The following is a 288,358-nucleotide window of genomic DNA, read 5'->3' on the forward strand; positions in this document are numbered from 1 at the left end:
CTGCCAAATTTTTGAAAAATTATATCGGAAAAATTCACCAGAAAAACTTCCAAAAAATCCAAAAAATGACAAAACATTCATTTGCTTGAGAGCCGAAGAACGATGGCAAGCGGGTGAGAGCCGAAGAACGATGGCAAGCGGGTGGAACGATTCGGGTACAACGGTTCGAGTATTGTCGAGGTCGAACCTAATGGAGCATTATTGGAAGTCGTGAAGCAGAACGATGCTCTGTTTCTTGGTGATACGAGTAGCCAAAACAGCGATGTCGAGCACAGCTTTGCTCGGCCAGAGATCTACTCGAATCCACTTGTGGGATCCGTCCAGTTCTACGAGAGGCACGTCTTTCTCTGCTACAAGAATCCCAATTGTTGGCCGCCTCAGGTGGAGGTCGCTGAGTTTCATCGCTTTCCCAGGCTCCTCGCTGCCGCACTCAAAGATCGCCAGAATGAGATTTCAAGAAAGTTCTTCACTGGAGTTTTGGACAGCGAGGGATATCGCGGCAACAGCATGAAGCTATTCCTCTCTTTACCGGTGGTTCCCTGCGGGATTCCTACATGCAACAGGGAACCAAGTATTTTTTATTGGCGAGTTTTCTTCTCCTCTCATTAAAAAAACTAGGTCTATCGTTTTCATTCATCTCTAAATGAGAGACAAACAGAAAGGAGACCATAGTGCTTAGATCCAGATCCAGAGGAGATGTTTCATGTTTTTGTCAAAACCCTTAATGGAAAATTGATATCCCTAATGGTTTAGGGAACGAATCTAGTGAAATATCTTAAGCAAAGAGTAAAGTTTGATTTTTGCAGGAAAGGGGTTACAGGATAGGTCTCAACTCAAAAATTATGGTATTTAAAGGGACTCCACAATTACTGTAAATTTAAGATTGCGAGGTGGTGCCCCAAGAGTGAGCATGCCCCCTGGATCATTTTTTGTGTGCAGGGGTCTTTTAAGGACACTTTGAGAGGGAATGTCACCATTCCAGACAAACAAACCCCAAATCTAACAAATCTAGGCCCTTACCTCGTAGAGAAGATAGAGAAAGCCCCAAATATGACAATAAAATTACCATAAGCAAGTGGTATTTTCACTGTTTTGCAAGCCAAATCAATCATATGTAGATTTAATGGTTTATGGCCCAAATCTAAAGATCTAAATGAGTGGATCTACCTCAATTGGACCAAAGAGTGTTATATTTATCTATGTGTGAAAGGTCTTTTTTGTGGTTTAATTCGATAATTAAGAAGATTTGAAATATGTCATAAATGAAGGACCATGGTTTTGGGGAAGGACGGGTCTTTTTGTAACCCCATGGTTCCTCGAATTTGATGCCAACACAAGGTGGGGTCTTTTTGTAACCCCATGGTTCCCCGGATTTGATGCCAACACAACGGTGGTATCAAAAATACAAGTATGGGTAAAGTTACGTAATCTTTCGCTCTCGTTTTGGCACCATCAAGTCCTAGAAGGCATTGGGAATTCATTAGTGAGATCACTAAAGATAGATAAAGAAAGAATGGACAAATGTATCTTCACTTTTGCACGCATATGTGTGGATATGGGCGTAAGTAGAGCACTCCCAAATCGTGTTCACCTGAAACACCAAGACTTCAAGTGGACACAATGGTTAGATTTTGAAAACATTGCCTTCAAGTGTCGAATCTGCCATCAAACTAGGCATTTGCAGAATATATGCCCACAAGTGAAAAAGAGGACAAAGAAAAGGTCACAGAAGAAAAAAGGGTGGAAATTCCTAGATCTGTATCCTTCTGATGAAGAAGATGAAGAAATGGACGAGAGCCAACAAACTCCAGAGGCACAAGATCAACAAGGCTCCCAAAAGGAGGAAGAAGAGAAACTCAAAGATGAGGGAAAACAGACAAAGAGTCCCAATGGCCTCAGGGAGACCCAGATTAATGGAACTCAACACAAGGAAAAGAACAACAATCAAGGTCTCGATGTAACAAAGTGATCTCATGTTTATGAGAGCTTGGACTCAGATAAAGAAATGTCAGCGTTAGGAAACTTGTGCAACTGCTTATATAACTTTTTATTTTTTAATAGAAAGTTGTAATTTTTCTCTGGAAAAAAAAATAATAACAAGGTTTCGCAAAAGTATCACACCACTAGTGAGTTCAAGGTGTGCTACCACTAGAATTCGAATCACTCCCAAATTACCTCATTGATAAGTTTCTTTTGTATGGTAGTTTAATAACCTTATAGCCTCTCAATTCAGCCTTGTTCACATGCCAACATTAACATGGTTTTTGGTCATGTATTTTATAATATTGAGCACATTATTTTTAATTTAGTAGCTTATCTCCTTTAGAGCATGAGGCTAACATCCAACACTTTCCTTCGTACAACAACTCCAAAATACTAAATTCTCCAATCTAGGTTTCTTCTCTCTTTCTTGCAACACTCCATAAACTAGTATGTCTACAAAATGATTTAAACTAAGGAATCCACAAACTAACAGGATGTGTTAGGAGTTCCTTAATTCTTTATATAAGTGTTGCACTGTGCACTCTCCCTCAAGCAAACATCATTGAGATCCTACCTCCATAACCATAGTTGGGATCTATCCACTTGCATATATTCATGTATGGTGTCATCCATTCATAATTAAGTGTTTCAACCCTTCAAGCCTCCACTTAATATTGTTTAAGATTTTAAAGTTCCTTGGGAGTTAGATATGCTAAGAAAAAATTAGTAACAATTTGTTTTATAAATTATGAAATTTAATGTTAAATGATTGGGTCCAACAAAATAGTTCTCATTTTCATGATTTCTTTGGATCTCCATATCTTTTTTAGGAAGCCTCTCTTAGAAGATTTTCTATGGTATTCATGGTTTTTGTATTTCTTCCTTAATTTCATCAATATTGTTTTCCATTTTAGCCATCTTGTTTTCCATTTCCTTTTTAAAAACTTCCCAAAAACATGATAAGTCACTTATTTCAACACACTTTGACTCATTTCATCAGTTTGGTTCTTTAACTAGCAGAATTTGTATTTTGAGTCTTCACTTTCTTCAGATGTCATGTTTCAGTTTTTATTAGTATATTTTATAGAGCCCATTGCCATATGAGAAAAATAATAATAATACCTTTCTTTATCACAATTTTGAATTACCGAAAAACGGATCTTTCGAACAAAACTTATGTCAATTGTAAGTTACGTACCTTTAAAGCCTTAATGTTAACACTGGTTGGACGGCTAACCTTTGTCTTGACACATCTCTAAAATTTGAGCCCTTTTGATTCTGAAATTTCAACTTATAGAACCCTCATATGATTTCTTAAACTCTTGAAAGTTCGACAATCTGAAACTCCAATTAAAAGTTGCTATAGCAAAAAATGCCAAGATGACTTGTTTAAGACAAATTTCAATATTAGACAAAAACCTTAACTTTCAAAACATATATCTCATAAAATATACTGAGTCAAAATCTAAAAAAAATCAACATATAATGCATTGTCCTTCAGTATTTTGATAATTTAAGTGAATATACCTAGAAAAACTTATAGTCAAAATGCCACAATGTCTTGATTAAAGGAGCAAACACTAGAATGATGAGCTTTGATGCCAAATGTAATGATTCAATGCTTTAAAAATAATAATAAAATTCAATGAATGCAATCCACTTCAAGGGGAAAACCTCCGTCTACAATGAATCCAATATAGAAGACAAGATGAGATGATCATAAGATAAGGTCTCCTTGGGGTATATGTATGTGTATCTATGTGTAGGAGACAAAAGTATATTTATACTGAAATGGTACAATGAAAAATTCCAGCCAACCTATAAGTGTAACACTAGAAATGTAATAGTTCAATATCTAAGATTTAATAAAAAAAATTACACTTAACAAATTGCATCATCATGAAGTATCAAAGGAATATTCATCCATTAATCTATATTCCACTTACATTATTGTCCTTCTCACATTCCACTTATATTATTGTTCTCCTCTTATGATATAATTTTTAGCATGGCTATGCTCTTGAAGGGCAGAGGTAGAATTGGAAGGCATTATTCATCCCATTTGCCTATTGACAAACTATTTTCTTCTGCATGAGTCCTCAAATGTTGTGGAACAACGTTCACGTAGCCAATTCCAACCACTTAATTTTTCATCTTCAGCACTTGACACTGAAATGGCCCTTCTTCCTCTAAACAGACTCCACATCCTTTGGTAAAAAAATAAAATATTCTAATAACACAATCACAAATTTATTCTCTTCCAATTTTGTGCTGCAGTACTATTTTGATGAAACTTAACGTCATCCAACCTTGTCTTTTAAAGTAGGTATCAACTTGGAACTACAACATGGGCATTTTAACATGAGAAGATCGTTATCAACTTTGAACTTCTATCAAATTGACAGACTCTTGGCCAGCTTAATACAGCAAACCTAGTTACCATCTGAAAGTGGAGATTTCGTTAAATATTTTTCAAAACATGAAGTGTTATTATAACGGATTCTATAATATAGTGTCTTTCAAATCATGGAGTGTGTATTGGTGACTCCACACTCTACTGACAAGAATTTCTCTTGTTTTTCTCCTTCAAATGTCAGCAAATCAAGGGTTTCAATCAAGCTTGAATCGGCCTCTGATTCTCATTCGAATTGCCTGCAAACAAGATTCTCTACAGGTCTCCATTTCTATTGAACAAGGGTTTCTCTCCTTCAGGCAACAGTCATGTCACACTCTGAGTACATGAACGCTTTCTGGGTACCAAGATGGAAAGGGTTTTACAGTAGAATGTCGTCCCTTCCTTGTGGTTCAAACTGGCAGGACACTTATGCATTAGTTTTAATCAACATTTAATTATTGAATCTCCCTTGTAACTAAAAATGTCTGGGTGAAAACTCACTTGTTTGTGTCTACAGAAATCATCTTTGTCTTCGTCGAGACCACATTCTTTCATAAAGCCTTGCATTGTTTAATAGTCTTTTAAAATTTTCATCTTCTCCTTTGCATTCACCAACTTCCTCCCTCATTTAAATTATCGGGATTAAAGATAATTCCATGCTTACAAGGCAACCATGTTCTCACCATGACTGGGGAGGTCTTCACCAGCTGCATCCTCTATTTAGACCTGGCTCAATATCTATAGTAGATTTTAAAAATCAAACCTTCATGATAGAAAAAATCATAGACAAAGCCCTTTACAAATTTTCTATGTTGCATGAGTTTCTAGAACATGGGAAATGACTAGAGATTTTCCCAAAATTCACAGGGAACGCTAATGGTAACGGTAATATTATATAAGAAAAAAATATATATATATATATATATATATATAATCAAAATTAATATTAAATCAAAATATTCAAATATTACAATCAATTTAAATATATAATCTCTCTTATATATAAATATATTATATGGGTATCTCTCTTCAGTCTCTCCTTTTTATATATATAAAATATTAAAATGTCAAGTTCATTATCAGTTACATGACCAGTATTTGAAACAATCTGCCTTAAAAATACAAAGGAACAATTTTACCTATGTTTCTCTAGTTATTCTTATGAGAAAAAGTAAAACGACTCTAATGGTTAATCATTGACTACCACATACAATATACACACAATCCTCTGTGATACATATACATAAATAAAAAAATAAATACTCATCAGCATGACATCGCAGATATCGCCCTTACATTGAGGTGTCACACGCTTCCTTGACCCATCAAGAGATTGCTCCAGTGTCTCAATTAAGGATATCAGTGTTAAAGATGTCTTTGGCCTTTCTTCCTGCGAAGGTTTCAACAAAGCCTCATGTTTTGTGGGCAGTTCAACATATTTGTCTACTGTATTCCCCAACCCCAGGGAATGTGGGAACTCCCAAAAAAAACAGTCTTCAAAGCTCCCGTAACTTTCCCAAGCTCCCATTGCAGCTCCCACAGAAAAGGGAACATTCCCATACAGCTCCCAAGCTTCCAGGAGCGCAGGAACCACTGGAATGAGTTTCCCACCTCTAGGGAGCGGTCCCTGTGTAACAGAGCAAATTTTCAATCATCACAATGTGTAGTCTTCTATTTAGACCTTGCTCAAACACTATGATAGGATCTAAGAAGAACCAAATTTCAAACATTGAGCAATGGAGACATCACTATAAAGTCAGAGATATATTGCCTTTAGAACCCATTTTTTTATGACATAGCCCCACTTTTTGCTAAAACATTCAGAGTACACAATGTGTTATAGTCAATGTTGTGAACATTGTAATCCGAATTAAATCGGCCAGGGTAAAAAATAAAAAAATACAAAAACATTTTTTTTTTCAATTTTTTTTAATTTCTAAAGCATCCACAACATAAAACAAGTGTAATATGTAGTGTTATTGCTTAGAACCTACCTTTTATGCAAAAAGCAATTGATAGCAATTATTTAATGCATGAACAAATTCATAAATCTAATAATGAAACACATTTGAATACAATAAAAGGAAGCAACGAAAGTAATTAATGGACTAAATAACCTTGGAGCAAAATAGAGATAGATGCATAAATAATTTTGGATAAAACATTGGCCCCAACATTATCGTTTGTTACAAAAGTTAAGCATTTATTGAAATGTGTTTGTGCAGATTTTATTCCATCTTTAACTTATGGAAGCAAATAAGGAGGAGAAAATACAATGTCTAGTACCTTTATATATATATATATATATATTTCTTAAAAACCTAGTTATTGTATCACACTATTTATTAACTTAAATTTATATTCATTTTAATTCGGCCACAAATAAATAATCTATGGTAGAATTTCTATGTCAAAAAAATCAAATTGATATGAAATATCTCGTGTCGCCTTAATCGCGTAGCAAATAATTCATATGAAATAAAATATCTAATATAAAAAATTGCAATGTCTAGTATACTAAAATTAAAAAAAAATAGTTACACAAAGGCCTAAGGGTGAATGCAAAATATTCTTAAAATTAATTTTTTTATTTTATATTTTTAAATAATGATTAAAATTGTGAAGAAAATAGAGAAAATTGAATTTATTGTAGTGTTGAATTAAATTTTTTTATTACATCATGATTTAAAATTGTATTGTGAAAATATATAATATAGATAAGGTTAATTGAGAAAAATGATTGAACAAAGTCCATTCAATAATTAAAATCAAGAAGAGAAAAAAATGAAGAAAATCAGTAATATGCAACGTTGTTGCTTTTGTTTTTTAAATCGACCAATTTCCATGGTTAATAAAAGCTTGAAACATAATGACAACTAATTTTTTTTTTTTAAGAAAATATTAATTATGAAAAAATCCACAAGTTTGGATAAAAATTTTAAACAATTTTTAATTATAAAAATTTGATTTTAAACCACATAAAATTAGTCATCCACCAATCAAAAATTAGAAATTCAAATTTAAAAAATTCAAAAAATAATTTTCAATTTCTAAAAAAATAAGTTTAATATTTAATTTTACAAAAACTTTAATAAACTTTGGAAATAGTTTCTAAAAAATTGTAAATTAATTAAGAGTCCAAACATTTTGACCCAAACTAATTACAATATACTCTACCTTCAACAGGTATAATAAATGCATTGACACATAAATATGAAAAGAGAACTAATATATAAAATATGTAATATCATGTCTAGGGCTACATCACACATAACATCGAATCATGTCCTGAATACTAAGTCCTAAGTCCCAACTCAGCCTCAAAATATCAACAAAAAATATAATAATGTATCTCATATCATGAATCATAATGTCATATGCAATGAAATTAACCAAATAACTAATACTAGTGATTTCTTCTACCCTTCTTGTGAGAAACATTAATAGCTTTCCCTCTAGATGAAAAAAGCGTTGGGGTTGTACTTTGTTGTGCTCTAGAATGTGAAAAACTAGGAGCTATAGGAGGTAGACCACATCTTCTACTAGTGACCATGGTAGGTGGTGTCACCTCCTCCTCCTATTGCTCCTCCTCCTCCTCTGCAACTGCTACCCCTCCACTACCTCCTCCTCTAAACAATCAGGGGTTGACTCCGTGATAGGCCTCTTGGCCTCAACTCTCCATGCAGCAATGGTGTCAATTTCATCCAATGAGACGGCCTCCACATCAAGTGTCTTCTCAAGTTGCCTCACCCACAATCGAAGGTTGTTGTAGACGTAGACCATGTCATTAAGTCGTTGGGACTCCAACTTGTACAAGGGTCATAAATTAATAATTAAAAAAAAAAAAAACAAAAAATTATTTAATGAATTCAAAAAATTAATTGGAATGTTTTTAACTTGTTGTGCTTCTCGGTGTGTATTTTTTCAAATACACTCCAGTTGTGCTCACATCCGGAGGAGCTACATGTTTGGCTGAGCACTCAAATGGAAAGCCTTTGGGGATTGAATACTTTGCCACCATAGCTTCTCCACCATGAATCTACAACAAATAAGATAAACATAAGAAAAAAATTGAAATTTGAAAGTTGAAGCAAATGACACAATGAAATTTGAAACAAACTAAAGCTTACCTGACGTTTTAGTCTTCCTATCCACAATAGCCATGTCAAAGCTAAATGTGTCACCTATCATCCTGTATATCTCTATTGGAGATTTATGCACATTCTGTTGGAGATGACACCATCTTCTAAACACAAGTGAAGAATCCATCTATGACCTCAGCATCAAATAAAAAGCCACGAGAGTAAGAAAATGTGGGGTTCATATAGATCCCTGCAGCATGAATCAGACGATGAAGTGTATTGTTTCATCACTCATCAATCAATTCCCATATGAGTTGTTGTCTTTGAAACTCCTCATCCCCCTTGTCATCATAGTAGCTGTGAATGGATTCTTTAGCCCTATCCATGGCCTCATACAAGTAGCCCATTGCAGGCTTGTCTCCATCAACTAATCGAAGAACATTTACCAAAAGTTCAGTAATGCTACACACCTCCTGCACTCCCTACCAAAAGCTTTCCTGGTATGAAACTAGCCCGCATATGGCCTCTCCCTCTGGTTTGTAGCTATATCGCAAAGCACACCATTTCTCTGAACAAAACATTCCTTCACGTCCCACATAGAATTCAAGAGGGATTGAAGAGATATGAAGCTAGTGGCAAACCGTGTAATGGCAAAGCACATCAACCCCTTGTTGTTAGTGAATGTTCTCATCAAATTAAGCACAAATGCATGATTATATATAAATTTTGTAATGGTTTTTTATGATTCAACAATATCCTTGACAAAAGGAATTTTCCCTATGTCCTCCAACATCAAATCAATGCAAAGTGCAGCACAAGGTGTCCAAAATAAGTTAAGATATCTCTCCATAAGCATCCTGCAAGCAGCAACATAATTTGCAACATTGTCTATTATGATTTAAACATGTTGTGGACCCACCTCCAGAATGAACACATCCAACAAATCACATAATAATCATGCATCTTTGATTTGTGCAGATACATCAATAGATTTCATAAACATTGTCCCCTTGGGACAATTAACCAAGAAGTTAATAAGGGTTCTACCATTTTCATCGATCCAACCATATAACATCACAATGCATCCTGTGTGTGCCCATGCGCCCCTAAACTCGTCCAATCTCTTAATGCATTCAACCTTAAATTCATTCTGAAGAATGCACCCTCTAAAGTCATCATATGAAGGGGATTTGTACCTCAAGCCAACAATAACAATAACATCAATCACAGAGTGGAAAAATAAATTGTTCCTGGCAATGTTGAAAGGAATATCACTCCAAAGAAGACACATGCCCAACAACTTGTCAGCTTCTTCCTCCTCACTTTTTTTAAAAGTTGGCGTGATAGATGGTTGTACTCCAGGTGTGGTTCTAGGAAAAAAATGATGAGGCAACTATGGGGTTGAGTGTAGATGTTGATGTTGAAGAAGAACCAGCATCACTCTCGCAGTCACCTCCTAATCTTACCACTCCACCCCCTGCCATTTGACTCTTCAGAGTTGCCTTGGTCACTTTGGTTGTCTCTATTTCTTCCAATGATTTGAGAGCTCTACGGATGATTTCTGGATTTGTGTTTGTGTAAAGCCCTACCTCATGTCTAAGAATTTGTGCAAGGTGGAACTTCAATCTGTATACCCCTCCCCCCCGGTCATATGATGCCCACATAACTTGCAAGTCAAATTTGATCTGTCAAAACCTCCATTAGCGTCACCAAATTCTACAGAGGGTCCAATTTCCTTCGCATGTTTGTAATTTTGTTAAATCTTGACTTTTAATGTAAAGTTGAAGTTTGGAGTTTGAACCTAGGGCACAAGAAGAATTGCATGTTAAACAAATGAAATTAAAATTTACATACGACATTTTAAATTTTCGACAACAAAAAACCCTCAACTCAATGCAAAAATAAAGACAAAAAAAACACATTCAAACCCAAGCAAAAATCGTGAAAAAAACTATGGCACAAGAAGAAATTAAACAAATAAAACTCACAATCAAGATTTTTCATTTTTTACCCAAAAAAACCCCTCCACTAAACGCAACAAAAATAACAAAAGAAACACACTCAAATCCAAGCAAAAATTATGGATAATATATGGGTGATAGAAACCACAGAAAAAACAAAAAAATAAGGCCAAATTTGATGCCCATACCTGAAAACCATGCCCTGTTAAAGAAACTTGGTCCAAACTTGATTTTTTTTTTGCTTGAATGCTAAATTCCTTCACTTTTCTCCTCCCTTGCCCTTGTAGATGAAGTCTCCTCCTCCTTAGCTCTCACCTTTGCCCTCTATTTTCAAAATGAAAAAAAAAAAAACAAACAAACAAACAAATTTTAGTTTTAAAATCGCTCTACCACGCGCGGCCCAGCGATTTTTACCCATTGACTTCCGATTTTTTTGAATTTTCAAATCGAAAAAATCGCCGATAAAATCAGGCAATTTAATCAGCATCATGATGTTCACAACAATGGTTATAGTAGATCTTCACTTAACTTGTTCACATGTTACACATTTTCTATTCCATTATTAATATGGTCACACCTTTTAATTTATTGTTTCTGTAACACCTCTATGTCACTATGTCTTGTAATCAGATCAAAACAGTATCAGAACATATATATCTTTAGTAACAAGCAAATCATTTGATATGGGGACACCAAGAGAGCACTTGAGACAGATCATTTTGATAGGAGAGCCTCGTAAAGATTCTGAATCTCCATATTATGAGGGATCGATGACATCCTAGTCCCATATTCCAAGATGTCACCTCCACCCTGTCCCTCCATCTCCGAGATGCTGGGAATGCAGGGGACACATAACCCACCTGTGGAAGAGCAACCCTCTGCTATACTAGCATCAATGCATTTCAAAGGTCTTACTCAGAAATAATTTTTTTAATTATTTATAAAAATAGACACTGTAGGTGCCCACATACACCCTCACCAAAAAATGAAAGCGGCAGTGCCAGAGACATCAATTCCTTAGACTCCACTAATTGAAAACAGAGGTACATAGCACTTGGAATACAAACACCAATATCAGGCTAGTACAGAGATAAGATGAAATTAGACCAACAATGGCTGATTTTGCACATGTGCATCACCAATTGTAGATTTCCCACTCTTGTCATGTGTTCTAACGTGTATGTTGCCAATGGCCATGCATGCTTTCAATTCTAATTTGACATCAAGTGGTGAAAATATAATTGTACATTTATAAAAAAAATATTGAACCTGGAAGTCAGCTGATTAATGTTGCTATAAATATGTGAACTGATGATGAAATAAGTCAAACAAATTTTGGCTTCATACGTGGATGAATGTTACTTGCATCATAATCATCCCACTTACATTACTGAATTTGAATTCCTTTAAGCATGACGCAGAAGAGATTATCTGATGTTTTAAATATGTTGCATCTATAAGACACTATGCATAAACATGTGATTAGATACTTATAAATGGATCTGGCTGCGATGGAATTGAACCACCTCACCATATATTTTCTTGAACACATAAAATATAAGTTGCTTTCATTTAAGATATATTAAAACATTGACATCTCGAGCTTTGAGCCATGGCCAATGACAGATATGATCTGATGGAAATGTTTTTCAAGTCAGTTTTAAAATAAATGAATATATGGCATAACACAAGGCCAGGGGGATCGAGAAAATGAAGAAGTGAATATCTCACAGAAAAGACTTCGTCTAAACTATCCCTATCTGCTACCTTGTTAGCACCATTTACAAATCATATCATCTCAATAATAGGCCAAAGTTCAGTTTTCAGATAGCCATGTGAGGGAATGCAGGAACAATGTACCATGTCTACAAACAATTCGCTGGGAATATTTTGAAGAGTTGGCTGAGTCCTGACAGGCCAGCATCACAATAGCTCATTCTACATCAACGATCATGGTGTTGTATATATGATTCACAACAAAATTAAGGTGTTATCAACAGGACTTTCATGAATTCGTAGATCAGATAACTGAGAGCTGCAGATGGAAGAACCTGTACAAATGCAACAATCAAGTATGTCACCAAAAGCAAGACATATTCAATCAGCCATTAATAAATATTACTTGAGGTTTCCAAATTCCCATTAAACCAGACAACAATATCATCTAAAATGTGCATGAGAAATTTTCTAATGCGTCATGCCATTGCCATAGAGATAAGCATTTTATTCTATTGATCAGAGCTAATGTGATTGTCAGTTGGCTCCAAGAAAAACAGCAATTTACCACATTGGAAAAATTATTATTTTCTGAATCTGTCACTAAAGTTCAAAATTTCAATTACAATACAGCTTTCATTTTGAAGTTCTGAATTATTTCCTATACAATGAAAGCTACATTAACAGGGTTGCATGCTGCTTTTACAGATTTGACCTTTCTGAAAATGCTTCAAGTTGTTCTTATATCACAAAACAAAATATTCAGACAGCATGCATTTCACATTTTCTCTGTGAGAACTCAAGTACTGAATATTAATGGTAGAACTAGAGGTTTGCTTTTCCGTCAAGGTCAAATTTTGAAAATCATGTAGTAGATACTAGAGTGTATTATGTTATCATATGTTCATTGCATTTTACTATGTCATAAATCTAGCATTCAAATCACAACTTGAATTTACAGCAAAGGATTTACGAAGAACTTCAGTAGCTAGGTCCAGTAAGTGAGATTTGTTAAAAACCTGCATTGTACTGGGCATTACGCCTGCAAAGAGTGCCCTCGCTCCATCCTTCTTTATAATGTAATTAAATGTTGTTAGCAAACCCAATCCTGCAGTCTCTTGTAGCTGAAGATGTCTGCGCACCACTTCCAATGGGTATGTCACTGTCTCTGCACAAGCACCAGCAATTGCTCCATATAACAAGGTCCTGATTGGCCCAATCTCTATCTGGTTCCTATTGTCACTGTTCTCTCCAGTATTGATATCTGCTTTCAATGTTTGTTGCCTCTCTCTTTCAGCACAAATGCGCTGTCTCAGCTGTTCCTGGACCTTGGGTGAACTTAAATAGGCTGCCTTCAAAATGTCATACACACCATAAAAGACTGCACTTGCTGGGGCCATGCTCAAAAGAGTTGGCATAAGACCTTTGTAGAGAGAAAAAAGGCCTTCAGTACGAACCATATGCTGAAAACATCCAACCACGCCACCAAGGGCTTCACCTCCTGGTGCAACCAATCTAGTTCTGATCTGCATGATTTTCAACATTAGTTGTAGTGCATAGGACCAATCTGTTGAAATTGGAAGAGATATTGGTTGAAAGGAGCAGGCAATATTGTGAAATTTGATATTGTGTGATAGAGCCCATTAAAATTTAAAACCCTGCCAAAGTAGAAGTTACAGTTCTCTGAAGGTAATCATGTCAGCATGGAGAAGACACAAAATAGCAAATATGATACAATGAGAAATTATGGGCAGCTTACAGTGTCCATGGGAAGACATAACATGGTAGCTGTGACTCCTGAGACAGCCCCGGCTGCAAGCCTGTCATAGTTTGTTATTTGTCCTTTCCCAGGCACCTTCAACAACCAATCGCAGTACATATCATAGGTCATAAAATTTATTGATTTAAAAGGAACCATACGAAAGAGATTCAAGACATTGCCTTTCCAAAAGCCCGCAAATCCTTCAGACACCCAAATAAAATGAATTGTTTTAAGCCAATTATCCTTTGCCCCACGGACAACATATTCCAGCTTTAATCTCTCTAAAGGGGCAACACAAGTCCTGAGTAAATCAAAAAGTAAGAATTAGGTTGCTTTAGACCAACAATAGGTCTGAGTAAATTTCATAAATAAAGACTTAAAATGGCTAGAATCAACCCTATGTTAACAGAAAATATCCTTTAGTATATTTATTCGGCTCAACCCATAAATGTAATTCCTGATTTCAGGACTTCCAAACAAAGCTTCAATCTCATGAAGATATTTGCTTCTGATCCCTTCATAATATCAAAAAAAATCTTACAGAAATCCTCAGATAACTCACATCTCTATGCATATGGCACATAATTTATCTCAATTCATCTTTCACTATGAATATGTAATGGAAAATCAACATGAGCGTTGGATCTTTATCCAAAATCCCAGGCTGACTTGGCTATGGAGCAAAACCAACCAGATGCAAAACTGTCTCCTTTTGAAAAACAAGATATCACAAGACATCTATCCAAAATTTGTACCTCTTTGGTAGTAAATCCTTTGATTAAAAAGGGACCAGACAAAGAAAACCTTTTTAAGTTCCAAAAGGGATTTCCTGTTCCACAAGTTTTTGTTAGCTTAGACTCTAGAGAATGCCATCAAAGACGCTACATAAGGTAACAGTAGAGATAGGGAGTAGAGGTTTGGAGAGTTTTCATGTGCAATCTCTCCAAAGTTTCGTAAATATTCACACCATCTTGGTTAATTTGAAATTGCTTATTTTGCTTGACCTCTTCCCATTGAAGGAAATTATGCTCTGGCCAATCATAAAAATCAGCCAAAATGCAGAGGTCTTTCTTATTGAGTCTCTTTGCCTAAACCCAAGGATCTTTGGCCATCTTTTACTAGAATTAAAATGATCAGCCCACCATATAGGCAGCTCACTAGTTGAGTAGCCTCTACTGGCTCATCTCCCTTTCAAACAAGAAAGAGCTCACATCTTTGCCAAGCTGCCCAGATACTCTGATAAACAATAGAGCATCCTACTTTGATAATTACTGAGGAGATTATGGCATTCATACTAAATAACTGAGAACATTTGGTAGTGTTATACCTCACAAATATTTCCACCTTTCATTGCCTTGAATGGCTGATAATGCACTTCACACAGAGGGTTGCATCTTGCTTGGCCATATCAATCAAATCAAGCCTATCCTCATTCATACTAGACAGCAAACGTCCCATTTGACTCTGGCAAAGGTTTCTTTTACCTTCTTCTGGAGACCCTAAGAAAGTTCTTAATAAACTAGTCAGCAAGCTGTAAGCCTTTTAATAAGAGAACCAACACGAATAATGAACACATGCGTTGTTTCCAATATCTTAGAAAAAACATGGAATCTGGCAGCTAGACTCATGCACTTAGTTTACAAAGAGTCCAGATTTCTGGTAATTCCGGCCAGACCTTGACTCTACATGTCTAAAAGAGAAGGTTGAAAGCCAAAGGGGATGCTGAGAAATTTGAAGATCTATCCTTATCCAGGACTGTTACCCACCAAAACAGGTAACCCCACAGGAGAAAAAAATTTCTCCTATCTTGGATAGCCAGCCAGCCAGCCAGCAGCCCTACAAATTTGCTTCTTGATGATGATATGCCAGTTCCTCCACCATCTGCACCAGTCACACACCTCTCACCATCCAGCATTCCTCTTGGATAAGGGTGGGCTACCACTCAATAGGTACTTTGATCATTTTGTAATCAAGTGTTTTTACTTAATGTTTTGCGCATTCAGAATGGATAAAGGGTTGATCTAGATGACTGACAGATCTTGACTGTAAATTTGTTCTCTCATCTTACCAAGGGGATTAATCTTTAGCCCTAGTCCAATGGGACCTCCCCTAAGGCCTTAGGGTTATAGCAAGGGCACTACTTGGAAGACCTGGATTGAAATAGCGTGTCCATTCTACCTCACCATACTTAACGTTTTCCATGTCATATTATTATCCTTTGATATCATCTCCATTCTTCAGGTTAACTATCTGTGGTTCATTGGGATTTGGCACTCTCTTATCCACATCTTTGAGTAGGGCCGGAAAACATTTCCCTAAAGGTTAATGCAGCTAAAAGAATGAAAAAGCATAAGATGGCCATAATGAAAGAAAAAAAGAAAAAAGATGCAAAAGATGGCTAGGGCATAAATTAGCACAAGGGAAAAAACCTAGCATGAGCTCTACCCTCCTCATTAGCCATCACCCAGTTCCCAAGCACGTGAAGCTCCATCCATCAAAAGGAACCCTTGCATGTCCCAACCTTGATGAGCAAGAAGTTGTCTCATCTTATGGGGGGGTAAATATAATGCTATATCATAAAGAGAAAGCTTTGATCCTTGAGCTATGCACCAAAATACAAAGCATTATCAAAAAGAAGTAAAAGGTGCACTAGAGGGGTGGAAAAAGCAAGCCGAGAAGTGCAAATCATGCCTCCATGATTGCTCCCTCCATTATATCTATACACTCAGGATGTGGACACCCATTGGCTAGTCCCCTAAGCATGGCACTTGGCTATGAAGTCCTTCCCCTCCACTACCACTTACTTTCATTAACACCTATTGATTGAAGGGTTGAACTTGGAAAAGCCACATCCCCTTGGGAGCTAGAAGCACCTAATAGGGTAGACTACTTAGCCACTCCTACAAAGGTAGGAAACAGTTTTATGAGACTTGGTCTAGTTAGATATTTGAAGGTGATCCCAATTTGAAGTATTAATATGCCCTTAACACTTAAGTATGGTCCACTTAGATGCATTTATGATCTTAGTCTCTAATGAATGGTTGCTTTCACTTGAGTTTGAGTTAGTTTTGTCAAGTGGTCCAGAGCAACAAAGGCCTTGAGGGCACCCTACTCCACATGCTACCCAAGCCAATCATTACATTTTCAGAGAGCATGATGGCTTAGCGGATGCGGTGTTTCCTACTTACAACAGAGCGTTAGGCTTTTTGATGACTTAAGCAGTTGATACACATCCCAAAGCACCGCCAAAAGCCAGAACATTGAGCTTCTCTTGCTTAGCATGGAGGATTCTTGATGATGTACTAGTGGACCCAACATGCGCTTAAGCTGGCCTTGACATTACTTGATAGGCAGGCCATGATCCAGGGCCTAGATGAAGATGGTCATCCCCAAGTTAGATTAAGGAGGGCTTGTTGCACCTAATGGAGCCCCACATGGGAGACAGAAGGCACCACGTTGTCTACTTGGCACCCATGAAGATGACATGTGGCACCCACAACTAGATTTTGGATAGATAGAGCTACTTTGAGGCTTGAATTCAAGATTGTTCCTCAAATGGAGAATGATTATGATGCTTGGAAACACTTTTAGCCCTTCCTTTGCCTTGATGGAGCATTTGGAGCCCTAAAAGGGCATGAAATCCTCCACCCTTTTAGGCTTGCAGCTCACACGTGTGGGCTTATTTTGGCATATTTTGTTGTTAAGCTAATGGGTTGGCTTGTAACCCAATTTTACTTTATGTCCACTCAAAATCAAACCTGTGTAGGGGCTTTCATTCATAAATTAGAGGTGGTAGACCTCATAAAAGTAGAAGATCACCTCTCTCATTGTTTCATCATCACTTGTGTGGAACTCAACCTCTCTTAGAGAGATTTGACTTTGCTCTTTGTACTTTGCTACTTGTGGAGATGTGTTAAAATTGGCAACTAGGGCCAAACTCCACATAGGTCATCTCATTTATGACAACTGATATTTTTCTTGGATTCCTCTCTCCGAGAGGTGTAGGTCCTAGGATTGATCTAAAGATCATCCCATTCTGACATGTACAAATGGAGTTATGAATTTATTTTGATTATGGACAAATTGTCAAGGTCAGCTAGCAAACTCATGTAGGCTCAGAGGCCCAACAGTCACGTCTATTCATCCTCAACATTAGCCTATAAATACATGATGCCTCATCCTCATTTGGACATCACCCATCTTCACATGTCTCTCTCTCTCTCCTCATCTGATTGGGTACGGATGTCTAGGCAGCTCCTCCCTCCACACGTGCAAAGGAAAGGAAGGACATTTTCTGTTTTAGCATTGACCAGGTTTGACCGAATTTCCAGAAGTTTGCTTTGGGTTGCGTTGACCAAGCATTGACCTATTTGACTATGTTTTTGTGAGGGTTATCTCTAATTGGGCATGTCACATTTTTGGGCACAGAAATCGAGGCAAACCATTGATTGTTTGATCGGCATTGATTATGGTTAGCGTTGACCACAGGTTGACTATTTGACCAGACTTTGACTGCGCTGAATTTGACTTTTTTGAGGGTTGTTCCATCTTGTTGTTTGGAGGCTGAAGTTGACCAAATCTTTGAGGGTCAAATCTGCCCTGTTGACCAGTGTTGACTTTTATGGTTAGGTCTCTTTTGTTGTTGTTATAAATTATCAGATTTGTAAATTGTACTATCTCTCTCTCTTTAAACTATTGAAGACTAAAAAAAGAATTGATCAAAGGTTTCCCCACATTGGGGTTTGTCCCTGGCTGGTGCCACATCTTGTGTCCTCTTATCTTGGCTTGTCTTCTACTATTTATGTTTATGTTCTATCTCCATTTTACTATCATGTTGATGTGATTGCTAAACTGGATATTGAAATTGGGCTAATAAAGAAATCGAAGTAAAATTGCTCTAAAGCATAGAACATACCATTGTTGCCTAAAATTAACATGGTATCAGAGCTGAGGTGAAGACAAAGCCCAAGCAAGAGTGAAAGAGCAATCACCAAAGACAGGTGGACAAGTACAAAAGACTCAATGGGTTCCTCATCCTACTTCCTGGCTGTAAACGAGCTCCATGATAAATTTGACTATCATGGATGGAAGATGTCTCTTGATTTGACCTTGGAAGAGAAGGAAGTGATGGATTATGTTTAGGGCAAAATCCCTAAGCCTCCTTCAAATGCACTGGTTGCTATGAAGACCAAGTACAATAGGGCTGAAGTCAAAGCGAAGAATATTATCAGGGATTCCATTGACGAGCATCTGGTGACCTATATCTCCGAATTGAAGACCTCCAAGGAGATATACGACAAGTTGGTCAGCATGATCAAGGTTAGTAATGCTAATCAAATTCTCTTTCTCAAGAATAAGTTGAAGGATATTAAGAAGGGAAAGGACGAGGACATTCAATCCTATTTCTTGAGGATTACTGAGATAAAGAATGATCTACTCTCGATTGGAGAAGTCATTCCTGATAGGGAACTTACTCTCACCACCCTTGGAGGACTCTTACCTGAGTGGTATGTATTTAGAAGCACTATACTCAACAATGATCGAATTCCAGGGTTTGAAGAATTGATGTCAAGATGAATTCAAGAAGAAACAAGAATGGTGGAGCAAGAAATGCTTTCTAATAGAAGCAACCCCACTGCATTCTTCGCTCATGCCAAGAGGAAGAACAATGCAGGTTTAAAGAAGCAAAGTCAAGGAAGACCGGCATTCAAAAATGGAAGGGAAGATTTTTTGTTTGCAATAAGCTTGGCCACTATGCAAGGGAGTGTCCTAATAGAAGGGATACACCTCGAGATGATGACTATCATAACAACTCCAAGGGCAATTTCAACAACAACGATCAAAAGAATGGCAGGTCCAATGGCAAAGGAAAAAGGAATGCGGGACATCAAGGAAATGGTCGACCCTACAAGAAATCAAGGAACTCCAGGTATGATGAATCCAATCTTGTTAACAATAAGCAAAAAGAGTATTATCTTATATCGACCCTCTCCATTGCCTCTCCTCCGAACACTGGGAAATTCGCTGATTGATAATGGTGCCTCAAGGCACTTCACTGGATACAAAGAAGCCCTCTCTAATCTGATAAAAAAGGAGACAAACTTGGAGATCATCCTTGGAGACGATGCCACCTATCCCGTGAAGGGAGTAGGGAATGTTACCCTTCAATTGAATCAAGGTAACGCTATTCATTTGTAAGAAGTACTATATGTACCCAATCTCAAGAAGAACCTAGTGTCCATTTCAACAATGGAAGATAAAGGATTCAAGGTGGCTTTTATCGATGGAAAGGTACATGTTTGGAAAAGAAATTTTAAAGATGCTTTTACTCTTGGGTTCAGGGTTGACACTTTGTATCAAGTTGGAGGAAGTCCATTGGGAGCCATGTCTTGCGACACATCTCTACACTCTGAACTATGGCATCGGAGGTTCACCCATCTTCATTATAAGGCCCTACCCGATGTGAGATAGATAGTGACAGGTATGCCCAAGTTCAAAGTAGAGCATGAAGGCGTATGTCCAGGATGTGCCGAAGGAAAACTTACAAGGGAACCATTCTCTTTAAGTAATAGCAAGACCACAGACATATTACAATTGATCCACTCTGACATATCTTGTATGATGCCCGTAAACTCCTTGGGAGGATACTTATATTATCTCACTTTTGTGGATGATTATTCTCGCAAGACCTGGATCTACTTCTTAAAGAGGAAGGATGAAGTGTTCACCTGGTTCCGACATTTCAAAGCCTTGATCGAAAACCAATTCGAGAAGAAAATCAATATATTGAGGACTAATAATGGGACCGAGTACGAATCCAATGAATTCCAAGATTATTGCAGAGAAGTTGGCATTAAGAGGAAGACTACAACGCCATACACTCCTGAGCAGAATGGTGTGGTTGAAAGGAAGAATCGCTCTATTGTAGAAATTGTCTGTGCCATGCTTAAGAGACTCTCGAAGATGCTAAGAGGCACATTGCACCAAGGGGGACTTTCTATGAAAGCAAGAAGCCGAACAGGTATCAAGGATATTTGACCGCCATGAGCACTATCATTCAAAAAAGCCGTGAAGCAACAAGTATGGAAGGATGCTATGAATGAAGAATACGAGTCAATTATGAAGAATGATGTCTGGGATGTGGTCCCTAGACCCCAGGACAAATTGGTTGTCACTTCTAAGTGGCTCTACAAAATCAAGCATGGAGCTGATGGAAGTGCAAAAAAGTTCAAGGCTCACTTTGTTGCTCGAGGCTTCTCTCAAAAGGAAGGTGTAGATTACAATGAGATATTTGCACCTGTTGCCCGATACACCAACATCTGCTCGATCATAACCCTTGCTGCCTTGCAAGGATGGAACCTACATTAGATGGATGTCAAGACTGCCTTCTTGCATGGTTCAATTAAAGAGGAAGTCTATGTGGAACAACCCGAGGGGTTTGAGGTTCATGATCGGAAATCTCATGTATGCAGGTTGAAGAAATCTCTCTATGGGTTGAAGCAAGCACCGCGGGCTTGGCATGAGAGGATCGATAGTTATTTGATGAAGTTGGGATTCACTAGAAGTGAAGCTAATCCGAACCTTTACTTTAAGATTGAAAATGATAAACCTCTCAATTTGGTACTTTATGTGGGCAACCTCTTTCTAACATGTGCAGACCCTCTCATTCACAAATGTAAGAGGGAGTTGGCTTCTGAATTTGAGATGAAGGACCTAGGACCGATGCACTATTTCCTAGGGTTGGAGGTCTGGCAAAAGCCAGGTGAAATTTTCCTCTCTCAAGGAAAATATGTTGTGAAGATATTGGAAAGATTTGGGATGGTGGACTGCAAGCCTATGACTACTCCGATGGAACTTAACTTTAAGAAGTTATGTGGTAGTGTTGTTGGACCTGAATTGGGAAATGCTTCTGAGTATCGTCAACTCATAGGAGCACTGATGTTCTTGGTGAACTCCTGTTCAGACATATGTTTTGCAGTTAACACATTGAGACAGTACATGGTTGAGCCTCATCATATACATTGGATTGCCGCCAAGAATCTTCTGAGATATCTTTGGGGCACAATCACTCATGGACTGAGATACACTGCCGGAAATGTGAGGCTGCATGGTTATTCTGATGTTGATTGGGCTGGCAGTGTGGTGGATCGCAAGAGCACTTCTGGATGTTGTTTTTCTTTGGGTTCTGCTTCGATATCTTGGATGAGCAAGAAGCAGAAATCAGTTGCCTTGAGCACCGTCAAGGCCGAATACATAGCTGCTAGTATGGCCTCCTGTGAAATTGTCTGGTTGAGGAAGCTCTTCAGTGAATTGTTTGGACATCTTCTGGATACCACTGTGATCCTCTGCGACAACTAGAGTGGGATCCGATTATTAGGGAATCCTGTGTTTCATGATCACTCCAAGCATATAGATATCAGGTACTACTTTATCCAGGATATGGTACAACGAGGAGAAATAAGGCTCCATCACATTGGGATTGATGAGCAGGTCGCCGATATTCTAACAAAGCCCCTGGGAAAGGTCAAATTCTTGGCCTTTCGAGAACGACTTTGAGCCATGGAGAGACCCTCTTATGAGGGTCCTGTATGAGATGGACATTGAGCTTTGGGAGCTCCGAGGAGATTGGGGTACTTCTTGGAGCGGTGAGCAACCATAGGGTGAGGGGTTCAGCCTTCCCCTAGTGGTTTGCTGTGTACAGGGTGAGCGGTTCATCCTTCCCCTGTGATACCCCTTGGCGACATGTGAGCAGGACGAGTGGTTCATCCTTCTCCTGGCGAGACATCCTACCCATGCAGTTTAGGACTCATGGGAAGTACCTCTCATCTGGCAAATGAGTAGGGAAATGAAGATAGGGACCATAGTATTATCGATCGATGCATCGTGTACTACCGTACTCCCTATGCTAGGATGTCCAATATTGATCTGGGATCAATGGGAACTGACTTCAGGTCAGTAAGAGTCTTATGAGACACTCTCTTTTGATTGGCACTGACTTTGGGTCAGTAAGAGTGGTATGAGACACTCTCTTTTGATTGGGATTGACTTCAGGTTAGTAGAGAATGGTATGATACATTCTCGGTCACTTTTTCTTCTTCATAGTTCAGCAAAACAGAGCAGAGCAGTGCATTGATGGAAGAGATGGTACAAATTGGCAGATGGATTAGCAGACGGAGTTCTCCCTAGTTGAGAGGGAGTGTTAAAATTGGCAACTAGGGCCAAACTCCACATGGGTCATCTCATTTATAACAACGGATATTTTTCTTGGATTCCTCTCTCCGAGAGGTGTAGGATTGATCTAAAGATCATCCCATTCTGACATGTACAAATGGAGTTATGAATTTATTTTGATTATGGACAAATTGTTAAGGTCGCCAGCAAACTCATGTAGGCTCAGAAGCCCAACAGTCACGTTTATTCATCCTCAACGTTAGCCTATAAATACATGATGCCTCATCCTCATTTGGACATCACTCATCTTCACACATCTCTCTCTCCTCATCTGATTGGGTACGGATTTCTGGGCAGCTCCTCTCTCCACACATGCAAAGGAAAGGAAGGACATTTCTATTTCAACATTGACCAGGTTTGACCGAATTTCCAAAAGGTTGTTTTGGGTTGCATTGACCGAGCATTGACCTGTTTGACTGCATTTTTGTGAGGTTTATCTCTGATTGGGCAAGCCGCATTTCTGGGCACAAAAATCGATGCAATTTGTTCACTATTTGACCAGCGTTGACTGTAGTTAGGGTTGACCGCAAGTTGACTGTTTGACCTGACTTTGACTGGGTTGAATTTCATTGTTTTCAGGGTTGTTGCATCTTGTTGTTTGGAGGCCAAAGTTGACTAAAGTTGACCAAATCTTTGAGGGTCAAATCTACCCTGTTGACCAGCATTGACTTTTCTGGTTTGGGCTCTTTTGCTGTTGTTATAAATTATCAGATTTGTAAATTGTACTATCTCTCTCTCTCTGAACTATTATAGACTAAAAAAAAAATTGATCAAGGGTTTCCCCACATTGGGGTTTGTCCCTAGCTAGTGCCACATCTTGTGTCCTCTTGTCTTGGCTTGTCTTCTACTGTTTATGTTTATGTTCTATCTGCATTTTACTATCATGTTGATGTGATTGCTAAACTGGATATTGATATTGGGCTAATAAATAAATTGAAGTAAAATTGCTCTAAAGCATAGAACATACCATTGTTGCCTAAAATTAACAAGATGTGATCTTACGCGGATTTTGGTTCTTGGAGACTAGATCTTGTTGTGGAGATGTCATTTTGGGACTGAAAGAAGGCATGTTCCTGGATATATTATGAGTATTTTTTATTGAATAGCTTTTATGGTTATTGCAAGTAATGGAATATTGTTGAGGTTTCTATTTCCCTTGTCTAAATGCTTATGTTTACATGAAATGCTTGGTAATTATTGCATGATTTAATCTTGTATCCTTGAACTCCCTAGAAAACCTCCTAGAGAGCATTTTTCTAGTGAATTTCTCGCCTCATAAAATGATATTTAGGGTTTGCAAGTGAAAATTAGGATTTTCCCCCTTCTTGGATTTTGGGTAGCTCGGAAGGTATTTCTAAGAGAGGACAACCCATCAATAAATTGTTTGTTGGGCGATTTACCCAAAAGTGGGGTTTTGGAGATAAGCAATGGGTTTAGGACTAAGTTGCAAGAAACATTGCCCAAAGGTTCGTTTCACCTAGGAAATGAAACGAAAACGTGGAAACCCATACCGTACGGCCTGGAAACTCGTCTTCGGTCGTACTGGCACGTTTCAAGGTGGGGAAATGTGGCCAGTACGGCCGGAAACGAGTTTCCAGGCCGTACGACTGCGTTTCCACTTGCTATTGCGAATTTTCTTTTCTTTTTTTTCACTTCTAATTTTTTATTGGGCAAATAAAATATCTTGTAGATGCTTTTAGATGCCTCTCTCAAGTTATAAAAAGACCCTCGCCTCATTCCCTCATCACACAATTGAGCAAGTTGTTTCTCTTATAAACGGACGATTTTAGCAAAGGAGAAAAGAGGAAGAGAGCAGTGGTTTCAGCTAGGGCATTTTCAATAGTGAGCAAAAGAGATTTCAACAACAAGAGAAAGAGATTTCAGTAGCAGATTTGGAGTGCAGAGTTTCCGGCTATGGCATTCTTGGCTTTTCACTCGGCTACAACCATATTTCTCTTGTCTTTTCTGGCATTTTGGGGTAGATTCAGCTACAAAAAATTAATTTGGGTAAGAAGCATTCAATTTCCTAGTTTTTTCCTACTATTTCTTCATTTTTAGGAGGGTTTATGCTTCCAAATATATGAAAAACATTTTTCTTTACAAATTTGTTTTTTTATTTGTTTTTGCAGCAATGGCTTCCAACCAAGGTGCAGCTACAAGTTCAAGCCCCAAGTCCAACCCAAGGGTTGAATATTATCCTCTTTGGAGGCATGTTCAGAAGCTTCAAAAATGTGGAGGTGGTGGCTCATGGGAATGGCAATGTAATATTTGCAGTAATTCATACAAGGGCTCCTACCCAAGAGTGAAAGCACATCTTTTGCATGGAGGACAGGGGATTGCAGGTTGCACAAAAACAGCAGACCCATTGGCAAGGAGGGCATATCAAAGAGAGAAAGATGAGGCGGATGGAATTAAAAGAAGGCATGATGAGCTTAGTCAAGCTACTCCTCAAGCTCCGGCTAGCATTGAGCCAAGGATTGTAGTTGAAGCAGGGAAGAGGAGAGCCAGTGCCACTCAACAACATAAACAACCACCATTCAAAAATACCAGAGGGGCATCTCCTTCAGTTCAGGATAGAAGAATTGCTAAATTGGTGAATGTGCAAGCGAGAGAAGGAACTGATTCCAAGGTGGCTAGGTGCATCTATGGATGTGGTATCCCATTCAATGTTGTTCGCTCTCCTTATTGGCAAGATATGATAAGGGAAATTAACAAAGCTCCTCAAGGGTACAAGAAGCCCAACTATGAGAAAGTCAGAACTCAGCTTCACAAAAATGAGGAGGAGCTTGTGGAGGATATCTTATCCCCAATTCATTCTTCTTGGAGTAGATCAGGGGTTACCATAGTCTCAGATGGATGGACAGATACAAGGCGCAGACCATTGATAAATATCATTGCCACTTCCCCCAAAGGAGCAATGTTTATAAAGGCAGAACACTGCTCAGGAGAGGTAAAAGATGCACAGTCCATTGTTGATGTCATTATAAAATCTATTGAACAAGTAGGGCCTAACAGGGTAGTGCAAGTTATCACAGATAATACGCCAGTTTTGAAAGTTGCAGGTTTAATTATCGGGGGGAGGTATGACCACATCTTTTGAACACCATGCATTGTCCATAATCTGAATCTGATCTTAGAGGAGATCAACAACAAAGTTCCATGGATAAAGGTAATCATAGGGGAAGCAAGGGAGATTGTTAAATTCATCACCAACCACCACCAATCTCAAGCAATATTTCGAGAGTACTCCAAATTGGAGTTGTTAAAAGTTGTTGAGACAAGATATGCCTCAAACTTCCTGATGTTGCGCCGCCTTGTTGAGGTTAAGCAAGCATTAGTTTCTATGGTGGTGAGTCAACTTTGGGTTGAGTGAAGACAAGCAGATTCAAAGCGGGGATATATGGTGCATAGATTGTGCCTTGATGAGGACTGGTGGAGCAAGATAGATTTCTTGTTAAAGTTCACAACCCTTTCATTTGAGCTTCTTCGGAATGCTAACGTTGACCAACCTTTCTTAGGAGAGGTATATGATGGCATGGATTCCATGGTTGAGAAAACTATGGAAATCATTTCACAAGAGTCTCCACAGCTTTTGTTTATTGATGATCATTTTGTTGATTTAATCAAGAAAATCATTGTTGATAGGTGGAACAATTTCAACACTCCATTGCACACTTTAGCACATGCCTTGAACCCCAAATTTTATGATGAAGAGCTTATTGCTCAAAGCAATGGGAAGAGGAAGGCACCCCATAAGGGTAGAGAGGTGGCTAATGGGGTGAAAAAGTCCTTATGAGAATATTTCCATCTCATCTACATAGGGAGGTAAAGAAAGAATTTGCCAATTTTGCTGCAAGATTAGATGATTATTCAAATATATCAGCTTTGGAGGAGAGAAGCACCGTGAATCCAATTCGGTGGTGGATTTTTCATGGAGCAAATGGTGTGCATTTGCAAAACCTTGCCATTCGTGTTCTTTCACAAGTGGCAAGTTGTTCATCAGTAGAAAGGAATTGGAGCACCTATGGTTTTATTCATTTTGTGAAGCGCAATAGGTTGGGCTCACAGAAGGCAGAGGATCTTGTTTATGTACACTCCAACCTTTGCCTTGCATCTCATAGGGGTCCAGAATACAACAATGGTCCTTCTAAAGAATGGGATGTGGATCCAGAAAGTCCTGATTTGGATCTATCTCTTGCTGCCCTGAATATTGAGGTCCAGCCTGGAAGTGGAATTGGCCCATCATCTTCTTCAACACCACCATCCACTCTTGAGCATGCTTCTACTTCTATTTTTGATGAGGATTATGATAATGAGGATTAGTCTTTTGTCTTTATAGTTCTTGCAGCCTCATAGTCTTTATTATACTTGCAGCCCCATATATATAATAAAAGTTGATTTTGATATTTGGATATATAATAAAAGTTGATTTTGGATATTCCAATATTGCTATTTTCATTATGTGATCATTCATGAGCAAATGTGATGTAAATTTAATCATAATGTTTAAACTTTAAATGTAATAAATTATAATGTATTATGTATGATTTATGATTGCACATAACATTTCTTAAATGTCATATATATATATATATATATATATATATATATATATATCACATTTCCCCATTTCCAAAATTTGGAGGGGTCATGTTTTGTACCCATGCCCGTTTCGGAAACTCGTACATGTTTCCTCGTTTCGTGCAACTTAAGTTTAGGACCAAGAGAGAAATAATTAATTATTCTAAGGGTCAAAGAGGTTAAAAGCCTAGATCTAGAAGGTTTTCTAAGTGACCTAAGCAAAAGTATAAAAAGAACCTAGGAGAGGCTCATAAGACACATCATGTACAAGAGAGATGTAGCCCTCTTGTGCTAAGAGTGTCGACTTCTACTCATGAGACCAAGTTTATCTTTGGAGAAGGCAGTAGCTCCCAGATCAACAAGATGAATGAGGGTTTGGAGAAGCTCAGATCTAGCGAGTTCATTTAGGGCCTGATCTAATCCTAGTAGCAGGTCCATCCAAGATTATTGAAGGAGGTTGAGTGATCAAAGATCTAGAAGGGTCGAGGGAAGAGCCTAAACACAATCATAGCATTCATTCTTGTGATACATATGCCAAGAAGGGAGCCGCATACCTTAGGAGGAGTCGCAACCTTGGAAAGAAGAGTTTATGGTCTGACTTTTATGTTGATGAAGGTCGCATTTGCCCAGAAAAGGAGGTCGAGTTTTTGTGTGAGGTGTGTGCCCTAGAAAGGGCTTTGTGGATGTTGAGCTTAGGAGGAACAACCACCAAATTCTGCCCTAACAAAGGTTTGTCCAGGACAAGAGAAGGTGCTTAAATTTTGTCCCTAACGCAGAGATCCGTTTTGTGCATAAGGAAGAGGGACAAGACCCTGAAAGAGGCCTAAGGTGCCTCTATCTTGTCTGTTGTGTATGGCCACAAGGTCTCAGGAGGTGCATGGGTTTTTTTGCAATGAGATTAAGCCCTAGAGGAGGCCGAATTAGCCTCATATTTTTACAAAGGCAAAGAGTTATCTTACGGACTGAGAGAACGTATTGGGGACGTATTATAGGGTTGATTTAGTGAAGGAGAATGATGTTGAATGTGTGTTGATATTTAGACTGATATATAGTGACCTAATCAAGGTTTAGTCACTATGAGAAGCGGATCTACTAGGGTTGAGTATGTTGTGTATTCTAGAGCAGCAAATACATTTGTGAGCAGCTAAACTAAGGAGGCAAAAGGACCTGTCGAGTGTTAAGGACAACAAGTGTAGAAAGGATTGATCTAGATGGGCTACTTCAGCAAGTACGCAATGTGTTTGTTCTTGTCTATTTCTCATTGGGAAGATTGCATATTTGATGTTGTAGATTGCAAGCCCTAGTTGTATACTATGTATACTAGTTGTGCTAGTGATCGAGGGCCATGATCCTTGGTATGGGAGCCCCATGATTCTTTTGTTAATGAATTAATGAAATAATCGAGCTTTGCACTCAAATCTCTGTGTACTAAATGGATTTCACTGTTGAAGCTTTTCGTTTTGCAATGTGCTAGAAGGTTGAGGGTTCCTAGCGTGTTTGTGTGCATGATTAGCCTCAGACCAGATCTAGGGCCTAAGGAAAATCAGCATTACTCCCTTCAAAGGTTTGATATTTCCATGGTTAAAGTCCCTAAGATCCATCACCCAAGTAGAAGAAAGGCACTCGCAACCATCTTAATGATCAAAAACTTCAAAATCTTACCTTATTCCTCTCTTCCTACAATTTCATCCCTTCAAGGAAAGTCGATGGGATAGAGTTTAAGCCGAATTCAACCAGGGATTGAACAATGGAGCTAATTTGGGACTCTCTCACCTTGCTTGACCTTGTAACATCAAAATATAGCAATTTGCATGGTAAAAAGAATCTCTCTAGGTTTAACATCATCAACCCTATGTAATTCTAGGTCTTGTAAAACCTTGATTCTACATAAAAGCTTCAACTTAGGGTTGTTTGAAGATTTGTCTCTCCATTGATTGATAATATCTTGTAAAAAAACCTTTTACCTTTGCTTGCATGCCTAGTTGTACCATTGTTGAGCTACATCTTGAAACCCTAATCTACAAGCCCTACTTCATAAGCTTCTTCATAGGTGTGTTGTTCCTTATTATAAAAAACTGTGCCTTGTTCCTACTATGAAGTACCTTGATCTAGCCTCCTAATGTATCACCTTGATCCTATCAACTTATACCCTTAGGTGATCTATACCAGGAAGCCTCCTGTATGGTGAAATTCCACTAAAGTGCAAGAGGTCGAGTGTTGGGGTGATGGTGACATACACCTCATTGTTGTCTTAGTCTAGCTTTTTCCTTGTGAGGCCTCTCACAAGGCCTGCTAGAGTTTGTGGCAACAAGGACCATTAGTACTCTAGAGTCCAAGGGGGCATATCTAAGACCATTGTTAATCCAAGTTCCAAGGGAAAAATATCTAGGACCATTGGTGACCCAAGCCCAAGGGGCAAGGCTTGAGAACTTTGAGCATAGCAATATGTCATCAAATGTATTTTAGCACCTGAAGCATCACAAAATACTTGGAATTGTGTCGACTATTTTTAACAATATCCTCCTCTAGCTAGATAGTAAGAGACAAATCATCAACAAATTGGTTATTGAAAGTTGTTGATCTGTTTGGCGAAAGGAAAATCCTTTACTGAGCCCTAGACCAGCTTTGTGCTCAACAAGATAGTCAAATGCATTAACATCCAACACATATAAAGTCGATCCTAGAGGGCAATCTTTGATGAGCACCTAAAAGGACCAAATAGTTCAAAAGTGGCCTTGTTCATAGTAATTCTAGCAAAATCCTTTAAGAATTAGGTTGACAATGTTCTAATTAACTTCAAGCCAAACCCAAGAGCTTTTAACATGGCTAAAATAAAGCATCGTTCCATTGCCATGTGCTTTTTTCAAAATCATTCTTCATAAAAAAAACTTCTTGTTTGGAAGCTCCAGCCCATTCCATGACTTCACAAACAGTTATAAGATTATCCAAGTCTCTCTCCAATGTTAGTTTTTGGATATGGTAGCAGTGAACAGATCTTCTAGTGTCATATTATGTTTAAGAGGCTAAGGAACACGAGATCTCCAAAACCCAGAAAAGGTTTCGCGAGAAAAGACTTGGAGACGCCTTAATTATATTAATTAACCAATAACTAAAATTTCCTAAGTCTAACTTAGGAAAATTGGTTAATTAAAGGTAATCGATTAAGGAAGTTCGATTTTGCTCTAGAGGCTTGATGAAGTCAAATTGATCTTAGCCATCGGTTGAGATGTAATCGTGTTCGTTAAGACTCCAACGAGAGATTATAAGAGCAAGTTGAAGGGATTGGAGAAGATACAACGGTTTATGAGTTGAGCAATTCAACTACCAAGTTGTAGGGATTCAGCAAGGGCGCAGTTGAAGCTAGGGAAGGTTCAATGGCGGGGTTTGAACAGTGAGAATTTCCGAAGAAATTCTCAAGAGGTTTTCCAGTGATCTAAAGTCAGGACAAGAGGCCAAATTTACCAGCAGAGGAGGTCGAAAAACAGCAGTGTGAGTATCCAGTTTCCCCAATGTGAGTTGCAGGAGCAACAATTCGTTCACAGTTGTCAAAATAGTTTCCAGAAGGAACATCGAATAGCTCTAGGAGGCAAATCGACTTGTAGGGAAGGGTTCCCAGGGCTATGTGAATTATCCAATGCTTGCAGTGCGCATTTATGGGCAAGAGTGCGAGTGCCAGGAAGGAGTGAGAGTAGCCTAGAGGAGGTCAGATAGATTTGCTAGGAGAAAAGTAATTTCCCGGATTATTTTCCAGTGAGATAAATTGTCGGAGCTTTGCAAGAAAGGCAAGCAGTTGTATTCTCTGATTTGCTTAAGATAATAATAAAACCCTCATTTGCTGCACTGGTTTTCCCTTTGGGGTTTTTCCATGGACATTTTTCCAAAAATAACTGTCTCAATATTATTGTGTTTGAGCATCTATTTCTCAATTCCGTATTTTATATTCTGAAACGTAGTTTTATTTTGTGCAAAATGCATCAGTGAATTTATCATTATTTGTAGCCCACGGGGCTTTGGATTGACGGTGAATGGGTGCATTGTTAAGGCACTCCTTGCGATAGGTCACTTGTTCAAATTATTAGAATATATTAGAATATCCCTATTTAGCATTTAATGCTCATTCCTTTTAGCTGTTGCTATTTGTATTCTTTTAGCAGTTTCTTTGATGAAACTGAGTGTTTCTATATTCTACATAGAAACCTGATGTTTCTATTATTGTAAATATCTTTGTATTATGATTGAGTTGTTTGCTCATTCGAAATTAATTCATTCAACATTCTTTTATGGTATCAGAGCAAGGTTAAGAGATTTCCTGAACAGTTATTCTCTCTGCATCTCAATCTCTTGAGTCCTTTCTAAGGTCGAGCCCTCTGTAAGCCAGGTAGCCTTCACTGAGTCTTAGCCTCGGCTTTGCTCGCTGTGATAAAAGCTTACAGTCGTCCATCTCGATACAGAAATGGATTCTTCCCCTGCATGATCATTTTTTCCAAGGAATTAACTTTGTGGCGGTGACTGTTTCGTGGGAGCGGGATTTTCTTGGCTGGCCAGTTTGCTTGGAATCGTGAATTGAATCCGGCTATTTTCTTCTTCGCCTGGCGGCTACTCAGCACGTATCTACGGTGGAATTCTTCGGCAAATGTGACCCAGGTGTTTTTTTTCTCTCATTCAAAACGCATTTGTTTTTTTGAAAATCAGAGTCGTGGTCGTGGTTTGAAAGTCGTGGTCGTGGTTTGAAAATCGGAGTCGTGGTCTGCGGGCAACAGTCTTTGTTTGAAACCCGTGGATACACCCTGGCAAATACATCGTGGCAAATATATATCAAACCCGTGGATACGCAACAGTCTATTATTTTTTTAAACCCGTGGATACACCCTGGCAAATACATCGTGGTTAGTTATATTTCAAACCCGTGAAACGTAACTGAGACGTAGCGGGTGGTTTTTGTTTGAAACCCTGTGGAACGTAACTAAGACGTATCTGAGACCCGTAACTGAGACATAAAACTTTGAACCCGTAGCTGATACCCGTATCTGGAATCCGTATTTGGAACCGTGAACTTGTAGCTGAGACCCGTATTTGGAACCCGTGGATACGTGTGTAGCTGAGGCGTAAAAGTTTTGACGGCTCACGTGGGTCCCTGTTTTCTGCGTTTTTTTTTTGCCTTATCATCATCGGTTGTGTTTGCCGGCAGTGTGTTACCAATCAGCAGAAACGTGAAGCTGAGACAGCACACGTGGGTCCATTTTTCAATCTTCGTATTTGCTGTATTTGTGGTTCTGGTTGCCGGCAGTGTGTTACCAATCAGCGGAATTTTTTTTTCTCTTGTGATCCTGACAGCCTCCATTACAAACTCAGACCTGAAATTATCTATGACATCTGTTTATTGCATCAGTATACACTTGTGGTAGACTTGCATTTTCCTGTGGGAAACTGTATTCTCAGAACTGTATTTTGTGCTAGCAGTATTACTATTGTTTTAGACTGGAGAGATATTTTTGGCTGGGTAAAAAATTTTTAGCAGGACAAAGTCTGTTTTTAATTTACACCAAGATAAACAGGCAGCTACATTTTTCTTGTGTGTCAGACTTCTGTATTTTCTTTGGGAAAATGGCCACACTTACCAATCTGATGTTAGAAGGAAATCAACGCTTTAATGGCAGCAACTATAACATTTGGAAACAAAGAATGTTGACCATTTTTGAGTACAGGCGTCTTGATCAACTCATTTTGGGCAAAGAGCTTCGTCCCGGTACAGCCGGGACCGATCAAGATAAATTTGATGATCGAAATCGAGAGGCTGTTATGCTTCTCAAGCTCTCTGTCGCTGATGATCAGTTACCACAGATCCCTTCTGGCAAGACAGCTGCTGAAATCTGGCAACAGTTGAAAGCACTGCATGAGACATCTGATAAAAGCAGAGCTTTTTTTTTCAAAAATCAGTTGTTCTCCATCATGATGGACGAACATATGTCTTTACAGGAACATCTCAACAAAATTAAAGACATTCGAGATCAGCTCGAAGCCATTGGTAGGACCATGGAGGAGGAAGTTATGGTAGTCATTACTTTGAAAAGTCTACCGAAATCTTATGAACACTTCATTGAAACGCTCAACATTACCACCACAAATGTTGATCTGAAGTTTCCAGATTTATGTACCAAACTTCTGCAGCAGGATCGGTGGAAACAGCAGTTTGGTAGTAGTGCTTCATCAGTGTCCTCGGAAAATGCATTTTCTGCAAAATATCAGTCCTCTCAGTCCTTTCAGCAGAAAGGCTCCTCTCAGCCTTTTGATCCTGCTCGGAAGAAAAGTGTGCAGTGTAATTACTGTCACAGGTTTGGTCACATGAAGAAAGATTGCCGACAGAGGATTGCTTCTGAACAGAGGAAACAGGGAGGGCCACATCAGACAGCAAATGTTGCAGAACATTCCGAGCAGACAGAGTCTGCCTTTTACGCCTTTATGGCTAAAAGGTCTTCAGATCATGTTCCTTCCTCTGCATGGTACATTGATTCTGGCGCATCACGTCATTTTTCTCACAGGCGTGACTGGTTTATTGACTTCTCACCTTTCAGTGATTCCGTGGTATTTGGCGGAGGTGAAAAATACACAGTAGCTGGCAGAGGTACAGTTCAAATTCAGTCTGGTGGGCGCACACTTATATTTCTGAATGTATACTATGTTCCTGGTATGGAAATTAATTTGCTATCTGTCAGCCAGATTATGAGGAATTCTCCTCAACTTGATGTAGTGTTCAGTACCCACAAGTGCTCCATTATTGACAGGGAGACTAGTTTAACAGTTGTTGTTGGCCTAGAGGATCATGGTTTATACAGGCTACTTGACACCGGTGACTCTCCAGAAGTGGCTCTAGCAGCACGTATTTCTCCTATCAGCACTCTATGGCATCAGCGATATGGGCATCTCAATATGCAGTATCTCTCTCAGCTCTCTAGGGAGGGACTTGTGTCTGGATTACCTGATATTCAGACTCAGCAGTTGGGGGTATGCAGCGCCTGTCAAGCGGGAAAGCAACATCGGTCTTCATTCAAAAATGGAGAATCTTGGCGCGCATCTAAGGTACTTCAGTTACTTCATGCTGATATTTGCGGTCCTATGAATACAGCTTCTATCACTGCTTGCAAATATTTTTTACTTATTGTAGATGATTTCAGTAGAAAGATGTGGGTATATTTTTTAAAAAATAAATCTGATGCTCTTAGTACCTTTCAGAAGTTTAAAACATTAGTGGAGAAAGAATCTGGTTGTAACATCATGACCCTTAGGACCGACAATGGGGGGGAATTTTGTTCTTCAGCGTTTGCCAACTTCTGTGATATTCATGGCATCAAACGTCAATTAACCACTCCTTACACTCCTCAGCAAAACAGTGTTGTCGAGCGTCGCAATCGCACGGTTGTTGAAATGGCTCGTTCCATGCTACAACACAGGAGTGTTCCAAACAAATTCTGGGCTGAAGCAGTATTTACTGCTGTTTATCTTCTTAACAGATCACCCACTCAAGCTGTTACAGGGAAGACTCCTGAAGAGGTTTGGTTTGGCCGTAAGCCTAAGATCAGTCATCTCAAAGTAATTGGCTCAGTTGCGTATGTTTGGATTCCAGCTGCTAAGCGATCTAAGTTGGATTCCAAAAGCCAGAAACTCATGATGACAAGGTACAGTGATCATCACAAGGCCTATAGGCTGATAGATATAGCCACTGGTCGTCTTAGCTTCAGTCGGGATGTAGTATTTGATGAAGACAGAGGATTCTTTCAGTCTTCTTCTTCTAAACAGGGTTCTGAGAATCAGTGTCACAGTGTTCTTCTTCCGGTCGGTCCACCTGATGGGAGGGATGATGTAGCATCAGTATTTGATAATACTCTATCTAAGCTTCCTCCAGAAAATAACCCTCCTCTTGCGGCCCCTATTGCTCTTGAGTCTTCTCCACCTCCTCCTGATATTGGTTCCTCTACTCCTGCTATTGCTTCTTCTACTCTTCGGCCAAAATGGTGGGCTAAAACCATTGGTGATCTCCGGGATGATGAGCTCCTTGAAGGCAGAACTTCTAGACATAAGAACAGACAACAGTCTACAGTCAATTTTGCTCTTATGGCTAACCTGCACAGTATTTTTGAGCCTCAAACCTATTCAGAGGCTAAAGGTACATCTGAGTGGGAACAGGCTATGGAAGCCGAATTCCAAAGTCTTCAGAAGAATCACACATGGACACTTTCTGATCTTCCTGCAGACAAAAAGCCCATAGGCTGCAAATGGGTGTATAAAGTGAAATACAAAGCTGATGGAACCATAGACAAGTATAAAGCTCGGCTTGTGGCTCGAGGATTCTCACAGAAGGAAGGCATCGACTATGAGGAGACTTTTGCTCCTACAGCCAAGATGAGTACCATAAGGCTTGTTCTTGCCCTAGCAGCTCAGTTCAATTGGAAAGTTCATCAGATGGATGTAAAAAGTGCTTTCCTAAATGGTGATCTCCAAGAAGTCTACATGACGCAGCCTCCAGGATTCAAGGTTGTTGGTCAAGAACAGAAAGTGTGTCAGTTAGCTAAAGCAATCTATGGATTGAAACAAGCTCCTCGGGCTTGGTACATGAAAATTGATCAGTACCTGACAGATCAGGGTTTTCAGCGGAGCCCTTCTGATGCAAACTTGTACATCAAGCATACTGGTGATGATATCTTGTTTGTGGTTGTCTATGTGGATGATCTTATCATTACTGGCAGCTCTGCACATTTGATCCATGGGATCAAACAAGATTTATGCAGAACTTTTGAGATGACCGACTTGGGGCTTCCTCATTATTGTCTGGGGGTTGAAGTTTGGCAGACTGAAAATCAGATCTTTCTCTCTCAGTCCAAGTATGCCAAAAATCTTGTGGACAGATTCAGAATGCAGGATTGCAAACCGGCCACGACTCCTATGGAACCAGGGCTCAAACTTTCATCTCAGTCATCCTCTCCCCTTGTGGATGAAACTTTATTCAGGCAATTAGTGGGCAGTCTCATCTATCTTACTGCTACCAGACCTGACATCAGTTTTGCAGTAAGCTACATTTCTCGCTTCATGTCCGCTCCTAAAGCTGATCATTGGCAAGCAGCAAAGCGTGTGCTACGATATGTGCGTGGCACTTCTGATTATGGCCTCCTATACACTCGAAGTTCCAATCCTATTCTCAGTGGTTACACTGATTCTGACTGGGCTGGTTCGGTTGATGACCGTAAATCTACAGCTGGGTATGTGTTTAATCTAGGATCCGGTGCTGTTACTTGGACTAGTAAGAAGCAACAGGCAGTGGCTCTCTCCTCAACAGAAGCCGAGTATCGGGGAGCAGTTAAGGCATCCTGTGAGGCAGTTTGGCTTCGACGTATGCTGGCAGATATGCATGTTTCCCAGACAGGGCCTACTTCTTTGTTTTGTGATAATCAGGGAGTGCTCAAACTTGCCAAGAATCCTGTCTTTCATGAACGAACAAAGCATGTGGAAACTCATTGCCACTACATTCGCCAGCTTGTTGAAGACGGCTCAGTTCAGTTGCAATATGTTCCCACAACAGAGCAGCCCGCCGACATCTTCACCAAGCCTCTTGGTCCTGATAAATTTGTAAAATTCAGAGGGTCTATTGGTGTTGTAAATAGATTGAGCATTAAGGGAGGGTATTAGAATATATTAGAATATCCCTATTTAGCATTTAATGCTCATTCCTTTTAGCTGTTGCTATTTGTATTCTTTTAGCAGTTTCTTTGATGAAACTGAGTGTTTCTATATTCTACATAGAAACCTGATGTTTCTATTATTGTAAATATCTCTGTATTATGATTGAGCTGTTTGCTCATTCGAAATTAATTCATTCAACATTCTTTTACAAATCCCCCCGTGGGTGCTTACCTACCAAAAAAAAATTATCATTATTTGCCGAATAATAATTCAGAAGACAAATAAATTGTTAAAAGTTAGAAGATAAATATCCAATTTATTGCATTCCTAGAACTCTCACATCCGACAAAGCTTGTTTTGTCAAGTCCAACAACCCTTTAGAGTAAAATGTAATTTTCTTGGAAAGGACTTTGTCTAAGATTTTGCATGCCACATTCAACAAAATGATTGTTCCCAATTTAGAGATCAACCTAAGATTAACACTTATAGATGCAACGCAAGAAAATTTTCACGTCTTTAAAGTTTATCCTAAACTTTTGCTGAAATTAACCCAGTGAACACCCAAGAAACTTTGTAAGTTCTCAGGGAAGCAAATCTTTTCCAAGGGCTTTTCCACCAGACATGTTGTTGAGGATAATCTTAAGCTCTACCACTCAAAAGGTTGAATTCATAGGCCTCTCTATCCTCAGGGTGGAAGATTGGAATGTATAACTTTTAGACCATTGGTTCAAATATAGGCATCTTCATATTTCTCATTAGAGGATTAAGCAATGAGGACCCATTTGTTATGGTCCACAAAGTCTTCAAGAATCTCTTCAGTCTTAGTGAGTAGGCTAACCTCTCTCAATCTCAACAACTTTAATAACTTTAGGATTCTACTTTTGTTTGACCTTGGAAAAAGAACTAGGTGTGTCTATCCCTCTACTAAATCCATGGAGTCTATCTCTAATTTGTGAATGATTGGTTTTCCCGACCTTCGAATTTTTCAAAACATGTCCGGCATGGAAATTTCCTTTTGCAATTTAAGATTTGTTTTTCAACTGAATGCTTTTGGTCAACATGAGCATGCAGCAAGTGTTCTACATGAGATATTCAATGGACAAAAATATTTCATCCTGCTATGGAAGTCACCTTTTGGCAAAAAGGCCATGAGTGGGGGATATCTATTCCACCAAAGTTTCCCAAGACATGTATGTGGGTTACTACCCAAACTAATAGGGGTCCTAGTAGGGGATCCTAAAAGAGAAACTACTAGGTCAAGGGCAACAATGGAGCAATTGCCCACTGTCACCTTAGTTAAGGCTCCCTGCTCTTTACGGACTTTCACCAATGGGAGGAGACTTGGTATAAAGTGAATCACTAGATGGATGGATCAATGAAGAGATAAGGAGTGATTCCTAAGGCCTATTCAGAAGAGAGACTCAATGATATGGTTTGCTTGCTTGAGAAGCAAGGTATAAGGCTCTCTACGAAGGGCCAAGGGGATTTCAAGGGCTAGGGTTTGTGAACAAGAGCCTAGTCCAAAAAATCCTTGTGAAAACTTGGTTTCCAAGTGGTCTTTGTGAAATTAGCTTCAATGAGTTGGGGAACACATGGGACCAAGTGGACCCAGAATTAAGTTAAGGGGCTGGATTTGACCAATCAGGGGTGTGCTTGAACTAATTGAGGAGGAGAAGGGGATCAAAAAGGAAATTTTCACTAATTTTGATGCAATGATCCTAATGAGGTTACTAGCCAAGTGAAACCAAGGGCAAGAATCGATCTTGGAGCTAGGTCATGGAATATCTCAAGATCCCACCGCTGGAATTGCTTCAAATTTGGAGGGCTTCTAGGAGACACAACAGCGCATTAAAGGGCAAGAGATCGAATTTTTTTGAGTGGTGAATCGTGAGAAATTTGATGCCCTAGGTCACCTATTGGGGCTAGGCCTAGAAAGAGAGGGAGAAGGTGAGAAAGATATGCTTTTAGGTGATAACCTATGGAGGATAAGTGCCTAATCCTTTGGGAGAAACGGAATCAAGGATATTTCAGTGCTTGGAATGAATTGACTTGGTCAAGGAGGTCTCTAGAACAATTTTGCATGGCAATTAGGGCATGGGATAATTGCTTCAAGGTCTTTACACTTCAATATGCAATATATGATGACATGATGCCCTAGGTCACCTATTGGGGCTAGGCCTAGAAAGAGAGGGAGAAGGTGAGAAAGATATGCTTTTAGGTGATCACCTATGGAGGATAAGTGCCTAATCCTTTGGGAGAAATGGAATCAAGGATATTTCAGTGCTTGGAATGAATTCACTTAGTCAAGGAGGCCTCTAGAACAATTTTGCATGGCAATTAGGGCATGGGATAATTGCTTCAAGGTCTTTACACTTTGATATGCAATATATGATGACATGATGCAATGCTATAAAAAGACAAATTTCCACAATTTTGCATAAGAAAAGCAATAAATTCAGCCTAGTATAGCAAAAATCCCCAACAACATGCATGTGACGACAAAAAAGTACCAAAATAGCATTAAAAGAGTACTTACATGTAATAAGGAGTATATCCAATCATCGTTATATGCCAATAGTGAAACTCCGAGACAAAAATGAAGAGATCCAAACATCAAAATTCATCCATTCATCCAATTTCGTCGTACCAAAAGAATAGCAAAAATATCACAAGAGAGAATGATCCAATCCAAGTCATGGTGATCAAAATGATTCATCTCACTTCTATTTATACACTTTCGATTTCTGGAGATTTTTTCTATTTTTTGAAATATTGGACATCTATTTTGTCTTGATTAGTTTGTTGATCTATGGTTAACTCTCTGTTGTAATAAACATATCAGTTCCGAAAATTGCTAAGTCAAACTCTTTAAAAGCCCTAAAATTGAAATTTTCAAGTTCTGATGGATTTTTCTATTTTTTGGGATATAGGGCATCTATTTTTGGCAGTTTTATCTTGTTGGTCTGTCTTTACTTACCGTTGTAAATCAAGAAATCAAATCTGAAATTTTACTAAATACATCATCTTAAAATGATCTAAACAAATTGAATTACATTTGTTGGTCATTAGAATTTCAATGTGTTGGGCAAGTTTCATCATTTGAAGTAATTTATGCATTGTTGTTACAACATTGATAAGATCTGATTTTTCTGAAGTAGTATTGCTGGTATAAACTATCATAAATTTGTGATCAGCATCTTGATTGACTATTTTAAGCATTTGGCATCTTGGGTTACTTGGTATCTTGTGGAATATTGTTGAAATTTACACTTGTATCTCTAAGCATTTTATCTTGTCTAAAATTGCAAATTCATTATTGTTAAGTACTCTTAAAAGGATTCTAATTAAGTACTTAAACAACTTAAGAAAATCTTAACTCAAGATAAATCTCACTCATAATCTCTTGCATAAGCATACTAGATCTAGATTTGCATTAATAATTTACCTCCTAGCATAAGCTAGGTTGATAGAGACATAGGACAACCCTTCTTATCTAGCTTAAGGGACCTCGACAACTCGTCGGTGGTTAGCACGGTGACCTTGCAGTCATCAGAGCCATAGTCTCTGTAGCGGCAGAGGCATCAGGTGATAGAAGCCTAACAGAAGGTATCATTAGTCAGACCCTAGTCTGCGTCCTGTTAGTCTCCATCCAACAACCTACCTTGGAGCCCAACTTCAAAATAGTTAAAGGTTACACATAGACTAGGCATTTAACTAAAATTTACCAAGATCACTGCATCTCACATAGGCCCTAGGATTTGCATATCATATAGGTTAGTCAATCATTTAAGCAGCGGGTGTCTATCCGGTCATTTGGTTCCAATTCATAAGAAGCAAGAACTTGTGGCTCCATTAAGGCACTAATCTCATAATAAAAAAATCTAACTTAAACAATAATCTTTCTTAATTTCCACCAAGTGGCTAGGCCACTCATCCGTGTCTCCCAAGTAAGTTGATTCTCAACTTGCTTTCCTTCACTTCATTCCATAGGGACCACCCCCCATAGCCTGTTGTTGGGAGACAGCTAGAACAGAGTGGGCAAGGATCAAAGTGACAGCCCTCGTCCTGAGTGTTGTTGCAGTGCCTATACAATCTGGGAGACAACAAGCTAGAGTAATGACATAAGCCCTCCCTCTGCAGCAGGAGGCATCCTGAAACATATACCAAGTGTATGGAGCAACTGTGGAGCCGGTTGGGCATGGTGGACCAAGTGCATCATCCTCATCCAAAAGGTGGACCACGAGCATTTAGTGAACGCTACTGGGGATCCATGAAGTAATATCTACTATGGTAGAGGCCCATGGCTCTCAACGCTCACCCTACAAGTGTCAATGTGGCCCTCTGGAGGAATTGGACCCTATATAGGGAAACCAAGTCGTAAATGAAGAGCCACCTGCAATCTTGCATAAGATTCAACGCATCCCCTTGCCCTCCAATATAACAAATCATTAGAATAATCAGGTAATAATGCTTACAAATCATGGGACTAGTGGGGTACTTCATGGTGGCATGCCCTTCCATAGTGGGTTTTGGCAAGTACAAGTGTTTCCAAGTTCAATAAGAGGTTAACCAAGGACCCTATTAGGTGGTTTCAACCCCTAAAGGGGATGGCATGTCCATAGTACATCCTTTAAGAGGTAGGTGGAAAATGATATAATAATGGAATGGCTTGGGGATCAGGGAAATCATCCATACCACATGTCAAGGTGCAAAGGTACTTATAATAAGGGAAGCCCACACCTAAGTATATGAGTGTACGAGGGAGCAAATCGTGGTACATGAGTTACCCTGACCTTTGTTTTTCCACCCTTCTTCAAATGCCTTTTACCTTTGATTGTTTTTTCTTCATGACTACTCGGGGCTCCAGGGGATGGAGAGCATGATTTGTAATATGTAGTAGTGGATACCCCTTTAAGGTGAGGCAGTTCATCGCCCACCAGGGGTTGGGACAATCATGAGTTCCTTAATGATGGAGGGGGCTCATCTAGGGCCCATAGGAACCAGGGTGATGGCCATAGATAAGGGGTAGAGCTTATGTTTGGTTTTTGCCCACGTGTTAAAGTTGTATGTCCCGACCATGTTTTGCATTTTGTGGTATATTTCCAGTTTGTTGAAAAATGTAACTAGGTTCGGTCTTCATAAATGTAGATTCGGTACATTTCAGTCATTATATAATGTACTTGTCAAAAGAATGAAAAAGAAAATTTGCATTATTGTTACAAAGACTTATTAAAGCATGGGTTTCATGCTTGGGTCATCTTTTATTAGTCAAAGTCCCCATTGTGGATTCCTAGGATTTATACTGAGTCATTAGAGTCATTGTACATTTTATGAGACCCTTATTAGGCTTTTGAATCATGTAAAAAGTTTTATTATTGAGTCAAATTAGGTATTTGACACCTCCACACCAAGTCGGCCTCAAACAGAGCAATTCGACCTCACCTCAAGCCTCTATATACAAGTAGATTGAATTCATTTGGAGCACTCACTCACTCCCACACAAGTTTGATATCCAGAAGAAAGAGATGGAAAAGTGTGAAATAGGAAAGGAGGCTAAAAGAAGTGTGAAGTTGGAGAAGAAAGGAGAAAAAGACAAGATCGAAATTTTGGGCTATCGATCGAAGTTTTTCTTGACAAGTCGAAGTTGCTAATGTTGTTGTTGCTGCCATTTGTTGGGTCGAAGTGCTACTGCTTCAAGGTCGAAGTTTTGGGTCGAAGTTGCTAGAAGAAGAGGTTGACTTGGTGATTGGAGGAGGTATGTATCTAGGTTGAAGGGTCTCAAGAAAACTATTGAAGGAAGAGATTTTGATTGGGTTTTGCCCTGACAGAGTGCCTACATCTTGTGTCTTGTGTTTTTGTGATCTTCATGCACAAATAATTTGGTAATTTCTTGATGAAAGATAATATAACAAAGAAGTAAAAGAAGCCAACATAATTCACAAGTAATTATCAAGAAAGAGAAATCTAACCCTAATTCTACTAGCATTGATTTCTCAATATGGTACCAAAGCATAAGGTCAAAGAGGATTGAAGATCACTTCTTTGGCTTGAAGAAAATAATTATTCCCTCGATGATAAGAATGGGATCCAATATAGTAGTAAGTTGGATCAAGAAGATCTTCTACTACTTATTCAACAAGGTCAAAGGTCAAGGGTTCTTAGCTGCACTTACATGTTCACTTAATGATGATAATGCATGGATCATTGACAGTGGAGCATCAAGACATATGACAGGGGAAAGTAAACAACTTCAAACTCTATCAAAGGAACCATATTCTCATGCAGTGGAATTGGGAGACAACAAAATACAAGTTGTTAGAGGCCTAGGATCAACATCTTTGAAACTGGAGAATGGAGCTAAACTACATCTCAACAATATACCATATGTTCCACGTTTGAAAAAGAATTTGCTTTCAATTTCTTGCTTAGAAGATAGAGGGGATAGAGTTGCTTTTGTTGATGGAAAGGTCTTGGTTTGGGGAAAAGATTCAAGTATTGATAAAGCTAGGGTTATTGGAGTTCGTGAAGGAAGCTTATATAGAGTCATTACACCACCTCCTCAAGCCCTAGTTCATATGGAAATCAATCCCATTGAGCTATGGCATAGAAGATATGGTCATTTTCACTACAAGCTTATTCCCACTCTTAATCAACTAGTTCATGGCATCCCCTATATCAAAGAAGATATAAAGGAGTTCGCAAGGGATGTTCTTTGGGTAAACATACAAGAAAACCATTTTCAAATAGTGAAACAAAGTCTAAAGAAATATTAGACCTCATTCATTCTGATGTGTGTGGGCCTATGTTTGACAAATCACTTGGAGGTCATCTTTACTATGTAACATTCATTGATGATCACTCTAGAAAGACATGGCTCTACCTTCTCAAGAAAAAGGATGAAGTATTTGAAAAATTCAAGGAGTTTAGATTTGAAGTGGAAACCCTAACCGAAAGAAAAATAAAGACTTTGAGATCCGACAATGGTGGGGAATACACTTCTAAAGAATTGATTGCATATTATAAAGAAGCAAGAATTAAGAGGGAGCTTATTGTTCCCTACTATCCCGAACAAAATGGAGTGGTCGAAAGAAAGAATAGGACAATTGAAGAAGGTATACAAACAATGCTCCTTGATCAAGACTTACCAAAATTTCTATGGGGAGAAGCAGCAATGACAGCGGTATATATTCAAAATAGAAGTCCTCATAGAATTCTTGAGAATATGACACCTGAGGAAGCATTCACAAGGAAGAAACCAAGTGTGGACCATCTCTGAATCTTTGGGAGTCCTGCCTATATCCACATTCCAAAGGACAAACGAAAGAAGTTAGATTCTACAAGCATCAAAGGGATCTTCGTTGGCTATAGTCTCTCCTCAAAGGCATATAGAATCTACATCAAGGAAGGAAGACATATTGAAGTAAGCAAGGACATTATATTTGATGAAAATCATGCCTACAAAAGATCCAAGGACATTCCTATTGATTATGATGACGAAGATATACCTATATTCGAAGAAGAAGAAGTACAACAAGAGAATCTATCTACAATTCAAGAAGAAGAAGAAGGACTGAGTGAGCCTATTCAACCTGTGATCAGACTGAACACAAGGAAGAGGCCAAATTGGTTAAAAGCTACTCTTGAAGATGTTCAGGGACATGGTGCTATGAAAGGAACCTTTAGAGAAAGTAAAAGGCCAAAAAGATATTCTGGAGATGCTGCGTATATGACAAAAATATTCTGGATTGAAGTTGTACCATCTACATTTGAAGAAGTTGCTCATCAAGAAGTAAGAATATCAATCCATCATGAAGAATGGGGTTTGGGAAATCGTTCCTAAACCTAGTGACAAATCAGTTGTCACCTCCAAATGGATCTACAAGATCAAGCATGTTGTTGATGGAAGTATAGACAAATACAAAGCTAGATTTGTTGCAAGGGGTTTCTCTCAAAAGGAAGGCATAGATTATGAACAAACCTTTGCACCCACTGCAAGGTATACCACCATTAGATCTTTGGTTTCATTGGTTGCTACAATGGGATGGAATATCCATCAAATGGATGTGAAGACAACATTTCTGAATGGGATCATCGATGAGGAAGTATACATTGAAAAAAACGAAGGCTTTGAAGTAAATAGAAAAGATACTCATGTTTGTAGATTCAAGAAGGCCTTATATGGTTTGAAGCAAGCTCCTAGGGCATGGTATGCAGAATGGATGCATACCTTCTAAGAATTGGGTTCGTGAAAAGTTCTGTTGATCCAAATCTCGACATCAAGGTTGTGGATAATGAGCTAGTCATTAGTCTACTATATGTGGATGATCTATTCATTACAGGTGCAAAGCGAAGGATACAAGAATGCAAGAAGATGTTGGCAACCGAATTTGAGATGAAGGATTTAGGATTGATGCACTATTACCTAGGTTTGGAAGTATGGCAAAACCCTGGGAAAATATATTTGGGGCAAGGAAAGTATATCATCAAGTTGTTGTAGAAATTTGGGATGATGGATTCCAAGCCCATGACTACTCCTATGATCACCAATCTCAAGAAGTTGAGGAGCTCTGACTCAAGTCTCGTAGATCCTACCTCCTATCGTCAGTGGTTGGGTTCTTTGATGTATATTGTAAATACTAGGCCGGATATATGCTTTGTTGTGAACATTCTTAGTCAGCTTCAGTTAGAGCCTCGTCATGATCACTAGATAGCTTCCAAGCATATACTGAGACATCTTCGTGGCACTATACATCACTGTCTAAAGTACGATAGCAAGGAAGTCAAGTTGATTGGCTTCACATATTCTGATTGGGGTGGCAGTGAGACCTGTTACCACTCAAACCAGCAGGGGACCTAAAGGAGTTCCTAAGAGGGCAATTGCTAGGTTAAGGGCAACGGTGGAGGCTTAGCCCATTGTCACCACAACTAAGTCTCCCTACACTTTCACGGATGGGAGGACTCCGGGTAGTGTAGGGATCACTTGTAAAGTATATGTCAATGGATAGGTGAGAAGTGACCCTAAAAACCCTTTCCCAAGGATGGAGTGAAGAATGGAACGTGCTTTCTCTTTAATCAAGGGACTTGGTCCACCAAGGGTAAGGGGTGAGGATTGGAGGGTTGAGGGAGAAAGGATAGGCTTATAAACAAGGTTCTCAATCCCTATAATCCTTGGGAAACTTGAATTCCCAAATGGTCCTTGACAAATAATTTTTATTGAGAAGTGGGACCACACGGGGCCAAGTGGACTCAGCCCAAGTTCAGGGATGGAATGTGGCAACCAATGATGTTCCTATCCTGGACAAGGTAAGGGGAAAGGACCAAACAAGAATATTTACTTCAAAAGGTTAAATTGATCCTATTGAGGTCTAGCCTTGGGGATGCCTAGGCAAAATTCGATCCTAGAGCTAGGGCTTGGGATTTCCGAAGATTCCACCATTAGAGTGGCCTCAAATTTGGAAGAGGGAGGGGACCCACCAACGCAGTAGCCTATAGGAGATCGAAGTTTTTCCTTGGGTCAATTCCTGGGAAATTGATGCCCTAGGTGACCTACTAGGGCTAGACTTGGGGAAAAAAGGAGAAATGGTAAAAGGAGGGTTAAAATGATCACCCCTTTAAGGGACCAATGCCTAATTCACTTGGGGATATCGAGTCAAGAATGGTGATAAGTAAGAACTTAGTTTTTTGATCAAGGAGGTCTAGAGAGTCAACTTCATCTGATGTTGAGATAAAGAAAATAAAAGTGACCTTCAAGCATTTATACTTCAAAGCAAATGATTATGCAGCAACTAGCCCTAATTTTAGTAGTATGCAGCAACAAGAATAATAACATCAAAATTCATTTAAAATGTTATAGAGTATATCCAACCAACATTTCGTTCACAAGACAAAGCTCCAAGATAAGATAAATAGCCTAAATCCATACGTCAAAATTCATCCATCTCCAGAAAATATCCTCCAAGGAAAAAATGTGAAGTTCTCTATGATTAAAGAGATCCCAAGTCAAGTGATCATCCAAATGAATGTGTCTAACATCAATATATATCCTCCTAAGGAGTTCAAATTAGCCTATGGGCCTACATTAGCCCCTAATGATAAAATAATATGCAAATAAAACCCTTATTGGTGACAAGCCCACCAAACTAGCTCACAAGTGTAAAAATAAGCCTCACAAGGGGCCAAATAATAATATGTACATGTCGTGGGGCCCTCCAAAGGCCCAATAATATCCTGAAGTGCCATATTGAGGAATAAATTCCTCGAAATATGGTGGACAAGGGTGGCCCCTTGTTCTCCAAGTAGTAGACCTGTGGTGCTCCCAGTGGGTCTGAGGGCACATAAATGACCCCATGGGTCTCCATATGAATTGAAGATGCCTGTAGATCCTTTGCAAGGGTACAAGTTGTGGAATGAATGCTGCCATGACATCATACAAGTCCTGGGACACCTGCCAAGAGTGTGGGGCTCTTGTGGGGGCCTACTAAGCATAATGTACCAAACATATCACCATCATCCCAAAGGTGGATCGCTAGTAGTCTCTGAGCATCCATGACGATCCGTGGAATGTTCTTTGCTATTGTGGAGGCCAATGGCTCTCTATGCACACCCTACATGTGCCAATGTAGACCTCTGGGGGTTAGGATCGCATATAGGGAAACCAAAACCAAATGGAAACCACCTTCAATACTACATAAGATCCAATGTGTCCCCTAGGATTCCAGTACAACCAGTCATTAAAATAATCCGATAAAAGAACTTACAAATCATGGATAACAAAGTGGGCACTTCATAATGGCATGCCCTTCTGTAGTGAGCTTTAGCATGTGCTAGTGTCTCCAAGCTCCAAAGGGGGTTAGCCAAGTACCTTATTAGGTGGTTTCAGCCCTTAAAAGGGATAGTATGTCCAAGGTACATCCCGCTAATGGGGGTGGCAAGTGACAAATAAGTGAGATGGAATAGGAAATGAGAGGGGCAATCATGGGCCACATAGTGGGGCATAGGGGTAGCTAGATAAGGGGAAGCCCACACCTAGGGATGTAATGTATAGGAGGGAGCAATCGTGGTACATGAGGTTCCCCAACCTTGACTTTTCCACCCTTCTTTATATCCCTTTTGCCTTTTATGAATTTTCTTTAATTAACAGCTCGAGGCTCAAAGGACAAGAGCATGATGTGTAAGATATAGCAGTGATTACCCCTTTTAGGTAGGGCGGTTCACTGCCCTCCAGGGGTTGGGACAATCATGGGATCTTGAATGTTAGAGGACGCTCATCTAGGGCCTATGGAACCAGAGTGATGGCCATGGGTTGGGGTAGAGCTCACGTAATGGCTTTTGCCCACGTTCTGATTATTTTTGTCTCGACCATCTTTTGCATTTTGTGGTACAATTTCCTGTTAAATGTGGCCAATTATGCTTTTCACTTTTTCTTTTAATTGCTTCAACCTCTAGGGCATCATTCTAGGCCTAACCCAAGGTGGGGGCAAGGGGATAGGGAGGTTGGCCCTATGTGGACCCAAAATGGAAATGTGGACCCAGGTGGGAGAAAAGATGAATGGGGGTATAGTGAGTGGAAAGGGAGTAATATGTGCGAATAAAGGAGCGGGACCACGCACCCAAAGTCGGGGTTTCCCAAGTAGTACCATCTTATAACCAAATGGTCAATAAAGGAGATCCCATGGGACTAAGATGCAAGGGTAACAACTGTTGGGTCCCTATAATACTAGTGATTACCCCATTACTATTGTAGTTATACCCCTTATTTATATTGTTGTGCCCCTATTACCCCCATATTGTTATTTCTGTGCCCCATAGAATCCCTCTATTGTTATTTTTGTGGCTTTATATTATTATTGTTAGGTCGGCTGGATTATATTGTGACTCCTTAGACTCCTATATATAGAAAGGAGGTTTTGTCATTTGAATCATCCAAGAATTGTTCATTTATGTAATGTAAAGGAGGTTGCCCCCTCTTCTAAGGCGTTGATCTATCTTTTCTATCTTTTCTTGAGCTGGTTTCATAACATTTGGTATCAGAGCTTTGGATTCTAGGGTTTCGCTGCTCCAAACAGGTCATCGTAGCATTTTCGCTATAACTTTTTTTCTATGACGTTTCAGAAGTCGCAAAAAAAACCCATTTGAGAAGAAATCGCGTTGAACCTTGGGTCCGAATTTCAAAGCTTTTCAAGCGATATTTGCGGAGATATGATCTGAGGAAGTTGGTCTTTTTGCAGACTCCTGAATTACATTCAAAACAGGTGACCTGGGGAAAATAGTCATAACTTTCTCTCTGGGAATCAGATTGAAATTTCATAAGGTACAGAAAGAGGACGGACTGTAGTTTCTTGTATATCTTTTTCATAACCAAATATCGAAAATTGTACACGTGGCACTTCATACAACTTCGCTCTTCTGGAAAGGTCTATAATCAGGTCATCTTCGGAGATTGTGCATAACTCTTTCTTGGAGAATCCAATTTGGATCAGACTGGTGGCATTGGAAAGAGGACACAGAGAGCTACTACAGGTCACAAATTCAGAACTAGATGATTGGAAAGTACAAAGATACATCAGAGGCAATATCAAGCTCCTACAAAGTGAAAAAAGGTGTGTAGATTTTTTTAAATTTTTGCTTAAGCTTGGTTTGAAAATTTATTTTGAAGGAATTCAAAGGGCATAGTAGAGCATTATTATCGGTAACTGATGCCCCGAGGAAAGAAAATGCAAACACCTAGTAAGGAACCTGAAAGCTCTAGCATGACTCATGAAGAAGAGGAAGAAATGCTACATGATATATCAAAATTACAAGAACAAGTGCAACAAATGTCACGCTCACAAAAGTTAACAGAAGCTAAAATAAATGGCGTGGAAGCTAAGATGAATGGCATGGAAGCTAAGATGGACAATTTGAAGATAGATTTGAACACAAATTTGAAGACAGGCATGGCAGATTTGACAAATTTTCTACAAGAAATACTTACTAAGGGTGAAAAGGTAGTAAAGGAAACTCATGATGAGAACAAAAGAAATGTTAATCATGATTCCATAGACGCTAATGTTGGATCGAAGAATCACCATATTCCAAAAATCGATATGAGGAAGTTTGATGGCAAGGATCCCGTCACATGGATATTACAGATGGAGCAATTCTTCGATCTCAATAATGTGCAAAACGCACAAAAGGTACGTATGGCAATTGTATATTTGGAACCAAATCAGTTTGTATGGTATCAATGGCTTTGTTCTCATAAACAATTTATCACTTGGGCAATTTTTACGGAAGAATTGATAGCACATTATGAGGATACAAAAAGCAACACTTTTTTTAGCCAATTGATAAGTCTCAAACAAATGGGTTCAATAATGGAGCACATTGAGGAGTTCCAAAAATTGAACATAAGGGTAAAAGATATTCCAGAGGAGCATAGGATTGATGTGTTCATAGGGTCTTTAAAGGATAATATCCAACATGATGTTCGCCTTTGGGAACCTGATTCATTAGAGAAGGCATTCAGGTTAGCAAGAAAAATGGAAAGCAAAATTATGGCAACTAGGAAGCATACCACTCACAACTATAAAGACGGAAGTGTTGTTGCCCCTAGTCTTCCACAACCTACAAGGTTGACACCACAACAATTGGAAGAAAAAATAGCAAAAGGGCTTTGTTACAGTTGTGATAGCAAATACACAAAAGGTCATAAGCGTGCTGAAAAGAAATTATTCTACATAGATTGTGAAGAGGAAGAAGAAAAGGAGCAAGAAAGGTCAAAAGAAGAGGATATACTCCAGGAACAAAGCCTAGATGAAGAACAAATAAATCCAACCATATCTTGTAATGCATTGGCGGGAATTACCACTCCTCAAACCATCAAGATAGAAGGACAAATCAAGAAGAAAAAGGTAATAGTGTTGATTGATTCAGGAAGCACCCACAATTTTATTCATTGTAGGGTAACAAAAGAATTGAATTGCTTCCTATATCCAGCACCAGAGTGTCAAGTGATGATTGCAAATGGAGGAACAATAAATTGCTCTGGAAAGTGCCATAATATCAACCTATTCATGGGAGAATATGTATTGACTAGCCCAGTGCTTTCCATTCCAATGGGAGGTGCTGATGTTGTACTAGGAGTCCAATGGCTACAATCCTTGGGTACAATAGCTTTTAATTTTCAAGAACTTTTCATCAAATTTTCTACGGAAGGAAAGGAAGTTGAATTAAAGGGTATTGCAGGGAAACCATGAAAGATAATCAGCTATAATGGCATGACTAAGCTTCTAAAAAAGGAGCAAAGAGGTGTAATTGCACAATTATGTTCGCTAGATGTTTCCACATTGGAATCATCTATTTCTCCAGATCTCCAAAAAGTCCTGGACAATCATTCCAAGGTATTTGAGACTCCCAAAGGTCTCCCACCTATGCGTGATCATGATCATGCTATTCATCTGATTCCAGGAAGTGTTCCTCCAAACATCAGGCCGTACAGATATCCCTATGTCCAAAAAAGTGAAATTGAACGTATGGTTGCAGAAATGCTAGAGGCTGGTATAATTCAACCGAGTCAAAGTTCTTTCTCAGCTCCAGTAGTATTGGTGCACAAGAAGGATGGATCATGGCGCATGTGTCCGGATTATAGGGAGCTCAACAAGCTCACTATTAAAGATAAGTTCCCCATTCCTGTCATTGATGAATTACTGGATGAATTGCATGGATCAATTTACTTCACCAAGTTGGATCTTCGTTCGGGATATCATCAAATCAGAATGAAGATTGAAGACATTCCGAAAACGGCATTTAGAACTCATGAGGGTCATTATGAATTTTTGGTCATGCCTTTTGGCCTTACCAATGCACCTTCAACATTTCAAGGTTTGATGAATTCAATTTTCAAACCATTCCTTAGAAAATTTGTGTTAGTATTTTTTGATGATATACTAATCTACAGCAAGTCTTGGAAGGATCATGTTGAACATGTTGACAGGGTGCTACAACTATTGGAGGAGAAACAATTATATGCAAAAAGATCCAAATGTTTCTTTGGAGTCCAGGAGGTGGAATATTTGGGTCATATTGTATCTCATGAAGGAGTTAAGGTAGACCCTAGCAAAATTAAAGCCATTAAGGAATGGAAAATCCCCACATCCATAAAGCATCTGCGAGGATTTCTTGGGTTGACAGGGTATTATCGCAAGTTTGTTAAGAATTATGGGAGAATAGCAGCACCTCTAACAACATTATTGAAGAAAGATTCATTTTCATGGACTCCGGAAGCAACAAAGGCCTTTGAACATCTTAAAGAGGCAATGTGCCAAGCACCGGTCTTAGCTACACCGGACTTCACAAAAACCTTTATTGTGGAATGTGATGCTTCAGGAAATGGAATTGGTGTTGTTCTAATGCAAGATGAAAGACCCATTGCTTTTGAAAGTCGTCCAATCAAGGGAAAGTTTTTAAGCAAAGCTATTTATGAGAAGGAAATGTTGGCAATACTCCATGCACTTAAGAAATGGCGACCCTACCTAATGGGAAGACACTTCAAGGTAAAAACGGATCATGATAGCCTTAAATACTTTTTAGAACAAAGATTATCCTCTGAAGAGCAACAAAAGTGGGTCACAAAGATGTTGGGTTATGACTTTGAAATCATCTACAAAAAAGGGAAGCAAAATGTGGTGGCAGATGCACTCTCAAGAAAGGATGAGGATGTGGAAGCATTGTTGTGTGCCATTTCTATTATCCAACCAAATTGGATAAACGAAGCAAGGGAGGAATGGAAGAATGACGAAGAAGTGTGGGCACTTATTCGAAAGCTACAACAAGATTCCAGTACTTCTGATACATTTAGCTGGCAAAATGATTCGTTATGGTACAAAGATCGCTTATACCTCTGTAAGAATTCCCAGCTAAAACAAAAGATTCTTATGGAATTGCACACTTCTCCCTTAGGAGGGCACTCAGGATTTTTAAAAACTTACCACAGGGTTAAGAAGGAATTTTTTTGGGATGGCCTTAAATCAGATATTCAAAAGTTTGTGGCGGAATGTTTGGTTTGCCAACAAAATAAAGTTGAAACAATTAAGACACCGGGTCTATTACAACCTTTATCCATTCCAAGCCAACGTTGGGAGGAGGTTTCAATGGATTTTATCACAGGTTTACCCAAGTCTGAGGGAAAGAGTGTCATCATGGTGGTAGTTGACAGACTTACCAAGTATGCACACTTTTGTGCATTATCACATCCATTTAAAGCCAGTACAGTTTCTACTGCATTTATGGAAACAGTTCAAAAGCTACATGGAAACCCAAAGATTATTGTAAGTGACAGAGATCCCATTTTCACTGGAAATTTTTGGACAGAATTATTTTCTTGTCTTGGTACTCAGTTAGCTCATAGCTCATCTTATCATCCTCAATCTGATGGGCAAACTGAGATAGTAAACAAATGTTTGGAAGGATATCTTCGTTGCTTTGTATCTGATAAACAGACACAATGGGTCAAATGGTTGCCTCTGGCTGAATGGTGGTATAACACTTCCTTCCATACAGCAACAAAAATGACCCCATTTATGGCACTTTATGGGTATCAACCACCATCCATCACATCATATTTAAGAGAAAATTCTAAGGTTCAGGCAGTGGAACATCACATCGAACATCAACAACAAGTCCTCCAACTCTTAAAGGATAACCTCGTGTTGGCACAAAATAGAATGAAACAACAGGCAAATCAACATCGCAGTGAAAGAAGTTTTGATGTAGGTGATTGGGTATTCCTACGGCTACAACCATATAAGCAAATGTCCCTAAAGCAAGCTAAGAAGGATAATAAATTATCACCAAAGTATTATGGTCCGTACAAGGTGTTGCAAAAGATTGGTACTATGGCATACAAATTGGAGCTTCCTGCAGCTTCTCGATTGCACCCAGTTTTCCATGTTTCATGTTTAAAGAAGGTTATAGGCGACAAGCTCCCAATTCAAACAATATTGCCAGAACTTGACGAGGAAGGAAAAATTATATTGGAACCGGAAGCAGTCACAGAAACAAGAACTCGACAGCTACGAAATCGATCAATTTCAGAGTATCTTATCAAGTGGAAGAACTTATCCGCTGAAGATTCCACATGGTAGGATGAGAATTTTATGCAAAAGTATCCAGAACTACTCAAGCGTTGAGGACAACACTTTTTTGAAGGAGAGGGGCATGTTGGGTCCCTATAATACTAGTGATTACCCCATTACTATTGTAGTTATACCCCTTATTTATATTGTTGTGCCCCTATTACCCCCATATTGTTATTTCTGTGCCCCATAGAATCCCTCTATTGTTATTTTTGTGGCTTTATATTATTATTGTTAGGTCGGCTGGATTATATTGTGACTCCTTAGACTCCTATATATAGAAAGGAGGTTTTGTCATTTGAATCATCCAAGAATTGTTCATTTATGTAATGTAAAGGAGGTTGCCCCCTCGAAGACGCTGAATTCTAAGGCGTTGATCTATCTTTTCTATCTTTTCTTGAGCTGGTTTCATAACAACAACCAAAAGAGATCAAGGGGACAAGAGCACAAACTAAGCCCACTCTTTCTGCCAAATCCCCCCATAAATCCATACCTAGAAGTATCCATGATAAGTAAACCCAATACTCAATTACCAAATGACAAGACATACCTTTAGCTTCGGGAGGCCCACCTTCAAACATACAATCAATAGAGGTGGGTGAGGAACCACATGGTTGGCTCAAGTAGTAAAGAAATGGCACAAAAAACTAGTAGGAGGCTGCAAGGGACTACTAGCTACCAACTGAGGCTCATCATGGAGAAAAATTTCGCCTGCGGATATCACCCACGAAGTGGTGAGTAACAAGACCGATGTAAGAGGCACTACGGGTGGATGCTTTAGTTTGGGATCTTCCATGATCTCATGGATTAGTAGAAAGCAAGATCTCGTTGCTTTGAGTAGTGTTGAAGCAGAGTATGTGGTTGCATGTGAAGTAGGAAAGGAGGTTGTATGGTTAAGGAAGCTTCTGACAGATTTGTTTGAGAAGCCTCTGGATCCTACTGTGATAAATTGTGATAATCAAAGTTGCATCAAGATGTCTAGAGATCCCGTGTTTCATGCTAGGATGAAGCATATCAACAATAAGTTCCATTATATTAGGAACTTGGTGAAGGATGGGATCATGAAGCTACAGTATGTCTCGACAGAAAATGAGGTAGTTGATATACTAACAAATTCTCTTCCTAATAAGAGGTTTGAATATCTTAGAAGCATGCTTGGTTTAGTTGATATTGCTAATCTTGTTGATGATGATAAAAGTTTGGAAGAGATTTGTTGAGGCTTTGTGTGTGAGACACATTGCCTGGGAGGACATATGGTCGGCACGCTGTGTTGATGTCTGGATCCAAAGTAGGGAGGGTGGCGTTGGTCATGGAGCTCTGACCTCGGATACGCACCTGGATCCCTGGGTTGATGGTTAGTAAGTAAGCTTGATGGTACCTAGAGAGGCTGAAAGCTTTAGTCCATCTTAGTCCCACCCGGATAGATTTCCCTGGTCAGGAATCTAGTCCATGGCATCGTCAATGCCTAAACTACTAGACCTTAATAGATTGCCCTGGTCAGGAATCTAGTCCATGGCATTGCAGTGCCTAAACTCTTCATAGTTCATATTTTTTGAGATCTTCCTTGTAATTGTATATGTTATTATGAATACCTCCCTAGTGAAGAGGGAATGTTGAAAAATGTACTAGCTTTGGTCTTCATAAATGTATTTGAATCATTATATAATGTACTTGTCAAAAGAATGAAAATGAGAAATTTTATTATTGTTACAATGACTTATTAAAGCATGGGTTTCATGCTTGGGTCATCTTTTATTAGTCAAAGTCCCCATTGTGGACTCCTAGGATTTATATTGAGTCATTAGAGTCATTGTACATTTTATGAGACCCTTATTGGGCTTTTGAATCATGTAAAAAGATTTATTATTGAGTCAAATTAGGTATTTGACACCTCCACACCAAGTCGGCCTCAAGGAGATCAAGTCGGCCTCAAACAGGGCAATTCGACCTCACCTCAAGCCTATATATACAAGCAGATCGAATTCATTTGGAGCACTCACTCACTCTCACACAAGTTCGATATCCAGAAGAAAGAGCTGGAAAAGTGCGAAGTAGGAAAGGAGGCTAAAAGAAGTGTGAAGTTGGAGAAGAAGGGAGAAAAAAGCAAGATCGAAATTTTGGGCTATCTATCTCTCTCTCGTGTGGGTTCCTCTGGGAGATCAAAGTTTTTCTTGTCAAGTCGAAGTTATTGTTGTTGCCGCTGCTGCCATTTGTTGGGTCAAAGTGTTGTTGCTTCAAGTTCGAAGTTGCTAGAAGAGGAGGTTGACTTGGTGATTGGAGGAGGTTTGTATCTAGGTTGAAGAGTCTCAAGAAAACTATTGAAGGAAGAGATTTTCACTGGGTTTTCACCTGGATAGGGGTTTTCCATGGCAAAGTGCCTGCAGCTTGTGTCTTGTGTTTTTGTGATCTTCATACACACATAATTTGGTAATTGCTTGGTGAAAAATAATATAATAAAGAAGTAAAAGAAGCCAACATAATTCACAAGTAATTACCAAGAAAGAGAAATCTAACCCTAACTCTACTAGCATTGATTTCTCAACACTGTTCAGAGTGGCCAAATTATGCTTTTTATTTTATTTCTAGCTACATCAACCTCTGAGGCATCATTCCAGGCCCGACCCAAGGTGTGGACAAGGGGAGGGGGAGGTTAACCCTATGTGGACCTAGTGGACACATGTGGACCCAGATGGGAAAAGAGATGAATGAGTGGAAAGGGAGTAATGTATGTGTGTCGGGAAGCGGGACCACACAACCAAAATTGGGATTTCCCATATAGTGCCAACCCTAGAGCTAATGGTCAGTAAAGGAAATCCCACGAGACTAGGATACAAGGGTAACCACGAACTCAGGCAATGGAGACAAGAATACAAACCTAACCCACTCTTCCCTTCGAATCCCCCACCAATTCATGCCCAAATGTGCCCATGATAAGTAAGGAAAACTACTCAACTATACCAATGAAAAGTCATACCTTTGGGATCGGGAGGCCCACCTTCAAACATACATTCATAACAGATGGGCGAGGAACCACATGGTTGGCTCAGGTGGTGGAGAAAATGGCACATCGAGCTATATGGGGGTTGCAAGGCGCTATTGGCTGCCAGTTGAGGACCATCTAGGAAAAAAAATTCTCCCATATACACTACCCACAGGTGGTGGGTAACAGGCCCCACCCACCTTTCGAAAGAACTAGCACAAGCACGAGCATGTCATTGGAGATACTCTAAACTTTGATGTGGACAAAAAAAAGGCCCTGATTTTACTAACCAGGAAAGCCACCATTGACTGCAATTTAAGATTAAACGTATCTAACTATAAGGTAGCCTTTTCTAGATGTTCTCAATAATGCTTGTCTCTTAATCTTCTAATTCTGGTGATTTGCCCCACATGCCTCCTAATAAATTTGATCGTTTTGTTTTTTGACATAGTTTCTTCCCACCACACAATCCAGCCTTGGTCACGTCAGAGTGTAAACAATGTACCAATTGGTTCTGAGGCTATCAATGAAAAGTTTGATCTTTCAAAGGTGACCAATTGAACTTCAACATGGATATGGTTTGTTTGGTAGCATCCCTACCCCATTTAATACATAACTAAATGGGGTTTGCTACCCACCATTTTGTGGGTAATATCCCTAGGAGAAAAAATTTCTCCAAGATGGTCCTCAGTCGGTAGCCACCAGCTAGCTCACTGTGCCATTTTTTAGCCACCTGTGCCAGCCATGTGTTCCCTCGCCCATCTGCCATGATCATATGTTTGAAAGTGGGCCTCCTGGACCTAAAGGTATGCCTTGTCATTTGGAAATTGAGTATTGTAGTTTGTTTATCATGGACACTTCTGGGCATGGATTAATGGGGGAATTCGGCGTAAAGAATCGGCTAGGTTTGTGCTCTTGTCCCCTAGACCCCTTTTAGGTATTAACCTTGGATTCTAGTCCCATGGGATCTCTTTTACTGACCATTTGTCTCTAGGGATTGTATTTCATGGGAAACCCCGATTTTGGTTGCGTGGTCCTGCTCCCTTATCCACTTATATTACCCTCTTTCCATTCATTATTACCCTATTCATCATTTCTCCCACCTGGGTCCACATAGGGTTAGAATGCCCCTTCCACTTGCCCACACCTTGGGTCATGGCCTGGAATGAAGCCCGAAAGTTGATGCAGCTAAAAAGAAAGATAAAAGCATATATGGCCACATTCAACAGGAAAATATACCACCAAATGCACAAGATGGTTGGGACAAACATATTTAGCATGTGGGCAAAAGCCAATACAGGAGCTCTACCCCATCATCATGGCCATCACCCTGGTTCCTATAGGTTCTATGAACCTCCTCCATCATATAGGAACTCATGATTGTCCTAACCCCTGGTGGGCAATGAATCTCCCCACCTTAAAAGGGGGTATTCATTGCTATATCGTATACATCATGCTCTTACCCCTTGAGCCCTAAGCAGTTAATCAAAGAAAATCATAAGAGGGCAAAAGGCATATAAAGAAGGGCGGGAAAAACAAGGTCGGAGCACCTCATATACCACGATTGATCCCTCCTACACATTATAAGCCCAAGTGCGGGCTTCCCTCTTATTAGCTACCCCCCAGCATGTGACCCAGGACTGCCCCTTTTCATTCCCTACTTCAGTCACCTATCTGTCACATGCCACCACCTTTTGAAGGATGCACCTTGACTATATTATCCCCTGTAGAAGTAGAAACCACTTAATAGGATTATTGGTTAATCCTATTTAGAGTTTAGGAGACATTGGCACATCCGGAAGCCCATTATAAAAGGGCAGGCCATTATGAAGTCCCCACCTATGGTCCATGATTAGGTAAGCTCATTTACTTGATTTCTCTAATGACTGGTTGTATTGGAGGGCTAGGGGACGCATTGGATCTTATGCAGGATTGCAAATGGTTTCCATCTTGGGTTTGGTCTCGCTATAGGGGGTCCTAATGCTCTAGAGGGCTACATTGGCACATGTAGGGTGAGCGTTGAGCCATGGGCCTCCACAACAGTAGATTGCACTCCATGGATCCCCACGACGATTCAAAGATTGCTCGTGGTTCATTTATTAGACAAGGAGGATGCACCTGATCCATCATGCCCAGTGGGCCCCAAATCTACACCATACACTTGGCAGATGATCCAAGACTTGCCTGATGATGTGGCATCACGTACACCATCATCCTAGCCCTTACAAACGATCTAAAAGCATCTTTGATTTGTTTGGAGACCCATGAGGAGACTTGTGTGCCCCACATGTCATTGGAGCACCACAGTTATTACGAGGGGCCAACCCTTTGTCCACTACTTTTGAAGGTCCTATTCTTCATTGTGGTACCCATAGACCTCATTAGTCCTCTTAGATGGCCCTACGACATGCATAGATTATTATTTGACCTCTTGAGAGGCTTAATTTTTCATTTTATGAGCTAGTTTGGTGAGCTTGTCACCAAAAGTTGAATTATTAGAACATTATTTTATTTTTGGGCCTTATGTAGGCCAAGGAGGCTAATTCGAACTCCTAGGTTGTGTATATATACAAGTGATATGAGCTCATTTTCTCATCATCACTTTGGTTTGGATCTCTTATCTGTCTTGAGATTTTCACACTTTTTTCTAGAGGGTGAATTGGAGCTTTATGGACGAGTTTTGATGTATGGTTATTGGTCTATCTTCTCTTAGAGCTTCTCTATTGTCAATTATGAATGGTTGGATATACTCTATTACATGTAAGTACGTGCTTTTTGATATTATTCTTGTTTACTTTGTCATATATGTTGGATTGGGATTTTCGTTGTTCTAGGGGTAATTGTTGCATGCATTTACTACTTAATATTGTGGAATTTGTCTCTATTATTGCATTCTCTCAACGTATGGGCCATGTAATGTGAGAATCTCCTAGGGGTAAAATATGACCTTGATAAGCCATTCTTCCCGCACATTGAAGTATAAAAGTTGCAAGGTTGATTCCGCTTGACCTAGAGGGTTTGTGAAGTAATCTTAAGGCCTCCTTGACTGGGAACCAAGAAACCCTACTCATAATCAACATAGACTCCATTCTCCAAAGGATTAAGGCACGAATCTACCAAGGGTGGTCACGAAAACTCTTATTCTTTCACCTCCTCCCAGGTCTAGCCACACTAGGGTAACTAGGGCATCAATTTCCCGACAAGCTAGCCATCAAAAAAAATCAATCTCCTAGGGTCTCCTGCATTGGCCTTTCCTCTAGCTATCCTCCAATTTTGAAGACATTCCGCCGGTGGAGTTGGGAGAAAATCCAAGCCCTAGCTCCGAGACCAAAACTTGCCCTTCCATCCCCAAGGCTAGTACCTTATAGGGTCAAAGCAACCTCTTTGAGTGAAAATACTTTCTTTGATCCTCTCCCCACTTTATCTAGGGTAAGAATATCATTGATTGCTACATTCCTTCCTCATACCGTAGACTAGGTCCACTTGGCCCTGTGTGGTCCCGCTTCTTTGAAAGACCATCCTTCAAGAACCATTTGGGATACCAATTCTAACAAGGATTTTAGGGATTGGGGAACTCCTTCACAAGTCTTATCCCATAAACCTAATCCTCTAATCCTTTCTTCCTTTCCTTAGATTACATAGTACCTTGCTTAGAGAGCAAGCAATCTTTATCCTTCAAAATTCTAAGAAAGGGTTATTTAGGTCACTCATATCCATTGACTCATCCTTCATTAGTGACTCCATACATATCGAGTCTCCTCCCATCGGTGAAAGTCCATAAATAGAAGGGAGCCTTCGCTAAGGTGACAGTGGGCTAAGTCTCCATTTGTTACCCTTGGCCTAGCATTTGCCCTTTAGGGATCCCCCTGCTAGTTTGAGCGGTAACAGGGTTATCATCAAAGAAAAAGCCATATCCAAGCGTTTTAATAGGGAAGTTACTAGTAAGTAGCAACATTCAATCTCTCCATAGAAAGAATAGCCCTATCCAATCTCCTAAGCAGTGTTATCAGGTTCGAACCGAACCAGTTTGAACCTGCTAGTCCGACTAGTTGGAGGGAAAAACTAGTTCAAACCATCCTCCTGAACCATTCTATTTTCACCAAACCGGTCAGCTCGATGAATTCGCATACAATGCAGCACATGGGGCTTGTCTTGCTTTTTTTCTTTTATTTTTTTATTTTTTTCTCTTCGCTGGCTATTGGCCCACAATAGGTGCCTAATATTCACGCCTATGGCCCTACTATTGCTATGCAGTTCATGGTAATGTTAAATTCTTAGCATTACCATGAAATGACTCAGGATGTTTGAGAGTGGTTCCAAACTCGTTGTATTTCATATGGAGAAAGTATAATTTTAGATCCCACTCAAAATCCAGCATACTTAACAATTTGTTAGGATTTAAGGATTGAGGGGATTGCAACATTTCCATTGAATTTTGTCCTGGACAAGGGTATGGAACTAGTATTTAATCAAGAGCACCAAGCCCTCTATGTACCTTGATCTTAGTGGCATTGGTAGTCAAACTCCTTTATCAAGAACCTATTAAAAATGTACCAATCACCCAAACAAAATCTTGAATTGACATGCTAAGCATTTTCTATCTTATTTTAATGCTTAGAGGGTGATATTGGTGACAAAGATCCCAATGTAGGCAAATATTTGGATGATATGTAGATATTTGTTGTAGCATGATATTTTTGCATCCTAAAGGTGTTAAGTTATGGTATGTTCTATGCTTATAATAGTTTACTTCTTTTTCTTATTATATTCCACAGATTAGCAATCACATGTACATAAAGTAAAGTGCAGATAGAACATTAAACGATCGACAAAAAACAAGCCAAGACAAGAGACACAAGATGTGGCGGCTAGCCAAGGACAAACCCCACAATGTGTGGGGAAACCCTTTGATCAAATCTTCATTTATCTTCAATAATTCAACAGAGAGAAATAGTACAATAAATCTGATTTATATCAGCAGTAGCAAACCCTAGATCAGCAACATCAGCATTAGCGGCTTCATCATCAAAACTAGGGCAGTCGATATCTCGCAAACCGACCGTCGGATCGACTTGATTCCACCACCAAAAATTGCAACCTTCAGAGGAGGTTCAGATGAACCTATAGCGCAGTTTAGAAGAGGAGGTTCAGATGAACCTATAGCGCAGTTTAGAAGAGGAGGTTTGATGGTCCACACTAGTCAAACTTTGGATCTACAGTTGCAGCTTCAATTTCAGCAGCTTCCTTCAAACTAGGGCAATCAATATCTCGCAAACCGACCGTCGGATCGACTTGATTCCACCACCAAAGTTGCAGCCTTCAGAGAAGGTTCAGATGAACCTACAGCACAGTTCAGAAGAGGAGGTTTGATGGTCCACGCTGGTTAAACATTGGATCTGCAGTTGCAGCTTCAATTTCAGCAGCTTCCTTCAAACTAGGGCAATCGATATCTCGCAAACCGACCGTCGGATCGACTTGATTCCACCACCAAAAGTTGCAGCCTTCAAAGGAGATTCAAATGAACCTACAAAGCAGTTCACAAGAGGAGGTTTGATGGCCCACGCTGCTCAAACTTTGGATCTGCAGTTGCAGCTTCAATTTCAGCAGCTTCCTTCCACATGTGTGAGAGAGACTCTTTTCTGCGCAGTAAAGAAGACCCTCTTTTCTATGCAGGAGAGACAGAGAGATGTGATGAGATGAGTGAGTGCAAATGAGGAAAATTCCTTTTGTATTTATACACAATTGATCATGTTTGAATAGATGCGACTGTTGGGCTTCTGAGCCTACATGAGTTGTAGGTCGACTTGATAATAATTCCATAATCAAAATAAATTCATATCTCCATAAATACTTATCGGAATTGGATGATCTTTAGATCAATCCCACACCTCTCGATGAGAGGAAACTAATAAAAATATTATTAGTCATGAATAAGATGACCCACATGAAGTTTGGCCCTAGTTGCCAATTTAACACTCCCTCTCAACTAGGGAGAACTTCATCTACAATCTGTCTGTCGGTCGCTACTATTCATCCATCAAATGCACTGCCCTGTACAGCTTGAACCTTGCCCTGCTCTGCTCTATTCTGCCTGTTCTGCTTTGTCTTCTTCTGCCCTGTACTGATCTGTATTGTTCTGCTCTGTTCTGCTCTGCTCTTGCATTGTTCTGTTCTGCTTTGCTTTTGTCCGAATTATGAAGAAGAAATGATCGAGGATGTATCATACTAACTCAAAGTCAGTCTCATAGTATGTACCACTCGTCCCAGACCAATCTCAACCAACCCAAAGTCACCGTCATAGTGAGTACAACTCCATTGGTCCCAGACCAGTATCATCCTCCACTGACTCAAAGTCAATCTCAGAGTGCGTACCACTAGTCCCAGACCAGTCTCAACCAACCCGAAGTCAACTTCATAGTAGGTACCACTCCTACCACTGGTCCCAAACCAGTATCACAGTCTTAGAGAGTGTACCACTGGTCCCAGACCAGTCTCATCCGACCCGAAGTCAGTGTCATAGTATGTACCACTCTCACTGGTCCCAGACCAATACTGCACTGACACGAAGTCAGTCTCAGAGTATGTACCACTGGTCCCAAACCAGTCTCAACTGACTTGAAGTCAGCGTCATAGTATGGTACAACTCCTACCACTAGTCCCAGACCAGTATCATTGATCCCAGATCAATGGAGGTCATCCTAGCGTAGGGAGTACGGTAGATACAGCGATGCGTCCATCGGTACTACTATGGTCCCTAACTTCATTCCCTTGCTCATTGATCAGATGAGAGGTACTTCCCATGAGTCTCGGACTGCATGGGTAGGATGCCTTGACAGAAGAACTTAATCAATCCCGTCCTCACAGGAGAACACATCAAGCCTGCTACAATTGCCATGGAGAACACATCAATCCAAGCCTCACAGGAGAACACATCAATCCTACTATAATCGCCATGGAGAACACATCAATCCAGGCCTCACAGGAGAACACATCAATCCTGCTACAATCGCCATGGAGAACACATCAATCCAGGCCTCACAGGAGAACACATCAATCCTGCTACAATCGCCATGGAGAACACATCAATCCAAGCCTCACAGGAGAACACATCAATCCTGCTACAATCACCATGGAGAACACATCAATCCAGGCCTCACAGGAGAACTAATCATCCTGCTACACAAGAGAGCAAATCATCCTGTTCCACAAGAGAGCGAATCATCTTGTCCCACAAGAGAGCGAATCATCTTGTTCCAGTGCGCACCACCAGGGGAGGGTGAGTCACCCTGTGGTCGTATGTTGCTCCAATAAGAACCGCAAGCCCTCAGAGCTCCCAGAGCTCAATGTATGCAACATGCAGGACCCTTGTACAAGGGTTTCTTGACAACTCCAAGTCGTTTGGGAAAATCACAGATTAGATCTTTCCTCGGGGCTTTGACAAGGTGTATCGACCTGTACATCATCTTAATGCGATGGAGCCTCCTTGCTCATCGACTTACCATATCCCAGATGATGTCTATCTGTTGGAGCAATCAACGAATACGAGATTCCTCAATAATCGAATCCCACCTCTGGTTGTTACAGAGAATCACAGTGGTATGTGTTCAAACAGCTCACTGAAGAGCTTCCCCAACCAAGCAGCTTCATACGAGATCATACTCGTAGATATGTATCCGGTCTCGGCGGTGCTTATGGCAACCGACTTCTGCTTCCTACTCATCCATTATATCGAAGCAGAATCCAAAGAGAAACAGCACTAAAAAGTGCTCCAGTGATCCTCCACACTACCTGCCTAATCAGCATTCGAATAATCATGCAGTTTCATATTTCCAGCAGTGTATCTCAATCCATGAGAGATTGTGTCCTAAAGACATCTCAGAAGATTCTTGGCACCAATCTAGTGAGGCTCAACCAAATATGAGCTCACAATGCTAACTGCAAAACATATGTTCGGATGGAGGTTCACCAAGAACATCAACGCGAATGAGTTTTTGAAACTCAGAGGCATTTCCCAAATCTGGTCCGACATCACTACCATATAACTTCTGAAAGTTAAGATCCTCGAGGTAGTCACAGGCTTGCAGTCCACCATACCAAATCTTTTCAAAATCTTCACCACATATTTTCCTTGAGATAGGAAAATTTCCCTTGGCTTTTGCCACACTTCAAGTCCTTGGTTCTTCATTTCAAATTCAGAAGCCAACTCCCTCTTACATTTGTGAATGAGAGGGTATGCACCTGTTAGAAAGAGGTCATCCACATACAACACCAGTATGAGAGGCTTTTCATCTTCAACCTTAAAGTAAATGTTAGGATCAGCTTCACTCCTAGTGAATCTCAGTTTCATCAAGTAGCTATCGATCCTCTCATACCATGCTCGGGGTGCTTGCTTCAGCCCATAGAGAGCCTTCTTCAACCTGCATACATGAGATTTTCAATCATAAATCTCAAATCCTTCGAGTTGCTCCACATAGACCTCTTCTTTGATCGAACCGTGCAAGAACGCGGTCTTGACATCCATCTGATGTAGGTTCCATCCTTGTGAAGCCACAAGGACTATGATCAAGGAGATGGTCGTATATCTGGTAACAGGTGCAAATATCACATCATAGTCTATACCTTCCTTCTGGGAGAAACCACGAGCAACAAAACGAACCTTATACTATTCTGTATTTCCATCTGCTGCAACTTTATCTTGTAAATCCATTTTGAAGTAACAATTGTCTTGTCCTGGGGTCTAGGAACTACTTCCCAGACATCATTCTCCATAATGGTCATAGCATCCTTCCATACTTGATGCTTGACGGCATCTGAGAATGATGAAGCCTCATTTTGTATGATTGTGCTCATACTGGTCAGGTATCCCTGATACTTGTTGGGTTTCTTACTTTCACGGAAGGTTCCTAGGGGTGCAGCATGTTTTTCAGCATCATCAAGTATCCCCCTAAGCCATGAAGGCCTCTTCTTGGAAGAGGAAGGCTCGGGTGGATAAATAGGATCCATCGATTCTTCCACATCAGTGATTGTTACGTCATCTACCCATAGAGACAGCTTCCACAATCGTACGGTGCCACACCATTCTGCTCTGGAGTATGTGGTGTAGTAGTCTCCCTCTTAATGCCAACCTCAGGTATGCTGGAGTGAACCAACTGTAATATATCGGAGGTCTTGCTTAGGCTTGAGGGGAATGGTCCCCTTTTGAGCTTTCCTTCGACACATCCCGAACATACACCTTTTTCTACTAGGAATTCGGGCATCCCTGTTACCATATGTCTTACATCGGGTAGATCTTATCATCTTTGTAATGAAGGTGGGCAAACCTCCAATGCCAAAGTTTAGACTGAAGAGATGTGTCATAAGACATGACACCTACTTGACTTTCATCGACTTGATATAATGAATCAACACGAAACCCAAGAGTAAAGGCATCTTTAACATTATTTTTCGATACACGTACCTTGCCATCGTTGAAGGTTACCTTCTAGCCTTTGTCTTCCATTGCTGAGATGGACACCAGGTTCTTATGGAGGTCAGGTGCATTTAATACATCATGGAATTTCTAGCATTCTTGAATGGTTGTCCTCTTCCTTGATTTCCAACATTCCTTTTACCTTTGCTATTGAATTTTCCATCCCTTCGATTACCATGAGAGGGATTTTGATCATCGTCATGGTGAGAGTCCTTTCTATCAAGGCATTCCCTTGCATAGTGACCTGCTTTATTGCAAATGTAACATCGTCCTTTTCTTCCACCCTTAGGTCCAGCCTTTCTTTTTGATTTAGACTAGGAATTATTTCTTTTCTTAGCATGAGAAGAAAAGGCAGCAGGAGGACCTTTAGGCAAGGGCATTTCTTTCTCTTCTACCCTTGTTTCTTCTAGAATGCATCTAGCCATTAATTCCTTGAAACCAGGAATTACATGATTGTTCAGAAGAGTAGTCCTGAACACGTACCATTTGGATGGTAATCCTCCAAGAGTCGTGAGTGCCATTTCCCTATCAATAATAGTCTCCCCAATAAATAGGAGATCGTTCTTGATCTCGGTGATTCTTAAGAAGTATGCTTGCATACTCTCATCTTTACCCTTCTTGATTTCCCTCAGCTTATTTCTACGAAACAAAACTTGATTTGCATCATTAACTTTAAATAAACTCTTCAAGCCCTCCTTCTAGCGCCAAGAGCCCCAAGAGTTAGCTCAATCGGTCAAATCAAGTGCCTCGCCAATGGGAGGTCACAGGGTCGAATCCCGAAAGCTCTTGGGGTCAGGTCAGTAAATAGGCCGAGGGGTGTTGATGCCCTTCGGGTGGCATCCACTCAGTGTTAAACAACCCTAGATGTAGCGGCTACCCACTGACCCGGGTATCCGTGAACCAGTAAGTGAAAAAAAACTTTAAATAAACTCACCAGTCTATCGTAGATTTCCTTGGAGGTGTTCAAGTTAGAGATGTAGGCCACCAAGTGCTTGTCGATAAAGTCTCGGATGATCTTCTCTGTTTTGACTTCTCCGGTTTTCCATTTGTACCTGGCAGCAACGGATGCATTTGATGGAGGCTCAACAATATTTCCTCTCACATGGTCCAACACTCCTTGTTCTTCTAGGATAGCCTTGCCTATCTTCTCTGCGGTGATTGCTCTTGCTCTTGCTCGGGCTTTGTCTTCACCTCAACTCTGATTCCATGTTAAGTTATGGTATGTTTTATGCTTTATAAAGTTTACTTCTTTTTCTTATTATATTCCACAGATTAGCAATCACATGTACATAAAGTAAAGTGCAGATAGAACATTAAACGATCGACAGAAAACAAGCCAAGGCAAGAGACACAAGATGTGGCAGCTATCCAGGGACAAACCCCACAATGTGTGGGAAAACCCTTTGATCAAATCTTCTTTTATCTTCAATAATTCAGCAAAGAGAAATAGTACAATAAATCTGATTTATATCAGCAGTAGCAAACCCTAGATCAGCAGCATCAGCATTAGTGGCTTCATCATCAAAACTAGGGCAGTCGATATCTCGCAAACCGACTGTCGGATCGACTTGATTCCACCACCAAAAGTTGCAACCTTCAGAGGAGGTTTAGATGAACCTACAGCGGAGTTCAAAAGAGGAGGTTTGATCGTCCACACTGGTCAAACTTTGGATCTGCAGTTGCAGCTTCCTTCAAACTAGGGCAGTCGATATCTCGCAAACCGACTGTCGGATCGACTTGATTCCACCACCAAAAGTTGCAGCCTTCAGAGGAGGTTCAAATGAACCTACAGCGCAATTCAAAAGAGGAGGTTTGATGGTCCACGCTGGTCAAACTTTGGATCTGCAGTTGTAGCTTCAATTTCAGCAACTTCCTTCAAACTAGGGCAGTCGTTATCTCGCAAACCGACTGTCGGTTCGACTTGATTCCACCACCAAAAGTTGCAGCCTTCAAAGGAGGTTCAGATGAACCTACAGCGTAGTTCAAAAGAGGAGGTTTGATGGTCCACACTGGTCAAACTTTGGATCTGCAGTTGCAGCTTCAATTTCAGCAACGTCCTTCCATGTGTGAGAGAGAGACTCTTTTCTGCGCAGTAGAGAAGACCCTCTTTTCTGCGCAGGAGAGAGAGAGAGAGATGTGATGAGATGAGTGAGTGCAATGAAGAAAATTCCTCTTGTATTTATACACAACTGATGATGTTTGAATAGATGCGACTGTTGGGCTTCTGAGCCTACATGAGTTGTAGGTCGGCTTGATAATAATTCCATAATCAAAATAAATTCATATCTCCATAAATATTTATCGAAATTGGATGATCTTTAGATCAATCCTACACCTCTCGACGAAAGGAATCTAATAAAAATATTATTAGCCATGAATAAGATGACCCACATGAAGTTTGGCCCTAGTTTCCAATTTAACAAAAGGCCATCTATAACTTGTTTTTTGATGTATTTTTGGTTCAGAGATGGATTGCACTTAGTGTTATTTTGGTCATATGTATCCTTACATGCTATATAAATGAGAATTTTTGCTTATTTGTGTATAGATGGTTCGGATTCATATAGATATATGTGTTTCTTTAAAATTAGAATATTTTATGTGTTTTTGGTTGACCGGTTTTTTGGTCCGTTTTTTTTACCAGTTTTGGTCTAGTTCTGGCTGGGTCCTAGCTTGATGACGAGTCTGGGTCTGATAACATTGCACTTAAATTATTCGCTCCTAAATTATGTTAAATCAGCAAGACATATAGAGCTAGAAATTACAAACTATGAAGAATATACATAGTTGAAAAACAAATATGCAATTTACACAAGTATTGAACACTAAAAACTTCATTAATATGCATAAGAATGAAATTAATGTACATAACATAGCCTTATCACAAGGTCAGTACAATCCACTAACTCTTCAATCCGTAGACAAGGAAAACCAAAAACAACATAGCTCAACCAAGGACATCCAACAAGCATGAATCACTCAAGCACGTCCTCCAAGGCAAGATGTTTCATGTTCTTCTTCTCTGCACATAATACAACCTAGGGTTTCATCCAATACCCTATATCTAAGTCTCCAAGAAATGAAACCCTAACTCTAGCCTTCAAGATCCTTCAGCAAGCCCAACAAACTCTAGCGGATCTAAGTGAGAGAGAGAGAGAGAGATCAAGTACAAAATTAAATACAAGAGAGAAGACTAGTGTGCTCCTAGTCACATCTCTAACACAAGGGTGATCAAAAATGATAAGTGTCTGAAGGATTCTCTCCTTCATCTATAGATATGAGAGGTAAGGGAGGCCAACAATACATAGGTGAACTAATGCCATTACAAGTAACTGACAACAATCACATGTAGGGTGACACATGTTAAGCACTACACTCCACAAGTACACATGTCAAGTTCGAAGGTGATGTCATCCACAAGAAAGGCTCCAAATGCAAGGGTGCTCCACGAGATATGTCCAATGCTCCTACGAGCCTTCAAAGACTCCATCAATCCTCCTAATTCATGTACTTGACTAGGTCCACCCACCTTACATGAACACTATTGCGACCCAAGCATTCGCAAGCCAACTCCAAGTCTCTATGCAAGCATCCAAGCTACCCTAAGTTATCTAGGGCCCAATGACCTCGGTTATAACACAAATTTGCACTTACAAAGATAAAGTCTCAAAACTCAAGTGCAAGTTGTATTAAGTTGAGATAGGCCACTATCACCTCACCAACCCTCTTCTTCACTTCAAGCCAACTCTCCTTCAGCTCAAGGGGGGCTTCCCTAGGGTAAGATTGCTAGGATTTAAGGAAATAAGTTTGTGGTTTAGAGTTTGTTCAAGAAAATAAGAGTGATGGGAGGGCCAAAGACTAGTGCCTTTTCACTAAGTATATGAGGTCAACTAAGGCCTCCCTTGTGAAGATATAAATGGATCTAGACTAATTACTAGGGTTTTCCACTACAAACCCTAGAAGATCCACCTAAGATGTTGACAAGCTTCAAAATAAATTCAAGGGAAGATTCACAACTAGAAATCTTCCCAAACTTTAAAACAGTGTTGATAATATCGTTCTCGGCAAAATATCAACAAGGGTCCTAAAATCATCTTTTCAGCAATATCGGCAAACATAAAAAAATGCATAATATATTCAATTTTTTCAATTTTTAAACATATAAAGTAGCAACAACATGAAATAAACACATTGGCACATAAATGAAGAAAGCACTGATATATATGAAGTAGTGGATGTCAAATAAAAATGATACATCAAAGGTGATACCAAATCTTGTTGATCTTGATAATTGTCCAATCAAGGACTCAAATGTGGAGAACTAATACAAAATAACATCACATATATAAAAGTATCATCATCATAAGTTACATGTAGCAAAACAAACAAAACTAGCAACTAGCTATCTAAGACTAGTGCCCTCTCCTCCTTTTATAGGAAAACAAGATGGGTTGTTTGCCAAGCCTGCCACTAGTAGTAGAAGGCCCTAGCCCTGCACCTAATGTCAAATGATGACTGCTAGGTATGGAGATGTGCTCTCCTATATCTATAGCAAATGGTGTTATCGTTGAAGCTCCCACATGCTCCTCCTACTCCTCTTGTTGTTGCTCTTCCCCCAAGTCCTCCTCTTGTTGCCCTTGTACTAATGGTTCATCTTCTAACCATCTAGGTGACTCCTCCATGATGGGCACCTCAGACTCCACCCTCCACTTAGACAATACATAAATATTGTCTAAGGAAATGGCATCCAGATCCAATAGTTTCTCTATCTGTTTCACTCGTAGTCGAAGATTGTAATGCATATGCACCAAGTCATTGAGTCGTGAGAACTCCAACTTGTAAGAGTGTCATAAAAAAATTAATGAGTCTTGACACTTGAGGGTCGTAAATTAGTAAATTAGAATAAATAAAATTGATCAGTTGAAGGTTGAAGCTCAATGTATAACCTGTTGCACTTCTTTAAGTGTATTTTCTCAAATACACTACAATTGCACTCACACTCTAAAAAGCTATAGGTCTGACTCAGGAATATGATGACCAATTTCTACAAATTTGGTGCCCTTGCACTATAGCTTCACCACCAAACATCTACAACAAAATAAAGAAAAGTTAAAACTTAAAACATAATTAAACTTTCAAATAAAACATAATTGAATTTAAAAAATCTAGAATTATAAATTAGTAAATTGAAAATTCTAATGAGTCATGACTTGTCACTTACGTGGCATGAAGAGGGTCCTCTCACGAATAGCATCTTAAAAGCCAAATAGGCCATCACCATCCTGATACATCCATATCTCGTGATTGATTTTGTTGTGAAGCACGAAATCAAGTACCATCCTATAAATATAGTGATGGAGCTCTTCCATCACCTCACCATCAAAATCAAAGCCGCATTTGTATGAAATACGGGGTTGAGGAACAATGTTTCTACATGAATGGGTCGATGAAGCATTCTTGTCCACCGACTATCAATCGCATCCCATAAGATCATATGTCTATTAAACCCAGCATAACCCTTTTCTGCATAATAAGTATGAATGGTCTCCTTGGCCCTATCCATGGCCTCATACAAATAAGCCAATGCAAGCTTATCCCCATCTACCAATCTTAGAACTATTACTAAAGGCTCACTAACTGAGCACACTTCTTCTACTCCTTGTCAAAATGTGTCAGTGTACACCATTCTTGCAATGGCTCTCCCATCCTGTCTCTTGTTGTATCTACAATCACGGCACTCCTCAAAAACAAACATTTGTTTCAACTCAAACTGGAATTGAAGCAAAGACTAAAGAGAAATAAAGTTGGTGGAAAAACGTGTGATTGCAAGATGTCGCAACTCCATATTTCTGGTGTATCTCCTCATGAGGCTAAGAACAAAAGCATGGTTATATATAAACTTGGGGATGCTCCTGGCCATATCAATCACCTCCTTGATTAAGGAGCCTTCCCCATATCCTCAAGCAACAAATTGATACAATGTGTTGCACATGGAGTCTAGAACAATGTGTGGTGTCTGTCCATAAGAATCTTGCCGACAGCCACATAATTAGTTGCATTATCTACTATGACTTGCACCACATTCTGCACACCAATCTCCCAGACGAACCCATCTAACAACTCACATATCAATGCTACATCTTTTATATATGTTGATGCATCCACTGATTTAATAAACATGGTACCTTTAGGACAATGTACCAAGAAAATTAGAAGGGTCCTACCCTTCCTATCTTTCTAGCCATCAAACATCATTGTGCATCTAGACACCTCCCACGTCTAGTTCAACTACGCCAATTTAGAGTTGATGTCTTGCTTTTCTGCTTTAAGGATAGGCCCATGCAACTCCTCATATGTAGCACTTTTGTACCCTGTGCCCACAATAGCAATAGCATCACACATTGACTACCAAAATGGATTGTTTTTTGTGATGCTAAGTAAGCCACTCCAGAAAAGACATCTCCCCATAATTTTGTCTGCTTCTTGCTTCTCCTTTTTTTTAACAACTGACTTTATGGAAAATTGTGCTCTATGTCTGGTTCGTGGAACAAAAAAATGATGACCTCCCACTCCCAATAACATCAGTAGGTGACGTTGTAGAGCCCCTCCCACTACCCTCAGGCTCAAACTCGGAAGCAGAAATCCCTAAAGATTTGCCTCCACATTCATCCTTGTTTCTTTTTGCCTTTTCTTTATTTTTGTATTTTTCACCAATTGCTTCAAGTGCAACTCTTATAAGCTTTGCACTAGAATTCGTACAAAGCCCAACATCATATCTAGCAGTTGTTGACAGGGACACACCCCCTCGCTCCCCCATGCTCTTGGGATGGGGAAACGTTTCCCCACACCCCCCTTTTGGGGAAATGCGAGGAAAGGCCAGGGGAAACATTTCCCTAATGAGGGAACGTGCTTCCCTTGTACGGGGGTGAGGGGATGCAAGGGGGATGCTCCGACACTTTTCATTGTTCCAATTTTGAACTTCTGACTCTAGATACTGATGACTAACTCCTTGATTCTTTTAGTATTTATTATTTAGTATTTTTTGAGAAATTTACTATTTCACTGCTTTCTATTTTTATTTTTACTTTAGTAGTCTATGGCTATTTTAGACTTCATAATGTCATTATCATATGATGAATTTACTTTTAGATGTGCGTTGCATAATTTCAATTGCCAAATGATGAATTTAATTTAGATGTCCCTTGCATGATGCCAAATGATGAATTTAGATGGAATATTACATGATGTCAAATGTTGGATTCAATTTACTCTTAGATGTACATTGTAGAAATGATAAATCATAATAGTCTAATACGAAATGATGATTTCAATTTAGATGTACATTTCATAATTTATTAAGATTTAGTATTTTGTTATTGACATATTGTTGCGGTTTTATTTTTATTTTTATTTTTATGTATTAAATTTTTAATAATTTTATAATTTTTATGACTCCAACATCCCCCCTATTTCCCTAAAATTTCCCTAGATTTTAGGGTTTCTTATATACCTCCCCTTGTGTGTATCCCTTCTCCCACGCTTCCCCGTCCCAAAAACTCAATGGAACATTGATGTCCAAGGAGTCTAGTTAAGATGGCATTTCAATCGCGTAACCCCTCCTGTCATCTTGGTCCCACTCAATTTGCATGATAGATATGCTCAATTTGTCTCATGATCAGGTTCCCCATACTGCCAAAATGGGTCCAAGGGATTTGGCATACTTGTAGTGGATTAATGGACAACGCTAAAATTCAAACCTAGGGCACCAAAAAGACAAAAAAATTGGCATTAAAACCCCATACAAAAAAAAAAATAGCAGCCACCTCAATTTAAAAATGAACATTATTTGCAATGAAAAATGGCAATAAGAGGGTACATAAGAAAGTTTGAAAAAAAAAATGAAGCTTGTTGTCCAAATATAGAGAAAACCCTTGCATTGATTCATGGGCATGAATATCATAGCAAATGACAAAAAAACAAAGAAGCAAAATGTTGGTAGGCAAAGCGGCAAGCAAGCATAACCCTATATCTACGAAAAAAACCATTAACATAGGGGTTTTAAAGAACATACCTGTTAATGGAAGAAATGAAGTTTGTCTCCCTGATCTTGAATCTTTGATCTACAAAAAAAAATTGGTTGGTGATGATAATGGTTGTTGGATCCTCAATCCCTCCTTGAAAACCACCATAAAGCTCTTCCTCTTCCTTCTCCAAGACCAACAAAGCAAAATGACCAATTAAAAGTCAAAAAGTTGATTTTGTAGCCGCGCGCCTGGCGATATTTTCAATCGTCACATGATTTTTTCCCAAAATATCGACGATATTTACCCCAAAATATATCGTTTTAAGGAAAATACCACAATATTTCAGATATTTTGCGAAATATCGGCGATATTAACAACATTGCTTTAAAAAAAGGATCTATCTAAAAACAATATAAAGAGAATATACCCTCACCACTAGATAAGTACATTAGCACTTAAAGTCCATTCATAAACAAATCCAACAAGACTTAGAGAGGCCACGTAATCAAGAAATCAAGTGCATCCATAAACCTTAGCCATGAGAAATCTATAGAAATTGCAAAGTCATCGACAAAATTATATCCTCAATGACATGCATTTAGTCATCCATAAATAGCTCCAATAAAAAGATAAAAAATCTCCAATAGAACTTTTAAAATTTCAAAATTTGCTAAGGGATTTCCCTCCCAATCCAACAATGACTTGCAAATGAGGAAGAGCATCTCTATTTATAGAGAGATGTAAGGTTGGAGGAAGTGGGAGCGTTTTTTAGAACAAGAGTATCAGAAGCATCATTTTCCAAAAATCCTCGGAAGCAAAGCATTTTGAAAGTGTCTATATGTGAGTGTGTGTTTATATATATATAAATATATATATGCATATTTTCATATATTCTGCAACTAATTTGGTATTTTATGCCAAATTAATTGCAGAATATATGAAAACATGCATATTTGTACATAAGTCAAGATAAAAATAGCATCCATAGTACATTAATGATTAATTATGCGAACAAAAACGTCTAGATTCTAGAAATTACAAACAAACATCAATTTTTTAAGCATATAATAGAAAGTAGACCATTAAATCATTGAAATAGTTTATCTAGCAACTATCAACATGACCAAATAGTATTGTTTAGAAAAAAGACCATCTACACACTGAAGGAAAAAGACTAAAGAGTTCAAAACTGAAACACTAATTTATCATCCATGACAAATAAAGTAGTGAATCTGTATACTATCCTCTCCTCCGTACACCACCACGATAGGAAGCATGCCAGAAGCATGCCAAAACTGTGTTGGAACTGTGTGTCGAACCGCTAAAGTGTGTTGGAACCATGTGCCAGATCGTGTATGAAATCATCATGGTTCCATGGGGTATGAAGCATGGAAAAATAGGAAGTGCAGTCCTGAATTTTCAGACCATGGATTATGTGGCGATTCTACAGTGGACCTGTTATCACCCCAAGAAACTCACCTAGGTTGTATATCAGTGATGCTTAGGAACATTATAAACTCAACAAAAATGTTGGATAAAATGATGGATGAATGAAAGAAATGATGTATATTCAAGCCAGATGACCACTCCTACTATGCTTGACCCCAGGCATGGGTGAACACCCCCAAACTACAAGGCTTTTAACCACCAATTACTCACAGTTTAAACAAAATGTGATGATGGAGAAGACTGAATACACTAGCAGATACACAGGACCCTGTGATGGCCAGCTGCAACCAGTAAGAAGGTTTGTAAATCTATCACCTAATACACAGACAGGATGACGGCTCTCTGATATTAAAGCAACAGAAACCTGTAAGCAAATTCAATGATACATGCTAAATTCTAACACAGAGGTGGGATGACAACCCCTCTGAAGCTAAACATTCACAGCACATGAATAATTGCAAAACAGGGACAGCCTGGAACATAGAAGAAATGAAAAGCGAGCAAATGACAGCAAAAGAAGCTTGTATTAGTTGGAAATGAAGACCAGACACTACAGGTCTCACAATAGTTACAGTCTTCAGAAGTTGAAGCTTACAACAGAGTAACACTCATCTAACATTCATCTAACATCATCAACCTATTACATCGTTTTTCTGGGTATATATAGAATCAGTTTACAAAAATCTCTGCTAGGGTATGCGTGGAGGTGTCTTAATTGACCACCAACCGCATTTACAAACTATTATGGGCTTCACATAAGATTTGAATGTTTTAATGAACAAAATGGCTCTTTCTATACTTTGATGTAATCTTTGAACAAGTGAAATATTATCTTTATAATCTTCAATCACTGTTGTTGTCATTGATTTGCTCGAGGATCATTCTCCTCGTCCTTCGCCGTGTTGTGTTGAATGCAGGTAGCTGAGAATTTAACGCACAGAGTACAGGGAGTTGATGGCTTGCTTTCTCCTTTGCGCGCGCAAAACAGGCCCGAAAAAACACTAAAGAATACACTAAAAATACTTTGAAATCGAACAGGGGCCGAGATGAAACACTGGCCGTCGGATGGATTGCATGGACGATCAAGATATGCTGACAGAGGGCAATGGGAAGGCACAAAGGCACAATTTGAATATGAGCCATTAGATTAGAGAAATGGACAGCGGAGATCATGCTAGAGTGAACTATCGGGAGGCAGATGAACAGGGTGAATGAGGGCCGTCGGATCACGGTCGGGCAGATCCGACGGCGATCGGGTGGCAAAAGAAGGCGATGGTTAACGGGCGGGGAAAATGGTACGATGGCGGGAAGTGGTTTTCCCGCACCACCTTTGTGCAATGGCGGTTTACGTACAGGGGAAGCGCGATACAATAAGATTGAGGCACGTGGCTGGCAGAATACCACTTTCCTGCGGATTATATAACGTGCAGGTTGACGGAGCAGGGTTTGCGTACAATGTTGGATCAACAGGCGGGATCATCGGATGGCCGAGAGTAAACACACGTGTTTGGAGTTTGATGTGACAAGCTAGGAGCGAGCCCGGGCCTATTAAAACTTAGGGTTATGGGTTTTAATGATTTTAAACACAAAATGCCCGGGGTGAATAAAATAAGGGGTTCAAGCGGGGTTTCAAACGGGTTATAAACGAATTATGAGGGTTTTGATGCAAAAACAGGGGTAAAAGGGGTTTAAAGGGAAACAAGGGAAATTTACGAGGAATGAGGAAACGGAAGTAACGGAGTAAGGGGAATAAGGCACGTGAAGGGAAAGTATAAAATAAGCCACTGCCAACCCACTGCAACATAAACCAGCGCAATTTAATTCTGATTTAATCCCTCAAATGCTGCAAACTGTAGCAGAGCTAACACTAGCTCCTTCTGGGGATGAGATCCTCCCTACGAGGTCTCAAGAACATGCAGACCAATGTCTTTCCAGCTGAAAGCAAACTAATCAAAATTCCTAGTGTTCCATTGGGCATGGAGTTTATTTTGCTTGCACAAAACTGATAAAAACAAAATATTTACATCCTTTAAGGCCAAAGGACCTTAAACAACATAAACTTTCAAAAACTGCCCATTAACTGGGCTATCAAAAACTGCTTCTCCTCCCATACTTTTCAATATGAAGGTGTTGTTCCCTTGAACCTGTGAAATGATGAAAGGCTGTAAAGTTTTGTAGATGTTCTATGCTAAGAGCGATTTCACTTTTCTCACAGCAATCATACAAGTAGATAAGCGAAATGCAGATAGAACATATAAGCAGATCTTACAGAAGACAAATCAGAAACAAGAAAAATAAATGTGTTCGTTTCGGCGGTCAACAGGATGCTTCAACCAGCAAAGTCTCCTTTGGTCAGCCAGCCCAGCATGTGTCACAACAACCCTCCTGGTAGCTCGTACTTTTAGGATGAGAGAGGAAGATGTGAGTTGAGTTGTCTTTAAATTCTCTCCAACTTTTCCTGTATATATATCCATCAATGAGGGTGTGTGACACATCTGTTGGGCATGTGAGCCTACATTACAAAACTGGCTGACCTTGCACATATAATTTATTAAGAATTATAAATTCAAAATATAAGTTCTGCTCATCGGATTAAGACTATTTTTATATGGATTTTACACCTCTCAGAAAGAGGAATCCAACAAAAATATTAGCCTCTTAATCTAAGCATCAGAACATGGAGTTTGGACCTAGTTGTCCAATTTTAACACTCCCTCTCAACTAGGGAGAACTCCATCTATTAGTGCAATTAACATCGTGAGTCATCCCGCCGAAACTTTGGAAGACCCTGGTCACATAGCATGGCACGGGCAGCTTCCACAATAGTCCTATTTTTGCGTTCAGCAACACCATTCTGCTCAGGAGTATATGCAGTGGTAGTCTCCCTCTTAATGCCAGCTTCTCTGCAAAAGTCTTTGAACTCATTTGATGTCCATCCAGGTGGCATCAATAGGAAGCTCATCAAACTGTGTCGAACATAGTCAAACCTTGACTCAATATAATTTCCAGAACACTGTGATCTTCTTGCTGTACTAACTGACACTGCTTCAGCAGTTATCCTTTTCATCAATAATGAAGGCCTTCAAGTCTGCAGTAGGCCACGCAGTCCAAGACTGATAGAACAACCTATGCTGCTCGCTATGGCCTGCGGCCTAGCCCAGCAGCAAGATAGGCCTATGATCCTTAAACAGTCAGCAACTAATAACATATGCTGATCTGATGACAGTGACTTATCAACCTTGAAACAGTCCTAAGGAACAGCCCTTATCAATGTGCTGTCACCATGCTTCTTTTATTTATAGCAACCGAAACACTGTTCTTCCAGACCTCCTTATACTGTGAATGCGTATAGGGTCAACAGACTGCGGATTCAGGCCTTCTGAAGCTGCGGATTATGAGTCTCTTTCTTGAGCACTGCTGAGATCACCATCTTGCTGCTCCTCTAACATCATTGCATCACCAAGAACTTCATTGTTGTCGCAATATCTTTTAGTGTATCATTGTTACGCTATGGTTGCCCTTAGGATCTCTGCACCATAAAGACTACGACAACACTTCGCTGTACTGCTTCTTTCATTATACTTAAATTGTAATAATCATGTTATTACTTCTTGTGATCCTTGTCATTGTGACTGCTTCTGAGATCATATTCATGTCGAGATCACTAGATCCGAATACAATGGAGACTATTGATATGGTATATCTCCTTTTTCAGGGATGCCAAGAATCAATGTCATCACCGAAACATACTTCATTAATCTGGTTATGCTGAGACAGTAATATATATGAAATAGAGATAATATTCAAAATGACCTTCGTTGATCCGAGAGAGTAGATCCATCACTGCTCCCTTCGAGACTGCAGCTCTTGATTTGATTGTCACTGCTCAGATTGCAGTAGACACAGTCATTATTGAAATTCTCTTCAACGAGATTATATGCCGAGACTGATACAGGAATATCTCTGAAAGAGCGGAGATATCTTTATGCTGAGATTGTCATATCAATCTATTCATGTAATGCAGAGACTTTCATTATAAGGATTAGGTCTCTGTTGAGAATCTATATAGCTCAGACCTCATTGCAGTGTCCTTATCCGAGATCTTCATTTCCTTATCCATCCGAGTTTTGTGCCTTTAATTCATAGGTATGCCGAGAGAATATTTAGCCCAGTTCATGGATCAATTCTGCGTCCTCATCATACCTTCGAGTTCTGGTCATGAATGCACCTCATACCCTAACCGAGGTGCAGTCAGATCCAGCTTCTCCATGCGAGATCTAGCATGTGTGATTTCTGCGTTCTAGACTGCGGCTCCACTACTGCTTCATTCCCTTAATAGTATGATTATTATAGTGGACAGAGTTCCGACATTTATCATGTAACTGTTCTTCAAAATATCAGAAGTATCGGAGTTCATATGACTGTCTCCGTGACTGCACATAGGTTTTCACTGCGGCTTCATTAACTGTGCGTATATATGTATGGACTGCGTCTTCATTCCAAAGATTGCGGCTTCATTAATTGTGCGTATATATATATAGACTGCGGCTTCATTATTCCAGCGTATATATTGTATGGACTGCGGCTTCATTATTCCAGCGTATATATGTATAACCATTCCCAGCGTATAAAGTGGTTCCATATTGCGTATACAACATAAACAATATTGGGTATATGAACAGCGTATCATAACTGTTCTTTATGTCCTGTGTTTACTTATATGCGGCTTCATTATTTCTTCAACTGCGTATTAGTACTCCTCTTGACAGCTACAGGTCTCCTTTTGCACTGCGTCCAGACCTCCTTGTAAGACATGACTGCGGCTTGACTGTTAGCCTTACTGCGGTTTGTTGGAAATAATACTGAGAGGGGGGGTGAATCAGTATTATCAGATCAATAAAACCTTTTCAATTTCATACTTAGAAACATATACGCGACTTCAGTTAAGTGAATCCGCGTGTACACGCGACTGTGTCTAAAGAAACTAGCGTATATGCAGATATCTTATGATTCAGTTAATCTTATCTTCAGTAAATGCATCAGAACATTATTAAGCAATTTAACAGTAAACAGGTGCAGTATAACAGAACAGAACATCACACAAGAGCCACACACATGAACACCATGATATAAGGTGGAAACCCAATGTGGGTGAAAACCACCTGCTGCAATTCGTCTCTTTCTTCTTTAATGAGAAACTTCTTTTACAATATACTGGTGCAGTCCTTTACCAGTATGCAGGCTACAACCTGCAGAGGGCTACAACCCTCTCTTTCGTTTTCCAACTACTTCTGGAAGGGAGCTACAACCCCCTCAGCTCTTGTACTAGCTGATCCATTTACTAGTACGTAGGTGCTGACCCTACAACCTTCAGGGACCACGTTTCATCAATTTTCAGACTGGATCCAAGAGTACAAAGCAAACATTACCGCAATACAATCATCAACTTATACTTGCATCATAATTCATTAAACAACCCAATACCGAATCACTGAAACCCTGTCATCAAGAACACAGAACCCAAACCAGAATCTAGAACTCTGCAACAACCACCAGAATCAACAACAACCTGAAATATCAAGCTTTATCATGCATACGCTACTTCACTGTACCAAAACCGCGTGTATACGCGCTTTCTCCAAAGGCAACCCGCGTGCAGATCTAGAAATGATTACTTCTGCCTTTGCTGTCAGATCCGACCCTTGTCAAGCGTCCCGAACAGATAACCAGCAATACCAGATCCTCTCACTGCGTCAGACACCCACACACTTGCTCTTTGCCTAGTGATCTTCTCCTTATATAGCCTTAGGCCTTGTTCAATACCAAGAGCCAAAACCATAGAAACACAATACCATCAACTTCAAAACTAGGGATCGACACGCCCGTCGAGACACAATGGTCCGAAACCATAGGCACAACTTCCAAGGACTAACCGCCATGGACCAAAGGTACTTTTCCACATACACGCGCTTTTTCTGAAGCCAACCTGCGTGTACACGCGACTTGGGCTTAACAAACCTGCGTGTATGAACTTCCTTGGCAAGCTGTACTAGGATCTGTCTTCTGAGTAAGTTGCCATCACCTGTACCAACTTCTGAGCATCTGTACCAACCTCTGAGTGAGTTGCCATCAAGGACAACACTTGAATCATAATGCCAACAATCTCCCCCTTTGGACTTGATGGCAACCACCACACCAAGTCACTCTCCCCCTTTGACATCAAGGGCAAAGGGCGGACCAAGATATTCTCTTCTTTGGTATACCTTCTGCTGTCCATACTCCCCCTGAGTACTTGCTGAAATCTCCAACTGTGCTCCCCCTTTGTGTATGCCAAAGTGTACCAATCTATCCATCCTGCTCTTGCTGAATTGTGCTGTTCATGCTCCCCTTGACTGTAGGCAAGATCTGCAAAAGATGTTCTTCAAGAAGAACAAGGACTTATACATCATAGAAGACCTTCCTATCACCAAAAGACTCAACATACATTCATCATTCATCCCAGGCATAGTGGGGAAACCAACATAGGCCGTTACATGACCTTGACACCATAAAAAGAGATATCACAAGAGATACATGACATAGAGACGAAATATCTAGACCAAGACTTATGAAAGCCACCAACAGCATCATGATCTGTACCATAAGCATCAGCCTGCAATACCATAGTAAGATGTATCATTTAGCTTCATAGACTTTATCAACAACTTCTAACCATAATGCCAACAATGCATTATTTGAAGAATATTCTCCCCCTGAGTGTGAGCCAACCATGTCTGAACCATTTCCTGAGTCTGTTCTGCTCCCCCTGAGCCTGAGCCAACCATGACTGAACCTGGGTCTGTTCTGCTGCCCCTTCTCCATATACGCGACTTTGCAGCCTGTAACTCGCGTATATACGCGACTTGTCTTCATTATATCAGCGTATGCAGGATGGAATACTGAATTTCATCACTTTCAGATTCCCCTGTGTCTGTTATGTCAGTTGACTGAGTTATCCCACACCTTTCTGTCTCTGTCTTCTTCAATTCCTGCAACTGTGATGATGTATGGTCCCCTTGTCTTGAATTTTGAAATCTGCTCCTGCATTCCCTTGCTTTATGCCCATAGTTGTTGCATGTATAACACCTTATATTTTTCATGTTCCTTCTATCACAATCAATTGCTTTGTGTCCATATGCATTGCAGGCAAAGCAATACCCTCTGAAATGCCTGGAATGCGATGATCTTTCTTGAACCATTCTACTTCTGCATCTGGCTGCAACATGTCCAAGATTATGACATACATAACATTCAACATTATTCAGCGGAGGAAATAATCGTCTATCACGTCCATAGTTAGGAGTAAAGGATCTTCCTTGAGGAATTTCTTTCCTTGGTTGTTCCTTGAGCATTTCAGATTTCTCATTAGAGTTTCTTGCCTCACCTTGTGAACTAGATTCACCTTCACCATATTCATGAAAACCAAGACCAGTCTTGATAGCAGGAGATCTTTGACTATTAAGAATATCATCCAAGACTTTAGAACTATCTTGAAATCGTAAGAGCTTATCCTTTTCTTCTAGTTTACCTTTCAAGATATTTACCTCAACCTGATGTTGTTCTTCCTTTTTCAGATACTGCTTCCTTAGGTCTTCTTCAACTTTTCTCCCTTCTTCCACTTGTCGCTTTAGTTTGATCACTTCATGTTCTTGATCTTCAAGATCTTCTTTTAGAGAGAGGATCTTTGATTCAAGTCTCTGAATAGTTGTGCTCTGATCTTTTGCTATATCCTGCAATCTCTCCCTTACCCTGGTTTCTGTTTCCAATAGTTCTTTTAACTTGGCAGCTTCTTCAGTTTCTGCATTCATCTCTTCATGTGCCATGAGACTTTTAATATCCTCGCTATTATTGGATGAAGCATTCTTCTTCTTGTGCGCCATGAGACTTCTAATATCTTCACTATCATTTAATGAACTTTTAATATGGGAATAATAGCTTCTACCATCTTCTTCATATATCCTTTCTTTGTTATGAGGACATCTAGCAGCATAGTGACCAACTCTACCACATAGAAAACATTTGAAAGGTAGCTTATCTTTGAACCGTCCAGTTCCCCGTTCAAGATTCTTGACAAAATTTACCTCATCTTCTTCCTCTGACACTTCGAATGCGGCCTCTGGTGGTACCTCTTGTCGCATTTCAAAAGCAGTTAAGATCCCGTGAAGCTGTGACATGGTAATTTTCCGCACATTCTCCTTTTCTTCTATGGCAGATACTTTAGAATCAAATTTAGTAGACAGAGATCTCAAAACCTTTTGAACTAAGACAACTTCCTCAAATTCTTCACCCAGATCCCTCATACAATTCACAATCTCATCCATACGCAGGAAATAATTAGCTACGCTTTCATTACTTCGCATCTTAAGAGTTTCATACCGGATTCTGAGAGTTTGAAGCTTCGCTATTTTTACCTGATCATCTCCTTCGTAGCTTGTAACGATTTTGTCCCATATTTCCTTAGCTGATTTGAGATGCATGATCTTCATAAATTCTGATTGAGTCAAAGTACTCAATAGGACATTAACTACTTTGGCATTGAGCTCATATTGCTTTTTCTCTGCTGGATCTGTAGGAGTTGCTGATGGGAATTTGTATCCTCCTTCTACGAGTCCCCAAACTTCTGCTCCAAGAGACTGTAGATATGCAGTGGTTCTTATCTTCCAGTGAGTAAAATTGTTCCCGTCAAAGACTGGTGGCCTGATGTGTGCCTCTCTTTCTGGATTAGCCATTTTGATGGATCTTTTCCTTCAAGCGATCAAGCTTCCTCTGAAGGACCTGCTCTGATACCAATTGTTGGAAATAATACTGAGAGGGGGGGTGAATCAGTATTATCAGATCAATAAAACCTTTTCAATTTCATACTCAGAAACATATACGCGACTTCAGTTAAGTGAATCCGCGTGTACACGCGACTGTGTCTAAAGAAACTAGCGTATATGCAGATATCTTATGATTCAGTTAATCTTATCTTCAGTAAATGCATCAGAACATTATTAAGCAATTTAACAGTAAACAGGTGCAGTATAACAGAACAGAACATCACACAAGAGCCACACACATGAACACCATGATATAAGGTGGAAACCCAATGTGGGTGAAAACCACCTGCTGCAATTCGTCTCTTTCTTCTTTAATGAGAAACTTCTTTTACAATATACTGGTGCAGTCCTTTACCAGTATGCAGGCTACAACCTGCAGAGGGCTACAACCCTCTCTTTCGTTTTCCAACTACTTCTGGAAGGGAGCTACAACCCCCTCAGCTCTTGTACTAGCTGATCCATTTACTAGTACGTAGGTGCTGACCCTACAACCTTCAGGGACCACGTTTCATCAATTTTCAGACTGGATCCAAGAGTACAAAGCAAACATTACCGCAATACAATCATCAACTTATACTTGCATCATAATTCATTAAACAACCCAATACCGAATCACTGAAACCCTGTCATCAAGAACACAGAACCCAAACCAGAATCTAGAACTCTGCAACAACCACCAGAATCAACAACAACCTGAAATATCAAGCTTTATCATGCATACGCTACTTCACTGTACCAAAACCGCGTGTATACGCGCTTTCTCCAAAGGCAACCCGCGTGCAGATCTAGAAATGATTACTTCTGCCTTTGCTGTCAGATCCGACCCTTGTCAAGCGTCCCGAACAGATAACCAGCAATACCAGATCCTCTCACTGCGTCAGACACCCACACACTTGCTCTTTGCCTAGTGATCTTCTCCTTATATAGCCTTAGGCCTTGTTCAATACCAAGAGCCAAAACCATAGAAACACAATACCATCAACTTCAAAACTAGGGATCGACACGCCCGTCGAGACACAATGGTCCGAAACCATAGGCACAACTTCCAAGGACTAACCGCCATGGACCAAAGGTACTTTTCCACATACACGCGCTTTTTCTGAAGCCAACCTGCGTGTACACGCGACTTGGGCTTAACAAACCTGCGTGTATGAACTTCCTTGGCAAGCTGTACTAGGATCTGTCTTCTGAGTAAGTTGCCATCACCTGTACCAACTTCTGAGCATCTGTACCAACCTCTGAGTGAGTTGCCATCAAGGACAACACTTGAATCATAATGCCAACTTATATGAACACACGTTAACCTTTAACCTTACTGCGGTTTTTCCTTATATGACTGCGGCTTCCTGCGGTTAGGGCATCACCCTTGGGCCAGCGTATCTGTTGGTTCTCTCCTTCCAAAAACCCAGACGTGGAGAGGAGATCACCTCAAGAATACCTGTTCTTCGATGATGATTGCTATAGATAGAGTTTGTCTTCACCTCAGCTCTGATACCATGTAAAGTTTTGTAGATGTTCTATGCTAAGAGCGATTTCACTTTTCTCACAGCAATCATACAAGTAGATAAGCGAAATGCAGATAGAACATATAAGCAGATCTTACAGAAGACAAATCAGAAACAAGAAAAATAAATGTGTTCGTTTCGGCGGTCAACAGGATGCTTCAACCAGCAAAGTCTCCTTTGGTCAGCCAGCCCAGCATGTGTCACAACAACCCTCCTGGTAGCTCGTACTTTTAGGATGAGAGAGGAAGATGTGAGTTGAGTTGTCTTTAAATTCTCTCCAACTTTTCCTGTATATATATCCATCAATGAGGGTGTGTGACACATCTGTTGGGCATGTGAGCCTACATTACAAAACTGGCTGACCTTGCACATATAATTTATTAAGAATTATAAATTCAAAATATAAGTTCTGCTCATCGGATTAAGACTATTTTTATATGGATTTTACACCTCTCAGAAAGAGGAATCCAACAAAAATATTAGCCTCTTAATCTGAGCATCAGAACATGGAGTTTGGACCTAGTTGTCCAATTTTAACAAAGGCCCTGTCCAAAAAGCATCAAATATCCCATGATTGCCTTTCTTCTCCTTCAGTGCATCCCATTTCAACACCAAGTCACCAATCTGAAAATTATTTATTTTTGCCTTCTTGTCAAAGGCTTCCTTGACCTTCCTCTGCTGTACTGCAGCTTTTTCAACCAGTTGTTCTCTAATCTAATGCAACTCTGTCAAATCAGTGATTCTTCTTGCCATGTATTATTCTTCGTCCTGCTCTTCTTGAAGGAATTTTGCCACAGGGAGAGTTAATTGAATTGGGAATATAGCCTCAGTGCCATATACCAGCTTGAATGGAGAACTCCCTGTGGATTTCTTTATGGTCACTCTGTCAACCCACAGTGCATACTTGGGCTTTGAATCCCAATTCTTTTTATTGTCCTCTAACACTTTTTTAATTATCCTGATCAGACTTTTGTTAGAGGACTCTGCAAGACCATTTCCCTATGGATAATATGAGGTGGAATGAACAAGTTTGATACCCATTGAGTCACACATTTCCACCAGTTCTCTTGCTCTGAAGGCTGCTGCATTACCTGTGATTAATTTGTGTGGACAACCAAATCTGCTGAAGATATTCTCTGTTAAAAACTTTATGACCACATTATGATCAGCCTTCCTTGTAGGGACTGCTTCAATCCATTTTGTGAAATAATCAATGGCTACCAATATCCACCTATGCTGGCCACTGGAATGCGGATTGATTTCACCAATGAAATCCAAACCCCACTGCTGAAAAGGTCCTTTTGCCTGAATTGGTTTTAGGGGCAGGGGTTTCAACTGCTGTCTTCCTTCAAATCTTTGGCACCTGTCACAAGATTTCACAAAAACAAATACATCAGAAAATAAAGTGGGCCAATAGTACCCGGCTCTGAGAATTTTGTGGGTTGTAGTCTTCCAATAATGGTGCCCTCCACATATGCTGTTATGAAATTGCTGCATCACTTCTTTTGACTGTTCTTTGTCCAGGCACCTTAAAAATATTCCAGATGGATCCCTCCAGTAGAGCAGATTTTTCATAATGCAATACTTTGTTGCTCTAAGCTTTAAAGTTCTAGCTTGCCTTTGAGTAAATCCTGTAGGGATCTCTAGCTTCAGCAAGAAATTAATTATTTCAGCATACCAGTTACATGAAGCTAGATTTTCGGCCACTAATTGATTTTTCTCTGTTTCAGCTGTTTTTTCCTCTTCTGCCTGACTATTTTCTGCATTTGCATATAGGAAATCAATGTCCAAAGACCTGCAATTTTCTTCAGCCAATAGCTTGGCAAGACCCTGACCTCTGATCAACTTGGTGGGCTTCAGCTCTATATTAAATTCTATCATTTTAGCAATCCACTTTGCCCTTCTTCCATCAGCATCAGGTTGAGTTAGGACATCTTTTATTGCAGCCGAGGGCACATATGTAATTATTTTTGAATGCAAGATATAAACTCTGAAAGCCTTTAAGGATTTAATAAGGGCATATGCCCGTTTTTCTATAATATCATACCTCAGTTCAGCATCCCTCAAATTCTTGCTGAAAAATACCACTAGATGTTCTGAACCTTCTTCATCTTGCTGCAATAAAACTACTGCGACAGTATCTTCAGAGGCAAAAGAAAATATGTGGAACTCCTTGCTGTAGTCAGGACTGATTAATGTGGGAGCCTCCATAATAGCCCTTTTGATGGAATCAAATGATTTTCTTGTTGTTTCAGTCCATCTTACCTCTGACCCCTTTTTCAACATGGAGGTTACATGCTTCACCAATTCTACAAAATTCGGAATAAACCTCCTGACAAAATTAATTTTGCCCAGAAAAGATTGAATATCCTTCTTTGATCTTGGAATAGACAAAGACTGTATGGCTTTGACTCTTTCTGGGTCAATCTGAATCCCTGCAGCAGACACAATACGTCCTAACAACTTGCCTTCATTTAAAGCAAATTGAGATTTTCTTGGATTGACTGATATTCCAAACCTGCTGCACTTTAGAAACACTTTTCTCAAATGTTGCAAATGATCTTGATGGCTGCTGGAATAAACAGTTATATCAACAAGGTAGATAAGCACAAATTTGTCCTTCTCTCCCACAAAAGCTATATCCATAGCCTCTGAAAAGTGGCTCCGGCATTCATCAATCTAAATGGCATTTTGGCATACATAAACATGCCCCAAGGAGTGGTAAATGCAGTCTTTTATTGATCATCTGGGTGCACAGCAATCTGATTAAAGCCTGAAAATCCATCTAAAAATGACATTACTTTAGTTCCTGAGACCTTTTGCAACACATGCTCCATCTTCGGCAGAGGATAGTTGTCTTTCTTGGAGCATTTGTTTAAATTTCGGAAATCAACACACAGTCTAATTTCTCCACTCTTCTTCCTCACGACCACCAAATTAGCCACCCATTTGGAATATCTAAGAGGAACTATGATCTTGGCAGCCAGCTGGAAAAAGCATGGGATTAATTGGTCTCAGCTTCTGCTTGAAAGGAATAGTGTCTTTTTCCAGAGGGATTTTGTGCTGAATTATATTCCTATCATAAGTTTTCAGATCACTATACTCCCAGGCAAACACATCATTAAATTGCAGTATTCAGCGCTTTGATCAACTGATAAATAAGTGGACAGATTTACATATTTAGGCTGACCTGGACTTCCTATATCATGCTTACAAACTGCAGATTGGTCTTCTTTTTGGGCAACCTTGTAAGGCACATCATTTTGGTCAAACAATCTTTCAAGAGGAATTAGACCCTTAGGAATATGGTTACTAGGAAGCTGGACTATGTTGTCTTTACCAATTTTATTTCTAAGCTGGGATTGGGGTTTTTCTAACAAAGCTTCATTTTCTTGGTCAATTTGCATCTCTGAAAATTCATCAATGACTTGAAGGAACCTATTCAACTCATTATCATCTTCAAAAACATTCCAACTGTGGACATTGTCAGGCAAGGATGGTCTATATTTCACTTGGACTTCATACACTAGTCTGGGAGGCCTAAGAGGAATAAATAGACTAGCGGAGACAGCAAGGGAATCAGCAAGATGATTTTGGGCTCTAGGAATGTATGAAATACAGAAAAAATCAAAAGAGTCTCTGATTCTCCATACCTCATCTCTGTATGCTTTAAGCCTTGGGTGCTTTGCTTGAAATGTTTTATTCACTTGCTGGATAATCAAATCAACATCTCCAAATACCTTTAGATTCTTGATTCCTCTGTCTTTGGCTGCATTAAGGCCCAACAACAATGCTTCATATTCTGCTATGTTATTTGTCACTTGAAAAACCAGCTTAAAAGACAACTGAATGCTTTCTTGTTGTGGAGATATTAGCACCACCCCTGCTCCTGCAGTCTCCCTGGAACACGCTCCATCAAAGAACATCTCCCAAATCTGACTTCCTTGCTCTTTCTCGGCCTGAACTATTGGTTTCCTGAGCTGCATTTCGGCCTTCTGAGATTCTTCTATTTGGAGAATGCATGCTCCAAAATCGGTGTCCACTGCATATATAGGATGATTTGTAGGGTTCTTCTCATCACTGATGATATATGCCAATTGTGCTTCTCTATATAACCTCCTGCTCTCTCCTCCAAAAACTGGGACAATTGCATAAGATAGATCATTTTGGAGTGTCCCACGTAGTCTCTTAATCCAACCTCTAGACAACAGCATGCCAAACTTGGGAGACACATCTGCCACCACAATATCCATCATCATGCTCTTCATGGGCAGCTGAGTTAAGGTAATGGCCAAATCTTTAATCAATCCCAGACATTTCACCTTCCTTGAATCAAAAGAAAATAGATCATGATAGGGTCTAGTGATATCAAGGCCCAACTCTTCCATGACAGCTTTAGGCATCGAATTGTGGCTGGCCCCTGTGTCTAGTAGGCAATTGTGGAGGAATTTATCATGAATGGTCAATGAGACATAAAAAGATGGAGAATTATTATCAGCAGGTTCAATCATAGGGTTGAGCACAATGGCAGGCTTGTCATCTTGCAAATTGACAGAGTCAGTGGAGGTTTGTTTGATGTCTAGCTCAAGGGCTTCAAGGATAGGCTTTCTAAATAGTTCACTCTTCACCAACTCAACCAGAGGCACAGATATTTTCAACTTCTGAACTTCTGACTCAAAGCTGAACGAAGAAGATGATTTATCAGAACTTTTTACCTCTTGAACTGGAGCTTTGAGGATGACTGGATCAGCTGCCGGTCTTTTCTGCTTGCCATTCTGTGGTTCAGTTTGGACAGCAGCTCTTTGGGCATCATTTTCCTTGGCATTCTTTGCATTGGATCTCAGATTATATCTCTGCTGGTCACCGGTTTGTAGAACAGCTCCTCTGTCCCACTCCTGACTGTTTTGTTCTTGCAGCAATGATTCTTCATATTCAGCCAATGTCAAAAATGCAGCACTGCCTTTATCTTCCATGCAGTGAATTTCATCCTCGTCCTCTTCAAATTGTTCCTCCTCCATGACTACATTCTGAAAAGGAGCGTTAACTTTCTGATCTTCTTTTGAATCTTCACCCCTCTGCATTATTTGTAACTGCTCATTTGCTCTTCTGAACGGATTTGGGTTTCTTGGAGCAAATGTATTTTGCTGCCTTGTTTTCCCTGAGTTTTGCTCAACCTTTAGCTTAGAAATTTCAGCAGCCAATGACTCTATCATCTTAGTCATTTTATCTAATTTAGGCTCTGAAGATGATGCAGAAGAAGTAGATGCCTGATTTCTCTGTCTTCTTCTGTCAGCTTGACTCTTTAGTTTCTCTGCAGCCATAATATTGGATTCTACTTCCAGGGCTGCATCCTGCATGTCTGCCAGCGTAGCACATCTCCTTTCTCTCAATAACAGGCAGAAATCTGAGTCAAAAGCATTGGCATAAGTGAGTTTGGCAGAGGTAGGAGTAGGCTTTACCTCAGCTGGAATCTTACTATACATTCGATTGAATCTTTTATTAAAATCAGGTATTGATTCCCCATTGTCCCTCTTCAGATTACCAAACTCTGTGTGATAATACAGCAAGTCCTTTTATCTCCCCATTGCTTTAAAAATGCATCATCTAATGCCTCAATATCTGTTATTGATCTCTGGGGTAACTCTCTAAACCACTTCCTAGCCTCTCCATCAAGGCTCTGGACAAAAACTCTCATCCATACATCATTTTCATTTATATCCAAATTATCAGCATAACTGTAGAAAGCTTCAAGGTGTTCTTCTGCTATTACTCCCTCTGTGCCAGTGAACTTAGGCATATATTTTTGATATTCTCCCACAGGCATAGGATTTAGAAGCATAGGCAACACCAAAGGGCCATATCTGGCAGCTACAATTCTTTCTATTCTTGTAGGTGCTTGCTGTCCTGCCATGATTGGAATATTTGGAAGAATAGTAGCAGATTGAGCAATAAGGGGTAATGTGATGGATGGCAGAGATAAAGGGATGCTTTGGACTGAATGGGAAGCTTTCTTTGGACTAAGCTTCAAAGGGGAACTAACTGCAAAAGGGGCTAAACTGATCTCTGAAGGTTTTTCTTTATTAACAGCGTTGTTTTCTAGATCCTCAATCTATTTACTTTCAGCAATAACTGTATCTTTCAGAGATGAATGAGTTTTCTTAGGCTTACCTAATCCTGATGCCCCTTTCTGTGAAGATTTCTTTGATTTAGCAGTCCTCTCAGGTTCAGGCACTGGTTCAGCTGGCAGCTTTTGTGGATTTCTTCGAGTATTTCTCACAAACTGAGCCAGAACTTCAATGTGGAGTCACCAAAGGATGGTCTTCCACCAGTGGAGTCGCCAGACAGATGATTACAACCAATAATTGTGTTCAAACCTTGTTTGTCATCAAAGCTTGAAGCTGTGTCGTTCTCCCAGGGAAGCTGAACTTCAATTCTCCTCTCCCCGACAATGGTGCCAATTAATGTTATCACCCCAAGAAACTCACCTAGGTTGTATATCAGTGATGCTCAGGAACATTATAAACTCAACAAAAATGTTGGATAAAATGATGGATGAATGAAAGAAATGTTGTATATTCAAGCCAGATGACCACTCCTACTATGCTTGACCCTAGGCATCGGTGAACACCCCCAAACTACAAGGCTTTTAACCACCAATTACTCACAATTTAAACAAAATGTGATGATGGAAAAGACTGACTACACTAGCAGATACATAGGACCCTGTGATGGCCATCTGCAACCAGTAAGGAGGTCTGTAAATCTATCACCTAATACACAGACAGGATGACAGCTCTCTGATATTAAAGCAACAGAAACCTGTAAGCAAATTCAATGATACATGCTAAATTCTAACACAGAGGTGGGATGACAGCCCCTCTGATGCTAAACATTCACAGCACATGAATAATTGCAAAACAGGCACAGCCTGGAACATAGAAGAAGTGAAAAGTGAGCAAATGACAGCAAAAGAAGCTTGTATTAGTTGGAAATGAAGACCAGACGTTGCAGGTCTCACAGTAGTTACAGTCTCCAAAAGTTGAAGCTTACAACAGAGTAACACTCATCTAACATTCATCTAACACTCATCAACCTATTACATCGTTTTTCTGGGTATATATAGAATCAGTTTACAAAAATCTCTGCTAGGGTATGCGTGGAGGTGTCTTAATTGACCACCAACCGCATTTACAAACTATTATGGGCTTCTGATAAGATTTGAATGTTTTAATGAACAAAATGGCTCTTTCTGTACTTTGATGTACTTTTTGAACAGGTGAAATATTATCTTTATAATTTTCAATCACTGTTGCTGTCATTGATATGCTCGAGGATCATTCTCCTCGTCCTTGGCCGTGCTGTGTTGAATGCAGGTAGCTGAGAATTTAACGCACAGAGTACAGGGAGTTGATGGCTTGCTTTCTCCTTTGCACGCGCAGAACAGGCCCGAAAAAACACTGAAGAATACACTAAAAATACTTTGAAATCGAACAGGGGCCGAGATGAAACACTGGCCGTCAGATGGATTGCATGGACGATCAAGATATGCTGACAGAGGGCAATGGGAAGGCACAAAGGCACAATTTGAATATGAGCCGTTAGATTAGAGAAATGGACGGCGGAGATCATGCTAGAGTGAACTATCGGGAGGCGGATGAACAGGGTGAATGAGGGTCGTCGGATCGCGGTCGGGCAGATCCGACGGCGATCGAGTGGCAAAAGGAGGCAATGGTTATCGGGCGGAGAAAATGGTACAATGGCGGGAAGTGGTTTTCCCACACCACCTTTGTGCAACGGCGGTTTACGTACAGGGGAAGCGCGATACAATAAGATTGAGGCACGTGGCTGGCGGAATACCACTTTCCCGCGGATTATATAACGTGCAGGTTGACGGAGCAGGGTTTGTGTACAATGTTGGATCAACGGGCGGGATCATCGGACGGTCGAGAGTAAACGCACATGTTTGGAGTTTGATGTGACAGGCTAGGAGCGGGCCCGGGCTTATTAAAGCTTAGGGTTATGGGTTTTAATGATTTTAAACACAAAATGCCCGGGGTGAATAAAATAAGGGGTTCAGGCGGGGTTTCAAACGGGTTATAAACGAATTATGAGGGTTTTGATGCAAAAACAGGGGTAAAAGGGGTTTAAATGGAAACAAGGGAAATTTACGAGGAATGAGGAAACAGAAGTAACGGAGTAAGGGGAATAAGGCACGTGAAGGGAAATGATAAAATAAACAACTGCCAACCCACTACAACACAAACCAGCACAATTTAATTCTGATTTAATGCCTCAAATGCTGCAAACTGTAGCAGAGCTAATAGGACCCATCCGGAGTGAGGTTCTAGCCTCCAAACTGAAGGGGTGATCCTATAACCCTGGAGAGATGCTCAACTTCCTTTACATTAAAAAATTAATATTTCAAGTAAAATCGTCTAATCTAGCCTATGGAGGGGCAAAATAACCTCTTCTCTAATCAATTAATCTAAAATACGAGCAATTTGGGTTGTTCAAACTTCAAACCATATTTACACCGTATTACCCCAAAAGAGAGGGACAGCACTACAAATGAGGGAAAGAGGGACTTCAATGCATAGCATCTAGTGTCCAAAGACCCTTCAACAATGTATGTTTTCCACATCAAGCCTTCAATGATCATTCCAAAGTGAGCACACATGCCCCCATCATCCAAAGCACCATTCGAGAAGGATTGTTATACTAACAGACTCTCTCTTAATGTGCAAGTAACCATTCCAAATAGCAAGAGTGGCCTCCAAGCAAGAGCATATATACAGCATGGGCTCCACGATGCAGCATTCAGCCTTCAAAGGCTCCCCAAGGGCATGTCTTCTCCATAAATTATGTAACACCTCCAAAGTGTCCTCCACATGTGGATATGTGGACCTCCAAGGTACAACATGTAGCCTTCTAAAAGGTGGAGAAATTCCAACAAACAATTTAATAGGCACTGCTTAAATCCATTTCACTATCAAGGCTCATAAGAGTCAACTCAATTAAAATCTGTAGGTCAGCCCATCAAGCATCTAAGAGAATCATTGTCCACATATATATATATATATATCACAAATATCTCCTACATTAACAAACTGATCTCCAAGTCATTTTCTAAGGTGAAAACAGCATGTTCAAAGTCTTTGTATAAGCTGGACACCTCCTATTCAAACTTCAAACCATATTTACACCGTATTACCCCAAAAGAGAGGGACAGCACTACAAATGAGGGAAAGAGGGACTTCAATGCATAGCATCTAGTGTCCAAAGACCCTTCAACAATGTATGTTTTCCAAATCAAGCCTTCAATGATCATTCCAAAGTGGGCACACATGCCCCCAACATCCAAAGCACCATCCGAGAAGGATTGTTATACTAACAGACTCTCTCTTAATGTGCAAGTAACCATTCCAAATAGCAAGAGCGGCCTCCAAGCAAGAGCATATATACAGCATGGGCTCCACGATGCAGCATTCAGCCTTCAAAGGCTCCCCAAGGGCATGTCTTCTCCATAAATTATGTAACACCTCCAAAGTGTCCTCCACATGTGGATATGTGGACCTCCAAGGTACAACATGTAGCCTTCTAAAAGGTGGAGAAATTCCAACAAACAATTTAATAGGCACTGCTTAAATCCATTTCAATGTCAAGGCTCATAAGAGTCAACTCAATTAAAATCTGTAGGTCAGCCCATCAAGCATCTAAGAGAATCATTGTCCAGACTCCACATATATATATCACAAATATCTCCTACATTAACAAACTGATCTCCAAGTCATTTTCTAAGGTGAAAACAGCATGTTCAAAGTCTTTGTATAAGCTGGACACCTCCTATTAATACCATTTCTTAGATCAAAACTGCATAAAAGCATCTGACAGACCTGCTCTTCATTGGTGTCATGAAGCTCTCTGGCTGTAATACTTAAGTAAATTGCTTAAAAGCTCCCGCTTTAATTGATACATTTCAGCGTCAATTTTTACATGGAATGCTGCTGGTGATTAGCCGTTAGTTCCACCTATTCCCAAACAGGAACTCTTCTTTCCAATGATATTTGTACCTCTGTTAGATTGTTAGCTCCTCCGATTTGTGTGTTGTCCCAGGGGCCAGTACTAAAGAACTTTCCCTTGAACATAGTGAAGTAATATGAATTAGGAAAGATACCTCGCTGAAACTAGATCATAACACACTCTCTTCGTCAATGTCTTGCTATTTTATGACAATACCACACAATCAACCTAGGTGAAAGTTGATCTGGGTGTCATTTTTGTGACAGAATGTGCTGCTGATCTGTTGATGACATCAAATTCTTCATTGAGACAGAAACAGGGTCCGAAACTCAGGAGCAACCAATCAGGTGGATAGTCTGCTTCAGGGTGTTGTTATTGCTATCATGCTATAGAATTCTTAATGCCCTTCCTTTCTAAAAGAATATACCAGTCCTTTGCTGAAGATCTGTCTCTGGACAAGCCCATGAGCCTTCCCTTTTCAAGTTCTGTATTTGACCATTTGTAGGCTTGAGGGTAATGTCGATATGTTTCAAAAGAGGATTATGTCCCTTCAACAGACCAAGCTCTACTGGAATAAGCCACCATTAGTAGGATGTCCCCTGGCATCACCACATTAACTCTGCCCAGCCTGACCATACATATCCAGAATGTCACTGAAAATGGTGGATAACACCCTCCTCTAGGATGCAAAATGCTCCTCCCCCTAAGTGGAACATTCTCCAAGAAATTAACCCTCTCCATGTGGCCATCATTGTAACAGCCCTGGGTTAAAGTTTCATGTAATAAAGGATAACAAAGGCAAAATAAAACCAAGGTCACAGGACAAGTATTCAAAGCTGAATGTTGGGCAAACACTATAGTGGGCATTACTTTAGTTTATTAATGGCTATGGAAATTGGCAAAGGAAAAGAGGCAATAATAGGCATTTATTTATGGGAAATAAAGGAAAATATGAGGAAATTAGAGGAAAATTGAAGGAAAATGAAGAAAAATGAGACATCAATGATAAAAAGACTTTTGAGGATCAGTTCACAGTTTTTGGTCATTACAACTTTTGTCATTTTTAGCTTGGGTCAAGTAAGAAAGTGAGAGATAGCTCCAAGAGGAGGTAGCAAGCAAGTAAAGGAAAGCAAGGAAAGCAAAGGACAAGCCAAGGAAAGTGAAGGAAAACAAGGAGAAGGTTGGATCAGCAGCTTCAGCAGGAGAATTTTGCAGGTAATAGGTTGCATGTGTGATTTCCTCGCTAAGGCATGAATGCATGGTACATGCATTTGTTTATTTGGTTCATTTGTTTTCATTGGCATGGGTTTTGCCTGGTTTGACAGTGGTTTCAACTTTGCCTTGCCATTTCTTGGATAGCAATGGTGTGATGGGATTCATTTCTGGTTGAGCTTTGGAATGCCAGAAGGTTTTGGAACCGAGTGAGGAAGTCTCAGGAATATTCTCAAGGGTTGGGCGTGGAGATGGTTTTCTCCGGGAAGCCCTTGATAGGTGGGTGGAGAGAGGAAAATTCCTCAAGGTATGGTGAATAAATTCAGAGGCATCCGAGTTTGGTTTGGTTTTGTGATCTCGAGACCGGTTTAGGTGAGATCATGGTAGCTTTGAGGCAGAGGTGGTTTAACCTCTGGATTCCCTTGGTCGTTTATGACTTGGTTTATCCCATGAGATCCCACATTCATGCTAGGAATATGGCACGAGAGCGATTGGCTAAAAGAAAGTTTTGGTTCAACCCAATCTATAGTCGGGTGGTACATGGAAGTCCCTAACTTAGTTGGCTTTTGCATGTGTTAATGAGATCTACTTTCTCATTGTAATCTATGAGCACTTGTACTTGTTATTATGTTCATTTGATGGTTGTTCTGTCATGGTTAATATTCAGGTTATACGCTGGTTATAAGCATGGTTCTATAATATGTTCTAGCTGGCTCTTGTTCATGAATTGATATGCTAATGAATGGTTGATGAATGCATGGGCTAACAAGTGTTATTGCAGCTATTATGAGAGGGAATTAGACCTTCTTGATGATTCTCATATGAAGTTTCGACTCTTAAGATCAGATATGCATTCATGACCTATAGTTTCTATGTTTGTCATATGTTTGATGAAATGTCGGTCATGGTTAGGCACGGTTAGGTCAAGTTATTGTTTAATTTTTTAATGAATAGCATTGTTAGCATCTTATTTATGCTTCTAGAAAGTTATAGGCAGTTTTGGGCAGTGGTCTGGAGACTAGCCTAAAAAGGTGGCTCAAATCCCAGAACCACAAGCACAAAACTGGAGCTTTTGGGCCATAACTGCATGGAGGCAAGCCTGTGAGTGCGGTTATAGCCTCATAACTGCATGGATGTAGTGTCAAGGGTGCGGTTATGGGTCTAGGTCAGTGAAAAAAGGGTCCAACTCAGCAATTAACCACCCAGGGTGGTTTGCAGCCCTCTGAGTGGTTTGGGGTCTCTGAGGGGTGTCTGTAAAGTTGTCGGTTTGTCGCCCCCACTTCCATAACTGGAACTTGGATGTCGTGTCATATCATAGTAGCACTTCGCTTCACATTTACCCGGAGGGTTTGCAAAAGTGGGTAAATGTGGGGAGGGGCGATTACAATCATGCAGAACACCACCAAAGTTGTCAAGAGATCTCTAGTGCCCTAAAAGGAAGAATGCCATGCAAGCACCCAATGGAAGTCAAGCAAACACCGAGTAAGCCATTTCCAATGTGCAACTCGATTATAGACCATATCCCATGTCTAAATCCATCACAAACCATCCAAGTGTTGAACGTACACCACATACCCCAAATCTCATTAAGCACCCCAACACTTTTGGAGTAACCCCAAAAGCCTAGTCATTGGGGTTATAACTTATTACCCACCAAAAGTGGGTAGCCCCATAGGAGAAAAAATTTCTCCTATCTTGGACAGCCAGTCAGCCAGCCAAAGGCTCTACATATTGCTCAGTTATGATGAATTGCCACGTTCCTTTGTCATTTGCACGGGTCATACCGTCATACACCTCTCGTCATCTGGAATTCCTCTTGAATAATGATCGGCTACCACTCGGCAGGTACTTTAACCATTTTGCAATCAAGTTCTTTTACTTAATGTTTTGGGCTTTCTAACATGGATAAACGGGTGATCTAGATGATTGATTGATATTGATTGTAAACTCGTCCTGTCACCTTACCAAACTGGTTAGTCTTTAGCCCTAGTCCACTAGGACCTTTGCTTAGGCCTTAGGATTATAGGAGGAACACTACTTGGGAAACATGGATTGAAGTAGCGTGTCCATAGCCATTCCACACTTACCACTTTTCACCTTTCCCTTGATATCACATCCATCCTTTGGGTTAACTCACTTGGATTTGGCACCCATACATCCACATCCTTGAATTAGGGTCGAGAAAATTTTCCCTGGAGGTTGATGCAACTACAAGAAAGATAAAAGCATAAGATGGCCACAACAAAAGAAAAAGAAAAGTTAAAATGCAAAAGATGGTCAAGACATAATTAGCACGTGGGCAAAAGCCTAGCATGAGCTTTACCCCCTCATTAGCCATCACCTAGTTCCTGAGCACTAAATGCTCCATCTCATCATAAGGAACCCTTGCATGCCCCAACCCTAATGAGTGAAAAAACAACTCATCTTAAAGGGGTAAATAAATGTTATATCATAAAAGGCAAGCTTGGACACCTGAGCTGCGCTCCATACCAAAGCATTATCAAAAAGAAGTAAAAGGTACACCAAAGGGGTGGAAAAAACAAGCCAAGGAAAGTGCTCGTACATTTGAATTAGGGTTTTGGTTTCTAGCCGCAGGGTTGACACAAAAAAATTTCGGTTGCAATCACACACATACAAGCTTATTTGTGCGGCTAGAAAGCTCCAGCCGCACACATGACTCTTCCTCCGTGTGGCTAGGACCTAGGGTTTCATTTCATCAGTTGGTCATAGATTTCGTTAGATGACCACAAGTTTCGTCAGTTGACCGTAGATATTGACAATTGACTACAGACTTTTGAATCGTGATTTTGTCTAGTATTATTGTTGGGTTCATCTCTAGGATATGGTTTGGTTATTCTTGTTGGATAGTCTTGTGAATGAAGAAATGGATTATTGTACTCTCTCTTTGTTGAACATTTTATGACAATCTAATAAGAAGAAGAATTTGAAAGGGTTTTCCCCCTTATGGGGTTTTTCCCTGGTCTCCGACCAATCCTAGTGTGTCTGTGTGAATGCTTTTCTTCTATTGTTCTTTTATGTTCGACTGCATTGTTGATGATATTGTTCTTTCTAAATTAATGGCATATGATGTAATGATGTTATAATGTTGTGGGGTGAATTAAATGTGTAAATGATGAAATGCAATTATCTAAAGCAAAGAACAATATAGCCCTAAGAAAAATTAACATATTTTGTGTACTTTATCTTTTTGTGATCTTCATTGTTTTTGGTAATTGCTTGATTAGAAATAAATAAAAGTAATAAAAGGCCAACTAATATCACAAGTAATTATCAAGTAAGGAAAGTCAATTATAATCTACAAATACTTTGATTTTCCAACACTCTTGTGGCGATTTTCACCTGGATCATTGCACATGTGGCTTCACCACTTTATGTTATTATTATTTTAGACTAGTTAGTTGGAGGAAATTGTGTTTTACTCCTCCGTAGGTTAAATTTAAAAATTTCACACAAAATAATATAATATTATAAAGGAACATGAGCATAACTCTATAAACATAAGTTCCCTTCCTCATTTACCACTCAGGGATGGATTCAGAAAGAAATCCCTTAGAATTGGATTAAAAATCTGTTTTGAAGACTCTTTAGAGGAAACTATTTTGTCTTTTTTTTATGCTATGGATGGTTAGCTAGAGGACTCTCTTGAAGAAATTTTCTTGTGAATGCTTTTCAATGGATGGATGTTCAAAAGATGAATGGTTTTGTGTATGCTTTGGTGAATAAGTGGTTTTCTTCACATCCTTGTGGTTATTTATTTGTGAAATGTGTTAATGTGGTTTGGCTTCTCCAGTGTTGGTGGTGCACCCTCTTCTCCTTTCTTTGATAAATCCATTCTCAAGGACATTGGGAGATTACTAGAGGAAGATCTTCCCTTTGATCATTTTGAAACTCATTGGGCAACTAAGGTGATTTGTTAGTGTTTGTAGTGGACAACCCAAACTATCATTTTAGTTCACTTGTAACTTCTAAAAGAGGAGCCTTAATTGACCCCATTACTCAATGGAAAGGCACTAGTCTCTAGTCCTTGCATCAAATTTATTCTCTTAATCCTTTTCAAAAACTGTTTTGTAGGGCTTACTATTCATCTCATCTTGGAACTCATTGCCTGAGGTTCCAACAATCTATCCTAGAGAAGCCATCTTTGATCCAAAGAAGAGTCGACCTAAAGTGTAAAAGAGAGTTGGTGAGGTGACAGTGACCCCCTCTTAGTACACCAAAGTTGCACTTGAGCTTTAGGGCTTTATCTCAAGAAGTGCAAATTTGTGTGACAAAAAGGTAAAAACACAAATAATTGATCATGGACAATGGAAACTAAAGAATTGTGTTTCTTAACAATTGGTTGACTCACTACAACACATAGCCATAACATCTAGGATGGTTCAAGGAAGCAAGTACATCCATACTTATCAAACATACATATTTTGTCATATTTATATATAGCGATGGGATGCCCTTGGACTGTTGTGACAGACTTCTTGAAAATCCCTACCAATTTGACAGAAGGGAACAATATGATGGGTTCTACAATTTACTAGCCAACCTACTAGCCCCTCCTCAAATTAGACAAGTTGTTACTCAAGGAAAGCTCCATAAATTAAGAACTATTTGCGCTACATTGGTGCTCATACCTTTGATGATCCAGGAGGATCCAAAAAGGCTCAAATTTTGAAGTCCTCAAATCTCAACAAAATTGACACCAAGTTGTAGATCTCGTCGAGACGATTCCAACAGCGTGAACAGCACCTAAATCCGAGATCGTATGACAAAGTTATGCTCATTTGAAGTTTTTGGCAAACAGGTAAACTTTTGGCACTAAAAATGCCATGTGGCATCACTTGAAGGTGCCATGTGGCACCATCCTGAGAGTGCCATGTGACACCAACAAGACCCACAGACACGCCACGAGGAATGATGTGGCATCCTAGTGGCGCTTGATGTGGTAGGATAAGGAGGAGGATTGTGCATTGAGGTGGACCAATCTGCAAGCCTTACATGGCCTAATCATTGGCCACCACATGGCACCCTGAAGATGGCCAAATGGGTCTACACTATTAAAAAAAATTGTTGTAACCACCATGGGTTGAATCCCCGACCTCGTTGGAGACGAGCCAACGGGCCACCAACAGGCCACAACCACCATTCACCAAACATAGCATACGCAAACAAACTTATAACTGACACATTATCTATTAACCAAGCAAGGAGGGAGCTCGTGGGTTTGACCCCGGGACCCCCTCCAACTAACATTTTTAAAATACCAATGCCAACCAATGCACCTGAACACAAGCCTTTGGTAGGTCCGCCAAGCCATAAGAATATAACCCATTGCCATACGCATAGGTGGGGGGACCAACGCTACGGAGGAGAGCGGGGTCAACATATCATCACCCAACACGCAAGCCAAGAGGGGACTCATGCCCAAGCAAGCACAAATTTCGAGAAAGATTCCTACTGTATATTCCAGGGAATATTCTGCAAGAATATTCCTAGACAATTTTGAACTATTGTGGCATCTTAAAGATTCCTTGAGGAGCCCAGAGGTTAAAGTGACCAAACCACATGAAGTTTATAGTCATTTTTCACAAAATTTTGAGACAAATCCAGTGGTGTAGTCAAAACTGGGATCTAGGGAGCAAAGTTTTGGTTCATCCCTAGATATGAGGTATTGCCATGTATTTTTCCATGTATTTGCTATTATTTTGTTGAGATAATATAGAGACCTCTCTACTTTGAAGTTGGGCCCGAAGATGTAGCTCACACATTGTGACTGAACTCCATTAACAAATCTCGGTGCACTGTCTATGTTTCCATCCTTTTGTGTTGTTTCTTAATGAATGTTGCATTTATGGTGTTTTCATGTTCTTTAAGCAATTCTATTTAACATCACCGAAGAAAAGATCCCAGATCATGTTGCTACTAGAGCGGTCTTTTTTGATGTGAATTGTGAGTGTGGATGCTTACCAAGGCCAAACTGAAAGATGGTGAAGGAAAACTTAGTCTTTTAACCCCGAGATTGGATGTGCAACACGAAGAAAGAAAATGGAGGATAATGACATGCGCACAAAGAATGAACAGGCTTTCCACAAGGCCTTCTACTAGATGGCAGATCGGGTGGAAAAGTTGTTTGCAAATTATGAAAGGAGAATGGAAAAAGAGGGCAAGAAAGAGGGAGCTCCAACAGAAGATAATGTGTCAGTACACCAAGGAGGTGGAGGAGAACCTCCTGAATCTCCATCTTCAAGTTCAAGCTCTTCCTCTTCCCTTCATTCTCATCATTCAAATAGTCATCAAAAAAATGCTTCTAAAAAGCCATTTTTAAAGTTAGATGTGAAATTTTATTTGCCCATGTTTAATGGAGAAGCTAATGCAGAAAAGCTAAACAATTAGATTAGACATATCAAAGTCTATTGCCATATACAACAGATCAAAGAGGACAAAGCAAAGATTCAGTTGGTATCTCTTCGGCTAGGAGGCACAACTCTTGTATGGTGGGAGAGAAAACTTCAAAAAGGTAGTCAGCATGATAGTAAACTCCTTTCATCATGGTTTGAGTTTGTTTCTGCATTAAGAGGGCAATTTTACCCATTGGGTTACAGGCAAAAAGCCACGATGAAATGGCAAAACTTGAGAGAAAGCAAAGGTTAGAATGTTCAAAGTTTTACTGAAGAGTTTAGGAAGAAAGCATTACCATTGAATATTCCTTTAGACTCACCAGAAACTTTGATGAAATACATTGTCACTTTACATAGTTATCTTCGTCATTCATTGTTGTTGTTTGATCCCACTAATCTAGATGAAGCTAGTGTGAAAGAAATTCATCTTGAAAACAGGGGAAAGCATGGACAAGAAGATCATGCAAAGAAGCCTCCATCCAAGCCCTAGAACAACAAGTTCAAAGGGAAAGGAAAGGGCAAGAAGACAGCGACAGCAAAGAAAGAGGAAGGAAAGCCCTCTTGCACTCATTGCAAGAAAGATGGGCATGATGAGGAGCATTGTTGGAAGTTACATCTAGAGTTAAAGCCTAAGAATTTTGGTGGAAAAGGGAAGCAGAAGACGGTTGCTACAATGCAACAAGACCTAGGTTCCGATTCCGATGATGAGATGCAGATCACAGCCATTGGGGTACAAGGTAAAAGTTCATTTCATGCTAGTTCAAGTTTTGAAAGTAAAGCTCATGTTGATGAAAGAAAAAGAAGTGAATTGTTTCATATAAGAGTTGTATCTAAGCACACAAAAATAGATACATTGTTTGATTCGGGTTCTAAAGTTATCAAGCTCTTCCTCTTCCCTTCATTCCCATCATTCAAATAGTCATCAAAAAAATGCTTCTAAAAAGCCATTTTTGAAGTTAGATGTGAAATTTGATTTGCCCATGTTTAATGGAGGAGCTAATGCACAAAAGCTAAACAATTAGATTAAATAGATCAAAGTTTATTGCCATATACAACAGATCGAAGAGGACGAAGCAATGATTCAGTTGGCATCTCTTCGGCTAGGAGGCACAACTCTTGTATGGTGGGAGAGAAAACTTCAGAAACGTAGTCAGCATGATAGTAAACTCCTTTCATCATGGTTTGAGTTTGTTTCTGCATTAAGAGGGCAATCTTACCCATTGGGTTACAGGCAAAAAGCCACGATGGAATGGCAAAACTTGAGACAAAGCAAAGGTTAGAATGTTCAAAGTTTTACTGAAGAGTTTAGGAAGAAAGCATTGCCATTGAATATTCCTTTAGACTCACTAGAAACTTTGATGAAATACATTGTCGCTTTACACAGTTCTTCATTATTCACTGTTGTTGTTTGATCCCACTAATCTAGATGAAGCTAGTGTGAAAGAAATTCATCTTAAAAAAGGGGAAAGCATGAACAAGAAGATCATGCAAAGAAGCCTCCATCCAAGCTTAGAACAACAAGTTCAAAGGGAAAGGAAAGGGCAAGAAGACATAGACAGCAAAGAAAGAGGAAGGAAAGCCCTCTTGCACTTATTGCAAGAAAGATGGGCATGATGAGGAGTATTGTTGGAAGTTACATCTAGAGTTAAGGCCTAAGAATTTTGGTGGAAAAGGGAAGCAGAAGACGGTTGCTACAGTGCAACAAGACCTAGGTTACGATTCTGATGATAAGATGCAAATCACAGCGATTGGGGTACAAGGTAAAAGTTCCTTTCATGCTAGTTCAAGTTCTAAAAGTAAAGCTCATGTTGATGAAAGAAAAAGAAGTGAATTGTTTCATATAAGAGTTGTATCTAAGCACACAAAAATAGATACATTGTTTGATTCGGGTTCTCAAGTTAATTTGATCTCATAATCAATTGTTAAGAAGTTGGGTTTGGAAACAAGACCTCATTTGAAACCCTATCCTCTTGGTTGGGTGTGTGACAATGCAAAACTCAATGTCACCAAGCAGTGTAGGGTTAGATTTGTTATTGCTTCAAAGTTGATAGATGAGGTTGATTTAGATATTGTCCCACTTGAAATTTGTGGCATAGTCTTGGGAAGCCCATACTTATATGACAGGCAAGCAATCTTTTTCAGGCATGAGAACAAGTACCATCTCACCAAAGATGGGGTGGAATATATTGTTAGAGCTCACCGCATGAAAGTCAATTCAACTCTTATCAGTGCAAGACAGATGAAGAGACTCATCAACTCCAGCAAGAAGTGTATGCTCATGGTTGTGAAGACAAAAGATGCTTAAGCATCTGATGCTTTCAAAGGTTGTAATCCTTCTCACAAGAAAGAAATGTTTAACATTGTTTCTAACTATGATGAGATTTTTCAAGAACCAGGTGGATTGCCTCCCAAGAGGGAAATTCAACATGAGATCCATCTTCAACAAGATGCCCCTCTTCCAAATGTGGGCATGTACAGGATGTCAGCTATGGAAATGGAGGAAATCAAGAAGCAGGTGCAAGACTTGTTGGACCAAGGAGTCATCAGACCTAGCTCATCCCCATGTGGTTCTCCCATTGTGTTGGTACCAAAGAAAGATGGCACATGGATAATGTGCATGGATTATTCAGCTCTCAATAAGATCACAATGAAAAGTTGATATCATATTAATGATTTACTTGATCAATTGAAGAATGTTGTTTATTTCACTAAGTTGGATTTGTGCAATGGTTACCATCAGATCAGGATTGCAGAAAATGATGTATGGAAAACTACTTTCAAAACCAAGAAAGGACTGTTTGAGTGGTTGGTAATGCCATTTGGGCTTTGCAATGCCCCAACAACATTCATGCGGGTAATGAATGATGTATTTCGACCATTCTTAGATGAGTTTGTGCTTATATACTTAGATGATATCCTTGTCTTTAGCAAAACATGGGATGATCATGTAAGACATGTCAAGCAAGTACTGGATACTTTGCAAAAGGAGAAATTGTATGTAAAGTTGTCCAAATGTGAATTTGGCAAAACTTCTTTGGTGTATTTGGGTCATATTGTTGGAGGAGGTCAACTGAAGATTGATCCTTCTAAAGTTGATGTAATTGTAAAATGGCCTAAACCTACAAATGCAACAAAAGTGAGAAGCTTCTTGGGAGCAGTTTAGTACTGGAGAAGATTCATAGCTAACTTCTCATTCATTACATCTCCTTTGCATGCCCTAACCAGTGTAAAGCAGGTCTTTTAGTGGGGAGGAAAGCAGCAAAAGGATTTCGACACCTTGAAAGAAAAGATCAGCATAGCCCCAGTACTAGCCTTGCCAAACCTTCAGCAGCCATTCGAGATCAAGACGGATCCCATTGAATATGCCATGGGTGCAATATTGATGTAGCATCGTAAGCATGTTTGTTACCACTCTAAGACTTTCTCTCAAGTTGTTGTTAACTATCCCACATATGACAAACAATTGTATGACTTGGTTCAAAGTGTCAAGAAATGGAAGCATTACTTGATAGGGAAGGAGACTATCATACATACAAACCATCATCCCTTACAGTATCTCTAGTCATGAACCAAGTTGCAACAGGATTGTCACTTCAGGTGGATGGGATTCCTTCAACAGTTGTATTTGGTAATCAAATACAAGAAGGGTACAAGTAACAAAGTGGCAGATATGCTTTCTAGACCTCTCGTTTCTGCGTCTATTGTTTTGAGGAATGCTTCTTTATCTCATGATAGCTATGTTGAACAGTATGCTACTGATGAAGATTTTAAAGATGTTTATGAGAGGCTAACCCATGGATCACAAGTGGAGAACTGTCATTTGCAGCACAAATTACTCTATCATCTTGGCAAGTTATGTATTCCTACAAGTGAAAGAGTCCATGTAATATGAGAAGCTCACACTATTGAAATATGTAACTTGGTTCGGTCTTCATAATGACATATGTAATCATGATTTTATGTATTTGATGAAGAAAAAGAAATTTATTATTGTCATTCTTGATGCATGGGTTTCATGCTCAAGGTTATTTTATTTAGGTCAAGCACCCATTGAGTGCTTCTAGGGCTTGTCATTAAGTCAACAAGTCAATTGAGTCATTGTCATGTATGGAAGACCCTTTTGGACAGTGTATTTTTTAAGGATTTAAATATTTTCCTATATATATTCTTATAGGTGACTATTCTAGTTTGAAAATTCATATATATATAGAATGTAGGCGAATATTCAATAAAAACATGTAATTTACTATTAAAATTGGTAATGTTTTGGTGAATATCATCCATTTAATCATATATATGTAAAAAATAGGTGAATTTTTAACCAAACTGGCGAATATTTTTTTCTTAAAATGTCCAAAAAATAGCCCATTTGCGAAATTTCGCCCCTAAAATTTTCCCTACTTTTGGGCGCATTGTATGTTGTGAAGAAAATTTAAGTCAGGTCAAAAATGTCAAATAGACCCTCCAAGACCTTGTCATCTAGCAAAGATCAAGTAGGCCTTCATGAGAGGACAAGTCTGCCTCCAAGCAGCAATTTGACCTAGAACAAAAGGTTATACATTAGAGACTTCAACCTCGCTTGAAGAGCACTCACACACACACACAAGAGATTCGATCAAGCAAGAGGAAGAGACCAAAAAAAAGGTGCGAAGAAGTGGAGGACTAGAAGAGGAAAAAGAAAGAGAAATTTTCTTGGGCTATTTCCTTCACACTTGCAAGAAAACTAAGGCACCTATTGCAGCAACTAAGACTAAATTGTAGAAGTCGAGTTAGGGCATCAATTGGCATACTTTGCAAGTTGATTTTCCAAGAAGAAAGGATCAATTCAAGCGAAGGAGAAAAGAGGAAGAAATCACCATCTTTTCCACTCATGCAAGAGCTAGGGTTTTCTACAAAAGAAGTCGTTGGGGGTCGAAGTTGCAGAAGAAATTGTTGGGGTCAAAGTTGCAAAAGTTGTTGGGGTCGAAGTTACTAGAGAAGTTGCTGGAAGGAAAGCTCATCAAGGAGAAATGATTGACTTGGTCTTGGAGGGGAATTTGACAAGGGCCTTAGTTCTTGGAACTCCTCATTTGAAGTTCTATAAGAAGAGAAGAGTTCTTGTGGGTTTTCCTCTCAAGAGGAGAGGTTTTGGCCCTGGCTTATAGCCTATATCTTGTGTCCTCTTGTCTTATTTGTTTGGTAGTTGATTGATGATAGGGAACACTAATATTAATCAACTGAAAGAAGAAGCTAATCAAAATTAAGTAAAAAATACATCACAAGTAGTTAACAAAGTCAGAGAAATCATCTATTTAGCTGCCCCTAGATTTCTCAACATGGTATCAGGGCTAAGGTGACTACAACAAGGAAAGGCAGCTTGAAAAAGATCATCCAATTGAAGAAGGATACATAAGGGTCGAGCAAACTAAGGAGCATCAAGAAGGACCATCCATCACATCACAAGGATCACATCATCACATCTCAAGGAGAAGAAGACCTCTAGGACCCTACCTCCACTCAAAGAAAGAAGGACTACTCATTTGAAGCATCTTGAAGTCTCCATATTCTACATTTCTACATCCCAAGGAAGTAAGAAGAAGCATTGTTATGATCATCAAAGAAATCAAGGTGATCTCCCTCGCTTTGGAGAAAGGATCACATCTCAAGCATATTTGAAGAAAGACATATCTAGAAGAAGAAGTATTGTCATCTCCAAGGAAGCAAACATCATCAATAATCATCAAAATTAAGAAGGCATGAAGTTGAAGATATCATCATCAAAGAGCATCTTCACTTGACAAGTAAGTATCTTTATATATATGTCTGAATCTACTATCAAATTGACTTCATTCTGTAAGGAAAGCAACAAACTGGTCGGGTCATCAAATTTCCTTGCATGGAAGAAGAGGATAGATCTGATTCTCATAGACAATGAAGTTATTGGACATGTTAAGGGTTCAATCTCCAAACCATCACAAGAGGAAGTTCAAGCACTATCGAAGTATATGAAAGGAGAAATAAGGGCTCAAAGAATCCTCATAGAATTAATCAAGGATTCCCTCATCCCTTCTGTAGCAAAGTTGGAGAAATCAAAAGAAATCTATGATAAGTTGGTAGAATTGTTTTCCGTAAGCATTGCAGAAGTTAACTTACAAAGGTAACTTTGATTTGATGTTCATTTTTTATTTTTGAAAATATCTAGTTGGGTTGAAACAGGGCTACTGAAAGAGAGTTGTAGATGTCACCTACAACCGATACTCATGAAAATGGATGGATGATCTTGAAAGAAACATGACTTGGAAGAGGTAGTCGTATGAAGAAAAGCCAGATGTGGACTAGAAGATCGCTTTCCAATGAAGAGAAGGATGACATGACTATTGGTTCAACCATATGGTTTGTTGAAGGGAAATTGATGGAAAAGATGGTTGATGCCCTACGAAGAAGTTCTAGAAGATGAAGGCTCCATAATGAAGAAATTGAAGTTCATGACATCGAAAGGTGAAGCCCTACTGGTAGCTGATATTACCATGATCTCCACCAAAGAGTTGTTAGTTGATGTTGGAAACAAGTCCCTAGTTGAGAGGGAGCTTGGGCAAGTCCCGGGTTAAGAGGGAGCTTGAGTATATTCCTTTTATAGGAATGAGTATATCCTCCCTAGTTGAGAGGGAGAGATAGACACATCATTCTTGTCTTCAGGTTATGAAGAAAGAATGGAGGATTGGGTAAGCATCTAAGTTTGATTTTGATACTCTTTTGAGGATGTGGTAGGGCATCCAATAGGAAAGAGTAATCGAAGAGGAAATTCCTTGAGGATTCCAAGACAGGAAATGTCCTAAAAGGACATACCCTTTGAACACCCGGGTGAGGAATATGCCTTGAGAGACAATGATGATGGTGTCTATCAGTCATTTGTCTCGTCAGCATTGTGCTTTGATCTTATGGAGAGATCGAGTTGTTAGTCAAGGCCTTTCTATGTGACAATGTTGGTTGGTATGATGAGATGCACTGGTATAAGTTGAAAAGGTAGCTTATGAGATAGCTTACCAATCTGACTCTTCTTATGAGAATTCTTCAGTTTGAGAATTTCCAAGTACCTTGTATGGATTATGAATACCTCCATATTAAGAGGGAGTGTTGAAATATGTAACTAGGTTCAGTCTTCATAATGACATATGTAATCATGATTTTATGTATTTGATGTAAAGAAGAAAAAGAAATTTATTATTGTCATTCTTGATGCATGGGTTTCATGCTCAAGGTTATTTTATTTAGGTCAAGCACCCATTGAGTGCTTCTAGGGCTTGTCATTAAGTCAACAAGTCAATTGAGTCATTGTCATGTATGGAAGACCCTTTTGGGCATGTTGTATATTGTAAAGAAAATTTATGTAAAGTCAAAAGTGTCAAATAGACCCTCCAAGACCTTGTCAACAAGCAAAGATCAAGTCGGCCTTCATGAGAGGACAAGTCGGCCTCCAAGTAGCAATTCAACCTAGAAGAAAAGCCTATATATTAGAGACTTCAGCCTCACTTGAAGAGCACTCACTCACACGAACAAGAGATTAGATCAAGCAAGAGGAAGAGACCAAAAAAAAAGGTTCGAAGAAGTGGAGGACTAGAATAGGAAGAAGAAAGTGAAATTTTAGGACTGTTTTTGGGCTACTTCCTTCACACGTGCGAGAAAAATAGGGCACCTATTGCAGTCACTAAGACCAAATTGTAGAAGTCGAGTTAGGGCATCAATTAGCATACTTTGCAAGCTGAGTTTCCAAGAAGAAAGGATCAATTCAAGCGAAAGAGAAAAGAGGAAGAAATCACCATATTTTCCACTCGTTCAAGAGCTAGGGTTTTCTGCAGAAGAAACTGTTGGGGGTCGAAGTTGTTGGAGAAGTTGTTGGGGGTCGAATTTGCAGAAGAAATTGTTGGGATCAAAGTTGCAAAAGTTGTTGGGGTCGAAGTTGCTAGAGAAGTTGCTAGAAGGAAAGCTCATCAAGGAGAAAGGATTGACTTGGTCTTAGAGGGGACTTTGACAAGGGTCTTAGGTCTTGGAATTCATCATTTGAAGTTCTATAAGAAGAGAAGAGTTCTTGTGGGTTTTCCTCTCAAGAGGAGAGGTTTTGGCCCTGGCTTATAGCCTATATCTTGTGTCCTCTTGTCTTATTTGTTTGGTAGTTGTTTGATGATAGAGAACACTAATATTAATCAAGTGAAAGAAGAAGCTAATCAAATTAAGTAAAAATACATCACAAGCAGTTATCAAAGTAAGAGAAATCATCTATTTAGCTGCCCCTAGATTTGTCAACACACACTTCTCTTCTGTCTGGTCACTTTGGGGTAGGAAAAACCCTGGCTCATTTGCAGAGGTTTTGTTATTGGATCAGATGAAAGAAATTGTAACCAAGTATGTAAAGGGGTGTGTGATGTGCTCTATTTGTAAGCCCACTAATAGAAAATTGGGGCTATACACACCACTCCCTGTTCCTTCTCATCCTTGGGAGAGTATCTCCATGGATTTTGTAGGGGGGTTTCCTTTGTCAAAAAGGGGTCATGACTACTTGTATGTAGTAGTGGATAGGTTTAGCAAGATGTGTGTCTTGATGCCATGTAAAAAGCAGATTACTACTGAGCAAACTACTCAACTTTTCTTTTAGCATGTATGGGTCCATTTTGGACTACCCACCGGATCGAGATTCTCGATTCCTCAAGGAATTTTGGACAATCTTGTGGAGGATGATCGACACCAAGCCATAGAGGAGTACATCTTTCCATCCATAGACCAATGGACAGACAGAGGTTGTCAACAAAACAATGGTTCATTTGCTCTGAGGGTATTGCAGCAAGCATCCTAAGTTGTGGGATGAACAGATACATTATGTTCAACATGCATACAACAGGGCTTTGCACTCTTCTACTCAAAGTTCACCATTTGAGACATGCTTTGGGTACTTGCCAAAGTCACCCTTAGATTTGGTCTTTGGGAAAGATGAGGATTCCAATGAACAAAGTGATGAAGATAGAGCTCGCAAGTTCATTCAAAGGATCCAAATGATACATCAAGCAGTGCAGGAACATTTGGAGAAGAGTCAAGCATAGTATAAGGCCCGACATGACAAGCACAGGTTTGATCATCAAATGTAGGTTAGAGATAGAGTATGGCTTCACATCAGCAAGGACAGGTTGAAGGGAGAAGGCAAAAATTTGAAACCAATCAAATATGGTCCATTCACCATCTTAGAAAATATTGGGACAAATTCTTATCACCTTGATCTTTCGGCTTATATGCAAATGTATTCCGTAGTCAATGTAGAGAACTTGAAACTTTATGAACCTCCCATGATCATGGATCCAGAGGAGAGTGGTCAAGTTCCATCAATGGATGATTTTGCTCCAAAATACTTGGACAAGTTGCTCGAAGATATCATCCTAGACAGAAGAACTAGGACTTCACAATGGGTATATGTGGAGTACCTTCGAGTAGGTTTCAAAGGAATGCATCCCAGCGATGCACGATGGATTGAAAAAGAGAAATTGAGGGAGCAATTCCCTCACCAACCTGTTGATTGATAAGGCTTTTGGAGGCATAAAAGTTCTCAGTGGAGAGGATTGATCCAAGAGGATCCAAAAAGGATCAAATTTTAAGTCCTCAAATCTCAGCAAAACTGGCACCAAGTCATAGATCTCATTGACACAATTCCAACAGCGTGAACAACACCTCAATTCGAGTTTATACGACAAAGTTATGCTCATTTGAAGTTTTTGGCAAACAGTAAAATTTTGGCACTAACAATGCCATGTGGACCAAAAGGTGCCACGTGCCACCCACCAAACATGCCGCATGGCACGACATGGCATCCCGGTGGTGCTTGACATGGCAAGACAGGGAGGACGATTGTACATTAAGGTGGACCAATCTGCCGGCACCACGTGGCCCAATCACTGGGCGCCACGTGGCACCTTGTGAATGGCCAAATACGTCTACAATGTTGACACCTAATCCGAAACGAATGGGTGAACTAGACAGTCATCAGGAAGATGAACTGATCAGTTGTATTTATGTATATAAATACAAGTTAGCTAATGAATAATTATATCAGTTTTCTCTCCCGCTCATTCTGGAGTTACCCTGACCTGACATGGTATCAGAGCACAGGTCCCAGAAATAGTTGTAACTCCTGCTGTTCTGAGAGCTGCTCATACCTGAGCGCTGCTCTGCTCTGACATCCTGAGCGCTACTCTGACTTTGATTCCCTGATGCGTTTCTGATTTTGAATTGATATTGAATGCCTCTGCCTGCCCTGACTGCACCATAAGCGTTGATGCGTTCATACTGCCTGAAACGGACGTGAACCTCGGACTCCATTCCCAAATACTTTACGCAGTTGCATTTGTGATTGTTTTTAATTTTTTCAAGATGAAGAATGTGCTTGGTTATGTCTGTACGCCCCAACGATTGCTCACGGTTGGTGATTCCAGATAGCTCTGCGTATATACATTGTTTCTGTTGCTTTGGGTTTCAAAATTTCCGACTGTCCGTAATCACCCACAGTAACCGTTTTTTGAGATAAGGTCTGCGTTGAAGAGAAGATAGGAAGGGCAGGCTACCGATATGCCTAACCTTCACCAGAACCGTTCTACTTCAGCGTTTTTGAATGTTGTGCCCGCTACCGCTACTCACGCCTTCCCAAGATTTCGTGGTTTGTAGCTTTTGTTGGTGTAAGCCTGCTCCGGTTTTGGGTATGTCTGGCTTAAATATTTTACGTTGTTTTCAAAATTGCAGGCTTAGTTCTCTACTGTAATGTAAGGTACTGAATGAACTATTTATCCATAGACTCTCTATGAGTGGAGCCGGGCCATAATTTGGCGGTAGAAGATCTAAGAGTTCCTTTGCAGCAAGATTGGAAATTTTGCTTTTGGTACACTTTCAAAACAAATTAATAATCTGATACAGCTTTTAAATCTCCAAAAACCAGAAATATCAGTCTGGAAACTTTATAAGTGATCGGATTATTTCATGTCAATTTCTTCTGCATTTTTAAAGCTTAGATTTTGAAGATTTCCGTTACGAGCACATTTCCAAGCAGAGCTTCATTGTATTTGAGAAAGCATTCATTTTGTTCCTGTCATTCTGAGTTGCATTACATGTTAATGTGGATGCCGAATTAAAGATCTGGAGCTAAGAAACCAATTGACTAAGAAATTGAGAAGGTCATCTAGGATTTTGGATGGTGCAGCATTTATCTATGAAACGTTGAAAACTCCTGTAATGTGTGCAGCATTTATATATATACATTGTTTAAGGGGGTCGAGCCTGTCTACACATCATTTGTTTCAGAGGATTATAGTTTTTTAAGACTTGGAGATGCTGATGAAAGGATTTAAAATCATCAGCCTTTGATTTGAATGCCTATGCACAGTTTTGTTCATTCAAAGCAGTTGTAATATTGCACAGTTTTTTTATCATTTGAATGATAATGCTGCTTTGAAAAGTTAAAGCATTAAAGTGATATTGAAGTGAGGAAAGGTTTTTTTTTATCAGCAGAGATATTTTTTTACAGAATGCATTCAATCATCTCTATGGTCGGAATAGTTCTCACTGGCAAGGAGAACTATTCTGAATGGTCTCGGATGGTAAAACACACCCTCATATACAATGAGCTGTGGAAAGGAGTGTGTGTCGGAGAAGAAGACAAAGACCCTGTGCAGCCTACATCAGATAAAGAACTTGTCATTTGGGAAAACAAGAACAGCAAAGCCTATGCATTGATTGCAGTATCTGTAAATGAAGAAGTAAGTCGTCATATTTCATCCTATTCCACTGCCTTTGAAGCTTTACAAAAGTTGAAAGAACTCTATGATTCTCATTCTGCACTTGAAGTTGTTCAGCTCATGATTAAACTCTTCACTCTTGAACTGAAAAATAATGATCCCCTTGCTCTTGCATCTGAAATAAAGTCTATAATGCATGATATTAAATGCACTAAGGTTGAGCTGGATATCTCTCTTATTGCCTTTCTCAAAGCACTCTATCCTACCTACTCTAATTATCTTGAGTCTTTACAAGCAAATGGAAATCTTAAAGACATAACCTTTGAGTCTCTTGTGAAAAAGTTTGCTGAAAGAGAGAAAGCCTTTGGAAAGAAAACAGTCCCTGAATCTTCTGAAGAGACTGTTTGCCTTGCTCATAAAGAAAAGCATCCTGCTCAAGATTCTACAAGAGGAAGAGGTGGACGAAGAGGAAGAGGAAGATACTTCAGAGGCAGGGGGGGTAGACATTCTCAAGCAGAAAAGGCAGATCTCCATTGCATTCGCTGCAAACGAAATGGATCACATGATGCTTCTACATGCAAGCTACCATGGGACAAAATTGAGCAGAGAAGAAATCAGCAGAAAGGTAAAACTGATGACACAGACAAAGGTAAAGCACCTGAATCGGCTCACTATATTGAGGCACAATGTAACATTGGAGTAAATGAAGATTTGTTTAATGCTTCACTTGCTTCTTCGAAAAATGACTGGTTGCTTGATTCAGGAGCAACCTGTCATATGACTCATAGGAAAGATTTTTTTGAAGATTTCACTGATAATGTTGATGGAGCAGTATACTTTGCAGATCAGTCAAAAATCAAGCCATCAGGGCTTGGCACAATCAGGCTTAAACTGCCTGGTCTTCCAGACTTTCTTCTGGATCATGTTCTATATCTCCCACAGCTCAAAAGAAACTTGTTGTCCCTGGTCCACATCCGCCAGCAAGGTCACTCCATTCATATGTTTGATGGAAAGCTTGAGGTAAGAAAGGCATCTGACCATTCACTTGTCATGAGGGGTATAGAAGAAGAAAGACTTCTTAAACTGCAAGGAACCTCTGCTGATGCACAACATTTTTCATATATTTCTCATCATGAAGAAGGTACACTTCCATCAAGTTTATTATGGCATGCTAGATTTGGACATTTAAACTATGATAGTCTCCGCTTGTTGAAGAAAAATGGTGTTGCTGGTTTGCCTACAATTCCTAGAAAACATAAGCAATGTGATGCTTGCATTCTAGGAAAGCATAACAAACAGTCTTTTCATGATTCACATTCAAGAGCACATAGGAAGCTTGAACTCATTCATTCAGATTTATGTGGTCCAATGCCTGTTTCTTCTGCAAATGGAAATAAATATATCATGACATTTATTGATGATTACACCAGAATGTGTTGGGTTTATTTATTGAAGAACAAATCTGATGCTTTTCAAACATTCAAGAATTTTCATAAATGGATTGAAAATGATGTACAATCTCATATTGGGTCTATTCGCACTGATAATGGAAAAGAATATACATCAAATGAATTTGAACACTATCTTCGCCAACATGGGATTAAACATCAAACAACTGTGCCTTATAATCCTCAACAGAATGGTGTAGCAGAAAGAATGAATAGAACAATCTTGAATATGGTACGATCCATGCTTTTCTTCAAAAATGTAAAGACAATGTTTTGGGCTGATGTTGTTCTATGTGCTGCATATATAAAGAATAGGTGTCCATCTAGTGCTATAAGAAACAAGACTCCTTATGAATTGTGGTATGGACATGTTCCTTCGGTAAAACATCTCAGGATTTTTGGTTCCACCTGTTATGCTTTAATACCAAAGGTACATAGAAACAAACTTGGTGCTAGAAGTCGTAAGTGTATCTTCCTGGGGTATTCAAACACATCTAAAGCATACCGCCTCTATGATGAAGTAAATAAAAAGTTTGTTTTATCTAGAGATGTCATTTTTCTTGAATCATCCAAATCTGACAGTGTTGTTGAGCGGCAACTTGATCGCTTGGATAGATTCACACAACCGAAATCATTTCAAGAGTTTGATAATCAGATTCCACATCTTGAAGGGGGGATTCCTATACTAGATCAACATGTGGAATCTTCTTCTGAAGAACAATCTCCCTTGCATGACACTCCAACAACGGATGATGCTTTAAGTGATGTAATTGATAGAATTGGGAGACTCAATCTTGATTCAGACCCAACTCAATCAACAGAGCAGCCTGGACCATCTCAGAAAGGTCCCCCAAAATGGCTGACAAAGACACTTGAAAGTGTTCATCCTGATGAAATTGGAAAAACAGGAACCAGAAATACAAACCGACAAGATGGAGGTGATGTAGATAACTCTAATTCACCTGTTGATATGGATGTTACTTATGATTGTGAATTGAACTTGTCTACAGATTTTGAACCAACTTCCTTCAAAGAAGCTTCTTCTCATGATGAATGGAAAGAAGCGATGCAGAAGGAGCATGATGCCCTCATAAAGAATGGCACTTGGAAGCTGGTTGATCCTCCATTTGGAACCAAACCAATTGGCTGCAAGTGGGTCTACAAGAACAAGTACAAAGCTGATGGCTCACTTGACAAGCACAAACCTAGGCTTGTGGCAAAAGGTTTTGCACAGAAGGAAGGGGTCGATTATGAGGAAACTTTTGCCCCCACAGCAAAATGGGCCACCATCCGGACACTCTTTGCACTAGCTGCTCAGAACGGTTGGAAAGTCCATCAAATGGATGTAAAAACTGCATTCTTGAATGGAGATCTAAAAGAGAATGTTTTTATGTCCCAGCCTGAAGGATTTGCTATGAAAGGACATGAACACAAAGTATGCAAACTTGTGAAGTCCTTGTATGGCCTCAAACAAGCACCACGAGCCTGGTATGAAAAACTAACTGAGCATCTTCTGAAACTCAACTTCAATCATTTTGATCTTGATGATGCAACTTTATTTATCAAGAAAGTTGGCAAAACAGTTGTATATCTTGTGGTATATGTAGATGATCTTTTAATGACAGGGAACAATGAAAGCTATATTGCATCCATAAAGAAAGAATTAGGAAAATTTTTTGAAATGACTGATTTGGGCTATGTTCATTACTATCTTGGCATTGAAGTAACCCAACATCCAAAGTCCATATTTCTTTCTCAAAAGAAATACATTGGAGATTTGTTAAACAGATTTGGCATGACAGAGTGCAATCCCCTTTGTACTCCAATGGAACAAAACTTGAAGCTCACATCTATTGAAGGAAAGGAATTTGAGGATGCAACAAAGTATAGACAGCTTGTAGGAAGTCTCATCTACCGCACTACTACCAGACCAGACATTTCATTTGCTGTTGGAATCCTCTCCAGGTTTATGCAAAAGCCTTGTGAGGGACATTGGTCTGCTGCAAAAAGAGTTCTAAGGTACTTGAAGGGAACTCAAGACCTTGGAATCAAGTATACACAGGTGGACGACTTCAACTTGATTGGATACTCTGATTCAGACTTCGATGGAGACAAAGAAACTGGGGTATCTACTTCAGGATATGCTATGAGTCTTGGATCAGGAGCTGTCTCCTGGAGATCACGCAAACAATCAGTACCAGCAGATTCCACAACAGAAGCAGAATATGTGGCAGCAGCTGAAGCAACGAAAGAAATTGTGTGGCTCAGGGAAATTCTTGAAGATTTGCAGGTAAAACAAATACAATCAACTCCACTCATGATTGATAACACATCTGCAATAAAGTTGGCCAAGAACCCAAAGTTCCATGATCGTACTAAGCACATCAATACTAAATATCATCTGATCCGACATCATGTTGAGGCCAAAACAATCCATCTCCGTCATTGTTCCACAAACGAGCAAATTGCAGACATCTTCACCAAAGCGCTTGGAAGAGAAAAGCTTGAAAGATTCAGAACGATGCTTGGATTCACCAACATCCCTTCAGATTAAGGGGGGGAATGTTGACACCTAATCCGAAATGGATGGGTGAACTGGACAGTCATCAGGAAGATGAACTGATCCGTTGTATTTATGTATATAAATACAAGTTAGCTAATGAATAATTATATCAATTTTCTCTCCCGCTCATTCTGGAGTTACCCTGGCCTGACATACACTATTTAAAAAAAATTGTTGCAACAGCCAAGGGTCGAACACGCAACCGTGGAGGAGACAGGCCAACGAGCCACCAATGGTCCACAACCACCATTCACCAAACTTAGCATACGCTAACAGACTTATAACCAATGCATTGTATATTAACCAAGTGGGGAGGGGCCCGCAGGTTTGACCTCGGGACCCCCGTCAACCAACATTCTTAACATATTAATGCCAACAAACACGCCCAACCATGGGCCTTTCGTAAGTCCACCAAGCCATAAGTATATAACCCATTGCCATACGCATAGGCGAGGGGACTAGTGATACGAAGGAGAGTGGGTCGGCATATCAGCGCCCAACACGTAGGTAGAGAGGCGACCCACGCCTAGGCAAGCATGAATTTTGAGAAAGATTCCCAGAGTATATTCTAGGGAATATTCTACAAAGAATATTCTTGGAATATTTTGAACTATTGTGGCATATTGAAGATTCCCTAAGGGGTCAAGAGGTGAAAGCGACAGAACCATATGAAGTTTATAGTCATTTTTCACAAAATTTCGAGACAAATCCATTAGCGCAATCAGAAATGGAATTTGAGTAGTAGATTTTTGGGTTATCCCTAGATGTGAGGTATTGCCATGTATTTGTCATTATTTTGTTGAGATAATAAAGAGGCCTCTCCACTTTGAAGTTGTTCCCAAAGACGTAGCTCACACATTGTGAGTGAACTCTATTAACAAATATTGCTGCATTGTGTATGTTGCCTTCTATTTGTGTTGTTTCTTCGTGAATGTTGCATTCATGGTATTTTCATGCTCTTTAAGCAATTATGTTTAACATCACCTAAGAAAGATCTCGAATCATACCACCCTACGACAACATCCACCACAAAATTCCAACTTCAGTAGGGGGCGCTCCTCCAAGCACCACTTTTACCACTCAATCCTTATCTTTCTTTTTCCAACACTAGCCTCACTTTAGTGCATAGGGGGCACTACATTCTTCTCAAGACCGCCCAATGCATGGTTCACCTCCCCACAAATTTCTACATGTTATCACTTATGCACATGAACTTCAATAGCCCATGGTAATCATGCTTCTTTAATGGGGAAGATATTTATTCTCCAAGCCAAACACCAATTGTTGAGCAAGCTCACAATTAAACAAAGGTTCACTTACCAATATTCTGTTGAGACAATCCAACTAACACATAGCCCCTACAAATTATGTCTTTCTTTGTCAAAAAGTATGCCATGGACAAAAAACGATAACAATTTCTTCTCAACGAGGAGGAATTGATGAGACTTAGTCCCTAAGTTCCTCGTGGGTTTAGTTTGGTTATGTATTATAATCATAAATTACACTTTTCACTTGATCTTTTGCATTTAAAAAATCTCATTGTAAATAATTTATAAGTGACTGGTCAAACTTGATCATCTGCTTAAATATGTATTTCAATTAAAACCCAAAGGAAACCTAGTCTAAGATGATCACTCCACCAATTTTGTAATTCTATAATTAGCTAATACAATATAGAGTATACATATGTGTATACTATGACAATACCTCTTGTTGACCACTCAGTGTCAACTACCCTATAGTAGTACACATTTTTGCAAATGATTCCATCATGTTTGAACAGTCAGATATCCTGGATTCATCATCATCAGTCATCAGTCTATTAGAGTTGTAAACCCATTCTGCAAGTTTGTAATGTAAATGATCCTAGTAAGACCATATATGTATGTAACAACCTAGGTAAGCCTTTTATTTTGGCAATGAATTTCATTCTAGGAGGTTTTCCGTCTCACTGATTCAGTTGTGTTTCTAAACACGGGTGATCGGTAGAGTTTTTCCCTCCAGCTTCACCCCAAAACTAAGGTGGAATTAATCATCAAGGTCTTAGGTAAGTCATAGTGTTTTAGTCGAGTCTTTTGTAAAAGTGATTTGGGAATAATTTAAGCTAACTGGCTAAATTATTTTACTACAAATCACTTGGTCTACTAAATCATACTGAGTCACAAAATTGGGTAATAAATTGAGGGTCTATAACAAACGGGTATTCTCCCTTTGAGGGTTGAAATGTAATTATCTCATGTATAAAAATATTTTAATGCATGGTCCCTCATACTTAGACACCATGGCTAATATATTAGAGTGGAAAAATTATTAATCCCCTCAAGTGTCAATTAATTAAACTTTTTGGCAAAAATAAATTAAAATCCTAAGCCATAAATTTAATTAATTAGAGTCAAAATTAAAATCCTACAGAAATTATATTCTCCAAGTGGAAAAATCCGTAGGTATCAAAGAAATTAATTTTTGGAGATCCCCCACCAAGGGAATATTGGAAGTTTCAAGAAGAATTAGACTCTTGGGCCTTCGTAGTTAAGTCAAAGTCAATTTTTTTAGGAAATTAGCTCGAAATAATTATTTTTGATCTAATAAAAAATGGATTAAATGAGAAATTCAAAAGTTCCTCAATAATAAAGATTTTCGACGATGAAAATTAAAATATAATCAAATATTCATCAATGATTGAGATTATTTTGACAGGGATCAAGCCAACTAGCCGTTATATTCCACTTGGAGGATTTTTCTATAAATTAGAAGTCATTTGCTTCTCAAGTTATAGAACAAATAAAAAAAAAAATTGAGAAAGCTCTGAGTCAAGCTCTACTATTGTAATATTTTTTCTGGAATTAATAGAAAAGACTTTGGGGTTTATTCATGGTGGCGTTCCTTTTCTGTCTACTGGTAATATTTTTCTGAATCATGTGTCTAAATTCCCTATTGAATTAATTTTATAAGTTTTTTCGTTTCATTAGCCAGCAGTTGGATTATCTATTTGCACAGGTATCTTGCATTAGGTATTGGGTTTTAGAAAAGCATTCTAACTTGATCAATCTAGCAAATATCTCTAGATCTTGAAGGTTTTTACATGTATCTAGCCCCTTTCGAAACTAAAAACTTAATCTTAAGTGTGCAGAGATCTAATCAAGATTCAGATCTTAGGCATGAGGGGAAGTCTTCAATTGGACCAGCCAACTTCCAAATCCAGAGACCCAAGAGCCCATTGTGTTGAATTCCCAAGATTTATCTGACAATTGTTTGTTTTATAGAGATCTTGACCATGGCTCAAAATTAAAACTCTTATTTTACTCATTTATCTCCATTTAATCGTGCTTATAAAGATAGATCTACTAATTAGAGCTTTAAATTAATTGTGAATATTGTAAAATAGGTTTTGTAAACAATTTTAGCTTCTAACCCTTGTTTGCAGCTAGGGTTTTTGGAGTTTTGGGATTCATTTTTATTTTTTGTATATATTGGGGATGTGGGCTTTCAAAATTTTATTTGTGCAGGTGGATTTCAAAGCTAGATCTGAAAAATTATCAAGGGTTTCAAGGGTTTTAGTCCTTGAAAATATTTAAAAGGTTTCTACATGTGGATCTAGGCCTAGGAAGGCAAGATCCATCCTCCATTTTTCCTCCAAGCTCAAAGATCAGAAGGAAAATCACTTGATTTGTTGAGAAATTGTGGCGATTTTAAGATCTGAACCAAACCAAAAAAATTTGCAAGGTTTCCAATTCATATCTGAGGTTTTTAGCCTAGTGTGGGTCCCTTTAACCCTTTCTGTGAGCCAAAGAGGCTTACTCCTCTTAGCTGCAGGCCCTAGGGGCTGCCTATACCCCTGTCGTGGCCCTAAATCTCCCTTTCAAGCCTATCGCATCCTATTTTCTGCTCTTCCCTTCCTTTGTACCCCTTTTCTTCATTGTTTCAAGCCTGTCACTGTCTATTTCCCTGCGACAGCCTATTCCTGCCTTGATTTACCCTTGTTGTGGGTCATAAAAGGCCTCTCAGCCCCCTCTCAATCCTTTTCCCTACCTCTGCCACAAGCCATTAAGGCTTATTTCCTTTCGACGCAGCCTCATATCTGCGTTTGTCAGCCCTCATTTCCTCAACGCTGCCCCTCCTCCTTCTCTGTCATTTGCCTTAATCTTACCTCATCTACCTCTACAAATTTTTTGAAGTTAACGTGCTTGTTGGGCGCAGCCCAACTTGGTCCAAGTTTTGGTCAAAGGCTCCGCATTTTGAGGAGCGGGGCGCACGGAGCTAGGGAAGTTCTATTCATCGCGCAGTGTCTAGGGGCTTGGGGTGGGTCAAAGTCCCTTATTTTATAACGAGTATTGGGTATTAGTCCATTGTTTTGTTGGGACCATGGTATGTGGACCATGGTCTTGTAGTAAGGAAAGTTATATAAAGAAGATGTAATACTTTGTCGAAGATATCTAAGCATAGATAGAATTCATAAATTGATCATATTTTCTATCTTGGGTCTGTATTTTTGGGAAGGCTCCGCAGCTGAGTGTGCGGAGGCCTTGGAAGAGTCTGCAGCTGAGTGCGCAGACCACCTGCAGTTGGGTGTGCAAGTCAGAGAAGTGTATGTATTGAAGATCCTTATTAATAAAGAAGAAGTTTTGGCGAAGTATTGTGCATCTTTCTGTGTTCATTATCTGTTGTTATAAATATCGTCATGCATGTTTTTTATTGAATTATGCAGAAGAATACATGTTATGTTGTTTTCGGATATGTTTAGGCGATAAGTGCAAATCTGTGAAGTTAATCATCAACGCAAAGTTATTTATGTATGCAAGGTTGTAGATAGGTATAAAATATAAGTGAATACATGGGTGCCACAACACAAATATCCCTCTGGCTGCATAAACCTAATTTTGCAACCTCCCATAACCGCTTCGGGTGAGACTGCGATATGCTTGCAGGTCGTTGCCAAAAGGGCCAGTGGTTGAGGGTTTTGTTGGTGTGCAGTACACTCCGAACCTGAATCAAGCCCCCTTAAACCAGTAAATGGTTCCGTTGCCGAGACTGGGATCTGCTTAAGGGATATGTTTTGGCGTCCATCAAAGAAAGAAATCTAGAAGTGGGTTGAACAGAAAGAGAGAATTTGTAGAAAAAGATAACAGAAACCCTCGATTATCAGCTGAAGACTGGTTGCAGATATATATCTTTGAAGAGCAATACGAAATCTTCTTTGGTTCGTTCCACATTGAACTATACGAGTGGTTATCTAAGTTGACTTAGCATAACACTTGTTTTAAAGGAGACGAACCTAAGGAGTGGAATCCTGAATTGATACAACGACTCAAGAACATCAATAATAGTATCTCAAGAGTTGTTGATTTCTGGATCGATAGCATTTTGGGAGGATTTATCACTGAGTTTATGATAGATGTGATCGTGTCCTATAGCGAAGCTAAACGAAGATTTTTCAAAGGACCGCAAGGTAAGCTCTTAAGATCTTTTAATCTCTGGATTAAGATGTTATTGTGTGAAAAGGGGATTTTATGAATGCAATCAGATTAATGTTTGGACGAAGAGGGAATAAGTTTGAACCAGGACTAGGGTCTATGCGAAGTGGAAAACGATATAGAGTAGATCGTGAACCGAAGAACTTTATTGAGACTGACTATAGCCCCTTGTTAGGAGGATCTGAGAGTGAAGAAGAAAGAAGTAACCCTACAACCCCATGACATTCCCCCTCCCATCTTGAAGGTGCGTCGAAGTTAGGAGTTGAGAAGAATCAGGGCGTCTTTGGGATTCCCCACCCATCTACTCCCCTTACCCCTCATCCCCCTCCCCCTCCACCTAGCCCCCTGAGAAGGAAAATGGTCGATGACATTAAGCTACCTACTTTTAAAGGATTGGATCCTGATCAGTTCTGGTTTGTAGTTGATGCAGTATGGACAGCAAGACAGATCACTAGTGATGATGTAAAGAAGGCGCAACTTGTCACATCACTACGAGAAAGAGCGCTAACATGGTATATGAAATACTCTACGACTAATCCAACTACTTCGTTTGACGAAATTAAGAAATCATTGGTATTAGAATTCAAGAAGTCGAAATCAGAATCAAAGTGCATCACTGAGCTAAAAGAAATCAAACAAGCAGCGATCGAATCTGTGTGGGAGTTAGATCAGCGATTCAAGGTGTTAATGGGACAAGTAAGGTTTATCCTACCTCCAGAAAAGCATAAGGAATGGTTCATAGTCGCGCTACTGCCACATATTAGGTTACCTTTGACACAACAGAAGATCGCGACTCAAGCTAAAGCATTGGAGATTGCGATGAAGCTGGAAGCTTCGCCGATTGGAGATACTCATGCAAGAGTACAACAGATTCAGAATCAGCTAGCCAATTTGACCTTGGAATTGCAAGATCTCAAGAAAGGTAAAGAAACTCGATCAAAAGTATGGTGTACAAAATGCAAAGCAGAGGGTCATTATAAGGATCAATGCCCTGTGTTCAAAGATTATTTGGAAAGTGGAGCACCTAATCTAGTAAACCTAGGGTTGTGGTGTGAGATTTGTATAACGAGAGGCCAACATCGCTTTGAAGATTGCTACCTATTACAGAAGTATGTGCAGACCCCGAAGCAGCTATTTTGCAACTTTTGTAGATCAATAGGTCATGATGAGAAAAATTGTCGAAGTTATGACTTGATGATGGAGCACATTGTTGATGCTTATAAACTGCAAGTTGAAGGACATACACACGAGGAGCCAGGCCAGCACGCTAGTCGAGGAGGAGCTAGTCGAGGACGTGGCCAAATTATCTATTATAACTGTGGACAAGCAGGACACTTCGCAAGAGACTGTCAGAACCCTACGACAACCTACAGCTACTGTAAGTCTTTTGATCATGTGATAGAAGAATGCCCCATCCTTATCGCGAAGATGCAGGAGAAAAGGAACCAACAGCCTACAGCAAATATTCAAATGATGACCGTTGAGCCAAGGGAGGATGAACCGCGCATCAATATTGTAACAAGAAGTGGAGCTGCGATTGGAGATGATAAAGCGAAAGGGAAAAAGGAAGTTGAAGCTACATGGATAAGGAAAACTACTGAAAAGGCTCCTACCTTTGATATTCGGAAGTAATAACAAGTGTACATGGAGGCAAGGCGAAGCTTTATGGATGATGGGACCTCAACCTCTACCGCGCAGCCGACTCAGAAGGATAACTGCGAGATAGTATCAGTTGCGACACAAGATGTGGATTTGGATATCTTGAAGTCTTTTCTGCAAACTTGCATGAAGTTGTTGAGAAATCAGAAGGTTGTAGAGGGATTGCATGAATTGATAGACTCTTGTGCTTCTAAAGAGGTACCGCATAGTGAGATGCACGCAGTGAATAATCTACATAGACACAAGAAGCGGACTGGAAAGGAAATGAGGCTTACAGCGTAGATTAGGGAATACGACATGGATCAAGTTATCTTGGATCTAGGATTTGATGCCAATGTCATGTCGAAGCAAATTTGGGAATTGATGGGTAAGTCGAAGCTGCAATGGTCAACAATCCAGCTGAATATGGCAAATCAACAGAAGATTGTCCCTCTAGGAAGATTGTTAGGTATCACAGTAGACATTGATGGAGTGCGCACTACCACTGACTTCAAAGTGATTGAGATTGTGGATGATAGTAATCCCTATCTCGCATTGCTTGGATTAGATTGGGCATTTGCTAACATGGCTATAATTAACTTAAAGAAAAGGCAAATGATTTTTGAAAGCAATAATATGAGAGTTATTGTTCCCTTAGATCCATCGGAGGGAGCAAGGTATACTAAACCTGTCAAAGAAGAGTACAGCGCGGATGACATCGACAACATTTATCAAATAACAGCAAAAGAAGAAGAATGGATTAACCCTACTACAGATGGAAAACTGACTTGGGAGCAAGATAGTTCTTGCACTTCATATTTAGAAGAGGAATTAGAGAACTGGCAAAACAAGTTGCATGAAGTGTCTATAAGGCGATGTGCAAGGATCACTAAAGCAATGCGTTGTATGACAGTTGAGGTATGTGATTTACCTTTGTATGATGGTTTGGGTAATATAAATACTTTCTTTAGAGATTATGAAAGACAGGTACCCAAATGTCAGAGATTGTTAGCTCTGGATCAAGCACTAAGGGCTACTCCTGCTAGATGGTGGGGTACTCATAAGAAGAATATAGGAGACTGGAAACAATGTAGAAGATTGATGTGGGTAAGGTTTGGTCAAGTAGAAACAGAGCTCATAGATAAGTATGATGGTCAGACTGATCCTAGAGACCACATACAGCTCTGTATGGCAGCTTGGGAAGAAATTTCGCGAGAAGAATGGGTGCATGGCTTCATCCATACCCTGGAGACAATTCCTCAAAATTGGTATTTGGAAACAGAGCTTTGACATGGTACTGTTAGCTGGGCAGAAATGGTTGATGGATTTATAATGACATTCATATTTGAAGATGACTGTCCACATATAGATGCAGCTCTGAATATAGTTAAGAAGAAGATTTTTGAGAATGAAGTTCTAATTATCTGGCAACCTAATTGGGCTGCGCAGATACGTAATGTAATGGAATGCTATAATCTCACTATGGAAGAGGATGAAGATCCTCGCAATATTGACATCAAATAATCAAAAGGTCATCGCGAAGTAAATGGACCTGAGATAGAGATGCCTGATATAACGAAGCCATTGAAGACAAAGAAGGTGAATATAGGGTCAGAGGCTGAACCAAAGTACGCAACAATAGGAGATTACTGGGATGAAGACACAGTCAGCAAGATAACAGATCTCTTGCATGAATATCAAGAGTTGTTCCCCACTAAGTTTTCAAATATGAAGGGCATAGTAGGGGATTTGGGAGTTATGAGGATTCCTTTGAAGCCTAATGTGAAGCCTGTCAAGTAGAGACCTTATAGACTGAATCCAAAATACAAGGAGAAGGTGAAAGAAGAATTAGACAAAATGTTAGTAGCTGGGATAATCGAACCTGTCGAAGAGTCTGAATGGGTAAGTCCCATGGTGGTTCAGGAAAAGAAGGCAAAAGGGGAAATCAGAATTTGTGTTAACTTAAGGAAATTGAATGATGCATGCCTGCATGACCCCTTCCCTACACCATTTACAGATGAAGTATTGGATAATGTAGGAGGACAGGAGGCCTATTCTTTCACATATGGCTTTTCAAGATACCATCAGATCAGAATTGCACTAGAAGATAGACATAAAATGACTTTTGCTACAGAGTGGGGCTCTTACCAGTACACGGTGATGCCTTTTGGATTAAAGAATGTGCCTGCTATCTTTTCCATAGTTGTAGTTGCAGCCTTCAAAGAATATATACACAAGTTTATGGAAGTATACTTCGACAATTGGACAGTCTTTAGGCTATTGAAGAAGCATGTGGCAAGCTTAAGGTTGATGCTGGATACATGTAGGCAGTACCAGATCTCATTGAACTTGAAGAAGTGCATCTTTTGTGCACCATTTGGTATATTGTTGGGACATGTAGTTTGTAAACAGGGATTAATGGTGGATCTCGTGAAGATCGCAGTTATTGTGAACCTGCCAACACCAAAAACAATAAGACAATTGCGCACGACACTGGGACACACTGGCTACTACAAAAATTTTATAAAGAGGTATGCACAAATAACTACACTGATAGAGAAATTGAAGAAGAAAGATGTGACTTTTCAATGGCACGAAGAGTGCCAGAAGAGCTTGGATGTACTGAAAGAGAAGAAGGTAACTACTACACCTATTCTAGTTTTCCCAGACTGGAAGAAGGAGTTCCATGTGCATGTTGATGCATCTTGCATAGCGTTGCGTGTAGTGCTAACGCAGCCAAGAGCAAGAGAAATTGATCATCCCATAGCATTTGCAAGCAAAAAACTGTCCAAGGCAGAAAAGAATCATAACGCGTAGAAAGGGATCAATTAGCTATGGTATATGCATTATAGAAGTTCAAGCACTACTTGTTGGGAGCACATTTCAAAATGTTCCCTAATCACTTCGCGCTGAAATATTTAGCGAATAACCTTGTTTTAGGAGGAAAGATATGTCGATGGTTGTTATTATTCCAGGAGTATGACTTCGAGGTTATAGTGAAGCCAAGGAAATTGAATGTTGGGCTTAATCATCTATCAACAATAGAGACATGAGAAGAACCCAAAAATATCGAAGATAACCTACCCGATGCATAGTTATTCACAATTAGAGTCATAGATGATAAGTTTGCGGATATTATTCAGTTTCGGGGATGGCGCTTGCGGAGTACACAATGAAGCAAATGAAGGAGCGGGAGCAGCTGGCTAAGCAAAGAGACGATGCATGGCAGCGACAACAGCAGTTGGAAAAAGCCATCGAAGATACTTGCAGCACAGTCCCGAATCTGAAGGTCCGTGAGGAGGAACCACTAGCAGAGAAGGTCGCAAAGCTCGCCCTCGCGATCAAGGAATCAAAGAATACACTGGAAAAGATGAAATTTGAGTATGAAGTGCAGATATCAAAGCTGCAAATAATGTTGTAGCCAACCACGCCACCAGAAGTGCGGGAACAGAGGCAGAAAGACTTAAAAGAAACATTAAAAGGCATCTCCAACACAGTGGCGAACTGTGGGAAATTACTAGATGACACGATGCATATTTGGACCTCACTGCAGGAGGATCCAAACATCCAGAAGATCGAGGAGGAAGTACAAGTGAAGCAAAAGTAGCGCGACGAGATCTTGGCAGTTGTGAAGACCCTACCAGTCTTGCAGAGGCTCACCAGTATTACCAAAGGAAAGAACCTCCAAAAGCAGATAGATGATCTTCAGAGGAAGGAGCAAATTTTGCAAGAGAGGACTCAGCTGTGGCAGGATGACGCCCTCCAACTTTCTCAGGCAGTGGACGAAAGGCTCAAAGAGTTGAAGAAAAGGGAGACAAAAATACTGCAGAAGGTTGTTGGCCCAACCATAGAGGCATTGTTGGAGGAGGTGCGCCAAGAGGAGAAACAAATGGCAGAGACAGTCCAACAATACAATGCAGTCTACAATGGAATTGCAGCAAAAATCAAGGACCCCATAGATGAGTGACTCGAGACGAATCACAGGTGAGTGTTGGGGGCCTATTGGGCGCAGCCCAACTTGGTCCAAGTTTTGGTCAAAGACTCCGCATTTTAAGGAGCGGAGTGCGCGGAGCTGGCGAAGTTTTATTCATCATGCAGTGTCTAGGGGCTTGGGGGTGGGTCAAAATCCCTTATTTTGTAACAATTATTGGGTATTAGTCCATTGTTTTGTCAGGACCGTGGTATGTGGACCATGGTCTTAGCGGAGGCCTTAGAAGAGTATGCATTTGAGTGTGCAGACCACCCACAGCTAGGTGTGCAGGTCAAAGAAGTGTATGTATTGAAAATCCTTATTAGTAAAGAAGAAGTTTTGGCGAAGTATTGTGCATCTTTCTGTTTTCATTATCTATTGTTAACTTGTTATAAATATCGTCATGCATGTTTTTTATTGAATTATGCAGAAGAATACATCTTATGTTATTTTTGGATATGTTTAGGCGATAGGTGCAGATCTATGAAGTTAATCATTAGCGCAAAGTTATTTATGTATGCAAGGTTGTAGATAGGTATAAAATATAAGTGAATACACGGGTGCCACAGCGCGGATATCCCTCTCGCTGCAGAAACTTGGTTCTGCAACCTCCCATAACTGCTTCGGGTGACACTGTGATCTGCTTGCAAGTCGTTGCCGAAAGGGCCAATGGTTGAGGGTTTTGTTGGTGCGTAGTACACTCCGAACCTGGGTCAAGCCCCCTTAAACCAACAGTGCTACAAGGGATTGGAGTGATTTTGGGTGTCTTGCAAGTGAACCATTTGCTGAAGAGGTCTTGAACAAGTGCTCTATTTGGCCTAAAGTCATTTGTTTGGTTTTCTAACTCTCAAACCTTTTTCTGTCAGCTCTCTAAATATCCTATAACAGTGGCATGACTGTATTTTCATAATTTCAAGTGTTTCTAAGAAATTGGGGTTTTGAGGTTGCTTTGGGTGTTTGAGTTGTTCACTTGAAATTCACTGTCTAGATCTGGTTAGAATGTAAGTAGCATAAAGAAATCTCCTTACTCATGCTCCATAGATCACAGTTGCTAGTAGCTACTTGTTTCTTAGTTGAATGTGCCATTGTGAAAGATTTAATTAGTATTACTGCAAGTACACTAATTATTTGTCTTGAACTGCCTAAATATCAAACTCTGCACTGAAGATCTCACACTCTCATAAATATCAGCCATACCTTAGCATTAAAGTATTGCTGATCTAATCACATGATTGTCACCTTGACAAGATCTTGGCAAGTTTATTGGTGGTTCTGTTTGAAGGCATATTAGCATAAAGCATATCTGATTGAAGAGTTTTTGTCACCAAGGAATCATCAATTAATTGTTCCTAAGCACTCTAATTATTTTACGGTTCAGCTTGAATGTTTATTAGTGAATGATAATATCGAAGCTCTCTTGAGAAATTGGCATCTAACCATTCCTATTTTCGAGAATCTAGCACTAACACTAAGAGTCTTATTGTTTTATTATTGGCATTAAAGAATTAAGCAACCTAGGAGCTTGTTGATTCAAACGAATATCTCTTATTTAGCATCATTTCGTTGATATATCTTGAGGGTTTCCAGTTCTGTAAGAGCATTGATAAACTTGTTGTCCCCTTGAGTAATTATTGCTAGCATCTGGAATATAACTGTGATTCTTAACAGCATGGGTGAAAGATTGTGTTAGACTTCCCTTGGTTGCCTCCCTCTTACATACTTGCAATCATTTTCTCACTGTTTTCATTTCTCATATAAAGAGCTATAATTAAGACTGTTCTGGGCACATTTGTCATTGGCAAACTTACTAATTCTTCTTTGCTGTCCTAAAGGATGATTTATTACTCCTTGATGTGATTATAGCATAAAGGAATTTCATTGTGCCTTGCTCTATAACAATTGCTCCTGTGAAAAGTGGTTGCCATGGTGAAGTACTAACATCGTTGACTTGTAAGGCTTCCAACTCATAAACTCACGCCCTAAAAACACATTCATCTCAGAAAGTGAATATGCTTCATATTGACATTTGTTGTTTCATTGGTAATATCCATTGGTGAGTGATAATCTTTACATTGCCATTTATTTTCCAAGTGATTCTTTACTTAAAGGTTGCTAATCTAATTGACATTGAGCGAAATTGGTATCCTTAAATTAGTATTGATAATCTTGTGCCTCAATTGTTAATATTGGCTTATATTGTTGTTATCTTGAATCATATTGGATACATCTTGTCATATTAGCACTTGTTTTATGGTTAAGATTGTTTCTTGAATATTATTGTCAAGTACTTGTTTTCTTAAAATTTTGATCATAACTTAAAGTACTCAATCATTAAAAGAATCTTAGCCTAAAACGCACTCTCCATCCTTGCATATCATCCTAAGCTAGTCTTGCCTCTAAAAACTTACCTCCATGCATAAGCTTGGTTGATAGATTTCTAGGACAACCCTTCTCATTTAGCTTGAGGGGCCTCGGCAACTCTTCGGTGGTTAACACGATGACCTTGCAGTCGTCAAAGCCACAGTCTCTACAGCGCTGGAGGCACCGAGTGATAGGAACCTAACAAAAGGTATTGTTAATCAAACCCTTTCTTGCTACCTGTTGGCCTCCTTCCCACAACCTACCTTGGAGCCTAGCTTCAAAACAATTAAGCGAATGTCAAACTTAGATTAGGCATTTAATTAAAGTTAACCAAGATCTTTGCATCTTACCTAAGATTTAGGATTTGCATTTCATATAAGTTAGTGAAGCATCAAAGCAGCAGTTGTCCATCCGGTAATTGGTCCCAGTTTTATCAAGCAAGAGTGTTGACTACATAAGGCACTAGTCTCAAAATATTAGTTCAATCTAATCCTTAAAATCTTGCTAAATTTAACCAAGTGCTAGGCCACTCAACTGTGTCTCCTAGTCTAGTTGGTTTCCAACTTGTCCTTCATCATTTCATTTCCATAGGGTCTACCCCCCATAGCCTGATGTTGGGAGACAACTAGAACGGAGAGGTTGGGGATCAGGGTGACAACCCTCAACCTGAGTTGTTGTCGTGGTGCCTATACAATTTGAGTGACAACACCTCCAAGCAATTGCATTCATGTTTTGTGCCCATATGAAAGCCATATTTGGATCCTTATTCCATTCAATGGCTAACAAGGCATAAGACCAATATTACAACAACCTACACCTTTATGTTTGCTTTTGGTCCAATGCATATTGATACAATCCAATGTAATGTGATTAGATTATCGGGAATTGTTACCGCAAAATCTAGCACCTTGGTGTAAAGTGTCACTAAGAAATTTATATTAACTTTATTTTAAGAGCAACAATGGGATCAGTCACCATTGTCACCGTAGCAATTGTTCCCTTATTGTTCATTGGTTGGATGTTATCCCCACAACGGAGGCTTCCCCAACAAATCTTGGAGATCAGATAACCCAAGTATTCCTAGGCTAAATACCCTCTAAGGTTCCTACTAATAAAATCACCCAATGATCATGTTCAATATGTATAGTTTTGGGTGAGATGAGATGTAATTCCAAGATAGCGAGTTCAAAGGATCCTATAGCTAAATCTAGAGGGCTTAGTAAGTTGTGGAGAAGCTCAAATAGTTCCCAAACACATGCTACCTGTAAATTACAATTGTTGTTATAACCTAGGGTTTGTAGCTGCACAATTACAGCATGCAAAAGTTATAACAAAAATGAAAAAAAAATCACATAAAATTGATAATAGACAAGTTGAAACAAAATTCTATTTAAAGAATAAACTAGGAAACATATTACAACTAATTTCAAAGGCTAAAAACACATAAAACAGTAACAAAAACCCTAGACATCAGCTCTAATTGATGGCTAGAAATGCATGAAAAACGATATTTATGCTTTTCCAATTTAGTACATGCAAAGCCTAACTCTAAGACTATAACGTCCAAGGTAATTTATGCTATTAAGTGCATTGCCATAACCTAACCCTAATTTATCCTAGAAAATATAAAAAGAAAAAAATTAAGGTTTTAAATTTTATAATTTCAAAAGATTGACACAACAATGGACAAGTGTCTTTCTCAATCAAGGGGTTAATAAAGTCTAAGGGAAGATCTATAGAGGAGGCCTGACATAATGATTTATAAGAGAAAAAAAAGCTACAATGAGATTTCTCTACTAAACTGTTGACACCTAATCCTCAACGGATGGGTGAACTAGAACGTGAACAGTCATCAAGAAGATGAACTGTTCTGTCTCCTTTTTGTATATAAACAATAGTTCTCTAATGAAATATCATATCAGTTTTTCTTCTGCTTATTCTGGAGTTACCCTGGCCTGACATGGTATCAGAGCACAGGTCCCAGGTTCTAAAATTGGTTGTAACTCCTGCCTCTGTTCTGAGCGTTGCTCTGCCCTGAGCGTTGCATCCGTCCAGAGTGTCATTGATTCTCTGCGTGTCATTGATTGTCCTGCGTTTCATCCGTTTCGCTGCCTCTCCACCGCTGCCTCTCATTGGTTGTCCTGCGCATTTGCTGGGTAAACGTTTCCAAGCATCCAACTACCATAGTATCTAAATACATCGACTGTGTGAAATTCCGTCTTTTCCAATCTCCTGTGGATTATGTGCAGAACCTGTTAGGATCACGGAATTCTGGCTAGGAGCATGGCCTGATCATGTGTTCGTTCATGGCCGCATGCCTTTTTTCTCTGTAACTCCGAAATAGCTCTTCGTTTTTCTGCCTCCTGGTCTTAGTTTTCTCTTTTTGTTTCAAGAGAAAGTTATCTAATGTGCTTTTCATGAATTGTATGCGGTCCTCGACTCTGCACTGCAAATATATTCTCCAAGTTTAATATTTGTTTCAGTTAGGTTTTCCGCACTAATCCTGATAAAAACCTGAATACCATTTGGGTGACATGGTATACCTACTCGCCTATTCATTGTTCAGGTAGCTGCAACTGTGGTTCGAACCTAGAACGGCAGCTAGAGGCAAGCCGTCTGTATTAGGCTGGGAATTATTGAAAAGATCGGCCTTGAACGACTCTCTGAAGCTGCGGATCCATCACTTGGGTGAGGATCAGAGTTGATTGTCCTCGTCTAATCTTTTTGCGAATCCGAGCTGCTGTAGATTCATCGTAGGTTTTGTAATGGCCTGACTGGCCAAGCTCAATTCCCGGTGCATTGCTCTCTTCTGCCGTGTATTTTCTGGCTGCGACAGTAGACATTTGCCGAATCCGGCGCTGTATTTTCCATTTCGTCAGTCGTTATCTTCCATAACGGTGAAATTACCTTCAGACCGCGGCAATGTTTCAAAATCGCCCGGCTCACCATTATTTTCCTCTGTGCGGACAAACTTGAAGATGAGCGAAGATGATATCTGGTAAGGTATATTGGCTACACATATGTCAAAAGTTGGCAAGTCTGTTCGTAGTATGTCCCCTCGCACCAACTATCCATAACAGAAAAGAAAAAGGAGATAGTCATATTAGAGAAGAGCAACTTTGATTTATCGTAATCCCAAAAATTAATAAGGTATCACCAAAGACAGCAATCACAAGAAAAAAAGAAGGAATTGCAAGAGACAATTACGAAGACATACGGCGCCAGATAACCTAACTGCGTATGGTAACAAAACTGTGTTTGGTAGTTCAAATTGTATTGCGCAGTTTATATATATCATTCAAGGCGTTTATATAAGCAGTTTTCAAAGCATTCAAAGTTATATCAGTCAGAGTATTGTATATATCAAAGCATTTGTAGTGTTGCATGATAAATTGATATATTGAAGTGATATATTAATACATTGAAGTGATATATTGAAGTGATCCCTTGCACATTTTTTCAAAACATAGTAGTATTGCAGTGATATGTACAATGAAATGTTGATGCTTTTAGCAAATATCAGAAGGATTTGAAGGCTGTAACGTAAGGATTTTTTTTTTATCAGCAGAAGTTTTTTTTACAGAATGCATTCAATCATCTCTATGGTCGGAATAGTTCTCACTGGCAAGGAGAACTATTCTGAATGGTCTCGGATGGTAAAACACACCCTCATCTACAATGAGTTGTGGAAAGGAGTGTGTGTCGGAGAAGAAGACAAAGACCCTGTGCAGCCTATATCAGATAAAGAACTTGTCATTTGGGAAAACAAGAACAGCAAAGCCTATGCATTGATCGCAGCATATGTAAATGAAGAAGTAAGTCGTCATATTTCATCCTATTCCACTGCCTTTGAAGCTTTACAAAAGCTGAAAGAACTCTATGATACACATTCTGCACTTGAAGTTGTTCAGCTCATGATTAAACTCTTCACTCTTGAACTGAAAAATAATGATCCTCTTGCTCTTGCATCTGAGATAAAGTCTATAATGCATGATATTAAATCCACTAAGGTTGAGCTGGATATCTCTCTTATTGCCTTTCTCAAAGCACTCTATCCTACCTACTCCAATTATCTTGAGTCATTACAAGCAAATGGAAATCTTAAAGATATAACCTTTGACTCTCTTGTGAAAAAGTTTGCTGAAAGAGAGAAAGCCTTTGGAAAGAAGACAGTCCCTGAATCTTCTGAAGAGACTGTTTGCCTTGCTCATAAAGAAAAGCATCCTGCTCAAGATTCTACAAGAGGAAGAGGTGGACGAAGAGGAAGAGGAAGATACTTCAGAGGCAGGGGGGGCAGACATTCTCAAGGAGAAAAGGCAGATCTGCATTGCATTCGCTGCAAACGAAATGGATCACATGATGCTTCTACATGCAAGCTACCATGGGACAAAATTGAGCAGAGAAGAAATCAGCAGAAAGGTAAAACTGATGATACAGACAAAGGTAAAGCACCTGAATCCGCTCACTATATTAAGGCACAATGTAACATTGGAGTAAATGAAGATTTGTTTAATGCTTCACTTGCTTCTTCGAAAAATGATTGGCTGCTTGATTCAGGAGCAACCTGTCATATGACTCATAGGAAAGATTTTTTGAAGATTTCACTGACAATGTTGATGGAGCAGTATACTTTGCAGATCAGTCAAAAATCAAGCCATCAGGGATTGGCACAATCAGGCTTAAACTGCCTGGTCTTCTAGACTTTCTTCTGGATCATGTTCTATATCTCCCACAGCTCAAGAGAAACTTGCTGTCCCTGGTCCACATCCGCCAGCAAGGTCACTCCATTCATATGTTTGATGGCAAGCTTGAGGTAAGAAAGGCATCTGACCACTCACTTGTCATGAGGGGTATAGAAGAAGAAAGACTTCTTAAACTGCAAGGAACTTCTGCTCATGCACAACATTTCTCATATATTTCTCATCATGAAGAAGGTACACTTCCATCAAGTTTATTATGGCATGCTAGATTTGGACATTTAAACTATGACAATCTCCGCTTATTAAAGAAAAATGGTGTTGCTGGTTTGCCTACAATTCCTAGAAAACATAAGCAATGTGATGCTTGCATTCTAGGAAAGCATAGCAAACAGTCTTTTCATGATTCACATTCAAGAGCACATAGGAAGCTTGAACTCATTCATTCAGATTTATGTGGTCCAATGCTTGTTCCTTCTGCAAATGGAAATAAATATATCATGACATTTATTGATGATTACACCAGAATGTGTTGGGTTTATTTATTGAAGAACAAATCTGATGCTTTTCAAACATTCAAGAATTTTCATAAATGGATTGAAAATGATGCACAATCTCATATTGGGTCTATTCGCACTGATAATGGAAAAGAATATACATCAAATGAATTTGAACACTATCTTCGCCAACATGGGATTAAACATCAAACAACTGTGCCTTATAATCCTCAACAGAATGGTGTAGCTGAAAGAATGAATAGAACAATCTTGAATATGGTACGATCCATGCTTTTCTTCAAAAATGTAAAGATAATGTTTTGGGCTGATGTTGTTCTATGTGCTGCATATATAAAGAATAGATGTCCATCTAGTGCTATAAGAAACAAGACTCCTTATGAATTGTGGTATGGACATGTTCCTTCGGTAAAACATCTCAGGATCTTTGGTTCCACCTGTTATGCTTTAATACCAAAGGTACATAGAAACAAACTTGGTGCTAGAAGTCGTAAGTGTATCTTCCTGGGGTATTCAAACACCTCTAAAGCATACCGTCTCTATGATGAAGTAACTAAAAAGTTTGTTGTATCTAGAGATGTCATTTTTCTTGAATCATCCAAATCTGACAGTGTTGTTGAGCGGCAACTTGATCGCTTGGATAGATTCACAAAAACGAAATCATTTCAAGAGTTTGAGAATCAGATTCCACATCTTGAAGGGGGGATTCCTATACTAGATCAACATATGGAATCTTCTTCTGAAGAACAATCTCCCTTGCATGAAACTCCAACACTGGATGATCCTTTAAGTGATGTAATTGATAGAATTGGGAGACTCAATCTTGATTCAGTCCCAACTCAATCAACAGAGCAGCCTGGACCATCTCAGAAAGGTCCCCCAAAGTGGCTGACAAAGACACTTGAAAGTGTTCATCCTGATGAAATTGGAAAAACAGGAACCAGAAATACAAACCGACAAGATGGAGGTGATGTAGATAACTCTAATTCACCTGTTGATATGGATGTTACTTATGATTGTGAATTGAACTTGTCTACAAATTTTGAACCAACTTCCTTCAAAGAAGCTTCTTCTCATGATGAATGGAAAGAAGCGATGCAGAAGGAGTATGATGCCCTCATAAAGAATGGCACTTGGAAGCTGGTTGATCCTCCATTTGGAACCAAACCAATTGGCTGCAAGTGGGTCTACAAGAACAAGTACAAAGCTGATGGCTCACTTGACAAGCACAAAGCTAGGCTTGTGGCAAAAGGTTTTGCACAGAAGGAAGGGGTCGATTATGAGGAAACTTTTGCCCCCACAGCAAAATGGGCCACCATCCGGACTCTTTGCACTAGCTGCTCAGAACGGTTGGAAAGTCCATCAAATGGATGTAAAAACTGCATTCTTGAATGGAGATCTAAAAGAGAATGTTTTTATGTCCCAGCCTGAAGGATTTGTTGTGAAAGGACATGAACACAAAGTATGCAAACTTGTGAAGTCCTTGTATGGCCTCAAACAAGCACCACGAGCCTGGTATGAAAAACTAACTGAGCATCTTCTGAAACTCAACTTCAAACATTTTGATCTTGATGATGCAACTTTATTTGTCAAGAAAGTTGGCAAAACAGTTGTATATCTTGTGGTATATGTAGATGATCTTTTAATGATAGGGAACAATGAAAGCTATATTGCATCCATAAAGAAAGAATTAGGAAAAAGTTTTGAAATGACTGATTTGGGCTATGTTCATTACTATCTTGGCATTGAAGTAACCCAACATCCAAAATCCATATTTCTTTCTCAAAAGAAATACATTGGAGATTTGTTAAACAGATTTGGCATGACAGAGTGCAATCCTCTTTCTACTCCAATGGAACAAAACTTGAAGCTCACATCTAATGAAGGAAAGGAATTTGAGGATGCAACAAAGTATAGACAGCTTGTCGGAAGTCTCATCTACCTCACTACTACCAGACCAGACATTTCATTTGCTGTTGGAATCCTCTCCAGGTTTATGCAAAAGCCTTGTGAGGGACATTGGTCTGCTGCAAAAAGAGTTCTAAGGTACTTGAAGGGAACTCAAGACCTTGGAATCAAGTATACACAGGTGGACGACTTCAACTTGATTGGATACTCTGATTCAGACTTCGATGGAGACAAAGAAACTGGGGTATCTACTTCAGGTTATGCTATGAGTCTTGGATCAGGAGCTGTCTCCTGGAGATCACGCAAACAATCACTACCAGCAGATTCCACAACAGAAGCAGAATACGTGGCAGCAGCTGAAGCAACGAAAGAAATTGTGTGGCTCAGGAAAATTCTTGAAGATTTGCAGGTAAAACAAATACAATCAACTCCACTCATGATTGATAACACCTCTGCAATAAAGTTGGCCAAGAACCCAAATTTCCATGATCGTACTAAGCACATCAATACTAAATATCATCTGATCCGACATCATGTTGAGGCCAAAACAATCCATCTCCGTCATTGTTCCACAAACGAGCAAATTGCAGACATCTTCACCAAAGCGCTTGGAAGAGAAAAGCTTGAAAGATTCAGAACGATGCTTGGACTCACCAACATCCCTTCAGATTAAGGGGGGGAATGTTGACACCTAATCCTCAACGGATGGGTGAACTGGAACGTGAACAGTCATCAAGAAGATGAACTGTTCCGTCTCCTTTTTGTATATAAACAATAGTTCTCTAATGAAATATCATATCAGTTTTTCTTCTGCTTATTCTGGAGTTACCCTGGCCTGACATAAACGAAACCCTAGCGACTTTCAATCAAATTGGAGAAAATGCAAGGAAGCTATACTAAGGTTTCTAGTGAAATCTTGATGATAATCTTGTAAATAAGATGTTAAAGTCATAAAAGAGTCAAAACACCTAATGAAAATTTCAATGAAACCCTAATTCTATAACAAATACAAGATGAAAGAAGATACTTACAATAAATTTGCACAAATCACCATAGATTCACCATTCATTATTCAAGAGAATATCACATCCAATCACAATATCCTCACCATGGCAATTTGCACATTTAATGCTCCATAACAACCAAGAGAAAAGAGACAACTAGTGAGCACTCCCTCATTAGCCATCTATTTATATGAAGGCAACCAAGTCGATTTAATCCAGTAATTGCCTAAAAGCCCTAAAAATAATAAAATATGTTATTTTCAATTTAATAGGTCACAACCGACCTCAAAGATAGCTATGTCAATCATAAAACATAAGAATATGACTCTTTTTAACCCACACGTGTGAATGAAAAGGCCTCCAAGATGCATTTCTCCATCAAAATGTGTTATGGATGACTCAATAAAGTGCTCCTCACTCAAAACCACATCACCTCATCAAAAAGTGTCCAATCAACAAGTGAAGACTCCCTTCATAAGGCATCACCATCAACTAAGCCCATGTCATCAATCCAGGCCACATGAAGGGCACGTCATAAGGCTAGGGCATGATGTCATCATCTAGAGAAGTGTATCATCCCCTCCAGGGGGGTCTCATGTCAACATCCTCATCAAATTGGCACAAAAACAGGGCAACATCCATCAAGAAGGTGTAATGCCAGCATGGGGGCATCATCTCATCTATGGGGTACATCAGCTCTGTAGGCAATGCCTTGGCTCATAAGTGCAAGGTTTCAAGTCCTAGAAGGAGAGGAGAGATCATCAATAGTGTTGGAATCATCCCAAGGTCAATGCTCTTCAAAAGATGGTCGATGTCCTAGCTCTAGTGTTGGAACAATCAAATGTGGTTGTCCTCTCTGAAGTGTTGGAGAAGCATCATACAATCCCTCAAGGGATGGCAGGTGTACCTAGGAGCAAGTATCTAAAACATTCTCATGGATTCAAGTGAGATCAACATCATCGATACAAGAGCCATAAAACTATCAGAGTGGACAATATTTGATGTGAAAAGCATCAAAGTACTTCAGATGAGCATCATCTTCAAATGTCTTTCTAGATTATAATTTGCAAACAAGTTCCACGCTTAGATATGGGATGGTTATTACAAGGTCATATTAGGTGATTCCAACCCTAAGGAACAATTCCTAGGTCAACCCATCAATTAGTAGGTGCAAGTGGTTAATGACATGGTAGGCGTTTGCTTTATGGAGGGTGCCACAGTCTTTGTACCAATTATGAAAGTCCGTCATCTTTAAGCATTGTGATGTGAAGAGGGAGAAATCGTGGGACCTGAGTTACCCCTTTCCTTTGGGTTATTTTTAACACCCCTCTTGTACTCCTTTTTCTTCGTCAATTTTCTTTTTCTTTTGCAAATGTAGCTTGGGTTACAAGCTTGATTCATTATTGACTCCTTAAAGATGAATAGTTTCATTGCTCATCGAGGTTGGAATAATCAAAGTTCATTTTATTTAGATGCGGTTAATGAGGGGGGTAGAGCTCAGACTAGGCTTTTGACCACGCTCTTTCATTTATCCCTACCAATCTTTTGCATTCTATCATTATGACACATATTTTTTCCTTTCTTTCAACTGCATCAACCCCTTAGGGCAAAGTTTATGAGCCCCTACTCTAGGATGAGGAAAACAGGGAACCAATACTAGTGACAAATAGAAATGAGCTTGAATATGGGATGTGGATAAAAGGGAGAGATGAAAAATGTTAAGTATGGATTACCATGAACATGCAACATCGATCAAGGCCTCCTATTTGTGTCCTTCCTAGATAGGGGAGATAAAGGCCACAAGGAGGGTCACATTGAACTAGGGGTACATGATAACCACCAATGTGAAGAATGAGAACAAGAATACAACCAAAAGCAGTCAATCATCCAATTCAACATGTGATCCATACTAGAATTACCTCAAACATTAAATGAGAGCACTTGATTATAAAAATGGTTAATGTACCTCATATTTGATGACCTGCTTTCTTCAGACGAGTAGGCTAGATGTAATAAAGCACTAACTGAAGCATAATGGGAGGCATCTAAGGCTACCTATTTGTGGATCATCATAGGGCTGCTAGTTGGCAAGCCGAAACAATAGGAGAAAAAAAATCTCCTAGGGTTTACCCACTTGGGTGAGTAACAAGAACTAACATCCTATTTGGAAATCCTTTTCTCTATGAGAGGAGAGCAATTTATTGGCCCAAGGAAGTTCCACTTTAATCAAGGATGGATATACATATCATCTCAAAAGTTGTGATCCCCTCCAAATCTTCCATTGCCAATAACATTTTGTGTTGCTCCATTGGCTAAACCACAAGAGAAAGTGGACCGTGTTGAGACTTTCTCTTAAGAGGACAATTCTAAACATAACTATGATAAATTATAATGATATAGATAATCAAGATGATGATAAAAATGATTTGTAAAGGGTAAATCCTAAAAATGATGATATTGCTCCTGATCCAAATCATGATATCTAAGCCAATGGGAGAAAGTTCCTTCAGTTCCTATTTTTGAAAGCAGTGCTCTTGATATAGATTATGTTCCTGGAGTTAATGGCATGGTCAAATTATCTTCATTGGACAATTACGACATCCCTTTGGCCATTTCTATCGAGTTTGCGACATGAGATATTCAGCCATCTACTGAGATGTTGCCACTTTACCAGCAGTTGATGGTACCTCCAACAGTTCCTCCAAACCTGATTTCTATAGAAGCACCTGAAGCAGCATTATTGCCCCTTCGGATGGGCTTATTATCTGGATTCTGAAACTCTGCAGTTGGTATATTTATCACATCAGGAATTTTTTGAGAGATTGAGATCGCCTCAGCTATCAATCATTCATTCAGAACTGGTAATCGAGTCCATCGGCATCGACAAATTTCTGGACAGTTATGCTTCTTCACGGCGCTTATTTTTCATTAAGAATTTCAATTTCCTCATCAATTTCGTAAAATGACTTTTGTCCCGCTGGCTTTCGATATGTACCTCCTTTCCCCTTTAACTTTTCTTGACTGGTTCACTAGACTTTTGCTTTATGCGAAAGCAAATTTGCTATGCATGTTGGCGAAACTAATGGTAAAGGATTAAGAGACCAATGTATCATCCCTTGGGAGGAATACAGTGCCGCAGAGCATTGACCTTTATAATGTTTGATAAAGGTCTTATTATTTAAGATTCTATAGTCATATAGGTTTTGTAAAAGAACAATCCAGAGGAAGTGAGGCGATGTGGTAGGCGAAATTGAGTAAAGATATTAAATGAAATAGGGCACCTTATAAGCCTGTATATACTCTTGAAGCTAATGGATTTTTTATTTATGTACCTGAGCAAATTCTCTGTGTGTATCTTGCTTGTCTGTAATTTTATTTGGGTATTGGTCCCAGCAGTTTCTCTGCTTATATGCCTCTATCTATCCATTTTCTATTAAAGGTTCAGTTATTTGCCCTGAACCATATCAGCAAACCCAGACTTTGTGAATTTTTAGTTTACTGCAAGCAGAAAGGTAACAAGACGTGTATTACGGCAGAAACCCAAACTCAAAACCTCCTGAAGAAGTGAGTGGGCGTGGAAAAGACCAGGTGCATTTCCCGGGCGAATTTGACAGCATAGAAACACCTTCGCAGCTGAGCAGATTAACCGAAGGAGAACTCTAAGTTGTATAAGCCGCATTTCCAAATATTTATAATAATATTTAATTCGACCCTGTATAATAGGTCAAATTAGTAAAATCAGCTAGAGAAAAGCTTTGAAATAGCCGAAGGAGAACTCTAAGTTGTATAAGCCGCATTTCCAAATATTTATAATAATATTTAATTCGACCCTGTATAATAGGTCAAATTAGTAAAATCAGCTAGAGAAAAGCTTTGAACTGACCTCGAAATAATTGTAGAGACAGCACCAGCTAATAGGAGCTTCGATGTGTCATCCAGAGATTTCTGCCCGGTTGATTCCTTACCACTTTGATTGTAACCCAACTGAGTTTTCCCCTTTTCTTCCTCACCGTCACCATCTTCTTCTCTTGCCATGCTTTCAAGTCCATAGAAATACCTTCCATCACCAATACTCGAAGAGTCAATTTCCATTTCCTTTGTAGATTGTGATCCCATGCAATTCAATTCATAAATATGCTTCCTGTGCAGAGCAGCCTGATAAGATTCACCCTTATAACATTTTGGAGGCTGAAATATCATTCCCAAGCTTGTCACAAGTGTTGTCTTCAAGGTGGCTGAAATGCTTTCAACATCTATAGATGGCCAGGAGCTGGTGCATTCTGATGGCAAAGTTGTAGCCATCGCCATTTTACGATTTGCAGGAGATATTGTTGAAGAGAACGCAGATATAGAAAATGGAGATGGAAACAGGGAAGGCATGTCGATGGATTCCAGAGCTCCGAATTGTAATGGGCATTCTTCTGGTCTTTCAACCCAATAAACAAATGCAGCTGCCGACTGCTGACCTGCATCAGCTTTGAATTTTGACAAGTACTTTTGGGTGGGGAAGAGATTCGACATTTTGATTTTCACTTTGACATCAACCTCCTCCATGGACTTAACAAAATCCCTCTGGAAGAAGAGATCATTCCACTGTTCAATGCATTTGGAAGAAACAATCATTTCACTTCCTACTCCGCATTCTAGTACATACTTTCCAATGTACAACTTAAACAGCCTATTGAAAGTTGACATAAAGGTAGCCTCGACCACCCTTCATCCAAGTGAAGCGGTCAAATCAAGTTGGATTTGTTCCAAAAATTGAATGGATAGAAATCATTACAAAACTGTGAAGCGGTCAAATCAAGTTGGATTTGTTCTAAAAATTGAATGGATAGAAATCATTACAAAACTGAGCCCCTTCGACCTTCCAAAAGCAGATTAAGATTATCAGCCAACCAAATGTTTTCATACAAAACTTGTCATCATAAATGAGAGCCAAGGAAATAAAACTTGGGATCATAAAGGAGAGCCAAGGAACTTACAGCGAATTTATTATTTTTAATGTAATGTATCATTATTGGATGTTGTTATGGGATTTTTTCCACTTATGGAATTTTTAATGTAATGTATCATTATTGGATGTTGTTATGGGATTTTTTTTATTTATGGAATGTTATCATCAAGATTGTGTAAGTTTAGTGATTGTGTAAAGTTTAGTGGAGCTTAGACATATCTTGGATAGGTTAATTTCTCCAAAGTAGTTTCTATTCTCAAACTCTCCTAGTGAGGATTGAACATGAAACCTCTTGGATAGGTTAATTTCTCCAAAGTAGCTTCTATTCTCAAACTCTCCAAGTGAGGGTTGAACATGAAACCTCTTCTCACTATTAAACCCCACTCAAACTAACTAGTATACACTTCATAGCTCAAGATTCTTCATTGATTATATTAATAGTTTTATTTTAGTAAATGTTTAGTTTGAATACTTTTAAATTATTCATAATAATTTGTGTTAATAGATTTATTAGAGATGTCATTCATAAATGTAATGAGATGTTTTTTAAATGTTTCATAAAAAAGAGAAACCAATTTTGAGCGGTGAAGCATCTTTCCTCACACACACACATATATAGGTTTTCTATGCATTAAGATTTGAATACCATATTTCGGCCTCAGGGAGTTAGAAATTTGGTTTTACTTATATTAATAATTCATTGCTTAATATCATTTGGCTTGATTTACACTAATATACGTATATTTAGACTTATTTATGTGTTGCATAATATTGTTTTCATTGTTATAAGTTACTTATAATGATAGTTACTTGATTTGTCTAAACATGCAAATTAAAATGTAGATTTTGATACATTGATATTAATTCAAAATTATAATATAAATGTACAACGGATATAAGGCATGGTGTAAATAAGCATTCATTTCTTAATTGAATGTTAATACAAATATGGATTCTCATATAAAATTTGTGACATATCTGCATGGATATCATGCGTTCATGAGCAATGTAATAGTCAAATAACTGTAATGTTGAGTGTTGAGATAACCTAGATGGCATGGACATCAAGAAGATAATGTATGTTATAAGTTTTACTTGTGATTAACTTATGATTCCAAATATTGCTATGGTTTGTAGTAAGTGCGATTTTGACAAGACATGAAGTTTGTCCAAAGTGGTTGTTCAATAACATGACTCTAAGAGCAATAGTTGCATAATATGGCTCAATATAAGGTGTTGAGCCTAGTTTTATCAAGAAGGTTGGAGATATTACGCATTAATTATCATGTTGAGCCTAGTTTCATTAACAGGGGTGGAGGCATTACCAACAAATTTGTCATCTAAAACCTAGTGCCACGGGGAGTTGCGTTAAGCCATGCTCCCCTATATGTGCCAGTACCAGTGCCACTTGCCCACTAGGAAAGCTTGGTTAGGATGGTTGACATTGCTTATTCATTATATCTGGGATTAGATCAATGTAGTTGAGCTCCCACATAGTCCAGCAAAGGAAATGCTAATATGTGGAAAATGGAAGTAAGTTAGAAAGGATAGATAATTCGAAGTTTATTTTAAAAAACTACTTGGAGATTATATGTGTCATTGTTTCCTTGCTTGATACCTACCATGTTTATAACACTTAATTCATTTTTGATATTTTCTTATGTATGATTGATACGTTATTGTAATTTTGTTACTTAAGTTTATAGAATGATGTATTTACTTGTTGTATTGTCTTGCATGTTTTATTATAGACATATAGAGCCTATGCAATATCGATAGTGATTATTTATTGGCAAGGTTGTTTATATCGCTGAGTATAAGGGAAACATGTAACTTCTTTAAGACTCAATATGATATGACATCTAGCATTTAAAAAGCTATTAACAAAAAAAAAATATGTATATCTCAGCATCAACCATAAATAAAACATTTCATTGAACACTTTAAATTATAAAAATAAATAAATAGAAAAAAAAAGTAATTGAAAAGAAAAAAAAATATATTCACACCTAAATGCTTTTTGCATTTTATAATGTGGGCAATATGTGATGGAGTTAACGAGTGATAATCATAAATAAGATATTTTAATGTCCAACTTAAATAAAATATTAATCTCAACTTTATGTGAGTGTAAAGATAGAATATTCTCTCTATATATAAAGAGTAATTGAAAGTAATATATATACATATTACTTTTCAATACATCTTTTTTAAAATAAGAAGGGTATATGATATTTTCATGTTCAACATTTAAAAGGATATTAACAAGGCGGCATCGCTAGCATCCCTTGCCGCTTAGTTTAATAAAATATTTTAATGTCATAATGTGTTGTATGTACTAGAAACGATAATAAAATCGTAAATGAGTTACATGAATATTTGTTTAACCTTTTTTTATTAATTTTTAATATAATTAAACATTTTTTGGTAGATAAAAGAAAATATATATATATATATATTTCACATTGAAGAAAATAATAACAAGTTAATAATTATTTATTTAATATTGAATGAGGGCAATTTTTTTATATAATAATCATATTATAGTACACATGTCATGTCATTAGAGTATAGATTGATATAACATGTTATTTTTACATATTTTTTTTCAAATTATTTTTTTGTAAATTAAAAAAAATAAAACCCATAAAATGTGTCTATTCAATACTTTACACCAATGAAAAAACGAGATTTTTGAATTTAATTACAAACCATTTGTGTTTATGGTACATAGTAATTAATATATAATGTTATTTTTCAAATTATTTATATTTATTGTACATAGTAATTAGTGATATGGTACATAGTAATATTGAATTGCATACCATTTGTGTTTATGGTACATAGTAATTAATATATAATGTACACAAAAGTCAATTCTTGCCATCATTACACAAAAAGAGGGGAGACATTTCAACAAATCATATTTGAGATAAATAGAAATAAATTTTATTTAAAAATAATATAAATTTAATTTCATAATGTTAAACTTTGGAAAGATTTTAAATTTTTTAGTCAATGAAAAACTGAATACATTTAAGGTATAATAGTAAAAACATAATTCAATATAGACTTTAAATAAAATATTTCAATATCAATTATCATGAGGGGAGAGGGATCAAATCCTTGGAGGTATGGTTACACCTCCAAGGATTTGATCCCTCTTATTGCACGATATATCCATAGCTACATCTGCGATTTATCTATACTCTAACTACACATTATACCGTACTTATATATACTAGTATAATTACCTAATATATTAATTACTAAAGTAGGTTGTTAACTATTTATTTAATTAATGGGTTACTATTATATAAACTTATTGAATGCATTGATATTTAGTAGCAATAAATGCTTTTATTGACTTTTATTATTAGTTGGTATAATAAATTAAATGGGTACGATGAGTTGTCATAATTTTTGGGAAAATTTGTAGGGTTGCATTTATAAATTAGGGGAAAAGAAAGACTCTGCATTTAAGAGTTACCGTTATTTTATGTAATTCATTTAGTAGTTTTATTTTAATTTAACTTTTTCTCAACAATCTAGGTGGGGAAGTTAATGGCTATTAATGAGGGTGATTGAGAAGATTTGGGAATGTATGGAAACTTTATAGGAGAGGAAGTTATTTTGAGGGAAGAGAAAAGAGGTTGAAAGGTTGGAGCTTGTTGAGAGATTTGATGAAATATTTTCTTGTGACAATTTTCTCGACGCATGTTGTAATTTGTTGTTCTTAGAGTTATAGGCACAAAGGCCCAAGAAATCAAAATGTTTCTTGGAGCTAGGAAGTTGGCTAGGCTTCATGTTGGTTAGGACAATTGTTTTGTTTCACTATGAATTAGTGATGAAAGAAAGCTTTGGAAGCATCTTTCCATTAATCATTAGACCACCTTATAATTGATCAAATTTAGTGAATGGGGAGGTGTATTTCTTCGTGTTTTGCTATATTTCTATTTACATGTTTAAATCTTAAAGTAAAGGTATGATGCTACTAATTTCCTAGTTAATCTTATCCTAGGAAAAAGAAAAATAATTGTTTAAATTAAAAAGATATATCATTTTGCAAACGAATAAGAGTTATAGTTGTGTTGTATATTATTTCATTTAAAGAGAAACAAAACTCTTAATGTTATGTATTTAAATGAGCAAATATTATTTCATAGCATATCGTGGAGAGGTGCTACATTTAGGTTGCGTGTATGGCCATATCCCCTTTCCAACCACTACACTCTAATGCAACAAGTATCATCTATAGTAATACTTTAGTTGACACCTATAAATACCTATGCTTGATATTCCTAAATAAAACGTACTCCATTTTGTTGTGATTATTAATATCACTTAACTATGACTATAGTTAAGCACTTGAGACACCAAAATTGTATTAGGTGTGTCTTTTTGGCAAGTGTAAATGATTTCCATAGTATGCACATGGGAGGCAAGTCTTCTACTTTGGGACCTCTCTCTTGCTTATTGCCAGACAATATTTTGCTTTTATAGACTTTAATTTCACAAAATTATGTTAGTTGAGCTAAGGAACAATCATATAACCAAACATATGCTTAAAAAGTGCATTAACCATTTGATCCATAAACTATCATGGATATTCCACTAGGCAGTTTCTCACAACATATTTGATAAAATTATACTTAAAAAATTGAAGTCTACACTACAAGGTTTTATTTCTCTTTAGATTTCTAAATCTGTAAATTTCTATCTATTGCAAATGCATGCAAATTAAAATTATGTAAAAAATATACAATAGTGAAATAAAAGCTCACAAACCATTATTGACACAATATATAACCTAGGAAACCCTTTCGGGAGAAAACCCAACTGGAAGGTGAGGTCGCTTTGCTCTCTTTCTCTAAATAGAAAATGGTTGCAAGTACAAAGAAGTAAGGCTTATGGCTCATGGGGTACTACAATGCACAAATCCACTATGTCTTCTCTCTTCCTATCTCTCTCAACTACTCTGCTCGTCTATGGAACAAATGCACTAAAAAAGAATGGAACCCCTTTGTCTCCTTGTGGCTTGGTTGTGGCATAGCCCCATAGCTTACTAGTGGTTAGGTTTGACTCCCTCAAATCTTAACCAGAGTTAAAATATGGACTCTTCTAGAGTCTTCTTCATCATGATTACATAGCTAGTCCCTTTTCCTTGAGTAATGAGGGTTGACGTGGTATCCTCTCGAATTATGATGGTCAAAATAGGAAGATCAACTTTTCAGGCATAACTTTTGCATACAAACTTCAATTGAGGTGATTTGTGCGTCGTTGGAAAGGTCTTTGGGTGTAGAATAGGAAAAAAAAAAGGTGTGGCACTAAAATAGAAATGTTTTACCCCAAATAATGCCATTTGATGCCTTGAATGCTCCAAAAAGTTTTCATACCCAAATTTCCAAACTGGGTCCCACCGGTAAAAATGGTCCTCTAAGTTGATTCCTCCAATTTTTCCACTCTAAAAGCATCAAGATGGATGAAAAATAATATAACGATCCAATTTGGATCACCATATGGAAGTAGAACTCCATAATCTAGTAACTGGCTCATGCCATAGAGCATACAATGGAGGAGGAATCACTCTTCTATGCATTCATGGCTAAGAAACAAATACACCAACTCAAACCATCTCCTTGGTACATAGTGTTGAGAAATGTAACTAGTTTTGGTCTTCATAATTGTTGTACTCATTTCAATATGTATCGCATGTAAAAAACAAGAAAATAAGAAAGAAAATTAGTATTATTAAAGCATGGGTTTCATGCTCATTGTTGATGGTCTTCTAGGTAAAAGCATGGTCTTTGTGCTTCTAGGGTTTGTTAGGTCTTAGGATTTATCATCATGAGTCAATGGAGTCAACATCATGTTTACAAAACCCTTCGGGTAAATTTGCAATTGTAAAAAGAATCATTTTTTAGTCTAGAAAGTCCTGGAATCCTCAAGAGTTCAAGTCAACCATGGGATCATCAAGTCGGCCTAAAGGAGGGAATTCAACCCCTTGAGAAGGTTGTATAAAGGAGCAACTCGACTTCATTTGAAACACGCTCACTCACAAGTTTGATCTACAAGAAAGAGTTTGAACTACGGCTGGAAAAGGCCGAAGAAGGAGATCGAAGGTCTAAGAGAAGCTATAAGGATGAAATTTCTTATTTTTGGTCTCTATCTCTCTCACATGTGCAACATTCTAGGGTTTCTAGGTTGCATAAATAGGCCAAAATTGTAGGTCTAGGTTGTAGTAGGACAAAGTGCAGAATGTGGTAGTTGGAAGAGGGAAAACCATTATCTTGACCTCGTTGACCTTGAGAGAGTTGCCTTGCTCTAAGTAGGTCTCAAGAGGAGGTTATATTAGGGTTTCCAAGAAGTCTTTGGGTTGAAATCGCAGGTCAAGTAGCAGTGTTGTAGTTGGCAGGTTGAAGTTGCAAAGTATAATAGTTTAGTGCATAATCAAGGAAGGACTTGAGAAAGGGCCGACTTGGTACTGGGAGAAGGACTCGATCTTTGTATCTCATTTGAAGCAGATTCTAAGAAGAGAAGAATTTTTGGGTTTTCCCCTTGGAGGGGTTTTTCCCTAGTTAAGAGCCTATATTTTTGTCCTCTTTTGTTATTATTATTATTCTTGATACTTTTTTATGAATGACATAACTAAAGAAGATTACTAAATATTCACAAGCACTATCAAGTTTAAGAAAAATAAGATATAATAGTTGTCTCTTTACATTTTCTAGCATGGTATCAGAGCTAAGGTGAACAAGGAAGGCTGCACGAAAGGACACTAGAAAGCATTGTTGATAAAAATATAAGAAGCTCTCGAAGCCTGAAAGAAGAAGACTACAAAATTGTCTCTTGAAAGGATCTGGTTAAAGGCTCGCTGGTAGATGACCCTTCTAATCTAAGTTTTCTACATTGAAAAAAATTAAGACTACATCAATCGTGCAAGGAGGGTGTGTTGGTCCCCACTTTTGTACCTATTTTACACCTACGGTTCTATTGTTCCTATCAATATTTACTCCCTTTTTATCCTTTTGTACCATGCTATCACTGCCAAACCATGCTATTTTGCAAATGGAGGTAGAATATTCACTTAGTGTTGTTTCATGTGATTTTGATTAGTTTAAGTAGATATTAACATACTTATAGACATGGAATTATTTTTTACTAATCCTTATATGGACATACTTTGACAACATATGGACAGGTAGCAGGGGTTCTAGCACATTGATGGACATCACATCAGTCAATTTTTCATGGACTCGCTATTCTGTACTCAATTTTGCATCTCGATTTTGTACTCTATTTGGTAGCAGGTGTTCAGTCAAATCTTTGGTGTTCTAGAACTGATCTCCTTATACTAAAAAAGGAATCGGTTTCATCGATCACGCTATGATCAAGACGAGCTCAACCGAGATCCATTTGAATATTATTCAAGAATATTTCATACAACTTAATTTTAGCCTTGATGTTATATTGATTTTTTCTAGTTAATTAGTTATGCATAGTTTTCATCGGCTAAACTTTATAAAAGCTCGATGCTCTCTATATGTAAGCTAGATGGAAGGATTGTTATGTAAATTTTGTTGTAAGAAGCTTTACACTCAGGAGACATTGGAGACTTTGATGTACTTTCTATTTGAACTCATGTTTTGTTGAACCTTAATACATAATTCTGATTCAACACTTAAATTTATGTAAGTGTTATGAGTTTTGGTTTTTAAAAGCATTGAGTTAACTTAGACTTGCTCTGAGAGTGGCAAGGGCCCACCACCACCTGGAAACAAGTCCTGCAATTGATATAGACTATAGGAAATGTGTTTGATTAAGATTTAGGAGTGTGGATCTTGTTCTGAAGAAGTTTACTGGTTAGATTTTAGAGTCACCATTTTCTATTATGTACTTAATCACTTACTCTGTTTTTCTTGGATTTGAACAAATATCTTGTCTTTAAATCTTTTCAAACCAGAAAGGACTGTATTGATTAACGTTTTTGATGCATGAATAATTTCTCCATTACATTCTCATGGTTAAGAATATTTAAAAAGTGCTTTTCAATTTGGATGAATATAGAGGTTGATAACTTTGTCATAAGCCTGAGTTGGAATCAATATATAATCTTGCATCATGTACATTTCTTATTCGATACAGAATCCTGTAGCATCGTCATTTGATATTAGAGTGCTCAGAAGTAATGTGACAAGATATTGGTTATTGATTGACACTGTAGTGTAGTTTTGAGATTCGACATAATTGCAGTAAGATTGGATTGGAACTATAGGTTAATGCTCCTGTGTACGAGTGATTTTCTGAGTTTTATTGGAGTAGTTTTAAAGCTAGAACAAACTTCGATTTGTAGAATATTTTAGATCTAAAGTGTGTCGACATAGCTAGTGAAGGACATCAATTTAGAGTTTTGTTACTTAGTTTCTTTTGAGTATTTGCAGAGTTGAATGCTAGGAAAGATAAAGAGATTAGCTTGAATTCTTGTTGGTTTGTTTTATGCATCCCAGGAATTAGACTTAACGATTAGACTCAGTCTTGTTTGGATTGTCTATTTTCCTTAGCTTAAAATCGTTTGGATTAGAGTTAGTTATGTCTGGATTGAGATTAGCATAAGATTGATATCGTTTTGAATGATAATTAGTCTAGGTTGATTTGAGATCCCTGTTACTTAGATTAAATAGATCTTATTTTTGGGTTGATATTTCCATTATTTAAAGTGATATTAGAGTGTTTGAATAGTAGATTGTATTATTCGAACTAACGATTTCTGTTAAAGTTGTTTGAGTGGTAAATTGTAGTAACTAGGTCGTGATAAGTATTTCTGAGGTCACAATTAGAAACAGTCTTGTTTGAACAATAGTTAGCAATGTTTGCATAGTGATTGGTAGTGTGAGGTAGTGATTGTTATTGTAACTCATCTTATATGCATAGTAGTTTGAATCTCTTAAGTAGTCACTCATATTTCTTACGAACAGTGATTTGCATTGTCTGTGTTATGATTTTTCGAGTAGCTTGCAAATTAGCTTGTTTATTTACTTTACATTTGAGTGAATTTCTAAGTTAATAAAGTTGTGATTGAAATAGGATAAGTTTGAATGGGATAGGGATTTGGTTTGATAAGTTTCTTCACCTTTGTTTGTTGTGATTAGGAAAAGTAGAGATTGAACATTTTATACTTAACCTTGCAGTGAACTGTGAGAACTTGAATCGGAACACAACATAACTTGGAGATTACGAACCTCGGTTGATAATTTAATTTAGGGGAATTAAACGACAAATAAAACTCCTAACATTTTTGGTGTCGTTTCCGGGGAGTTGCAAACGGTCCAAGTAACAATCTCTTTAAAATTAATGAGTGTTGAAGATTTTGTAGGACGATCAAAGGGTGGATAGTGTACAGTAAGAGCCATGCATCCATTATGGTGGGGTTTCTCCAAATTCTTGTTGTCTTTGATGAATCTTTGTAGTATTTTCTTTTCTTATGCGTAGAAGTAAAAGTAGGCTTAGGGATAACAAAAGTAGATTTATTTCAAGCACAAAAGCATTTTCAGGAATATTTGGTCCCAAAAAAACACCCCCAACTAATTCAGCTAATCGTTATATAGGTATCAGAGAGGCAGGAAGCACCAGCAACAAGGCAGAATCTGTAAAAGAAATATTGCATCAAAAGGGGGTTGAACAACCACAAATTGTATCACAGCAAGTACAAATTCTTTTGCGAACCACTGTAGGTATAAGACCAGTGCTAATTCCATAAGTGGAATCGGCAGCAGGAGGACCTCGCAGGGACCTAGGGCCTGGTGACATTAGGCTCAACTCAGTTGAGTCTTCTTCTAGTCGAACCACTGCATCAAAGCCTACTTCTGAACCTATATTAAATATGGCTAACAATGGAGGAGGGGAGGAAAACAGAAACAATGGGGAAAATCCTAGAGATAATGATAAAATACACACCTTATTTGGAGGGAAAAATGATTGGAGGGATGGACCAAGAGGAGGTCTCAGGATCAAGAAGATGATGCAGAATCGACTTTTGGATTTCCTATTCTGGACATTGCCAGAAATATCGCTATGAAGAACATACCCTTCACGTCTCTTCCACTTTTTCGCGGTATGTCTTCTAAAGACCCTAACATAGTTTTATTTGAATTCGATATTATTTGCAGAAGCTATAATTATTATGACGATGCACACAAGATTAAATTATTCCCTACCACCTTAAAAGACTCAGCCCTGAGATGGTTCATGATCTTGGTAGACCACACCATTTACTCTTGGGATGACATGAAATCTGTCTTCCTTAAGAAATATCAAGACTACTGTAAAAGTAGAGATGTTAACGATATCTTTAGGATGCAACAGACAGAAGATGAGAGTTTGGAGGAGTACCTGGAAAGGTTCCTCTATAACTATCACAAGTCACGAGTGAGAAACTTAGATGAAAGAACCGTTGGGACTTTCTTTCTGAAGGGGTTAAGAGAAGGGTGCATTGAAACACTTACTCTCCTAGGTTCTAGTGACATTTATAAAAAACATTTTGCTGAAATAGTTGAATTGTGTCGAACTTATTCTAGAAGTCAAGCTAAACTTGGCAAAATAATCTGAGACAATTCAAGAGATTATGTGTATAGAAATTCAAAATCTGTACAAAATGTTGTCATTAGGGTTGAGTTGGGAAACCTTCTGGAAAATTTCAAAATAGATATCTTAAATACCATTAGTGACCGACTTGATACACTAAAAATTAAAAGAAAAAAAGAAGAGGAGAAAGTTGCATTGGCAATTTTTTGTCTGAAATGTAGGCGTAAGCATGCTAAAAAGGAATTTCCTATTAATGTGGTTGAGGTGCATGGGATTTGTAAACAAGATCATACCACTAATCAATGCCCATCCCTTCCTGGACTGTAATCCATTTGCAAAGGAGGTACTAAAACTAATGATTTACCATAAGCAAATAGGAATCCAACATGGAGAGGGCCAAACCAAAACATTTGTCAAGAACCTAATTCATAGGGATTTGCCCAAAGTCAATCATGGAATTATCAACCATCGTACTCTCCATGGCCTCCAAAACCACCTCAAAATTCACCTTGGAACCAAGGATGGAGAGTAAATTTTTGTGGGAATGTATTTCAACCTCAAAATTAGCCATACTCCTAGTATCAATGCACAACTAACATGCCTTACACATCTAATATTCCTCCATTTCAGTAAGGGTATAGCCCAGCCTATTATTAGCAGCCCTCATTGCCATTACCTCCATTACATCAAATCTGACCCCTACCTTCAAGCTCTAATTCACCCCCACAGCAGGTACAACAATCATTTAATCCAGCTCGCCCAACTCAACTGCCTGCACAGCCTTTTCCTACATATGTTATTATTGTTGTCCTTGTCAATGAAATTCGATTAAGATCAGAAAACAATTAATAAAGAGAAATCAATTGTAATTATTCAAGAGGAGGATCCTCAAGTGGAACTCGAGAATAAAACTCCTAACATTTATTTGGCTTTCTCCCAAAGCTTAAATGGAGAGGTTGCAAATATTGGAAATTTCAAATTTAAAGTCACTGAAGAATCTATAAGTAAAGTGACAGGGTTGTCGTTGTCTAGTGAGAAATTTTTCAAAAGAGGGTCGCTCGACCCAACGGACTATGCTAAATTTCTAAAACCAGCCTATAAATCTTTGAATTGGTCGAAAGGGTTCTTGTGTAGTTGCTTAGAGGAAAAGTGGTATCCGCTTGTTACAACACTACAGAGATTTATTACTTGTGAAGGTAGGCATGCTTCCATTTTTATTTACCATGTTAGACTATTGTTACATTTTTCGGAAGGTCGAGAAGTTAATTTTCCTTTCTTATTACATAAGAGTCTATATAAAATTACTAAAGGAGTTTATTCAGCTAGTAAAAACTCTGAAATTGTTGTATGTCATCATAGTCTCATCAAAATGTTGGTTATGGTTGAGTTAAGTAAATGGCAGAAGTCTTGGGAAGACTTTCTGATTGAGATTTTCCAGGGGAGGAAACTCAAGTAAAAGTATGACAAAGGCTTATGAGTCCCTGTCAAAGAATTTAAGGCTTGGGGTTGAGATTCCACTAGATTCTAGTTTTCAATAGGATCATAGTCCTGCAGTGGTGCCTACAGCTACAATGGAAAAGAACAGTTCAGTGAAATCTCCGTAGACACTGGTAAACCCTAGTACTTCAGTGGAAAAAGTAGCCCCAATATCGGGAAAGAAGAGATGTAAAAAAGGTAAAGTAGGTACCCGCTGAAGAATCTTAGTCATATAAGTAGAAAAAATCTTCCATAAGAGTTGGGGAGCCAATCGTAGAAGCAACATGACAACAATGTGAAAGGGTTGATGTTACCCTTAAGAAAATAAAAAGTAGACTCTTCTAGGGAGAGCAAGAAGGGGCATATGTGCCTTCCACAGCAATGCAGAAAGCAACAAAGAATCCGACTATGTCTCAAAGTCGACGGTGTACTCGAAGTATGTCTAAACAAGGATTATCCATTTCCAGTACTCGAAACCAGGAGTCGGTCACCATTTTGTCTTCCCCTGAAAAAAGAGGCTAGAAAACCCCCTTCGGTGAATGAAGAAGCAGAGTATCCTCTATTCGAAGGAGATGGTCCACAAGATAATGATCAGGATCTTCTGAGTAGCTCACCACCTCAGAATCTATCCAACAAAATTCCAGGTAAGAAGAAATGAGAATGACTACCTAGGCTTAAAAGGAGCAACATTGGGTCAGCTCATGGTGGGAGAAACTCTCAACAACCAGCAATACCAGTCAAAAACACCTCAACCCACAGTGAAGAAGATTTGTAGTTGCTCATGGCCAAATTACAGAAGAAGAATATGAAGTTGAAAGACAAGGCCCATAAATACAAAACCCCATTTCATTATGTGCAGATTGTAAATGAATAGTATCAAGACACAAACCTCTCTTTGTTCTCTAAGAATGACGCATTGGTCTTAAGGAATAATTGCCTTGTTAACTGGAAGCTGAATCAGTTGAAACCTGCTAAGAGCCCTGATGCTCAGAAACTAGCTATGTATTTTTAGAAGTCAGTGGTGAAAGATACTCATGGTCTTGAAGTCTTGGTCAGAGCGGCGAGAATGTGAAGCCTAGGATACCCTATTTTTGATGACAAGATGACAACTGCATGAGGGCATGCAACCTTTTAGGCATGGGGGGATGTTGGTCCCCACTTTTGTACCTATTTTACACCTACTATTCTACTATTCCTGTTGATATTTACTCCCTTTTTATCCTTTTGTACCATGTTATCACTGCCACATCATGTTATTTTGAAAATGGAGGTAGAATATTTACTTAGTGTTGTTTTCATGTGATTTTGATTAGTTTAAGTAGATATTAACAGACTTATAGCCATTGGATTATTTTTTACTAATCCTTATATGGACTTGTAGACTTTGACAACATATGGACAGGTAGCAGGGGTTCTAGCACATTGATGGAAATCGCATAAGTCAATTTTTCGTGGACTCGCTATTTTGTAATCAATTTTGCATCTCAATTATGTACTCTATTTGGCAGCATGTGTTCAGTCAAATCTCTGGTGTTCTAGAACTTATCTCCTTATACTAAAAAAGGAATCAGTTTCATCAATCACGCTATGATCAAGACAAGCTCAATCGAGATCCATTTGAAGATTATTCAAGAAGATTTCATACAACTTAATTTTAGCCTTGATGTTATATTTACTTTTTCTAGTTAATTAGTTATGCCTAGTTTTCATTGGCTAGACTTTATAAAAGGTTGATGCTCTTTGTATGTAAGATAGTTGGAAGGATTGTTATGTAATTTTTGTTGTAAGAAGCGTTACGCTCAAGAGACATTGGAGACTTTGATGTACTTGCTATTTGAACTCATGCTTTGTAGAACCTTAATACATAATTCTGATTCGGAACTTAAATTTCTGTAAATGTTATGAGTTTTGGTTTTTAAAAGCATTGAGTTAACTTAGAGTTGCTCCAAGAGTGGCAAGGGCCCACCACCACCTAGAAACTAGTCTTGCAATTGATATAGACTATTGGAAATGTGTTTGATTAAGATTTAGGAGTGTGGATCTTGTTCTGAAGAAGTTTACTAGTTAGATCTTAAAGTCGCCATTTTCTATTATGTACTTAAGCACTTACTCTGTTTTCTTGGATTTGAATAAAATCTTGTCTTTAAATCTTTGCAAACCAGAAAGAACTGCATTGATTAACGTTTTCAATGCATGAATAATTTCTCCATTATATTCTCATGGTTAAGAATATATAAAAGGTGCTTTTCAATTTGGATGAATACAAAGGTTGATAACTTTATCATAAACTTGAGTTGGAATCAGTCTATAATATTGCATCCTATACATTTATTATTCGATACAACATCCTGTAACATCATTTATTGATATTAGAGTGCTCAAAAGTAATGTGACGAGATATTGGTTATTGATTGAGACTGTAGTGTAGTTTTGAGATTCGACATAATTGCAGTAAGATTGGATTGGAACTATAGATTAATGCTCCTGTGTACGAGTGATTTTTTGAGTTTTATTGGAGTAGTTTTAAGGCTATAAAGACTTCGATTTGTAGAATATTTTAGATCTGAAGCATGACAACATAGATAATGAAGGATATCAATTCAAATATTTTTTACTTCGTTTAATTTGAGTATTTGCAGAGTTGAATGCTAAGAAATAAAAAGAGATTAGCTTGAATTCATGTTGGTTGGTTTTATGCACCCGGGAATTAGACTTAACAATTAGATTCAGTATTGTTTGGATTGTTTATTATCCTTAGCTTAAAATTGTTTGGATTAGAGTTAGTTTTGTCTAGATTGAGATTAGCATAACCTTGCTATAGTTTTGAATGATAATTAGTCTTGGTTGATTTGAGATCCTTGGTACTTAGATTAAATAGATCTTATTGCTGGGTTGCGATTTCCATTATTTAAAGTGAGATTAGAGTGTTTGAATAGTAGATTGTCTTATTTGAACTAAATATTTCTGTTAAAGATGTTTGAGTGTTAAATTTTAGTAATTAGGTTGTGATAAGTATTTCTCAAGTCACAATTAGAAACAGTCTTGTTTGAACAATAGTTAGCAATGTTTGCATAGTGATTGGTAGTGCGTGGTAGTGATTGTTATTATAACTCATCTTATATGCATAATAGTTTGAATCTCTTAAGTAGTCACTCATATTTCTTACGAACAATGATTTGCATTGTCTTTGTTATGATTTTTCAAGTAACTTGTAAATTAGCTTGTTTATTCACTTTACCTTTGAGTGAATTTCTAAGTTAATAAAGTTGTGATTGAAATAGGATAAGTTTGAATGGGATAAGGATTTGGTTTGATAAGTTTCTTCACCTTAGTTTTTTGTGATTAGGAAAAGTAGAGATTGAACATTTTGTACTTAATCTTGCATTGAACTGTGGGAAACTGAATCAGAATGCAATGTAACTCAGAGATTACAAACCTCGGTTGATAATTTAATTTAGGGGAACTAAATGAAAAATAAAACTCCTAACATGGTGTTGATCTTGCAAAATGGAAGTCTATTTGCAAGGCATCAATCTTGGAAGTTGTTGGTGGAGGAAACTTGGAGAACATATTTCAAGGACATCATCAAGAATTCTCCAAAGGTCTTGAAAGACTAGAGAAGGTTGGAGATATCATCATGGAAAATCTTGGTCATCAAGAAAGTAAGATATTATTACATCATGCCTGAATCTTTAAGTCATATGTGTTCTTTTTGCAAAGAGAGCAACAAGCTCATTGGGGAATCAAACTATCTAGAATGGAAGAAAATAATTGACTTGATACTCACAAAATAAGAAGCATTGGAATATGTTACTGGGGAAATTATTGAACCTGAGAAAGATAAGAAACAAGAACTAGAAAAATACAAAAAATGAGAAGTAAGGGCACAAAGGATCGTAGTGGAATCCATTAAATATTATCTTGTTCCATTTGTTGCAAATTTGAAGACTTCCATGGCCATGTAGGAAAAGCTAGTGAATTTGTATTTTGTAAGTAAACCAGGTCAAAAGATTTTGTTAAGGAACAAGTTGTAAAAAATGAAGACGTCAATGGATGAGGATGTGGCATCCTTTCTCATGATAGTCTCTTAACTAAGAGACCATATGCAAGGACTTGGGGAGCCAGTCATTAATTGTGAATTAACCATCTATGTACTGAATGCATTGCCACTAGAATGGAGCAACTTTGCAACAAGCATCTACTCCAAGAAGGATTCAACTCCCTTTAATGAGTTGTGGGTGCAATTCATATTAGAAGAATCAAGGATAAAGGTCTTAGATGATATTGGATCTGATGAGCAATCTCAAGCCTTTCTAGCCCGAGTCAAGAATTTAAAGAAAGGAAAGTGTTAGTGTGAAATTTCTTGGAAGGTGTCCCAAAAATACTTCACTTAAGTCACTATGTGACAAGTGACCCTAACAAAATTTGATGGCTTCTTGCGATTCAGATCTGCAATAAAAATGGAAAACCTGCAATAAAGTATAAACGATATAGAATAGAAAGCAACAATAAAGATATCCAATGCAATAACCCAAATAGAAATACTTTAATTGAATAAATTATTTATTAAAAACACCTGGTGAAGGAGATTTACAAAAGGGTCTATAAGTTCCCCTCCGTGGGATGGGTCCTTTGATGTCCTTAATGCTTTAGCAAACGATCTTCTCTCTCAATATGTGAAAAACCCAGACAAAATGTGGAGAACTCGAATGGGAGCTCAAAAGAAAAAACATGATATTGGTGACGATGATTATGATCATAGTGAAGAATGAATGAAAAACCCTCCTATTTATAACAAAGTATTGAGTTAATCTCGAAAATAAAGAATAATAAAATAATATTAATCAAATCAAGATCTAACCGCTTGGAATACTTTATTGAATTTATTAAAGAGGGAAAATATATGTAAAATGGTTAAATATCTTTATTTAGAAATAATTAACGAATAAAATAATTTATCAATTATTTCACGAGGATCAAGAATGGTGTGAAATTGAAATAATTATTAAATAGCGATTTAATAATTATTCCTAGAGAAAATTAAATAAATAATGATTTATCTAATTATTCTCATTGGTTTTTTGTTTTTTGTTTTTTTGTAAATTATTTTCCACAATGAAAGTGATTTTACTATGGTAAAATTAATCCTACATGGTGTATTTCAATCCACCTAGTTAAAAATTGCTAGGTGACCATTTTTTGGTGATAACAAAAAGTTTGGGACGTCAAAGAAGAAAGACATGTCCAAAGTGCAATGTTTTGGATGCAATGAATTTGGACACTTTTAAGAGGGATTATCCAAACAAGCAGAACAATAAGAGAAAGGAGAGGAGTGAAGCTCATGTAGTCGTGGGAGAACCTGAGAAGAAGGTGAAGAAGGAAGAAGTGAAGGATCTTTACTACTAAAGAAGGCTCATTGATTGTCAGGTTCTTTGAGAAGATTAATCTTTATTTTAGAATAACATGTTTTGCATGACATGATAGAAAGAAGCATATGATAGTAGCATGTCTAGAACTTACATGATTAAGTTGTTTTCATCTAGATAGATGGATAGATAAACCATTTTTGCATAATTTCCATCCATGTGTTATCTAACAGTATGTTAGAGGTAGTCATCTTGCTTAGGTGGATCATCATGATCCTAGAAGAACCATCATTACAAAAGGTTCTTAGGAAAATCACTATGACAAGGTTAGTATGCATTCCATGTAATGTGGAGTCAATATTGGTAAATGGATGAAGGAATTCAATGGGTCAAGATGCAACCTCTTTGTGAGATATATGAATAAACAGATGACCAGAGAAAGCATGGGAATGCATGTTAGATATAAATTTTTTGGATAAGATTCATATATAGAATCTTGTGGAGAAAAATTTAGTCATAAAATATGCTTAAGTATATGAATATATGATGTATAAAAAATTTAAGACTTTCTCTAGAATATATATACAATAATGATTAACATCTAGTATAGTCTCTAGAAAAAAAATTTGTAACTTGGTAATCAAGTTTGATCCTTGGGCACTCGGATGCATGAAGGAAGATTCAAATGGAGATGGACCACAAGGATGTTGATGGAACAAGAAAGTCATCATGAGGTAAGTCTAATTTCCATTGTTATTGGTTATCTGGTTAACATATTATTTTTCTACCTAGTAGATTTTTGCGGGAATATGTGATGGCAGTTGAGGTAAGATCAATTGTATGGATGAAGGATATTGAGGGAAGCTCGATATCTAGTAGCTGGAAATTGTGAAGTCAAGATATGGACATCTTGAGATTGAAAGGTAACAGTGTGAGAATATAACATGAAGGTCAAAGGAATATCACTTTCAAGAAGAAGCTATGATCAACTTGAAGTTTGGGAAGGCTCAATGTAATGCCTTCATATCAAAGAATAAAGTGAAGAGCAAGAAGTTGGCCTGGAAACTGTCACAAGATCGAAGTGAGAAAGTGGATCCATGATTCCTTGAAAGAAATAAAACTCAATAATACAGAGGAAAGAGGCAGTTAGGTAATTGGTAGTTGATACTCTTATGAAGACAAGTTGCAAGGCTTGTGATGGTGACTTCTCAAATACAAATGAAGTATAGATCTCCTCTGATTTTGAGAGGGAGTAAAGGAGTCTCCTTGTATAGGAGCAAGGTTCTATTCTCAAGATTAAAGGAGAATAGGGATGTCCTCTCTGGTTGAGAGGGAGTGATGTTGGACATCACATGTGCATTCTCCTCTTCAGGTGATGAAGAGAGAATAACGGAGGATTGGATAAGCATCTGTGGTTTCCTTGAGGATATAACATCAAAGAAAGGAAAGGGACCAACACTATTTGAGGATGTGACAGGTATCCAATAGAAGAGTGGTCAAAGAGGACCGATATTCTTTGAGGACTCAGGAATGGAGATCCAAGATAAGAATAGTCCTAAAAGGACATACCTTGTGGACATTCGAATGGGGTATGTACCTTGTAGAGGTGGTGCGATATCACACGTAAATCCTTTCAGCATAAAGCTCTTGATTAGAGTAGAGCTTGTCTAATTAGGCCTCAGGGACAGTGTTGGTCATGATGATGATGCTTACAGTATAGCTTATTAATCCGGCTCTTTAGTTTGAGATATGATGTTGTGCTAGTTGTATAATTATGAATACCTCCCTAATTAAGAGGGAATGTTGAGAAATGTAACTAGTTTCGGTCTTCATAATTGTTGTACTCATTTTGATATGTATCTTATGTAATAAACAAGAAAAGAAGAAAGAAAATTATTATTATTATTAATGATTCAGGTTGGGTCATTATATTGTTTTCATTCATCTCAATGCATTGGAGTGGAAAAAGAGGAGGAATTAGCTCACGAGACTGTTTTTACCAGCTATACCCAGTTTGGAAAAACGGGGTCTGGAACCTTTCAGGAGTGTTTTGAGTCATCAAACGACGTTTTTTTAGGGGATAAATCTTTGTCGCTTTAGTAGAGAATCATTTCATGTTATTCTACACACAAAGATCTTTCCAACGGTGCAAGAAGCACATTAATTAGAGACTGTATGCAAAAGTTATGCCAGTCAGAAGTTGACCTTCCTGTTTTCACACCTATAGTTTAGTAGGATGTCGCCTCAACCCCCATTATTCATGAAAAGGGGCTAGCCACGTGATTATTTTGTAAAATTCTCTAGAAGAGTCTATATTGTAACTCTAGTTAAGAATTGATGTAGTCAAAATTAACCACTATTAGGCTATCGGGTTGTGTTATAACATGGCCACTAGCAGGAACAGACATTCCATTCTTTTGAGAGCATTTTGTTCCATAGTTGAGCAAAGATAGCCAGGAGAGATAGGAGGTTGTTGGTATCATCCCAAGACCCCTTTTTCCTTCCCAAAAACATATCATTTATCCATTCATTTTCATCATATATCCCTCAAAATCCTTGAAAATTGATTATTAATAGTTCTATAGTTATTAAATTGCATAGAAATTGATTTAGGGGTTTTATGTTGAAGAATTAGAAGTTTTTGATGAAATGATTACAGGAAGTACCCACATCCTGTAATGAGCTTATCGTTTGACATGTGGCGCAGCAGATGAGCTAGAACGAAAGGCATGGGCGAAAAGCAGAATGTCCAAGCATGGACAAACACCTATCTCCCAGCCGAATCGAACCTCCTATGTACACGGTCAACTCAAGTCAAAGCAGGGTACTCTGGCAGACAAAAGCAGCAACAGCAGCTCGTTCCATTTTCATTTTAGTTTTTGTTCTTTTTGGAAACATTTAGCATGGAAACATTTTGAAAAGGCTTATGTAATAAAAGCGGCAACAGCCGAATGTACATTCATTGTAGCAATGACATGGCTGTGCATACACATATGTAAATACAGTCAGGTTAATGTTTGAATAGTTTTTATCGTTGAATCGTTTTCAGAACAGAGTTTTAAGTTTAATACAAAGACCTATTCACAGCCACGACGTGTATACCTCTTGCATTGATTTGGTAGCTGATCGATTATAGCCAGTGTACCCTTAGGACGCGGACGGGCCCTGCGTTCAATCGGTATACTGTCCGTTTGTTTCATTTACGTTTCGGTTATCATATGTTTGCACAGTGTTTATATTGGATTTCGATTTCCATAGCATATGGTTTGCATAACAGTTACATAGCTTTCGATTCCCATAGCTTTTGATTTCCATTGCATGTATATGGTGTGCGCTTATGAATGGTTTGCGTTTATGGTTATGTTGAACAGTCATCACTGAGATCTGGAAGTGAGTCTTGTAAGGGATTCGATCCCTGTGTGGCTTGTAGAAACACCATCATAAACTCTGTTTCTATTTCATAATTCATTTATGATTTCTATATAGTTTGATATAGTGTAAATATCATTGAATGCTGTGTGTTTATTGAACAAGGGTTTTCTGGGCAATATCTCTGTAAGGAGATTAAAATCATTGTTACAGTCATACACAATGCTTAGGTTTGCACAGTCATACACAGTACTTAGATTTAGTGTTTAATTTGATAGATGCATCTCATGACAGGCATTGTAATCAAGTATATCAGTAGGGTAATCTGAGTGTTTGAATGATAGGCTACATATTCCAGTCTTCCGTAAAGAAGCCTTGTAACCTACATCACAATCACTTGGCCAGAGATCCTTTATGTCTATATATTTTAGACCACGCCTCTAAGCTTACGCACCTCGGTTGATATTAAATATAGAGTCTAGACTAGTACCCTAGCTGGAACCACTACATTTTGGCGCCGTTGCCGGGGAGGCGTACTTAAAGGATTCAAACAAAAAGAAAAAAAAATTTCAATACACAAAAACAAACAAAAACACAGTTAGAAATCATGTTCATTTATGCCTAGACTTAGAGACAATCAAGGGAGATTTGTAAGAACCCCCCACCATCTCAAAACTAACCCATCATCATCAGGAGCAGACTCTCTAGGGAATACAACACCAGCTGAGGAGGATATCCAAACATTGGAAGAAAGATTTTATTCAGGACAGCAAATTACTCTTGCTAAGAGGGAAACTCTATTTGCACATAAATCACAGCAGAAGCCCTTTCCTAGATCTTCTACACAAGGGAAAAGTAGTACAATTACCAAGCAATCTTCCTTTCTCTCTTTTCCACCAAGTGACACTAAGAGACCAATTAGAATGGCTGAGGAGGGATCTGGATCAGTTCCCCATCAAGAGGAGGAGGAATCAACTTTTAAGTTCCCCATACAAGAACCACAGGAGGATGAGGAGATCAAAATGAAAAATATACCCCCATCCGTGCTACCCAATTTCTATGGTATGGCTTCAGAGGATCCGGACTCATTCTTATTCGAGTTTGACATTGTATGTCGAACTTATGGCTATACAGATGATGCTCATAGATTGAGATTGTTTCCAGCCACATTAAAGGCAGCTGCCTTGAAATGGTTTATGGGGCTAGGTGAGCATGCCATAGTTGATTGGGATGGCATGAAGAGAATATTTCTAAGGAAATATCAGCCTTATTGCAGATCCAAAGACTCTAAAGATGACATCTTTAGAATGAGTCAGCAGGAGGATGAAACCTTAGAAGAATATCTAGAACGGTTTGTCTATAACTTGCAAAAATCTAAACACCGAACAATGCCTCCTGATCTAGTCCGCACAATATTCTTGAAAGGTATCCGGGAAGAATACATGGATGATCTCAACTTAATGGGCAAAGGTGACATCTCTGCCTTACCCTTTGAAGAAATAGCTGAACTGTGTGAAAAATATTCAAGAAGTAAAGCCAAAATGGGAAAGAGAACCTTGTCAACCAGGGTCACAAAAACTGCCTCTGCTAGTGTCACCCGGGCTGAAATTGGTAATCTTTTAGAAGAGTTCAAAACAGATTTGTTGAGCACTCTAGGGAACCAAATTGATACCTTAAAGGCCAAAAAGAAACAGGAGGAAGAAGATAATATCATGGCTATTTTCTGCCCCAAGTGCCGCAAGAAACATGCATTAAAAGACTGCCCTCTAGAGAATATCCAAGTATGTGCTTTCTGTACTGAGCATCTGATGAGCCCCAATTTTGGTACAATTTGGGCTCATTTTGGCCTATTCTACTTGCTCAAACCATTCATTTTTTTATTGCTTATGCATGCATTTCTTAGTTTATTCATGTTGTTTGTAGGAAGAAGGGTAGGCACTCTCTCTACGTGACTAATGCATTTTGATTCCAGGTTTTGGCATTAAAAGGGAGCAAAAGACAACGAAAAAGGAGTTAAGGGGACAACGAGGTGGCACTGTGGGTTTTGGGAGAGGATGTCCACGGTTCTAGGGACATCCCTCGTGATTCCCATCAAGAACTCCGAGCTCTAATCCATCTCCCCTCCGAGCTTAAAAAACGGCCAACTGTTCTACAGGAACAACAGTTATAAACTGCTCTACAGGAACAACAATTATGACCATCCTACAGGATCAGCAGTTAAACTCTAGTTGGACAGCCGAGCTCCTAAAATGTAGGACACTTGTTGGATCATCGTTTTTGTATAAGTATGAAGGCTTTAGCCTTAGATAGGTTGTTGAAACTCTCGTATTGCTATTGTAATTTTGGGAGCACAGTTCAGTTTTCGTTCCTTTTTGTAAGCCAATTTGGCATGATATCAGTTATGAATAAAGAAGGCAGTTTGTGATCTAGTTCTGAGTTTCTTAAGGAGACTATAGCTCTCAGGTTAGGGCCCAACCTGAGAGCCATAGGTCCCCTCTGCTGTAGTGTTGTTTCCATTTCGTTTTCAGCGCTTTGAGTTTTCATTTGCACATGCAATTCGAATTACAGGTTGTCAAGTTGGTCTTTCTCATGAGTTAGATATGATTTGCTTATGGTGAGTTTGTTTACAGTTGGTTAGTGTAGCAGAGGATAGATATAGTCCACTGGAGCTCCAACAAAAAGGTTATTAAGGCTCACTGCTGTCTCATCTGGGATTGGAGTGAAGTCCATGATTAACCACCAAAAATACGCATTTCTTTATTCCATGATTGCTGCCAACACAGTCACGTTAAGTTAGCTGCTTCTACATGATTCACACCGGCACCACACTTCCTTACCACAGCTTCATGCACGTTCTCTTTCACGTTTAGATTGCTGCTCATCGAATTTACAAGCACAAGTAGTTTAGGTTGATGCATTTTTGGTTAAGTGACAGTCATAAGCATTTGTTCCATTTACACTGCTCTCTCTCGTTCCATTACTTCATTCTCCATCTTGATCACGCATGCAACCACATCTTCGACCCCTGCTCCGCTCTGTTATCTCCCAAAGTCTTTCACTCCTCACGTACTTCCATTCTCTAGCCCTTTCATTGACCTAGCCCTCTATCTTCCAACCTACTCCTTACATTCACTCCCTATCCTATTCCTCCACTTCTACATCCATCACCAGCCTCATTCCTACCTTACACATCTCCCCCTACCATTCCATTACTCCTCCATCACTCCAAACACTCACGGTAGGTCATCCTGTAGCCATTTGTAGACATCCTGTAGAAAACAGAGTATCCTGTAGGATCCTCCACAACCATCCTGTAGGAGGCCACTCTCTCGGTTGCTGAGCATCTGAATGCGAGGAACCTCTGTGGATGGATGCTAAGGATCCCTAGGGACCTCTCTTAGCCTCCCCAACCTATCCCACGCTTTCCTTCCTTCTCCATCCCATATGCACAACCAAACCCTAGTTAGCACAAGATCACAATCATTCCACACACTTAAAGGAAAAATACAAAAACATATCTTCCATGATGCAAATAGTTTAGATCCATGCATTTGCACTTATTAGAGGTAACAACAGCATTGGTAGAAGTTTCATTCACCTTTCTTGCATTGTAGAGGTTAGACTAGTTAAATTAGGGTTTCCTAGGTTTACATGCTTTGATTTGCTTTCAGTCCATTTTTGTCAAGTAAAGTAGCTTTCCTTTGAGATTAGCTTTCGTCCATCAATTAGCAAGCTTCTTCTGAGAGCCTATAGAAGTTGGCTTGAGCCCTAGCGGACTTGTGCCAGCTGACCAAGTGACAGCTGCGACAAGAGCTAGTACTTGTGCATATAGCACCGTCGCTTCCAAGTTTGTACGAACTACCGGGTTAATAAAATGAGAGACAGGAAGCCCCAGGAGTTGTAGCATTATTGCTACAATACTGGAGCTCACCATCTTTTTGGCGCCGTTGCCGGGGAAGCGTCAGAGTATTAGTAATTGTTGCTTTTCTTCTACTTCCATACTCTTACTTCTGCTCAGTAGTTTACTTCATTTCCCTTTTTGCAAAAGTAGCTTAGCATTTCTTGCTTTCCTAGATTAGCATTTCCTGCTTTCCTAGATTAATATTTCTTGCTTTCCTAGATTAATATTTCTTGCTTTCCTAGATTAGCATTTCCTGCTTTCCTAGATTAATATTTCTTGCTTTCCTAGATTAGCTTTCCAATTTTGCAATTTCATTTGAGCAATATAGTTAGTTGTAGATCACTTTGTTTCAGTTTTGCAGGTACCAAAGAAAAAAACAAAAGCTCTCAAAACAAAAGAAAGAAAAGTCCTTTGCATTTCATGCCTCGTAGGAACCGTGATAGATCAGGCAAATTCCTACCAAACACCCCCACCACATCACTGAGTCACCCTTCTCTCTTCTTTGGTGACAGTGACCCAGAGGAACCTATAGGTGAACATCCTGAGATATACCAAGACCCTATAGAAGAAGAAGAGTTAGAGACCACTCCATCTGTAGCTATGGCTGACAATAGAGAAGATGAGAGAATAGAAGGAGCTTTCCCCATCTGAGAGACCAATGGGGAGATGAAAATGAAAAACATTAGCCCCTCTGCTTTGCCTCACTTCCATGGACTGACCACTGAGGATCCTGATACCTTCTTGTTTGAGTTTGCTGTCCTTTGTAGAACCTATGACTATACTGAAGATGAGCAAAAGCTGAAGCTTTTCCCTTCCACCCTTAAGGATGCAGCCCTACGCTGGTTCATGGGATTACCTGGGAATAGCATAGCTACTTGGGCTCAGATGCAGCAAGCCTTCAATACCAAGTATAGGGATTATTATAGGTCCAAGGAAACTAAGGGAGAGATCTTTCGAATGACCATGGGGAATGATGAGTCTTTAGAGGATTATGAGGAGAGGTTCCAACTTAGCTATAAACGGGTCAGGTGCACACTTGACCCTGAATCCCTCAAGTTGGTTCTACTCCGAGGAGTCCCTGAAGATCTCTTAGACACCCTTCACATGTTAGCTGGGGGGGACATTTACCAACTGCCTTATGAGGACATCAAGACTGTGTTCCGAAATCATTCTAGGGCAGCTAGGAAAAGAGGTAGAGGAAATCTCCTCTCCGCACCTCTCTTCAAAAGAGAAGAGCAAAATCATTAGAAAAAGTGCCTCATTCACTTGGATCGGGGGCAACCTGTTCAAGCTTGGCCCTGATCAGATCTTAAGGCGTTGTGTAAGGGAAGAGGAAGTCTTTGACATCCTCCTCACCTGTCACGATGGGCCTTGTGGAGGACATTTTGCAGCAAAGAGAACTGCCTTCAAGATTCTGCAGGCAGGCTACTATTGGCCCACACTTCATCAAGATGTCAGAAGATATGTCAGCCAGTGTGACCAATGCCAAAGAATGGGGAAACCGACCCAAAGGGATGAGATGCCTCTCCAACCTCAAGTGACTCTTGAGCCATTTGAGAAGTGGGGCATGGACTTTGTGGATCCAATCAATCCCTCTTCGAGGCAGAGATCCTACATCATTGTGTGTACTGACTACTTGACAAAGTGGGCAGAGACTAAAGCAATCAAAGCAGCAACAGAAGAGAAGGTGGTCGAGTTCTTGAGAGAGAACATCTTCTACAAGTTTGGCTACCCAAGAGAGCTGGTGACCGATCAGGGGAGCCAGTTCACATCCAACTTGATTGAAGATCTTCTAGCTCATCACAAGATCAAGCATAGAACCTCCACTCCCTATCATCCTCAAGCAAATGGGCAGGTGGAGGTCACCAATAGAGCATTAGAGGGGATCTTGACCAAAGTGGTGAGCAGCAGCAGAAAGGACTGGGCAGATCGCCTGGTTGAAGCCACCTGGGCTTACAACACCACTTGGAAGACCACCACCGGCTTCACACCTTATGAGCTGGTCTATGGGAAGAAGGCTTTGCTGTCCATTGAGTTTGAGTATAACACTTTGAGGATGGCAGCTCAGCTGGACTTAGATCTCAGCCATGCACAGCAAGAAAGGTTGTTGCAGCTGAATGGGCTGGATGAGCACCGCATGCAGGCCCTCCTTCACTCAGAAGTGGTTCAACTTCAGAGGAAGGTGTGGCATGACCAACATCTCCATGACAAGCAATTTCAGCCGGGAGATTGGGCTTTGTTGTATGACTCCAGATTCAAAGATTTCAAGGGGAAGTTGAGAACCAGATGGCTAGGACCATATGTAGTGGAGCAGTGCCATGACAATGGATCTGTCCTCATTCGAGCCATTAATGAGGAAGCCATTCCCATGCTTGTCAATGGGCACCGATTGAAGATCTACAGGAAGCCTCCCTCAAGGCAAGAGTTTATCAGCACTATGGGAGAATCTGTTTTGGTCATAGAGAAGGGTTATGCCTCCACTTTGGGCATACCCTGAAAAAAAAAAAGAAGAAAAAAAAAAGAAAAAAAAAACGAAAAAAAGAGAGAAAAAATAAAGATCCTTGGGTGAAAACCTCTCTGAGGCGCCCAAGGCAGGCAGTAGGGGTGAAAACCTCATTGAGGCGCTCCTATTGTCTTTCAAAAAAAAAAAAAAGAAGAAAGTTTAAAAAAAGATCCTTGAGTGAAAACCTCTTTGAGGTGCTCAGGGCAGGTAGCAAGGGTGAAAACCTCTTTGGGGCGCCCCTGCTATCTTTTCAAAAAAAAAAAAAAAAAAAAAACAAAAAAAAAAAAAAAACGAAAAATCAATAAGCACAATAAAAGTTTTGCATGCAGATGTTCTATGGAGGAGAAGAAGCCTCTCCACTCCAAGCCAGGGGCCTTCATCATGCTATCAAAGGATGTCATCAACACCTCCTCCAAGAATAACAATGTTTTTCAAGGTATGTGCAATTTTCATCATGATTTGGATCTTCTACAGGAAGATACAGTTTTCTACAGGAACAGACAGTCTTCCTACAGGAAGACGCGGATCTTCTACAGGAAAGTGCAAAATTTCTACAGGAAGCTCTGTGTTCTACAGGAAACTTCCTGTAGAAGGTTGCGACGGCCGAAATGTGTTTCAAATGAAGATCTAGCGACTGAGGAGTGGATTGAATGCATGCATGCCACTGATGGTACCCCTGAACATTGCTATTATCTTGCTCCACCATCCTCGTCGCCATGCAACCAAGATCCCTGCAGCAGCACAACAAAGCAATGAGTTCTCGTGAAAAAACATCTGTCAAAGAAAAACCAAGCACCGAGAGCCATACCACATCCACGTTATGCATCAGAAGCGCTGGGATCGTGATCGAGAAGCCAGCACCGCCAGCATGCAGCATGCACCCAAGGAGGTGAGACTGTTGCAAGGCTCCCGCGGGAATCCTGTAGCAGTCAAACCTGCAGGAGTGGATGCCATTCATCGGCCAGCCATCTGCAAGCAAAACGCGGGCGCATGCAACCAGAACGTCCACCACAGCGCCAGCATCCCGTGACCACGAGCTTCCGGACCGTGTAAGCCACATGCAGCAGGTAGATCCGTTGTCCAAAAACCTGAAAATCATATGCAGACGCGCGCAGGTAAGTGTTCTAATCCTTCTCTCCATCAAATCGCATGGATATTACTTTGATTTGTCTTGCATGGCATAAAGGTGAATGGTTGAGCGGCCGTAAGGCCAGTTGACTGGCCACATCGGCTAGTGAAGGGATAGTAGGATGATGAGGTGGCAGCCACAACAAAGGACACACGCAGCACGCACGTGAAGATCAGTCCCGTCAACCGTGAAACGAGTTTAACCGAAAAGGGCGGCGGCAGATCTGTGGGAATGAATGCAGCAGCAAGCGAATGTGCAGGCGGATGATGGGTGACGTCACCCAACGGTCCAGCGAGGACAACTCACCCCCCGCGCCACGAGCTGCGCCGATTCAAAATCTAATCGGCTCGATTAAGCGTGTATATCCATCAACCTCACTTCAAGACTCGAGTAGCTCCTCTGATTACCTCTGCATGTTGATACGCCAAGCTCTCGGCTACCTGAACACTGGTAAGGCACCTCTCGACCGCTGTTCAACTATAGCTCCCCCCGAAGTCTGCGCACTGCTCCTACAGGAACAGTTTCTACAGGAACGCAGTCCTACAGGAAGCAGTATCTACAGGAAAGCAGTCTCTACAGGAAGGTGAAGTCTTCACGTAAAAAAGGTGGCGGAAAAGAGGTAACCCTGAAACTCCCTCCGCAATTGGTTTTCAAAGGTGGCAAGGTCATTATTCACAGTCTGGTCATAAAGAAACATTGGATTGCCGTGCCCATACTATCGCTTCTACAGGATAGCAGTATAATTAGACTGTGGTTTTGTGAATTCATTGCATGCTCTGTCTATAAGACCGAATTCCTTTTGTATTTACCGCCTTTGGTCAAAACCACTGTGTTCGTCATGCCTGGTGGGTTTATCAAGCGAGAGCCCACTGATTCAAATACATTAAGGAGAAACCCGGCAGTGGTTGAGCTCTTCACTAGAGCACAATGGATGCCTTTTTGTGATAAGCTACAAGGTTACGATGATGAAGTAGCCGAGGAATTCTTGCAGGCCTTGAAGCCTAAATCCCTGACACTGGCCATGGTAAGCTTCCGAGGCCTCAGCCTCCAACTCACCCCAGAGCACATAAGTCGAGTCACGGAACTGCCCATGGGTCTCCCGTGGGATAAAGAGGAACGGAAGCAGAGCCAGCAAGCAAAGAAGGAGTTTTTCCCGCCTGAAGAATCATTCACAGAGGACAAAAATGGGGTGAAAAGGACAAGCCTGTTGCCACCGTGGAACGAAGTCAGTTTGCAAATTATGAAATATATCACCTGTGAGGGTCGTTACAACATCATATATGCGTATCACTTCAGGCTGCTCAATGAACTAAGACACCAGATTGACCTCCCTGCAGCACAGAGGCTGAGCATTCCTTACTTTTTACTGCAGTCCTTGATGGAGTGATCTACAAAGCTCAAAGACGGAATCCCTGATCAGATAGCCCATCATGGGTTGATAAAATTGCTTGTGGAGGATGCTCTTCACTCATATAAAGTCCCCCTCGCATGGGAATCATTTAGGAACTTAACACGAGAAGGGGACATAAAAATGTTGCTTGAAGCAACGGAGTCCTCTAGCGGTGAAGAAGAAGAGCCCGTAGCCAAGAGTAAGAAAGGGAAAAGCAAAAAGGTCCCGACTCCGACACAGAAGGAAGAACGAAAGGAAAAGGAGGAGGGAAAGGATGACAGAGCAAGAGAAGACACCCCCATCCTGTCAGCAAGAAAACAGAGGTTGAAAAGCAGGGCAGTCAAGACTGAGGTGGTCCCTGCCAGCCCAAGCACCTCTTCAGCTCCTGCAGGCAAAGCCAAAAGCAAAATCCACGCAGCCAAGCAAGAAAAGGTGGTGACAGCTGTATCTACAGGGAAACAAACGCAGGCTTCTATAGGAAGCCCAAGAACAACGCCTACAGGAAAGCAGACGAAGGCTTCTACAAGAGGCTCAAAAACAGAGAAGGGATCTTCTACAAAAGACCCACAGAGCGTAAAGAAAGGGTCTTCTACAGGAAGCCCGAAAATCACTAAGGAACAGACTTCTACAGGAAGTCTGGAAACAAAGACAAAGGCTTCTACAGGAAGCCCAAAAATTCAAGAAAAGGCTTCTACAGGAAGCCCAAAACTGCTAAAGGAAAGAGCTCCTGCAGGAAGCCCAGACGTGCTAAAAGAAAAGGCTCCTACGGGAAGCCCAAGAGCTAAGGAAGATGCTCCTGCAGGGAGCCCAAAACCGGTCAAAGAAGGGTCTTCTGCATGAGGCCCGAAACCAAAGGAGGAGGGACCCTCTACAAGGAGCTCTGAGAGAGCAAAGCACAAGAAAGAGAAGTCTAGCATCCTCGAAAAGGAGGCGGCAGCGGCACTGGCTGCCCTCAACACACCAGCAAAACCCAAAGAAAAGAGAGAGAGGGAGATCCCTCTACCTTCCGAAACAAGGAGGAGTCAGAGAATGAAAACAGACAAGTCGCTGCCTCCACCCAGCAGCCAACCCACTTCAGGAGACATCCCTACTTCACCCAGTACAAGAACTCCCTCTAAAACATAGGCCACCCCTGAGAAGGGAAGCCCAAAAGTCACTTCCTGGACGCGGAAAATAGGCCAGTCGCCTTCTCAAGCCTGGCTCAAGGAAATGAAAAAGGGGGAAAAAGCACCACCCTCGTCTCCACCTGAGGCAGAGAAAACAGAGGGCCCAAAAATAGAGAAGAAGGAGCAGGTTCTGGGCCCCAGCTCTCGGCCAAGGACAAGGAGCCGGGGCAAAATTGCTCAAGGATGAGCAAATGGTTCAGCTGGGGGGTGATGATGAGCCCCAATTTTGGTACAATTTGGGCTCATTTTGGCCTATTCTACTTGCTCAAACCATTCATTTTTTATTGCTTATGCATGCATTTCTTAGTTTATTCATGTTGTTTATAGGAAGAAGGGTAGGCACTCTCTCTACGTGACTAATGCATTTTGATTCCAGGTTTTGGCATTAAAAGGGAGCAAAAGACAACGAAAAAGGAGTTAAGGAGACAACGAGGTGGCACTGCGGGTTTTGGGAGAGGATGTCCACGGTTCTAGGGACATCCCTCGTGATTCCCATCAAGAACTCCGAGCTCTAATCCATCTCCCCTCCGAGCTTAAAAAACGGCCAGCTGTTCTACAGGAACAGCAGTTATAAACTGCTCTACAGGAACAGCAATTATGACCATCCTACAGGATCAGCAGTTAAACTCTAGTTGGACAGCCGAGCTCCTAAAATGTAGGACACTTGTTGGATCATCGTTTTTGTATAAGTATGAAGGCTTTAGCCTTAGATAGGTTGTTGAAACTCTCGTATTGCTATTGTAATTTTGGGAGCACAGTTCAGTTTTCGTTCTTTTTTGTAAGCCAATTTGGCATGATATCAGTTATGAATAAAGAAGGCAGTTTGTGATCTAGTTCTGAGTTTCTTAAGGAGACTATAGCTCTCAGGTTAGGGCCCAACCTGAGAGCCATAGGTCCCCTCTGCTGTAGTGTTGTTTCCATTTCGTTTTCAGCACTTTGAGTTTTCATTTGCACATGCAATTCGAATTACAGGTTGTCAAGTTGGTCTTTCTCATGAGTTAGATAGGATTTGCTTATGGTGAGTTTGTTTACAGTTGGTTAGTGTAGCAGAGGATAGATATAGTCCACTGGAGCTCCAACAAAAAGGTTGTTAAGGCTCACTGCCGTCTCATCTGGGATTGGAGTGAAGTCCATGATTAACCACCAAAAATACGCATTTCTTTATTCCATGATTGCTGCCAACACAGTCACGTTAAGTTAGCTGCTTCTACATGATTCACACCGGCACCACACTTCCTTACCATAGCTTCATGCACGTTCTCTTTCACGTTTAGATTGCTGCTCATCGAATTTACAAGCACAAGTAGTTTAGGTTGATGCATTTTTGGTTAAGTGACAGTCATAAGCATTTGTTCCATTTACACTGCTCTCTCTCGTTCCATTACTTCATTCTCCATCTTGATCACGCATGCAACCACATCTTCGACCCCTGCTCCGCTCTGTTATCTCCCAAAGTCTTTCACTCCTCACATACTTCCATTCTCTAGCCCTTTCATTGACCTAGCCCTCTATCTTCCAACCTACTCCTTACATTCACTCCCTATCCTATTCCTCCACTTCTACAGCCATCACCAGCCTCATTCCTACCTTACACATCTCCCCCTACCATTCCATTACTCCTCCATCACTCCAAACACTCACGATAGGTCATCCTGTAGCCATTTGTAGACATCCTGTAGAAAACAGAGTATCCTGTAGGATCCTCCACAGCCATCCTGTAGGAGGCCACTCTCTCGGTTGCTGAGCATCTGAATGCGAGGAACCTCTGTGGATGGATGCTAAGGATCCCTAGGGACCTCTCTTAGCCTCCCCAACCTATCCCACGCTTTCCTTCCTTCTCCATCCCATCTGCACAACCAAACCCTAGTTAGCACAAGATCACAATCATTCCACACACTTAAAGGAAAAATACAAAAACATATCTTCCATGATGCAAATAGTTTAGATCCATGCATTTGCACTTATTAGAGGTAACAGCAGCATTGGTAGAAGTTTCATTCACCTTTCTTGCATTGTAGAGGTTAGACTAGTTAAATTAGGGTTTCCTAGGTTTACATGCTTTGATTTGCTTTCAGTCCATTTTTGTCAAGTAAAGTAGCTTTCCTTTGAGATTAGCTTTCATCCATCAATTAGCAAGCTTCTTCTGAGAGCCTATAGAAGTTGGCTTGAGCCCTAGCGGACTTGTGCCAGCTGACCAAGTGACAGCTGCGACAAGAGCTAGTACTTGTGCATATAGCACCGTCGCTTCCAAGTTTGTACGAACTACCAGGTTGATAAAATGAGAGACAGGAAGCCCCAGGAGTTGTAGCATTATTGCTACAATACTGGAGCTCACCAGCATCATGATATGTTTAACTGTCCTAAAGTTAAAATTTTGCAGAACTGTAACATGGCAGCCAGCACAGAGATGGAAAACGTGTATTACATGGGCGCAAAGCGACCATGGCAGCCAAGGCAAGCACCCCAAGGTATGTTTCCTAATCAAAATATGCAATTTCCTATGAATGATCAGATGTATGCACAAAACTCATGGAATATACCTATGCCATGGCAGCATGGAAACCAATCACAAAATCAATGGAGACCGTCTCAACAGTATTCCCAATCCTACCATCCATATCCGCAATCATACCCACCTTACTCACAGCCATATCAGCAGTACCAACAACCATATCCATCACATTCTCAAACATATCAGCAACACCCTCAGCAAGTTGTTTATCAGCCCCAACCTTCTCAACAAACACTGCCTGCTCCTCCACAAATAAATGTATCACAACTGCAATTTCCAACTAACCCACAACCTCCCAGACCCACACAAATACCTGCTCAAACTGTCCCAAATCCGAACAATAGAGCAGAGAGGCCAGCCTATAATGTAGAGGAAGGAACCTCATACTCCACACTGCCTTTGCAAAACATTAATCTGAGGTCTGGTAGGGTGCTCCAAAAGGATTCTCCAATAACAGATAAGCAAGAAGAGAACTTAGAAAAAGAAAATGAAATGACAGCTCAAACAAAACCAAGCAGTGATACCAAAGATAAACAGATGCAATCACTGCACCCACCTTTTCCAGACCGATTGGTCCAAGTAAAACCACCACTGCCTCCACCACAATTTGATGTCTTGGATGAACTTAAAAATGTCTACATAAAAATCCCTCTGCTGCAAGCTATAAAGGACATTCCTATCTACACCAAAGCCATCAAAGACATGTGTCTCAAGAAGCCTGCTAGGAAAAGGATTGACCCTTAGACCATTCATGTTTTAGGAAATTTAGCAGGCCTTATGACCAATACCATCTCCATGGAGAAGTATGTTGATCCTGGCATTCCAAAAGTGACCACCATCATTAACAACATACGGATTCCAAACACTTTGATAGATCTTGGAGCCGCAATCAATGTCATGACCCTTGAAACCATGAGAACACTCCAGCTCATGAATTTGCAACATGCCACGATTGTTATTGAACTAGCTGATAGGTCCAAAGTCATTCCTGAAGGGATTTTGGAAGATATCATTGTCTCACTGGACTCTTGGGAGTATCCAGTGGATTTCCTAGTCCTTCAACCCAAATCCAATCTAGGAGGACACCCTATCATTCTAGGTAGACCATGGTTAGCGACTGCTGATGCATTTATTGGATGCCGATCAGGTAACATGATTATCTCTAGAGGGACCGAAAGAAAACAACTCACCCTCTATCCATCGGCACAATCACCTGCAGTAACACATAACTTGTGGCTTGATGATAAATTTAATGATAAAGAGGAAGTACAATCTGTTTTTAGCATTGACCAGATCTATGATTTCCACGAAGACAATAATGATTTGGTAGAATTATTTCTTTCTCAACCTGATATGTCTGAAAATCTGAGAAATGAACAATATAATGCTGCAGATGTACTTTTGGCTCAAAGCTTTCAAGAAACATGCACCATCCACTCCTTGCAATCTACATTTCATGACATCTTTCCAGTTCAATCCATCACCAATACACAGAGTCAAGTCATAGAGATCAGTCCAGGGAAAACTTTGAACATAGGCAACCACCTAGACCCATCTCAACAAGACAAATTGATTAGACTCTTGAAGAAGTACCAAAAAGCCTTTGCTTGGGATTACACTGACATGCATGGGATTCACCCCGACACATGCACTCACCACATCTACACAGATAGCACCATTAAACCGGTGAGGCAACCACAAAGAAGAATGAACCCCATGCTCCAAGACATTGTCAGAGAGGAGTTGCAAAAACTTTTGAGAGTCAACTTTATATATCCTATTTCTGACAGTCCGTGGGTATCCCCATTGGTTATCGTGCCCAAGAAAAATGGCAAGTGGCGCATCTGTGTTGATTACAGACAGCTGAATAAAGCAACGCTCAAAGACTACTTCCCACTGCCATTTATTGACCAAGTGTTAGACACCCTAGCTGGCAAATCATCATTTTCCTTTCTTGACGGTTTCAGTGGCTACAACCAGATCCGGATTGCCTCTGAAGACCAGGACAAAACCACATTCACCTGTCCTTGGGGCACCTATGCCTACAATGTTTTGCCATTTGGACTTTGTAACGCTCCAGCTACATTTCAGCGAGCTGTGTTAGCTATTTTCACTGATTTGATTCATGATTGTGTTGAAGTGTATATGGATGATTTTTCAGTATATGGCAATTCTTTTGAACATGCATTAGAAAATCTTGAGAGAGTGTTGAAAAGGTGTATTGAAGCTAACTTGTCCCTCAGCAACGAAAAGTGCTTCATGATGTTAAATGAAGGGATAGTGTTGGGCCATTATATCTCTTTTCAAGGCATCCAGGTTGACCCAGCCAAGATCCAGATTATTGCCGATTTGCCTATTCCACAGAATCAGAGAGAGGTAAGAAGTTTTCTTGGGTATGCTAGCTATTACCGCAGATTCATTGAACATTTTAGCAAGATAGCCTTACCTTTGTTTAAACTTCTAACCAAAGATGTACTTTTCAATTGGACTGAGAACTGCCAACATGCATTCGAACAACTCAAAAAGAAACTATCTACCGCACCAGTCTTGAGAGGGCCTAATTGGAGTTTACCATTTCATATTTTTATCGATGCATCTGACACTGCAATAGGTGCATCCTTAGGCCAAAAAGAAGAATCTTGTACTTATGCAATTTATTTCATTAGTAAAAATCTAACACCTGCCGAGCTAAACTATACAATTACAGAAAAGGAAACACTTGCCATCATTTATGCTGTGAATAAATTCCGACATTACATAACTGGTTATGAAGTCTTTGTACATACTGATCATTCTGCCATTAGACATCTCATGAATAAACCAATAACTAGTGGCAGAGTTACCAGATGGTTACTATTGTTACAGGAATTTAACATCACAGTGTTAGATAGACCAGGCAAAGAGAACCAGGTGGCAGATTTTCTCTCTAGACTGCAAAATCCAGGTGAGGTTGTTCCAGTTGAAGATTCTTTTCCGGATGAGCACTTATTTGCAATTTCCATAGTAACTCCTTGGTATGCTGATTTATCTAATTACTTGTCTACAGGAAGGACACCTCCACATTTCACTGCAAAGGAAAGGAAAAGACTGATCAAACAAAGTGCTAGATATTCATGGCTTAATGGCGATCTCTTTTACACTGGTTTTGATATGATCATTAGGAGATGTGTAAGAAATGATGAGGTAATTGACATTTTAAAATCTTGCCATGATGAACCGTGTGGTGGGCATTTTGCAGCAAAGCGGATAGCCTTCAAAGTTCTTACTCTTGGATACTACTGGCCATCCATTTTCAAGGATGCCAAGAAGTATGTAAAGAGTTGTGACAGCTGCCAAAGAATGGGCAGACCAACAGCTACCGATCAGATACCCCTTCAGCCCCAAGTTCACTTAGAACCATTTGATAAGTGGGCTCTGGACTGTATAGGACCTATCAACCCAGCCTCCAATGGTAAGAAGTACATCTTAGTATGTACTGATTACGTCACAAAGTGGGCAGAAGCAAAAGCACTGGTGAGAGCAACCGAACACACAGTAGTCAATTTCCTTTTTGAGGAGATCTTTGTGAGGTATGGAGTACCAAGGGAAATTGTAACTGATCAAGGTACTCAATTCACCTCAAAGCTCATGAAGGACATCACAGACAAGTACCAAATAAAGCATGGGAAAAGTACCCCCTACCATCCACAGGCCAATGGGCAGGTGGAATCAACAAACAAGACTTTGGAGGGGATCATTACCAAAACTGTTGCAATGAACCGGAAAAACTAGGAAGAAAAGCTCAAAGAGGCACTCTGGGCTTACCGGATTACTTGGAAAGATACCACTGGATTTACACCATACCAATTGGTGTACGGTAAGGATGTCATGCTTCCTATTGAATTCCAAATTCACACTTTTAAACTGGCTGCAGATTTACAAATTGATTTGGACCAAGCACAAAAAGAGAGAATCCAACAGTTGAACCAGCTGGATGAGATGAGACAGCAAGCAGAACAAACCACCATCCTCATGCAAAAACACAGGAAGCAATGGCATGATTCACACATTAAGAAGAAGCACTTCAAGGAAGGTGACTGGGCTTTGCTTTTCGATTCAAAATTCAAGGATCATAAAGCCAAGTTCACCACCCACTGGATGGACCCCTATGAAATTATTCAGGCTTATGACAATGGTTCAGTTAAGCTCCAAACTATTGATGGAGAGGGTCATTCCTTCACAGTCAATGGTCATCGCCTGAAGCTGTACAATAAGCCCATCAGCAAGCAAGATTTTCTCCATACACTATCTCAGCAAGAAGAGGTTGAGATACTGTAGCCCTCAGCTGCAGTATCACTGCCTTAGTTTCATTTCCTTTCAATTTCAAAGTCAAAAAGAAAAAAAAAAAAAAGAAAAATTAAAAAAAAAAATAACAAAAAAAAAAAAAAAAATTTAAACAAAAAAAAAAAAACTAAAAAAAATAATAATAATGGGTTAGCTGTGAAAACCAGTATCTGGCACAATCTAACCCCGAATTCCTACCTGAAAACCAATTCGTTGGCGGGTATGAATTCTCTTTCTTTTGTTCATTGTTTCATTTCTCAGCTGAATCATGACTTGAGGACAAGTCAAACTTTAAGTCGGGGAGAGAGACTTCACCATTTTGTTCTGTTACTTTTATCTCTCCCTTGTAAATTCTTCAGATTTCTTATTCTATATCTTCACTGTAAATTTCCAACAATAGCTTGTTACCAGCATTCCAGACTTCAATAAGTAAGATGTTTTGTCATTTATGCTTTCAGAGGGACCTGTTTATAAATATTTTGCAGGGGGACCTGTTCTGTTCAGACATCTATGCTACCAACACCAGCAGTCATGGGACTTGTTTAAAACATTCAGTTGGGACCTGTTAAAGAAATTGACACCAAGGGCTACTTCAACAGAATTCCATCAAGCTTCTACAAGGATTTGGGCACCAACACTCCAGCAAATGGCAAGCTCAGTGAACCTGTAACAATACAAGGAGATGCATGAACATTTTCAAATTTTCAAAGGGACCTATTACATCTTCAGTTTTCTCAAAGGGACCTGTTACATATTCAGTTTCCTCAAGGGACCTGTTACATTCAGTTTTCTCAAGGGACCTGTACATTCAAATCTTCTTAAAGGGACCTGTTACATCTTCAAAAATTTTCTCAAAGGACCTGTGCATTCAATCTTCCTCAGAAGACCTGTTACAACAAGCAAAAGAACAGTCAAAAAGGATTAGCAACTCAGCATGTCAATATGATAATGATCAACAAAAGAGTAATGTATTTCTGTTCTTAAACATTTAATTTCCTAGATTGGTTTTTAATGTAACTTTGATGACTGTGAGCTGTTATAATTGATCTCAAGGACACCTCATCCATCTCCTATCACCCTTATCCCACCGATTTTCATCATTCCCATACATCAACCTATTCATATCCCTAAAAACCCATTATCAACGCATCCACCTTGTCATATACCCTACAGTCATACCAACATTCTCTATACGACCGATTACCAACTGAAAAGGACACGTGGTGAGCTGTGTTTTAAATACAAAGGAAGAGACAGATGTAAAAGCGGCCTATATATATATACTACTCCACACAGCCAAATCATAATAAGCGGCCTATATATATTTCACTCCACACACAGCCAAATCATAACTTCGCCACCCAACGTACCCAATGATCCAAAGGGACCCCGAAATCATACGCAGCATTATAGCCCAGCACTATATATACGCTCTCAACATTCTTGTGGTAACATGCATGCAAGCGTACAACACTCTGTTTTTAAATGAATGGTTATGTTGTGAAGTGAGTACAGGGTTATCTCACCATCATTTCCACCTTCGATTCCCATAACTTCCAAAGTGAGAATCAGAAGCAAGGAGCGCCGAAGAGAGTATTATCATTTGCGTAGATTTACAAAGTGAAAATCAGAAGCAAGGATCGCCGAGGAGAGTATCACCGTTTGGGTTGGTTTACACAGTAAAGATTGAAACCAGTAAGCGCCGAAAGGGGAAAGCATCACCATTCTATTTTTGACTCCCATCACAGTCATATCGACCGGGCGAGCACCATATTGAAGACTGAAGGAAGCGATATATACCAGGTAACCAATTCGACATTTCTGTGTTAAATTTTAAGAGTATAGACAGAGAAGGGTTAGAGGCACGACCCTCTGCCATCACCATGACTAATAGGGTCGAACCCAGTGTATTCGACAGCTCACAATACCATGAGGATTGCATTGAGATTCTCAGAGAAATAAAGTGGTTACCATTTCTAGAAAAATTCCATGGAAGTAATGAGGAAGTCACCAAGCAATTTGCCTTCACCTTTAATGGAGAAAAGGCCCTAATAGGTAACTTCTCCTTCAGAATCTCAGAGGATACTATAGCTCAGGCAATTGGGATTAGTCCTGAAGGAGAGAAGTACTTTAAAACCAAGAAATTTAAGGAGAAATCATGGACACAGTTCATGTCCAGATCTAGAGTTTCCTCAGTAAACTGGAAGAAGGGTGTTCCAAGAAGCTGGTTAGTTCATCCTTGGGATGAAATGGTTTACATTCTTCAAAAGTTCATAACCTGTGAAGGTAGGTACAGTATTGTTTATCTATACCACATCAAACTACTCCTCCATTTGAAGAAACAATGTGTAATCAGTGTGCCATACTTTCTGCTACAAAGTTTAACCAAGATGGCCAAGACTATCCAGAAGCAAAAGGGGAATGAAGACAAAAGCTTGTACCATTTTGGCCTAATTAAAATCCTCATTGAACATGAGTTGCAGAAGCGAGGGAAACCATGGAAAGAATTCCTAGCTGTCAATCAAATCAGAGATGAGGAAGAAAAAGAAGAAGTGCAAGAGGATTAAGGGTTTATGAAGGACATTGATGAAGAAATTCCAGTGTCTAAAGCCAGCAAAGCACCTCTACCTATGGGCAGCATAAGGACCAGGAACATGCAAAAAGAAGATGCTAAGAGGGCCGAGAAAGACAAAATTTTACCACTTACTCACGAAGAACAAGGAGGACACCAAAAGCCCAGTTGCAAGAAGAACAGTTTGAATCTCATGCACCTGCACAAATGGATGTTGAGAGTGGTGACCATTCACTACCAGCACCAGAAGTTGACATGGAGGTAGAAAGCAATAACAAACAGAAAAAATGTTCACCACCTCCCACCAAAAGACAGAAGAAATTAGAAAAACAAATTGAAGAATTGAAGGAAGAGCTCATGGAAGCTAACATGTTGGAAAAAGTTATTAAAAGAGAAAATGAACTGCTCAGGGCGCAAAGCAAAGAAACACAGAAGACAAATGAAAAGTTAAAGGAAAGAATCAGTGAATTGGAGACTGAGCAAACTGAGATTTCTAACTGGGCCACTAAGTGGTACAATCAGAAGAAGGCTCTTAAAGAAAAGTATAAAAAGTTAAAGCAGGAGCTCAAGGGACAGAAAGATAACCAGGTGAAGAAGAATGTAGACACCTTGCTCAAGGCAGCAGAGATCCATGCAGGGACAGAGTTCAAGGGAAGCACCTCAGGGATAGCATGAGGACATGCTAAGTCCTTAAGTCGGGGAGAGATGTTGGTATCATCCCAAGACCCCTTTTTCCTTCCCAAAAACATATCATTTATCCATTCATTTTCATCATATATCCCTCAAAATCCTTGAAAATTGATTATTAATAGTTCTATAGTTATTAAATTGCATAGAAATTGATTTAGGGGTTTTATGTTGAAGAATTAGAAGTTTTTGATGAAATGATTACAGGAAGTACCCACATCCTGTAATGAGCTTATCGTTTGACATGTGGCGCAGCAGATGAGCTAGAACGAAAGGCATGGGCGAAAAGCAGAATGTCCAAGCATGGACAAACACCTATCTCCCAGCCGAATCGAACCTCCTATGTACACGGTCAACTCAAGTCAAAGCAGGGCACTCTGGCAGACAAAAGCAGCAACAACAGCTCGTTCCATTTTCATTTTAGTTTTTGTTCTTTTTGGAAACATTTAGCATGGAAACATTTTGAAAAGGCTTATGTAATAAAAGCGGCAACAACCGAATGTACATTCATTGTAGCAATGACATGGCTGTGCATACGCATATGTAAATACAGTCAGGTTAATGTTTGAATAGTTTTTATCGTTGAATCGTTTTCAGAACAGAGTTTTAAGTTTAATACAAAGACCTATTCACAGCCACGACATGTATACCTCTTGCATTGATTTGGTAGCTGATCGATTATAGCCAGTGTACCCTTAGGACGCGGACGGGCCCTGCGTTCAATCAGTATACTGTCCGTTTGTTTCATTTACGTTTCGGTTATCATATGTTTGCACAGTGTTTATATTGGATTTCGATTTCCATAGCATATGGTTTGCATAACAGTTACATAGCTTTCGATTCCCATAGCTTTTGATTTCCATTGCATGTATATGGTGTGCGCTTATGAATGGTTTGCGTTTATGGTTATGTTGAACAATCATCACTGAGATCTGGAAGTGAGTCTTGTAAGGGATTCGATCCCTGTGTGGCTTGTAGAAACACCATCATAAACTCTGTTTCTATTTCATAATTCATTTATGATTTCTATATAGTTTTATATAGTGTAAATATCATTGAATGCTGTGTGTTTATTGAACAAGGGTTTTCTGAGCAATATCTCTGTAAGGAGATTAAAATCATTGTTACAGTCATACACAGTGCTTAGGTTTGCACAGTCATACACAGTACTTAGATTTAGTGTTTAATTTGATAGATGCATCTCATGACAGGCATTGTAATCAAGTATATCAGTAGGGTAATCTGAGTGTTTGAATGATAGGCTACATATTCCAGTCTTCCGTAAAGAAGCCTTGTAACCTACATCACAATCACTTGGCCAGAGATCCTTTATGTCTATATATTTTAGACCACGCCTCTAAGCTTACGCACCTCGGTCGATATTAAATATAGAGTCTAGACTAGTACCCTAGCTGGAACCACTACATTTTGGCGCCGTTGCCAGGGAGGCATACTTAAAGGATTCAAACAAAAAGAAAAAAAAATTTCAATACACAAAAACAAACAAAAACACAGTTAGAAATCATGTTCATTTATGCCTAGACTTAGAGACAATCAAGGGAGATTTGTAAGAACCCCCCACCATCTCAAAACTAACCCATCATCATCAGGAGCAGACTCTCTAGGGAATACAACACCAGCTGAGGAGGATATCCAAACATTGGAAGAAAGATTTTATTCAGGACAGCAAATTACTCTTGCTGAGAGGGAAACTCTATTTGCACATAAATCACAGCAGAAGCCCTTTCCTAGATCTTCTACACAAGGGAAAAGTAGTACAATTACCAAGCAATCTTCCTTTCTCTCTTTTCCACCAAGTGACACTAAGAGACCAATTAGAATGGCTTAGGAGGGATCTGGATCAGTTCCCCATCAAGAGGAGGAGGAATCAACTTTTAAGTTCCCCATACAAGAACCACAGGAGGATGAGGAGATCAAAATGAAAAATATACCCCCATCCGTGCTACCCAATTTCTATGGTATGGCTTCAGAGGATCCGGACTCATTCTTATTCGAGTTTGACATTGTATGTCGAACTTATGGCTATACAGATGATGCTCATAGATTGAGATTGTTTCCAGCCACATTAAAGGCAGCAGCCTTGAAATGGTTTATGGGGCTAGGTGAGCATGCCATAGTTGATTGGGATGGCATGAGGAGAATATTTCTAAGGAAATATCAGCCTTATTGCAGATCCAAAGACTCTAAAGATGACATCTTTAGAATGAGTCAGCAGGAGGATGAAACCTTAGAAGAATATCTAGAACGGTTTGTCTATAACTTGCAAAAATCTAAACACCGAACAATGCCTCCTGATCTAGTCCGCACAATATTCTTGAAAGGTATCCGGGAAGAATACATGGATGATCTCAACTTAATGGGCAAAGGTGACATCTCTGCCTTACGCTTTGAAGAAATAGCTGAACTGTGTGAAAAATATTCAAGAAGTAAAGCCAAAATGGGAAAGAGAACCTTGTCAACCAGGGTCACAAAAACTGCCTCTGCTAGTGTCACCCGGGCTGAAATTGGTAATCTTTTAGAAGAGTTCAAAACAGATTTGTTGAGCACTCTAGGGAACCAAATTGATACCTTAAAGGCCAAAAAGAAACAGGAGGAAGAAGATAATATCATGGCTATTTTCTGCCCCAAGTGCCGCAAGAAACATGCATTAAAAGACTGCCCTCTAGAGAATATCCAAGTATGTGCTTTCTGTACTGAGCATCATGATATGTTTAACTGTCCTAAAGTTAAAATTTTGCAGAACTGTAACATGGCAGCCAGCACAGAGATGGAAAACGTGTATTACATGGGCGCAAAGCGACCATGGCAGCCAAGGCAAGCACCCCAAGGTATGTTTCCTAATCAAAATATGCAATTTCCTATGAATGATCAGATGTATGCACAAAACTCATGCAATATACCTATGCCATGGCAGCATGGAAACCAATCACAAAATCAATGGAGACCGTCTCAACAGTATTCCCAATCCTACCATCCATATCCGCAATCATACCCACCTTACTCACAGCCATATCAGCAGTACCAACAGCCATATCCATCACATTCTCAAACATATCAGCAGCACCCTCAGCAAGTTGTTTATCAGCCCCAACCTTCTCAAAAAACACTGCCTGCTCCTCCACAAATAAATGTACCACAACTGCAATTTCCAACTAACCCACAACCTCCCAGACCCACACAAATACCTGCTCAAACTGTCCCAAATCCGAACAATAGGGCAGAGAGGCCAGCCTATAATGTAGAGGAAGGAACCTCATACTCCACACTGCCTTTGCAAAACATTAATCTGAGGTCTGGTAGGGTGCTCCAAAAGGATTCTCCAATAACAGATCAGCAAGAAGAAAACTTAGAAAAAGAAAATGAAATGACAGCTCAAACAAAACCAAGCAGTGATACCAAAGATAAACAGATGCAATCACTGCACCCACCTTTTCCAGACCGATTGGTCCAAGTAAAACCACCACTGCCTCCACCACAATTTGATGTCTTGGATGAACTTAAAAATGTCTACATAAAAATCCCTCTGCTGCAAGCTATAAAGGACATTCCTATCTACACCAAAGCCATCAAAGACATGTGTCTCAAGAAGCCTGCTAGGAAAAGGATTGACCCTCAGACCATTCATGTTTTAGGAAATTTAGCAGGCCTTATGACCAATACCATCTCCATGGAGAAGTATGTTGATCCTGGCATTCCAAAAGTGACCACCATCATTAACAACATACGGATTCCAAACACTTTGATAGATCTTGGAGCCGCAATCAATGTCATGACCCTTGAAACCATGAGAACACTCCAGCTCATGAATTTGCAACATACCACGATTGTTATTGAACTAGCTGATAGGTCCAAAGTCATTCCTGAAGGGATTTTGGAAGATATCATTGTCTCACTGGACTCTTGGGAGTATCCAGTGGATTTCCTAGTCCTTCAACCCAAATCCAATCTAGGAGGACACCCTATCATTCTAGGTAGACCATGGTTAGCGACTGCTGATGCATTTATTGGATGCCGATCAGGTAACATGATTATCTCTAGAGCGACCGAAAGAAAACAACTCACCCTCTATCCATCGGCACAATCACCTGCAGTAACACATAACTTGTGGCTTGATGATAAATTTAATGATAAAGAGGAAGTACAATCTGTTTTTAGCATTGACCAGATCTATGATTTCCACGAAGACAATAATGATTTGGTAGAATTATTTCTTTATCAACCTGATATGTCTGAAAATCTGAGAAATGAACAATATAATGCTGCAGATGTACTTTTGGCTCAAAGCTTTCAAGAAACATGCACCATCCACTCCTTGCAATCTACATTTCATGACATCTTTCCAGTTCAATCCATCACCAATACATAGAGTCAAGTCATAGAGATCAGTCCAGGGAAAACTTTGAACATAGGCAACCACCTAGACCCATCTCAACAAGACAAATTGATTAGACTCTTGAAGAAGTACCAAAAAGCCTTTGCTTGGGATTACACTGACATGCATGGGATTCACCCCGACACATGCACTCACCACATCTACACAGATAGCACCATTAAACCGGTGAGGCAACCACAAAGAAGAATGAACCCCATGCTCCAAGACATTGTCAGAGAGGAGTTGCAAAAACTTTTGAGAGTCAACTTTATATATCCTATTTCTGACAGTCAGTGGGTATCCCCATTGGTTATCGTGCCAAAGAAAAATGGCAAGTGGCGCATCTGTGTTGATTACAAACAGCTGAATAAAGCAACGCTCAAAGACTACTTCCCACTGCCATTTATTGACCAAGTGTTAGACACCCTAGCTGGCAAATCATCATTTTCCTTTCTTGACGGTTTCAGTGGCTACAACCAGATCCGGATTGCCTCTGAAGACCAGGACAAAACCACATTCACCTGTCCTTGGGGCACCTATGCCTACAATGTTTTGCCATTTGGACTTTGTAACGCTCCAGCTACATTTCAGCGAGCTGTGTTAGCTATTTTCACTGATTTGATTCATGATTGTGTTGAAGTGTATATGGATGATTTTTCAGTATATGGCAATTCTTTTGAACAAGCATTAGAAAATCTTGAGAGAGTGTTGAAAAGGTGTATTGAAGCTAACTTGTCCCTCAGCAACGAAAAGTGCTTCATGATGTTAAATGAAGGGATAGTGTTGGGCCATTATATCTCTTTTCAAGGCATCCAGGTTGACCCAGCCAAGATCCAGATTATTGCCGATTTGCCTATTCCACAGAATCAGAGAGAGGTAAGAAGTTTTCTTGGGTATGCTAGCTATTACCGCAGATTCATTGAACATTTTAGCAAGATAGCCTTACCTTTGTTTAAACTTCTAACCAAAGATGTACTTTTCAATTGGACTGAGAACTGCCAACATGCATTCGAACAACTCAAAAAGAAACTATCTACCGCACCAGTCTTGAGAGGGCCTAATTGGAGTTTACCATTTCATATTTTTACCGATGCATCTGACACTGCAATAGGTGCATCCATAGGCCAAAAATAAGAATCTTGTACTTATGCAATTTATTTCATTAGTAAAAATCTAACACCTACCGAGCTAAACTATACAATTACAGAAAAGGAAACACTTGCCATCATTTATGCTGTGAATAAATTCCGACATTACATAACTGGTTATGAAGTCTTTGTACATACTGATCATTCTGCCATTAGACATCTCATGAATAAACCAATAACTAGTGGCAGAGTTACCAGATGGTTACTATTGTTACAGGAATTTAACATCACAGTGTTAGATAGACCAGGCAAAGAGAACCAGGTGGCAGATTTTCTCTCTAGACTGCAAAATCCAGGTGAGGTTGTTCCAGTTGAAGATTCTTTTCTGGATGAGCACTTATTTGCAATTTCCATAGTAACTCCTTGGTATGCTGATTTAGCTAATTACTTGTCTACAAGAAGGACACCTCCACATTTCACTGCAAAGGAAAGGAAAAGACTGATCAAACAAAGTGCTAGATATTCATGGCTTAATGGCGATCTCTTTTACACTGGTTTTGATATGATCATTAGGAGATGTGTAAGAAATGATGAGGTAATTGACATTTTAAAATCTTGCCATGATGAACCGTGTGGTGGGCATTTTGCAGCAAAGCGGACAGCCTTCAAAGTTCTTACTCTTGGATACTACTGGCCATCCATTTTCAAGGATGCCAAGAAGTATGTAAAGAGTTGTGACAGCTGCCAAAGAATGGGCAGACCAACAGCTACCGATCAGATGCCCCTTCAGCCCCAAGTTCACTTAGAACCATTTGATAAGTGGGCTCTGGACTTTATAGGACCTATCATCCCAGCATACATAATACATAACCTCCTCTACGTTGATCATCAATTTGCAGAATCAAAACATTCGCATGCAGACATTGAAACACATCAATAACACATATCAACACAGTATATCACGAGGAAAGCATACAGCTGAAAACCCCCAACTATTTGTATATTATATTGATTGAGAACATGTAATAATACATAGTACAATACTCCTCGCAAGTACTCAGTACTATCTCCACCGGTTACACACAAACAAACTCAGATCTGAATTAATCACAGGTTCAAATCTCCTCCGTTGCTTGCCTGCCTCCACTGCGCAATCCTACATGAGAATAGATGAGAATGGTTGATCCAAACTCGTATTTCCCTTGGCTGAACCACACAATCCTCATTGGCAATACTCCATCAATGCATGTGCAAATCTCATGCACAACTATAGTCACAACTGATAGCAGTATTTCCCTTTCACTCACCTCTAACACTTGTCTCCACTGAATTGTCCATGCAATGAGTTAATTGATGTATTCTTTAGTTGATTTATGAGTTAATAATTAGTGAATTAATTAATAATTAATTCACATCACTCATGTTGTCGGGAAAAGTGTCTACTCAGAACGCCCCTATCCCACTAAGGTGTGACAGTACCTTAGCAACAAACAAGGAAAACTATTTTCGTATTCTTCTTTATCAACTGTAAACGAAGAGGAATAGGATGAACCAACCTATGTCTTGCGCTAGTCCTTTGATCCAATCTCTCTCCTCTTTGACAGCTTCCAGCTACCTGCTCCCTTACTTGCCCAGCTTCACCAAGTTCCTGCAAGATCATAGAAGAGGAAAACTACACAAAGACATAGATTTACATTCATAAACAATTAGGATCAGATTTAAGCTAAACATGCAAATATAACACAACATCGTTGATACACAACTATGTAGGAGAAACTCAATAGTCTTATTGATATAACAAGAAAGTCCAGGAGGAGTTACAACCGATGATTCCTGATCCAGCATCAACCCCCCAGCAAGGGAATCCCCTCTTCACCTCCAACAAAGCATAAATCACCCAATGCACTGATCTCTATCTCAAAACCAACAGCAATTCTCTGCAAAGTACAAAATTCCAGCCTCTGGATCTCTGGGATGAGGGATCCATATATAGATGTATGCAAAGAGGATGAGTCAGCTTATGATTTGACTTGTGGCCTCTCTCTGTCAGTTCTTGCTTCCACTTGGAGACTGAGAGCCTCTTACTCATCCTTGGTCGAACTCAGTGAGGCAAGTGTCATTGGGGAAGATTCTGGAAGCTTCCATTGTCTGTCCACCTCGCGGAATGACACTGCCATTTGTCATTTCCCGCTCAGTGCACCCTGGTAGTGCATTTAGGTGCGTTGCAACGCACCTAGCTAGTGTATTGGGGTGCTATGCAACGCAGCTAGCTAGTGGAGCAGCTGAAATGATCCTGATTTGACTGATTCTGAGCAGTTTCTGGTGGAGAACTTCTGGGAGAAGCTGTAATTGGTTGACCTTGTTCCTTTAGGGGTAGGAACAACACTTTTAGGGACTTAGGATCCCTTGGTTTATTGACATTTCATGCTTAGATCTGTAAGGCACAAAAATGTCTATAACAGTTGCCCCCTAAAGTATGAGGCCGTTTATCGGGTGAAATGCTTTATTAGGAGGATCCAAAGTTCTTTCAATGCTGGGAGGAGACCTGTAATAAGATACAATACAATACATTATCTTCATACTGTTTTCATGATCTAGCTGAGGCGGGCATTCCCATGCTCAGCTTTATAAATTCATTTTTATGTACACAGGACAGACAATCGTCTGATGGTAGACTGATGATTTTGATGAAGTCATCATCCTTTTGGTAGGATGATTATCTGTGCTGCAATGCTGTACATGTCAATGTCTTTATTTTTCCTGAATATATATCGCAGCCCGGATGGATGAAACTAGATCCGGGGTCTTCAATCTCGTCCGATCTTCACTCGAAGTACAAGTCGATCCATGTGAGAAATGTTTTGAAGTCGAACATGGAAAGACATCGCTTGATTACCAGTCGATGATGTAAACTGTTAACAAGCGCGAGAGGAATCACCGATAATGATGATGACCCTCAAGGTACTGCAGTACAATTCACGTGGTGTGAATAAAGGACTTGGCGTCGAACACCACGCAAAATCTTTCGGTCGAAGGTCATTGATGTATACCTGTTGCTGGAAGTGATAAACTTGCCATTGAGGCATGCAAGCTTCAAATTACTGAATGGGGTGTTCCTATATCAACTTCTTGGATAATGAGCTGGTGTCGACAAGAAGCGATCCGTCAAAGGAGGGCCTTGATGAATCCCACATCAATGACACGGAACGGAGCAAATGATTTTGATGGAGGTGAAAACGATCTGATGATACATGGTTCAGGATGGCGGTCATGAAGGAATGAAGTATAATGTATGGTAGTGGATGGGACACGGGTGACTTCTCTGGATGACTTCTCTTGAACATGTCGGCGACACTTATGTGATGGATTGGTAGCATTTACCCCAAATGTGGATGGTATGGCGTGACCATGGTGATGTGACCGGTGAATGAAACAACCCAACCCGACTCAAGCACGGAGTGGAAGTGTCATGTTCAAGAGTGACTTGCTACCAATAAAGATTCTTTGAGTTTCTTCCCAATTTTTCCCCAGTCATTGCTGACCAGTACCTCTTTATTTTTGTCAAGCTTGAGGAGGATAACATATGCTTGTTCTATAATTTGCCCTTCGGGCAAACCCATCGCTATGTTTTAACGAGCCTAGCGATAGTGAAACTCGTTCTCGTCTAAAGACAAGTTTGTCGCTATTAATCTTTTTAACGATTTTAACGACAAAGATAACTCGGTCCTTTTCCTTTTTAGAGAGTCTGAAAAGGTACGTAAAGGTAACTCCAAAATTCCTTTTTCGTCATCTAATCCCTTAAGTCCGAAAAAGTATAAAACAATACAGAAGGGATGAATTTTCGATAGTTTTAATGAGCCGAACAACACAAGCGCTCGATCTTTTTGTGTAATAATCCCTCAGGTCCAAAAAGATTAAAATCTAGAGGAGGGATAGCACTTCTGGTCGCTTTAACGAGCTGGAAGGCCAAAACTCAGCAATCTTCTCATATTTTACGAGTCAGTTGAAAAGATCTTAAAGAAGACTCGTCTATTGAGGAACGAGTGATAAAATGGGTAGCAGCTGATTCCAGGTAATGGTTGGAATTTTCCAATTACGGCAGTGTCACAAGGATGGCTAGTGAAATCACTCTTCGCAGCTGTTCCTCAAAATGGGTAAACAATCAAATGGAGGTGAATGATCGGCCAATGGAAAAGTGGAGGTGACGGTGCAAACACTACCAAGGCTTTAATGGCTGAAATCTTCATTCACGGTGGTTATTTACCGGGGAATAGTTCATTTTTTAATGAGCTTAAACGCGGGTGGAAACACTTGCTCATGTCTTATGTTTATTTTTTAACGAGCTTGAACTATGCGCTAAAACTGCTCGATTTATCCAGTCATATGATAAGAATGTCTCATATATAAAACGACAACTTTTAGATTTTTGCCCCACATCCTTTCTTTATGCAAGTTAGGTGACGACTAATCCTACGAGTTTAAAGGGTTAGAGGTCCTAAAAATTTAAAAAATAAATAGCCGCCCCTCGCTTGCATTCCAAAAGGTTTGCATGCCCCCAGGTATAAAATATGGTTTCAAGGTTACCCCTCAATTTGCAGACAGAACATTTGTTCTATCGGGAGAGGCCTACCTCTTACAGGTTACCCAAAGATTGCTCGATTCGCGGTGCAAATAAAACACTTCTTCGGCGATGTCTACTGAGATAAACAAAGGCGAGTGACTCAGTTCTGTCAACTCACATAACTTTGACAAGAGAATCTTGTTCTAGAATAACCCCTCTTCCAATCACGGACGGGGTACAGACTAGTCATATTCTCCCGCGGAAATCTACCCTATACCCGAAGTTTTCCTGCCGGAGCAGACCAGGACACATGCCCCCTGGGTTTCAGTCATATCCCTCCGAATTACTCACGCTCATCGGGAGGACGGACTGGAGATTGAGACATTTCTTGCGTGAAGAGACCATTTAGGGATGGTATATGACTATTTGCTATGCGTGATCTGGGAAATGAAAGCTGGTCCACGAGCTTGACCACTCTTCCTTCGTGCGGAAAACACATTACTCTAAAGAGTGAGGAGACGATGGCTCCCATGCAATAAATATAGTCTCGTCCAAGGAGTAGGTTATAATCCAAGGGTCCTTGAACTACCATTACATTCATTTGAACTGTCTTCCCTCTCAATGTTATGGGCACATTGGGAAGGATCCCTAAAGGTCGACTGGTTCCTTTATCAAAGCCTGTCAGATTTCTCATCTCAAGAAACAGCGATGGCGAACCAAGCGCTTTCCAAGCAATAGAGGAAAGGATACTCACAGAAGCCCCCTCATCTATGATGGTACTAGCCATGACCATTCTATATATTTGAACGATAATTCGGAATGGTATGCTTGCTGGTAAACGGGGTCTGCCTAGTTGATTCCAGTCGAAGGAGACACTAGGTTGCTTGGAGGTGGGACCGAGTAGACGACCGGGTATGGCTCTGACGAACTTCCCTCCTGTGGTAAGGGAATGGGTAGATTGCCCCCATGTTCGTCGGAGTCTGTGTTGATGAAGAGAATTTGGACGGTGTCATCCTTGTTCTCCTCAATGACTGTATCATCCGAAGATAAAACCTCTGAAGGCAAGACCGGGTCAACTGCTGTCTCAACCTTTTGACTTTCGTCTGGTATGGATTCAGATGGTTTATCTTCGATGATAGGCGCTTCAGCCGACCACTTGAGCGGGCCAGCTGGATTCTCAACTAGCGACGGACTCAGCAAGAGTTTTTTATATCCAGGAGGGAGTCGTAACGGTGAAACTGGACGATCATCCAAAACTCTTTTCGCTTCGTCTAAGAAGGGACAACGGTGTATGGCATGATTGCCTTCGCACAATTTACAGGGAAATCTAGCTTTCCCTTTTTGTCCTGGGGCTTCACTTTCGCTAGTTGATGGTGTGCTTTCAACATGATCATCAGAGGTTGATGACACCAGATTGTGCAAACGAGGAGACCAGTCCCTTAGTATCCGAGGGATGCAAGGACAATCTCTATGAAAGTGGTCTCCTCTGCAAATGACACATGGAGATTTAGGCCTGGTCGGTGCGGTGTGTGGATTTTCGTTAGACGACACTTGTTTTCCCCCATTCGCCTTTGGCTCCTTCTTCTTCTTCTATTTCTTCTTCTTCTCCTTCTTCTCCTTAGGAACTTGACTTTTGGCTTTACCAGCCCCATCAAGCGAAGAGGAAGGGGGAGAGGAAGAATTAGAGGAAGTAGAAGGTTGGTGGGAAACTCTGGACTCGTTTGATTGCTGATTCGATTGTTCAGGAATAGTGGTGTTCTGAATGACATTGGTTGAGAAGAGCCAGACTGGCAAGCCAATTGTCAGTCCTGGAAGCAAAAATGTGGCCATATGGGGTGCACCAACATCTCCCCAAGAGGAGAAGGGACTAGGATTTCCACCAAGGGGAATTCCTTGGTTGGTAGACTCCATTTTCTCAACCTAAGATCAACGTAGGAAAAGGGTATGAATATTCTGTTTAAAATAAATTTTACGACGCTTGGACACAACTTGTTTTTTCAGTTTTAAAGAGTCGAGAAAAAACTAAAGATGACTCTAGTCTCCTTCGATTTTTAATGAGCCTGAAGTGACAAGTGCTCAGATGGACCTTTTCCGTTAAGGAGTCTGAAAAGGAACGAAAGGGACTGCTCTGGAGATCTAGGTAGAGGGAGTACCAAACCAATTGCAAAACTGCAGAATACTTTTTATGGTACGGCAGTGAATCTTCCCGAATGCTGTGTTCGGTGCATTGCGATCAGTAGGGCGGCTGACACGGCTTCCTATGGATAAAAGGTTTTAAGCCTATAGGGGTCTCCCAATATATACTCGACGGTATGTGGGAGCACAAGTCCGTACTGGCACTTATCGTCTCAAAGTGGAGGAATCACCCAACCATCAGTGAGGACAACAGTTACCAGGCTTTACGACGCCGGAATACGTCTCTAGCCTAGACCTCTAAAAGTTGTGCGTTAAGTTCCAAAGCGTTGTTAGATTCATTCAGTTTATTTTAAGTTGATCTTTCTTAGAAGTTTGCCTTTTGGGATCACCACGAGATTTAGATGTAATTCCTAAAATGCAATCTAAAGATGATAAGCAAGCTTTTATCTCTTTTCAGCAATGAAAATCCTAGCTACAAGGGGAAAAGAAAGACACAATCTTTTCTCAAAGAGCAAAGAGCACACTGTAGATGCACCTTTCCTAAATCAAGCCAAACAGACTATCAATATGCAAATGCACATATGCATGTATTTGTTTTCACTTTCTTAATATTGATGCCTAAAAAGAAAGTTGATGTACAAATCTGAATTTGCTTTCAAGTGAACAGCACAAACAAGCTTCTTTTCGAAATCAAAAGGTAGAGAAGATTACGACACTTTATGATTTTGAAATAAATACTCGTTTCGACACTAGAAAGTGACAAATTCAAACCAAAGACAAAAGTAAAAGCATAATCGACTGTCAACAGCATATAAACTTTCTCCTAAGATCAAAATCAACGCTTACGACAGATCTAAATCCAAGGACGACAATATGACTATTCTACTCTTTCAATGGAAAACTGTAAATGATGTAACAAACACACAAAGAACATCTACAGCCTTTTTGTACAAAGGAGGCAGAATTAAGGCAAAGAAAAGGGGTTTTTAAACAGACACACACTGATCACAGGCTGCAAAATCAGAGACAAAACTGAAAAAATGAAGCAAAGAACCTCAGCTGCACAGGGCTAGGCTGATCAGCGCACCTGTTACACAGAGAAACTGAATTGCAGCGTAGGTAGCCCTCTCGGGAACTGCGTTGAAATGCAGAGTCTCTTCATAGTGCCTGCGCTGGGGCAGAAACGAGACTTCTATCCGGGTTCTGGGTCACGGTTTGCAGTTTAATCTATGGATTTTGGCCGAGTAAAAGCAATCAGTAATGCACAATCAGAGGGTGGATTTAAAGGAGGTCTAAGAGCTATCACAAAGGGTAATCAGATCATTTGTGAATCATCTGTTCAAATCATAAACAAACCCAGTGAGTGGATTGAAGTAGCAGGTGTCTACTTTGCATTTGATAATGGCAAATGCAGTTCGATTGCTACTTCTGTGTTTATGAAACAAACAACAAGAGAAACACAAACAAACTAACTAGACACGATCCCCAGTGGAGTCGCCATTTTGTTGTCGGGAAAAGTGTCTACTCAGAACGCCCCTATCCCACTAAGGTGTGACAATACCTTAACAACAAACAAGGAAAACTATTTTCATATTCTTCTTTATGAACTGTAAACGAAGAGGAATAGGATGAACCAACCTATGTCTTGCGCTAGTCCTTTGATCCAATCTCTCTCCTCTTTGACAGCTTCCAGCTACCTGCTCCCTTACTTGCCCAGCTTCACCAAGTTCCTGAAAGATCACAGAAGAGGAAAACTACACAAAGACATAGATTTACATTCATAAACAGCTTAGGATCAGATTTAAGCTAAACATGCAAATATAACACAACATCATTGATACACAAGCATGTAGGAGAAACTCAAATAGTCTTATTGATATAACAAGAAAGTCCAGGAGGAGTTACAATTGATGATTCCTGATCCAGCATCAACCCCCCAGCAAGGGAATCCCCTCTTCACCTCCAACAAAGCATAAATCACCCAATGCATTGATCTCTATCTCAAAACCAACATCAATTCTCTGCAAAGTACAAAATTCCAGCCTCTGGATCTCTGGGATGAGGGATCCATATATAGATGTATGCAAAGAGGATGAGTCAGCTTATGATTTGACTTGTGGCCTCTCTCTGTCAGTACTTGCTTCCACTTGGAGACTGAGAGCCTCTTACTCATCCTTGGTCGAACTCAGTGAGGCAAGTGTCATTGGGGAAGATTCTGGAAGCTTCCATTGTCTGTCCACCTCGCGGAATGACACTGCCATTTGTCATTTCCCGCTCAGCGCACCCTGGTAGTGCATTTAGGTGCGTTGCAACGCACCTAGCTAGTGTACTGGGGTGCTATGCAACGCAGCTAGCTAGTGGAGCAGCTGAAATGATCCTGATTTGACTGATTCTGAGCAGTTTCTGGTCGAGAACTTCTGGGAGAAGCTGTAATTGGTTGACCTTGTTCCTCTAGGGGTAGGAACTACACTTTTAGGGACTTAGGATCCCTTGGTTTATGGACATTTCATGCTTAGAGCTGTAAGGCACAAAAATGTCTATAACAACTCATCACTAGTGTATTCTGCAGTTAGACTAAATACAACTAGTTCATCTAAGTCAAACTGAACACAACTCCATCAACTCCTCAATCAACTCCACCAAACTCAATCTCTTGAGTTCTAACTGAAGTCCATCATGCAATAGCTCAACTGACTCATAAGAAAAGCGTATTTCCTTCTGACAGCTGCATGTGCCACATCCGTAGCTCGAACTGAAGTGCTCCAAGAGGATAAGATAATGTTTATAGTCCAAATATTATTAAGAGCTAATAATATTCAATTGCTCTATTTTTAGCCTCGTAGTCTAAAAATAGAATCCGCCCATATGTCTAAAAATAGAAGTCCATCTATTTTTACCAACATGACCAATCATCCACAAATAACATCCTGCAACTCATAGACCATGATCCATATGTCTAAAAATAGACTTTGCGCCAAAAATAGCCTGCGTGCCCACTTAGTGAAGGCGACTCCTTTCCACTAAGCTCCATCATCTTGTTGCATTTTCAACAAAATTGCACAAAAAATTGTTTCACTAGCAGTGATAGAGGCTCAACCTACTTGTACAAGTGAAGATCCAAGCATATTAGGCGATTTGGAGCAATTTGTTGAAGGTTTTGAGCTTGCTGGTTGTATGCGCCGCGCATCAAACCCAACGTGCCGTGCCAGTTGTGTGCGCCGCGCCTGTGTAAATCTGAACTGGAGATTGCAGCCCAATGCGCCGCGCCTGCTATGTGCGCCGCGCCAGTTACCCAATGCGTTGCGCCTCTGTTTTTTGGCAAATTTCTCCCACTTTCTCTTGCTCACACTAGAAATGGTTTTGCTTTGCTTCCAAGAGTGCAAATGAGCTTTTCAAATTGAAACAATGACTTATATTCATGGAGACTTTAATTTTTATTTCACAAAACCCATTTTCATAATGTTTTGAAAATGACTTTATTTTGAACTATGTTTTGAACTTTTTCACTTTGTTAGAGCTTGTGATGAACTGAATGACTTATGTTTTGCTTGTTTTGCAGGGGATTGGAGCTACTGAGGCTAGGAAAAGTGACTAGGAGATGAAATGATTTACATATGAAGGAAATGAAATTACATCAATTTGTACAATAAAAGCTAAAATACTCTGTTTTTCCTCAAAACAGAGTTTTGAGGAAAGACACATCTTTGAGCATTGAATTATGAATTTTATTGGTACTGGAATCTCCCCATGTGCGTGCTGGTTGTTATTGGACACTTTGAAACACTTTTTGATGAAACCCTAATAAAACCCTAGACCAAAATGACAATGAAACCCTAGTAAAGACTTTTGCAATCTTTAAGACAAAAAAGGTGACTATGTACAATTTTTGATGAATAAACATGAGCCAGCAGGTAAATGACATGAGGGAAACTGTAGGAGAAGCCACTACCGTCAGATGATCCATGCGCCTAAAGGAATGCAGCTGACTAGGCGGGATACCTAATATGCAATGCAATAAGAGGATTTGATCTCTGACGAAGGGATGAAGATACCGACACTAACATTGGCTCCAATGGGGATGGTAGCTCCTTGGAGGTGCCAAGAACTACATATCTCTGGAAAAGAAAGCAGTGCCTTCATCCATTGGGCTATGGAGTCAATAAATTCGACAAACCGAACCAAACTCTTGAATCAATGACTCAATTTCAGGACTGAATGTGACTCAAAATCGATTCATTTTCAAGACTGAAATTGACTGAAAGACCGAACTATATCAAACCAAACCAAAACTGAAATCAAACCTCAGCTTTATAGCCTTCACCTCGGGCCCCAAACTGAATAATGAAAATAGTACACACTTGCAATGGAATTTAAACAAACTGGTATATACAATGATGAGTAGGATAGCAGAAAACATTTCACAAATAATACCGTTTGAGGAGCCGACCGTTGACCAGCCCACCAGGATAGTCTTCACCATTCAGGTCTTGCAAAAGGAAAGCATTCTGGCCCCGATGTGCATCAATCTTGTACGGTCCTTTCCAAAGATTTTCAAATTTGCCATGCTTACCTTTCTCTTCATTTCTTGCATCCCATTTCAACACTATGTCTCCGATTTCAAACCTGTCCGCCTTTGCTTTTCGGTCATATATCCTCTTAATTCTTTCCTATAGCTTGGAAGTGTTTTGAAATACCTCCTCTCTCATTTGCTGCAAATGAATCATTTGATTGATCCTCTGCTGCAAACTATCATCTTCGCTGTCGGCTTCTTGCAAAAGTTTCACCACCGGGATTGCCAGAGAGGTCGGGAAGACTGTATCCACACCGTACACAAGCTCAAAAGGAGACATGCCTATAGATTTTTTTTTGACTTACCCTGTCTGCGCAAAGTGCGTTGACCAACCTTTTATGCCAACTTTTCTTGTTAGTTTCCAGCAGCTTTTTGATAATGTTAACAAGAGATTTATTTGAGGATTCTGCCAATCCATTACCTTGAGGGTAATAGGCAGTCGAGTGCCCCAAAGTGATTTGATACTTATGACAGAAGTTAATCATTCTTTTCGATTTAAAGGCTACTGCATTGTCAATGATCAGCTTATTTGGACAACCAAAATGAGACAAAATGTTGTTTCCAAGAAATGAGATAATTACCGAATCAGTAGCCTACCTTGTAGGAATCGCCTCCATCCATTTGGTGAAATAATTCGTCGCTGTGAGGATCCACTTATGCTGCGCTGAAGAAGAAGGATGGATCTCACCAATAAAATCCAAACCCCACTATTGAAATGGAGCACTTACTTCAATGGGCTTGAGTGGTAAAGGCTGAAACTTCCTCTTACCTTGAAAAATCTGACATTCGTGGCAGCTGGCCACTATTTTGTACACATCAGCAAAAAGAGTTGGCCAATAATACCCCGCTCTCAAGATTTTATTAGCTGTTGTTTTCCAGAAAAGATGGCCTCCGCAATCTCCCTTGTGAAAATCTTCCATAACCTGTTTTGCCTCTTCTTCTACTAAACAATTCAGCAAGACACCACCGAGATCTTTCCAATTGAGTGCACCATTCATAATACAAAATTTTGCAGCCTTCAATTTCAATGTCCTACTTTTCTTCTTAGCCATTTCGGGTGGTGATGAAAAATTTTGGAGTACATAAACAATGTCCGAATACCAAGGAGAAAGAAGGAAAAATTCTAATACTTGAGAGGGCAGATTCTCTTCATCTTCCTCGGACATAGCAGCAATTAGACTAATGTCTAAGGCATGCAAATTTGACTCAGCCATTAGTTTAGCTAGCCCCTGTCCTTTAATGAGCTTTGTCAGTTTGATTTCCACGTCATACTCCAGCAAGGCAGCAATCCATTTGCCTCTTCTCCCCTCCGGATCTTTTTACACCAGGACATCCTTAACAACAACATTAGGGACATAAACGAGGATGTGAGAATGCAAAATATAAACCCGAAAATCTTTCAATGCTTTTACCAAAGAAAGGGCATGTTTTTCAATTATATTGTACTTCAACACCGCATCCCTTATGGTTTTGCTGAAAAATGCAACTGGCTTCTTAAGGTGGTCTCTTTTCTGCATCAAGACCAATGCCATAGTATGATCTGAGGCAAACAAAAACAAAATAAAATCTTGAGTATAGTCCGGACTGATCAAAACCGGAGCTGAAGAGAGAGCTGATTTCACCAAATTGAAAGACTTAACTGCTTCCTCGGTCCACCTTACTGCACTATCTTTTTTGAGCATGTTTGTGATTTCCCTTAAATGTTCTGTAAGATTGGGCACAAAGCGACGTAACAAATTTATCTTACCATTGAAGGATTGGATTTCTTTCTTACTTCATGGGAAATCAATCTTTTGAATGGCCTCCACCCAAGCTGGATCAATGCGGATGCCCTCATTTGAGATAATATGCCCGAGAAGCTTGCCTTCATCCATGGCAAACAAACTTTTCTTTGGATTGAGTGAGATGCCACACTTCCTACACCGCTGAAAAAAAATCTTCAAATGATAGAGTTGATCTTCATCTGAATTAGAAAAAATTGTTAAGTCGTCAATATAAACAACTAGAAAGACATCTTTTTCATTAGCAAATGCGATATCCATCGCCCGCTGAAACGTTGCACCTACATTTTTCAATCCAAAAGGCATCTTTGCATAATGAAAAGTTCCCCAAGGAGTGGTGAACGCTGTTTTGTCTCTATCATCCTCATGGACCAGAATTTGGTTATAACCCGAATAACCATCGAGTAGCGACATTCGAGATGCTCCAACTACTCTCTAAAGTATGTGATCCATCTTAGGCAATGGATAGTTTTCTTTCAAGGATACTTTGTTCAGATTTCTAAAATCAATGCATAACTGGATCTCACCTGTTGTCTTGCGGACGGGCACCAAGTTTGAAATCCAATCTGAAAATCTTATTGGGACTATGATACCAACTTTATACAACCAATTCACTTCCTTCTCGATTGAGGGCAGCAGCTTCGGATTTATTCTTCTTAGCTTCTGACAAAAAGGCTTTTGATTTGGCTTGATCGGGATGACACGTTGAATTATACTTGTATCATATGACTTCAAATCTAAATAATCCCAAACAAATACATCAGTAAAAGAGGATAACAAACTGATATACTTTTCTTTTACCTGTGGAGGCAATGCTTTTGATAATTTCACCATCTTAGGATTTTCAGCTGATCCAATGTTCACATCCTCAACTCCTTTTTCGGTTGGCAGCAAACTCGGTTGCTGGGCCACATCATCCTGATCAAACAGCTCTTCTAAAGGTATTAGACCCTTAGGAATGATGTTGTCTTTAAGCTACAAAACTTCCATTTGATTGACTTCTATATCCGCTTCACCATCATCGTACTCCACATCAATAGAAGTGTCTTTGAACTTACCTTTATTTTGCAGAAATTCATCGATCTCATCATCATCTTGAAACACTTGCCAATACCTTTGATTGTCGGGGACAATTGGGTGATGCTTCACGTGAATCTCAAACTTCTTGTTGGAATTCATCGGAATTTTCAAATTACTTGCTGCTATTGCAAGTGAATCTGCAATGACATTTTGAGCACGGGGAACACAGGTTATAGTATAATCAGAAAATACTTTCAAGATATCCAACACCGCATTGAGGTAGGTCCCATTCGAGGATGATTAGCTTGGTATTCCCCTTTCACCTACTTGATAACTAACTCAGAGTCGCCATACACTAAAATACTTTTAGCATTCAATTTTCTAAGAACTTTCAAACCGGCAATTAAAGCTTCATATTCAGCCTCATTGTTTGAACAATGAAAAGCTAGTTTATAAGAACAGACCCTTACATTTCTTGGCACTTTGTTTGGGGCGAAAACAAGGCTACGTATCCAAATACCAATTCTAGCACCTTCCATTCCTACCGCGCCCTCAAAGTCCATGCTCCACAGGCCTGTTTCATCCTCTTCCAAATGCTGAAATTCTATTTCTTTTCCTTGCTGTCCATCCATATGTTGCTGCTGTCGGACGGCTGTTTTCTCAGCTACTATCAAGTCTTTTCCTTTCTTGTTTAAGACTTCTCTGAAATTTTCAGTGATCTCAAGAATGTCTTCTACTTCAACTACTTAGCTATTTACATCATGAAAGCTATCTGAATACAAAACAAATGTTTCTAAATTAGTATGTACATAGTTGATTGTATGATTTACCGGTTTCTCCTTGCTAGTGATCATGTACTTCATCTTTTGTTCTCGGTATAGTTTCCTCATCTGACTGAACACGGGAATGGTAGCATAGGAGAAATCAAGTTGCATTGTCCCTTTAATCTTTGCTCCCCAAGATTTGGAAAGAAGCATGCCAAATCTAGGAGGTATATCCACCACCACCACGTCCATCAAAACATTTTTAGCCAGAATCTGATCCAAACTGACCACCAAATCTTTGATAAGACCAATGCACCTTACTCTCCCGGAATCGAAAGAGTAAAGGTCATGATACTTTCTAGTGATATCCAATCCCAATTTCTCCATGATGGCCTTAGGCATGAGATTATGAGAGGCTCCGGAATCAAACATAGCATTATGTAACACAAAGTCATGCACCCTGAGACTGATATAAAAAGGAGCGACATCACTATCTTGAGACTGACCTTCCAATGCTGGCCCAAAGATCAGCTTGGGACTATCATCCTCCACGTTTACCATGTCGGATGATGGATCTAAATTCAAAATTTTAGACACCTGACCTTTATAGTTGTTGTTCTTCATCAACTCAGTCAAAGGAATGGATATTTTTACCTTAGCAATTTCATTTTCTAAGTTAAAAACTGAAACTTTTTCTACCTCTTTCGCTGTGACCTCTTTCTTTTCAGTTTTCTCCTTTGACCCACTTGGCTGATTGGATCTCTCATTTGTCGATGGTGTTTTGTTGATGGTAGGATCAGCTGTCTCTTTTCCCTTTTTCTGCGCATTGGAAGGATCATTCTTTAACGCTGCAACCTCCTTCCTTTTCTGAATTGGATTTACGGGCACATCTCTACTTCGAAGCAAATATTGTCGCTGCTGAGCTGAAAAAGCATTCATATATCCTCTTCCTCAAAAACTGTCTCATTTGCCAAAATGAGATTTTCATCCCTTTGTTCAGATGAATTATCGGAGTACTCCTCATCTTCAGTGATGAAAATTGGCATATCATCGGGCGTAAAGAAATGATTTTCTTCTCCAATCACATTCTCCTCTTCATCTGATTCCGGACCATGAACAAAATTTTGTTGTAAGGGTGTCTGCACCTTCTACTGCGTTGCTTGATCTTGGGCTCGCTGCTCTATTTTTTTGATCCTATATTGTGGTTGTTGCTGGCCATGGAAGTTAGGAATTCTGACTTGTAGTTCAGACTTGTCAAGTTTCATCCTATCAAGCATCTGCTCCACCTTCTGAAGCACTTGATCTGATGAGGAAGACTCTTCTTTTATTGTGACCTTCTTTTCAGCTCTTGCTCTAGCTCTCTTGGCAAGCAGATTTGCTTCAACGCTGACTGCAATCTTCTGCATGTCTTCCAAAGTGGCCAGATCTCTCTCTCTTAATTAATAAGCCATATCAGTATCAAAACTGTCCGGAAACTTAATAAAGGCTAGCCCCATGGGTAGCTTTATATGATCAAGAATTGCATTGTAAAAGGAATTAAATCTAATACAATAATCTTGGATAGACTCACCAACGTTCCGCTTGATGTGCTCATATTCGGAAAGGATCTGAAGAGGATTTTTCTTCACTTCCCAGCGGTCTAAGAATTGTCTCTGTAGATAGGCCAATGTAGTGATGCTTACAGCCGGCAAAGCCTTGAACCATTTCCTTACTTCACCACCAAATATTTGTACAAACAGTCTCATTGTCACATTTTCTGCATCAATCTCATGGAGGTCAAAGAAATCTGTCATCCTGTCCACGTGTTGCTGAGATGTAACACTATGAGGAGTGCCATCAAACAAAGGAATTTTTCTTTGATAATCGGCGGGCATATCATCCAAATTTTGAGGTAGTACAATAGGTGAAAAACGAGCAACCATTGCTCTTGGTGGATTTGCAATCGGTCTTAGGGATGTTGGGGGAGTGGGCGCAACTGATGTATGGGGGGTATGAGGAGGTGTATGTGGAGGCAAAGCAATCTTGGAGGTTTGAGGAGTAGAAGGAGTGGATGGAGGCGACACTACCGCAGATTTTTGATCAGAGACAGTAGGCTGCACAGGGATGGTGGGAATGAAAGGCGGTTTGGTGGGAATTTTTGAGCTAGATGCAATTGCAGATGAGCCAAGGGTTGGAGAAGCAGTCTCTAAGAAATCAACAATATTAGAAGCCACAATTGAATTTTGGAGCTGATTCAAGATATAATCATCAATGTATTTATTGGCACTTTCAGTTTCAAGATTTCTAATAAACTCAAGATTTAAGGCAGTTGAAGCAACAACGCTTTCAGATTTGGTTTCAAACAAAGACAACTCAAACTGTTCATCAAACTCAAGATCCTCGAGATACTCAAAACCAACAGGACATGAATGAGATTTTAACACGGGAATCACAACTTCCTTGGTGAAGGATTCTTAGAATAAGATTGGGATTTTCGTACACAGGAGGGGGATCAGGATCCAGATTTTCTCTGGTATGTCTTCTAGAAGCCAGTGTGCTATTATTTCCAAGAAATCAAACGGACATTAAAAACTTGTTCAGCCCATCAAATCCTAAACTTATCATCCAAAAGCTTAGAATTATGAAATGTACTGGGGTGATTTGCAAGTTAGATATTCCGTTTATAAGACTAGACTGGAGATTGACTGAAGTAGTGTTTATCTACTTGCGCTAATGCAAAGCAAAAGCGTTTCGAAGGCTACCTGGCTAATCTTCAGGCTCCATTTGTAGTTTATAAAACAAAAAACAGTAACAAACAAACAATCTCTTCCCCAGTATGGTCACCACTATGTTAGTGCCTAGATGTACCTCAAGCTGAGCAAGGTAGGATCCAGGGCCAACATCAAACCACGCTTAACCTGGTAGCTAGCCCTACCAGGTCAGGAGAGGGTTCTCTCCGGGTCAATCTTAGCAAATTATGATCAATGAAGGCTTGAGATGACTGATATAACTACTGATCTTAGGCTAGGTATATGTGCAAGAGAGTTTGATTTAATAAAATGATGTTGTTGTTGGCTCAGATGGAAAGGTAGATTTTGGGTCTGGGGAATGAGGCTTAGTCTTGCAGAGATCTCAATGGGGAAAGGTAGGCAATTGTTTTTGGCACTTAAAATTGAATGAGATGGAAGGATTAGACAGGTGAGGAGCTGAAGAGGGCAAGAAAACTCATGGATCCTCTCCAAACAACTGAAAACATCAAGGACTAAAGCAAACCTCAAGTAGAGCACTGCAATTTCAATGGATTCTACTTACAATCTTGTTTGATTTAGCTGAGAAGAAATAAGAGAGATAATGGCATACAATCACATAAATAAATTCACAATTATAGAGAAAAGCACTGTACCAAAACAAAATTCCACAGGGATCCCAAAGAGTGCTGCAAATCCTGGTCTCAACTCCTTAGCCAAAATGCTGATATGAGTGTACAATGAAGCTCAAGGCTTTCTCAAAAGTCCAACCATGCTAATGACTGAAAAAAAAACATAATATAGACAAACCATAGCTCATCCTAGCCTCTAGGGGTCGAGCTCACATGTTTAGGAGCTGTTTCAACTAATTCTAAACTGAGAACTATAAATCAGGCAACAGAACAACATGCCTCTAGAAACATGGGAACTAATTCATTCCGTTTCAAACAACTTTTAAACTGATGAATCTACCTTTATAAGTGAACATTTGACACATTTACATCATGATCCATCAATGTACATTAAATTACATCACAAATTTTCCATTAAGAAAGTGAAAAAGTCAAACTGGCCAAAGCTGGGTGAAAAACAGAGTAATACTTGGTCAAACTGGCAAAATTTCCTCTATGCGCCGCCCCTGATTCTCTATGCGTAGCACCTGTTTGGACCCACTTTTGGAGGCCTTCCTGATGTCCAAATTCGTTCCAAGTGTGCTTGTTGGAAAGGTCTGCCTATCTACTTTCCAACCCAAGTGGAATTTTTCAATTTGGCCTCCATTTGCCCCTCCAAAAGTCATTTCTTCCAACACTGCTTCTTGTGTGTCAAAATAGGGGCAATGAGGTCATTTTTTGAGTGTTTTTGACCTTTTTGAGGGCTCAAAACCTGCCCAAATTTCTTGGCCATTGGTAGGAAAGCATATTTTTCCATGCCAAATCAAAAAATGCTGAGTTTTTGTGATTTGGAGCCTCCTAGCAAAAGCAAGCGCCACGTGGAGCGGCGCATAGGGCAGAAAATCTTGTTTTTTGTGCCAAAAATTTCAAAAATGCCCTAATTTTTTTGAAATTTGGGTTGAGTCTTCTTCATCAAGCATTGTGTTGGGCCAAGGAAGCCTCAGCCAATATCTGAAGTCTTTCATGCTCCTTTTTCCTCCTTGATGCTCTCTTCAATTTTGCCTTTAAGCTCCTAATTCTAGCTTGGCACACCATGTTTCTCGACAAATAATGATATGACAGGTTTCTCAGCATATTCTTCTCATTGATGGCCTTTCCTAACTTCCTCTCCAAGTGGATATTGACTCTTTCAAGCCATGACTCTCGATCGGCATTAACTTCTTGCTGAAGTGAAGTGAGCTCCACCCCCCTCCTTTGGGCAGCTTGGCGATTCTCCCGAATGTTTTGCAACTCCATAATCACTTGTTGGTCTTCAAGCTGCTTATTACTTTGCTCCAGGTACTGTATTGTCAATTGGGCCATTTACAAATTGATGGACAAGGTATTAATGTCTGCCTGCTGCTCTTGAATGACTTTTTTGAGATTTGTGCTTTGTGGGCCCATATCAATATCATCACCCTCAATGAGAATGAAATCAGTCTCACGCTCACCTGATGGTCCTTCATCCTATAGTGGCCTCTTGCCTTTGTCCTGAACCTGTTGTGCTGATGAGGAGGCCCCTTCCACCCCGGGTGGAGATAACACTCGCTTAGCTGCTGCGAACAACCGTCCAGTGCCCTTCTGATAGGTGATAAACACCCGCATGCTAGTGCTCTATGTATCATGACCCTCATGCTGATAAGAAGGTCCACCTGTCTCATGCAAAGCCTCTGAAGGTCCCTGAGGAGCTGTGAAAAACTCACGGGAGATGAAATCCTCCCAAGTAGTGCCCTGTAAGCCATGCTGATGGATGACCACAATTTTAATGAGAGAAAAATGATATATACCGTTGAACTGCTGCTGAGGAGTCTTGTGCTACGATAGAGTGGTCATATTCTCGATATTTTGGCACATGAAGTAAGGGATGTTCATCATCCTTACCCTGGTAAAATGCATTAGTAGCTTGATATGATAAGCATACAAACGGGAGAACCAACCCTCACAACTGAAATACTTCATGATCAATTTCATCAAAGGAGCATAAGAATCTTTGAGGTACCAGAAAGGAAACACTCTGCTGAGTTGTCTCAAGTAGCCTGGTTTGATGTATGGCTCATAATGCTGTCGGTCAATTTGGTGCCTCTTGTTCCATTGCTCTCCAATGTTAGGAATACCGGTTTCTAGTGAAATGGATTCTGGTGTTAATGTGAAAGTAACACTAGCTAGAGTGGCTTGACCATCATGTAAATGCAACACAAACAAATGAGCCAAATCATGATGAAACTGAATGCTAGCAACCTTCTCACAAAATCATAGTAGGACTGGTGCTGAAAACAAGAGATGGCAAGAGGGCAGGCCTGTAACTCAGCAAGAGTGGTTGGTTCTTCTCGAATATGCTTGCCACCTCTATGAGGCCTCCTGGGTGCATGTACCTCTGTAGGTGAGTCACTGTGTGTCTCTTCTTCATAATCATATGAGGGATCAGATGCCGTCTCTGCTAGTGGGTGAACTGTCTTGGAGCTGCCTTGATGAGAAGTAAGTGATTGTGATTTTTTTTTTTGACTTTTACCACCGAGGGAAACAGTGATATGAGGGACTGTGGAGGGAGGAAATAGTGAGGGATTTAGGGACTGTTGGGGTAGGGTTTAGTTAAGGGAACAGGGAATTAGGGAGTAATTTGGGAGCTTTTGGTATAGGACTAGGGTTTGGGAATTTGTATTTGGATTTTGGGAAATGGGAATCAGGGATATGGGATTAGTGAATTTAGGGACATGTGAGTTTAGGGAATAGGGAAATGAGGAAAAATGGAGTGAGGGAGTAGAAAGGTGGACTTGGTGGCTAAATAGTCAATACAAACCCTAGGCAACAATTTCCTTTAAGAGATTTCAAAAGATAGGGTTTGGTTTCCTTTTAAACAATCACCATGAGACAACCACCATAAATTGCACAAAAAATTGTTTCACTAGCAGTGATAGAGGCTCAACCTACTTGTACAAGTGAAGATCCAAGCATATTAGGCGATTTGGAGCAATTTGTTGAAAGTTTCGGAGCTTTCTGGCTATATGCGCTGTGCAACAAACCCAACGCGCCTCGCCAGTTGTGTGCGCCATGCCCGTGTAAATCTGAACTGGAGATCGCGGCCCAATGCGTCACGCTAGTTACCTAATGTGCTGCGCCTCTGTTTTTTGGAAAATTTCTCCCACTTTCTCTTGCTCACACTAGACACGGTTTTGCTTTGCTTCCAAGAGTGCAAATGAGCTTTTCAAATTGAAACAATGACTTATATACATGGAGCCTTTAATTTTTATTTCACAAAACCCACTTTCATAATGTTTTGAAAATGACTTTATTTTGAACTCTGTTTTGAACTTTTTCACTTTGTTAGAGCTTGTGATGAACTGAATGACTTATGTTTTGCTTGTTTTGCAGGGGATTGGAGCTACTGAGGCTAGGAAAAGTGACCAGGGTTACAGATGAAATGATTTACATATGAAGGAAATGAAATTACATCAATTTGTACAATAAAAGCTAAAATACTCTGTTTTTCCTCAAAACAAAGTTTTGAGGAAAGGCACATCTCTGAGCATTGAATTATGAATTTTATTGGTAGTGGAACCTCCCCATGTGCCTGCTGGTTGTTATTGGACACTTTGAAACACTTTTTGATGAAACCCTAATAAAACCCTATACCAAAATGACAATGAAACCCTAGTAAAGACTTCTGCAATATTTAAGACAAAAAGGTGACTGTGTACAATTTTTGATGAATAAACATGAGCCAACAGGTAAATGACATGAGGGAAACTGTAGGAGAAGCCACTACCATCAGATGATCCATGTGCCTAATGGAATGCAGCTGACTGGTCGGGATACCTAATATGCAATGCAACAAGAGGATTTGATCTTTGACGGAGGGATGAAGATACCGACACTAACACAAGTTTTTGTGTCCAAGGTATTTCTTTGGTCCAAGGTATCTAACCCAAGGTATTTGGTCCTAAGTGGTTTTGATCCATGGTATTCAGAAAGGCCTAAAACTATATAAGGAGGAGAAGATCATTAGGCCAAGGCAAGCAAGTAATGAATATCTAATGAAGTATGAGATCAAGCATGCAAGTTATGGGTTTGTGATGCTTTGCTTGATTTGAACTAAGGATGCACCTATATGGATGATGGATCAAGATCCTAAGGCTTGAAATGTATTATCATTATGTGGTTTGATCTTGAACATTCTAGATATGAATACTGGCGCATGTTTTAATCTGGGTATGAATGAAGTTTGAAATAGTTGTGATGCTTTAAGTTAGCATTTCCAGATCTGTACATAGGTTGGCTTTGGCAAAACAGCGTACACACGCCAATTCAGCATACAGAAGAAACGTATACCTCACAGATGGAATTTACAGATCTGTATGCTGGTTTCCTTTAGTAAAAGGGTGTATACACACTGGTTCGACTTATGGATGTAGCGTATATCTTCTGAAGTATGATATATAAGTGTTCTGTTTGATTCTGTAGTATTCAGGGTTCTGCAGTGCGTTCTGGTGACTGTTTTGTAGTGACAATATTCTGCATATTTATATTGGTTGATTGTGATTAGCTTCAGTGTTAATGGATGAAATCTAATGATTGATCAGGATCATAATGGCTTATCATTATGTGATATGATAATGAATGGGCTAGATCTGATCACTAGCACATGTTCTATCCTCTATGTATGATTATGTCTGAAGTGTGTAAGTGCAACAAAGTGTTTGCAGATCTACATGTTGGTTTGCTTCAGGGAAGCTGCGTATGCATGCATGTTGGCTTCTGCCAAATAGCGTATACAATCTAAAGCATGGTTTTAAGATGACAACTGATTCTGAATGATAATGCAACTCAGAACTATGTACTGATCTATCTGTTACAGTTGATTGATTAAAGTATGAATGAATGGTTGATTCAGTTGTGTCAGAGGTTCAGAGGTTTTCAGTGATTGATTGAGTTTTGTTGATTTAGATTGAGTTTCAGTGATTGGTTGATGCAGATATAGTTGATGGATGTATGGCAGTGATGATTGATTTTGAGCTTCAATGTTGTTGATGGGTCCAGTATGAAAATTCGATGAAACGTGGCCTTCAGATTATGATGTTGTGTTCCAGGAGTATCCAATTTGAAAATTTATGAAATGAGGTCCTTGAAGGATAAGAGAAGGTTGTATCCTTTAGTAGGTCAGCGCCTACGTACTAGTAAACACATCAACTAGTACAAGAGCTAGGGGGTTGTAGCTCCCTTCTAAGAGAAGCTGGAGAAAGAGATAAGGTTGTAGCCTTCTGCAGGTAGAAGCCTGCGTACTAGTATAACACTGCACCAGTATAAAAATTGTAAAAAGAAGTTTCTTATTAAAAATAAGATAGAGACGATTGCAGCAGGTGGTTTTCACCCACATTGGGTTTCCACCTTAAATCATGGTGTTCATGTGTGTTTCTTATGTGTGATGATTTTTTCTTTTTTTACTGCACCTGGTTACTATTTATATGATTAATGAAGTACTAATGCACTGATTAAAGATCAACATATGATGAATTAACTAAATCATAAGTTTGCTGGATATACGCTAGTTGCATTAAACATAGTTGTGTTACACGCAAGTTCCCTTAACTGAAGTAGCGTATATGAATCTGATTATGGAAATGAAAAAGTTATTGATTTGCTAATACTGATTCACCACCCCCCCCAGTATTATTTCCAACAATCGGTATCAAAGCAGATCCTTTAGTAGAAGCTTGATCGCTTGAAGGAGATTCGTAGAACAATGAGAAAGAAGCTAAAGAAGAAAGCGCCTCAGAAGAAGAAGACATCTCAAAGGAACTATGGCAGTGGGAGAATTTATTGGGGAATATGTGGAAGCAACTCTTTAGATTTAGAATCACCTCAGAATGAAGATGAACAAGCAAAAGAACCATCAAGTATGAGTTCTGGTGATGCATTTCTCCATCCATTTGAAGATGATGAAAGTGATAGTGTAACAAATAAATTTGCTCTTATGGGTGAGGAAGAAAGATATCAAATATAGGCAGAATTTAAAAGGCTTACGGACAAAATTAGAGATCAACAAGATCTATTGGAAAAAAGGGAATGTGCCTTCAAAGAAGAAGCTACCAAACTAAAAGCTCATCTAGAGGAAGGAAACAAGGCAAGGAAGAAATTCAAGGAAAAGGAAGATCAATGTCAAAAGCTACATGACGAAGTGACATCATTAAGAAATGAAGTAAATGAAAGGAGCACAACATTCAAGAAACTCAGAGATAGATCCAGTTACTATGAAAGTCTTGAAGCTAAGATCCTCTCGCTAAAAGAAGATCTTGAAGAATCAAATAAGCAGAATAAAGAACTACTCCAAGCTCTTGAAAAACAAGAAAACGAAGTTCTTGAATTAAGACATCAGTTGGAAGAAGGAAGAAAAGCTGAAGGAATTATGAAGAAGCAGTATCTTGAAAAGGAAGAGCAACATCGGGTTGAGGTAAATGTTCTAAAAGATAAATTAGAAGAAAAGGATAAACTCTTACGATTTCAAGATAGTACTAAGATCTTGGATGATATTCTTAGTAGTTAAAGGTCTCCTACTATCAAAACCGGTCTTGGTTTTCATGAATATGTTGAAGGTGAATCTATTTCACAAAGTAAGACAAGGAACTCTAATACAAAATATGAAATGCTCAACAAGGAGATGAGAGGTCAATCCCATCAACAACCAAGGAAAGAAATTATTCAAATAAAATCTATTACTCCTAAATATGGAAGTGATAGTCAGTTATTTCCTCAAATGAATAATGTTGAATGTTATGTATGTCATAATTTTGGACATGTTGCAACCAGATGCAGAAGTAGAATGGTTCAAGACCGTCACACAAAAATATCATCATGTTCCAGGTACTTTAAGGGATATTGTTTTGCTTGCAATATGTTTGGTCACAAAGCCATTGACTGCTATAGAAGGAATATGAAACATATGAGATGTTATGCATGTAACAAGCTTGGACATATAGAAAAGGAATGTAAGAACAAAGTACGGGCACCATACTAAAAGGAGAAAACATCATCACACTCGAAGATATGGAAGAAGAAGGAAGTACAGTCAGAAAGATGTGGCACAACACAATGTACAAACATGATAGACTCAGAGGGAGCTGAAAGTGTGAAACTTTAGTGTTCTAAATCTCATATGCAAGTTTCATGAAGAGAAGTCGCGTATATACGCGAGTTAGACACTGCACAGTCGCGTATATGTTAGTTTGAGGAAAAGCAGTGGGACAGACTCAGGAAAAAGGGTCTGATATGGTTCAGTCAACTATTTGCTCTGTTTGATGACGATTACAATCTGCTAATAATGTTTGGAAATGTATTGATACTCATAAGATGTTGTTTTTGATCCTCACAAGTTAACTTGATGTATATTTGATTGATGATGATGCCTTGATACTTCTTGCTGATATATGCATGATCAGATCTGATAGTGAACATATGGAATAGGTTCAGGGGGAGAACATGCTATGCTTCTAATAAAGCATTGTTGGCATTATGTTTAGAAGTCTTTGGTACCTAATCAATGATGATGATGCTTATGATACATCTTACTATGATACGGTTATGAGTTGCCCATGACAAAATCTCATATGATATGGTACGAATGGTTTTGTTACTGCTTGGAGATGATTCATGAAAGGAAACGAAGCAAGTTGATCTTGATGATATCAAGAGGATGAGTTGATACAAACATACTTTGTCACAGCTTGATGATATCTACACTGGCATGCACATATACAGGTTGCTGGTTTGGATGCTGTTGACAGATGCTTATGGAGCAGATCATACATGGTGTATGATAGTTGTTGATGACTATCATAGTCTTGTTTTAGATATTTTGTCTCTATGTCATGTATATCTTTTATTATCAAGGTCATGAAACGACCTATTTTGTTTCCCCACTATGCATGGGATGGATGATGTAATGTTCTTGTTTTTTCATGTATAAACTTTTGGTATATCCCCACTTGGTTGGGTGGATGAGTCAAGTTTAGTATATCCCCACTTGGTTGGGAGAATGAATGTATGTATGAGTCATTGGTGATAGGAAGGTCAAACTCACATAGTTGAGTTTTAGAGTCATGTTATTTTTCTTGAAAATATTTGCAGACTCTGCATATGCTCAGGGGGAGCATGGATGATACAGTACATCTCAGCATGAACAAAGGGGGAGCTCAATCAGAGATTTCAGCATGCACTTAGGGGGAGCATGACCCTTTGCCCTTGATGTCAAAGGGGGAGAGTGATTTGGTGTTGTTGTTGCCATCAAGTCCAAAGGGGGAGATTGTTGGCATTACGATGCATGTGTTGTACTTGATGGCAACCCACTTGTAGCAGAACAACTCACTTATATATAACTAGATGAATCTACAGAAGAGATATCAGATGTGATAGAATACATGGTAGTTGTGTTAACAGATGTGATGTAGGGCAGTTCAAAGGAATCATTTCAGAAGTAATGTACAATGGCAACTCACTAAGATGACAGTTCACAGTGCAGCAAGTTAACATTGCCATCAAGTCCAAAGGGGGAGATTGTTGGCATTATGATACAGGTGTTGTCCTTGATGGCAACTCACTCAGATGAAAGATCTAAGTACTAATGGAAACCCACTTGTAGCAGAACATCTCACTTATATATAACTAGATGAATCTACAAAAGAGATATCAGATGTGATAGAATACATGGTAGTTGTGTTAACAGATGTGATGCAAGGCAGTTCAAAGGAATCATTTCAGAAGTAATGTACAATGGCAACTCACTAAGATGACAGTTCATAGTACAACAAGTTAACATTTCCATCAAGTCCAAAGGGGGAGATTGTTGGCATTATGATACAGGTGTTGTCCTTGATGGCAACTCACTCAGATGAAAGATCTAAGTACTACAGGTTAACAACAAAGAATTATTGTTCAGGCCACACAGAATGAAGAAAGAAAGGTATACGCAGGTTCACCTTGACCAACCGCGTATACACATAGGTTCATTGAACAAAAACAACATATACGTACATACGCACTTTTCACAGTATTAAAAGCGTGTATATCTTGGGAAAACAAGTTTTTGGGTCCAAGGTATCTAACCCAAGGTATTTGGTCCATGGTATTGGTCCGAGGTATTTGGTCCAAGGTATTGGTCCTAAGTGGTTTTGATCCATGGTACTAAGAAAGGCCTAAAACTATATAAGGAGGAGAAGATCATTAGGCCAAGGCAAGCAAGTAATGAATATCTGATGAAGTATGAGATCAAGCATGCAGGTTATGGGTTTGTGATGCTTTGTTTGATCTTAACTAAGGATGCACCTATATGGATGATGGATCGGGATCCTAAGGCTTGAAATGTATTATCATTATGTGGTTTGGTCTTGAACATTCTAGATCTGAATACTGACGCATGTTTTAATCTGGGTATGAATGAAGTTTGAAATATTTGTGATGCTTTAAGTTAGCATTTCCAGATCTATACGCAGGTTGGCTTTGGAAAAACAGTGTATACACATTGATTCAGCATACAGAAGCAACATATACCTCACAGGATGGAATTTACAGATCTGTACGCTAGTTTCCCTTAGTAAAATGGCATATACACGCTGGTTTGGCTTATGGATGTAGCGTATATCTTCTAAAGTATGCTCTATAAGGGTTCTGTTTGATTCGGCAGTATTCAGGGTTCTACAGTGTGTTCTGGTGACTGTTTTCTAGTGACAGTATTATGCATATTCATATTGGTTGATTGTGATTAGCTTCAGTGTTAATGGATGAAATCTAATGATGGATTAGGATCATAATGAATTATCATTATGTGATTTGATAATGAATGGGCTAGATCTGATCACTAACACATGTTTTATCCTCTATGTGTGATTATGTCTGAAGTCTGGAAGTGCAGCAAAGTGTTTGTAAATCTACATGCTGGTTTTCTTTAGGGAAGCTGCGTATACACGCAGGTTGGGTTATGCCAAATAGCATATACAATATGAAGCATGGTTTTAAGATGACAACTAATTCTGAATGATAATGTATCTCAGAACTATGTACTGATCTATCTGTTGCAGTTGATTGATTAAAGTATGAATGAATGATTGATTCAGTTGTGTCAGAGGTTTAGAGGTTGTCAGTGATTGATTGAGTTTGGTTGATTCAGACTGAGATTCAGTGATTGGTTGATTGGTTGATGCAGATATAGTTGATGGATGTATGGCAGTGATGATTGATTTTGAGCTTCAATGTTGTTGATGGGTCTAGTATGAAAATTCGATGAAACGTTGCCTTCAGATTAAGATGTTGTGTTCCAGGAGTATCCAATCTGAAAATTTATGAAACGAGGTCCCTGGAGGTTGTAGCCTTCAGTAGGTCGGTGCCTACATACTAGTAAACACATCAGCTAGTACAAGAGCTAGGGGGTTGTAGCTCCCTTCCAGGAGAACCTGGAGAATGAGAGAAGGTTGTAGCCTTCTACAGGTAGAAGCCTACGTACTGGTATAAGACTGCATTAGTACAAAAATTGTAAAAAGAAGTTTCTTATTAAAAAGAAGATAGAGACGATTGTAGCAGGTGGTTTTCACCCACATTGGGTTTCCACCTTAAATCATGGTGTTCATGTGTGTTTCTTATGTGTGATGATCTGTTTTGTTTTTACTGCACTTGGTTACTATTTATATCATTAATGAAGTACTGATGCACTGATTAAAGATCAACATATGATGAATTAACTAAATCATAAGTTTGCTGGATATACGCTAGTTGCATTAAACACAGTTGCGTATACACGCGAGTTCCCTTAACTGAAGTAGCGTATATGAATTTGATTATGGAAATGAAAAAGTTATTGATTTGCTAATACTGATTCACTCCCCCACCCCCTCTCAGTATTATTTCCAACAGGTGAGTCATACCACAAATATATAAAGTGGTAGAAAGGATAAAGGGTATGTAAGTTTCCAAGTGCATCACTGCAATTCCAAATCAAGTTGTGCTCAGAATAAAGTCCAACGACACAAAATGAATGAAGGTTATGATGGGTAATGCCCCCAAGGAGCGGTTTCATGAAAAAATTGTTGGGGAGATCGACGAATCTGATTCACCCCACCATCACTCCAAGGTAAAACCACTTACGAACCAAAGTGACCTCGAGGGCGGTAAGTAGATTTGATGGATCCTACTGATGACAACAAGCGAGCGTGAGCAAGCAAGCTAGCTCATCCCTCGTCATCATCCATCCACATCACCTCCCTATCCCCACGTTATCTGCCACCTCATATTTTTATAGGTTTTGTCCACATTGTCATATTTTTCATTATTTCCTTCTTTATCATAAAAACAATCCTATTTCGCCCATTTCATTTGCATTATTTGTTGTTTTCGCTTTTGTTTCCAGTTCATAATTGCAGTGACTTCTTCCCAAAGAATTTAGGTACTAATACCACCAAGTCACTTCTGTTTTGCATTAAATAATAGAATTTAAAATGGCCGAGATAGTTTCTTTATCCGGGTCAACCACTCATATACCTTTAAATGGACATGGAAATGGATATCTTTGATTCTGTTTGTCACCTAAATCTTATGAAAATTTGTCAAAATATGTTTGTTAATCAATTTGAATCAAAAATTTCTCTGTGAGGTCTGCTAAGGGTAGCTCAATTGGCAATGGCTATGGAAATGAAGTCTCACCGAACAGGAAGTCTTGGGTTCAAATCTTGTGCTACCCCCACCCCGATCGAGGTGAGAAGTTGGACATGATGAAGATGTAATCCTACTAAGCTTACAAAAACAAAAAAAAAATATGCGAGAAGTAAAATCCGGTCTTGGCGTTGCTATAATCCCCCATACATATACCCTTTCCCAGAATTCATCATTTGGATTACCTCATTCTTGTATCCTCAGAGCTCTTTCTTCATGAACTCAATGGTTGAAAGTACTTTGTAGGGCTCCTCTTTGTTAATATGTCAAGCCTTAGACTACTCACAATTAGATAATTATATGAAGTTCACTGATGAATCCCTTTTATCTGTATATCAAATCCTTTCTGCAAAGGATAATTTTTTTTGTTTAGCCTCATTTTACCTCTCAATTCCATGCTCCCTCAAGAGTCTATTAAGTTCCCCATAACTTCTTTTTCTGAGAATGTCAAGCCAATCTTGTCTATGATTATGGGTGTGTTGGGAAGAGATGATCCTAGAGTCATTAATTGTCAAGCTCTAGGATTTTTCCATCTGATGATGTAACCTAATGTTGTGTTAGATATTCTTATTTATTGGGGGCATTCCATAAACTTTCAACTTCTAAATTTCATCATTTCTAGATGCTTTAGGTTCCCCTCTTTAATGGTCTATCTCTTTTTATATGCACATGTGGATCAGTTCATGGATTTAGGTATGAATATTGTTGATTCAAATAAGCATAAACAAAATGTTGTGAATTGGACAAACATTGTCAGATACAAAGAGAATAATGAAGGTTTCCCTACTATATTGTTTCCTTCATATTAGTAGTATACAAAATCATAAACAACATGTCAACTCTGAGAATTATTCGAGAGGCCCAATCTTTGTTACAATTGAGCAGAGACCTGAAGTTTGGTGACTGGTATATATTTTAAGAGTATGTAGAGATAAGGTTGTATGGTGCAAAAGTTCCACCATATAAGCTTCCTACATTTGTGCCAATGAGGATTTTTTCTCTAGAATTCATCAGGTACAGTTTAAATGTGGATCAAGTCCACTTTGTCCCATCTAGAAAAGGGTTTTTGTTCAAGCTTCCTAGAATAGTAGGCCCATTATTTGTACACAATAGGCAAGTTGCAGAGGAGATTGAGAGGATGATGCAAGAGATGAATTTTTAGCAAGGGGAAAGATGGAATTATGATCCACACCAAATAATTTCTAAAAGAAAGCTAGAAATATCAGGTGCTTCATACAAACATGAAGCAAGACCAAAATTAGAAAAATTAGCAAATGTCGATATAGAGGAGTCACAACAAGGTGTGGATGTGGAAACCCATCTACCTATAGATAAGGATTAAAGAAAAATGCTACAAAAATCATGGAAATTGATGTGGAAAGTTCCCAATCTAGCAAAAATGAAAAAACTCAGGGAAGAGAGATAGAAGTTTCACAACTAATAGAGAAGCCTTCAAGTGATGTTGGATTCCAACTGCAATTGAGAGGTATAACGTGTGCACCTTCATCTCCAATTGGCAATGAAGAGGAGTTGCCTTCCATGAATATTTTGAAAGAGAACTTTCAACAAATTGAAGAGAAAATCATCAACTTGAAAAGTAATTTCATGACACGATTAGAAGCTCAATCAATCTTTGGCTATCAAACCAGGATCCTCTCAACCATGGATCTTGAGAGAAACCAATTGAAATTATCTTTTACTTATCCAATCTCCCAGTCCATTTCTTTGGTGTGATTTCAAGACTATGAATCTTTCTGTCAATACTAAAGATATGCCACTACCAGACAAGATAAATTTTCATAGACAAACAGGGGAATTAATTTACAATGACCTTAGTAAGACTTATTTAGCAAAAAACAAAGCAGAGGCGCTTTTGGGAAAGGTGATAGATCAGATCAAGCTTGAAAAAGAAAAATCCAAAGCTCTTCATACTCAAATCAAGAGTATAAGAAATTAATTATTAAACTTGGAATAAACCTTGAATATAAAAGAATTGTTCAAGCCCTAATTCAAAGTAATGAATCAAAGGTTCAATATTTAAGGAGAAAAATGAAATTTCCTGCAACAAAACATGTGCAGACACCATAATTAGCTTAGGTGGAAAAGGAGAAAGAGACCTTGACCAAAGAATTATTAGACAAGAACCAAGAAGTTGCAGCCCTAAAACAACATAATGCAGAACTGCTGCCAAGAATAGAAAAACATGTTTGCACAGTAATGGTATCAACTGATTCAGAGGACCCAAATGAAAAGTTGACCAGGGTCATGATATAATTGAATATCAGAAGACTAGTTGAAAAAGGAACAAAAGGATCTGGATGACAAAAAGGAATAATTGAAACATAAGTAGAGACAATTAAATATGGCAAGGGAGAATGCAACTCAATATAATGCCAAATATCGATTAGCATGTGATGAGGTAAAGGAGTTGAAAGAGAAGCTTAAGGGGAATATGTCTTTAATTCAAGCAAGGGGAATTATATGGGGTGACATAATTCAACAAATTTGAGCAGTTTGGGATCATATGATTGTCATTAATGAAGAAAAAACTATAATTGAAATCTTTGAAGTAATTATTTACACAAACAAAGACCAAGTATAAGAAGGTGCATGGTTGGCTAAGAAGATCATTAATTACTTAAATGACAAATCCTTCCAAGAATTTAGAGCAATGGACATTTCAGACAGGACAATGGTGATATCAGAAATAAACAAAATGGTTGAGATAAATATGTATAGAAAGCAGGAAGAAGGTAGGTTGGAAGAAGTCAGAGAATCAGTTACATATTTTAATTCAAACTTTGACAAAAGGATTAGAGCAGGTTTGCCAACATGCTAGGACCAGCAAGGGAACCTTCTCTCCTGAGATCAATATGAAACACTATTAATGGAGGCTAAAAGAAATATTAACTATTCACATGAGAAGATTACAGTGTTAAAGGGATCAACAATAGTCAACTACCTGCAAAGATATTTTCAGTTGCTTTGGTTTGTTAAGGCATTATTCACAGACAAACTAAGTTATACCAGATTAACCAATTTGAGGATTGCTTACATTAGGATGCTTCAGTTCCCAATTCCTGATTTAGCGCTTTAGAAGAGGTGTCAAAATCTTGTCACATCATAGAATGTTCGAGTTGTTGAGCCCGTGACTTCATCAAAAGAGGTAGAAGTATGAAATCCACAAGAGTCCCGAATTTCTAAATAGTTCATTTAGAAAAATGCAAAAACATTTTATTTTGTAATTTAGTAGAAGTCCGGAAGTATTTTAGTCTTTGAATGTTTTAAAAGAACGCAGTAGTTTAAGTTAGTTAAGGCAGTTGGTAGTGTTCATGATTTTCCCTCAATGTAAACTTTCTTTAAAAGACTACAAAGGGAACAATGTTGGGGTTCAGATTTTTGGCCTAGAGAGATAATTTTGTTGTGTAATGTGCAACTGAATTTTCTTGGATAATCAATCAAGTTTTTCACAGGGATTCCAAATATGTTTTGGTCATAACATATTTTTCTTATCTTTATAAGTCATTTATTATGTTCGTTCTTCTACATAAAAATGTGTAATGAAGCTATTGGTTGCTTTTCATCAACATATTTACTGATGTTGTGTTAATAGCAGAAAGTCCCTGTAGAATTTTATTTAAAGAAACCTTAAACTGTGCTCCACATTTTTCATCAGTTCATTTTCTTGCATTTCATTATTTCAACTAAGGTTTTGTGTATATGAATTTGTCTCAACCCTCTACATTGAATCTTTTTCCTCATTATTCTTTCCCACCATACTACAACTTTAGTGAGTTGTATCCACAAACATCTTAGCCATGTTGAAGGGTTTTGTCATCTTCTCCAAGAGCTAACAATACATTACACTGTAAGGAAATATCTCCGGGAAATAATGTTTACAATAAAAAAATAAAATCTTTTTTGTTTGTTTGTTTTGAATAGATGTCCTAGGCACTGACCTCCTCTTAGCCAGAGTTTGTCCTTAGGGTTACAACATCTTTTGGCACTGTTGTTGGGGAACAGAGAAATGAAATCGTTTTTCCATGGGTATTTATCTAAATCATTTCTTTGTCTAGTGAGTATAGAAAGTGTTTTGTCTGAATCCACTCACCAAGAGGGAGTTATTATTATCAATCCTGGCTCCAAAAATACCTCATACTCAGTTTAATACTACTCAATAAAAGGCCCCAGCATTGTCTGATCTTAAAAAACTTGTTTCAAGAAGGGTTTGGAGAGAAAAGAAGTTTCCAAAAACCCCAACTCCTACCTTGTCTTGCCTGTGGCTTCCAATTATATTTCTCAGAAGATTGAAGCTAATATCCTTGAAATAGCTCCAAAAACTTTGGACTTTTTAGGTGGGGAATTTCCTTCGCCTCATTTTCCTTTTGTAGAACCTACTCTAGAGGAAAAAACTCTTGAATTTGTCTCTTCATTTCCAATCTTTTTAGAAGTTGAAGAAATAAATAACATTGACACTCCAATCATACCTCAGGCTATTGCCATAGTTTCACAACTACTTCCAATTTTTGTAGTTCCTCCTACCTCATATGCATCTCAAATAGTAAACCTTCCTCCACCTCCAAATCAAAATACGGTGATTCCAGAGTTTCTACTCAATATATATGCGCCTTAAATCTACCTCAACCCATGAATTCCATGCCACAATATTACTTGAAATTATTACCACAGTTTATAGGGGAAGATGAAGTAACGACAGAGAAACATATGGCTACATTATGTGCTTTTGCAGAAAATTTAAATGTGGAATATTTGGATGTTGTTATGAGATTGTTTGTGTAGTCCCTTGATGGAGAAGTTAGGAAATGGTTTAAAAGTCTCCTAGATAACTCAATTAACACATGGGAAGAGTTAGAGACTACTTTCATACATAGATGGGGAGAAAAGAAGGATCATGGATATTTTATGACATAATTCAATAGTTTTAAAAGAAAGGCCAGTGAGGAGTTTGTAGAATTTATAAAGAGATTTAATAAACTTTATAACAGTTTTCCAGCAAAGATTAAACCCCCACCAACAACTACCAAGGTAGTTTTTGCAGGGGTCTTTGAATCTGACTTTCGTTTCACTTTGAGAGAAAGGAGGTCACCTACCTTAGATCAAATTCAACAAATGCTTTGGAGATAAAGGCCAATTTATCAATAGATGGAAAATTAAAGACCAAAATTGATCACGGTGACAGAAGAAACGAGAAGGAAGAAGTTGGATTTTGATTGCAACAAAAATATACTCAAGAGTAGAAATTGGATGAGATGACTAAGGTCATCAGAAATCTTTCAAATAAGTTGGTAAAATAGGAGTTGGAAAATGAGAATCCACTAAGGCAAATTTAGAAGGCACCTAATAGAAATTTCAATCCTCAATTCAGAAGACCACCTCTGCAAATTTTATAGATAGAGAGAAAGGAACATCAAGATCAAGTGCAACCTCCTTTGCATATTGAAGATGAACTAGAGGAGAATTTAGAAGAAGCATTAAAGTTTCAGAAAAATCAATATTCCACCTTGTCAGAGGAGGAAGAAGGAGGAGAAACAAATGAAGATTATGTTGATTTGGACCCCTAGGTCACTTTAAATGAGGAATAAATTGATGCTTATTGCAGGAGATTTGTAGACTTCATGCAAGATGAGTTGCACAAAAAGTATGACTTGAGATCAGGGAAAAGGTCTAGGACCCAGGATAAAAATGAGGAGCAACCCCAACAGAATGTATAGAAGAATAATGATAAAGGGAAACAACATATCTTGGTTATTCCAGTCCATGAAGGAGATCCATAAAAAATTCAGCAAGTCAAGCCTAGTAAAAAAACAAGCGAACTAGACTGTTCAAATTCAACAGAAGATTCAAGGGGATAAAGGAGCAGAAGAAGAACAAGAAAAGGTGGAGAAAAATGTTCATTATTTTAACATTGAAAATGAATTTTGAAGGTGAATATTCTGGTTGCATTAGTTGAACAGGCAAAGTAGCTAGCTTATGAAAAGAAAATTGTAAATTTCGTAAATCTATTGCAAGTGACTGCTACACAAGATACTATAAATTTGTAGGAGGAAAGGTGAGTTGTGATGTTTGGGCCTTATGTGGAGGAGAAGGATTCAACAACCCCACCTTTTTATATCACTCTTTTGATTCATGATTTGATGTTGCATAATTTCATGCTGGATTCAGGGGCATCACATAACCTTATGCCTCTTTCTATTATGGAGAAGTTGGACCTGCAAATTACAAAATCTTATAAAGACTTGTATTCTTTTTATTCTAAGAAAGTCAAATGTGTGGGCTTGATTAAATATATGGTGGTTGCCTTGGCACAAATTCTAGTTAGAAGTATTGTATTGCATATTATTGTTGTTGATATACAAGAAATTTTTAGGATGCTTCTGTCAAGATCGTGGGGTATGAAGCTAGGTGGATCTATCAAGATGGACTTAACATATGCCCCTATTCCAATTTTCAGTGATGAAGATAAGTGGATATACATATAATCTAGGTTCGTCAAGACTATTACCAAAGAAGGTAATCCAAATAAATCCCCAGTGTATAGCCAAGAGAAAGCTTTTTCTTGTTTTTTATTAGAAGTGGATGATGAAATTGCTGAAGATACACACGTTCAAATTCCAACAACAGTTCAAAATTCCAATTGAAAGTTGTTTTTTAATGGACCTTACTCTAAAGAGGGAAATGGTGCAGGAGTCTTATTGATTTACCCTAAAGTTGAGATGATCTTTTTTCTTACAAGCTAGAATTTGATTCAACGAATAATATTACAAAGTATGAAGCTTTGGTTCTTAAACTGCAAGCTGCAAAAAAATTGAAGATTGATTGTTTGTTAGTGTTTGGAGACCCTGGGTTGGTAATGAAGAAAATAAGAGGCTAATGTTAGACCAAACATCCAAGATTAAGAGCATACCGAAACGAATTTTGGGACCTAGTTGATAAATTTTTTCTTAGATTTTAATATTCAGTTTTTACCTAGAGAGAACAAAAAAGTGTCCGATTCTCTAGAAATAATAGCCAATACTTTCAAACCTCCACAAAATGCTTGGTGGAGGCATGAAGTTGAAGTTAGATGCAAACCCTCAATACCATATAATATGAAATATTGGAAAGTATTTTAGGATGAGGAGCATATCAAATGGTTTATGGAGGTTGTTGGAGAATTTGCTTCTTCAAAAATTGATTAAGAAGAAGAAGGTGGGAATGAAGAGGAAGAAGTGGAAGAAGAATTACCTTGGAAGGATTTAATCGCAAATAAAAAAATGTGCAACTTAAAGGAAATGTGATTCCAGAAGGCCTTGTGCCTTTGGAAAGATTATTTGATGCAAATTATGTCCCAATTAAGTTAACCAAATAGAGTTGGGAAGAATACATTGAAGATTGCAATATTGGTACGAAGCAGTAGCCCAAATTCATCAAATTAGCGAAGGGAATCACAAAGGATTACCGATATAGGTATATAAATCTGTTCAAAAAATATTCTGATATTTTTGCCTAGTCTTATGAATATTTAAGAACATATAATAAAGATATTATCCATCATAAGATTCCATTAAAATCATGATTAAAATCATATAAGAAGAAGCTTAGGAAAATTAACCCTCTATTGCTCCCTTTAATTGAAAAGGAGGTAAAGAAATCACTTCAAGCAAAAATAATTGTTCCCTTAATGTATTCAGATTGGGTAGCGAATTTTGTACTAGTAAGAAAAAAGAATGGGGGAAATCAGGTAATGTGTAGACTTTTGGAATTTAAATAGGTATCCTAGAAAGACAATTGTTCCCTACCCAAGATGGATCATATTTTGCGGAAAGTGGTTGGATCCTCAGCGCTATCGATGATTGATAGCTATTCTGGATATAATCAAATTCCTGTTCATCCAGATGACTAGAAGAAAACAACCTTTACAACACCTTGGGGTACATTTATGTACGTCAAGATGCCCTTTGGCCTCGTGAATGTTGGCGCAACTTTCCAAAGGGACTTGGACACAACTTTCGTTGGGGAGAAGGAAAATTTTGTGGTCATCTATCTTGATGATATAAAAACATTTTCAAAATATGATGATGAACATCAAGATCACTCACAACAAACTTTTGAGAAGTGTAGAAAATATGGGCTATATTTGAATCCCAAGAAATTGCACTTTGCTCTTAGGGAAGGAAAATTGTAGGGTCATATAATGTCAAAGGAGAGAGTAAAAAATGAAATTAAGTATGTAGAGGCAAAATAACATTCCTTTAGCTAGAAACAAGAAAGAAATTCATATTTTTATGGGAAGAATAATTTTTCTAAGAAGATTTATCCCAAATTACGCAAAAATTATAAAGGAGATTATTGATATGCTAAAAAAGGATAAAGAGGTCAAATGGACCCCAACGAACAGAGAAGATTTTTCAAGAATTAAAAAGTCCTTCGAGGAGGCTCCTGTTTTGGTTAGTCCCAATTATGAGAAAGCTTTCCAAATTTTCTCTTTTGCATCTCCTTCTACTATTATAGTGGTGTTGTTGCAAAAACATGAAGATAAAAAAGAACCAGTGGTGTTTTTTAGTCAAGTGTTAAGGGACGAAAAGTTGAAATATAATATTTTGGAGAGACAAGCATATGCTCTCATTAAATATTTGAAGGAATTTAGAACATGTATACTATAGTCAAGAATCACAACTTATGTTCCTAATTTAGTAGTCAAAGATGTTTTGGCAAAGGGAGACAATGAAGTAAGAAGAGGAAAGTGGATAGAAAAATGAAAGAATACGATATGGGCATAAAGCCAACTAAATTAATAAAGGGGAAAGGTTTGACCAAGATCTTATCAAAGACAATCTATCAAGCTATGGTAATAAATTTTTTGGCTGAAAATTCTGAACCAAATGCATAAAGTAAGGATGGTAAGGCCAATTAACAAGATAATAGAATTGCATATAAATATCTATGTTCATATTGGTACATAAGTATTGTACATTATTTGTTGTTTCTTATCTATCCTCTAGATTATGACAAGAAAAAATATAAAGCTTTGAGAATGAAAGCCCAAAAGTATATTATCTCAAAAATTCAATTGTATTGGAAGGATCCTGCAGGGGTATTGTTTCTATGTTTAATAGAAGATTAAATTCCCAAAATTATAAATGAATATCATGGTTGTGCTTGTGGAGGCCATTATAGTTGGAAATTTATAACTCATAAAATTCTAAAAGTTGGGTTTTACTGGCCCACTATGTTCTTTGATGTTTATAGATTGGCGAAAGGTTGCAAAGAATGCCAATTTTTTTGTTGAGAAGAAGACACTGGCACCCTTACCATTGATTCCAGTTTTTGTGGAGGAACCATTGAGACAATGGGGATTGGATTTCATAGGTGAAATTCACCCACCTTCCAGTGGAAAACATAGATGGATTTTGACAGCTACCGACTATTTTACAAAACGGGTGGAAGTTATTCCTACTCAGATTGCAACTAATTTGATGGTTATTAAGTTTATTGAAGAAAATATTCTTTCCATATTTGGTTGTCCAAAGAAGTTGGTGACTGATAATGCCCAAGTATTTAAATTTGCAAATATTATTAATTTTTGCCAAAAATAAAATATCATACTCAGCCACTCTACTATCTATTATCCACAAGGGAATGGGTTGGAAGAGTCTTAAAATAAAACTTTGGTAAGAATTTTGAAGAAGATTATTGCACAGAATAAGAAGAATTGGGATTCTCATGATAACAAAAAGATACACTGGAAAATCCCCTTTTGAACTGGTATATGATACTGCAATACTATTTCCTAGTCAATCAACTATGCATGTAGCTAAATTAATTAAGGATGTAGAGGAAGAGACAAATCCATTGACTAGGAGGATTAATTAGTTGGTGGAACTAAATGAGAGAGAGAAAAAGTAGCTCAGAATTTGATTAAGTATCCAGAGAAAATGAAAGTTGTATTTGATAAGAAAGCCAAACACTGATTATTCTAGCCAAGATACCTTGTTCTTAGATGGCATGTTAGGCTAGAAGAAAAGGGTAAGCATGATAAATTTGATCCTTTATGGTTTGGACCTTTCAAGGTGGCTGAAGTTTGAGGCAACAACACTTTCCTTTTGGAAACTCTTGATGGTGAGCTGTTGCAACTGCCTGTAAATGGGCAGTATCTCAAATATTATTTCCAACATTGAAGACCATATTTTCCATTCTAAATACCGGTGAGTCCACTGTAAGTATCTAATGTGTTTATTTACTACATTTTCTAATATGCAATATGACTCCATGCCCGAGGTGAAGGCACTAATCTTCGGTTCTTAGCATTTTGTTTCAAAACACTATCCTCAGATGGAGTCAATGTTGTAGCTATTTCATCTTTATGTTCTTTATTTTCAACACACACACACACACATATAATAACAAGAAAAAGAAAAAAAGAAGATATATGAGATGTGGGGTTCTTTGAATCAATTGCTTGTAAGGCTTTTATATCATATTTTTGTTGTAAGGCTAATGTTGTAGGCTTGAAGTCAATTGTGAATATTCATATGTATGTAAAAGGGTGAAACATCCCACATATACATAAAATGGTGGAAAGGTTAAAGGGTATGCAAGTTTCCAAGCACATCACTCCAAATCCAAATCAAGTTGTGCTCAGAATATAGTTTGACGACACAAAATGAACAAAAGTTATGACGGGTAGTGCCCTTGAGGAGTTGTTTCGTGAAAACACTGATTCAACCCTCCATCACTCCAAGGTAAACCCACTTACCAACCAAAGTGCCCTCGAGGGCAGTGAGCATATTTGATGGATCCTACCGATGGCAGCAAGCGATCTAGCTCATCCCTCCTCACCATCCATCCATGTCACCTCCCTATCCCCACATCATCTACCACCTCATCTTTCCATACGTTTTGTCCATATTGTCATAATTTTCATTTATATTCAAATTCAAGCTTCTGTGATCCATATTTTGATTTGAAAATAATTTGGGAAGAAATCACATTGGTAGATTTAAGCCTTATCATTGTTTCCCGCTTTATCATCAGAAAAACCCTATCTTGCCCATTTCATTTGCAATGTTTGTTGTTTTCGCTGCTATTTCCACTTCGTAATTGTAGCGAGTTCGCCCCAAATAATTTAGGTATATATAACACCTGGTCACTTCCATTTTGCATTAAACAACATAATTTAAAATGGCCAAGAAAGTTTCTTTATCCAAGTCAACCACTGATATACCTTTAATGGACATGGATAGGGATATCATCGATTTCTTTTGTCATCTAAATCTTATGGAAATCCGTCAAAATCTATTTGTTAATCAAATTGAATATGAAGTTTCCCTGAGAGCAGTAAAATCCGGCCTTGGCAGTACTATAATCCCCCATACATAGCCTTTCTTGGAATTCATTACTTGGATTACCTCATCCTTGTATCCTATGAGGTTTTTCATCATGAACTCAATGGGTGAAAATATTTTGCAGGTCTCCTCTTTGTTATGCTATCAAGCTTTAGACTACCCACATTCAGATAATTATGTAAATTTCATTAATGAATCCATTTTATCTGTATATTAAAGCCTTTATACAAAGGATAAAAAAAAATGTTTAGTCTCATTTTACCTCCTAATTCTATGCTTCCCCCATAGTCTTTCTGAATTTCCCATAACTTCTTTTTTCTGAGAATGTCAAGCCAATCCTGTCTATGATTATGGGAATGTTGGGAGGAGATGATAGTAGAATCATTAATTGTCAAGTTTTAGGATTTTTCCATTTAATAATGCAACCTAATGTTGTGTTAGATATTTCTACTTATTGGGAGCAATCCATAAACTTTCAACTTCTAAATTTAAGCATTTCTAGATGCTTTAGGCTGCCCTCGTTAATTGTCTATCTCTTTTTATATGCATATGTGGATCAGTTCATGGATTTAGGTCTAAATATTGTTGATTTAAATAAGAAGGAACAAACCGTTGTGAATAGGCTTGATATTTCCAGATATAATGAGAATAATGAAGGTTTATCCTACTATGTTGTCACCTTCATGTTAATAGTATACAAAATCTTAACAACATGTCAACTTGCAGAATTCTTCGAGAGGCCGAATCTTTGTTACAATTGAGCAAAGACTTGAAGGTTGGTGACTGGTATATATTTGAAGAGCATGTAGAGATAAGGTTGTACATTGCATAAGTTCCACGATATAAGCTTCCTACATTTGTGCCAGTGAGGTTTTTTTTCTAGAATTCATCAAGCAGAGTTTGAATGTGGATCAAGTCCACTTTGTCCCATCTAGAAAAGGGTTTTTGTTCAAGTTGCCTAGAACAATAGGCCAATTCATTGTAAATAACATGCAAGTTGTAGAGGATGATGCAAGAGATGAATTTTAAGCAAGGGGAAAGATGGAATTATGACCCACACCAAATAATTTCTAAAAGAAGGCTAGAAATATCATGTGTTCCATACAATCATGAAGCAAGACCAGAATTAGAAAAATAAGCAAATCTCGGTATGGAGGAGCCACAAAAAGGTGAGTTTTGGAAAATTAGAAAGGCTGAAAGATTTTCTTGTTCTTAATAATTCCTTATGATGTTTCTTATTATTACGATTCTTTATATCTTCTTTCTTTAGTTCATGAAGTAATTACCCAAAGCAGCAGCACATAAAACAATGAACACCAAATATAGGCACATGCCAGGGAAAAACACCCATTGAGGGGAAAACCAAGTCAAGATAATTATTCCTTCAATAGTATTGTTTGAGACTCTTCACCCTAGACCAAGACCAGACCTTCCCTCCACACCAAGTTAGCCTCCCAGAATTTTGACCTTTTTCCAACTATTTCAACTAGGCAGGAACTTACGGCAACTAGAAGCTTCTGACAACAGTGAAACTTGGAAGACTTTGATCTACCAATCCAAGACACAAAATAGAGAAAGAGAGACACCAAAATTTTTATTTTTTTCTTTCCTTAGATTTCCCCAACCTCGCATTGACTTCGTCTCTCCGACAACAGACTTCGCACCTGTTCCCAGCTACAAGACAACTTCGCACTTCTTCCCGTTTACAAGAGATTTTCACACGTCTTCCCAGCTACAAGAGAATTTGAACTTGTGTGTGAGAATGATGTTCCAAATGACTTTTATGAGCTTGCTTTTATAGGCTTCTTGTGGGGTCGAATAGGTTCCTTAAGCTAGTTTGATCTTCTCTTAGGCCGACATGATGTCGACGTTACAAAATTCATATTTCACTTAATACTTAACCTTTTTACATGATTCAAAAGCCCAAGAAGGGTTTCTTTATATGTACAATGACTCTGTAGATTCAGAATAAATCCTAGAAGTCCTTAATGGGGATTCTGACCTAAAACATTGACCCAAGCATGAAACCCATGCTTTAGTAATTCACAATAATAATAATTATCTTCTTTATTTTTTTGACAAGTACATTACATGATGACTCAAGTACCTTATTGAAGACAGAACATAGTTACATTTTCCAACACTCCCTCTTAACTAGGGAGGTATTCATAATGTACAAATACAATGTAAGATCTCAAACTATATGAACCATTAAGTTTAGGCACTACAATGCTATGGACTAGATTCCTGGCTAGGGAAATCTATCCAAACAGTCACTCAATAGTTTAGGCACAACAATGCCATGGACTAGATTCTTAACCAAGGCAATCTATCTAGGTGGGACTAAGATGGATTCAAGATTTCAACCCCTTTAGGTACCCTCAGGCTTACTTGCTGTAGGTTTTAACCTCATACACAAATTACCTGAATACAAATTCTAAAAGCAGAAAATAAACAATTGCAAGAGCATAAAACATAAAACAGATATACACAAATATTTTCCCCTAGATCCCAAAACTGGGACTACTAGACTAGTTTTTCATTATATTCCTGTTGGCTTGTATGGGTCTGACCTAGGTTTAGAGGTGATTTAGTCAAGCAAATCCCGATACTACTGGCCCTTTCGGCAACAGTTCGTGGAGCGCGGACTGAGGTCTCACCCGAAGTAGTATGGGAGGGTGCTAGAACCAGGTTTCCACACCCTAGGGATGTCTGATGAGCTTCTGGAGGTCTATGGTTTGACCTTGCATGCACGTCGCCACACGCACTTGTTATTCCTTTGCAACCTGTGATGTTGCTTCTGCACAACCCTACTCGAGGCGCAACCCGTATAACACCCAAGTTCCTTGCTATTTAATCTGTTATTACTCGATTACTTAACTTATTAGTGTAAGACTAATGATTATTACAGCATATTTAGCAATCATATCAGTGCACGCGATAAATAAAATAGTATAAATGTAAAGAAGGCAATACACAAGTAGATACACAAAAATAGGAATCAACTTTTCTTTATTATTCTTCGATCAAGATTACAGACTCGACACTGTCCTGCGCACTCAGCTATAGAGCCTCTTTCTACTACTACGACCCAATACACTTAGACTCTTCCTCTATGCTCGAACCATGCCTATTTTTCTCTCCTCCTCCCTCCCTTTACAACTTAGAGTCTCGCTCTATTTATACAATCCCATGGTCCATGGACCATGGGTAGGTCGACATGACATTAAATTACTTTTCAATACTTAGGGCGGACAATTCTGTGACTCATCCTATACTTTGCACTCCGCGCTCGCAATTCGCGGAGTCTATACAATAATTTTGACCAGAACTTGGGTTTTGAGCCCCAAAACATGCTGTGGGGGGATTCCATGGCCAATAGGCCCCCAACACAATCATTGTGACTCGTCTTGAGCCACTCTGTTGGTGTGGAGATCTTGGCGCGGAGCCCCTCCAACTGGTCCCAATACTACTTGGACTTCTGCGGCGCACTGTTTTGCGGTTTGTTGGACCTGATGCATGCAGTCTTCCGATGCTTCTTTGTGAGGATCAGCTGCCTGCCTTAGCGCGTAGAGTCCCTGCATCTATGCAAGCTTTCCCTCAATATCTGCCGTAATGGTGAAGGCCTCATCAATCGATCGCTGGACATGCACTTTGAGAAGTGCCTCTTTCTGTCTTGCGACATCCACCTACTCTTTCAGTGCCCTTGCTTGCTACATCTTTGCTAGCCATTGGGTGAGGATGACTATTTGCGTAGTTACCGTTACATTATCATACTGCTCCTGAAGCTTGCGTGCCTCTGTTTCCAGGCACTGTATGTTGGGGTCCTCCTGCAAGGCTGTGAGGACGCCAAAGGCTTGGTCCAACATACCAGTACATTCCTGCACTGCCCGTCCAATTTCTTCCAATCCTTTTTGAATAGCGCTAATGCACTACTCTCTAACTTCCGGAGGAGTGGAAGGTTGCACCTTCAGCCAACAATCTGGAGATTCAGCTCCAGCTACACGCGGGTTGTTTCTTCGTGCGTGTTTCAGACTTCACTTGCCAGACAGTGGATCTGCATCTCTGTTGGTAGATTTGTGGTGATGGACAACTCTGGGACTTGCCGGCATGCTTCATCAACTGTCTACATGATCTGCTGGTTCCATGGCACCAGTTCATCATGTTGCAGGCTGAGCTATTCGATGCTGATCTTTTGCTCACTCATCACCTGCATTGCGCGGCCCTCCTTGGCACGGAGCTTTGCTATTATGTCATCCTGTAGTTGGTACAATGTGTCTCGCGGAAGGGCGGCCAAATTAAGGCCAAGTCCCTTGATCCTTCGCACCACGGCTCTGTCGTCTTCTTTCTCTGCTGTTAGCGCTCCTTCCGGTAGCACTATGGTGTTGGCCATCTTTGCACGTAGCAGCTGCTCCGCTGCTGATGTGCCTGCTGCACTGTAGGTGGCTATGGTTCCTTCCTGTGAGGACCACACCTATAGTTCCTGCAGCTGTGCCCTTAGGGCCCCCAACACAATCTGCTGCTCCAACATGGCTTCCTGGAGCTCTTCCTTGGTGACCTCGTGAACTGTGTCTCCAGTGTCATAGAGGTTGCCTTCTGTTAATGTGATGGGGTCGATGGCCAATTTGGATTTCTTGACCTTTTTTCGTGGACCCGATCTCTTTGTGACGCGCAACCTTTTCAGCTGGGTGGAATTTGTGCCCAGGTCCGTACCTTTTTTTGCGAGGTTTTTGTCCTCTGCTTCCTGTGCTGTAGACAAGTCCTGGCCCTCCTCGTCCTACATTGTGGTGGCCCCTGTTGCCTGTGTTTCTGCTGCTTCTTTGGTGGCCTTTGCCTGCTCCGCGGCTGCCCGTGCTGCCTCGCGGACAGCCCTTACCTTCGTGGTCGCTTTTTCATTGCACCTCTTCTTGTCCAACTTCGTGACATGCATTTTGGCCTCATCTCTTTGTTGCCGTGTTGCTGTCCTATCGAGCTCCGCTAGATCTAGGGTATGCCATTTGGGGGGCCATGATTCTAACACTTAAAATATTGCATCATCAATGGTGATGAAGGGGAGCTTGGTCCATTGCTGTGCCGGATCCTTACGCGCCTTGATGTAAACATTATGCATGTCCACCTTGAAGTCTGCAAATCTCCGTAGATTGTTGTGCACTGTGGGGGATAGGTGCGGCCGTCTATTGATCCACATCCTAATGCTCGCCTCGATGAGCACCCAAAATATCTTTGTATCACGAATCCGCTTTGTGTCCTTGGTGGCCCAGAGCGATGCATACTTTGTGGCCTCTGGTAAGTCCTATTCAATGTTAGGGAACCGACTGTCCTCGAGTAGTTCCCCTGTTACCAACAAAATGGACAAGAGCAACCACGTGTAGTGGAAGGTCTTGCCCTACTCCTGGGCTTCCTTGCAGTTGGTCAAGAATTCCTCACAGAGGAACTAGGCCCATTTGAATTGGACCCCCTCTGCGCCAAGGATAATTTTAGGGGCGAATGTTCGCCCTTTGGCGAAATTAAGGGGTTTTAAATTTTTAGTGGGCGAATATTTTGTATCATAGTACATTTTTACAAATCACCTCAAATAGCCCACCTTATTTTAAGGGAGAGGGTAAAAAAGGTAAATTTAGCCCTTGAAATTAGGACTTACAACCTTCCATTCGCCCATTTTCAAGAATAGGTTTTATTTAAGTGAATCCATTCGCCCATTTTCAAGAACAGGTTTTATTTAAGTGAATCCTATGGGCCAAATACCATATCTATAAAAGAGGTATGGTAAATTAATAAAAATATAAATAAATGAGAGGTATGGTAAATAAATAAAACATTTTTTATATTTACTCCATAAGTCACCTTATATACATGTAAGGGTGTAAAAAAATAAAAATATAAGTAAATTGGAGGTATGGTAAATAAATAAAACGTTTTTTTATATTTACTCCATAAGTCACCTTATATACATGTAAGGGTGTAAACAAATAAAAATATAAGTAAAGTGGAGGTATGGTAAATAAATAAAACGTCTTTTTATACTTACTCAAAAGGTATGGTAAATAAATAAAAATATAAATAAACTAGACGTATCGTAAATAAATAAAACCTCTTTTTATATTTAGTCCATAACCCTCGTTCTATTTATGAAGGCTCAAGAAAGAGGTTTTATTTAAGTGAATCCTATGGGCCAAATACCATATTTGTAAAAGAGGTATGGTAAATTAATAAAAATATAAATAAACGAGAGGTATGGTAAACAAATAAAACATTTTTTTATATTTACTCCATAAGTCACCTTATATTTACGAACACTCAAAAAATGGGTTATATTTAGGTGAAACCTATGGCCAAAATACTATGGGACAAATACCATGGACTAGTTTGTTATTAATACCATGCAAAAAACCATTATTAACCCTAATATTAGAATTAATAAAAACAAAAATGGCACATGGTATTGACCCATGGTATTCACCAAAATGGCACATGGTATTGACCCATGGTATTCACCTAGAATGTAGCCTATTTAAATGGGGGAATTAAACTAGCATGTAGCCTATGCTAAGATTCACTAGGACTTTACAAAGTTTTATTATTTAGTGAAAGACTCACCAAGATCTTACAAGATTTTATAATTGAGTAAAATATTTTCCATGCCTGGTGAGAGATTCGCCAAAAAATTATATATACATATTATATTATTGATAAAATCGCCTTCCATTTTTCCTATATACCATGGAGATTCGCCCATTTATTATATTATAAATTTAGGGGGGGTTCTTAAAATTTTCCCTACTCTGCGCATTGTTCGGCCAGCATGACTACCGGCGCTGGTACCTCATCGTCGCGACATTTTCTCATTACCTTCCTGGCCAAGAGTTGGGTGGATATGCGCACCCCTTTATCTTTGATGCTGCTGATTGCGTAACCCCTCTTTTTCTTCTCAAGCTTGTATTTTTTCTTCATGGCTTCCGTGAGCGCCAAATGTCTATTTTTCCTGCTGTCGCCGCGGGGTCCTTTCCCTTATATGGGAGCCAGGAAATTCTATGGATGTGGTCCATCGTGATGGGAATAGTCTCCTCTAGCCATAAGTACCCATCGTGCACCAGGCAAAGCAGCTGCATAATGACGAAAATAGTAATAGGCACACGATGAAAGTGTGGAATCCACAACAAATGAAGTAATCTGGCCTTCTCCACACCACACAACCATTTTCACAGCTCTAGTGTTGTGACTAGCCCCTCCGTGCTCTGCTTCATGAGACTCTCCATCTCTAAGTGTGGGAACTTCTCACTGTCTGTGAGGTCCCAATCTTCAAACTTCATTGTGGGCACATGAACCAGGTGCGAGCCCTCAAACACAATTCCATCAGGGAGGAGCGGGGTCTAGAGTGTGCTCTTAGTGGTATCATGTCCTTTGGTATATTAGTTTTCCCTTTTTGTGGAGGGACGTATTCGGGAAATTTCGCTGAAGAGTGCACCGGCTGGATGTCCTCTTCCATGTCCTATGCTTCCTCTATCTCATCGACAAGAGCCTGTAGGTCCTCCTCTTCATCATCTGCCTCAATGGTGACAGCCTTGCCCTTTTCTTCCATTAAGAGCTTATCGAATCGCGGATTCCTCGGGGACATGCGAACTGGTCCCACTGCCTACTTATCTTTCGTGGGCCTCGGTGTGATTTCGGGATTTCCAGCCCGACCCCAGTGTCTCCAGGAACAACATGTACCATGGGGTTCTGCGCGGCCTTGTCAGTGGTTCTGGCTACAGAGCCCAAACCTATCTTGGTAGTTGTCATCCTGTTTGAACTGTCTATGGTCGTTCGCAAACTTCGGGGCTCAAATATTGCTCGGCACTCAACACTCTGTGCTCTAATCAACTGATCAAATCTCAAGTGAAAAAGTGTTGTCTCGTGGCTAGCCCCTAGAGTTTTATAGCGCCTTTTGAATTCAAATTCGACCGTTCCCCTCAATTTTGGGCCATCAATGCTTTCTTGGCAGCAGATTGCCTCGAATCTTACCCTTAATTCATATCTTAAATGTCTGCCGCCTGCTCCCCTTTGCCATACATCAGACATCTTGTCATGAATAGTGACACCAATGGTCACCTCCTAGCCTACCCGCGCAGTAGCACACCCCCCCTTGCGCGGTCACGACCCTTGTGACATGCTGATTCTGCACGCACCTCCCTCATCATGTACCTCCCAAGAAAACTCTTTTATAGTCTCACACTCTCTTTCAACTGCCGGGAGTGCTGAGAATATGCTCCCTACAGCTAGTCAAGTGGTCGTACCACCTATGCGAGACTTCAACTCGCCTTTCAGTATAGTCCGCGGAAGCTCCTCAATTGCCTTCGCGACAGCCGACACTGCGCGTTCTACTGTATGTAGTGTTCTCCCTTGGTTACTGCGTTTGGTGAGGTGCGGTCGTAGCCATGGCAGCATAGTCATAAATTCTCAACGACAATCTTCTAATGTAGTGGTATGATCATCCGTATCTTGCCTTGTCATCCTTGGTCTATCGACAAGACCTGCTTGCTTGATCTCATTTTCCAGCCTTTTGATCTCAGCATCCATCAAAATGCTTTTCTTCCTCAATCGTACCTGGTCCTTTTCAAGTTCACGAAGTCTAAGGTTCCATCACCGAATGGCTTCCTGAATCCTTATATGTTCGACCTTGCGTGGCCATGTGATTTCTTCGTCCTGGTCTTCGTGTACTGTCACACGGCGGGAGCTATTACGTCTGGATTCCTTTTTGTATTCTCTTCAGAAATTATGATTTTTACTTTGTTCCGCACCTTTGGAATCATCTCTGCACTCAGGGTTTTGCACATGGTCCTATAGGCCCATCGAACCACTGGCACACGTAAGTCCCAATCAGTTCGTCTCGCTTGGTGAACCTTGTTTAGTACTTCACACACCCTATCGAATGCTTCATCGTGGCTAATTGGTAGTACGCATTGCCTTTCCTGCTACTGTGGTTTGTTTCGATTCTCTATTCTAGGGGTGGTGTGCGCTTGTGCAGACTGTACAACATATGCCTGTACCCATAAGGAAAGGTGGGTGCGCAAGTTATTCCACCCCTGCTGACTGGATTTTGTTCGGAGCTGGGGTTTTCCAAAATGTAGGCACATCATCCTTCTGCATCCGCACCAGTCCTCAAAATTTCCTTGATGCGTACCCCACCATCGTGCAGGCGTTGTGTGTAGCTCCCATTTCAGAGCATCGAATCGCTGCTGTCTTGGTACTGCGCTTTCAAATTTGCTCAGAAATTCATCCACTGCTGTTAATCCAACATATGTCGGTAGCTCCCTTACCTCTGTTGTCATGCAACACAATGATCTAATCATCATATTGCAATTAAGTGTTGTTACTTCGTGCAGCTGATTCTGCCATCGTTCTACTTCTTCATCTGAATTTGAGGTGCAGGAGATTTTGTGCTCCCACGAAATTCTTCCATCTGCAATTAGATTCACCCAATCTTGTTCTCATGCATCTTGTAAATACAATCGAGATCATCATCACTATCATTGTTGCGCACTGGTTTAGTGTATCACGCTCCTTTGACTGGATCTAGTGGTACTCCTATGCATAGTGACTTTTTTTCAAAGGTTTTTTTGTGCTTCTTCAGATTTATGACTTTGTTCATATCGGTGGCCCATTCTATTCCTAGTAGCGTGGGATAGGGATTATTGTCATCGACAATCTCTATCACTTCAAAATCTGCTTACGCGCTCACACCTTCAATATCTACTATTACCCCTTACAATCTTCCCATGGGCAAAATCTTCTGTTGTTTCACTATTCGTAATTGGATAGGGGACCACTATAGCGTGGGTATGCCCATGCGTTCCCATGTTTGTTTTGGCAGTACATTCGAGTCTGATCCGAGATCCAGGATTACCTGATCCATTTCATACTCCCTGATTTGCGTAATCAACCTCATTTCCCTTCCTGTGCGCAATGCATGTTTTCCAAGTTTCCAGATCATGCGTGGTTCTACTGACCCCGCGGACCTAGTGATAAGTTCCTGTAGCCCTTTTACTACCTTGCTGTCACGTAGTAGTTTCATGCATGTCTCCAGAAAGGTAGTGAGAATTGAAGGATCCATTCCTGGTTCTAATTGATCCTTACTACCTGAAGTGGAGGCCTCCGTGAAAGTCTTATTAGCTTCCATGAATGTCTCCTTCGTGCGTTCTAAATCAAATTTGGGTTCCTTTGTAGGAGCCTTGTGAACCCACACACTTTCTTCTGGCTGCTGCCCTTTATCATCGCCCATGGTCATACCACTCCTGAGCATCATGTTTACATTCTGGTCTTCTTCGTGCAACTCAGACCTCATCATCTGCAAATTGTGAGTAGGAGGGGGCTGGAGTACCCCTTTTTCGCACATCCTCGCTATCAGTGAAGGGCAGTCTTCTGCCTCATGATCAAAATGAGTACAGTACCAACATGATGTCCTTGTTAGGTTTGTACAATCGCGGGCATAGTGCCCTTGCCCTCTGCAATTGTAACAAATTAGTTGTCCGCGACCCCTTCCTAGTCCCATTCTGCCTTGACCTTGACCGCGCCCCTGAAATCCAACACGCGCCATCCCTGCATTTGGGTAGAGGGCTCGCGTTTCAGTCTGCACCATGTAGGCAAGTGTCCGATCCATCATTAGTTCGTAGCTTCGGCATGTGCATTCATCATGGCCTACCGACTTGCAGAAACTACAAAACAATTGTTGGGACGTCTTCATATACTTCTGCAACAGATGACAATTATCTGTAGTGTGTTTTCCTCCTATCTAACAGATCGCGCACCTTAATGCAAGCACCATGCTCGGCCCTGCCTATGCCTCAGGTCTTAACGGAATCGGCCCTCCTCCTTCCAAGTAGTTCGCGAACACTGGACAGTGGTCCTTGTCGTGCCCTTGGCCTTTGCATTTTATGCATCATACTTCCTCGCACGCCTCCTGCTGAGGTGTCCTATCCTATTTCAAACTTTGCATTTCTAGACATAGATTTTGTAGTTGCGCGTGGATTTGTTGGACTCCCAACCTAGGGTCTTGTATAGGGGTCTCATGTAATCTCATTGGCATCTCTAAAGCTTCGGCTTGGGTGGAAAGTTTTTGCTGTGACAACATCGTCCTTAAGTGTGGTGTAAGTGATTCTACAAACCATGCGTGGTGCTGTCCATCTGTCAAAGTCATATTGGCTTCGCGAATCATACTCTTCAGCCTTTGGTCCAGATCCTAGGGGGTCTTGCTCGGGAGTATCGCGATCTCCTTAAACCCAATGACTGATTGTGTTTATGACTTTGGCTTGCTAAATTGCCTGTTCAACGTGGCCTGGATTTCTGTGATTCTTGCATTTGGGTGGTAATTAAAATGCTTGATATACCATGTTAATGCGCGATCCTGCAGCGTGCTCACCAGCGTGGCCTTCTTAATATTGTCATCCATGACGCCTTGTGCTTCCCATACTACTCTTACCACGAACTAGAATTGGTCTGGATCTTCATTCCCCACTCCTCTGAATACTGATAGTTTGATCACACTCACCATACTGAACTGTGGTGGTGGCGGAGGTGGGGTGGGTGGAGATGGAGGTGAGGAGGGTGAGATGAGTGGCGATGTGGGTGGAGGTGGTAAACGCGGAATTCGCTGCCTTATCAAACTGACTACGCTTCTCGGAGAAACTTTCATGAGCTCTTCCTCGCTTTCTCACGAGGGTGAAAATAAGGGACTGGTTTCTAATTCTTCGCTACCTCCGCTTCTGTAGATCTTCCCACTTCGTGTAGCTCCAAACATTAATTTATTCACACAGCCCACTTTTCACACAATAACATCTTAATCCAAGTGTTCAAAGATTTAATATACTTACCTCGTGGTCCCTTGAGGAAACGTCGCTCAGCCTCATTGTAGCTAACAGTCGTATCTACCGCGAACTCAGTGAGAAATCCTCTTATAATTCGGTCGAGCCAATGGTCCACAACTCGCACGATCTTATCTCCTGACACTTCTAGTCTGTGCACTAATTCCGGAGTCCACACTATTGGTTCGTCGAGCCTACACCTTCCCTAGTTGTCTGCTAGCTTCACGATCCACTCATACAACTCAGAAGGAAAGGATGCAAAGAAAATTTTGTGGATTTCCGTATACAAGTAGTGCTCCAACCACTGTTCCTTAGATACTCGCGATTTCTGTTTTCCTGCATTGCAAACTCGTGAATCTTCTTGTCCGAACACTTTTCAATTTCTTTCTTTGTTGGATTCCAGTGGCACGACATCAGACATCCCCTAAGTAGATCTTGGTCCTAGCAACGGAGCCATTTGTTGGCTTGTATGGGTCTGACCTAGGTTTAGAGGTGATTTAGCCAAGCAAATCTGGGTACTTTTGGCACTTTCGGCAACCGTTCGCGGAGCGCGGACTGAAGTCTCACTTGAAGTAGTATGGGAGGGTGCTAGAACCAGGTTTCCGCACCCTGGGGATGTTTGATGAGATTCTGGAGGTCTGCGGTTTGTCCCTGCGCGCACGTCACTACGCGCACTTGTTATTCCTTAGCAACCTGTGATGTTGCTTCCACGCAACCCTAGTTGGGACGCAACCCATATAATACCCAAGTTCCTTGCTATTTAATCTATTATTACCTGATTACTTAACTTATTTATGTAAGACTAATGATTATTACAGCATACTCAACAATCATATTAGTGTGCACGATAAATAAAACAGTACAAATGTAAAGAAGGCAATGCACAAGAAGATAAACAGAAATAGGAATCAACCTTTCTTTATTATTCTTCGATCAAGATTACAGACTCGACACTGCCCTGTGCACTCAACTGCAGGGGTCTACGTACTCAACTGTAGACTCTACTAGGCCTCTGCGCACTCAACTGCAGAGCCTCTTTCTACTACTACAACCCAATACACTTAGACTCTTCCTCTATGCTCGAACCATGCCTATTTTTCTCTCCTCCTCCCTCCCTTTACAACTTAGAGCCTCACCCTATTTATAAAATCCTGTGGTCCGTTGACCATGGGTAGGATGACATGACATTACATTACTTTTCAATACTTAGGGTGGACAACCCTATGACTCATCCTATACTTCATGCTTTGCGCCCACAATTCACGGAGTCTTTACAATACTTTTGACCAAAACTTGGGCTTTGAGCCCCAAAACATGCTGTGGGGGGATTCCATGCCCAACAATTCCTTTCAATGTTACAATACATATATATACATGTCGAGGCATCCATGAACACTAATCCATTAACCCTATATTAGAACATAACCACAGTTCCCTTGACCGGATCTACAAAATACCAAGGGTAGAAAACTATCTTGCCCAAAAGCATGTGTGAAAACCATGCACAAAACCATAGGTAGGTCCGCCCACCTAATAGAGGGTCCAAAAATAATTTCCTTGTGGCGCCGGCCTGGACCCTGTAGAGGGGGCCTACCACCCCCCTCAAATCCCTCGACAGGGGGGACTATCACCCCCCTTGTGACCCCCCGCACAATGAAGGGGCGATAACCACCCCCCCTCTAGTCGCCCAACTTCACTACTGGGGCTAGTCGTAGAAATAATATAACACACAGCCAACACTTGCTAACCATCAACCCAAAAAAATCTAGGTGTGTATCGAAAACAAAGCTTGATAACTAACACCACTTTTCCAACTTCAGGACCTAGACATCAGCACAAAGTGTTGTCTAGATGTCTTCCTAGGCAATGCTTCACTCACGAAGCCTCAACACCCCTTGATCCAATAGATCAAGAATGACCAATCTCTCCCAATCAAACTAAGTGGTAACCATCATGTTATCAAAACCATCGAGATATTGACCTGTACAAACACAACCCCAATCGATAATATACTTTCACATGTGCATAATCAAATAAAAACCTATAGTGCCTTTCTAGACGTTCCTCCTCAACTCAGTAGGAATATCAACTCAATCTTTGACAAAATATTCCTCAATTATATCCTTTCCTTTCCTACTTCTTATCCAACAACATATCCTCTGAAATACATTCTTTAATTAAAACCAAGCTATGCCCTCCCTTTGAACCAGCAAACACCTCTTCATCTAGGCTCCCTCTTAATCTTAGGGAGATCTCTTCTATGTAGGCTTCCTCTGGGAGATCAACTTCTTATTTTCAACATCAGAGAATATTTAGCGAGTTCCAACCATTTCATCAGAGTTATTATCATCCTCATCATGCTTAAGCATCTTCACCAAGTTGAAGATTATGTACATGCACACCTTAGATAACAAGTACAACCAAATCTATAGAAGCATGGAGTTAGCCATATCAAAATCGTGGAAGCATTTCATCTTTATACATATAAGATATCCAAACTTAATTACAAACAAGAGACATATACTCTTCATCATCTTGCTAGGGACTTAGTCATAAACCCTAGACAACTTCAAAATAAATTTCATTCAATCTAGGGTTTCAATATGTCTTCCAAAGGTATAACATACCTTACTACAACATATATAAAACCTAGAAATAATTCAGACAACTATAGATCTACAAAGCATCCAACAACCTTTCAAAATTCATATGTTATACTTTTCTCTAGGGATTCATACAAATCCTAGATTTCACAGAAGAGTTAATCAAAGTCAGTGACAACTTAGTCATTAACCTGACTAGCTTCCACTAGGGTTAGTTGCAAACCCTTGATTTCCGATCAATCATCAAATCCATCCAAAACTCAAGTATCAAATTATCATATTGTCAACATTCATCATAGATTTCTACTTCGGACAAGGTTCAACTCCAGAACCCTAGAATTCTATTTTCACAATTTCAACGATCTTACACAAATCTCAAATCATCATATTCAAGAGATTTTACTTTGACTAAGGTTTAACTCCAAAACCATAGAATTTCATTTTCACAATCTCAACAATCATTAAATACATAGATCTCAGATTGGTACATTTCACACTAGACAATGTTACTACTAGGATTTAACTGCAAAACCCTAGATTTTCATTTTCAATAATCATCTAATAGATTTTAGATTGTTATATCACACATACTAGATAATTTAACTTCACTGGGGTTTAGCTGCAAAACCCTAGATTTACAGATATCATCAGCCTAGAATTTCAGGCAAGGATTTCCTATTAAATCCTAAGACTCAGGACCATCAATGACTGGGTCAACACACATATCTAGGAGTTCATAAACATTCATAATCATATCATATGTCCAACAACATTAATACATCTGACCTAGACCAAGCTAGGGTTTCAACCAAAAGGACATATCTATATATGCCTAGATTTCATCATCATGTAAAGACATTTCATATCATGTGTTAGTCAAACCCAACCTCACAATGGTCAATAAGACTTAGACACACAACATTCTTGATTACACTAGGGTTTGATTAGACAAACACATCCATACCAAGGAAAACATTTTTAAGAAAATATAAGGGTCTTGCTCACATATTCCACCAAATCCGAATGAGCTAGGGTTTTAATGTAGAAACATAGCAAACCCAACATTACCAAAACTTCAAAGGTTTAGGATTTTAGACCTTATAATTTCAACCCTAACAAGTTAGGTTTTCCTAATCATGCCAAAATCCCAAACATGACATCATCAACAAAAACTCGAATATCACTTCATGATCCAAAAACACATGATTGACTATTTTCCTAATCAGCTTAGTGTTTCATACATTCACATAAGCATACCCTTAAGTTAGGGTTTTTTAGAACCTGTCTAGGGTTCTACAAAATCAGTTAAGAATATGAGCGGGGCAGGTAGATTTATCAAGATATGAATCACCCAAAACAAGAATCACTATGATTCAATGTATCTAGACGTAACAATGTTAGTAATAAATTATCAAGTGAATAATCCTTTCAATATCAATGTATTTAAAACATACCTTGGTTTCTTAACAAAACTTTGTCTTGAGAGATCCTCCTTCATACTTCTTGCAAATGTTTTTTCCTAATCAAGACAATAGAGCAAGAATGTTGATTAGCATTTAATATAATCAAAACTAAATGAGTACATGAAAACAAAAACTAAAAGACATGAGATACCTATCATAGGTAGTTGTTGGGGGCTCCCTCCAAAGCTCGAGGGATACCTACAAACTTATAAAAACTATACAAAATTTTCTTTTCCAAAATAAGTTAAGAAACTAGAAATTCGTAAAATATCTAAAGCTATAAACAAAGGACTCAGTGGTGTAAGTCCCTAATGTCGGGTTCTTTTGGCTTGACTTTCTTTAAGTCTCCTTCTTCAACAAAGATGGCTTTATCCCTTCCTCTCTTCTTATTCTTTGGATTCTTGGGACAATCACTCTTGTAGTGACCTTTCTTATGACATTGATAGCACTCTATCTTAGACATGTCAACTTTCTTCCTTGACCCCTTCGATCTCTTTCCTTTATGATGAGAAATGTAAGAATTTGATACTGCTTTAGGATTGGTAACTATTGAGATCCTTAATTCTTCTTGACTGCAGGAGGTCCATAATTCTTCAAGGGGGGAGCAACCTTCCAACTGTTGAGACCTGCAGCAAATGCACCCCAAGAGGGTGGTAATCTTAATAGAGTAGTGATCACAAGTTCTTTATCCGGAACAATCTCATCGATGGCCAAGAGATAATCCTTGAGTCTAGCTATCTTCACAAATAAGGTTGCCATAATATCTTCTTTGGTCATCTTCGTAGTCCTTAGCTCATTCTTCAAACTTGATACTTGACCAATATTCTTAATAGTAAATATTTTTGACAAGTATTCATACATTTCCTGAGCATGATCGATGTTAGATATGAATGGGAAAAGATTGTCATTTATCCCTTCTACCATTAGAGTCATTGCCACCAATTCTAATTCCTTGTATTTCACTTTATCGACATCACTAAATTCTTTTGTAGCCTTCTTTACATTTCCTCTTACCAAGTCCAGTACTTTGTTCTTTTCAAGAATTAGGTCAATCCTCTTATTCGAGGACCTGAAGTTAAAGGATCCTTCAATTTTTTTCTCACCCTTGATTGACTTAGAGACATATTTCTTGAATTTAGTAGACTCCTTCCATGATATGGTACCTTGATCGAGTGCTAGAGATTGCCTTTTTCTTCCTTCTTTACCAAGGCTCCGATACCATGTTGGAAAATCAGAAAGCTAGAAATATTTTCTTGTTCTTGATAATTAGTTGTGAATTTTCTTATTATTATGATTCTTAGATCTTATTTATTTAGTTCATCAAGCAATTACCAAAAGAAGCAACACATAAAACAATGAACACCAGATGTAGGCACATGTCAGGGTGTTACACATCATTTTGTCGCTATCCCTGTACTCCTCGTTCCATGATCTTGGAGGACCTCTACATCGAACCCTACATGCTTCCCCTTCATGAAGAAACTTCCATTGTGTCCCTCTTCATGAACAAAACAATTCCCCTTTGCATCATTTCCCAAAACTCTTCTGTTTTTCCCAATTTACAAGACCGGCGCTAATGCCCTTGTTCTCCTCGCACCGAATTGTAGGGATTATAACTATCCCTAGCACTGACCAGAGCGACTGAGCCTTGTTCTAGTCACGTCAATCCTCTTTTAGAATGTTTTTTGAATAAGGAGCTGAAGCTTCCAACTCCAAAATCATCGTAACGAAAGTCTCGTAAATGGTTGGGCCGGATGGAGTTGAGGATGTTAGTTTGGGCTCCTTTCCCATATTAGGATGGAACTACCTCAAGAGATAATAACTTCTCCCATGAGAAGAGGAACCATCTCCCATACATTCATGCTATATAAACCTCCCTTTTTCCCAAGCACAAGCTAGTGTTAAGTGTTGGTGTGCTAGTGCTAATTAAGCTTGGAGTAATCAACAAGTTATTCATAGTTGTAGCTCTCTAGTTGTGCATCCGGGAGAAGAGTGAATTTGGTTTAGTGTGAAGACTAAAGGGAAGAGCCTTAAAACTACCATTGTTGAGGCCATCATGGAATGCTAATGAAAGTGTGTGGGAACTTGGATTTATCGAAGGAGAAAAACAACGTCAAGACAACGGTTGTAATCTCTTCTTGATTTAATATATATGCAACTATCGATTGATTTCCTACATAATATGTCATCTCACATGTTTATGGATTAATGTTTCTTGACTTGTTAAGTAGGTTGAATTACAATTTTTCTATTATCACGGTTGTTGTTTGCTATTGTTTACTTGTTTCAGGTGTTCGAAGAAGGAAACGAGAGATAGTTGGAGCGAGCAAGCAAGGTCATCACCAAACGGGATAAGCGTACTAAGAGGTAGGCCCTCTTAATTGGTTCTAACATAAGGAAATATTCCATAGAATGTCTTGTTAATGGCTAGACCCGCTATCGGGCTAGAGGAATTGTTTGTGTATGCACTTAGAATTTTACTTCACCACAAATTGGCGACTCCGCTGGGGAACAAATCCTTCCATTTGTTTGCTTGGAATTTCATGGTTTTGTGTGAAATTTTCTAGTTTCCCCATTTCCCTTTAGTTCTGTCTTCTTGGCTTTGCTTACTACTTTGGGTCTAAAATTCACAGTAGCAAGTTTGGTCTCAACTTTTGAAAATTTTTATTTTTTTCTTTGCATCCTCGCTCAGCGCGCTTAGTTCTCTGACAGTCACATCGATCAACGCGATATGCTGAGATACAGTCGCGCCGACCCCCTTCTGGCACTTGTTGTCAGTTAGGCAGTCATGCCGATGTCTGTAAGTGAATATTAGGGTTCATCCCAGATCTTGGCCAGTGTGTCTTGCTCTCTTGGTTTCTACCTTATAAGACGTTTAGACCGTCTTCTCCCTGACCCTAAAGTTGCTTTTCATTTGGTTTATTTTCTTGTTGATTTGCCATATTTTCGCTTGATTCTTGGGTCATTGGATGGTTTGTGGCCCTAGGGTGTCTAGGTTGTCATCCATTCAGCTGATTGTGAACTCTGTGAGTCAAGTTGTTGGTGCACTTACTCCTTGCATTTCATTTATCGTCCTCTTATTTCTTTGGGTCTCCATTACACAAGTTTGAAAAGTTTCATTTGCTTGTCTGAACGTCTCTTTTCTAGCATAGATCACATTACTTGCCTTGTTTTTGGTAGAGTCATTGCGTCATTAGTTTGAAAGGGGTTCTCTTTTCGTGTTTTTAATTTGCTTGAGAATCGATTGTCTCGAAACTTTTTTACTGAAGTGATTGATGAGAAATTCATTTTGTCATTTCATGAAAAGTACATGATTCTAGTTTGTTGCGTCAATATGTTACGCTAGTTATCATAATTGAAGACTAGGATTGCATTTGCATTTGAAAAGAAAAAGAATTCTCATTACTTCTGAAAGGACTGTTTGGAGTGTAATTACTAAGATATTAGGAATTGGAATGAATTTTTTCATTATTTTATTTTCTCAAAAAGTGAAATAGTGAAAAATATTTTTGCTTTCGGTTGCTTGGTTGTTTGCATTTGATTATGTTTTCTACCCTCTCTAGTGTAGACAATTCATCAAATTGAAAGGGTCTTGTCTCATTTAGCTTCATTTAGGACTTTTCAAGTCACATCACTAAGGCCTGAAAACCGAGACATAATTCAAGATAAACTTTAAAATGAACTCAATTAAGCTAAGGCACATTTGAAACCTAACGATCATATCTAGAAGGTCTAGGCTAGAGACGTGTTCTAGCATCTTTAAACCTAGCAACTGTCATTATCTTCGGGACTAGACAATGCTAGTACGAACTTGTGCTCCCCATACCTTCGAGTATATAACGGGAGACCCCTCTAGGTTGCAACCCTTTATTCATAGGAAGCCGAGTCTGTCACCTTGCAAACGTGATACACCGAACACAACATTCAGGGAGATTGCCTGCCCGTACTTTTCAGTTCGCCGAGAGGTATTCTGTAGTTCATGGTTTCCTAGTAATCCATTTTACCTAGATCATCCGGAGGAGTCATTGGATATTTTTGACTCATTAAACTTAGAATATCATTCGATTGTTTGTTCTTTCGAGCTCATTTCCAATCGAAAGTAATAGAGTCATCTTTGCTTCTTTCTCGACTCTTAAAACATGAAAGAGCACCAGTTTATTTATGCGTCTTAAAAAACTATTGCCCATGATCTTAAAACATCCTGTTAGTATTTTCTAGACCAAATCGTGAGTTTTCCTTAAAGAACATTTTAAATCCTTGAAATTTATCTCTCTTTTCCTGTTAACTAAGACAAGGTCATCATGGCTGAACCATCTGGTTCACCTAGTTCCTCTTCCTCTCCTCTATCTGAAAGATTGTCAGAGGAGCCTTTTACTGAATTACCAGAGTCACTTGAGGACCAAGGTGTTGAACTCAGAATCGTTCTTAGCATTCAACCTTTCTCATCTCGTTCTCCACCTACTTCAGATATTAGGTCACCTACTGATATTGGCCCGGAATCTCCAGACAATCCCGTCCAGACCTTGAGAGTTCACTCACTACTGACAGTTAGCTTGGACTGGTTATATATCCTCTGAATCCTTTGTTGAACCCTGTTATGATATCACCACAGCGTCTATACATTTCGTACGATCATCCAGGTGTTCCTTTGGAATTATCCCCTTGTACATCTTTGGTTGTTCGTCATCGTTTGTTCCCAGCTATGGAACCTGAAGGTGAAGCTCCAATTACCTCTCTGGATCAATCAGAAGTTTCTACTCCACACAATCTTGAGGAGGAAGAACACCAATTTCCTCCTGAAGGTTTCCCCTTCATGGGGAGCATTCCCGTCAGTGTATATCGGGATTTTCCACCTAATTATGTGACTTTAGCACAGTTGGTCTTAGGTACACCTAGTGCCTCATCACTTTATCACAACCTTGTTTGGGCGTTTGGCACCATGCCTACTAAAGGTACGTTCATTACGAACTCGACCTCCCAATAGGCGATGCTTTCTGTCGTTACCTCAGTCCTAGTGCAACCCACCATTACTAACCCTCTTGTCTTATCTGTCCCAATCACACGTTTGGTTCAATCGGCGGTCTTGAGGCATGTTACTGTCAGTTCTTCGATCCCTCCAGTAAGTGGGCAAGCTTTGCCACCACCTGGGGTGCAGAATCTGAGTGTTTCTATGATGTCAGGTACCACCAATGTGAGTAGATCACAGGCTCACATGGTTGGGATGAACCAGCCTTCTGGTGTTATCCAAAACCCTGCTGGATCAAGCAATGGCCAGTACCAATAGGTCCAAAATCCCATTGGTCTGTTTGGGTCAAGAAATTTCTAGTATCAACAGACTTATAAGGCTCAGGTTCAGTGTCAAGCTCCTTATGTTCCATATGGTTATCAGGGAATGGTCAATACGCCTTACATCCTTTAGCCTGGATAGTATGTTCAGCCTGGTCCATCCGCTTTTCTAGGTGGCTATGGCCAGATACAGTTCGGAAATTTTCCAAGAACTATTCAAGTACCCTTACAAGTGCAAGGAAAACCTCTGCAGCATCAAGGGAAACCTTTGTTGAAATAAGGGCCCTCCACGCAACAACAGGGGAAGATGATACCGCAACAAGGATAGCTACAACAAATGTAAGGGAAACCCTCGCAATAGTTGCAACAAACCATGCAACACCAAATGTAGTATGCTTCGCAAACCTCCCAGCCTATGTCTTCGCAGGTCCAACCTCTGCAGCCGTAGGGACAGCCTTTGCAGCTACAAGGTCAATCCTTGTAGCAGGCGAGCCAATCTAGGAAACAACTGAGACAATCTAGGCAACAACAACCCTTGTATACATATCAACAGGGTCAACCCTTGCAGGGAAAAAGTTAGGGTCAAGTCTTGCAGCAACAAGCCCAAAATTCTGATATCCAAGGGCAACAGGTTGATAATCCTTTTGTCCAAGGGAAGTAGGTCCAAAATCCCTATGTCCAAGGACAACAAGTGTAGAATCCTTATGTCCAAGAACAACAGGTCCAAAAGCCTCTTGTTCAGGGGAATCAGGTTCAAAACCCGTGTGTTCAGGGACAACAGGTGCAATATACATATGTCCAAGGTCAACAGGCTCAACAACCTTTCAACCTGTATGTTGCTTATCAGCAACCTATGGCCGAACAATTCCAAGGCGTTCAAGGTCAAAATCCTCCCTATGGCCAAGATAACCTACAATGGGGGCATAATCAAATAACATATGGCCAAAACCCTCCACTATGGGGACAAAATCCTTACTAGCAGGGATGGGTTCCTCTGGATGGACCCGCTTATCGACCCCCAATGCCTTTCAATACTCAATTACCATTCTTGGCTACACTAGAGTTGCCAGATGTGTCTCGACTCATGAATGATCCAATTCTTCATTTTCCATATTGGCCTCGGGTTCCGTCCAAGATCTCGAGCGATTGTCCCAAGTTCAATGGGAAAGCAAAAGAAGATCCTCAAGCCCATGTGATGACATATCACCTCTGGTGCTCTTCAAATTCCTATGTTAATGATTCTATTCGTCTCCGCCTTTTCCAATGAACCCTCATAGGTGTTGCAGCCAAGTGGTACATCGAGCTCCCTTGAAGTACTTACCACGACTTCAACTCTCTAGCCATGGATTTCCTCACACATTTCTAGTTGTCGGTTCGTTATGAAATTGGCACCTATTTTCTCACATCACTCAAGCAAGATACTACGAAACACATCTCCGATCACATCCATGAATGGAGATGTAGATGTCATCTGATCAAATTCGAGATTATTGATCAGTTGCTCATCGAATGGTTTACCAAGTCATTTGTCGCTCTAATTCCTCATGATATAGCTATGGGTGGATGCGTAACCGAAGAACAAGCCATTGCTCATGCCCAGTACTTAGACCTTGTTTATCCTCAGTCTAGCACTTTGTATGAGTTATTACTCGATGCTCCATGGCTATCATCCGATCCAACGACATCAAAGTCATAGGCTACACCTCCTGTTGATGGAGTAATTGGTTCAGTGTCCTAGACCCCTGCAAAATATTCTTCCAAATAGAAGTCAATATCAAACACTGCTTCCAATATTTCCTCCCAGAATCCAGCTGGCCCTGGTAAAACCTCCAAGGTCCACGTTGTCCAGTCTACCATAGCGGACAAATCCTTGAAAGATAAGAAGAAAGGCAAAGGCAAGGGTAAAGTCGATACCCCAAAACAGGGTCCTCCTAAGTCATATGCTGATGATTCTTCACAATGGAAGCCTAAGTATACGTGCCTCATTTGCAGTGAGGATCACTATAATAAGGATTGTCCCTGACGGTCCGAAGTTAGTCATTTGATCAAAGGGATCCCAGTTGTCCTGAAAGATCCATTTCCATCTCAGAAGACTCAAATGGTAGAACAACCTCAATCATCTGCTTCCTCAGGATCTCAAGTGTTCATGATGAGCACGCCTAATGTGGCTACTAGATCAAAAGATTACCAAACTCCTGCTCCGACAGCTGGGAAAGAGAAAGAGGCCACCCCTTCTTCTTTAGCCCCGAGTTCTGGCCCTCTTCATATTGAGTGCCCTAACCCTGATTTCGCCATTTTACCACCTTCTCGAGGTGTGCTAAGGAAGTCCTCGTACAATCCCAACGCTCGAGCCGCTCAACACTATAATGTTGTTGAGGATTTGGCTCAGGCACCATCAACTATGTCTGCTCTCGAGTTACTCCAAAGCTGTTTGTCTTAGCGGAAATCATTGTTGTCAGATATTGGGGGTATTGATCCTACCGATTCTAATTTGATATGTTTTGATCTAGAGAACCACGTTCCGTGCATGCCTCATTAGATTTCCTTTCTCATTCAGGTAATCATCAATGAGAAAACCATTCATACAACCGTCATTGATGAAGGTGCCTCTCCCTGCATCATGTCAGTCGCTTGCTAGAAGGAAATTGGTTCTCCTACTTTGAACCGATCCCCTAACACTTTGGAAGCTTTCGACGTGTGCGATTCGCGAACCTTCAGTGTCTTACCCAACCTTTCCATTACTTTGGAGGGCAAGATAGTACACATTGAGGTGGAGATTGTTGACGCTAATCTCAATTATAATTTTCTACTTGGACAGAGCTGGACCCATGCCATGCATGTTGTAGCCTCCTCCCTGTTCCGAATGATTCGTTTTCCCCATCAAGGGAGAATCATCACAGTCGACCAACTGTCCTTCTTTGCATCTTCCTCCTCGGATGGAAATGTTTTGTATGTTAAGCACGCCAGTGCTTCTTATGAGAGTGTGGGGGCAGGAATTTTTAAAGATTCTGGCTTCATGGGAATTTTTCCACTCCCACCTCCTATGTTGCCTCCGTCAACATGATCTCGGTCAAAATTGATCCTTGGTTCATACCTTCACCAGATCTTGTTGATTCATGGGGCGAGATTATGCCACTTAGTCCTGCCAAAATCCATTATGTGGAAATTGTTTCGGCCTCAAGTTCTGTATCCTCTGATTTTCCTTTTTCAAGGAATTTTATCAATATGTATTCTCAATCCCCGTGGCTTGGTGCTTAAGAATCTCCTGATACCTTAGCTGAGACTTTTCTTGCTGACGAGAGTATCATGGAAGTAATGTCTCTAGAAGAACTACCTTGGAACGATACTCATCATCGTTCCTCGTTCCTGCCTAGCCTGACGATCATGTCTCTGTTTCTTGAGCCGTTCTCTTCTCCACTTCCTATTGACATGTCAGTTTCGTCTGCCATCGTCGAGATCTTTCAACCACGGGCACCTTTATCTCCTTGTGGATTTAGGTTTTTTCTCCCTCCACGAGTTGTTACCGATTGCCCATTATTGCAATGGGGTTGTCATCTGACTCGTAACCCTCCTTTGCCCAGGGGGCGTGGGGGCAAAGCCTTATGTGAGTTATACTCTATTATTTGGCCGAGTCGACGGTTACTCATCATGGCAACGATAAAACCTCGGTGGTCATCTATGTTGATTGATTACCCGAGTCCGAGCATGGATTCTCTCAAAAAGTACTATGCTTAGGTCATCTTGCATGGTTACTCGTGTAGATTAGTGGGTCATTCATTTTTGTACAATGTGGTTTGGTGTGTTAGTTTTCAAATAGCTTTCCTGTTTACTATGTTTTTCCCTGCTTTGCAGATGTCTGTGACTCCTCACGTCAGTTTCACTGATGGTGCTTGACATAGTACCCATAATCTATCCTCCACGGCATGGGCCATTTATGAGCCTCATGGTCAATTGATTGATCTTCAAGGTATTTGTTTAGGTAATACTGTAGAAATTTTGAATAATATGACACTTATTCACAGAGATTATCCTGATTATACACTATTGCGGAATACATTCACAATACATAATCTCCTCTATGTTGATCATCAATTTAGCAACATTAAAAACAATGAAACATCAGTTGCATGCACACATTAACACTGTATGTAACCCGGGGAAAGCATACAGCTGAAAACCCCACACTATCTGTATATTATAATGATAGAGAACATGTAACAATACATAGTACAATACTCCTCACAAGTACTCAGTACTATCTCCACCTGTTACACACAAACTAGCTCAGATCTAATGCCTCAAATCTTCTCCACTATTTGCCTGCCTCCACTGCGCAATCCTGCAAGAGAATCAATCACTCTGTGAAATCGAATTCCTTTGGTTATACTACGCAAGCCTCATGGGTAATCTCCATCCATGCATGTGCAAATCTCATGCACAACTATAGTCACAACTGATAGCAATCTCAACCTCTAACACCTGTCTCCACTGAAATGTACATGCATTGAGTTAATTGATGTATTCTTCAGTTGCTTTATGAGTTAATAATTAGTAAATTAATTAATATTTAATTCACACAACTCATCACTAGTGTATTCTTTAGTTAGACTAAAATACAACTAGTTCAACCAAGTAAAACTGAACACAACTCCATCAACTCCACAATCAACTCCACCGAAACTCAACCACATGAGTTCTAACTGAAGTCCTGCATGCAATAGCTCAACTAACCCACAAAGAAAGCGTATTTCCTTCTGACAGCTGCATGTGCCACATCTTTAGCTCAAACTGAAGTGCTCCAAGAGGATAAGATAATGTTTATAGTCCAAATATTATTATGAGACAATAATATTCGACTGTTCTATTTTTAGCCTGGCACTCTAAAAATAGAAACTACCCATATGTCTAAAAATAGAGGTCCATATATTTTTACCAACATGACCAATCATCCACAAGTAGCATCCTGCAACTCATAGACCATGATCCATATGTCTAAAAGTAGACATAGTCTAAAAATAGACTTTGCGCCAAAAATAGCCTGCGGGCCCACTTAGTGAAGGCGACTTCTTTCCACTAAGATCCATCATTTTGTTGCATTCTCAACACTCCCTCTCAACAAGATATGGATTATCAGTAATCCCTTTCCTACCTCGGTGGTATTCGACTTTGCTCCTGGTGAGCGCCTTCGTCAAGATATCAACATCCTGATCCTCCGTTGGAACGTATGAAAGTAACATGATTCTCCGTTGCACACAATCTCTGATATGATGGTACCTGATGGCAATGTGCTTAGACCTATCATGAAATATAGGATTAGCCGAGAGTTTAATGCAACTCTGGTTATCACAGTAAATCACAGTAGGCTCCAAGTAAGAACCAAACAACCCGACTAGGATCTTCCTCATCCATATAGCCTCGCATGCAGCCAAACTTGCTACCATATACTCGGCCTCTGCTGAACTGAGTGCCACGGATCTCTGCTTCCTGCTGTACCAAGAAACTGTTGTCGACCCGATACTGAAGACCCCTCCTGATGTGCTCTTTCTGTCCATTGGGCTCCCTGCCCAATCTGCATCCGTGAAGCCACATAACTTCACCTCATCCTCTTGTCTGTACCACAATCCATATCTCGATGTGCCTCTGAGATAACGCAATACATGCTTTCCTACCTTCTAGAAGAGATTGGTTGGCTTAACCATAGCTTGTGAAAGCTGGTTAATAGCATAGCATATATCAGGTCATGTATTGACCAGATACACAAGCGACCCCACCAACTGTCGATAAACAGTGGCATCCACTTCTTCTGCTGAAGTGGCATCCTCCTTCCTCGAACCTCCAGGAAGAGGAGTATCAACAGGCTTGCAACCATGCATGTTGAACTTCTCCAGTATCTCCCGAGCATACTTACCCTGAGAAACAAATAGTCCATCACTGCGCTGCCAGATTTCCAATCCCAGGAAATAATGAAGGAGGCCCAAGTCCTTCATCTCAAACTCCTTAGCAAGATCATCCTTGCATGAAAGTATCAACAGCTCATCACCCGTTAGAATCAAATCATCTACATAAAGTACCATGATAAGCAACTTACCCTCCACCACAATCTGGTATAGGTTAGGATCCGCCTCACTCTTGGAGAATCCAAGTCCGGTGAAATAACTGTCTATCCGTGTGTACCAAGCACATGGTGCTTGTTTCAACCCATACAATGCTCTCTTGAGCCTACACACATGCGACTCGCTGCTGAAGATCTCGAAACCTTCGGGTTGTTCTATTTACACCTCCTCCTCAATGACTCCGTTGAGGAATGCAGTCTTCACATCCATCTAATGAATGTGCCACCCCATTTGCGCTGAGAGAGCAAGAATCGTCCGTATGGAAGAATACCTTGCGATAGGTGCAAAGGTCTCCTCATAATCGATCCCCTCTATCTGTGAAAAGCCTTGGGCAAAAAATCTTGCCTTGTACTTCTCCACACTCCCGTCAGCTGCCTGCTTAACTTTGTAGATCCATCTTGAACCCACCACTGATTTCCCTTCCGATCTTGGGACAATCTCCCATGCACTGTTTCTGAAAATCGAATCATACTCTTCCACCATGGTGTCTACCCATGCGAGATCCTCCACAACTTCCTCGAAAGAGGATGGCTCAGTCACAACACATTTGCTCACAAGAGCCATGTATCTAGTGTACCGATTAGGTGACTGTCTCTGTCTACGTTGGGTTGTAGGTGGTCCTACAACTTTCTCTGCATCTTGAGCCAGTCGCTCAGCTTTTGTCAAGCGCTTTCGCCCTCTGATGGCTGGCGCTGCATGAATGGTCTCTTCCACTCCATGAACTTCGTCCTGTGGCTGATCCACGTCCTGAAGCTCATCTTTAGGAACTAATAGCTCCTCATCTGCATGCAAGTGTGGCTTCCTCTCAAGCGAACACTTCATGGCTTTCTCCTCCTGAAATTTTATATCCCGTCGCACAACAGTCTTGCCATTGTATGGAAAATACACACGATAGTTGTGGGGCGTATCAGTGTACCCCACAAATATCCCAACCTCTGCGGTCGGCTCCAACTTCTTCCTGGCATCCTTCATCACATGCATGTAAATGTTAGCACCAAAAATCCTCAAATGAGAAAGATCAGGCTTCTTACCAGAATAAGCCTCCTCGGGTGTACTCATGCCAAGTATCCTGTGAGGACAACGGTTCTGCACATATACTACAGTATTTCATGCTTCCACCCACAAGTGAAGGGGTAGGCCCTGATCATGCAACATCGCTCGTGCATCACCCACGATCGTTCTGTTCTTCCGCTCAGCAACCCCGTTCTGCTGTGGGTTATGGGGAGCTATGAGCTCTCTTTGAATCCCTTCTGCATTGCAGAAATCCTTGAACTCGCCAGAGATGTATTCACCACCATTGTCACTCCTAAGAGCCTTCACCTTCTTCCCTGAATCCTTCTCAACTAGTGCTTTGAACTCACAGAACTTTGAGTATGTCTTGCTCTTCTTCTGCATGAAGAAGATCCAACACTTACGAGAGAAATCATCAACAAAGATCACATAATACCTGTGTTTTGATGTTGAAGCTACTGAGAAAGGTCCACACACGTCTGTGTGAATTCTCTCAAGGATCCTCGTGGCGCAACTATCCTTCTCGTGAAAGGTGGCTTTCACAAACTTTCCCAAATTACACCCCTTGCACTGATCTGACTGCATAAGAGTGCCTTTAGGAAGCCCTGTAGTGATCTGCTGTAGTATCTTCAAGGTTCCATGGTGAAGGTGACCCAATCTCCTGTGCCACATCTCGCCATCATCCCGGCTCACCAATCCTTCTGCCTTGCATGCCATTGTTGCGCAGCCATGTACATGCAACTGATAAAGGTTCCTGACTCGAACCCCTATCTTCCGGGTTTCTCCAGTTGTCTTGCTGTGCAGGAAAACCTTTCCCTCGCTGAAAACAACATCATATCCCTTGTCTTCTAACATCGCCACAGAGATAATATTCTTCTTCAATCTTGGAACATGCATCACTTCCTTCAATACGAAGGGTTTACCACACTCCCTCTCAAAGGAAATGGTATCGATACTGGTCGCACTGTATCTACCATCATCGCCCATCTCGATGTGCACTCCAAGATCTTTCTCTTCCATATCAGAAAACAAATCTTGATCTCCTGTCATGTGAAAAGATGCATCACTGTCCAAGAACCACACCGATCCCATCACACTTGAAACCAAGCATGCGATCAATGAAAAATCAAGCTCAAACTGCGAGGCTAGAGCCTCTCCTGCTGCAGATCTAGCAGCTTGCTTGTTCTTCTTCTTCTGCGGACAATTAGTGGCATAGTGTCCGTGCTGGTGACAGTGAAAGAACTTCACCTTGGACATGTCCTGCTTCTTGCCTTTCGCACCGGACTGAGAAGCTTTCTTGTTCTTCCCCTTCTTTGCTTTGGTAGCCAAAGCGCAATTTTCTTCATCAGTTCCCTTTGATGAAGATCCGTCCATGGTATTCGCCTAATCTCCTCTTGTACAAGATCTGACCAAAGTCTCTCCCATCCTGGAAATTTCTCCCAACCATTGACAGAGTCCTGATAGGAATTCCAACTCTTCGGAAGACCAAGGAGAGCCAAGATCACCAAGTCCTCATCATCGACAATCACCTCCACACTTCCCAGCTCATCCCTGCACTGAGTGAAATTCGTGAGATACTTGGGCATATTGTCTCCCTTCTCGCATTTAATGTTTCTAAGTTTATCCTTGAGCGCCAGCTTCCTCTGATCGCTCTTGCTTTGGTATAGATCTGTCAACGCTTTCCACATCAAGTATGGAGAAGCCTTTCCATGCAGGCTGGACACAATGTGATCCTTCACGCCCTCCAACAGAATCCTTCGACACTTTGCTGTCTTCTTTTGCCAAGCATCAACTTGCGCAGTATCAGTAGGCTTTGGGACATCAGCCTCTATGAACTCCTTCAGTCCACTATCATCTAACACCGCCTCCATCCTCTCCTTCCATGCAATATAGTTTGAGCTGCGCTCAAGAGCATACTCCAATCACAATCTGTTGAAAGACATTGCAACGTTGACACCAAGAAAACACTGTTGCAAATTCGAATTCCACCAGCTCCAAACTCAACCGCCTCTGATATAGAATGCGTGAGAACAAAGTATTTCTCGTACAAAGATTGACTGTATGGGCTTTTACCAGATATCTCACCTTCCAAAGGAATGATGAATCCAGAGGCTACCTGGTTCGATTACAGACTCTGCCTGAAGAAATAAGATGTAAATACTTTCTGAATAGTAGATATGATGATTAGCAGCTCTGATACCATGTAGAAATTTTGAATAATATGACACTTATTCATAGAGATTATCCCGATTATACACTATTGCGGAATACATGCACAATACATAATCTCCTATATGTTGATCATCAATTTAGCAACATTAAAAACAATGAAACATCAATCGCATGCACACATTAACACAATATGTAACCCGGGGAAAGCATACAGCTGAAAACCCCACACTATCTGTATATTATAATGATAGAGAACATGTAACAATACATAGTACAATACTCCTCACAAGTACTCAGTACTATCTCCACCTGTTACACACAAACTAGCTCAGATCTGATGCCTCAAATCTTCTCCACTGTTTGCCTGCCTCCACTGCACAATCCTGCAAGAGAATCAATCACTATGTGAAATCGAATTCCTTTGTTTATACTACACAAGCCTCATGGGAAATCTCCATCCATGCATGTGCAAATCTCATGCACAACTATAGTCACAACTGATAGCAATCTCAACCTCTAACACCTGTCTCCACTGAACTGTACATGCACTGAGTTAACTGATGTATTCTTCAGTTGCTTTATGAGTTAATAATTAGTGAATTAATTAATATTTAATTCACACAACTCATCACTAGTGTATTCTTTAGTTAGACTAAAATACAACTAGTTCAACCAAGTCAAACTGAACACAACTCCATCAACTCCACCGAAACTCAACCACATGAGTTCTAACTGAAGTCCTGCATGCAATAGCTCAACTGACCCACAAAGAAAGTGTATTTCCTTCTAACAGCTGCATGTGCCACATCTGTAGCTCAAACTGAAGTGCTCTAATAGGATAAGATAATGTTTATAGTCCAAATATTATTATGAGACAATAATATTCGACTGTTCTATTTTTAGCCTGGCACTCTAAAAAAGAAATCGCCCATATGTCTAAAAATAAAGGTCCATCTATTTTTACCAACATGACCAATCATCCACAAATAGCATCCTGCAACTCATAGACCATGATCCATATGTCTAAAAATAGACATAGTCTAAAAATAGACTTTGCGCCAAAAATAGCCTGTGGGACCACTTAGTGAAGGCGACTTCTTTCCACTAAGCTCCATCATCTTGTTGCATTCTCAACACATACAACTAATAACATTTTTGAATACAACGCAGTCATCAAATTGTTGTCAGAGGCCATCACTCTTGACATTTGGGAATTGGTTGTCAACCTGGATTCAAAGCTTGTTGTCCTTCAACTCAACGGGCAATATTCCGTCAGAAACCCTCAGATATTGAGTATGTATCTACGTATTCGTCTACTGGAAAGAAATTTTGATTACATTACATATCATCATATTCCTAGGCACATGAATACATGACAAATGCATTAGATAATTATGTGTTGGATAGGCATTTATGAAACATGTAAAAAGCCAAAACAAATCATTTGTACCATAGTAAGAAAGAATATACAACATATATATATAAATATATATATATATATATATATATGTGTGTATATATATATATAGATATATATGTGTATATATATATATATATATATATATATATATATGTATATATATATATATGTGTATATATATATATATATATATATATATGTATATATATATATATATATATATATATATATATATATATATATATGGTGATAATATTTTGATGCATCAAAACCCCAAAAAATAATATGTGTGTTCAAATAACATCCGCGGCTCGCAGACCTCATATATCTGTGGCACACAGGCCCCAAAAATGTAATGCTGGACCTAGGCAATAATCAACATGGTGATCATGGTAACATGAAACTGCTCATGCTACACGAGTCAGCAATTGGCAGATCTGATCTAATACCCCCACCGTATGCCTCTGGTACTGGCGTGGGATGTCTACCACTCTAGCATACTCTGGGATACCACAAGTTAACCCCTAAAGGTTCCTTGCGATCTCCTCCTCGTTGTCGCTCCCCTCCTGATAAGGAGCAACATCAAACTAGCGAATGATGCTCTTGGCTATCGGGGACATCCCGACAAGATGCTCTAGTCCAACATCTGCTTTGATAAAACAAAATGCTATAAACACATATAGATAAAAAACATTGAAAAATTGAAACATTAAAAAATTGATTTTTTACCTTCATCGTCGAAATCCTCCCCATTTGGGAGCGACATGCCGGATCTTCGTGGAAGTCGGTACCGCTGTATGGCCAATTCTCCACTACAATCACATGTCGTCGTAGCCATGAAAAGAAGGTGGGCCTGTTGGACATATGCTGGTCCCCAGTGATCCTAGGCATCAAATGACTCCAACAGACCATCTGTAGAGATCGTGGCATCAGCGGATCTACCTCAGGTAGCTATTATTGGGACAATGAAACCCATTTCAAGAAGAAGGTGACTAGTATAGATCCGAAGAAAAATTGCTTAAGATTCCCCAACTTTGCTTTTGACAACTGGCGTTTCATGTTGATCTTCATGGCTTCCACCCAATTGAAGATCGTCGGTGTTGTAAAGTCAATAACATATAGAAATTTTGACTTTTTAGTCTCGTGCTCTACTTGGGACCCAGCCTCTCTATTGATAGTCAACAATAGCACTCTCAATGTTAGATCTCGCACAGTGGCAATCTCAATCTTCCCGCTCTTGGATTTGAGGGCTTTTGGGCAATGTTCGGCAAGTAGCATGGATATTCTTGCCCCAATCAGTCATGACCCATATAGGTTCGCTGGTTCCCCTCTCTGGGATAGTCCTGTGATGAAATAGATGTCTGCAGTTTCCAACTCCAGCTCCTCCTCACCAATGATAAATATTTCTCGATTTATGTCCCAGAGACTAATCAGGTATCGAAGCAGCTTAGGTTGGGCCCGCATCCCTGGTGTGAGAAAGAACTTGAGGAGCCCACAGTTCCTCAAGGAGTCCAAGTAGTTTGGATCATTCATTTCCTGGGTGTCCACATCTTCGTGCTCATGTTCTTTCCAGTCTACCATTTTCAATGATTCTTTCCTGCAAAAACCATGTATTAAAGTCAATAATCATTTTTGGCAAGTAAAATTTGGATTCAAACGGTGGATTTAAGAGGAAAATGGCTTTTTCTTTATTCACGACACCAACACGCCTGTTCTAAAAATAGTTGCGCCAACGATGCAGTTGGGCGTTTTAGCAACCCTCAGCCGGTGTGATTCTGTGCCTGGAAATTGTGCCGATCGAGGGCAATTTTTTTTTGCCAAAACCTCCCTCAGAAATCCAAAAAATGGGAAAAAAAAAGAATAAACAGTATGGAAATGGAGCTTAGGGACTTGGCTCTTACCTACAACTAGCGGCTCAATGAATGATCTCCCGGATCTCCAACAATCTGCAACGGAAAAATTAGGCAAAAGTGGGTAAAAAGTTTTTCACAGCAAGGTAAAATGGTAAATGGTAAAAAATATTTACTTGTCCCTCCTTTTATTCAGTTTTTCATGAAATATTAGGGTTTTGAGTATTTTTGACCTATTTTGCCTTGAGAATTGGATAATGCACTTGACCTTTTTTGCATAGCGACAGGTGATGGATGTTCGACGATGGTGCCGAGTCACGTTTCAGCGCTTTTCTCGACTTGTAAAACTCAAATGAAAAGATTGCCGAGTATTTTTCCCTTTTGACTTGTAAAAGAGAATGAAATGGGGGGTCTGCTTTCAAGCTCTTTTCTGACCCTTTAAACACGAAAAGATTATCGAACTCTTGTCATTTTGAACTCGTTAATGATTGCGTAACGTTGTGCGCCCAGTATACAGTTACCCCTTTTTCGGGCTGGGATGGACTATTTATGAAAAAGGTACTCCTTGACTGAAATGGTCAAACGGTTCTCTCAAGTATCATTTTCTATCTTTTTGGGCTCGAGAGACACAAATGTATGAAAAGGGACCATGTGGAGTTTTCATTTCCGTGTCTTTTTCAAACTCTCTAAACATGAAAAAGATACCGAGTTTCACCTTTGTCAGACTTGTTAAAGTATTAAACGACATTAGATTTGTCACCATGACGAACATGAGCTTCTCCTTCCTAGGGTTCATTAAAGTTATTAGGTCAGATTCATCCGAAGGATGGACTTACAATGCAAGCATATGCTATCCCCTTCAAGCTTGTGATTTAAAAATAATTGGGGCACCTTCCAGAAATGGTGGGGGAAAATTTGGAAATCCAATCAGTTGTGTCGGCAGCTCACTCTTGAACATGACACTTTCTGCTTCGTGTCAGGTTGGGATATCCTCCTTTTTATCATTGACCTTTCTGGGTTGGGACATTTATTTTTGCCTTCCATTTGATCTTTACCACGTCATCATGACCACCGATCCTATGGATCCAAAAGCTGCCAAACTTCTAGTCTTGTCACCGATGTGTTCAAGAGTTGTCCTCTTGCAGTTACACTTACCCCTCATTCTCTGTATCATCTAAAATCATTTTGCATCCCTTTGTCTCGTGTCGATGATGTGGGATACATCATAGCCCTCCTTCGACAAGGTCGCTTCCTGTCGACTTCAACTCATTATCTAGGAAGTTGACCGAGAGACTCCCTTCCAGTACCTTAGAGCTTGCATGCCCTAATGGCAAGTTCTTCACACTCGACGACAAGTTCACATCATTGGATTTCGATCGGGTGAATTCACGGGTGTTCGACTATAGTTCCTTTGTTCACATTTCGTGAATTGTGCTGATAGTACCTTGAGGACCATTGTCATTATTGGTGGTTTCTCTTGTGCTTGTTAACAATTTACATCATCAGCTGGTAATCAAGTGATTTTCTAGCATGTTTGATGTCAACACATCTATTCGCATGTTAGAATCTGTACTTTTATTGATTCATGTTGGAGCGCAAGACCCTGGGCTTAGATTACAAAAGTCCAGGTTTCAAGGCGATGTGACATGATCATGTTGCTATACATGTCTCTTTCAGATGGGTCGCTGCGACCATACCATGAGTTGTCATATGTGATCCTTCTCATTATTGGATGGCTACGACCATACCTTGGTTTTGATATGATCCTGTTTATCGGATGGCTGTGCCCATGCCTAGATCCATTTACGTGATCATTCTCTGGATGGTTGCATCCATACCACGATTCATGTATCATTTGACAGAGTTTTCAATTATGTATATGTATATGTACTTGCTTGCAGGTTTTCCGATGGCAGACTCCGGTTCCCCACACTAATTCATAAAGCATTTCACCCCTCACTCTAGTTCGGCCTTCATGATTTAGGGGCATCTGTTACAAAAAATTTTGTCAGTGTCCCTGTACTCCCCGTTCCATGATCCTGGAGGACCTCTACAATGAACCCTACATGCTTCCCCTTCATGAAGAAACTCCCATTGTGTCCCTATTCATGAACATAACAATTCCCCTTTGCATCATTTCCCAAAAATCTTATGTTTTTCCCAAATTACAAGACCGACACTAATGGTCCTTGTTCTCCTCACGCCGATATGTAGGGATTATAACTGTCCCTAGTGCCGACTAGAGTAACTGAGCCTTGTTCTAGTTTCGCTGATCCTCTTTTGGAAAGTTTTTTAAATAAGGAGTTGAAGCTTCTAGCTCTAGAAGCTTCGTAACAAAAGTATGGTAAATGGTTGGGCTGGATGGAGTCGAGGATGTCAGTTTGGGCTCCTTTCCCCTATTAGGATGGAACTACCTCAAGAGATAATACCTTCTCCCATGAGAAGAGGAACCATCTCCCATCCATTCGTGATATATAAACCTCCCTTTTTCCCAAGCACAAACTAGTGTTAAGTGTTGGTGTGCTAGTACTAATTAAGTTTTGAGTAACCAACAAGTTATTCATAGTTGTAGCTCTCTAGTTGTGTGTGAGGGAGAAGTGTGAATTTGGTTTAGTGTGAAGAATAAAGGGAAGAGCCTTAAAACTACCATTGTTGAGGCCATCATGGAATACTAACCGAAGTGTGTGGGAACTTGGATTTGTTGGAGGAGAACAAAAACATCAAGACAACGATTGTAATCTCTTCTTGATTTAATATATATGCAACTATCAATTGATTTCCTACATAATATGTCATCTCACGTGTTTATGGATTAATGTTTCTTCACTTGTTAAGTAGGTTGAATTACAATTTGTCTATTATCACAGTTGTTGTTTGCTGTTGTTTACTTGTTTCAGGTGTCCGAAGAAGGAAACAGGAGATAGTTGGAGTGAGCAAGCAAGGTCGTCATGAAACAAGATAAGCGTACTAAGAGGTAGGCCCTCTTAATTGGTTCTAACCTAAGGAAATCTTCCATAGAATGTCTTGTTAGTGGCTAGACCCGCTATCAGGCTAGAGGAATTGTTTGTGTCAGCACTTAGAATTTTACTTCACCACACAGGGAAGAACCCCCCTCGAGGGGAAAACCTAATCAAGATAATTCTTCCTTTCAATAGTATTCTTTGAGACTCTTCACCCTAGACCAAGACCAGACCTTCCCTCCACACAAAGTCAGCCTCCCAAAATTTTGACCTCTTTCCAGCAACTTTGACTAGGCAACAACTAATGGAAACTAGCAGTTTCCTGCAATAGTGAAACTTGGAAGACTTCAATCTCCCAATCCAAGTCAAGAAACAGAGAAAGAGAGACACCAAAATTTCGATTTTTCTTCTTTCCTTAGAATTCCCCAACCTCGAATTCACTTCAGCTCTCCAACAATAGACTTCACACCTCTTCCCTGCTACAAGACAACTTCGCACTTCTTCCCAGCTATAAGGGATTTTCACACTTCTTGCCAACTAAAAACCTCAGTAAGAATTATTTAGCAGCAAACAAGGAAGAGGCAGCTATGGGAAAGGTGATAGATAAGATCAAGCTTAAAAAAGAAAATTCTATACCTCTTTATACTCAAAATGAAGAGTATAAGAAATTAATTATTAAACTTGGAATAAATCCTGAAGATAAAACAATTATTCAAGCCCTGATTCAAAGTAAAGAATCAAAGGTTCAATCTTTAAGGAGAAAATTGAAATTTCCTTCAATAGAACATGTGGAGACACCAGAATTAGCTCAGGTGGAAAAGGAGAAATAGATATTGACCAAAAACTTATTAGACAAGAATCAAGAAGTTGCTGCCTTCAAACAACAAAATGAAGAATTGATGCAAAAAATAGAAAAACATGTTTTCACAATAGTGGTATTAGTTGATTCATAGGACCCAACTAACAAGTTGACCAAGGTCATGATAGAATTGAAAATATCAGAAGATGAGTTGAAAAAGCTACAGAAGGACTTGGATGACAACAAGGAACAACTAAAACATAAAGAGAGGAAATTAAATATGGAAAGTGAGAATGCAAATAATTATAACTCCAAATATAAATCAGCATGTGATGAGGGAAAGGAGTTGAAATAGAAGCTTAAGGGAAATATGTATTTTATTCAAGCAAGGGGAATTGTATGGGGTGATTTGAGTAGTTTGGGATTATATGATTTTCATTGTTGAAGAAAAAACTATGATTAAAATCTATGAAGTAATTATTTACCCAAATAAAGTTCAAATACAGGAAGATGCAAAGTTGGCAAAGAATATCATTAATTATTTAAATCCCAAATCCTCTAAACAAATAAGAGAAGTGGACATTTTAGACATGATAATTGTGCTTCAAAAAATAAACAAAATGGCTGAGAGAAATATGGATAGAAAACAGGTAGAAGGAAGGTTTGAAGAAGTCAAAGAATCAATTACATCTTTTAATTCAAACTTTGACAAAAGGATCAGAGCAGAGCTACCAACATGTTGGGACCAACAAAGGAACCTTCTCTCTCGGGATCAGTATAGAACACTGTTAATGGAGGCTAAAAGCAAGATTAACTCTTCACATGAGAAGACTGCATTGTTAAAGGGATCAATAATAGTAAACTACCTACAAATAGATATTTAGCTGCTTTGGTTAGTTAAGACCTTGTTCACAAACAAACCAAGCTATACGAGATTAACCAATTTTAGGATGGCTTATAGAAGGATGCTCCAGTGCCCAGTCCTTGATTTAGCACTTTGGAAGAGGTCTCAGAATCTTGTCACACCACAAAATATTTGAGTTGTTGAGCTTGGGACTTCATCAAAAGAGGCAAAATTATGAAATCCTCAAGAGTCCTGAATTTCTAAATAGTTCAATAAGGAAAATTCAAAGACATTTTATTTTGTAATTTTGTAAAAGTCCAGAAGTATTTTAGCCTTTGAATGTTTTAAATGAACACAATAGTTTAAGTTAGTTAAGGCAGTTGAAAATTTTCATAACCGTCCCTCAATGTAAACTTTCTTTAAAAGAAGACAAAGGGACCAGTGTTGGGGTTTCGATTTTTGGCTTGTAGGTCAAATTTTGCTGTGTAATTTGTAACTGAATTTTGTTGGAGAATCAATATTTTTTCTTCAGCTTGATTCCAAATTTGTTTTTTTATAGCATAATTTTCTTATCTTTGTAAGTCATTTATTATGTTCTTTCCTCTACAAAAAAATGTGTAATGAAGCTGGTGGTTGCTTTCATCAACAAATTTACTGATGTTGTGTTAATAGTAGAAAGTACATGTACAATCTTATTTAAAGAAAAGTTAAACTGTTCTCCACATTTTTCATCAGCTCATTTCATTATTTCAACTAAGGTTTTGTGTAAAGGATTATGTATCAACCCTCTACATTGAATCTTTTTCCTAAGTATTATTTCCCGCCATACTACAACTTCGGTGAGTTGTATCCACAAACATCTTGGCCATTTTGAAGGGTTTTTTTATCTTCTCCAAGAACTAAAAATACATTGCACTTTAAGGAAATATCTTTTGAAAATAATGTTTACAATCATAAAAGAAAATATTTTTGTTTGCTTTGAATAGATATCCTAGGCATTGGCCTCCTCTCATCCAGAGGTTGTTCATAGGGTTACAACATATTGTTTGTTAGGTCTTATGATTTACTGTCATGAGTCAATGGAGTCAACATCATGTTTATAAGACCCTTCCAGACAGTTTGTAATTGTAAAAATAATTATTTTTGAGTCTAGTTAGTCCTATAATCTCCAAGAGTATGATTCGCCCATGTGTTCATCAAGTCGGCCTAAACGAGGGAATTCAACCCCTTGAGAAGGCTATATAAAGGAGCGGTCCGACTTTATTTGACACACACTCACTCACAATTTCAATTTAAGAGAAAGAGATCGATTTATAGCTAGAAAAAGCAGCAGACAGAGAGTGAAGGTCTAAGAGAAGCTAGAAGGATGAAATTTCTTATTTTTATGCTCATCGCTCTCACATGTGTGGAATTCTAGGGTTTTGCGTTGGAAAAATAGGCTTAAGTTGTATGTCTGAGTTGCAATAGGATGAAGTGAAAAATCTGGTAGCTGGAAGAGGGAGAACCCTTATCTTGACCTTGTTGACCTTGGAAGAGTTGTCTTGTTCTAAATAGGTCTCAGGAGAAAGATATATTAGGGTTTCCATGAAGTTGTTAGGATGAAGTTGTTGGGTCGAAATTTCAGGTTGAGTAACATTGTTGTAGCTGGCAGGTCGAAGTTGTAGCGTGTAGAAGTTTAGTGGGGAATTAAGGAAGGACTTGAGAAAGGGACAACATGGTATTGGGAGAAGGACTTGGTCTAGGGATTGGGTATTTTTATCTCATTTGAAGTAAATTCTAAGAAGAAAAGTGTTTTTGGTTTTCCCCTTGGAGGGGTTTTCCCCTTGCTGAGAGCCTATATCTTTGTCTTCTTTTGTTATTGTTATTATTCTTGATATTGTTTGATGAAATATCTAACTAAAGAAAATAGCTAGAGATTCACAAGCACTATCAAGGTTAAGGAAAATAAGATATAATGATTGTCACTTTACATTTTCTAATGCATAGATCTAAGTACATCACATGACTAGTTTATGGAGTACAATGGATGCTCCTCTAAAGGTTTTGTGATCTTTGGTGGTGGGGAAGAGTTCATAGTAGTAGGAAAAGGGAATGCACATATTTTGTTTAGAGGGAAAATGTTTATTTTCCTAGATGTGTACTTTTTACCAAGCCTGGAGTTTAATATATTCTTAGTTAGTGAAGTTTGCAGATTTTTTCTATGTAGATTCAACAACTCATGTAATATAATAAAACACAAGACAAGAATCTATTCTAATCTCAACAACAGAAACCAATAATAATCGATGAAAAACAATAATCAACAAGAGGAAGAATATCAATCGCACGTAACATAATATTTCTCTAGGGAAAGCAACTGCTCAAAACCTTGACTATCTATATTGCATTAATAAAAAATATGAGAAGAAAATACAATGCTTGTTCTCAATAGAAAAATCCTTGCACAAGTATGATCAACTCTCTGCCTCACAAGACCGCTTTAGCCAACACTTAGCCAATTATTTTTCCTGCCAAGCCCCTATTTCCTTGCGCAATTCTTGAGAGAATCAACCCATACTTAATTGGGAAATTCTTCCTCCATAACTGCACAATCCAAACTTAGGTCCTCAATTGATTGCATGCAACCTCTATACAACTCAAAAAATTATACAACTGATAATACACTGTCCCTAAACTCTTGTCTGAACTGGGTCTTCCTTTGAGATGACATGCATGAATTATTTGTGAGTGAATCTTCAGTTAACTAGTGTGGTATTGGTTGATGCACTGGTGCAGTAATCCACTACTATACCTCTACTAGTTCCTCCAATAGTTAGAACTAGTTTAATTGACTATAACTTAGTTAGACTTAGTTATCTAAGTACAAATCCAAAGAACTCAACTTGGGCCCCTAAAATTTAGGGAACAATTTACATGACCCTAGATAGACTTCTAACTCAAATTTTCTAAGCTAACTAAGTCAACTTAATTTAGTTAACTATTACAAGTTGCTATGAGAAAATAATTACAATTTTAATTCAAAGACAAATTAAATTGAAATATCTTGTTGTTATTTTTAACACTCCCTCTTAATAAGAAAGGGATTATCAGCTACCCCGATCCTGTCTCTGTGAAACTCAAATTTTTATCTTGACAATGCCTTTGTCAAAATGTTAGCATCCTGCTCCTCTTTGGGAATGTACTCCAATAACATAATCTGCCTATACGCACAATCTTGAAGATGATGATACCGGATATCAATATGCATGGACCGATCATGAAAAACTGGATTTTCAGAGAGTTTGATAAAACTATGATTATCACAATAAATCATAGTTGGATCCGTCTTCTAAACAAACAAACCATCCATAATCTTCCTCATCCATATGGCCTCACATGTTTCTTGACTAGCATCCATGTACTTTGCTTCTGCTGAACTGAGTGCAACTGATCTCTATTTCCTACTTTACCAAGAAACAACTGCTTACCCAATATTGAAGATCCTTCCTGATGTGCTCTTGCCATCGGATGGACTCCCTGTCCAATCTACATCGGTGAAGCCTTGAAGCTTCACTCCCTCTGTCCGTCTGTACCACAATCCATACTGAGTAGTTCCTCTGAGGTATCTCAATACATGCTTGAACACCTTCCAATACAGCTTGGTAAGCCTAACCATCGCTTGACTAAGCTAGTTAACTGCATAACACATGTCCGATAGTGTGTTCACCAAATACATGAGTGAACCCACAAGTTGCCTATAAACAGTAACTTCCACTACTTCACTCGAAGTAGAATCCTCCTTCCTCTAGCTACCTACTAGAGGAGTCTCCATGGGTTTACTGCTCTCCATGTTAAACCTTTTAAGTATCTTGTTGGCATACTTGCCCTGAGAGACAAAAATTTCCCCATCACCTTATCATACTTACATTCCCAGAAAGTAGTGCGTGAGCCCCAAGTCTTTCATTTCGAACTCTCTTGCAAGATCCTCTTTACAAGACTTAATCATCTTATCGTCACATGTTAGGATAAAATCATTGACATATAAAACAATAATCAATAATTTAACTTCCACCACAATATGGTATAGGTTCGTATCTGCTTCACTTTTGGTGAAGCCCAACCCAGTGAAGTAGCTATTGAGCTTGGTGTACCAAGCACGGGGTGCTTGCTTTAGCCCATATAGCGCTCACTTGAGTCGGCACACATGCGACTCTCGGCCAAAGGTCTCAAAACCTTCAGGATGGTCAATATACACCTATTCCTAAATCATGCCATTAAGGAATGTTGTCTTTACATCCATCTGATGTATCTTCCACCCCATTTGCATTGATAGTGCCAAAATGGATTTGATTGCTGAGTACCTTGGAACAGGAACATAGGTATCATCATAGTCAATCCCCTCTACCTGAGAAAATCCTTGGGCCACGAACCTGGCCTTATGTTTCTCCACACTACCATCCACTACTTGCTTTACCTTGTAAAGCCATCGGGAATTCACCACTGACTTGTCTTTCGGTCTTGCGACCACGTCCCAAACACTGTTACAAACAATGGAGTCATACTCCTCCACCATGTCATCAAACGAAACCAATTGTTGCACTGCCTCCTCAAAGGAAGTTGGATTTGTCTCAACACATCCACTCATAAGAGCCATGTATCCAGTGTACCTCTCAGGTGACCTCCTCTACCTGCATTGTGATGTGGGTGCTCCCACATTCTTTGTCGCATCCTACAATAACTTGTGAGCCTCTCTGGTGTGCTTTCTCCCATCTATGGAAGACTCTGCCTAAGTGGATGTCTCCACTCCTTGATCCTCTACATGTGGCTGCTCCACATCAATCTGAGGCTCCTCCTTAGGAGATAAAAGCTCCTCAATCAGATGTAGTTGAATCTCCCTCTCAAGGGAACATCACATGACCTTCTTTTCATCGAATTTGACATCCCTGCGAACCACAATCATTCTGTTGGTCGGCAGGTACACCCGATAGTTGTGAGGTGTACCAGTGTACCCCACAAATATCCCCAATTCTACTGTCGGCTCAAGCTTCTTTCGTGCATCTTTGGTCACATGGAAATATACCGATGACCCAAAAATCCTAAAGTGACCCACATCTGGTCTCTTCCTAGAGAAAGCCTCCTTTGGTGTACTCATCCCAAGAATCCAATGAGGGATTTTGTTATGAAAATAAACAACTGTGTTGCATGCCTCATCCCACACATGTAGTGGTAGGCCCTGATCATGCAACATCACCCATGTTGTTGCTACAATGCTTATATTCTTCCTTTCAACCATCCCATTCTGCTGTGGGTTATGGGGTGTTGTCAACTCCTGTTTAATCCCTTCTACCACACATAAGTTTTTAAAATCATTTGACACATACTCTCCAACGTTATCACTCCTGAGAGTTTTAACCTTTCTGCTAGTATCTTTCTCGACCAATTCTTTAAATTCACAAAACTTTTCAAAAGTCTGATCTTTCTTTTGCATGAAAAAGATCTAGCATTTACGAGAAAAATCATCAACAAATATAACATAATACATGTGTTTGGTCGTGGATGTTGTTGAGAATGGTCCACACACATTTGAATGGACTCAATCGAGAATTGCCTGTGCTCGACTATCTTTGTCGTGAAATGAAGTTTTGGTGTATTTTCCCAAAGTACACCCTTTGCATGTGTCAACTTGCTCCAGTGTACCTTTGGAGGACCGGTAGAAATTTTCTGCAAAATTTTCAAAGTGCCATGATACAAGTGACCCAACCGCTTGTACCACAACTCAACAATGTCTCGGCTCTGCACCCTCTCTGCTTTCGTGCTCAAGGAAACACAAGATTCTACCCCCAAGTTGTAGAGATTTTTCACCCGAACCCCTATCCTCTTTACTTGTCCCATGTCTATGTGATGAAGGAATGCCTTTCCTTTACTAAATATCATATCATAGCCTCTATCCTCCAAAATGTTGGGTGTGGAGCCTCATTATCATCTTTATTTAGAGGTATTACCGGATTGGACCCCATTTCATAATGTGGTGGCAACTCCGCTAGGGGGGTCGACGACGATTCTTTAGAGCCCCCCCTGGCGAGGGATCGGGGGCTGTGCCCCCGAAGATAAATATAGATGTAAAATTGCCTTGTAAAAGGCTGTAATTTCGTAGTCAATCTGGCCCATTCATTAGGAGGAAATATGACGGTAGAAGTTATGTTTAATTTAGGGTTTTTTTTCCCTAGAAGGAAACCCATCGCTATATATGGGGGAATTGTATTGCGTCTATGTACATGTGTATTTTGAGAGAGAAAGAAAGAGGCGATTATGTGAGAGCAAAGAGGTAATTACAACGATCTACTATAGGTTGTAACTCTTCATTTTGCTAGATAAGATAAATGGAAGGATTGGTTGTTTCTCCATGGACGTAGCCCAAATTGGGTGAACCACATATATTTGTGTCTCTCTTGTTTTATGGGTTTTCTATGTTTATATTTCTGCAATATATTTTATGTGTTACATTGCTCTGTAATATATAATTTTCTAACATAACATGGAAACATATACCAAGTTATTCTTCAAACTAGGAACATACATAACATCTCACAAAGCTGGGGGAGCACTTGACTCCCTCTGAAAGGTAACTGTACCAAGCCCGGTAGCACTATACCTCCCATCATCACCCATCTCGATATGCATCTGGAGATACTTCTCGTCCAGGTTAATAAAGAGCTCTTTGTTACCAGTCATGTGGAAGAAGCTCCATTGTCTAGGTACCATACACTACCCATCATCGATGACACCATACATGTGCTGAGGGTAAAGTCTAGTTCAAATTGTGAGGCAAGAGCTTCACCTCTTGCCGCTCCTCTTGGGGTCTTCTTACCTGCCTTCTTGAGCGGACACTCTGTGACAAAATGTCCTAGCATGTGACGTTGAGATCACTTGACTTTCGACATTTCCTTATTCTTGCCTCCATGACAAGAATCTAATTTGGAATGGGATTCCTTCCCCTTCCCTTTCTTTGTGTTACCTGCTAAGGCACAATTTTCCTCATCGTCAGTCTTTAATGAGGAACCATCTTTGGTATTCCTCTGAATCTCTTCTTGTACCAAATTTGACCACAGTCATTCCCAATCTGGTAGCTTCTCCCTCCCATTGACAAAGTCTTGATAACTGTGCCAATTCTTGGGAAATCCTAAAAGAGCAAGGCTCACCATATCATCCTTATAAACAATGATCTTAACACTTCCAAGTTGATCTCGACAATGGGTGAACTTGGTCAAGTACTTCGAAATAGAGTTTCTCTTCTCCATCTTGGTCTTTCTGAGTTTGTCCTTCAATGCCAATTTTCTATGGTCACTGCTATTTTGAAATAGGTTCGTCAATTCCTTCCACATTGAGTATGGAGTATCCTTGCCATGGAGACTTGAGACAATGTGTTCTCGGACTCCCTCTAGGATAATCCTTCTCGCTTTTGCCACACACTTTCTCCATTCAGCCAGATATTTATCATCTGATGTTGGAAGCTTACGAATATCATGATCTATGAATTATTTGAAGCCATTGTCTTCCAACATTGCCTCCATCATGTCCTTCTCGGCTATGTAATTTGAGCTACCCTCCAAGGCATACTCAATTTGCAACCCATAGAAAGACATATTGCTGCTATGAAGTATGAACTTGCAAATTCGATTTTCACCTACACACCAACCTTGAAATCTCCTCTTCTATACTGTCTTAAGCTTTGATACCATGTAGATTTTTCTAAGTAGATTCAACAACTCATGTAATGTAATAAAACACAAGACAAGAATCTACTATACTCTCAATAGCGGAAACCAATAATAATCGATGAAAAACAATAATTAGCAAGAGGAAGAATATTAATCGCACATAACACCATATTTCCCTGGGGAAATAAATTGCTCAAAACTCCAACTAACTATATTGCATTAATCAGAAATCTGAGAAGAAAATACAATGCTTGTTCTCACTAGAAAAATCCCTGCACAAATATGATCAACTCTCTGCCTCACAAGCCCACTCTAGCCAACACTCATCCAAATTTGCTGCCTACCAAGCCCCTATTTCCTTGCACAATTCCTAAGAGAATCAACCCATATTTAATTGGGAAATCCTTCCTCCATAACTGCGTAATCAAAACTTAGGTCCTCAATTGATTGCATGCACCATCTATACAACTCGCAAAATTATACAACTGATAGTACACTGTCCTTGAACTCTTGTCTCAATGGGGTCTTCCTCTGAACTGACATGCATGAATTATTTGTGAGTGAATCTTCAGTTAACTGGTGTCGTACAGGTTGATGCACTGGTGCACTAATCCACTACTAGACCTCTACCAATTCCTCCAAAATTTAGAACTAGTTTAACTGAATATAACTCAGTTAGATTGAGTTATATAATTACAACTCCAAAGAACTCAACCTGGACCCATTTTATAGACATATTTGGGCACTGCAACCCCAATCACATATGTCCATAAACCTAGGGCTTCTAAGTCCCTAAAAGTGTTGTTTCATACCTTAAAGGAGCAAGGTTAGCTGATTACATCATCTCCCAGAAGTTCTCCTTGAAAAACTACTTAGAACTGGTCAAAACTGGACCATACAGACTGCTCAGTGCTAAGGGTGCGATGCATCTCACCTGCCACATGTAAAAAGTGTGATGCATATTGGAAAGCCCTTCTATAGGGTGCGATGAGCGAGAGCAGACAAATGGCAGAAGCAGTTTGCTAGCTGGAGACCCTGAGAATCTTCTAGAAGCTGCTCATTTGACACTTGCCTCTCTAACTTCGCCCAGGGATGACTAAGATATCATGAAATCTCCAAGTGGAACCATGAAATATCAAAGAGATGACACTAATCAAAATCCCAGAAGCTGACTCACCCACCTGCAAACATCTATATATGGATCCCTCATCCAAGAGATCCAGAGGCTGGAATTTTGTAATTTGCAAGGAAGTGCTATTGGTTTCTCTTTGAAGACATTGTTGGGTGCTCTTACTTTGTATGAGGTGAAGAGGGCTTTCATGCTGGGAGGATGGCGCTGGGTCAGACCAATGGGTTGTAATCCTCTCTTATACTACTTCTATCAATAAAGCTATTTGAGTTTTCCTCCATATTCTTGTATATCTCTGAATCTTATATTGATATATGCATTTGTATGGTTAATATACATCTGATCCTATATTTTTTATGGTTATAGATCTCTATGCTTTGATGGTATTATGCTGCTTTGACTGTACAAGTGCTCTTTGAAGCGGGACAAGTAAGGAAGGAGTGACAAATTTCTGTCAAAGGGGAAAGGAAACAAACAAGGAGCCAAGCGAAAAACTGAGGTTGGTACTCTCTGCTTCTTTCTCATCTATCTCTCATAAAGGAAAACATAAGTAACTTTAATCTATTTGTTTCTAAGATAGCTACCCGTCTTAGTGGGACTAGCAGCTCTGAATAGACACTAGTTTTCCCGATAACAAAATGGCGACTCCACTGGGGAATGAATAGTTTGATTGCTTGTCTCTATTTTTTTGCTTCATAAAATACAGACAGAGCCTGAAGTTAAGCCAGCTAGCCTTCGACTTGCATTTTCTATGCAAGTGAAAAGTAGATCAACGTTGCTTCAATCAATCTCCGGGTTTGTTTATGAACTGAACAATTGACTTGTAAATATCCTAAATGCCCTGGTGGTGGTTCAAATAACCTCATTAGATCAGCCCCTATACTTTGTATTTACTGCCTATCATTAGCTTAGCCTAAATCCCTTAACTAAGCTGCAAACTATGACCGAAGACCAAGTGAAAGTCTCGTCCCTGGATCATCACACTATCTCCTTTTGGCATTCTGGATGCATCACACCTCCCATGTGCAGTAGGTGGGATGAATCCCTATTTCCCTGTGTTACAGGTGCGATGATCAGATAAGACTATTTCTGCCTCCAGATTTTGGTTTTTTCTTCATTGTCTTCAGCTTTATTCAGGAGTTTTGCTGTCTGTGATCAGTATACCACTGTTGAAACTCCCTTCCTTTGCATTATTCAGCCTCCATTGTACAAATAATTGTGAATGTTTTTATGTATTTTTCGCCATTTACAGTTATCCTTTGCAAAAAGTAGCTTAATCGAATTGTCGTCTTTTGATTTGAAAGTGTCGCAAGTGTCGTTTTCAGTCAAAGAAAAGAATCCTACTATTTTGATGGTCGATTACACTGTTACTCTTGTATTTGATTTGAATTAATAGTATTTCAAGTGTCGAAAGTAGTTTTCAAATTGAAGTTGAAAGTGTCATCTTGTCTTCCTTTCGTCTTTTGAAGAAAACATTATTAGTACTGTCACTTTGAAAGAAAAGATAGTTCATATTTGTACTTAGCATTCTTTTTGTCATTCACACATTAAGAAAGTGGAAAACAAATACATGCATGTGCATTTGCATTTAGATTGCTTGTTGATTTTGATTTAGGACAATGCATCTAGTGTGTGCTCTCTGCTCTATGTTGAAAGAATTTCACTTCTCTTTCCTTAGTAGCTAGGATTTTCATTGCAAAAAGAAGAGTAAATGACTATTTATCATCTTAGATTGCATATTTAGGAGTTTAATATCTACATCACGCGGTGAACCTTAAAGGAAAACTTCTTAAGAAAGATCAACTGTAAATTAAATTCAATGAACATAAAAATGCTTTGGAACCTAACGCACAACATCTAGAAGTCTAGGCTAGAGACATATTCTGGTGTCATAAAGCCTGCTAGCTGTTGCTTTCATCGTAGGTTGGGTGATTCCTCCTCTTTGAGACGATAAGTGCCAGTACAGACTTGTGCTCCCACGTACCGTCGAGTATATATTGGGAGACCACAATAGGCTACATCCTTTATCCTTAGGAAGCCGTGTCTGCCGCCTTATCGATCGCAATGCACTGAACACAACATTTGGGAAGATTGACTGCCATACCGTAAAATGTATTCTGTAGTTTTGCGATTGGTTTGGTAATCCCTCTGTCTAGATTTCCAGAGTAGTAATTTTCATTCCTTTTCAGACTCCTTAAAAGAAAAGGTCCATTTGAGCACTTGTCACTTTAGGCTCATTAAAAATCGAAGGCGACTAGAGTCATCTTATAATGTCACTGTTCCCGCGTTGGTCTTAGGTTGAGAAAATGGAGTCTACCAATCAAGGAGTTACCCTTGGGGGAAATCCTATCCCTTTCTCTTCTTGGGGAGATGTTGGTGCTCCACATATGGCTACATTGTCCCTCCCGGGACTAACAATTGGCCTGAAAGTATGGCTCTTCTCGACCTCTGTCGTTCAAAGCACCATGATTCTTGAGCAATCAAATCAGAAACCAGATGATACTAAAGTTCCCCCCCAACCTTCTAATTCATTTGTTTCTCCCTCTCCTTCTTCCTCTTCGCTTGGTGAAGCTAGTAAGACTAAAAACCAAGTAACTGAGAAGAAGAAGAAAGGGAAGGAGAAGAAGAAGAAGAAGCCAACGACAAAAGGGGCAACCATACATCATCTAGCGAAAATCCACACACTGCACCATCCAAACCTAAATATCCATGTGTCATTTGCAATGGGGACCACTATCATCGAGATTGTCCTTGCATCCCACGGATCTTAAGGGACTGGTCTCCCCGCTTGCACAATCTGGTGTCATCAACCTCTGACGATCATGTTGAGAGTACACCGTCAACTAGTGAAAATGAAGTCAATGGACAGAAAGGAAGATCTAAATTTCCTTGCAGACTATGTGAAGGCAATCATGCCCTCCACTGTTGTCCCTTCCTGGACAAACCTAAAAGAGTCTTGGATAACCGTCCCGTGTCACCGCAACGACTTCCTCTTGGATACAAGAAACTCTTGCCGAGTCCATCACTAGTTGAAAATCCGACTGACACACCCTTGTTGTCAGTTGAAGCACCTATCATTGAAGATAAACCCTCTGATTCCACCTCAGACCAAAGTCAACAGGTCGAGACGGTAGTGGACCCCATCTTGTCTTCAGAGGATCCACCTTCAGATGATACCGTCACCAAAAAGAATGAGAACGACACCGTTCAAATTCTTTTCATAAACACAGACTCCGATGAACATGTGGGCAATCTACCCATTCCTTTACTGCAGGAAGGAAGTTCATCAGAGATTTATCCGACCGTTTATTCGGTCCCACCTCCAAGCAACCTAGTCGTTTCCTTCGATTGGAATCTACTAGGCAGACCCCGTCTACCATCTAATGTACCATTCCGGATCATAGTACAAGCTTACAGAATGATCATGGTTGGTACTATCATAGATGAAGGGGCTTCTGTGAGTATCCTTTCCTCAATTGCTTGGAAAGCGCTTGGTTTTCCATTGCTTCTGCCTGAGATTCGAAATCTGACAAGCTTCAACAAAGGAACCAGTCGACCGTTAGGGATCCTTCCAAATTTTCCTATAACTTTGAGAAGGAAAACCGTTCATCTAAACGTGATGGTAGTCCAAGGACCTTTAGATTACAATCTACTCCTTGGGCGTGACTATATTTATAGCATGGGAGCTATTCTTTCCTCACTGTTTCGAGTGATGTGTTTTCCGCATGAAGGCAGAGTGGTCCAGCTCGTAGACTAGCTTTCATTCCCCGGTTCACACAAGCTAATAGTCAAATGCCATCCCTAACTGGTCTTTTTACGTAAGGAATGTCTCATCAATCTCTAGTCCATCCACCTGATGAGTGCGAGTGATTCGGTGATTGTGACTGAAACCCAGGGGGCATGCGCTCTAGTCTGCTTCGGCTGGAAAACCCTAGTTATAAGGTGGGTTTCTGCGTAGGAATATGACTAGTCTGACACACCCGTCCGTTTAGGAAAATGGGATTAGACTAGAATAAGATACCTCCGTCCGAAGGTATGCCTTTCTCGACAGAGCAAGTGTTTTATCTGCAAATTGAAGGGTATCCTGGAAACTCTACTTCGTTATAACTAGGGGCATACAAACCTTTTTGCATGCAAGCGAAAAACGACCATTTATTTTCTTAGTTTGTAGGTTCTTAACCCTTTAAACTCGTAGGATTGGTCATTCCTAGCTTACATAATGTAAGGATTCAGAGAAAAGTTTCGAATAGGGCAAGCTCCCTAAAAAATGAACCTTTCGATGAGACATCCTTATTATACGATTGGCATGAGCAGTTTTACGCAAAGTTCAAGCTCGTTAAAAAATAAACCTAGCAATGAGCATGTGTTCCACCAGAGTTTAAGCTCATTAAAAATGAACCCACCTTCAGTAAATAACCATTGTGATCGCATAATTATCAGCTTTTAAACCTTGGTCATGTTCTTACCATCACCTCCACTCTTTTTTAGCTGATCATACACCTCCATTTGATTGTTTACCCCTATTGAGGAGTAGTTGCAACGAGTGATCCTATTAGCCACTTTCTCTACACTGCTAAGATTGAAAAGTTCCAAACCTTATCTGGAACCAACTGCTATCCAAAAACGTCACTCGTTCCTCAAAAAACGAGTCTCCTTTAAGCTCTTTTCATCTGAATCGTAAAATATGAAAAGATTGCTAAGCAATTTGCCTCTCCAGCTCGTTAAAGCAATTGGAAGTGCCATCCCTCCTCTAGATTTCAATCTTTTTGGACCTGAGGGATTATTACACAAAAAGATAGAGTGTTTGTCTTGTTCGGCTCGTTAAAACTATCGAAAAGTCATCCCTTTCGCATTGTTTTATAATTTTTTCGGACTTAAGGGATTATATTGCGAAAAAGAAATATTGGAGTTTCCTTTCCGTCTCTTTTCAGACTCTTTAAACTTGAAAAGAACCGAGTTATCCTTGTTGTTAAACTCGTTAAAAAAATAGCGACAAACTTGTCCATGCAGACAAGAGCGAGTTTCACTGTCGCTACGCTCATTAAAACATAGCGACGGGTTTGCCCGAAGGGAAAATTATAGAACAAGCATATGTTATCCTCCTCAAGCTTGAAAAAAATAAAGAGGTACTGGTCAGAAATGACCGGGGAAAATTGGGAAGAAAACTTGAAGAAACTTTATTGGTAGTAGGTCGTTCTTAAACATGACACTTTCACTCCATCACCATGATTGAGTCAGGTTGGGTTATTCCATTCAACGGTCATATCACCATTGGTCCATCGTACCATCCATTTTTGGGGTTAACGCTACCAATCCATTTCAGTGTCGCCGATATGTTCAGGAGAAGTCGCTCAGATAATTCATCAACCCAGCTTGTGTCTCATCTACTGCAATACCTTCACGCTTCATTTTTTCATGACCGCCACCCTGAACCTTGTATCACCATATTGTTTTCACCTCCAAAAAATCATTTGCTCTGTTCCGTGTCATAGATGTGGGATTCATTAATGCTCTCCTACGATGAGTCACTTCTTGTCGACATCAGCTCATCATCCAAGAAGTCGACCTAGGAACAAACCTTTCAGTACTTTGAAGCTTGCATGCCTCAATGGCAAGTTTCTCACTTCCGGCGACAAGTTTACATTAATGGCCTTCAACTGAAAGAATTTGCGTGGTGTTCGACATCGACTCATGTATTTACACCACGTGAAGTGTACTGCAGTACCTTGAGGGTCATTATCATTATCAGTGATTCCTCTCGCGCCTGTTAACAGCTTATATCATTGGCTGGTAATCAGGCGATGTCTTTCCATGTTCGATGCCAGAACATCTTTTCACATGGACTGACTTGTACTTCGGGCGAAGATTGAACGAGTTTTGAAGACCCCGGATTTAGTTTCATCCATTCGGGCTACGACATATTCAGGAAAATAAAGACATCAAATGTACATCATTGCTGCACAGATAATCATCCAAACCAAAGGATGATGGCTCTACCAGAATCATCAGTCTGCTACACAGACGGTTGTCTGTCCTATCTATATGAAAATGAATTTATAAAGCTGAGCATGGGAATTCCCGCCTCAGCTAGATCATGAAAATATTATGAAGATAATGTATTGTATTGTATCTTATTACAGGTCACCTTCTAGTTTGAAAAACCTCGAATCCTCATGATAAAGCATTTCACCCGACATCAAAAATATTTACAACCTCATGCTTTAGGGGGCAACTGTTATAGAAATATTTGGGCACTGCAACCCCAATCACATATGCCCATAAACCTAGGGCTTCTAAGTCCCTAAAAGTGTTGTTTCATACCTTAAAGGAGCAAGGTCAGCTGATTACATCATCTCCTAGAAGTTCTCCCTGAAAAACTACTCAGAACTGGTCAAAACTGGACCATACAAACTGCTCAGTGCTAAGGGTGCGATGCATCTCACCTGCCACATGCAAAAAGTGTGAAGCATACTGGAAAGCCCTTCTGTAGGGTGCGATGAGCGAGAACAGACAAATGGAAGAAGCAGTTTGCTAGGTGGAGACCCTGAGAATCTTCTAGAAGCTGCTCATTTGAGACTTGCCTCTCTGAATTCGCTTAGGGATGAGTAAGTGATCATGAAATCTCCAAGTGGAACTAGGAACTATCAGAGAGATGACACTAATCAAAATCCCAGAACCTGACTCACCCGCCTGCAAACATCTATATATGGATCCCTCATCCAAGAGATCCAGAGGCTGGAATTTTGTAATTTGCAAGGAAGTGTTGTTGGTTTC

The 288,358-nt window shown here is 39.5% G+C and overlaps 1 protein-coding gene across 2 annotated transcripts; it reads right to left on the reverse strand.

Annotated features, from left to right (window-relative positions):
* Window positions 1–11,958: 11,958 nt before the first annotated feature.
* LOC149151348 (putative mitochondrial adenine nucleotide transporter BTL3) lies at window positions 11,959–146,443 on the reverse strand. Of its 2 annotated transcripts, XM_089445983.1 has the most exons (4): window positions 145,630–146,438; window positions 13,897–14,200; window positions 13,157–13,663; window positions 11,959–12,472 (listed from the first exon to the last, which is right to left on the reverse strand). In XM_089445983.1, exons 1-4 carry the CDS (start codon window positions 146,367–146,369, stop codon window positions 12,404–12,406), a joined length of 1,620 nt encoding a protein of 539 aa, XP_089302109.1. In that variant the 5' UTR covers window positions 146,370–146,438; the 3' UTR covers window positions 11,959–12,403. The 2 variants fall into 2 exon arrangements, with proteins under 2 accessions (XP_089302109.1, XP_089302108.1); XM_089445982.1 differs by having other exon boundaries at window positions 12,442–13,663; window positions 145,630–146,443.
* Between the last annotated feature and the right edge of the window lie 141,915 nt (window positions 146,444–288,358).

The sequence above is a fragment of the Pinus tabuliformis genome, chromosome 9 (genome assembly GCF_031772625.1).
Source record: "Pinus tabuliformis cultivar Carrire ecotype Pingquan chromosome 9, CPIR1, whole genome shotgun sequence".
NCBI classification, from domain to species: domain Eukaryota; kingdom Viridiplantae; phylum Streptophyta; class Pinopsida; order Pinales; family Pinaceae; genus Pinus; species Pinus tabuliformis.

Bases quoted from the DNA above. Each gene is read 5' to 3' on its own strand.
- LOC149151348 (XM_089445982.1), bottom strand. From the start codon at position 146,441: ATGTCAACTTTCAATAGGCTGTTTAAGTTGTACATTGGAAAGTATGTA. The intron at 14,201-145,629 runs GTCAGTTCAAAG...TGATTTACTCAG, and splicing joins GTCTCTACAATTATTTCGAG to GACTTGTGTTGCCCCTTTAG. The intron at 13,664-13,896 runs GTAAGCTGCCCA...AAAATCATGCAG, and splicing joins TATGTCTTCCCATGGACACT to ATCAGAACTAGATTGGTTGC.